The sequence below is a fragment of the Pelobates fuscus genome, chromosome 6 (genome assembly GCF_036172605.1).
Source record: "Pelobates fuscus isolate aPelFus1 chromosome 6, aPelFus1.pri, whole genome shotgun sequence".
Lineage (NCBI taxonomy): Eukaryota > Metazoa > Chordata > Amphibia > Anura > Pelobatidae > Pelobates > Pelobates fuscus.
This window is the reverse complement of record NC_086322.1, coordinates 248797145-249059524: the sequence shown is the minus strand read 5'-3', so window position 1 is coordinate 249059524 and position 262380 is coordinate 248797145. Positions and strand designations below refer to the sequence as shown.

The 262380-nt window shown below is 46.1% G+C and overlaps 1 protein-coding gene across 1 annotated transcript; it reads right to left on the bottom strand.

Moving 5' to 3' along the window:
• Window positions 1-117790: 117790 nt before the first annotated feature.
• CNTD1 (cyclin N-terminal domain containing 1) lies at window positions 117791-261879 on the bottom strand. Its single transcript, XM_063425852.1, has 6 exons — window positions 261747-261879; window positions 256421-256612; window positions 256188-256263; window positions 214527-214701; window positions 151981-152143; window positions 117791-117939 (listed from the first exon to the last, which is right to left on the bottom strand). The coding sequence occupies exons 1-6, from the start codon at window positions 261877-261879 to the stop codon at window positions 117791-117793; spliced, it is 888 nt and encodes a 295-aa protein (XP_063281922.1).
• Between the last annotated feature and the right edge of the window lie 501 nt (window positions 261880-262380).

Here is a 262380-nt window from a genome sequence, read left to right as displayed (position 1 = left end):
CGGAAGAACAAAGCATTCCGATTATATCCGTATTCTAAAGAAGATTGCAAAACCTGGAATTCTGTCCCCAAGATTGATGCCGCAGTTATACATATGGCGAAAAAGACAGCCCTTCCTATTGACTCCATGGCTTATTTGAGAGAATTAATACATACAATAGGTGGAAAATCACACTTCTGGAGAATCTGTAAGATATATAGCACACACAATAGTGTAATACAGTTAATATCACTAAACAGTATAAGATATGCAGATGTGGTACTCACAAACGTGGAGCCAAGTATATGTGGCTCTCACTCGAAGCGCCTTGGGACTTTTTATGGAAGGATGTCCCTCTCCTAGCTGGATCACTGGTCCCACTTGATCTCCAGGATAGTTAGAAGCTGGATAGGTATGCCCGGTTGTATGGTAAAAACAAAAGGGTTCCACTCTCCAATACTTGGTGTAGAAAGATGGCATAAACAGCCAAAAATATTTATTCAAACAATATCGGTAAAATCACAATAAAAATAAAGAAAACGTTTCTATTAAAATCACAATAATACGAGATATATCCAGCTATTTGGTGCAGGATAGAATAATAGCCCAATGGCTAAGAGTCAAGTCCGAAACGCGTTTCGCCCCTTTCAGGGGCTTTTTCAATCGGTATAAAAGTTCAAACTTCTTTTCGGCGGCTTTTTCTCCAATGCCGGCTTTTCACTTCCGGGTTTCGACGTGTTCTGCCGTGGAACGCACCCTTGCGTTCCAATTCACTTCCTGGTTCGACGTTCCTCTTACTTGGAACGCATCGTTGCGTTCCACTCCGTCCCCTCTGGCATTTCCGGATTTCTAATATCGATCTTCTCTCACATATTAATACGGTTTTTCGGAAAACCAGTCTGTTTTTTTCGCGGCTTAAAGCCATATTATTTTCATGTGAAAAGTCAATAAATAAATATAATGGAAAAGTCCTGAAAGTGCTTAATGTGTGGAAAGAATATTATAAAATCACATACATATGCTGTATATATATACACCTAGATCAATAAATGGCTGACAACATCTCAACTTTTCAGAGACTTAATTCTAGATGGTAAATAGTACTTATACTGAAAATTAAAAAAGGCAGTGAGAATAATCAATAAAATCTGATGGTAAAAATAAAATCTGATGGTAAAAATAATGGTCAATGATTTCCTCTTGTTAAAACTACTATGTGTTCGCATGCAATATAAAACCTTATTTTCCCATGCATCTAAAAGAAGTGGCACACCTCAAAATCTGAATTTAACCCGTGTGGTGCAAGGGTGTTAAAATTGTATATAAATTGCATTTCTTCTTTTCCTATTTTTTGGTTAAAATCGCCCCCTCTCCAATCCCTTTTGACTATTTTTAACGGACAAAAGAACAAATTCTCGGGATTTTTCTGGTGGTATTTCTTGAAATGGTTAGACACACTATGTGTTTCTACTCCATTCTTTATATTTCGTATATGTTCTGAGATTCTTGTATTTACACACCTTATAGTTCTTCCAATGTATAACAGATTACAGGGGCATTTTAATGCATAGATCACTCCTTTTGAAAAGCAGGTTAATTGATCTCTAATGTTGAAATCTTTATTTATATACTCTTTCAGATTAATTAAGTGTCTTTTTTTACTTTTGGTGGTTCTGCATGCGAGACACGTTCCGCATCCATAAAAGCCTTTATTTAGATTTAAAAAATGTGTGCTCTTACTTGGGCCATTGCTGCTATGGACAAGGGTTCTTTTAAGGTTAGTCGCACCTCTATATATTATATTCGGGCGAATGGGTAAGATGTCTTTTAAAATGGGATCTTCTTGTAAAACATGCCAATATCTCTTTATGGCTCTATTTATACTTCTATGATTACCATTAAAATTACAGATAAAAGGGATTTCTTTGGAGTACGCTTGTTGATTCAACTTTGGTTTATAAGTTAGAAGTTCTTTCCTCACTATTCTTTTGACATCCTCTATGTCTTTCTCTAATGCTTCTTTCTCATAGCCTTTTTCTTCAAACTGCGTTTTTATTCTATCTGCCTGTATTAGAAAGTCATCCTCATTGGTACAATTTCGCCTAATTCTGAGGAATTGCCCTTTTGGTGCGTTGTTCAACCAAGGTCTATGATGACAACTCGATTTTTCTATGTACCCATTGGCATCTACTTCTTTAAAATAATTTTTGGTTTTAATCTGGGCGTCTTCAATAAAAATTTGTAAATCTAAAAATTGTATCTCTGTCTGGCTGTGCGTTGTAGTTAGTAGAATTCCCCATTCGTTATCATTGAGATATAAAAGAAATTGTTCTAAGAGCTCTGTGGGGCCATCCCAGATGAACAAAATATCGTCGATATATCGATGATGGGACACCAAATTCGACACCCAGGGGTGGCAGGAAAAGATGTAATGTTCCTCCCAATATGCCATAAAAAGATTCGCATAGCTGGGTGCGAATTTGGTGCCCATCGCTGTGCCCCGTACTTGAAGGTAAAAGGTGTCGTTGTGCCAAAAAAAATTATTAGTTAAAATAAGGTGGATTCCTTCAATAATAAAATCTATTTGTTCTCTTTTAAAATCCGCTTTTGTTAAAAAATATTCAACTGCTTCTATACCTTTCTCGTGTGGAATAACCGTATATAATGATGTCACGTCACTTGTGACAAGACAATACCTATCTTCCCATCGTGTTGATTCTAAAATCTGTAAAGTATGGATAGTATCCTTAAGATGGGCTTTTGTTCTAGTGACTATAGGTTGTAGTAATATGTCGATGTATTCAGAAATTCTCGAAGATATTGAATCGATCCCAGAAATTATTGGGCGGCCTGGGGGGTTCACCGGATTCTTGTGCACCTTCGGTAAATAATAAAAAACAGGAATTTTTGGATGAGCCATTGTTAGGTACTTGCCTTCTTTTTCTGTGAGGATGTCCATATCTATTCCTTTTTTGATATATTTATCAAATAGTTCTTTTACTTTTTCGGTAGGATTAGACTTGAGTTTTTTGTAAGTTGTAGCGTCTGATAGGATTCTCTCGGATTCCTTCATATATTCCGCTTTGGATAGTACCACTACCCCCCCCCCCTTTATCCGCCGGTTTTATCACCAGCTCTTTATTTTTTTGTAGGTTATCTAAAATTTTCTTTTCTTTTATTGACATATTGTGTTGGAATTTATTTAGTTTTTTAATTTTGTTGATTTCTCCCATCACCATGGTTTCAAAAGTTTTCATCTTATCCGAGGTCATATGTTTCGGATAGAAAGTAGATTTATCCTTCAATTGTGTTTGTGTATACCCAGTGCTCCTATCTATTCCTTCTAAGTTATTGGTGGTGTTTTCTTTTTCATTAAAAAACTTTTTTAGGCACAAACTTCTCATGAATTTATTCATGTCTATAAAGAAGTTGAATTTATTAATTTCCGCAGTTGGGGCAAACTTAAGTCCTTTTTTCAGGACTTGCATTTCCCCTTCTGACAATGGTCTACCAGTGAGGTTAAAAACACCACTGGGGTCTAAATTCGTCCTCTCTTTTCTTTGTTGCCCCCTGTTCCTTCCTCTAAGTCTTTCTCCCTTGATCTCTTTTGTTTGCCTGGAGATTCCCATAATATGGGATTCTCCTGCCATTTGAGATTTTCTATTGTCGGATCCTTCTGAAAAACCAGTGGGCATTCTTGTCGTCTCTTGTTCTGCCGTTGTTCCAGAGGGGGTTCTCTTGTATCTCTGCATCTTTCATAAGGAGCGTCCATTCTTCTTTCTTCCTCTTCTTGTCCTTGCTGTTGATACTTCCTACCTTTGTTGGCTTGTTGGGGACTATTGCTTCTACCCCTACTCCTCCTTTCTTTCCTTCTCCAATCGGTCGGTAATTGTCCCAAGGCGCTTCGAGTGAGAGCCACATATACTTGGCTCCACGTTTGTGAGTACCACATCTGCATATCTTATACTGTTTAGTGATATTAACTGTATTACACTATTGTGTGTGCTATATATCTTACAGATTCTCCAGAAGTGTGATTTTCCACCTATTGTATGTATTAATTATGTTATTTTGAGTGGTGTGAGGGGTTTTCCCACTCAGGTGGCTTGTAGCATTTTGGCTACCACACTTGTTCACATTGGTTTTATTGTATACACTCTCTGTTTTGTATTTTACTATTTCTAATTCCCCTCTGTATACAATTTTGGGACCAATAATGTCATTTTTAGAAGACAGAAACTATACAGTTAATAATATAGACCACATGTTTTCTGAAGGCGAAGGGGCTACCCCCAACACAGACTATATTGATTCTGACAGATGTAAAATCAATCTAGAAAAATCCCTTATAAGGGAGATGAAAATTAAATGGGAAGTAGCAACCCTAAAAAAATATGTGAAGGAGCAAATCACCCCGAGGGGGTTGAGGTTTGAGAAAGACCCTACGTTTGATAAGGAAAATGAAAGTTTTATGCTAGGATGGAATAAACTACTTGAGGGCTTCTCCTTCAGTGTAATCGGTTACATAGTTTCTAGAAGAGAGGAAACTTTGTTACAAATAGACGAGGAAATTAATATGTGGAAACAAAAATTGAGCGATACCTCTAGCCCAGAAATCTTCAATAAAACTGTAAAAGACATCAAAATAAAAGTAGAAAAAGTAGAGAAAGATACAGTTGCCATAAAAAGAAAAAAATATCTGAGAGATACTAATGATTATAGAACAGGCAATATCAGGTTTCCTAAGAGAAAAAAGAATGGAAGTAACTACAGTAGTAGGATGAATGAGAACTCCTACTCAAATCAGATTGCCCCCAGATATAATAGGGATCATAGAACCCAGCAGGGACCGAATAGGCAGAATAAACAATTCATAGATGAAAAATTTGTAAAGAAAGGGACTGAACAAGGAATAAATAGCCAATATAATAAAAAGAACAGTGAAGAACATCACCAGTCCCAAAAAGCATCAACCTCCACGTACTATCAATCCCAAAAAGCATCAACCTCCACGCACTACCACCCTAGCAGAAGCTATAGAGATGTCGTAAAAGAGGGACGGCAGAGAATACAGGAGGAATCCCCTCAGAAATCGCAGAATTGTCAGAAATATAGAAGAGAGAGACAATTACCGACCGATTGGAGAAGGAAAGAAAGGAGGAGTAGGGGTAGAAGCAATAGTCCCCAACAAGCCAACAAAGGTAGGAAGTATCAACAGCAAGGACAAGAAGAGGAAGAAAGAAGAATGGACGCTCCTTATGAAAGATGCAGAGATACAAGAGAACCCCCTCTGGAACAACGGCAGAACAAGAGACGACAAGAATGCCCACTGGTTTTTCAGAAGGATCCGACAATAGAAAATCTCAAATGGCAGGAGAATCCCATATTATGGGAATCTCCAGGCAAACAAAAGAGATCAAGGGAGAAAGACTTAGAGGAAGGAACAGGGGGCAACAAAGAAAAGAGAGGACGAATTTAGACCCCAGTGGTGTTTTTAACCTCACTGGTAGACCATTGTCAGAAGGGGAAATGCAAGTCCTGAAAAAAGGACTTAAGTTTGCCCCAACTGCGGAAATTAATAAATTCAACTTCTTTATAGACATGAATAAATTCATGAGAAGTTTGTGCCTAAAAAAGTTTTTTAATGAAAAAGAAAACACCACCAATAACTTAGAAGGAATAGATAGGAGCACTGGGTATACACAAACACAATTGAAGGATAAATCTACTTTCTATCCGAAACATATGACCTCGGATAAGATGAAAACTTTTGAAACCATGGTGATGGGAGAAATCAACAAAATTAAAAAACTAAATAAATTCCAACACAATATGTCAATAAAAGAAAAGAAAATTTTAGATAACCTACAAAAAAATAAAGAGCTGGTGATAAAACCGGCGGATAAAGGGGGGGGGGGTAGTGGTACTATCCAAAGCGGAATATATGAAGGAATCCGAGAGAATCCTATCAGACGCTACAACTTACAAAAAACTCAAGTCTAATCCTACCGAAAAAGTAAAAGAACTATTTGATAAATATATCAAAAAAGGAATAGATATGGACATCCTCACAGAAAAAGAAGGCAAGTACCTAACAATGGCTCATCCAAAAATTCCTGTTTTTTATTATTTACCGAAGGTGCACAAGAATCCGGTGAACCCCCCAGGCCGCCCAATAATTTCTGGGATCGATTCAATATCTTCGAGAATTTCTGAATACATCGACATATTACTACAACCTATAGTCACTAGAACAAAAGCCCATCTTAAGGATACTATCCATACTTTACAGATTTTAGAATCAACACGATGGGAAGATAGGTATTGTCTTGTCACAAGTGACGTGACATCATTATATACGGTTATTCCACACGAGAAAGGTATAGAAGCAGTTGAATATTTTTTAACAAAAGCGGATTTTAAAAGAGAACAAATAGATTTTATTATTGAAGGAATCCACCTTATTTTAACTAATAATTTTTTTTGGCACAACGACACCTTTTACCTTCAAGTACGGGGCACAGCGATGGGCACCAAATTCGCACCCAGCTATGCGAATCTTTTTATGGCATATTGGGAGGAACATTACATCTTTTCCTGCCACCCCTGGGTGTCGAATTTGGTGTCCCATCATCGATATATCGACGATATTTTGTTCATCTGGGATGGCCCCACAGAGCTCTTAGAACAATTTCTTTTATATCTCAATGATAACGAATGGGGAATTCTACTAACTACAACGCACAGCCAGACAGAGATACAATTTTTAGATTTACAAATTTTTATTGAAGACGCCCAGATTAAAACCAAAAATTATTTTAAAGAAGTAGATGCCAATGGGTACATAGAAAAATCGAGTTGTCATCATAGACCTTGGTTGAACAACGCACCAAAAGGGCAATTCCTCAGAATTAGGCGAAATTGTACCAATGAGGATGACTTTCTAATACAGGCAGATAGAATAAAAACGCAGTTTGAAGAAAAAGGCTATGAGAAAGAAGCATTAGAGAAAGACATAGAGGATGTCAAAAGAATAGTGAGGAAAGAACTTCTAACTTATAAACCAAAGTTGAATCAACAAGCGTACTCCAAAGAAATCCCTTTTATCTGTAATTTTAATGGTAATCATAGAAGTATAAATAGAGCCATAAAGAGATATTGGCATGTTTTACAAGAAGATCCCATTTTAAAAGACATCTTACCCATTCGCCCGAATATAATATATAGAGGTGCGACTAACCTTAAAAGAACCCTTGTCCATAGCAGCAATGGCCCAAGTAAGAGCACACATTTTTTAAATCTAAATAAAGGCTTTTATGGATGCGGAACGTGTCTCGCATGCAGAACCACCAAAAGTAAAAAAAGACACTTAATTAATCTGAAAGAGTATATAAATAAAGATTTCAACATTAGAGATCAATTAACCTGCTTTTCAAAAGGAGTGATCTATGCATTAAAATGCCCCTGTAATCTGTTATACATTGGAAGAACTATAAGGTGTGTAAATACAAGAATCTCAGAACATATACGAAATATAAAGAATGGAGTAGAAACACATAGTGTGTCTAACCATTTCAAGAAATACCACCAGAAAAATCCCGAGAATTTGTTCTTTTGTCCGTTAAAAATAGTCAAAAGGGATTGGAGAGGGGGCGATTTTAACCAAAAAATAGGAAAAGAAGAAATGCAATTTATATACAATTTTAACACCCTTGCACCACACGGGTTAAATTCAGATTTTGAGGTGTGCCACTTCTTTTAGATGCATGGGAAAATAAGGTTTTATATTGCATGCGAACACATAGTAGTTTTAACAAGAGGAAATCATTGACCATTATTTTTACCATCAGATTTTATTTTTACCATCAGATTTTATTGATTATTCTCACTGCCTTTTTTAATTTTCAGTATAAGTACTATTTACCATCTAGAATTAAGTCTCTGAAAAGTTGAGATGTTGTCAGCCATTTATTGATCTAGGTGTATATATATACAGCATATGTATGTGATTTTATAATATTCTTTCCACACATTAAGCACTTTCAGGACTTTTCCATTATATTTATTTATTGACTTTTCACATGAAAATAATATGGCTTTAAGCCGCGAAAAAAACAGACTGGTTTTCCGAAAAACCGTATTAATATGTGAGAGAAGATCGATATTAGAAATCCGGAAATGCCAGAGGGGACGGAGTGGAACGCAACGATGCGTTCCAAGTAAGAGGAACGTCGAACCAGGAAGTGAATTGGAACGCAAGGGTGCGTTCCACGGCAGAACACGTCGAAACCCGGAAGTGAAAAGCCGGCATTGGAGAAAAAGCCGCCGAAAAGAAGTTTGAACTTTTATACCGATTGAAAAAGCCCCTGAAAGGGGCGAAACGCGTTTCGGACTTGACTCTTAGCCATTGGGCTATTATTCTATCCTGCACCAAATAGCTGGATATATCTCGTATTATTGTGATTTTAATAGAAACGTTTTCTTTATTTTTATTGTGATTTTACCGATATTGTTTGAATAAATATTTTTGGCTGTTTATGCCATCTTTCTACACCAAGTATTGGAGAGTGGAACCCTTTTGTTTTTACCATACAACCGGGCATACCTATCCAGCTTCTAACTATCCTGGAGATCAAGTGGGACCAGTGATCCAGCTAGGAGAGGGACATCCTTCCATAAAAAGTCCCAAGGCGCTTCGAGTGAGAGCCACATATACTTGGCTCCACGTTTGTGAGTACCACATCTGCATATCTTATACTGTTTAGTGATATTAACTGTATTACACTATTGTGTGTGCTATATATCTTACAGATTCTCCAGAAGTGTGATTTTCCACCTATTGTATGTATTAATTATGTTATTTTGAGTGGTGTGAGGGGTTTTCCCACTCAGGTGGCTTGTAGCATTTTGGCTACCACACTTGTTCACATTGGTTTTATTGTATACACTCTCTGTTTTGTATTTTGCTTATTTGAGAGAGCCTATGGAGAAAAGACTAGATGCCAGCCTGATAAAATCATACCTGGCGTTAGGATCTGCGCTACATCCAGCAGTACCATTAACAACGCTGTCAAGAGCCTTCAAAGTATGGCTAGACAACTTAGAGGAAAATGTTACCAAATGAGTTCGGAGAGATCATCTTCTGGAAGGACTGAGAGATCTGAAGTTGGCGACAGAGTTTTGCTCTGAAGCATCTCTGGATGTTACCAGAATGGTGGCAAAAAGCATGGGCCTGTCTATAGCAGCAAGAAGAGCATTATGGCTGCACTCCTGGGGATCAGATTATGCTTCTAAAGCTCCCTGTGTGCTCTTCCGTTTCAAAGAGATCTCCTATTTGGAAAGGTCTTGGATGAAGCTATCCATAAGGCAGCAGATGGGAAAAAAGCCTTTCTTCCGCAAGTCAGAAAATATAGTTCTGCAGCATGGAAAGATAGGAGGTACAAAGACCGTGCCTTTCGTGAAAGCAGGGCATATAAACCTGGGAAAGAGTATTCCAGATCCAATTGGAAAAACACTCAGCCAAAATCTTCCAGAGGAAGAGGAGCAAGGCCAGGGAAAAACTTCTGAACGTGTGCCGGCCCAGCCAGGAATTACAGGAGGAAGACTGCACCTCTTTTATCCTGTCTGGGTCAGAAGTGTGACAGACTCATGGGTCCTATCAATCTTGGCCGAAGGATACAGGTTAGAATTCAAGGCCATTTCAACAAAAGATGTGTTTACCAGATCGCAGGTAGCAAAATGAGAAAAAGAGAGAGATATGAGGGACTGCATCTCAAAACTCCTAAGAGAACAGGTGATAGAATACGTTCCAATAAAAGAACAAAGAAAGGGTCACTATTATACATTTTTTCTAGCCCCAAAACCCCAAAAGAAGTGGAGACTTATCCTGGACTTGAAGAAGTTGAATTCAAAAATACAAAGAAAAACATTCAAGATGGAATCCATTTAGACTATTGTACCAAACATCAGTATGGGGGATTGGATGAAGTCAATCGATTTGAAAGATGCATATCACCAGATCCCAATCAACATATGGCACCGCAAGTTCCTCAGATTTTGTGTATTTGGACACTACCAGTTCAAGGGACTGCCATTTGGGCTCAGCCTGGCTCCGAGAACATTCTCAAAGGTACTCATCGCATTAGTGGCAGCGATCAGAAAGAAAGGGATAGAGATATACCATTACTTTTTCTGATTATAGGTCCATCCAGCCAGAAGGTAGCGCTCCACACTCAGTTGGCCATAGAAATCCTTGTGAACCATGGTTGGAAACTGAACTTGGAAAAGAGTATGATGATTCCCTCTCAGAATATCATATTCCTGGGGGCAGCCATAGATACGGTAATCGGTCGAGTGAATTTGTCTGCAGAAAGAATGGAGAGGATTCAGATGAAGATCTGGAATCTTCACTACAAGAGATGCATTACAGCAAGGGAATTCGTGAGCGTTATAGGATCTCTTACATCAACTATAGGATTGGTGAAATGGGCCCAGTGGAAGATGCGTCCCATCCAAATGAAGTTTCTAAACAAATTCAAGAAACAAGAGGGCGATTGGGATCAAAAAATTCCTATCTCTCAAAAGACAATAGACGACCTGAGTTGGTGGAAGAAAACCAAGAACTTATCATTGGGGTTTCCTCTGGAGGATCCACCATGGAAAACAGTTACTACAGACGCAAGGATGGGGTTCGCATTTAGAAAAGAAATGGATACAAGGTACATGGGTACAGAGAGAGAGCAAGTTGCACTCAAACTTAAGAGAACTAAGCGCAATATTCTATGCCTTGCAGGGATTTCGACAAGATGTAACAAATTCTTGGGTGAGAATCCAGACAGACAACAGAGCAGTGGCCTCATATGTAAACCGACAAGGTGGAACCAGGAGCAAGGCTCTATTACGAGAAATATTTTCATTGATGGAATTGGCTCAAAACAGTCTACAGGGCCTGAAAGCAGTGTATCTTCCGGGGAAAGAAAATGTTCTGGCAGACTATCTGAGCAGAACGAAGATTCAATCAGGAGAATGGCAATTAAACCCAGAGGTATTTCATCAGATATCGTTATGGTGGGGCACACCCCAGATCGATTTGATGGCTTCATATCGGAATGCTCAAGTCCCGAAGTTTTTTTTCCCTAATCAATCAGCAGGACAAGATGCCTTTTCCCTTCCTTGGCACTTCGATCTGGGGTATGCATTCCCTCCCCTGACGATGATTCACAGATTGTTGAGGAGAATTTGGAAGGAACGGAAGAAGGTGATTGCTATACTTCCAAGTTGGCCGAGAGGACTGTGGTTCCCACTCCTGAACAAAATGTGCTTAGGTCCACCATGGCCTCTTCCTCAGAGGGCAGATCTGTTAATACAAGGTCCAGCGATGCATCTCAAACCAAACCTATGGAAACTGGCGGCTTGGCTCTTGAAAAGCAGAGACTTTTAGAGCAAGGATTACCAGAGCCTGTGGTGAATACACTGTTAAAATCCAGGAAAAGTTCCATCTCTGCGTGTTACGACAGAATATGGGATTTCTTTCGATTAGGGACAGAAAAGAAATCCAAGAATTTCCTACAGCCTTCAAATAAGATATTCTGGAATTTCTACACGAAGGACTGGAGAAAGGCCTAAGCTTAAGCACTTTAAAAGTGCAGTCATCAGCCTTGTCTGCTCTGTGTAACACCTCCTGGGCATCAGACCCAATCATTGCGGGGTTCTTTAAGGCAGCTATACGCAAAGGCCTCCTTCTAGAAATTATGCTCCTCCTTGGGATCTTCCCTTGGTTCTGGATGTTTTGTCAGACTCCCCCTTTGCTCCGTTGGATGAGTTGGGTATTGTTAATCTGACGTACAAGACCTTGTTCTTGGTGGCAATCACTACGGCTAAAAGAATGTCTGAATTTCAAGCCTTCTCCAGTGATCCGAATCACGTTCAGGTTTTCCACGATAGAATTATCGTAAGACCTAGAATGGAATTCCTACCTAAGGTGGTTTCTCGTTTCCACTTGGCACAGGAAGTGATTCTACCTTCTTTTTACCAAAACCCTTCTTCTTCGGAAGAAGTTAAACTCCATCAGTTGGATGTGAGGGAATGTGTAAAGAAATATAGAGAGGTCACTAACCTATTTAGAAAATCGCAGCACTTATTTCTTATCCCTTCTGGATACAGAAAGGGAGAGGCTTTGGCTTTGAGAGGCTTTGGGTTTCGAACACCATAAAAATGGCATATAAACTCAAGAACCTATCTCCTCCGAAAGATAAAGACCCATTCTACTAGAGCATTGGCTACCTCCTGGGCTAACTGGGCAGAGGTTCCTCCTGACGACATATGCAGGGCAGCCACCTGGCCGTCTCCTATAACTTTCATCAAGCATTACAAGCTGGATGTGGCTTCTTCCTCCTCATCCTTCGGGAGAGGGGTTTTGTCTTCAGTGAACTCTCATGAATAAATCTCTTTTGCAGCAGAATTGATGGGGTCTTGTTTTATTCACCCTCCCTTTGTTGCGGAGCTTGGGTATTACCCATTAGTGATGCTGCCATGAATGGCCAGGAATACAGAAAATTTTCTCCATACTAACCGTAATTTTCTTTTCCTGGCAATAATTCATGGCAGCATCAGCAACTCTCCCATGTTTTTTATTTTATTTAGCTTTATATTAGACTTTGGGTTGGAGGGAGGAGGGACCTTTTATACCGACAGTCTGGTTATAATTGATTCATTGTTTCCTGTCCTGTTCCAGTTAGGGGCGGAGCAAAACCCATTAGTGATGCTGCCATGAATTATAGCCAGGAAAAGAAAATTACGGTAAGTATGGAGAAAATTATCTGTAATATGCATGTGTGTGTGTGTGTATGTGTATATATATATCACACCTGCATTTTGGCATTTTAGGCATATGGTCTGTTATTAAAAACACACTGTATATGTGTAGGTGTATATATAAATATATATATATATATAAATATAAATATATATATATATATATATATATATATATATATATATATATACACACACACTGCTCAAAAAAATAAAGGGAACACTAAAATAACACATCCTAGATCTGAATGAATTAAATATTCTTTTGAAATACTTTGTTCTCACACAAAAATAAAAAAATGGAAATCAAATTTTTCAACCCATAGAGGTCTGGATTTGGAGTCACACTCAAAATGAAAGTGGAAAAACACACTACAGGCTGTTCCAACTTTGATGTAATGTCCTTAAAACAAGTCAAAATGAGGCTCAGTAGTGTGTGTGGCCTCCACGTGCCTGTATGACCTCCCTACAACGCCTGTGCATGCTCTTGATAAGGTGGCAGATGGTCTCCTGAGGGATCTCCTCCCAGGCCTGGACTAAAGCATCTGCCAACTCCTGGACAGTCTGTGGTGCTAGAGAGTTGGTGGATGGAGCGAGACTTGACGTCCCAGATGTGCTCAATTGGATTCAGGTCTGGGGAATGGGCGGTCCAGTCCATAGCATCAATGCCTTCGTCTTGCAGGAACTGCTGACACACTCCAGCCACATGAGGTCTAGCATTGTCTTGCATTAGGAGGAACCCAAGGCTAACCGCACCAGCATATGGTCTCACAAGGGGTCTGAGGATCTCATCTCGGTACCTAATGGCAGTCAGGCTACCTCGCACATGGAGGGCTGTGCGGCCCCCCAAAGAAATGCTACCCCACACCATTACTGACCCACTGCCAAACCGGTCATGCTGGAGGATGTTGCAGGCAGCAGAACGTTCTCCACGGCGTCTCCAGACTCTGTCACGTCTGTCACATGTGCTCAGTGTGAACCTGCTTTCACCTGTGAAGAGCACAGGGTGCCAGTGGCGAATTTACCAATCTTGGTGTTCTCTGGCAAATGCCAAACGTCCTGCACGGTGTTGGGCTGTAAGCACAACCCCCACCTGTGCACGTCGGGCCCTCATACCACCCTCATGGAGTCTGTTTCTGACCGTTTGAGCAGACACATGCACATTTGTGGACTGCTGGAGGTCATTTTGCAGGGTTCTAGCAGTGCTCCTCCTGTTCCTCCTTGCACAAAGGCGGAGGTAGCAGTCCTGCTGCTGGGTTGTTGCCCTCCTACGGCCTCCTCCACGTCTGCTGATGTACTGGCCTGTCTCCTGGTAGCGCCTCCATGCTCTGGACACTACGCTGACAGACACAGCAAACCTTCTTGCTCGCATTGATGTGCCATCCTGGATGAGCTGCAGTACCTGAGCCACTTGTGTGGGTTGTAGACTCCATCTCTTGCTACCACTAGAGTGAAAGCACCGCCAGCATTCAAAACTGACCAAAACATCAGCCAGGAAGCATAGGAACTGAGAAGTGGTCTGTGGTCACCACTTGCAGGACCACTCCTTTATTGGGGGTGTCTTGCTAATTGCCTATAATTTCCACCTGTTGTCTATCCCATTTGTACAACTGCATGTGAAATTGATTGTCACTCAGTGTTGCTTCCTAAGTGGACAGTTTGATTTGACAGAAGTGTGATTGACTTGGAGTTACATTGTGTTGTTTAAGTGTTCCCTTTATTTTTTTTGTGCAGTGTATATATATACACGCGCACAGTACAAATAAATATTAATATAATATATAATACTCTCCCACAATTAAAGTACCACTAGAGTCACCCAGTCCACTTCATCTCAATGAAGTGTTCTCTGTGTAGTGGTCCTGTAGGTTGAAACGTACAAGGTTAAACATTGCCTTTTTTCAGAAATGGCAATGTTTACCTTAAAGGGTTAAATACACATCTAGGGGTTGTCAAACCTGATAGTCACTAGAGGCACCTTTGCTGCAGTGCCACCCCGTGAGAAGAGGCTTTTTTCCGCCGCAGAGATGTCCTTTTCCCCTAGTAAAAGTAATGCTGTAGTATTCCCAAGTAATCCAAGCGGTATTAAAGCAGGTATGGCTGTTCCCTCCAATCACGAGATGTGTTGAGGGAGAAGTTATATGGGTATATAGTTACATAGCTGAAAAGAGACTTGCGTCCATCAAGTTCAGCCTTCCTCACATATATTTTTTTGCTGCTGATCCAAAAGAAGGCAAAAAAAAAAAAAACAGTCTGAAGCTCTTCCAATTTTGCAACAAACTAGGAAAAAAATTCCTTCTTGACCCCAAAAGTTGAACTTGCTTTATTACTGCTTGGATTACTGCTTGGGCATACTACAGCATTACTTCTACTAGGGGAAAAGGACATCTCTGGCGGCAGAAACCCCTCTTCTCTCACGGTGGCTGCCACATTTGGTGGCAGTGGTGGGATGGTCCCTTTTCCCACGAGAGGAAATGCTAAGTGAATGGAGAATCAATATGAAAAGCTGAAAAGACTGACTTTGAAAGACTTATTAGAGAGCCATGGTCGCACAACCAGAAACCCACCTCGATGGGAATTAATTGCCAAACTTCTGGAATTAGACCCAACCACTGCAATGGCCGAACCAGTTGTCCCAAACGTGGGTAAAGACAAAACACTGCAGTCCGTTCGGTTGAGATTAGCATTAAATGGGCCAAATCCTCTCACAGACATTATCACACAAGTGTTTACTGCTGTTGAAACGGAAGCCAGGGAGAAATGGCAATACCAGCTACTTTTGGCATGAATGCAGCGAGCAGGAAGCCCAGCTGTGGAAAATATTATACCCACTGCAGAACGAAAAATGTGCCTTTCACAGCATTTAAAAGTTTTCAGAAGGCAGAGGGAGAAATAGATGGCTACCTTGCGGATTTTGAGATACAGTGTACGCTGCACAAAGTACCCACAGACAAATGGGTCACCATTCTATCTGGCAAGCTGTCAGGAAGAGCCGCTGAAGCCTTCCGGGCTACACCTGACGAGGAGATACAACACTACCACGCATACCGCTGACGATTCCGGGAATCTAAGAAGCAAGGTGGGGACTCTTACACTGAGTGGGCATGTCGCCTCCACCGTACAGCATCCCACTGGGTCGCCGGGTGCCAAGTAGTGTCGGGGGAGGATGTGCTACAGTTGTTCCTCCTAGCGCACTTTTTAAATTCGCTCCAACTAGAATTGTGTGACCCGCGTGACCCGCGACCGCTCACCTTGCCTTAAGATGCGCCCCTAGCCGACGAGTACACTGACGATAGTTGGATGGAACAGACCACAGTGAGACCCCCTCCTGGCCCAGAGTTCCAGGCTCCAGTGCCCCTGGGTCCCACTTATTACCAGGGACCACCTAGGTCTCAACCTGTCCAGCCCAGAATCCGGTGTCACCGTTGCCAAGAGTAGGGACATGTTCGCAGCAATTACCCTCTGAAACCCCCCCAGGCGCTTGTGCCTGCCCGACCCTGTACCCTGTCCTCTCACTGCTTGGATGCTGAGGCCAACCCTGAGGAATATTTGGGAGTACTATATGAGGCTGACCCTGTGCAACCGCCAACACCACCGACAAGTTGTGCTGGTAAACGGGCAGTCAGCTAATAGATTACGTGACACTGGAGCTACTCTGACCCTGGTACAGTGTCACTTGGTGCGAGATAAGGAGCACACTGGGGAAACCGTAGCTTTCCGGGTGGCTGGAGGAGCTGTTTTTTGCCTACCTACCACCCACGTTCACCTTGACTGGGGAGCTGGATCCGGCACTGTGAACGTGGAGGTTATGAACAACTTGACAGCCGAAGTTATATTGGTGAATGATTTGGGTCCCTTAACCTCCGCTTACGTACCCCAGTGAACCTGCCGAAGCACACCCGGTTACCACCCGTCTACAGGCAGAAGTCTGCCCACCTGCCAGGTAGACCCAGATGAGAAACCAAACCCTGACTATGACTGTACCAACCGTCTACAGGCCAAGACTGCAGAAGTCTGCCCACCTGCCAGGGAGACCCAGATGAGAAACCAAACCCTGACTATGACTGTACCAACCGTCTACAGGCCAAGACTGCAGAAGTCTGCCCGCCTGCCAGGGAGACCCAGATGAGAAACCAAACCCTGACTATGACTGTAGACCTTACCCCAGAGGAGTTTGGCAGGGAGACCAGGGAAGACCCGTCCCTCCAATAATATAGAGCCAAGGCAGAAACTGAGCAAGGGGGAATAGAGGGAGAGAGGTTTATCTGGGAACAGAATAGATTGTATAGATCAACCGAGATTCACAGGACAGGGGCAACCCCATCCCAGAAGCGCCAACTGGTGGTTCAAGGGGAGGGCTGGCAGCCTCAGGCCTGGGGGGCAAATCCAGTCTAGTGGCCCATTGCACCCCCGAATCAGCTCACCACCCATGCCCACCTTATCCTGGTTTTATAACGGATATTGATGTTATGGTAATCAGTAGCTCTTTGCCATACCCACTCCTTTGTGGCTCCGACTTTCAATGTTGTTAGAGCGCAGGCTGAGAATCTCTGAGCCTGTGCTGTGACTCACTAACTGAGCACCGGGACCACGAGGGAGAGGATATAATCTAAGGCACCTACTGCTGGTGTGCTCCAGTGGACCACTAGGGAATCATTTAAATTAAAGGGACACTCCAGTGCCAGCAAAACAAATCGTTTTCCTGGCACTGCAGGTCCCCTCTCACTCCCACCCCCCCATCCCATGTTGCTGAAGGGGTTATAACCAGCGCCGATGTCCCTCTGTGCTGGTTTAGGGCCCGCCCACGCTCCTCCCCCGGTGACGTCATCCGGCGGGGGAGACCGATTGCGCATGCGCGGCCGCAGGCGGTGAGACCTCTCCATAGGAAAGCATTGAAATGTTTTCAATGCTTTCCTATGAGGATTTTAGCGACGCTGGAGATCATATATACATAGCGTGAGGACGTCCAGCAACGCTATAGCACAGAAACCTGTGCTATAAACCAGTAAGTGCCCTTTAGTGGCTGTCTAGTAGACAGCCACTAGAGGAGGAGTTAACCCTGCAATGTAATTATTGCAGTTTATGAAAACTGCAATATTTACAGTTGCAGGGTTAAGGGTAGTGGGAGTTGGCACCCAGACCACTCCAATGGGCAGAAGTGGTCTGGGTGCCTGGAGTGTCCCTTTAATGTGCTGGTGTCCCAAACTTGTGAGCTGTGTCGGCCACCGGGCGCCTCTGTTGTCATGGCACCCTACGTGACCCCCCAGCTTGCACACCTCAAAGGCTGGCCCTGCTGACAGACACACTGGCACTCATCTCAATAACACACACACACACACACACACAAACACTGACAGACAGACACACACTCACCGACAGACACACACACACACACACACTGACAGACACACTTACTTTCAGACACACTCACTCACTCACTTCCAGACACACACACACACTTCCAGACACACACTCACACTTCCAGACACACATACACACACACACTCACTTCCAGACACACACACATACACTCACACTTCCAGACACACACACACACTCACACTTCCAGACACACACACACTCACATCCAGACAGACACACACACTCACTTCCAGAAACACACACTCACTTCCAGACACACACACTAAGTTCCAGATACACACTCACACTCAAAAACCTGTGCTATAAACCAGGAAGTGACCTTTAGTGGCTATCTAGTAGACATCCACTAGAGGAGGAGTTAATCCTGCAATGTAATTATTGCAGTTTATGAAAACTGCAATATTTACAGTTGCAGGGTTAAGGGTAGAGGGAGTTGGCACCCAGACCACTCCAATGGGCAGAAGTGGTCTGGGTGCCTGGAGTGTCCCTTTAATGTGCTGGTGTCCCAAACTTGTGAGCTGTGTCGGCCACCGGGCACCACTGTTGTCATGGCACCCTACGTGACCCCACAGCTTGCACACCTCAGAGGCTGGCCCTGCTGACAGACACACTGGCACTCATCTCAATAACACACACACACACACACAAACCCTGACAGACAAACACTCTGAAAGGCAGACACACACACACAAACACTGACAGACAGACACACACTCACCGACAGAGACACACACACACACACTTACTGACAGACACACTTACTTTCAGACACACTCACTCACTTCCAGACACACACACACACACACACTAACTTCCAGACACACATACACACACACTCACTTCCAGACACACACACACACACTCACTTCCAGACACACACATACACTCACACTTCCAGACACACACACACACACACACACTCACACTTCCAGACACACACACACACACACACACATCAAGACACACACACACACACTCACTTCCAGACACACACACTAACTTCCAGACACACACACACAAACACACTCACACTTACTTTCAGACACACTCACTCACTTCCAGACATACACACACACACTAACTTCCAGACACACACACACACACACTCACTTCCACACAAACACACACACTCACTTCCAGACACACACACACACACTCACTTTCAGACACACACTCACACTTCCAGACACACACACACACACACACACTCACTTCCACACAAACACACACACTCACTTCCAGACACACACATACACACACACTCACTTTCAGACACACACTCACACTTCCAGACACACACACACACCCTCACTTCGAGACACACACACGCACACACACACACTCACTTCCAGACACACACACACACTAACTTCCAGACACACATACACACACACACACACTCACACTTCCAGACACACACACACACTCACTTCCAGACACACACATACACTCACACTTCCAGACACTCACACTTCCAGACACACACACACACACACATCAAGACACACACACACACTCACTTCCAGACACACACACAAACACACTCACACTTACTTTCAGACACACTCACTCACTTCCAGACATACACACACACACTAACTTCCAGACACACACACACACTCACTTCCACACAAACACACACACACACACACACTCACTTCCAGACACACACTCACTTTCAGACACACACTCACACTTCCAGACACACACACACTCACACTTCCACACACACACACACACTCACTTCCAGACACACACACTCACACTTTCAGACACACACACACTCACACACTCACACACTCACTTCCAGACACACACACACACTCACATCCAGACACACACACACTCACTTCCAGACACACACACACACTCACTTCCAGACACACACACACACTCACTTCCAGACACACACACACTAACTTCCAGACACACACACACACACTCACACAAATTCCTTGTTTCTCCTACCTTCCTGCTCCTTTCTGCTTCCTCGCGGAATTACGTCATATTCGGGCTCCCGACATCACCAGAGAGGGCGCGCGAGGGAGCAGGAAGATCATCAGCAGAGGCAGTGCTCCCTCGCCGCCTGCCTCCTTCCACACACGGCTGGTATATTCCTGCAGAGTAGGCACCTGCTGTCTGGGACAAGCAGGTGCCTACTCTGCCTTGCTACAGAGGCGCCCTAGGTGGCCAGCTGTCCACCTGCTGGGCTCCCTGTAACAGGCCATTGGCCTGCTCCGCGCGGCACCCCCCCGGTGCCCAGGACGGCACTGCAGCGGAAATTTTGCAAACGATTTAGGGCGGCCTGAGGGGCAATTGCCTCCCTGCCCCCCGGCCCACCCTGCCCCTGGCTTCTTCGGATTGGGCACGATATACCTCTAGCAGGACAGTTACTTTATGGGAGAAGGGTACCAGGTCCCCTTGATCTCATTAGAGAACACTGTGAGGGAGAAACAGAACATGAGGGGACCCCCATCGTATCATATGTGTTGGAACTCCAAGACCCCATGGAGCAGTTGGCTAAGATGGTAAAAGAGAACCCCCAGGCGGCCCAGGGGCGACAGAATGTTTGGTATGATTGGGGGCCCACCAACGGATGTTCCAGGTGGGGCAAAAGGTCCTGGTGCTAAACCTACCAGGCAGCATGGCAGGGCCCTTACAGGGTGGTAGAACAACTATGTGACACCACCTATGTAATTGCCAGCTGTGCTGACGAGAAGATACAGAGATCCTTTCACATTAATATGTTAAAGGAATATCAGGAAAGGCAGGAAGACATAGCAGCCATATGTGCCCCAGCCACCGACGACCATGACAGTCTTTCCCTACCCGACTTAATGGAGAGGGATCATAAGATTGATCTCCTCAGCCAGGTCAAGCTAAGGGACCGATTAACGTCTGTAGAGAGGGATCAGGCCCGTTAGTTGATAGAAGGAGAATAACAGACCTTTTCCCAAGTGCCCGGGTTCACCACTCTACCCACCCATAGAGTGGAAAGCCCCACTCAGGCAACCCCCCTACTGTATTCCTGAAGCGGTCCGAGAAGCAATGCGGGGAGAAATACGGGAAATGTTAAAGCTAGGGGTTATTGAACCCTCAGATAATCCGTGGGCCTCACCGGTAGTCCTCATACCCAAGTAGGACGGAACCACCTGGTTCTGCGTGGACTACCGGAGACTGAACAACAGGACAGTGACAGATGCCTACCCGATGCCCCAGATAGATAAACTCTTAGATCGCATATCTGACCACCATAGACCTGTGCAAAGGCTATTGGCAGATTCCCCTGGCCAAGGAGGCTATGCCCAAGTCGGTTTTCGTCATCCCGTTTGGCTTGTACCAGTTTAAGGTCATGCCATTCGGGATGAAGAACGGCCCGGCCACCTTTCATCACTTGGTGGATAGGCTCCCCGATGGCTTCCAGGATTTCCCCATGTGCGTACCTGGATGACATTGCGATCTACAGTCAGTCCTGGGAGGAACACTTCATGTAGGGACAGTGCTGACCAGATTCAGGCCGCTGGCCTAACCCTGAATCCAGGCAAATGCCACCTTGGTATGGCAGAAGTCCAGTATTTGGGACACTGGGTGGGGTGTGGGGAACAGTGACCAGAACCTGCTAAGGTTGCAGTGGTCGCTAACTGGCCCACACCCCACACAAAAACACAAGTATTGGCTTTCCTAGGGACCGCCGGGTATTATAGACGGTTTGTGCACGACTACAGTACTATCGCCAGACCCCTGATGGACTTGACAAAGAAAAGTTTACCTAGGCAGGTCATGTGGTCTCCCACCTGTGAAGCTGTGTCCCTGTCCCTAAAGAAAGCATTAATTCATGTCCCTGTCTTGGCTGCCCAGTCCCATACAAATGTTTTATTGTCCACACAGACACTTCCTTGGGCTGGGGGCAGTTTTAAGCCAAGTCGGAGAAGATGGAGGAGAACACCCTGCCGCGTATCTCAGTAGGAAGTTATTACCCTGGGAGATGAGCTACGTGGCAGTAGAAAAGGAGTGTCTAGCCTTGGTGTGGGCCTTGAAGAAACTGACCCCTTACCTATACGGACGGGAGTTTACGCTGATTACTGACCATAACCCGTTGGTGTGGCTTAACCGGGTCGCAGGCAACAATGGACGATTGTTGCGGTGGAGCTTGGCACTTCAGCCCTACAATTTCATCATCCACTACCAGCCCGGTAAGCAGAATGGCAACACTGACAGGTTGTCTTGACAAACAGAGCTCAGCACTTAACAGAAGTCCGGACATCCCCAAGTTGACCCAAAAAAGGTCAAGCCAGGTCTACCGGAGTGTTCCACATGGGGGGAGCAGTGTGACAGATTTCCCTGTCCCTGAATTGTTGTGTTACATTGAGTGGTCCGGTAGAGAAACATCACCGAACAGATTGTCCCATTTGGTACGTATACCAAACAAAGTACTGAACGGACTGATCACCCAGCACAGTCATGTGCCACTCATTGACCTGCTTGACCTCCTTCGCACCTTCACAAACCGCAATTACCCTAACATTCTAAGCGGTTGGCGGGGCGGCCATCGTTCATATGGACGAACACGAGGTGGCGGCCATCTTGTTCTCGCAAATGCCTACAGCGGTGTTGGGTTGTCATGTGTATGGAACTATTATCGGGCACTCAACAGCAGTGGGAACAAACTCCCGAACGAGGGGAACACGACCTACTAACGTACGAACGGTTATCTCCCAAAAGAGACCACTCTGCCTGAATTCATGGAACTCTTTTGGGCAGGCGCTTCGTGTGTGGTCGGTCTAAACTATAGCCACGGTGGAGTTTCGGCTGCGTTCGTGAGATCTGAGCACTTTTCAAATATGTTGGGTGCTCAGATCCAGGCTATCTGGTGATAAAGGACTTGAGCGGGTACCGAATTGTTAAGTGTTTTTGTCATGTATGTCCTGGACCTGAGAGGTTTTTTTTGTTGTTGTTTTTTCACTATTAACTTTTTATTGAAGTTTTTCAAACCAAAAAAACAAACAAATAACAAAATAAACAGTAACAAACAATTGGGGATAGAGAAACAAGAAAAACAAAAGAGAGGGAATACAATAAGCTATCATGAAATAGCATAATTAATATAGCACAGTTTTGTGAGTTACACCCTTGTAATACTTAATATTCGACGCTCAAAATATGCTAAAAAAATTGCCTTTAAAATTGCTTTAAAGCCTTAATTATACTTTGTTTATCGAAACAAATCAATAATACTAATCAATGATACAATAGTACAACATAACTGACCTTGTAACCGCTACATCAAGTTCAGCCCGACCGTACCCCTCCTCACCATTATTAACTAAAGTACAATAGGTTACTCCTACGGCATCAATTAGCGTAACAATTTCCCTATAACTGACATTCTTATCTTCCTTTTTTTTTATTATCTATTAATATCCTGTTCCTATATACTAACCAATCTTGCCACATTTTCTTATGCCAAAGTTCTCTATCTTCTATTTTATTTGCTATTCTCTCCAACTGACCTCGGTCCCATCTCCACCTGCTAACTGGGGGTCTTCCCAGGACCAGTCGATAAAGTCTTCTATCTCTGGGGCTGGTTAGGAAGTAGGTGTACAGTGCCCAGGTCTCCTGATGACAAGCATAGTTGCTGGGGAGGAGGGACAAAACTCAACGCTCCCGGTGGTACACAGTCCATAAGCCCCATCATGTCAGAGACAGGCTGCGTTACCCGTTGGAATAGGCAAACATAATCCTGTTCTAGTTCCCACTCTCGGTTGGCAGGAAAAGATAGGTCTGGCTGAATGGCAGCGATCTCAGTAAGGTCCCAGTTGTCTGCCCGCTCAGCTCGGATGGACCAAAAGTGAGCAATGTCGGTGTCTCCAAACCAGAGACTAGTTTCAATAGTATCCCTCAACAAACCAGGGCCATCATAGTCTCCCCCCTCAATACACTTGTACTCGATCAGCCATGGGTAGAGGTGGTAAGCATGCCACCGCAGGGCCCGGTAGGAATCATCCAGCCACGCCTTAGTCTCAATTAGCATCTCCAGTTCGTTTACCCATTCCTCTCAGGGCAGTTTTCCCAGGAATGGCATCCGCAGCTCTAGCTGTTCCGCTTGGTGCTGAAGGGTCGAATTTAGTCGAGGTCCTCCTTCCAGAGATCTGTTCAAAGCGCCACCCTCCACTCTGTCTCTCTATACTCTGGGATAGGGTACTCCATACTGCGCAGCACATCCTGTAGTCGCTGCTGAAGCTGGATACTGCTCAGCAGTACTTGCCTTCCATACTGCAGTAGTGCTGGTTTTCCCAAGGCTAGGAAGCCATCCCACCGCTTGCCACCAAATGTAACAGACAGCCTGGCACCCCGACCGGGTACATCCGTCTATCGCTGCTTCCTAGTACCATAATCACTGCACTGGAACACCATAACCACCGCATACCCCACGAACCGCTGCAGCTTGGTTGGGGTCTCGCCGTCCTCCACCCACCCTGGACCCACAAACACACGCAGACTGACACACACACACACAGCTTCCAGTGGGTAGACCTCTCCTAGTCCAGAGAGCATAGCAGGAACAGGGGACAAACTGCAGCACTTCTGCCCACAGTCGTGGTGGCTTAACGGGGTCCCTGGAACCGCTTCTATCCTGGAACCAAATGGGGAATTAGCTCTAGTCCTTACAAGGACTTTCCCCGTTGAATCCCCTGCAAGCTGGAACAGCAGACACAGGAGTAAATCTTCTTTCCCTCCAATAACAGGACACACAGTTTTGGAGTGTAAGCTGGAATAGCATTTTAATGGAGGCACACTGGCCTTTTATGCAAGTTTCCCAACAAGGGTGACACCCAGGTGGACCTTGTTGGGCACAGGGACACAAACTTCCAAACCAATAACAACACATTTACAATGTAAGGCACTCCCACACAAGGCAAACAATCCCTCCCCTCTGCAATTATCTCCAGGCAGAAAAAACACACATTTCTAAAAAGTCCCAAAAGTACCCCAAAACACAACATACCCCTTGATAGCCCCGATCTGGGTGAACAACATATCCAAAAATCACCCAGATCAGAGCAGGGGTTCAGGAATTTCCTGGAAGTAATAGTTTTGACCAACCGTGCACATGGTCCTATGCCCAAAACAGTTCTAGGGAAATCAGTGCTAACAGTCGGTCAAGTTTGGTAGTCTTTTACAATCTGTGAGCAGGAGGCTGGCAAACAGTTTGTCACACTCACAATCAGTGACCTATGAACACACGAATGCACTGACTCATGCAGATGGACCCACACTAACCCAAGCAGACTTACTCACACACATTAACCCATGCAGAGGGACATACAAACACACTGACCCATGAAGGAAGACACATGCACTGACTCATGCAAACGGACGCACACTGACCCATGTGTTCTGACATCCACACTGATCCATGCAGACACACACACTGCTCCATGCAGACTGACACACACACACACACACAGACCCATGCAGACTGACACAAACACACGCAGACTGACACACACACAGACCCATGCAGACCGACACACACAGACTCATGCAGACAGACACACACATAGAGCCATGCAGACACACATACACAGAGACCCATGCAGACAGACACACAACAGACAGACACATTCTCTCGAACACACACTTGCCTTATCAGTTTGCTGTCTGTCTGCTTGGCATCCTGTTACTCCTTGTATCAGCCCCACCTCCTGCTGTTATCCGTCCACTTTTCCCCAAGTACAGGGCAAGGGGCGCGAGCGAGTGAAACCTGCACCCGGTAAAGCCTGGTAAGAAGGACACTCTCTGCTGCTGCACTGCCCCACTTCCTGCCTACCACATGTCTCCGTGCACATGGTAGGGGCAGTGGCGCATGGACGCTGCGCCCGCGTGCTACCTAATAAAATGGGATCAAGCGCAGCCAGGCGCCGGCCAGCACTGTGTGAGTAATGGCTGTGCTGCTGGCGCCTGGCTGCCATCCTGAATTTTATCGTTTGTTACTGGGTCTGTCTGGGTGGTCCACTCGCATGGACAGACCCAGACCAGGGCCGGACTGGCCCACCGGGATACCGGGAAATTTCCATGTGGGCCGCAGCAAGCTGGGGCCGGGCAGACTGCAGAGAGTCCTGTCAGTCTCCCTGCACAGGGAAAATCAATTTCGCAGACATGCCCCGCCCCCACAAGCCACGCCTCCTGCCCGGAAGCTCCGCCCCGCACGCAAGCCCCGCCCCCACCCCATTGTTGATGCTGGAAAGCTGCTCACCGGACCAGCAGCAAAGGTATTTATATTTACCTTTTAACAGCTTCCCCTAGCCACCTTACAGCCCCCTTACTGCCCACTTACCCACCTCACAGCCCCCCTACCCACCTCACAGCCCCCTTACCCACCTCACAGCCCCCCTACCCACCTCACAGCCCCCTTACCCACCTCACAGGCCCCTTTACTGCCCCCTTACCCACCTCACAGGCCCCTTTACTGCCCCCTTACCCACCTCACAGCCCCCCTACCCACCTCACAGCCCCCTTACCCACCTCACAGGCCCTCTACCCCCCTCAAAGCCCCCTTACCCACCTCACAGGCCCCTTACCCACCTCACAGGCCCCTACCCACCTCACAGCCCCCTTACCCACCTCACAGGCCCTCTACCCCCCTCAAAGCCCCCTTACCCACCTCACAGGCCCCCTTACAGCCCCCTTACCCACCTCACAGGCCCCTACCCACCTTACAGCCCTCTTACCCACCTCACAGGCCCCTACCCACCTTACAGCCCCCTTACCCACCTCACAGGCCCCCTTACAGCCCCCCTACCCACCTCACAGGCCCCCTTACCCACCTCACAGCCCCCTTACAGCCCCCATACCCACCTCACAGCCCCCTTACCCACCTCACAGGCCCCCTTACAGCCCCCCTACCCACCTCACAGGCCCCCTTACCCACCTCACAGGCCCCTATACCCACCTTACAGCCCCTCTACCCACCTCACAGGCCCACTACCCACCTCACAGGCCCCCTACCCACCTCACAGGCCCCCTTACCCACCTCACAGGCCCCCTTACCAACCTCACAGGCCCCCTACCCACCTCACAGGCCCCTTACCCACCTCACAGGCCCCCTTACCCACCCAACAGACCCCCTACCCACCCTTACAGGCCCCCTACCCACCTCACAGGCCTTCTACCCACCTTACAGCTCCTTACCCACCTTACAGCCCCCTACCCACCTCACAACCCCCTTTAAGCCCCCTTACCCACCTCACAGCCCCCCTTACCCACCCCACAAGCCACAGACCCACTACCCACCTTACAGGCCCCCTACCCACCTTACAGGCCCCCTTACCCACCTCCCAGACCCCTATCCACCTCACAGGCCACCTTACCCACCCAGAAGCCACAGGCCCCCTTACCCACCTTACAGCCCCCTTCCAACCTCACAACCCCCTTTAAGCCGCCCTACCTACCTCACAGCCCCCTTTAAGCCTCCTTACCCACCTCACAGGCCCCCTTTAAGCCCCCTTACCCACACCACAGGCCTCCTTCCCACCTCACAACCCCCTTTAAGCCTCCTTACCCACCTCACAGGCCCCCTTACCCACCCCACAAGCCACAGGCCCCCTAGCCACCTTACAGCCCCCTTACTCACCTCACAGGCTCCCTACCCACCTCACAGGCCACCTAACCAACCCCACAGGCCCCTTACCCACCTCACAGACCACCTTATCAACCCCACAGGCCTACCCATCTCACAGCCCCCTTTAAGCCCCCTTACCCACCTCACATGCCCCCTTACCCACCCCACAGGCCCCCTACCCACCTCACAGCCCCCTTTAAGCCCCCTTACCCACCCCACAGGCCCCCTACCCACCTCACAGCCCCCTTTAAGCCCCCTTACCCACCTCACAGGCCACCTTACCAACCCCACAGGCCCCCTACCCACCTCACAGGCCCCCTACCCACCTCACAGCCCCCTTTAAGCCCCCTTACCCACCCCACAGGCCCCCTTACCCACCTCACAGACTCCCCTACCCACCAAACAGGCCACCTACCCACCTCACAGCCCCCTTTAAGCCCCCTTACCCACCTCACAGGCCCCCTACCCACCTCACAGCCCCCTTTAAGCCCCCTTACCCACCCACAGGCCCCCTACCCACTCACATGCCCCCTACCCACCTCACAGCCCCCTTTAAGCCCCCTTACCCACCTCACAGGCCCCCTACCCACCTCACAACCCCCTTTAAGCCCCCTTAACCACCTCAAAGGCCACCTTACCCACCCCACAAGCCACAGGCCCCCTACCCACCATACAGAACCCCTACCCACTCACAGCCCCCCTACAGCTACCCTATCCACTATACAGAACTCCTAAACACCTCACAGTCCCCCTACCCACCATATTAGAAAAATAAATATATATCAATAATATGTAAGGCGTATATGTATGCATGTCTTGCCACCCCAGATGACTGAGTAATCTATAACACACACACACACACACATATATATATATATATATATATATATATATATAATGTGTTTATATATTACTCAATCATCTAGGGTGGCAACACATAGCCATACGTATTACATGTGACAATACATGGCGCAGTGACTTATGGGGCTGGCATAGATTTTTTCCAGGGCTGCTTTGTATCCCCAGTCCGGCCCTGACCCAGACTACCGCCTAGGTGGCCTAATGGAAGCGCCGGCCCCGCCTAGGTGGCCTAATGGAAGCGCCGGCCCTGCCCCCACACCGCAAGCATATAAAATTGGGTGACAAAATGCATGCAAAGGTTTTTAGCAACACAATATAGCTTGGTTGCTTCATCTAAGTGTTGCTTCTAAGTGTGTGTGGTTGGAGATATTCTGGAGAGTTTTACAGAAGCTTCAACTGTCTAAGATTTGTGCTAAGAGTTTTCTTTTTTACTGTTACAGGTAAGATTTATCTGTAGGAAAAGGTTACTGATTGCACAAGGTAAGATTCGTCTGTAGGAAAAGGTTACTGATTGCACAAGGTTTGATTTCCTGTTGGTAATTATAAGGCATTTGATTTGATTAGTTAGCTACTTGCTATTGATTGCTGTTAGCTATTGTTTGCAAATAAGCAGAGGCCTACCCAGGTGTTAAACATTCCTAATGGGAGGTGATTTTAGGAGTATATAAGGGTTGTATTCTGGAGAGTGTTGCTTCTAAGTGTGTGTGGTTGGAGATATTCTGGAGAGTGTTGCTTCTAAGTGTGTGTGGTTGGAGATATTCTGGAGAGTGTTGCTTCTAAGTGAGTGTGGTTGGAGATATTCTGGAGATAAACTAGAGGTAATCTGAGGTATTCAAGAGGAAAAATAAAAAGTTAAGATTTGTTTGATTTAAATTACTTACCTCATTGGAATGGCAGACTTAGTTCAGTGTAATAGTTGCTATGCATTTGTTTCGCGTTCCACTGTTTGGAGGTTTGGTTGTTGTCTGATCTGTAGACAGTTCTCTATCTTGCGGCAGGAGATTGTATTTTTGAAGTCTGAGATTTGTAAATTAGCTGGTAAACAAACTCAGGCTGGAACTGCTGCAAAGCCACTGCCGCGTGGTGTTGTGGAGAGAGGCACTGAGGCTAGTGGTGTTGTGCAGAGAGGCACTGAGGCTAGAGGTGTTGTGGAGAGAGGCACTGAGGCTAGTGGTGTTGTTGAGAGAGGCATTGAGGCTAGTGTTGTTGTGGAGAGAGGCATTAAGGCTAGTGGTGTTGTGGAGAGAGGCACTGAGGCTAGTGGTGTTGTTGAGAGAGGCATTGAGGCTAGTGGTGTTGTAGAGAGAGCATTGAGGCTAGTGGTGTTGTGGAGAGAGGCATTGAGGCTAGTGGTGTTGTGCAGAGAGGCACTGAGGCTAGTGGTGTTGTGGAGAGAGGCACTGAGGCTAGTGGTGTTGTGGAGAGAGGCACTGAGGCTAGTGGTGTTGTGGAGAGAGTGTCACGTCTAAACATTTGTTATGAAGGAACACAACTGCAGATTTCGTATAGTTTGAATATTTATTATAAAAAGTAAAAGGTATTGACTTTAATTCCAATTTACAGGTACTGTAGCTTTAAGTAGTAAACGATAACTGAAGTCCACAATTATAGGCACTGTAGCTTTAAGTAGTAAACGATAACTGAAGTCCACAATTATAGGCACTGTAGCTTTAAGTAGTAAACGATAACTGAAGTCCACAATTATAGGCACTGTAGCTTTAAGTAGTAAACGATAACTGAATCAGATAGAGTCCTTTAGAAGTAGTAATTAATTAGGTGATAAGAAGTTACATTAGCTGTTCCATAGACTTTAACTGAAGTAAGATAGATGCAGCTAACTGAGACAAAGTATGAGTTGAAGTTAGCTGTAACGGGTTTGTTTTAACGAAGGACTTTGGAGACAGGAAATAACAGCTTTGAGATGCAACGCTTATCACAGAGGTTTTACTTAGCTTCCGGCACATAGAACACTGGTTCCCGAGATCTCCTCAGAGGCGGTTTATCCTGAATGGTGAGAGTTCAGCTTTAGTCGTGGATGAGGAAAGGTGAAGGGAACTTGAAGTCTTCCAGTCCGGTCCGGTAACAGAGGGCTTTCACAACGATGTTGCAGCCGGTTCGTGAGTACGGAACGTAGTTCAATAATCCAGCGTCGATCAGCTGGTGCGGTCAGATTAAATAGGGAGACCGTGTCATAAAGAGGTGTGGCTAAGCTCCGTGGAACCAGGAAGTAAGAGGATATCATAATTAAGGCATGACAGAGAGGCACTGAGGCTAGTGGTGTTGTGCAGAGAGGCACTGAGGCTAGTGGTGTTGTGCAGAGAGGTACCAAGGCTAGTGGTGTTGTGCAGAGAGGCTTGAAGACTATGGTGAGGCCTAATAGAAAGCAGTTGTTTTGGGGGGAATTCCATCATAAGAGGTGTGGAGATGGACAATGGTGGTCTTGTAAGGTGTCTTCCCGGAGCTACTGCTCACAGAGACAGGAGACGTATCTGTAATATTGTTAAGCAAGCAAAGCAGGAAGGGGCATTTGATGTACTTGTCCATTTAGGGACAAATGATTTGGCTTGCAATGAGGTTTCAGAGGTTAAGGAAGTTTTTAGTGTTTTTGCCAATGATATACGGCAGGTTGCTTCCACACTGTCATTCTCTGAAGTTCTGCCTGTGCATAACACTCAGAATGACAGGCGGATGCGTACTAGGGACTTTAACTTGTGGCTTGGTGAATGGTGTCGGGAGCAAGGATTTGGCTTTATTTCTCATGGTAGCTCTGTTTGGAATGGAAATAAACTGTACAAAAAAGATGGTTTGCATCTTTCTCAAAAGGGAACAAATGTTCTCAGTAAGCAGTTCAGAGGTTTTGCTAGGATGTACCGTATATACTCGAGTATAAGCCGACCCGAATATAAGCCGAGGCCCCTAATTTTACCCCAAAAAACTGGGAAAACTTATTGACTCGAGTATAAGACTAGGGTGGGAAATGCAGCAGCTGCTGGTAAATTTCTAAATAAAATTAGATCCTTAAAAAATTATATTAATTGAATATTTATTTACAGTGTGTGTATATAATGAATGCAGTGTGTGTGTATGAGAATGCAGTGTGTGTGTATATGAATGCAGTGTGTGTGTATATGAATGCAGTGTGTGTATATGAATGCAGTGTGTGTGTATGAGTGCTGTGTGTGTATGAATGCTGTGTGTGTGTATGAATGCTGTGTGTGTGTGTATGAATGCAGTGTGTGTGTATGAATGCAGTGTGTGTGTATGAATGCAGTGTGTGTGTATGAATGCAGTGTGTGTGTATGAGTGCAGTGTGTGTGTATGAATGCAGTGTGTGTGTATGAATGCAGTGTGTGTATGAATGCAGTGTGTGTGTATGAATGCAGTGTGTGTGTATGAGTGCCGTGTGTGTGTGTATGAGTGCCGTGTGTGTGTGTATGAGTGCAGTGTGTGTGTATGAATGCAGTGTGTGTATGTGTGTGTGTAATGCAGAGTGTGATGCAGAGCCTTGGTGGGGGGGTGGGCATTTTTTATTTTTTAATTATTATTTTAATATTTTTTTTGTTTCATTACATTTTTTTATTTTATTATTTTTATTTTATTATTTTTTATTTTTATTTTTTTATTATTATTAATATATATATATTTTTTTGTCCCCCCTCCCTGCTTGCTAGCTGGCCAGGGAGGGGGGCTCTCCTTCCCTGGTGGTCCAGTGGATGGGCACTGTGTAGGAGGGGGCTGTGGGGGCTGCAGAGAGATGTTACTTACCTTTCCTGCAGCTCCTGTCAGCTCTCTCCTCCTCTGCCGGTCCGTTCAGCACCTCGGTCAGCTCCCAGTGTAAAATCTAGCCTCATAAAGGTTAGTGAGGCAAACATAGAGTCCGTTTGGGTTACGTTAGAATTTGGTAATCACACAGTAACTCGTGTAGGTGTGATTTATAGGCCCCCAGGACAAATTGAAGAGTTAGATAATCTACTAGTTGAAGAAATAGCTAAAATGACAATGAAGGGGGAAGTTATCATCATGGGTGACTTTAATCTTCCTGATGTAAATTGGAAAACAAAAATAGCTACTTGTGCCAGGAGCACACATATTCTAAACTCCCTACTGGGATTGTCTCTAAAACAAGTTGTTGAGGAGCCAACTCGTAAAGAGGCCATACTAGATTTAGTGTTAACAAAGGGAGATTTGGTATCAGATATTACTGTAGGTGAAAGTTTAGGATCCAGTGATCATCAGTCAGTGTGGTTTAATATAAGAACAGTGACTGAGTCACACCACACAAAAACAAAAGTTTTAGACTTTAGAAAAAGAGACTTTTCTAAAATTAGAATATGTGTAAAGGAGTCATTATCAGACTGGAGCAATTTAAATGGAGTCCAAGAGAAATTGCATTATTTAAAAGTTGCACTACGGAAGGCAACAGAAAATTGCATTAGGCTTGTCAGTAAAAGCAAAAAATTCAAGAAACCACTGTGGTACTCCGCAGATGTGGCCAAAATAGTAAAAAACAAAAAGTTAGCATTTAGTAATTATAAAAAAAAACAGAGTGAGGAAGACAGAATAACCTATAAGATTAGGCAGATAGAGGCTAAGCAAGTTATAAGAGCTTCCAAATGACACACAGAAGAGAAAATAGCACAGTCAGTAAAAAAGGGGGACAAAACTTTTTTTAGATACATAAATGAGAAAAGAAAAGTAAAACAAGGATTAGTTAGATTAAAAACAAAAGAAGGAAGGTATGTAGATGAGGATAAAGGTCTAGCTGATTGCCTCAATGAATATTTTTGTTCGGTATTTACAGATGAAAATGAAGGAAAGGGACCTCAGTTAAGAAAAAGGATAAATTAGTCATTTATTACACGTGAGTTTACAGAGGAATAGGTTCTATTTCAACTGTCAAAAGTAAAGACAAATAAGTCAATGGGACCTGATGGAATACACCCAAAGCTATTAAAAGAGCTTAGTGGTGTACTAGCAAAACCATTAACAGATTTATTTAACCAATCATTGTTAACAGGAGTAGTCCCAGAAGATTGGAAGTTAGCGAATGTTGTGCCCATTCACAAAAAAAGGTAATAGGGAGGAGTCGGGCAACTATAGGCCAGTAAGCCTTACTTCAGTAGTGGGGAAAGTGATGGAAACCATGTTAAAGGATAGGATTGTTGAACATCTAAAAACACATGGATTTCAAGATCAGAGACAACATGGGTTTACTTCAGGGAGATCATGCCAAACTAATCTTATTGATTTTTTTGATTGGGTAACTAAAATTATAGATCTCAGTAAGGCTTTTGACACTGTTGCACATAGAAGGCTTATCAATAAACTGCAATCTTTGAGTTTGGATTCCAATATTGTTGAATGGGTAAGGCAGTGGCTGAGTGACAGGCAACAGAGGGTTGTAGTCAATGGAGTATATTCAAAGCTTGGGCTTATCACCAGTGGGGTACCTCAGGGATCTGTACTTGGACCCATTCTCTTTAATATTTTTATTAGTGAAATTGCAGAAGGTCTTGATGGTAAGGTGTGTCTTTTTGTGGATGATACTAAGACAGAGTTGATATTCCAGGAGGGATAAGCCAAATGGGAAATGATTTAGGTAAACTAGAAAAATGGTCAGAGTTGTGGCAACTGACATTTAATGTGGATAAGTGCAAGATAATGCATCTTGGACGTAAAAACCCAAGGGCAGAGTACAGAATATTTGATAGAGTCCTAACCTCAACATCTGAGGAAAGGGATTTAGGGGTGATTATTTCTGATGACTTAAAGGTAGGCAGACAATGTAATAGAGCAGCAGGAAATGCTAGCAGAATGCTTGGTTGTATAGGGAGAGATATTAGCAGTAGAAAGAGGGAAGTGCTCATGCCATTGTACAGAACACTGGCGAGACCTTACTTGGAGTACTGTACACAGTACTCCTTCAGAAGGATATTGATACCTTAGAGAGAGTTCAAAGAAGGGCTACTAAACTGGTTCATGGATTGCAGGATAAAACTTACCAGGAAAGGTTAAAGGATCTTAACATGTATAGCTTGGAGGAAAGACTAGACAGGGGTGATATGATAGAAACATTTAAATACATAAAGGGAATCAACACAGTAAAGGAGGAGACTATATTTAAAAGAAGAAAAACTACCACAACAAGAGGACATAGTCTTAAATTAGAGGGACAAAGGTTTAAAAATAATATCAGGAAGTATTACTTTACTGAGAGGGTAGTGGATGCATGGAATAGCCTTCCAGCTGAAGTGGTAGAGGTTAACACAGTAAAGGAGTTTAAGCATGCGTGGGATAGGCATAAGGCTATCCTAACTATAAGATAAGGCCAGGGACTAATGAAAGTATTTAGAAAACTAGGCAGACTAGATAGGCCGAATGGTTCTTATCTGCCGTCACATTCTATGTTTCTATGTTACAATGATAGAATAAAAGGCTTCCTCGAATATAAAATACCCATTGACAGTTGTGAAAATGGTAAAGACAAAAAGGAATTGGAGGCAATGCATTTTGCAGGAATGGTGCTACCATAGTGACCAAAATTCATACATAATACAGATTAAATTGCAGCGCACACAAAAAAAATAAATCTTATTAGGCTACTTAAAATCGCCTATCTCAGCAAACAAATATCAGTTCCTTCATATGGCCATAATGTGTTAAGAGCACCACTACTTCACAGTACCCCAATATCGCTGGGTCCAACACTAATTCCAAATGTGGGAGACAAATTAAATAGTGCTAAACAAACTAAAGTGTATTTCATTAATTCATTGTAAGAGCATTGTGAGCATATATCATGCAAAATTAATGTGATGAAGCAATTTAAAGCAGTGTCAAAACTAAACAATTAAAGTAATAGTGCTTGGATGAATATACTTACAAGGCAAATTATATATTTTATCAATGAAAACTATCTTTAATTGGGCAAAATGTTCATTACATTTACTCACACTATGTGAAAACACATGCATATGTGATCCAGATTTTAACTATTGAAACAAATGCATGTATTAATTGCTTTGTACTATTAATGTCATTTTTTTTCTTCTAATAAAGCTGCCTTTTTTATTATTTTTTTGTCAATCTTAAACTCTATCTTTTTAAGTCTGTGTTTTTAATGCAAGGATGTATACAATTTTTTCTAGCCAGCAAGCACATCCATTTTAAGTGATCATCTTTTGGAATCATCCCCTATCCAATCTAACTCACATTTTTCTGGCTTCAGCACATTCACACAGAGCAGTCCATTTTCCTCAACTGCTCGGAGCCTTTGGTATTCCATAGCTTACAAGGATCACTTTCTGTTTGTGCATGAAAATGTGTATATAAAAATTACTCCAGTCCTCCCCTGCTTTTCCATTAATCATCTCTCTTTTTTTTTTGCGCCACAGATGAAACTTCAAATCATGAATCTAACAAACATTGTCACCCATTGCACAAGTCCTTTGTTTGGTTATACATCCACATGGAGCATTGAGATGTGGACAATCAGCCTAAATTCAGACAAACTGTAATTTGATAGAAAACAAATGCACGACACAGAATTCAACTTAAGCAGTGTGAAATTAATTTTAAAAGAATCTTCAGAACGGTTTGTTCCAACATCTCATAGACTGCATAACATGACGAGGTAGAGGAGGAGCAGGGAAGAGAGAGAACAAAACACGTCACCATTGTCTGTCTTTTGCAGTGAGTATTAGCCTTATTCCATCAGTGAGTCATTTTGTGCACAGTGGTGAAGTTAGGAGGCAAACAAAATATTTTTCATGTCTAAGTGGCATTACTCATCATTTATATACAGAAACTAGTACAAAACATGAGGTTCTTTTTTATCGAAATGTAATAAAGTATTAACACAAAAACAGTACATATTACATATCTTAACTTAAACATCAATGCAGTACATCCTTTTTTCCTTTGGTTATAATTGGTATGAATTCATTCCAGATGCCAGAAACGTAATGGCTGTGTTTACCTCTACAAGAAGCCATTCACAGGTAAATGGTTTCAACACAGTGCTTCTGTATTGATGATGAGATTTCAGACATACTGTTCACTGTAATGCCTGTGATATAATTTAAATTATCCATGACCTAAATTGCAAGACAAAATGTATTATAAATTCTGTGCTTATAAAACAATCTGTTCATATAAAACAATGATGTTTTAAGAACCATACAAAAATCAGACATACAAGCTTGCGGTGCCCCAATAGCAATCCTCAAGCATCTTTGTAAGCTTAACAATAGGAGCAGTAGGATAATTGGCACATTTTTAGTATATGAAAGAGTGGTATCATTCAAGATTTTACATGCACAGGTTATTTAGACCTGGTCCATTATAGCCTATACATGAAATGTGAAACTCGCTAGTGCTGAGATCCCTGTTGCTATATTAGTGTTGTATACATGGTTAACTGTTACTTCACGCCTGTGAACAAGGTTATATCTCAAAATAAAAGATTGTGTTAGCATAAGTATCTGAGACCAGGCATATCAGGTGTGGGATTCTTTAGAGTGGGCTGCTGCATGTTATGTGAAGCAGACATAATGCTCATTGGTAGAGCTTGCAAAACTACAGGTTAATATACAAAGCTAAACAGTTGCTAGGCTAGCATGAATAGTAAAAACAGTGTGCTTTTGTGCACGAATAAAAGATAATCATGGTGTGCCTGCATGAAAAGCTTTAAAGCTAGGTATCAAAATAAAGGGTAAAGATAACAAAGACAAAAACATTTGAGATTGAGACATGCTGATAATTGAGTAGTATCACCTATAGGAGCTCTACTAGCTACAGACTATGTGTGCTTAATAGTGTGCTTAGCATTATTTGAGTAGAGCAGGGAAACATAGCCCATTACTCTCCATGGTTTATGAGAGGTGCAAAATAAAATAAAAATAAAAACAATAGTAAGAACAGCAGCTCCCAAACATTCAGTGACACCATCACAATGAGGGATATCCGATCACCGTAATGCATAGAGGATAGTTAGCGTCTCTGAGTGTCTCAGAGACATACGACATACGTACATACGTCCTTGCGGCGGTAGCTGGGCATGGAGGAGTCCCAAATGGAGGACCGGTGTGCTGCCTCATCGCGGGCATGTTCCGTGCGGTTGGGTCTTAAGAGATGTACAGTCCTTTTCGTTCCGTTTGGTCGTTGTCGTCCAGTGCTTGGGGTATCGTTTTGAGGCATTGCTAGGTGGGTGGTGTTGCTTGATGTGTTGGAGGGGGGGGTTCAGCGGTAAGCAAATGGCTTGGTGCATGGTACCGGTTGCGGTGTTTGCTAAGCTGCTATTTGCTTAGCATCACCCCTCCTCGTCTCCCTTAGGCCTCTGACGGTAGTCATCCATTTGGGGATCCGCAAAGCTCGTTCGTTGCCGGTTACCTTGTGAGTCTGGCCAGCAGGGATAAGTAGTCAGTTTCAGGCTCTGTGAGTCAGCTCAGCTACACGTGGCTTCCGCCATCTTGAATGTAAGCTTCGGGCCTACGCAGCGGCCTGTTAAGATTTGGCCTTCCACTGCGGCCATGGGGTGAGGACCGGGATCACCCCCCCGGTCCAGAGGGGGGGGGGGGGACCGGGACCAGGTCCGTACAGATGCAGCGTGGCTGTTGGGCTCCATTCGCAAAGGATAGTGGAGCGGCGGCCGTCCACTCCACTCACCGCCAGGGCGGTCCCGCTTGAGGTAGCAGAGATCTCCCCCCGGGGGACTAGAACTTCGGGAGCAAGCCTCTCCCCGGTTCCGGTAGCCTTTTCCCATCGAGGGTCGCAGCTATGGGTGATGTGAGTCATCAATTTCTTGGTTTTTCAAGCTGAATGGGTTGTTAGTTGCCAGAGCTGATCTTCCCTGCGACCGCTCCGCTCGGCGGCCCGACCCCGCCCCCTACAAAAATCTTTTATGCAGGTTCTATTATCTAATATTTCTATTATTATACAATTATTGTTTGGTTAGTTATATTTTGCTAATTTAGATCACTCATGATAATGTAAACACTCCTAAAAAGCCTGCAGGTTTCCCATTAACCGTTCATCTTCCATCCAGCTCCATTACTGCTCCATCACACCAAAACCCGCTCGTCCAGCTCAGGACCGTCTTTAATATTGATTGGACCCTGGGCAAAGCATTTTCTTGGCCCCCTGGAACCTGTCCCCCCTCCGCAGGTGTGCAATCATGTCCTCCACCCCAACGCAGTGGCGGACCTAAATGAGAGAGGTGAAATAATTTTTTGGGGCCTCCCTATCGCATGGGTGATTAAAAGGTAGATCCCCATCTGTCGTGAAACTCCAGCAATGCATTAACAGCTGGGGCTCTACCATTTATCCATGTTTGAAGGTTTGTATTTAGCCCTAAGCTGTTTTTGTGTGTTTGAATGTTAACAGGTTTTTGTATGGAATATGTATGTCTGTGGTGTTGGCGTACTTGCAAGTATGTATTTATGTGTAGTGTTGGTTTTTGAATGCAGGGGAGTGTTAACATATCATTTTGGTGTGTAACACAGATGTATGTTTGTATGTAGTGTTGGAGTTTGAATGCAGGGGTGTATTTGTATGTAGTGTTAGTGTGTGAATGCTGAGATGTATGCACATATACACACACACATAGATATATATATATATATGTATATATACACTGAAACACATACAGACACACATATATACACACTGGCACACATGTAGATATACAGACACATATACACACACTGACCCACATACACACACACTGATACACCGAAACATACAAAGACACAATACAGATACACATTGAAACACATACAGACACACAGATACACACACAGACTTCCTACAGATACACAGGTTTACAGACACATATAGAGACAGACAAACTGACATACATACTTACACAGACACATAAACTGACAGGCATGCTGACACACACAAACACATACTGAGACATACTGACATGAATTCACAGACACACACACAGACCTACTGACAGACATACTGACACACACAGGCACACATACTGGCACACACAGACATACTGGCGCACACACACACACACACAGACCTACTGACAGACACAAACTGATATACACAGACAGACATAGTGGCACACAAACACACAGACATACTGACACACACAGACATACTCACACACAGTGAGACATACTGACATACTGACAGACATACTGGTACACGCAGACAGACATACTGACACACACACACACACACACACACACAGACCTACTGACATCGAGTGGTTAGACCACGCTCCGGTCATCCTCACGATAGCAGATAAATTTGCCTTCAAAAACAAACCCCATGGCGACTCAACGAATCGCTCCTCCAGACTCCCCACTTTGCAGAAAACATGCAGACAGAAATAGACCAATACTTTAATGTTAATGCAACACCCACGATGTCCACAGAAACACTGTGGCAAGCCCACAATGCAGTAGTACGAGGCCTCTTTATAAAACAGGCTGCCCACACAAAAAGAACCTCCCAAGCCAAACTCCTAGAATGGAGCAAACAACTCGAACAATTAAATAATCAAAATCAAACAAAACCCTCCAAACACCTTAAGAAACAGATACTGCAGTGCCAACCCGCACCAGCTTCATGCTGAAAAAACGGAAACTTTCCCACTACACTCAAGGCAATAGAGCCGGTAAACAACTAGCCTCCACACTAAAAGAACTACAAACTCGCTCCAGAATCCCATATATACTCTCAGACACAAATGAAAAGATGCTCTCCCCAGGAGACATTAGTAACGAATTTGCCTCCTTTTACACACAACTCTATAACATCAGGAATGATCAGGAACAACACCACGCCACTGTCGAGGAATCCACTAGCCTCCACACTAAAAGAACTACAAACTCGCTCCAGAATCCCATATATACTCTCAGACACAAATGAAAAGATGCTCTCCCCAGGAGACATTAGTAACGAATTTGCCTCCTTTTACACACAACTCTATAACATCAGGAATGATCAGGAACAACACCCCGCCACTATCGAGGAATCTACTACCTACCTAGACCACATTAACACTACCACGCTGTCAACAGACCAAAGGGAATCATTGGCCAAACCAATAACCACAGAAGATATTGAGCATGTTATACAGAATCTCCCAGCCAACAAAACACCGGGTCCCGATGGACTGTCTAACATTTACTATAAAAAATTCTGTAAAAGTCTGACCCCCCACTTACTTAAATTATTCAACAACGCAGTTCTCAGGTCCAAGCTACCTCAAGATATGCTAGCGGCGACGGTAATCACCCTGCCAAAACCAGGCAAACCCCCCACGCACTGCAAAAACTTCAGGCCCATATCCCTACTTAACTCAGATGCCAAAATATTCGCCAAAATAATAGCAAACAGGATGTCAGACGCTCTTATGACACTAATCCATTCAGACCAATCTGGCTTCGTGAAGGGGAGACAGGGCACAGATAACACTAGGAGAGTACTTGACATCATGTACTCCATGCAAAAACAACGAACAAAAGGGATACTAGTATCCCTTGACGCCGAAAAGGCATTTGACTGCCTTAGCTGGAATTTCCTCGAAGCAGTGCTGAAAAGATATGGCTTCCCGGACAAATTTCTGTCCGCGGTTAGGGCGCTGTACAATGTACCCACAGCTAAAGTACTATACGGATGCTTTCTCTCTGACCCCTTCACCTTTACCAATGGGACGCGGCAGGGATGCCCGCTGTCACCCCTGCTGTACGTCCTGGCCCTCGAGCCACTGGCGACCCAAATTAGGGCCCACCCTGACATACAGGGAGTTCACATAGGCCATACAGAACACAAACTCAGTTTATTCGCAGACGATGTCCTCCTCACCATCACACAACCCGACACCTCCATTAAGGCACTCGCAGAGGTTTTGAAAGAATATAGCTGGCTCTCATACTAAAAATTAAACAAGGCCAAAACACAAGCCATGCCAATCAACCTAGACCACAAGACGACACACAACCTCAAAACACACTACAACTTCGACTGGAGAAATTACCATATAGTATATCTGGGCATAAAGCTAACTAAAAACCCACTAGCCAACTATCTTAAAGTGGCATCCGACATCCGCACAAAAATGGACAAATGGACAGGTAAATTCCTGTCCTGGCTGCGCCGAATAGCGACCTTTAAAATTATGCTGCTCCCGAAGCTGCAGTTCCTGTTCCGCTCCATACCAGTGGAAGTCCCAAAGACATACTTTACCAAATTGCAAAGACACATAGACAGGTTTATTAATGACCAACGCAAATCCCACATCCCAAAGGCCACAGCCACTAGAAAATTAGGAGAGGGTGGAATAGGCAGACCAGATATCCTAGCTTACTACACAGCCACAATACTCAGCCACACCATCACAGCCCAAGACACAAAACACCAACCACCATGAGTGGAGATTGAGTCCTATTGGTCCCTAGCAGAAGGGATCTCTTGTTTATTCTGGATACCTAAGCCCCTAAGACCACAAATGCACAACATGCTACACACCACAGCCCTAATGCTATGGACATGGGATAATAAAAAAGATAGGTTCTCCTCCTGGAGTCCAATGTCGTTAGCTACTCCAATTAAATGCTTCAAATACTACATTCCCACCTTTGACAGCAGGGGATGGGAGAGCAGGGGAGCACACTCTCTACACCAAGCATGGAGCGGAGAGGGCTTGATCCCTTTCCCCCAACTCAACCTGCCGCATCAGGAATGATCAGGAACAACACCCCGCCACTATCGAGGCATCTACTACCTACCTAGACCACATTAACACTACCACGCTGTCAACAGACCAAAGGGAATCATTGGCCAAACCAATAACCACAGAAGATATTGAGCATGTTATACAGAATCTCCCAGCCAACAAAACACCGGGTCCCGATGGACTGTCTAACATTTACTATAAAAAATTCTGTAAAAGTCTGACCCCCCACTTACTTAAATTATTCAACAACGCAGTTCTCAGGTCCAAGCTACCTCAAGATATGCTAGCGGCGACGGTAATCACCCTGCCAAAACCAGGCAAACCCCCCACGCACTGCAAAAACTTTAGGCCCATATCCCTACTTAACTCAGATGCCAAAATATTCGCCAAAATAATAGCCAACAGGATGTCAGACGCTCTTATGACACTAATCCATTCAGACCAATCTGGCTTCGTGAAGGGGAGACAGGGCACAGATAACACTAGGAGAGTACTTGACATCATGTACTCCATGCAAAAACAACGAACAAAAGGGATACTAGTATCCCTTGACGCCGAAAAGGCATTTGACCGCCTTAGCTGGAATTTCCTCGAAGCAGTGCTGAAAAGATATGGCTTCCCGGACAAATTTCTGTCCGCGGTTAGGGCGCTGTACAATGTACCCACAGCTAAAGTACTATACGGAGGCTTTCTCTCTGACCCCTTCACCTTTACCAATGGGACGCGGCAGGGATGCCCGCTGTCACCCCTGCTGTACGTCCTGGCCTTCGAGCCACTGGCGACCCGAATTAGGGCCCACCCTGACATACAGGGAGTTCACATAGGTCATACGGAACACAAACTCAGCTTATTCGCAGACGATGTCCTCCTCACCATCACACAACCCGACACCTCCATTAAGGCACTCACAGAGGTTTTGAAAGAATATAGCTGGCTCTCATACTAAAAATTAAACGAGGCCAAAACACAAGCCATGCCAATCAACCTAGACCACAAGACGACACACAACCTCAAAACACACTACAACTTCGACTGGAGAAATTACCATATAGTATATCTGGGCATAAAGCTAACTAAAAACCCACTAGCCAACTATCTTAAAGTGGCATCCGACATCCGCACAAAAATGGACAAATGGACAGGTAAATTCCTGTCCTGGCTGCGCCGAATAGCGGCCTTTAAAATTATGCTGCTCCCGAAGCTGCAGTTCCTGTTCCGCTCCATACCAGTGGAAGTCCCAAAGACATACTTTACCAAATTGCAAAGACACATAGACAGGTTTATTAATGACCAACGCAAATCCCACATCCCAAAGGCCACAGCCACTAGAAAATTAGGAGAGGGGGGAATAGGCAGACCAGATATCCTAGCTTACTACACAGCCACAATACTCAGCCACACCATCACAGCCCAAGACACAAAACAGCGCAAGACAATGTGCTGCAGCAACTAAAGAAAGTTAATATAAACAAAGCTCCAGGGCCTGACGGTATCCATCCACGTGTACTTAAGGAACTAAGTGTAGAAATAAGTGAACCTCTGTTTTTAATCTTTCAAGATTCTTTTCTTTCAGGAAGTGTTCCGGAGGATTGGAGGAAGGCAGATGTGGTTCCTATATTCAAAAAGGGTTCAAAATCCTTGCCTGGAAATTATAGACCTGTGAGCTTAACTTCTGTGGCTGGTAAAATATTTGAAAGGTTATTAAGGGATAATATTCAAGAATTCCTTGAGAAGAATATGGTTATCAGCAAAAATCAGCACGGTTTTATGAAGCACAGGTCATGTCAAACTAACTTGATTGCGTTCTACGAAGAAGTAAGTAGAAGTATAGATCATGGTGTTGCAGTGGATGTGATCTATTTGGATTTTGCCAAGGCATTTGATACAGTTCCACACAAAAGATTAGTGTTCAAACTCAAGGAAATCGGTCTCGATGAAAATGCTTGTTCTTGGGTAGAGCATTGGCTTAAAAACAGAATACAAAGAGTTGTCGTTAATGGTAAATTTTCAAGCTGGACAGAGGTGGCAAGTGGTGTCCCTCAGGGGTCTGTTCTGGGACCCCTTCTATTTAACATTTTTATAAATGATCTTGAAGACAGCATTGAAAGTCATGTTTCAGTGTTTGCAGATGACACAAAACTTTGTAAAATAATACAATGTGAGCAAGATATTACTTTGCTGCAGAAGGATTTAGATAGACTGGAGGACTGGGCACTCAAATAGCAGATGAAATTTAATGTTGAAAAATGCAAAGTTATGCACTTCGGCGTAAAGAATACACAAGCAACGTATACCCTTAATGGAAGTGAATTAGGGATAACAACACACGAAAAGGACTTGGGAATTGTTATAGACAACAAACTATGCAACAATGTGCAATGTCAATCAGCAGTGGCCAAGGCCAGTAAGGTATTGTCATGCATGAAAAAGGGCATTCATTCTCGGGACGAGAATATCATTTTGCCTCTCTATAAATCACTGGTAAGACCACATATTGAATATGCTGTGCAATTTTGGGCACCTGTTCTAAAGAAGGATATCATGGCACTAGAAAAAGTGCAGAGGCGGGCTACAAAATTAATAAAAGGAATGGAACATATCAGCTATGAAGAAAGGTTAACAAATTTAAACCTATTTAGTTTAGAAAAACGTCGCCTGAGAGGGGATATGATAACATTATACAAATATATTCGGGGCCAATACAAACCATTGTGTGGAAATCTATTCACAAACCGGACTTTACATAGGACACGAGGCCATGCGTTTAGACTGGAAGAAAGAAGATTTCGTCTAAGGCAAAGGAAAGGTTTTTTTACTGTAAGAACAACCAGGATGTGGAATTCTCTGCCTGAAGAAGTGGTTTTATCAGAGTCCATACAGATGTTCAAACAGCTACTAGATGCATACTTGCAAAGACAGAATATTCAAGGATATAATCTTTCAATGTAGGGTAATAACTGCTTGATTCAAGGATAAATCTGACTGCCATTCTGGGGTCAAGAAGGAATTTTTTGTCCTAGCTTGTTGCAAAATTGTGCTTCAAACTGGGGTTTTTTTGTTGTTGTTTTTTTTTGCCTTTTGGATCAACAGCAAAAAACAGGTGTGAGGAAGGCTGAACTTGATGGACGCAAGTCTCTTTTCAGCTATCTAACTATGTAACTATGTAACAAAACACCAACCACCATGAGTGGAGATTGAGTCCTATTGGTCCCTAGCAGAAGGGATCTCTTGTTTATTCTGGATACCTAAGCCCCTAAGACCACAAATGCACAACATGCTACACACCACAGCCCTAATGCTAAGGACATGGGATAATAAAAAAGATAGGTTCTCCTCCTGGAGTCCAACAGCAGGGGATGGGAGAGCAGGGGAGCACACTCTCTACACCAAGCATGGAGCGGAGAGGGCTTGATCCCTTTCCCCCAACTCAACCTGCCGCTGAGCACACCCCAAATAAGTGGCCTGTCATACCTACAGCTACAATCCCTACTAAAAACCACTAACCAAACAAGATCCCTCCACCCACCCACAATACAAAACATGACCAATATAGAAAAAATGTGCGCAGGACTACTACCAAAGAAAAAGGTAATAACGACTTGCTACGAAGTAGTTTTGAGGGATGACAGACGCCCTATGCCTAAATACACCAAAGACTGGGAGGAAGACCTAGGACAAAGGATACCTGAAGCCGCCTGGTCTGGGGCCTTTAAGGTACACAAAAAATACACAAGATGCAACTCCCACGTAGAACTAATAAGGAAAATAGCCACCAGATGGTACCTAACACCAGCGAGGCTAGCGCACATGTTCCCAAACACCTCTGACAAATGTTGGAGATGCAACACTGACAAAGGAACAATGTTACATATCTGGTGGGACTGTCCGATAATCAAACCCTTCTGAGCGAAGATCGCTAGGCTAATTGGGGAAGTAATACACAAACCGATACAGGAATCAGCGGAATTCTTCCTACTGTTCATATTCCCCGACCTCCTCTCAAAACAACAAGGGACTCTGGCATTCCACAAATAGAAAGCAGCGAACTTGCTTATAGCTAGGAAGTGGAAATCCACCACTGCCCCTCCCATAGGCTAAGTGATACAACAAGTATCTCTCAATGGCCGGTACAAAAAGATGGCCCATGAGAGCTCTGATAGACATAATAAAAACCTAGATACATGGGAAAAATTGAATGAATGGTTGAAAGGGAAGACGAACCTAAGTGCTGCGGCTCAAGACGCAACGTCCAGGTGACAAAGGGATAAGTTATCCACACCAGGAACCTTTTCAATCACACCACTTGAGATAGCAGAACCCATAGAGACAACCACCACTGCCCGCTCTCCCTCAACCCCCCCCCCTTCCCGCCTAGCAGACCCAAGAAGATATCACACATGCCTTAAACTAACCCTCCTCTCGCTATTCTTTCTCTAGTTTCCTCTCTCTCTTTCTCTCCTCTCTATAGGAGTCCTCACAACCAGCCCTAAGCCGGAACTTCCCTAAAAACACCTGGGGTCCACACAGTCGGACACACCACAGAGGACCAAAGGCACACATATGTGACGCTACCGCAGTCTCTACAGACCTTACATGTATGGAGCGACGCACAGGCTAGGGGGCCACAACCAACAAACTAGAAGTCTAACAGTGTAGGGGCTAAACTGGCTGGCGGCCCACAGAAGGCAGCGAATATGTACACACAACTGCATAACCATATAATAATGTAACGTTACTGTAAAGAATGTATGCAATCACTGTAACAAACCATAGTGCCAATACACTGTTCGATTGTACTATCTATTGTGTCCTGTGCCTGTCTGGATTTCCGGAATAAAAAGAAATAAAATGTAAAAAAAAAAAACTCCAGCAGCACAGATCAATCATAGAATCAACCAATTAAAACAAAGTAACGGGGGGCGTGGCTTGGAGCTCGACGGGACCGGCCGCACTTATGTGAAGCTACCACAGCCCGGGTCTTAAGGGGCTAAAATAACCGGCATTACACGCCATCCAACGGCAGCAAACCGTGCACCAACCCCCACCATTGCACACAGAAGCAAGGGCAAGATTCCCAGAGCGGAAAAAAACGTCCTTTTTCCTTGCACGAGCTCCGGCAGGGAAAAGTAGAGAAAACAGAGAAGGCCAGGCCCAAGACGGAGGCGACCAACACTCAGGTGAGGTTTCACCCTCACCCTCAGAGGAAGGTCCCCTCACAGCCACAGGGATCAGAACCCTGATGGCAGAGCTGACTGACAAGCTGCAGGCAAGCAGACACATACTGACAGACACATACTGATAAACACAGACAGACATAGTGGCACACAAACACACAGACATACTGATACACACTGATACTGATACACACAGACATACTCACACAGTACATATACATGCACTTACCACAGATCTCCGAAAGGAGCTTCTAGAGATTGTGAGCAGGATATCCCCCGTGGAGAAATCATTGGACGACTTTGCAGTGGCCTAGCAGACAAACTACAAGAACTGCAGAAATCATTAGAGACCCAGAAACGCAAAGTCGCAGACCTGGAAGATAGGTCCAGAAGGGAACAACCTTCGCTTCAGGGGTATACCATAATCATTTAAAGCCGCAGAACTGAACAAGTACCTGACCGACCTGTTCCAGGAATTAACTCCAGCTACCCATCCAGACCTCCTGGTAATTGATAGAGCTCACCACTTGCGCAGACCCAATCACCTACCTGCCACTACTGTGAGGGATGTCATTGCACGTATCCATTTCTACCACGTGAAAGAGCGCATCACGAAGGCCTGTAGGAACACATCCCTTCCTGAGCCATACGCCAACATCAAAGTTTTCGCAGACCTGTCGGCTGCCACGCTGCAGTCTAGGAAATTGATGTCTATTGTCAGTACCACACTCCAATCCAACGACATCAGCTATCGGTGGGGATACCTGACGAAGCTGCTGATACAGAAGCAGGGGGTGATCCATGCCGTTGGGACGGAAACAGAAGGCCTACAAAAGCTACAGGACTGGGGTATACCACTACCAACGCCTCTGGCATCCTCGCCGGCTAAAGTCCCCAGACTGATGCCGGAATGGACTCAAGCCTAAGGGTAGAAGGCCCTCCCTTGTAGGGTATTGTATATAGCTGCATATCCTATTGATACCGGAGAAACTGACGGAAGCCAAGCACAGAGAGATGGACACAGGTTTCTTCAGGAAGGAAGAGATTCTTTATTCAATTCACCGACCGGGACTCAGAGGGACTAATGTCACCAAAATACAACAAGATCTGAGCCCCGAACAATAGTGTAGGTTCCTTATATAGGCATGTAACTCCACCCATAATCAGCTCCACCCACACATACTCTTACCCAATCAATCGAACAAGAACTAACTTCCTGTTTGACCACATGGCTTGCCCAGCACAATGGAGGAGGGGAATACTATATCCTGTATTCTTGCACATGCTCCGTACACTACTGATTGTATCGTTGCCACGTGCAACCAACCGACCGATACATCAATATATGCACGTACACATACCACGTGGCAATCTCGGCCTACTAAATTTATTTTTACCGAGATTCCACCACATTCCCCCCTTTGATGCTTCTGATATTTCACAATTCCAGATGCATCACTTAACCATAGTTTGCTTACACCTCAGGTTGCCAAGAACCAGACCAGACTTTGCGACTCCCTAAGGACATGAATCCCTCAACATTCCTCTTCCTGTACTAGTTCTCCCTGATTTAGAGCCTCATACCTATATATAGCCATTATCTGTGCAGCAGCCTTTCTCTCTGCTATATTTTCTATAATGCTCTGCACAGACCTAATTACCAAAGGAATAAGACATGGTAGGAGAAGACACAGCATCAAGATTAGCATGACTCCACCTACCAATGCCTTAAGTCCTCCAAACTGCTCATACCAGTTACCAAACCAACTACTTGGATTATACCCTTTCCATACCTGAGTAGGCACATGCGCTAGTTTAACCATATGGCTAGTAAGCTCAGCTATTGCTTGCCCTTCATCATCTATTTGAAGACAGCAATTGCTTAGGTTAAACTTCCCACATACACCTCCCTCTACTGCCAATAGGTAATCCAAAGCTAATCTATTTTGGTAAACGGCTGTCCATATCCTAGTATTATGTTTCGCTAGGAGATTGAGCGCTTGCGATGTCTCGTTGGCAATTATCTCAACCACTGCCTGTAACCTTATAATACGGTTGAGCATATTATTATTATTATTATTATTATTATTATTATTGCCATTTATATAGCGCCAACAGATTCCGTAGCGCTTTACAATATTTTGAGAGGGGGGATGTAACAATAAATAGGACAATTACAAGAAAACTTACAAGAACAATAGGCTGAAGAGGACCCTGCTCAAATGAGCTTACAGTCTATAGGAGGTGGGGTATTAGAAACATTAGAATAGGAAATATCAAGTAGGAGTGAAGCAGAGCTGGAGGAGAGAGCAAAGCACTGTCCCATAGGAGAGAGCAAGAGGCAGGTATGTAAGGGGGAGATTACTCTGGGAGGCTATATGCTTTCCTGAAGAGATGGGTTTTAAGGCCCTTCTTAAATGATTGAAGACTAGGGGAGAGTCTGATGGCAGTAGGCAAGTTATTCCATAGGAGAGGAGCCGCCCGTGAGAAGTCCTGCAAGCGCGAGTTGGCCGTACGGGTGCGAGCAGCGGTCAGGAGGTGGTCGCGGGCAGAGCGGAGGGTACGAGGAGGGGCATACTTCTGGATCAGTGAAGAGATATAAGAGGGGCTGGAATTGTTCCGTGCTTTGAATGTATGGGTTAGCACTTTGAATTGACTCCTATAGGATACAGGGAGCCAATGTAAGGACTGGCAGAGGGGTGAGGTGTGAGAGGACCGACTGGAGAGGAAAATCAGTCTAGCTGCAGCATTCATTACAGACTGTAGCGGGGCAATACGGCTTTTGGGGAGGCCAATCAGGAGAGGGTTACAATAATCCATGCGGGAAATTACTAGAGCATGGACAAGCTCCTTGGTAGCATCTTGCGTAAGAAAGGGGCGGATGCGGGCTATGTTTTTGAGTTGGAACCTACAGGACTTGGCAACAAACTGGATGTGAGACTCAAAGGTGAGACCAGAGTCAAGTATGACGCCAAGACAGCGCGCTTGTAGGGATGGACTTATGTGGATATCACTGACTTGAAGGGAGAGCGAGAGAGGAGGATCAGTATTAGGAGGAGGAAAGACAAGGAGTTCAGTTTTAGAGATGTTAAGTTTGAGAAAGCGTGATGACATCCAGTCAGAGATGGAAGAGAGGCAAGCAGTGACACGTTGCAGGACGGCAGGGGAGAGGTCCTGTGAGGAGAGGTATATCTGAGTGTCATCAGCGTACAGGTGGTAGTTGAATCCAAAAGAGGCAATAAGTTTTCCAAGAGAGGCAGTATAAAGAGAAAATAGAAGGGGACCAAGGACAGAGCCTTGGGGAACTCCAACTGAGACAGGGCGAAGGGAGGAGGTATCCTTGGAAAAGGAGACACTAAATGAGCGTTGGGAGAGATAGGAGGAAAACCAAGAGAGGACAGAGTCACAGAGGCCGAGTGATTGAAGAGTTTCAAGGAGGAGAGCATGATCAACAGTGTCAAAGGCAGCAGAGAGGTCAAGGAGAATTAATATGGAGTAGTGACCTTTGGATATATATTGGGGTTCTATATCCAAAAGTACCATCCTCTGCCCATGTAGCTGGCCCATAATAATCTATAATACGCTGGGGAGGCCATTCCTTATCTTCCCAGGCACCTATCTCTAGGGGTCCCCTTTTCTTCCTATGATTCACATCATATACCTTAACTCCCAAAGTCTCTCCTGTTTCAATAGGCAACAAGAAGAAGGATGGTTTGAGCATACCTAACACACATGCCCCTTCCCAGTCCTGTGGCAACTACGAATAGGCTTTCTTACCACAGATCCAGTACAAATTTGCTGGGGCTTTCCAACTAGATGTAGTAGATAGGTCAAACCACACGTCCTTTAAATTGGTATAACTTGCAAACGGGTTAGGTGGTTCTGAGACATTTGAAGCCGACCACCAAGTTGTATTCTTTATATTATCATCATAAGCTTTTTGCCCTAGACAAGTTAATTCTCCTACAGATGTATTAAACATTATTCCTTTCCTTGCTATGCAAACATAACCTATAATGGAGGTCTTTAATCGCCACTCAGATTTACCTCTAACACTCATTTCATAATCAGCTTGAGAAGATATTATCTGTTCAATTGTCTCAGAACCAGAATACATTACCTCCTTTTCTTCCCAGGGCCATTGGTCTCCCATATTAGTACCTCCACACACATAGCAGTTGGTCACATTAAGACTACCAGCAATACTCTCGGCTAGATCAATAAACAAGTTCTTAGCATTATGGGGGATCTTATTTTCTACACTCATCTCTTCGTAAAAAGAATGGAAAACCTGATGAGTTTGGGATGCTACGGTATCGGTCTCTATCCCTATATATAATATTGTCCCAGGATCCAAACCCGTCCCATATATCTGGAACCCAAATAAGTTTCCAAACCTATCTATAAACTGTTCAGGATTATTGATAAGTATATGGACTGGGTTACACTCCATAGACTTACAATATGGTTTGGTAGGCAACTTAGTAACAATCATATCCTTATCTACTGTCTGTCCCCAAGTTGCCCACCCTACACAAGACCAATATGGACAATAATTATAATCCTTATTTGGGCATTTTGGATCTATGTACTTGTTCTTACTACTGGGGCAAATATACTTATCATTAGACCCATACGTTCTTTCCCATTTAAGATCTCCGCATACATTTCACGGTTTTCTACCACTTGATATCGCCTTACATGCATCAAATAGCAGAACACCTGAAGAATGTACGGTTTCTAGTATTGTCTTATTTATTAGGGTCCCCTGTGAGTCTCCATTCCGAAGGGTCAACCAAATTGTACGGGGTTGATACTCTGGATTGAAGCACTTAGGTTCTCCTACTCCTAAATGGCATACACTACAATCTATACCTAAGTATCTACACCTAGATACATATCCTTTACACTCATATTGTGAATGACAAATAAGGGTCTGGGAAATATGATTACCTGTTTTAGTAGTCTTAATGCAAACCTCACAGCCAGGTGTGTCGGTACCTCTACCTTACTGAATAATTAAATACACAAATATATACATTATCAAATACATTTCTCCTGACATCTTTATCCTAATTCTTCGTCCGTGCGATGGCACCTCAGCTTCCAGGAGGTAAGGGCTGCAAGGAATGGAGTTCTTCAGGTCCTCTCTTCCCTTCACAGAGGTCCCTTCAAGACACTCTGGCTATGTCACGTGGGTAAGTGGTCAGGCTTTATTATGGCCGTCAAAACACCTACTTGCTGATCTCCTTAATTACGCTTGAAGTCCCAATATCTCCTCGTCACTCCGACTCAGTTGTGCGCTTTAACCGGATCTTGCAGGGATTCTCTGGGTCTGGTGTAGCTTGCCAAGAATCTACTGCTGCTGGTTTAACCCTGGAGTGATGAATCCACGGAGTCACTTCAGTCACCTTTATAGCTGTAGGGGTAGACAAAAGAACAACATAAGGACCCCTCCACTTAGGCCCCAACGGTACACTGTTCCACTCTTTTATCCATACTTGATCTCCTGGATGATAACTATGAACAGGTGGCTAAATATTCACAGGTACCCATTTCTGTACCTCCTCCATAGTTTTACCCAACTCTACAACCTGCTGCCGGGTAATTCCTTCTCCCAACTGACTCAAATCCCCCCTTAAGTTACCAAGTACGGGAGGTGGACGCCCATACATGATTTCAAAAGGTGAGAGACCCATCCTTCTGGTAGGTGTACTACGAATGCGCAACAGAGCTATGGGCAAAAGAACATTCCACTTAAGTTGAGTCTCTTGACACATCTTTGCCAATTGATTCTTAATAGTTCTATTCATCCTTTCCACGTTCCCAGAACTCTGAGGTCTATATGCCGTATGAAGCTTCCACTTAATACCAAGCATATGAGTCAGTTGTTGTAGGCACTGGTGAACAAAGGCTGGACCATTATCCGATCCTATAGAACATGGTAGTCCATATGGAGGTATTATTTCTCGCAACAGGAATCGCACAACTTCTCCTGCTTTCTCTGTACGAGTGGGACATGCTTCTACCCAACCTGAGTAGGTACACACAACTACTAGTAGGTAGCGATGTCCACCGGATGTAGGCATTACCGTATAGTCTATTTGAAGATCGGACATAGGGAGTCCCCCCATATACTGGACTCCCGGTGGTTTCACTGGTCCTTGCCTTGCGTTATTCTTGGCACATATCACACATCTTCGTACAATGGCTTGAGTCAAGTTGGACAATCTTGGTATATAGAAATGTTTCCTAAGAGATTCTTCCATACTATCTCTTCCAGAATGTGTCCCGTTATGATAATTCTGGACAATTTCTACAGCTAGTGATTCTGGAATGACTATTCTTCCATCTTCTAACTGATACCAATTGTTCTCCAGGTACTTCCCAGCTTCAGTCTTTAACCACTCTTCTTCTTGAGCTGTATAAACTGGAGTCCATTGAGACAGTGGGGTCGGTATAAGAGCAGCTATATGTTCCACATACTCCTGTTTTCCTGATTCAGCGGCACGCTTAGCTGCATTATCTGCCATCCGATTTCCTTTTGTTACATCACCATCACCTTTCAGATGCGCTCGACAATGTATGATACCAACTTCTTTCGGTTCCCACGCGGCTTCCAATAGTTGTAATATCTCAGCTGCGTACTCGATTTCTTTACCCTCTGAGTTCAATAGTCCTCTTTCTTTATACAAGGCTCCGTGGGCATGAGTGGTTAAAAACGCGTACTTGGAGTCCGTGTAGATGTTCACCCTTAAACCTTCAGCCAATTGTAACGCTCGTGTGAGTGCGATTAGTTCTGCCTTCTGTGCCGATGTTCCTTTTGACAATGGCCGAGCTTCTATCACCTTGTCTATAGTTGTCACTGCATATCCTGCATAGCGAATCCCTTCTTTCACATAACTACTGCCGTCCGTATAGTACTGGACATCAGGGTTCTGGATGGGAAAATCACGAAGGTCCGGTCTACTTGAGAACACTTCATCCATCACCTCCAGGCAATCATGTTGACTCTCAGTAGGTTGTGGCAAAAGGGTAGCTGGATTCAAGGTATTAACAGTCTCTAGATGCACTCTCGGGTTTTCACATAACATAGCTTGATACTTAGTCATGCGGCTATTACTAAACCAATGATTGATTTATAGTCTAGCAACATTTGTACTGCGTGCGGGACTCGCACGTAGAGTTCCTGATCCAGAGTGAGTTTATCAGCTTCAGCTACCAGCAGGGCGGCGGCAGCTACGGCTCTTAGACAAGGTGGAAGACCACTGGCCACTGCATCCAGTTGTTTGGACATATATGCAACAGGTCGTTGCCATGATCCCAAGTACTGTGTCAATACTCCCACAGCCATTCTTCTTTGCTCGTGTACATATAAGTAGAATAGACGTGTATGATCAGGTAGACCTAATGCTGGGGCGCTCATCAATGCCTTCTTCACATCTTCAAATGCCTTTTGCTGTTCATGGGTCCACAGGAAGGGATCGTGTTCTGTACCTTTTATAGCTGCATAAAGAGGTTTCGCCAATATTGCATAACTGGGAATCCATATCCTACAGAAGCCTGCTGCCCCCAAGAATTCCCGCACTTGTCTTCTATTCTTGGGTATTGGTATTTGGCATACAGCTTCTTTTCTCTCTGGCCCCATTATCCTTTGACCTTCAGAGATATGGAATCCCAGATACTTGACAGTAGGCTGACACAACTGGGCTTTCTTCCTGGATACCTTGTATCCTGCCTTCCAAAGAATGTGTAGTAAATCATGTGTTGCTTGCTGACATATTTCTCTTGTAACTGCCGCTATCAACAAATCATCTACGTATTGTAATAGTACACACTCTCCTGGGATGGACTTGAAATCCAGTAAGTCTTGACTTAAAGCTGATCCAAATAGGGTAGGTGAATTTTTAAACCCTTGGGGCAGTCTTGTCCAAGTCATCTGGCGTTTCGAGCCCGTTACAGCATTTTCCCATTGGAATGCAAAGATACACTGGCTTTCCGCAGCAATTCGAAGGCAAAAGAAGGCATCTTTGCAATCCAAAACAGTAAAATAGGTAGCCCCGCCCGGAATTAAAGCAAGCAGGTTATATGGATTGGGCACAACTGGGTGTATACTTACGAGCGCATCATTGACTGCTCTCAAGTCCTGCACAGGGCGATACTCATCTGTACCAGGCTTTTGAACAGGCAACAATGGGGTGTTCCAGGGGGAAGTACAGAATTTTAGGATACCATACCTTATGAACTTATCCAAATAAGATTGTATATTCTTCTTGGCCTTTTGTGGGATGTGATATTGTCTTAAGCTCACTGGATAAACCCCAAGTTTTAGTTTGATTCGAATTGGTGGGATATTGCGAGCAAGTCCTGGTGGGTTATTCTCTGCCCACACTCCTGGTATATTGAACAAGGATTCATCACTCTTAGGGTTTTGGCTGGTCAACACTGTATAAAGTCACCACTCTTCTTCCTTTGGTACAGCTATTGTCATTATACCTGAAGGTCCATTGAACTTCAAAGATGTTGTTCCGTTAGGTAGAAATGTTATCTGTGCTTGTAATTTCGCCAACAAATCACGTCCTAACAGTTGGACTGGACATTCAGGCATATAAAGGAACTGGTGTTTCACTACGTGGCCTCCCAATGTACAGAGTCGACTTTTAAGAACCGGTTTAGCAGCACTCCTTCCAGTTGCTCCTATTACGGTGATAGTTCTTCCTGAAAGAGGAGCGACTAGATCAGTCACCACCGAATGTTCAGCACCAGTGTCAATCATGAAAGCACTCCTTTTTCCCCCTATTGCTACATCGACCATAGGCTCCGCTCGACCAAGGGGGATGGAGCCCGGTCGGTATCAATAGTCCTCCATGACTGTGTCAGCCAAACCCACAAAGTCCCTATCCGCTCTCTCGCGGGGTCTCTGCGCTGCTGGGTAGTATCTATCTCCACTAACACTTCCTCTATTATTACCACTATTTCCTCCAGGACCTCCTCTACCTCTCGCTCTACCTCTATAATTACTGCTATTTCCTGCCCTAGGTCTGTCTCTCTCATAATGTTCCCTTTGTGGACACTCACTTCTCCAATGCCCTTCTTCCCTACAGTACGCGCATTGGTTCCTACTCAAAGGCTCCCTATTCCATTTACTCTCACCTTTATCCGTTCCCCTATACACTTCCTTTTCCCTTCTATCTACGCCTGCGATAGCTACCGCTAGCATATCTGGTTTCCTACACATCTTTCGCTCTTCCTCCTTCTTCGTCTCTGTCTCCCTATTCATATATACCTTATTTGCTATTTCCATTAGTTGGGTTATAGACATCCCTACAAACCCTTCTAACTTCTGTAGCTTGCGCTTTATATCTCCGTAGGCTTGGCTGACAAAGGCAGAGTTAACCATTCGGGAATTCTCAGGAGCCTCTGGATTAAAGGGGGTATACAAACGGTATGCCTCCAATAATCGGTCATAAAAGACACTGGGCGATTCATCACATTTCTGTAATACCTCAGCCTTGGTTTATCCCTGTCCTTTCCTCGTTATTAAACAATGTCATAAGCAGTTGCTGGCAATCAGCCCAAGTGGGATTATGTGTCTGGACTATGGAGGTAAACAAATCCGTCATGGCTTGAGGCTTTTCGGTGTATGAGGAGTTATAGGTCTTCCAATTAAATAGATCAGTAGTTGTGAAGGGAACATAAACGAATACTGGATCAGCATATTGTATCTGGCCGTCACCGTTAATGTGTGTCGGGCCTGGTGTCAATCGAAGAGGCATTTGATAATGTCGGGGTTGGAGGGTACCGGTCAGTTGTCGGGTTAGTATGGGGCTTCGTTTAGAAACGTCAGTTAGGGGTTCGGGTCGAGGGGTAGTAAGACAAGGGGATGGGGACGCTTTACTGAGGGGGAGGTCAGCAAGTAAAATATTCCGGGCCGGGCTAGGAGGAGCCTGACCAGGAACTAGAAATGGCGCCAAATCTGGGTAGGTGGAGTTAACAGAGGTAGGTACTGAAAGGGAAGGGTTTAAAACAAGAGGGCTGGGCTCTGAGCTAGAGGAGGGGGTAGGTGGGGACAACGGGGCAAGGGGAGTAGCATTACCAACAGCACCTTCTCTTCCTCTTCCGGTGGAGGAGGAGTAAGGGGGCGGCATGGGGATCTCGGACTCAGGAGGCGTGTCCAAAATGGGCGCAATTACGGCCTTAGTGGACAAGCGAGTTCTGGCCACCATGAGGCGACATTGTTCCTCGTGGCATACCCGGATCCATTTTGGCGAGTCATTTACGGCCTGCTTCCAACAGTCAATATACGGAAACTGGCCGTAAAGTTCAGGCCTACCTGATACAGCCATGTGTACACGCTGTACCAGATTAGGATCCAAACTGCCACGTGGTGGCCATGCAGCAACCAAAGTAGGCCATTCCCTACTACATAAAGTAGTCAGGCGTGTTGGAGACATCTTTACCCCAAAATCATACACAGTGTATCCCTTTTTAAAGTTTTTCAACATACATCCTAAGGGATCCATAACCGTTGAATCTGACGCACCCATACCAACAATGAAGCGTCGTCTCCAACAGAAACTAAACAAACACACTTCCAACAGTCACACCCGTTCCTTCGGCAACAGCACCACGTGGTACAGTTACTAAGCGAAACGCGCACAACAAAACACTCAGGGAATTCCCGTACACACACAGCTGTTACACCAGTCACTAAATAACTATCACTGTACCTTTTGGCGAAACTATACAGTCACCCACGCTATAATTCCCTATATCTGAATTACCCGTCTATAACATACCCCAGTAACATCGTCTTTACAAACAGTAGTTATAGTACGGTTAGCATTGGTTAGAGTACAATTTAAAGTCACAGTTCAGTTAGTAGTGGTTATGGTGTTAAACATACAACATAGACGACATTTATTAGTAGTTATTTACAGTATCAGTAATTATACATGATTATGGTACCGTGCGCTATAATACAGTTACACACTATTCACACTCTCGCTAGACGGCAGAGCTCACGCTATCTAGCAAGATATACACGCTACTACAACAATCTTTAACACATTTACAATTCCCAACTAATCTATTGGCCAGTACCTTGATGGACTACCTAAAAATATCTACATCTGTTTTGGTTAGCCACACTGCCCAAGCACCACATATAGCGAACTAGAGGGCGGAATTTACACAGAACTCTCTTAGTCTAAATACTCTATCAAAAATCTAGTGGGTTCCAAATTTACACGCCTTCCCACGTTATAGTGCAGTTTAACGGTTTTACTATCATATTGTCAGTAATCATCACAGTGATAAATCATCAGTGTTAGATAAAGCATCTCCAGACCCGTGGGATTTTTATTTTAGGTAGTACTATACTGGAACGAATCAATCCCCTTGCATATCTGCCTTATTTAGGAAATCATTCCAAGGTCCCCATATACGGTGGAATCTTTGGAGGTTTTTAGTTGTGGCGAAAGTAAGCTCCTCCATTTGTTTTATTCCTTCTACCTTATTAAACCATTCTCTAACAGAGGGGGTTTGCGCCTGTTTCCATTGTATTGGTATTAGCAGATTTGCTGCTGTGAGTAGGTGTGTAATGAGTGACAAAGTGTGTTTCTTTATACCCCTAGTGGGTCCACCGTCTAAAACAGTGGTCGTCTTACCTCCTCGTTCCTGAACCTGAGTTCACACTCATCGACGGGGACACCCCAGCACTTACTACGTAGAGGCCGATGATCTCCTGGACAACAGACCAGTGGCGCCGTAGAGAGCGTGGGCAAAGATAGACCGTCTCACGCCTCTGCTTCTCAGCTACCGTTGAACGATGAGCTTCCCGGCCAATGCACCAAATGATACCAGAGAAACTGACGGAAGCCAAGCACAGAGAGATGGACACAGGTTTCTTCAGGAAGGAAGAGATTCTTTGTTTGATTCACCGACCGGGACTCAGAGGGACTAATGTCACCAAAATACAACAAGATCTGAGCCCCGAACAATAGTGTAGGTTCCTTATATAGGCATGTAACTCCACCCATAATCAGCTCCACCCACACATACTCTTACCCAATCAATCGAACAAGAACTAACTTCCTGTTTGACCACATGGCTTGCCCAGCACAATGGAGGAGGGGAATACTATATCCTGTATTCTTGCACATGCTCCGTACACTACTGATTGTATCGTTGCCACGTGCAACCAACCGACCGATACATCAATATATGCACGTACACATACCACGTGGCAATCTCGGCCTACTAAATTTATTTTTACCGAGATTCCACCACACTATGTCCTTGCCAGGGCCGCCATCAGGGGGTGACAACCATGACAGTCCTGGGCCCCACTTTCTTTCTCTGCACACATAGATAGCGAATATCGCTATCTATGTGTGCAGCCGCGGGACCCCGGCTCCCAGTTACCGCAGAGGGGACCCAGCACACAGCTTCTCTCTTCTAATAACTCTGGCGAGACCCGGTTGCCATGGCAACGCTCCGCGGGTCTCGCGAGAGTTATTGGAAGAGACGAGCAGAGAAGAAGCAGTGTGCTACCTGGGCCCCCTCTGTGGTAACAGGGAGCCAGGCCCCCCCCCACCGGACCACCAGGGATGGAATCTCCCCCCCACCCTGGACACAGGTAAGCAGGGAGGGCGGGATAACATTTAATTTAAAAATAAATTTAAAATAACATTTAAAATAAATAAAAAATGTATGTGAAAATGCCCCTTACTCCCCCTCCCTTCCCCCCCAGTTTGCACATTTACACGCACACACACTACATACACACACTGCATACACTGACACAACACACACACTACATACACTGACACAACACACACACTGCATACACTGACACAACACACACACTGCATACACTGACACAACACACACACACACTGCATACACTGACACAACACACACACTGCATACACTGACACAACACACACACTGCATACACTGACACAACACACACACACACTGCATACACTGACACAACACACACACACTGCATACACTGACACAACACACACACAGCATACACTGACACAACACACACACACACTGCATACACTGACACAACACACACACTGCATACACTGACAACACACACACACTGCATACACTGACACAACACACACACACACTGCATACACTGACACAACACACACACTGCATACACTGACACAACACACACACTGCATACACTGAAACAACACACACACACACTGCATACACTGACACAACACACACACTGAATACACTGACACAACACACACACACACTGCATACACTGACACAATACACACACTGCATACACTAACACAACACACACACACACTACATACACTGACACAACACACACACTGCATACACTAACACAACACACATACACTACATACACTGACACAACACACACACACACACACACTGCATACACTGACACAAGACACACACTGCATACACTAACACAACACACACACACTACATACACTGACACAACACACACACACACTACATACACTGACACAACACACCCACACACTACATACACTGACACAACACACACACTGCATACACTGACACAAGACACACACACTACATACACTAACACAACACACACACACTGCATACACTAACACAACACACACTACATACACTGACACAACACACACTGCATACACTAACACAACACACACACTGCATACACTAACACAACACACACTGCATACACTAACACAACACACACTGCATACACTAATACAACACACGGCATACACTAATACAACACACACTCTGCATACACAAACAACACACACTGCATACACTAACACAACACACTACATACACTGACACAACACACACACTGCATACACTGACACAAGATACACACTACATACACTAACAACACACACACACTGCATACACTAACACAACACACACTACATACACTGACACAACAGACACACTGCACACACTAACACAACACACACTATTCATACACTAACACAACACACACTGCATACACTAACACAACACACACTGCATACACTAATACAACACACACTCTGCATACACAAAAACACACACTGCATACACTAACACAACACACACTGCATACACTAATACAACACACACTGCATACACTAACACAACACACACTGCATACACTAACACAACACACACTGCATACACTAATACAATACACACACTACATACACTAACACAACACACACACACTGCATACACTAACACAACACACACTACATACACTGACACAACACACACACTGCATACACTAACACAACACACACACTGCATACACTAACACAACACACACTGCATACACTAACACAACACACACTGCATACACTAATACAACACACACTGCATACACTAATACAACACACACTCTGCATACACAAACAACACACACTGCATACACTAACACAACACACTACATACACTGACACAACACACACACTGCATAAACTGACACAAGACACACACTACATACACTAACAACACACACACACACACACTGCATACACTAACACAACACACACTACATACACTGACACAACAGACACACTGCACACACTAACACAACACACACTATTCATACACTAACACAACACACACTGCATACACTAACACAACACACACTGCATACACTAATACAACACACATTCTGCATACACAAACAACACACACTGCATACACTAACACAACACACACTGCATACACTAATACAATACACACACTGCATACACTAATACAATACACACACTGCATTCACTAATATAACATGCACTCTGCATACACTACACACTAACACACTCACTGCATCCACTATACTGACACACACTCTGCATCGCTACACATAAACACACTCTGCATTCACTACACTAACACACACTCTGCATCCGCTACACACTAACACACTCTCTGCATTCACTACACATTAACACTCTGCATTCACTGCACTAACACACACTCGGCATCCGCTACACACTAACACACTATCTGCATTCACTACACATTAACACACTCTGCATTCACTACACTAACACACTCTCTGCATTCACTACACATTAACACACACTCTGCATTCACTACAAATTTACACACACACTACATTCATTGCACTGACACACTCTGCATTCACTACACCCTAACACACACTCTGCATTTATTACACACTAACACACACTCTGCAATCACTAAACTATGCACACACTCTGGATTCACTATACTGACACACACTCTGCATTCACTACACTAACATACACTCTGCATTAACTGTACACACAGCATCCACTACACAAACACATTTAATCTAGTACATACAAACACTACATCCACTACACAAACACACACTACATCACTGTAAACCCACTACATCCACTACTCAAACACTCTCTGCATTCACTACACATTAACACTCTGCATTCACTACACTAACACACACTCTGCATCCGCTACACACTAACACACCCTCTGCATTCACTACACATTAACACACTCTGCATTCACTACACTAACACACACACTCTGCATCTGCTACACACTAACACACTCTCTGCATTCACCACACATTAACACACACTCTGCATTCACTGCACTAACACACACACTACATTCATTACACTGACACACTCTGCATTCACTGCACACTAACACACACGCTGCATTCATTACACACTAACACACACTCTGCATTCACTAAACTATGCACACACTCTGGATTCACTATACCGACACACACTCTGCATTAACTGTACACACAGCATCCACTACACCAACATCCTGTATTCACAGTACACACACTACATCCACCACAAATTGAAACACTCTGCATTCACTATATACAGACACTGCGTCTAATACACACACTACATCCACTACAGACACTGCATCCACTAAACACATTTCATCTAGTACATACAAACACTACATCCACTACACAAACACACACTACATCAATGTACACACACTACATCCACTACTCAAACACACACTGCGTTCAGTATACACACTGCATCCGCTACACAAACACACACTCTGCATTCACTGCACAAACAGTATCTAATACAAACAAACACTACATCCATTACACACATTCTAATTCACTTCCACTATACACACCACATTCAATCCTGCATCATTGTCAGCAGACTAGGTATGTCGTGGGCGGGCCCGGGAAGGGGGCCCAGACCTTGTGCTTTGTCAGGGGCCCCAAAATTTATGATGGCAGCCCTGGTCCTTGCTAGTGAGATGTTCCATGGTTCACACTTATGTTTTTGTTTTTTTACGAGCCGTAAACTTAGATATAATGCGCTAGACTTTATGGTTAGAATCCGACACTGCCCATTAGCAAGACCGCTCACAAGAATATATATAGCAGTTGGGCATAGTTGCACTTCAAAGCAGAAGCCCCTCATTTGTAGGGCACCGTACACCTCTGCACAATCTATGCCTCAGCCTAGAGATATTTCAGGGTTTCTGTTTATACCCTTACAGGGTTTAGACTCAAGATTAGTGCATTCAGCCTATTATAGCCGACACCCGCTATCGACAGGCTAGTAAAGACCTTCAACAGGTCTCATAGTTGCAGAGCACAGGCATGCCCTAGGGCAGATGCCCTTCAAAAGTAGGGCACCATACGTAATTGCACTCTATATATCCTTGCTTATGAGATGTCCTAATGTTTATAAGTTTATATGCATGTTTTCTATGGTTAACAGTTATCTAATGTACAATTTTCCTATGTGATCTGGAGACAGCCCTAGCACACCTTAACTGGTCACGCACACCACCTCAAACATGGGCATAGGCTGCAGGCACAGTCAAGGCAAGAGAAGTGCTACCACGCTAACCTCATGGCATCCCAGTAGCCCCGACTGACCCTTAGACCAGAGTAACTCTATCGTATGGAGACACTCAAAGCCGCCCCCCACTCCGTATGGGTCTGGGAAAATCAGACCACACTGTTGCTCAGACTTGCTGAGCGCTTTTTCACCCACAGTTGCTGAACTTTTTCCCCTCCCCCTCCTATGATTACCTCCCACCCCCAGCTACCACCCTGCATCACCTATCTTACCAGATATGACTTGAAGTCCTACATTGAATTGCCAAGGCAAGAGCCGAATACCCCACATTGCTCCACCCAATAGGGCACTACAACCATGGGCCACCACCACAGCCACCATACACTTAGCTTTTTATGAAAATTACGACCCTTAACTCAACACCCCCGGTAAATTAAGTCTCATACTCAGAGACCTGCAGGAGACCCACTTTAAAAGAGACCATACACCAGCCATATATAACAAATACTACCCGACCCAGTTCCACGCCCTTTTTGAAACCAAAACTAAAGGAGTCTCAGTTTTCATCCATAAAAAAACGTCTCTTACACTCCATAGAAAAATCATAGATCCTAAGGGCAGGTTTATCATCCTCGTGGGCATAGTCAACAACGCAACGTATACCTTAGTTGCGGCGTACTTTCCTAATGTGGAGGCCAAACACTACCTTCAAACTCTCCTCCTCACCATCGATGAGGTTAAGACAGGGAGCCTGATCCTATGTTGGGATTTTAATTTCATCCAACTGCCAACCTTAGACACGACAGCCCGCCCCACGGGTCGGAGGAAATCACACATAGCCAACACATGTAAAGCTATAGCCAAATTACTGACACAACATGGCTTGTACGATGCCTGGTGAACACTACACCCCACACAGGCTGACTACACGTTCCACTCGAAATTCCATATAACACATATATTCAAATAGACACCTTTTTCTTAGACAATGCCACATTAGCGCAAATACAGGAATGCAGAATAGGGGACATCACCTGGTCAGACCATAGTCCGGTACACCTACACTTACATGATAATTTTCAATTCAGAGGGCGAGGGCAGTGGTGCCTTAACAAATCGCTCTTGGCAGATGCTGCCTTTTGAGATTCGATCCAGACCGCACTGATGGAATATTCCCACACGAACGGGACAGGACAGGTCACAGACAGCGTGGTCTGCAGCACCAATAAAGCAATAGTCAGAGGGCTTTTTATTAAACGGTCCTCCTATCTTAAGAGGCGAAACCGGCTCACGCTGCTGGATGCTTACAAAAACTTAGCCAAAATCAGTGCGAAAAATAAAACCCAGCCCACGCAAGCGTATCTAAATCAAATAAACGACCTACAGGTATAAAGAAACACACTTTGTCACTGATTACACACCTACTCACAGCAGCAAATCTGCTAATACCAATACAATGGAAACAGGCGCAACCCCCCTCTGTTAGAGAATGGTTTAATAAGGTAGAAGGAATAAAACAAATGGAGGAGCTTACTTTCGCCACAACTAAAAACCTCCAAAGATTCCACCGTATATGGGGACCTTGGAATGATTTCCTAAATAAGGCAGATATGCAAGGGGATTGATTCGTTCCAGTATAGTACTACCTAAAATAAAAATCACACGGGGGCGGGGCCTGACTGCCTAGCTGGATGGACGTGGGGCTCCTCGGCTCCTGAATTAAACCCCAACAAACAGCCTGAAATCCCCGTACAAACTGCCATTCAGCAGCCACAAGACGGCTAGAGGGACTCAGGCTACCACACCGTTACCCGGGTTGGCCCCTGTCCTACCGGCAGCGATGTATGCTGGGCAGCTGGGACTGCGGCCTGCCGCGAGGCTCTGGCGGGAGAGGCGGCCGATCTCCCGCGCTTAGTCCGGCGGGTCCTCTCCTGCGCCTACTGGGGCCCCGTTCTCCCCCCCTGTGGGCCGGGGGGGTTATCCCGGACCTCACCAGAAGGGCAGAGACCACCTCCTTTAACCAAGCGGTGAACAGCTCGAATGGAGACCGCACGGCGAAATCTAAGATGGCCGCCGGGCCCAGTACAAGCCGGAGTTCACGCTCCCACCTGAAGCGTTGGAGACAACACCCTTCACTGCTACCGGCGGACCTCAGGGCACCCTATTTGAGCTCCCACCTCACCCACACAAAAAGGAGTAACGGATACAGCATGCAGGCATCATATTGGACCCCAGACTGACGCCAGCTGCAATAAAAGAACGAGCACACTCCTGACCACCAAGCACCTCAGCCCTCAAGCAATCAGCGGGACACGCAGGGGACTTGATCAGGGCCAGGACGTCAGCCAACTCGGCACTGCTGCAAGACCAACTAAGCGGCTGCTAACAGTATCTGATCATAATACTAGCACTGCATATTATTTGTTTAGCATCTCCTTGTTTCTGATTTTACTAGTACTGATGCTATTACTACAGAACTGTATAGCAAAATGCCTAAGTACACATATGTGCTGTGTCCGACAAGCTCAGTAACTCTCTGCCCCCTGGTGGTTACTCTCCAGCATTGTGGAGAAATCTACACTTGAAACAATTTTGTAAAGCAAGTACCTTAACAATAGTTGTTTGAATCGTACACCCATACACACAGAATGTACATACAAATGTAATGTCTTAGTCATCTCAATAGTTATGTGTGAAGTGTCCTCTTTAACTAACCTGCTGAACGTAATGCATCTTCTCACAACTCAAATGTTTAATTACGCAAGTTATCTATATTTAAAAACAAAAAATGTGCAAATTTCTATGCCACTGTCTAATATCTGTAACCCTTGTAACACGCTGTTGTGGCGTCTGTTCATATATTGTGTTCACCTGCACAACCAAAATAAAGAATAAAAAAAATAAAAAAAATAAAATAAAAATCACACGGGTCTGGAGATGCTTTATCTAACACAATCACTGTGATGATTACTGACAATATGATAGTAAAACCGTTAAACTGCACTATTTAGTTTCCTATGTAAAAGACTATTCCGACAACAAATGTGACAATGGTTATGTAGCTCATTTTACTGTTAATCGTTGACTGTTCATCATAAATATGTACAACGCTTAAAAGCTTGTTATTGTATAACGTTGCTATTCCATTGTAATTTCTGCTGAAAAAACAAATAAAAATAATTTAAATAAACGACCTACAGACGACCATTGCCAAACTACAGGCGGACAAAATGAACAATCTTCTTTATAAGTTCAGGGCCACCACGTACCACACCTCTGGCAGAGCCACCAAACACCTAGCAGCATGGCTCAGAGCTAGGTTGAACCAATGTAAAATATCCCATATAGTAGACGACGAAGGCAATAAACACATAGACCCACAAGCAATTAGCAACACATTTGCAACCTTTTATTCTAGTTTATAGAACCTTTGTATGGATGATACTAGGCCCCACCCCCAACCTGCGGTAGCAGCCCAATACCTAGCAGACATCACACTGCCTAAACTGAAAGAGGGCCACTGCCAAGCCCTGCTGCAGCCTATTACCACACAAGAAATCATTAGAACCCTTAATCAGCTCCCCCCCGGGGAAGTCTCCAGGAGCGGATGGACTCCCCAATGCATACTATAAGGAGTTCGGAGCCACGTTGGCGCCACAGGTCCTGAAAATGTACCAGCAGACAGCCACTACTGGCAGCCTGCCTCCTGAAGTACTCCTAGCTACAATAGTGACAACCCTGAAGCCTGAAGAACTACAGACCCATCTCCTTACTTAACACAGACGCAAAAATCTACGTGAAAATCCTTGCAAATAGACTAAGCACAATCCTACCACACTTGATACATGTCAACCAGACAGGTTTCGTGAAGGGCAGACAAGGCTTAGACAACACACGGAAACTGGCCCTAGTGCAGCGGGAACTTGGGAGGCCTGGACTTGGCTGGGTCTTCCTGAAACAGGTTTTAGACAAATTTGGATTCCCTCCAACAAATTTTTGCACTCTACTCCTTGCCCTCACCACAGGTGAACCAAGCCAGTTTCCTGTCCCCCAGCTTTCCGATTACCAACGGGACGAGACAGGGGTCCCCGCTTTTATACGTCCTCGCACTAGAACCCCTTCTGCACCTAATACGCTCAAATGAGATGATACAGGGAATACACCTAGGGGACAAGCAGATAAAGATCAGCGCATTTGCGGATGACGAATTACTGTACATAGCAAACCCACAAAATTCCCTACCTACACTAATGCAGTTGATACACACATATGGACAGATCTCCTACTACTCAGTTAACGCTTCCAAGACACAGGCCCTGCCTATTAACATCCCTGCCCCGGTGCTACGTACCCTCACGCACACATATGACTTTGACTGCAGAACTGAATCCATACGCTACTTAGGACTGACAATCAGGGGCGGACTGACCACTCGGGCAGATCGGCCATGGACCGTGGGCTCGAGGCAGTCAGGGGCCCGGCTGGCTGCATAAACATGCTTTGGCTGGGGAGATCAGATCACAGATCTCCCCAGCCAGAAACAAACAAAATTGCACATATTCTATGGATAGGTTGCTCCTGCAACCTATCTCTTTCTGTTTCCCCCCTCCTTCTGAGACCTGGCAGTGATCCTGCTGCTCCTGCCAGGTCCCCTCAATGTCTGCGGAGCTCCGTGTGAGTGGAAGAGGCGGGGCCGAAAGAGGGGAAGATACATCACTTCCTGTCCTGCAGAATCTGCTGAACCCTGGCAGACAGCAGGTACGTAAATATTACTTTTTTAAGCTAATATCCCCCCTTACCCAGCCCAGCCCCTTCACCCACGCAAGCCCTGTTCCCCTCCTTCACCTATCTCAGGCCCTGTGCCCCCCTTCACCCATCCCAGCCCCAGTGCCCCCTTCACCCAGCCCCAGTGCCCCCCTTCACCTATCCCAGGCCCTGTGCCCCCCTTCACCCATCCCAGCCCCAGTGCCCCTCTTCACCAATCACAGCCCTGCTCCCCCCTTCACCCATCTCAGCCCCAGTGCCCCCTTCACCCATCTCAGCCCCAGTGACCCCTTTCACCTATCCCAGCCCTGTGCCCCCTTCACCCATCCCAGCACCTGTACCCCCTTAACCCACCCAAGTGCCACCTTTCACCCAACTCAGCCCCAGTGCCCCCCTTCACCCATCCCAGCCCTGTGCCCCCTTCACCCATCCCAGCCTTGTGCCCCCTTCACCCATCCCAGCCCCAGTGCCCCCCTTCACCCAGCCCCAGTGCCCCCCTTCACCTATCCAAGGCCCTGTTCCCTCCTTCACCCATCCCAGCCCCTGTGCCCCCCTTCACCCACCTCAGTGCCCCATTAACCCATCTCAGCCCCAGTGCCCCCTTCACCCATCCCAGCACCTGTACCCCCTTAACCTACCCTAGGTCCCCTTCACCCATCCCAGACCCTGTGCCCTCTTTCACCTACCCCAGTGCCCCCTTCACCCATCTCAGCGCCCCTTCACCCATCTCAGCCCCAGTGCCCCCTTTCACCCAGCCCCTGTGCCCCTTTCACCCAGCCCAGTACCTGTGCCCCTTCACCCAGCCCTGTGCCCCCTTCACCCATCCCAGCACCTGTACCCCCTTAACCCAGCGCCCCCTTTCACCCATCCCAGACCCTGTGCCCCCTTTCACCCATCCTGTGCCCCCTTTCACCCATCCCAGCCCCTGTGCCCCCTTTATCCTTCCCAGTCCATGTGCCCCTTTACCCATCCCAGCCCCAGTGCCCCCCCACCCAGCCCAGCACCTGTGCCCCCCTTCATCCATACCAGCCCTTGTGCTCCCTTTACCCATCCCAGTCCCTGTGCCCCTTTCACCCAGCCCCTGTGCCCCTTTCACCCATCCCAGCCCCAGTGCCCCTTCACCCATTTCAGTGCCCCCTTCACCCATCTCAGCTCCAGTGCCCCCCTTCATGCATCCCAGTACCTGTGCCGCTTCACCCATCCCATTACATGTGCCTCTTCACCCAGCCCAGTACCTGTGCCCCTTCACCCAGCCCAGTACCTGTGCCCCTTCACCTAGCCCAGTACCTGTGCTCCCTTTACCTATCCCAGCCCCAGTACCCCTTCACTGGGACCTGTGCCCCCCTTTTCCTATCCCAGCCCCTGTACCCCTTCACCCATCCCAGCCCCTGGGCCCCTTTACCCATCCCAGCCCCTGTGCCCCCTTCACCCATCCCAGCCCCTGTGCCCCCTTTATCCATGCCAGCCCCTGTACCCCTTTATCCATCCCAGCCCCTGTACCCACCTTTTCCTATCCCAGCCCCTGTGCCCCCCTTTTCCTATCCCAGCCCCTGTGCCCCCTTTACCCATCCCAGCCCCTGTGCCCCCTTTACCCATCCCAGGCCCTGTGCCCCCTTCACCCATAACACCACCTGTGCCCCCTTCACCCATCCCAGTCACTATGCCCCTTTATCCATCTGAGCCCCCTTTCACAGTCCCTCTGCCCTCTTTATCCCCTATGCCCCTTCACCCACCACAGCCCCAATGCCCCTTTACCATCCCAGATCCCACTCCCCCTTCACCCACTACAGCCCTATCACTCTCATCCCTATCCTTCCCTGTACCCACCACAGCCTCTGTGCCTTCTTGTACACTCCTCAGCCTCTCTCTCGCCCTGTACCCACCTCACCCCTATGCCTTCCTTCACCCATTACAGTCCTCATCACTCTCATCCCTATCCCTCCCTGCACTCACTACAGCCCCTATCCCTCACTGCTCCCACTGCAGCCGCTATCCCCCCACCGTCCGTATGCCCCCTACATGCACTGCAGTCACTATCCACACACATACTGCAGCCTCTGTATCTCCCCCACACAGTAGAGCCTCTAGTATCATACAAACATACACTACAGTCCCAGTATCCCCCAGCTGCCTACTATAGCCCCTATCCCACACACACACACACAACAGCCCTTATCCACACACTCTCTGCAACACAACCAGCCCTCTCCACTAACATACGACACTGTATGCACGTAAGGAACCTCACTGTATGCACGGAATCCCACAAACAGCATTCCCACACATTCAATACAACATGCAGCCTCCCTACACAAACATCACAAGAGGCATCCTCAGCATGGCAATACTGCATACAGCCTCCTTATACACACACACAGATCACAAGAGGCATCCCCAGCATGGCAATACTGCATACAGCCTCCTTATACATACAAACGCAATTATTACAATTACTTATATAGCACCAACATATTCTGCGCAGCGCAGTACAATAGGTAAAACAACATGTTGACATACAGGAACACAAGCAGCATCCCACACATGCAACCACACAAGTAGCCTCCAAACACATATGTTTGTTTTGAATATTTTTATTGTATTCGCAATATAGATACATGTATCGAACTGATTTGGAAAATAACAAAGCTAGAGATTGCCCATGCAGGGGCTTAGGTATCGGTTTAAAACAGTGTAAACATTCCGTTGCCTGCACAGAGGACCGTTTAACGTAACATTTTTGTATACATTTTGTTGAACATATTACATTGCAAACGTGGTGTGTGAAAGGCAGGTCAGTGCCCGCATAAAGGTCTAGTAAAATTTGCCTGAATGAATTTGCCGGTTGTGACCTGCGCAGAGGTCTTTCAAACCCATCTAATAGTGTGTTGCTTTTAACATAACGGTAAGGTCGGGTGTATACCTGCCAAGTGCTGGCGGGCCGTTAAGGAATATGCTGGTACCTTAGGGCAAATATATTATGTATCAGTACTTATAAGCAGAACTATGTATCGGTTTCAGCATCGACATTTGTTTTACGTCTTAAACGTCATGAGTGTAGTCTACGTCTCGTCTTTTTGTAACACAGTAAAGGAGTTTAAGCATGCGTGGGATAGGCATAAGGCTATCCTAACTATAAGATAACGCCAGGGACTAATGAAAGTATTTAGCACAATGGAGGAGGGGAATACTATATCCTGTATTCTTGCACATGCTCCGTACACTACTGATTGTATCGTTGCCACGTGCAACCAACCGACCGATACATCAATATATGCACGTACACATACCACGTGGCAATCTCGGCCTACTAAATTTATTTTTACCGAGATTCCACCACACTATGTCCTTGCCAGGGCCGCCATCAGGGGGTGACAACCATGACAGTCCTGGGCCCCACTTTCTTTCTCTGCACACATAGATAGCGAATATCGCTATCTATGTGTGCAGCCGCGGGACCCCGGCTCCCAGTTACCGCAGAGGGGACCCAGCACACAGCTTCTCTCTTCTAATAACTCTGGCGAGACCCGGTTGCCATGGCAACGCTCCGCGGGTCTCGCGAGAGTTATTGGAAGAGACGAGCAGAGAAGAAGCAGTGTGCTACCTGGGCCCCCTCTGTGGTAACAGGGAGCCAGGCCCCCCCCACCGGACCACCAGGGATGGAATCTCCCCCCCACCCTGGACACAGGTAAGCAGGGAGGGCGGGATAACATTTAATTTAAAAATAAATTTAAAATAACATTTAAAATAAATAAAAAATGTATGTGAAAATGCCCCTTACTCCCCCTCCCTTCCCCCCCAGTTTGCACATTTACACGCACACACACTACATACACACACTGCATACACTGACACAACACACACACTACATACACTGACACAACACACACACTGCATACACTGACACAACACACACACTGCATACACTGACACAACACACACACACACTGCATACACTGACACAACACACACACTGCATACACTGACACAACACACACACTGCATACACTGACACAACACACACACACTGCATACACTGACACAACACACACACACTGCATACACTGACACAACACACACACAGCATACACTGACACAACACACACACACACTGCATACACTGACACAACACACACACACACTGCATACACTGACACCACACACACACTGCATACACTGACAACACACACACACTGCATACACTGACACAACACACACACACACTGCATACACTGACACAACACACACACTGCATACACTGACACAACACACACACTGCATACACTGAAACAACACACACACACACTGCATACACTGACACAACACACACACACTGAATACACTGACACAACACACACACACACTGCATACACTGACACAATACACACACTGCATACACTAACACAACACACACACACTACATACACTGACACAACACACACACTGCATACACTAACACAACACACACACACTACATACACTGACACAACACACACACACACACACTGCATACACTGACACAAGACACACACTGCATACACTAACACAACACACACACACTACATACACTGACACAACACACACTACATACACTGACACAACACACCCACACACTACATACACTGACACAACACACACACTGCATACACTGACACAAGACACACACACTACATACACTAACACAACACACACACACTGCATACACTAACACAACACACACTACATACACTGACACAACACACACTGCATACACTAACACAACACACACACTGCATACACTAACACAACACACACTGCATACACTAACACAACACACACTGCATACACTAATACAACACACGGCATACACTAATACAACACACACTCTGCATACACAAACAACACACACTGCATACACTAACACAACACACTACATACACTGACACAACACACACACTGCATACACTGACACAAGATACACACTACATACACTAACAACACACACACACTGCATACACTAACACAACACACACTACATACACTGACACAACAGACACACTGCACACACTAACACAACACACACTATTCATACACTAACACAACACACACTGCATACACTAACACAACACACACTGCATACACTAATACAACACACACTCTGCATACACAAAAACACACACTGCATACACTAACACAACACACACTGCATACACTAATACAACACACACTGCATACACTAACACAACACACACTGCATACACTAACACAACACACACTGCATACACTAACACAACACACACTGCATACACTAATACAATACACACACTACATACACTAACACAACACACACACACTGCATACACTAACACAACACACACTACATACACTGACACAACACACACACTGCATACACTAACACAACACACACACTGCATACACTAACACAACACACACTGCATACACTAACACAACACACACTGCATACACTAATACAACACACACTGCATACACTAATACAACACACACTCTGCATACACAAACAACACACACTGCATACACTAACACAACACACTACATACACTGACACAACACACACACTGCATAAACTGACACAAGACACACACTACATACACTAACAACACACACACACACACACACACTGCATACACTAACACAACACACACTACATACACTGACACAACAGACACACTGCACACACTAACACAACACACACTATTCATACACTAACACAACACACACTGCATACACTAACACAACACACACTGCATACACTAATACAACACACATTCTGCATACACAAACAACACACACTGCATACACTAACACAACACACACTGCATACACTAATACAATACACACACTGCATACACTAATACAATACACACACTGCATTCACTAATATAACATGCACTCTGCATACACTACACACTAACACACTCACTGCATCCACTATACTGACACACACTCTGCATCGCTACACATAAACACACTCTGCATTCACTACACTAACACACACTCTGCATCCGCTACACACTAACACACTCTCTGCATTCACTACACATTAACACTCTGCATTCACTGCACTAACACACACTCGGCATCCGCTACACACTAACACACTATCTGCATTCACTACACATTAACACACTCTGCATTCACTACACTAACACACTCTCTGCATTCACTACACATTAACACACACTCTGCATTCACTACAAATTTACACACACACTACATTCATTGCACTGACACACTCTGCATTCACTACACCCTAACACACACTCTGCATTTATTACACACTAACACACACTCTGCAATCACTAAACTATGCACACACTCTGGATTCACTATACTGACACACACTCTGCATTCACTACACTAACATACACTCTGCATTAACTGTACACACAGCATCCACTACACAAACACATTTAATCTAGTACATACAAACACTACATCCACTACACAAACACACACTACATCACTGTAAACCCACTACATCCACTACTCAAACACTCTCTGCATTCACTACACATTAACACTCTGCATTCACTACACTAACACACACTCTGCATCCGCTACACACTAACACACCCTCTGCATTCACTACACATTAACACACTCTGCATTCACTACACTAACACACACACTCTGCATCTGCTACACACTAACACACTCTCTGCATTCACCACACATTAACACACACTCTGCATTCACTGCACTAACACACACACTACATTCATTACACTGACACACTCTGCATTCACTGCACACTAACACACACGCTGCATTCATTACACACTAACACACACTCTGCATTCACTAAACTATGCACACACTCTGGATTCACTATACCGACACACACTCTGCATTAACTGTACACACAGCATCCACTACACCAACATCCTGTATTCACAGTACACACACTACATCCACCACAAATTGAAACACTCTGCATTCACTATACACAGACACTGCGTCTAATACACACACTACATCCACTACAGACACTGCATCCACTAAACACATTTCATCTAGTACATACAAACACTACATCCACTACACAAACACACACTACATCAATGTACACACACTACATCCACTACTCAAACACACACTGCGTTCACTATACACACTGCATCCGCTACACAAACACACACTCTGCATTCACTGCACAAACAGTATCTAATACAAACAAACACTACATCCATTACACACATTCTAATTCACTTCCACTATACACACCACATTCAATCCTGCATCATTGTCAGCAGACTAGGTATGTCGTGGGCGGGCCCGGGAAGGGGGCCCAGACCTTGTGCTTTGTCAGGGGCCCCAAAATTTATGATGGCAGCCCTGGTCCTTGCTAGTGAGATGTTCCATGGTTCACACTTATGTTTTTGTTTTTTTACGAGCCGTAAACTTAGATATAATGCGCTAGACTTTATGGTTAGAATCCGACACTGCCCATTAGCAAGACCGCTCACAAGAATATATATAGCAGTTGGGCATAGTTGCACTTCAAAGCAGAAGCCCCTCATTTGTAGGGCACCGTACACCTCTGCACAATCTATGCCTCAGCCTAGAGATATTTCAGGGTTTCTGTTTATACCCTTACAGGGTTTAGACTCAAGATTAGTGCATTCAGCCTATTATAGCCAACACCCGCTATCGACAGGCTAGTAAAGACCTTCAACAGGTCTCATAGTTGCAGAGCACAGGCATGCCCTAGGGCAGATGCCCTTCAAAAGTAGGGCACCATACGTAATTGCACTCTATATATCCTTGCTTATGAGATGTCCTAATGTTTATAAGTTTATATGCATGTTTTCTATGGTTAACAGTTATCTAATGTACAATTTTCCTATGTGATCTGGAGACAGCCCTAGCACACCTTAACTGGTCACGCACACCACCTCAAACATGGGCATAGGCTGCAGGCACAGTCAAGGCAAGAGAAGTGCTACCACGCTAACCTCATGGCATCCCAGTAGCCCCGACTGACCCTTAGACCAGAGTAACTCTATCGTATGGAGACACTCAAAGCCGCCCCCCACTCCGTATGGGTCTGGGAAAATCAGACCACACTGTTGCTCAGACTTGCTGAGCGCTTTTTCACCCACAGTTGCTGAACTTTTTCCCCTCCCCCTCCTATGATTACCTCCCACCCCCAGCTACCACCCTGCATCACCTATCTTACCAGATATGACTTGAAGTCCTACATTGAATTGCCAAGGCAAGAGCCGAATACCCCACATTGCTCCACCCAATAGGGCACTACAACCATGGGCCACCACCACAGCCACCATACACTTAGCTTTTTATGAAAATTACGACCCTTAACTCAACACCCCCGGTAAATTAAGTCTCATACTCAGAGACCTGCAGGAGACCCACTTTAAAAGAGACCATACACCAGCCATATATAACAAATACTACCCGACCCAGTTCCACGCCCTTTTTGAAACCAAAACTAAAGGAGTCTCAGTTTTCATCCATAAAAAAACGTCTCTTACACTCCATAGAAAAATCATAGATCCTAAGGGCAGGTTTATCATCCTCGTGGGCATAGTCAACAACGCAACGTATACCTTAGTTGCGGCGTACTTTCCTAATGTGGAGGCCAAACACTACCTTCAAACTCTCCTCCTCACCATCGATGAGGTTAAGACAGGGAGCCTGATCCTATGTTGGGATTTTAATTTCATCCAACTGCCAACCTTAGACACGACAGCCCGCCCCACGGGTCGGAGGAAATCACACATAGCCAACACATGTAAAGCTATAGCCAAATTACTGACACAACATGGCTTGTACGATGCCTGGTGAACACTACACCCCACACAGGCTGACTACACGTTCCACTCGAAATTCCATATAACACATATATTCAAATAGACACCTTTTTCTTAGACAATGCCACATTAGCGCAAATACAGGAATGCAGAATAGGGGACATCACCTGGTCAGACCATAGTCCGGTACACCTACACTTACATGATAATTTTCAATTCAGAGGGCGAGGGCAGTGGTGCCTTAACAAATCGCTCTTGGCAGATGCTGCCTTTTGAGATTCGATCCAGACCGCACTGATGGAATATTCCCACACGAACGGGACAGGACAGGTCACAGACAGCGTGGTCTGCAGCACCAATAAAGCAATAGTCAGAGGGCTTTTTATTAAACGGTCCTCCTATCTTAAGAGGCGAAACCGGCTCACGCTGCTGGATGCTTACAAAAACTTAGCCAAAATCAGTGCGAAAAATAAAACCCAGCCCACGCAAGCGTATCTAAATCAAATAAACGACCTACAGGTATAAAGAAACACACTTTGTCACTGATTACACACCTACTCACAGCAGCAAATCTGCTAATACCAATACAATGGAAACAGGCGCATCCCCCCTCTGTTAGAGAATGGTTTAATAAGGTAGAAGGAATAAAACAAATGGAGGAGCTTACTTTCGCCACAACTAAAAACCTCCAAAGATTCCACCGTATATGGGGACCTTGGAATGATTTCCTAAATAAGGCAGATATGCAAGGGGATTGATTCGTTCCAGTATAGTACTACCTAAAATAAAAATCACACGGGGGCGGGGCCTGACTGCCTAGCTGGATGGACGTGGGGCTCCTCGGCTCCTGAATTAAACCCCAACAAACAGCCTGAAATCCCCGTACAAACTGCCATTCAGCAGCCACAAGACGGCTAGAGGGACTCAGGCTACCACACCGTTACCCGGGTTGGCCCCTGTCCTACCGGCAGCGATGTATGCTGGGCAGCTGGGACTGCGGCCTGCCGCGAGGCTCTGGCGGGAGAGGCGGCCGATCTCCCGCGCTTAGTCCGGCGGGTCCTCTCCTGCGCCTACTGGGGCCCCGTTCTCCCCCCCTGTGGGCCGGGGGGGTTATCCTGGACCTCACCAGAAGGGCAGAGACCACCTCCTTTAACCGAGCGGTGAACAGCTCGAATGGAGACCGCACGGCGAAATCTAAGATGGCCGCCGGGCCCAGTACAAGCCGGAGTTCACGCTCCCACCTGAAGCGTTGGAGACAACACCCTTCACTGCTACCGGCGGACCTCAGGGCACCCTATTTGAGCTCCCACCTCACCCACACAAAAAGGAGTAACGGATACAGCATGCAGGCATCATATTGGACCCCAGACTGACGCCAGCTGCAATAAAAGAACGAGCACACTCCTGACCACCAAGCACCTCAGCCCTCAAGCAATCAGCGGGACACGCAGGGGACTTGATCAGGGCCAGGACGTCAGCCAACTCGGCACTGCTGCAAGACCAACTAAGCGGCTGCTAACAGTATCTGATCATAATACTAGCACTGCATATTATTTGTTTAGCATCTCCTTGTTTCTGATTTTACTAGTACTGATGCTATTACTACAGAACTGTATAGCAAAATGCCTAAGTACACATATGTGCTGTGTCCGACAAGCTCAGTAACTCTCTGCCCCCTGGTGGTTACTCTCCAGCATTGTGGAGAAATCTACACTTGAAACAATTTTGTAAAGCAAGTACCTTAACAATAGTTGTTTGAATCGTACACCCATACACACAGAATGTACATACAAATGTAATGTCTTAGTCATCTCAATAGTTATGTGTGAAGTGTCCTCTTTAACTAACAAGCTGAACGTAATGCATCTTCTCACAACTCAAATGTTTAATTACGCAAGTTATCTATATTTAAAAACAAAAAATGTGCAAATTTCTATGCCACTGTCTAATATCTGTAACCCTTGTAACACGCTGTTGTGGCGTCTGTTCATATATTGTGTTCACCTGCACAACCAAAATAAAGAATTAAAAAAAAAAAAAAAAAAAAAAAAAAATCACACGGGTCTGGAGATGCTTTATCTAACACAATCACTGTGATGATTACTGACAATATGATAGTAAAACCGTTAAACTGCACTATTTAGTTTCCTATGTAAAAGACTATTCCGACAACAAATGTGACAATGGTTATGTAGCTCATTTTACTGTTAATCGTTGACTGTTCATCATAAATATGTACAACGCTTAAAAGCTTGTTATTGTATAACGTTGCTATTCCATTGTAATTTCTGCTGAAAAAACAAATAAAAATAATTTAAATAAACGACCTACAGACGACCATTGCCAAACTACAGGCGGACAAAATGAACAATCTTCTTTATAAGTTCAGGGCCACCACGTACCACACCTCTGGCAGAGCCACCAAACACCTAGCAGCATGGCTCAGAGCTAGGTTGAACCAATGTAAAATATCCCATATAGTAGACGACGAAGGCAATAAACACATAGACCCACAAGCAATTAGCAACACATTTGCAACCTTTTATTCTAGTTTATAGAACCTTTGTATGGATGATACTAGGCCCCACCCCCAACCTGCGGTAGCAGCCCAATACCTAGCAGACATCACACTGCCTAAACTGAAAGAGGGCCACTGCCAAGCCCTGCTGCAGCCTATTACCACACAAGAAATCATTAGAACCCTTAATCAGCTCCCCCCCGGGGAAGTCTCCAGGAGCGGATGGACTCCCCAATGCATACTATAAGGAGTTCGGAGCCACGTTGGCGCCACAGGTCCTGAAAATGTACCAGCAGACAGCCACTACTGGCAGCCTGCCTCCTGAAGTACTCCTAGCTACAATAGTGACAACCCTGAAGCCTGAAGAACTACAGACCCATCTCCTTACTTAACACAGACGCAAAAATCTACGTGAAAATCCTTGCAAATAGACTAAGCACAATCCTACCACACTTGATACATGTCAACCAGACAGGTTTCGTGAAGGGCAGACAAGCCTTAGACAACACACGGAAACTGGCCCTAGTGCAGCGGGAACTTGGGAGGCCTGGACTTGGCTGGGTCTTCCTGAAACAGGTTTTAGACAAATTTGGATTCCCTCCAACAAATTTTTGCACTCTACTCCTTGCCCTCACCACAGGTGAACCAAGCCAGTTTCCTGTCCCCCAGCTTTCCGATTACCAACGGGACGAGACAGGGGTCCCCGCTTTTATACGTCCTCGCACTAGAACCCCTTCTGCACCTAATACGCTCAAATGAGATGATACAGGGAATACACCTAGGGGACAAGCAGATAAAGATCAGCGCATTTGCGGATGACGAATTACTGTACATAGCAAACCCACAAAATTCCCTACCTACACTAATGCAGTTGATACACACATATGGACAGATCTCCTACTACTCAGTTAACGCTTCCAAGACACAGGCCCTGCCTATTAACATCCCTGCCCCGGTGCTACGTACCCTCACGCACACATATGACTTTGACTGCAGAACTGAATCCATACGCTACTTAGGACTGACAATCAGGGGCGGACTGACCACTCGGGCAGATCGGCCATGGACCGTGGGCCCGAGGCAGTCAGGGGCCCGGCTGGCTGCATAAACATGCTTTGGCTGGGGAGATCAGATCACAGATCTCCCCAGCCAGAAACAAACAAAATTGCACATATTCTATGGATAGGTTGCTCCTGCAACCTATCTCTTTCTGTTTCCCCCCTCCTTCTGAGACCTGGCAGTGATCCTGCTGCTCCTGCCAGGTCCCCTCAATGTCTGCGGAGCTCCGTGTGAGTGGAAGAGGCGGGGCCGAAAGAGGGGAAGATACATCACTTCCTGTCCTGCAGAATCTGCTGAACCCTGGCAGACAGCAGGTACGTAAATATTACTTTTTTAAGCTAATATCCCCCCTTACCCAGCCCAGCCCCTTCACCCACGCAAGCCCTGTTCCCCTCCTTCACCTATCTCAGGCCCTGTGCCCCCCTTCACCCATCCCAGCCCCAGTGCCCCCTTCACCCAGCCCCAGTGCCCCCCTTCACCTATCCCAGGCCCTGTGCCCCCCTTCACCCATCCCAGCCCCAGTGCCCCTCTTCACCAATCACAGCCCTGCTCCCCCCTTCACCCATCTCAGCCCCAGTGCCCCCTTCACCCATCTCAGCCCCAGTGACCCCTTTCACCTATCCCAGCCCTGTGCCCCCTTCACCCATCCCAGCACCTGTACCCCCTTAACCCACCCAAGTGCCACCTTTCACCCAACTCAGCCCCAGTGCCCCCCTTCACCCATCCCAGCCCTGTGCCCCCTTCACCCATCCCAGCCTTGTGCCCCCTTCACCCATCCCAGCCCCAGTGCCCCCTTCACCCATCCCAGCACCTGCACCCCCTTAACCTACCCTAGGTCCCCTTCACCCATCCCAGACCCTGTGCCCTCTTTCACCTACCCCAGTGCCCCCTTCACCCATCTCAGCGCCCCTTCACCCATCTCAGCCCCAGTGCCCCCTTTCACCCAGCCCCTGTGCCCCTTTCACCCAGCCCAGTACCTGTGCCCCTTCACCCAGCCCTGTGCCCCCTTCACCCATCCCAGCACCTGTACCCCCTTAACCCAGCGCCCCCTTTCACCCATCCCAGACCCTGTGCCCCCTTTCACCCATCCTGTGCCCCCTTTCACCCATCCCAGCCCATGTGCCCCCTTTCACCCATCCCAGCCCCTGTGCCCCCTTTACCCTTCCCAGTCCATGTGCCCCTTTACCCATCCCAGCCCCAGTGCCCCCCCACCCAGCCCAGCACCTGTGCCCCCCTTCATCCATACCAGCCCTTGTGCTCCCTTTACCCATCCCAGTCCCTGTGCCCCTTTCACCCAGCCCCTGTGCCCCTTTCACCCATCCCAGCCCCAGTGCCCCTTCACCCATTTCAGTGCCCCCTTCACCCATCTCAGCTCCAGTGCCCCCCTTCATGCATCCCAGTACCTGTGCCGCTTCACCCATCCCATTACATGTGCCTCTTCACCCAGCCCAGTACCTGTGCCCCTTCACCCAGCCCAGTACCTGTGCCCCTTCACCTAGCCCAGTACCTGTGCTCCCTTTACCTATCCCAGCCCCAGTACCCCTTCACTGGGACCTGTGCCCCCCTTTTCCTATCCCAGCCCCTGTACCCCTTCACCCATCCCAGCCCCTGGGCCCCTTTACCCATCCCAGCCCCTGTGCCCCCTTCACCCATCCCAGCCCCTGTGCCCCCTTTATCCATGCCAGACCCTGTACCCCTTTATCCATCCCAGCCCCTGTACCCACCTTTTCCTATCCCAGCCCCTGTGCCCCCCTTTTCCTATCCCAGCCCCTGTGCCCCCTTTACCCATCCCAGCCCCTGTGCCCCCTTTACCCATCCCAGGCCCTGTGCCCCCTTCACCCATAACACCACCTGTGCCCCCTTCACCCATCCCAGTCACTATGCCCCTTTATCCATCTGAGCCCCCTTTCACAGTCCCTCTGCCCTCTTTATCCCCTATGCCCCTTCACCCACCACAGCCCCAATGCCCCTTTACCATCCCAGATCCCACTCCCCCTTCACCCACTACAGCCCTATCACTCTCATCCCTATCCTTCCCTGTACCCACCACAGCCTCTGTGCCTTCTTGTACACTCCTCAGCCTCTCTCTCGCCCTGTACCCACCTCACCCCTATGCCTTCCTTCACCCATTACAGTCCTCATCACTCTCATCCCTATCCCTCCCTGCACTCACTACAGCCCCTATCCCTCACTGCTCCCACTGCAGCCGCTATCCCCCCACCGTCCGTATGCCCCCTACACCTACTATAGCCCATATCCCCCTTCATGCACTGCAGTCACTATCCACACACATACTGCAGCCTCTGTATCTCCCCCACACAGTAGAGCCTCTAGTATCATACAAACATACACTACAGTCCCAGTATCCCCCAGCTGCCTACTATAGCCCCTATCCCACACACACACACACACACAACAGCCCTTATCCACACACTCTCTGCAACACAACCAGCCCTCTCCACTAACATACGACACTGTATGCACGTAAGGAACCTCACTGTATGCACGGAATCCCACAAACAGCATTCCCACACATTCAATACAACATGCAGCCTCCCTACACAAACATCACAAGAGGCATCCTCAGCATGGCAATACTGCATACAGTCTCCTTATACACACACACAGATCACAAGAGGCATCCCCAGCATGGCAATACTGCATACAGCCTCCTTATACATACAAACGCAATTATTACAATTACTTATATAGCACCAACATATTCTGCGCAGCGCAGTACAATAGGTAAAACAACATGTTGACATACAGGAACACAAGCAGCATCCCACACATGCAACCACACAAGTAGCCTCCAAACACATATGTTTGTTTTGAATATTTTTATTGTATTCGCAATATAGATACATGTATCGAACTGATTTGGAAAATAACAAAGCTAGAGATTGCCCATGCAGGGGCTTAGGTATCGGTTTAAAACAGTGTAAACATTCCGTTGCCTGCACAGAGGACCGTTTAACGTAACATTTTTGTATACATTTTGTTGAACATATTACATTGCAAACGTGGTGTGTGAAAGGCAGGTCAGTGCCCGCATAAAGGTCTAGTAAAATTTGCCTGAATGAATTTGCCGGTTGTGACCTGCGCAGAGGTCTTTCAAACCCATCTAATAGTGTGTTGCTTTTAACATAACGGTAAGGTCGGGTGTATACCTGCCAAGTGCTGGCGGGCCGTTAAGGAATATGCTGGTACCTTAGGGCAAATATATTATGTATCAGTACTTATAAGCAGAACTATGTATCGGTTTCAGCATCGACATTTGTTTTACGTCTTAAACGTCATGAGTGTAGTCTACGTCTCGTCTTTTTGTAACACAGTAAAGGAGTTTAAGCATGCGTGGGATAGGCATAAGGCTATCCTAACTATAAGATAACGCCAGGGACTAATGAAAGTATTTAGAAAACTGGGAAGACTAGATGGGCCGAATGGTTCTTATCTGCCGTCACATTCTATGTTTCTATGTTTCTATGTCCCAGTCCGCGTCTGTCATAGTTTCCTCGAGGTCCTCCTCCCATTTTCTGATGCACGGTGGTGCGAGCAAGTATCTGCTCGTGGTTAAGATAGTGTAAATTTGTGAGATGGCTCGAGATGGTTCCTTGTCTTGCGTGCAGAGAAGTTCAAATTGTGTTAGGTCTCTCAAAAGGGAAGGTTTTTGCGGGATGGATCTGGCATATTAAGCAATTTGCATTTTCGCTAAGGCGTGGGCGAATGTGTGCGGTCCGTCCGGGTATAGTTCACTCAGTGGCCGGATGTCGAATGGTTGGTGAAGAACATCCTTCATGCGCGGTATCGCGTTGTGCCCTGCTGGGCCTGGTGTTGGGCCGTAGTCTCCGGACGGAAAATCCGGGTTACCTTTCAGGGGTAGGAGCGGGCCCGGGTCCGTAGTCAGGTATTCTTTCGTGCCCTGCCCGTGCCTGCATGGTTGCCGCCACGAATGGGTTGGTGATGTGTTTGCTCCTATATGCTGCTTTGGTGATCCATGGTAGGGTTCTGAGGTCGCATCTGGTTATATCTGCTTCTAGTTGTGTCCACTGTTTGGTGCCGCTGGCTACCGACCAGCTGATGACCCTGGTGATGTGTGCCGCATGATAGTACTTTTCGAAGTCTGGGAGAGCTAGGCCCCCTCTGAGCTTGGGTAAGATCAGTTGGGTGTGCGCTCTGCGTGGGGATTTGCCCTTCCAAATAAAGGAGCTGACCTCCGTCTTGAGCGCCGAGAAAAACGTTTGTGGAACTTTTATCGGCACCGTTTGAAATATGAAGAGTAGCTTCGGCAGTAGCGTCATTTTCACCGCGTTCACTCTGCCCAGCCAGGATATGTAGTAGGAACCCCATCTCTGCAGTTCCTCCGTTGCCTTTCTCAGTATCGGGAGATAGTTGTGGGCGTACAGATCTATCGGGTTGGGTGTAAGCCATATCCCCAGGTATTTCATGCGCTGGTCACACCAGCGATATGAGTGTTGTCCCTGGATCACGTGTTTAAGCGTTTGGCTGGCTGTCAGGTTTAATATCTCCGATTTCGTGTAATTGATTCGGAGGTTCGAGATGCTGCCATATAGGTCGAATTCCGTCTGAATCGCTCATAGGGATACTTCTGGGTCCGTGACCACGAACAGCATGTCGTCCGCGTACGCCAGAGTTTTGTGGTGTACGGTACCGACTGCCAGTCCCCGGATGTCTGCGTTATGTCTAATCCTGTTGAGGAAGGGCTCCAGTGTCAGTGCAAAGAGTATGGGTGAGAGTGGGCAACCCTGCCTGGTGCCGTTGTGGATCTGAAACGGGTCTGTCAGTGTGCCATTGATTCGAATTCGCGCCGTCGGGTTGGTGTAGAGTGTCTGCACCCAGGTCATATAATTTGGCACGATGCCGAGGGAGCAGAGTGTCTCGAACATCAGGTCCCAGTCCACCCTGTCGAACGCTTTTTTCAGCGTCAGTGGACAGGAGTAGGGTTGGGGTCTTCTGCATTTCCGCGTGTGCTATGAGGTTTAGGTCTCTGATGGTGTTGTCCCACACCTCCCTGCCTGGTATGAAGCCCGTTTGATCCGGGTGAATTACGACTGGTAGTAGCGGTACCAGGCGCGTCGCCAGTATACTTGCCAGAAGCTTGAGATCCGTATTCAGCACAGAGATCGAGCGGTAGCTCGGGCAAATTGTCCGGTCCTTATCCTCCTTCGGGAGAAGGGTGATGTTCGCCGAGGTGAATTGGGTCATTGGTGTGGCCCCGTCTTGGATCGAGTTTAGTGCTGTCAAGAGTTTCTGCATTAAATCCCCTGCAAAGGTTTTGTAATATTGGAGGGGTAGGCCATCTGGTCCCGGTGCTCTGCCCGTTTTTGCTTTTTTTATGGCGTGTGCTAATTCCTCCAGGGTTATGGGGGCCTCCAGTGCTTCCTGGTCCACTTCCCTTATACCCGGTATATCTGCCGTGTCCAGATATCTACGGATGTCCTCTAGTTTTTGGGGTCTCGGTATCTCCGGAGCGGTGTGGCGAAGACAGTATAAGTCTTGATAGTACGCGTGGAATGCAGCCGAAATCTGTTCCGGTAGGGACCACGGTCCCATCTGCACAGTTGTGGGGCTTACAGTCTCCCCCTGGTACACTAAGCTGTCGCTGGGGAGAGGGGGTAACAGGCTCCTCTCCCGATAGAGCACTCTGCCGCTGGGGAAAGGAGACTGAGCTCTCTATTCCCTGCACATTACGGATCCGCCGCTGGGGAGAGGTGGTAGCAAGCTCCTCTCCCATACATACTTCCATACTCTGTGGAGGGAGACCGACTGTCTCTACTCCCAATACAGTGTCCTGCTGCTGGGGAAAGGAGACTGGGCTCTCTCTTCCCTGCTGGACACTCTGCTGCTGGGGAATGGAGACTGGGCTCCCAATTCCCGGCACATCCCTCGGACGCTGGGGAATGGAGACTGGGCTCCCAAATCCCAAAAAATCATGCTGCTGCTGGGGGGAAAGGATGACTACCTTTCTCTGCTGGAGGGGAAAACCGACTGCCTCCCCTTCCAATACCTTGGCTTGCTGGTGGGAAACAGGACAGACGGTCCCTATCCCCGGTGGTGCAGATGCCGAGACTACGGTCCCATCTACATTGTTGTGGGGCTTAACATCTCCCCTTGGTGGGCTAGGCTGCCGCTGGGGAGAGGGGATAACAGGCTCCTCTCCCTGAACCGTAGACTGCCGCTGGGCCGCAGAGACCACAGTCCCATCTACGCTGGTGAGGGGCTTACTATCTCCCCTTGGTGAGCTGCGCTGCCGCTGGGGAGAGGGAATAACAGGCTCCTCTCCCTGAACCGTAGACTGCCGCTGGGAAGGAAGGACGGCACCTTCAGCTCCCTTTTTGTCCAAATCTGCTAGGCGCTGCAGGAACTCTGCCGTTGATTTCCTTATGAACTGCACAATTTTCTCAGAGGGGTTGTGTCCAAAGAAAGCCAGCCGCATGGCAACCTCTCTGTCCAACCGCTCCTGAGTGTAGCCAGGCGCCATGCTTGTTCTGCTGAAGTTGCTTCTTTTGTGGATAGGGGCGCTGTACGGGTACTAGCGTTGCCCTCACTTTGTAATCCAAACGAACTGTGTCTCCGAGCTGCTTTACCTCACACTAGGACGCCCTCCCACCGCTTGCCACCAATGTAACGGATCGCCTGGCACCCCGACTGGGTACCTCCGTTAATGGATGCTCCTAGCGTTTCCTGAGGACTCCAATCACTCTGGCAGAGACCACAATCACCGAATCTGAGAAGCATATAAATCCTCTCAAGCCTCTGAATGCTGTAGACAGTTGAATAGGAACCATACGAATAGGTTTACACTCCTAGCAGTCAAACTGGAACAGCATACAATAAATCCTCCCCCAATAATGAGACAACACTTTACTTTGAGGGTTAAACAGGAACTCAGGCTGGCATTCCCAGCCTGGTTTTTATTACCGTTGTTGAGAATACAGGACCGCCCACAGGGAGGGACAAAACAACCAATCAATCTGTACAATACACACAGACACGCCCACACAAAATCCTCCCCTCTGCCTGTAATAGGATTACTGAACACAATGGGTAATCTCATTTTCACAGGCAGAAGAATACAGTTTTATGAAACATATCACAGGGACCCCAACACATGCAATAACCCCATATAAAGTATATCCTCAGAACCAGGGGATCTGGGTGAACCACATATCCGAAATTCACCCAGATCCATTCAGTAGTTTGAAAGATACAGTTTAATGCAGATTCCGCAGAACATATACAGATTATATAAAAAATAATTACTGTATAATGTGTCCCCTGTTGTATAGCTTAAAACTACTGCACGATGTCGTTGTGTACCAAATACCGGCGAGATGGCACCGTGTAGAAAAGTCACAACACTGTCTGTGAGTTAAAATGGCCGCCATCCATTGTTCTTACCATGTGCTTCATCCATTGTTCTCACCATGTGCCTCTGATACATGAAATGGTGGCCACCCAGTAACTCCACAGTATGTCCCCAGATGGTTTTTAAAGGGCCAGCAGCAGCACCATACAAATCCAATATGCCCAAATATTGTACTTGAAGGGCCAAATAACCCAGGGGCCATAGTCAGCAGGTAGGAGGCGGGCAAACAGGCTTCTCCAATGCCCCCTGGCGAGGTCGATTTTGCCACATGCGGTGAGTTGGTTCCGTTTGGATAACAGTTCCTCGTAGATTGTCGCGTCTAGGGTGCATTTGTGTCTGGCCTCCAGTGTCTCAATTTCTGTGCTGAGTTCTTGTATCGCCTGTATCGTCCTCTTCTTGCGGGTCGCGCATATCGCGATGAGTCTGCCTCGAATGACTGTTTTGTGCGCTTCCCAGCATGTCAGTGGGGTAACGTCATCTGTTTCGTTGTCTTCGAAGTACTCCTGGATGTGTTGTTGGATCTGGTCCACGACCGTGTTGTCTGACAGTATTGAGTCATTCAATCGCCACGACATTTGTCTGGGTTTGTGAAGTGGTGAGTTTAGTCGTATGCGGATTGGGCTGTGGTCCGACCAAGTCATCGGTAAGATTTCCGCGATGTTGAGCAGGGCTAGGTTGCGATGGGGTACCAGGAAGTAATCCAGTCTTGTGTAGGTCAAGTGGGTCGTGGAATAAAACGTATAGTCCCGGGCGGATGGGTGTAATGCTCGCCAGCAATCCGCCAGCTGGTGGAGGTGTAAGAGGTGGAGTGTGTTGGCATGCCTATTGTGTGGTATGGTCCTCTGCGAGGATGTGGAGTCTTGGTCCGGATGTAACGCTAAGTTGAGATCCCCGCCTATGATCAAGGTGCCTTCCGCGAATTTCATCAACGTATTCAATGTGTTGCGGAGGAAGTGATATTGTTTCGTGTTCGGGGTGTATACATTAGCGAACGTATACGTTTGGTCTAAAATTGTGCCTTTCGTAAAGATGTATCTGCCTTGCTTGCATCTCATAGTGGTTTGTTCCATGTATGGGACTCGTCGTGAGAAGAGGATGCAGACTCCCTGTGAGCGTCTGTCTGGGTTGTGGCTGAAATAACCTGTTGGAAAGTTGCGGTCCTTCAAGGCTGGTGCCCTTCCTTCTTGGAAGTGTGTTTCCTGGAGGAACGTTATCGATGCTCTGTAGTGTTTCAGGTCCCGTAGTAGTCTTGAGCGTTTCTCTCTGACGTTCAGGCCGCGGACATTATAGGAGACTATGTATAAGTCCTCTCTGGCGAAGCCGGCGGATCTCGGTGTCGGCATCGTCCGGGCAGGATCCAGGGGGCAGGGTGGGTTGGTCATGCGTGTGCGTGTGTGTGTCACTCGGCGCCGTCGGTTGTGCGTCCAGGCTTGGAATGGGGCTGTATAGGTATTTGCTATTGTAACGGCTACCCAGATAGAGAGAGGGTTTCTGCCGTTGGAGACGTCCTTTTTCCCTGCAAGCTGCTGTGGAGAAGTAGGCTGATGTAATCCCATCCACGATATCCAGAGCGAGAATCAGGTTCAGCTGCAACAGGAACAGAATAACCTTCCCAAACAATCCCCTTTCAAGAACGAGACGAGGCTACGTTATGAAGGGTCAAGATGAACTGAGGACTGGGACACCCAGCCTGCTTTTTATTAGAAAAGGGTACACACAGGACACTCCCAGGGGGAGGATAAAAACAACCAATTATGCACAGGGTAACACCCCCACGTCTCCTCCCCTCAGATAACCACATAATACAATTAGAACATACAATATTTTACCCCAGTTCTGGATGTACCCCAAAAACAGGGGGTACATCCTTAAATCCGGCACCGCTTGAGAGATCTTCGTTAGGGGAACACTCTGTCCAAAAATCAGCCCGATTGGATGAACGGTTCGGGAGTTACAGAGTTTCAAAGTTTTGACCGACCGCACAGACCAACTAGCCGAAAATAGTTCCATGAGTTTTGGCCTTGCGGTCGGTCTCTGTTCGCACGGTAAAACGGTATGAAAATCTTGTCATCCATCCGAATCGCGGGGTTCGCTGAAATCCCCATAGATGACTGAGTGTAACTACCGAATGGTGGAGTGTTCGGTAGTTTCTGTGCGAACTTATGGAGGTCTGGAGGACTCAGCGGTGTTCGCCTGTTTGCGTATCCGTTTTTAGTTCCATGCGGTTACAGGCAAACACCGCTGTTCGTACACAAGATGGCCGCGAACACGTGTAAAGTCCCGAAATGGCGGCCACCTATATTTCACATACGGACTTCGCACGAAATCAGGCGAACAGAGGCATGAACCGAACAAAAGACTAAGTTGGAAGGATCTGTTACACTGCTCCCCTTTTGTGGAACACTCCGGCAGACCCGGATTGATCCTTTTCGGGTCAACTTGGGGCTGTCCGGTCCCTTGTTAGGGTAATAGTTCTGTTTGTCTGGACAGACCATCGGCATTCCCGTTAAACCTGCCCGGGCGGTATTGAATGGAAAAGTTGTAGGGTTGCAGTGCTAGGCTCCATCTCAACAAGCGTCCATTATCTCCAGCTACTCTGTTTAACCACACCAGGGGGTTATGGTCGGTGATTAGTGTAAATTCCTGTCCGTACAAATATGGGGTGAGTTTCTTTAATGCCCAGACCAGGGCTAAGCATTCCTTTTCCACTGCCGCGTAGCTCACTTCTCTAGGTAACAGTTTCCTACTGAGATACGCGACAGGGTGCTCGCCTCCATCTTCTCCGACCTGGCTTAGAACTGCCCCCAGTCCATACATGGATGCATCTGTATGAACGACAAATCTTTTGTTAGGGACGGGGGCAGACAGGACAGGTGCATGAATCAGAGCATTCTTTAGGGCCTGAAAGGCTGTTTCACAGGCGGGAGACCACAGGACTATCCTAGGCAAGTTCTTTTTGGTTAGGTCTGTTAATGGTTTTGCGATGGTACTATAGTCAGGGACAAACCTCCTATAATATCCTGCGGTCCCCAAAAATGCTAATACTTGAGTTTTGGTGTGGGGTGTGGGCCAGTTAGCTACAGCTTCAATTTTAGCGGGTTCTGGGCGCTGCTTCCCACATCCCACTCGATGTCCCAGGTACTGGACTTCTGCCATGCCGAAGTTACACTTTTCTGGTTTCAGAGTCAAGCCTGCGGCCCGAATCTGATCCAGTACGGCCTCTACATGCCTTAAGTGCTCTCCCCAGGTTTCGCTATAAATCGCAATGTCATCCAGGTACGCGCAGGCGAAATCCTGGAAGCCATCAAGGAGGCGGTCCACTAAGCGCTGAAATGTAGCCGGGGCGTTTTTCATCCCAAATGGCATGACCTTAAATTGGTACAAGCCAAATGGGGTGACAAAGGCCGACTTAGGGATAGCCTCCTTGGCCAGGGGAATCTGCCAATACCCTTTACACAAATCGATGGTGGTCAGATAACGTCCCCTGGCAATACGATCTAATAGCTCGTCTACTCGGGGCATGGGATATGCGTCTGTCAGGGTTTTGTCATTGAGACGTCGATAATCGACACAGAACCGGGTAGTCCCATCCTTTTTGGGGACTAGGACCACCGGTGAGGCCCACGGGCTGTCAGATGGCTCTATCACTCCTAGTCTTAGCATCTCCTGGATTTCCTTCCTCATCTCATCTTTTACTGCCTCAGGGATCCTATAGGGAGTTTGCCGGAGAGGAGTTTGACCTGGGGTCTCTACATAGTGAGTTGCTAAGGGGGTGTATCCGGGCTCTTGGGAAAACGTCAACCTCTTTTCAGTCAGCAGTTGTCGGATCTGTCCCTTTTCAGCGGGGGTTAACCGCTCCCCTAGCTGTATGGTATTGAGCAGGGTCTTAGGTTCCGAGTTAGCTAAAAGGTCGGGTATGGGTAAGCTGTCAGGGTCTTCAGTGGCTGGTATACATATGGCTGCTATATCCTCGGGCCTTTCTTGATATTCTTTTAATAAATTTACGTGAAAGGACTTCTGAATCCTTTCATCTTTGCTGCTGGCAATTACATAGGTGGTGTCACATACCTGTGCTACCACTTTGTAAGGGCCCTGCCAGGAGGTCTGGAGCTTATTCCCTTTGACAGGTCTAAGCACCAGCACCTTCTGGCCTACTTGGAACGTTCGCTGGCGGGCGCCCTGATCGTACCAACGTTTCTGCCGTCCCTGGGCCGCATGGAGATGGTCCCGTGCCATCCGGGCTAACTGTTCCATACGGTCCCGCATTTCTAGCACATATGGCACGATGGGGACACCCTCATGTTCTGTCTCTCCCTCCCAGTGCTCTCGGATGAGGTCGAGAGGGCCTCGTACTCTCCGGCCATAGAGCAGTTCAAAGGGAGAGAACCCTGTGGATTCCTGTGGCACCTCCCGATAAGCGAACAGGAGGTGCGGCAAGAATCGTTCCCAATCTTTGTATTCCGCTGTAAAGGTCCGTAGCAATTGCTTTAGGGTACCGTTAAAACGTTCACAGAGACCGTTAGTCTGAGGGTGGTACGGGGAACTAAGTAGGGGTTTAATACTACAAACCTTCCATAGCTGCTGGGTTAGGTCTGCGGTAAACTGGGTCCCTCTATCGGACAAGATTTCCTGAGGAAATCCCACTCGGGTGAATATCCCGACTAGAGCACTGGCGACAGTGTCAGCCTGGATATTCGTCAGAGCGACAGCTTCCGGGTAGCGAGTAGCATAGTCCACTACGGTAAGGATGTATTTCTTACCAGAGGGACTGGGGTTAGGTAGGGGTCCCACTAGGTCGACTGCCACCCTGCTAAATGGTTCCTCGATCACAGGCATAGGTAACAGTCGAGCTTTAGGGTGATCTCCTCTCTTCCCTACCCGTTGGCATACGTCACAAGTGCTGCAGTAACGTCGTACATCCTTTGAGATCCCCGGCCAAAAGAAGGTCTGGGTGATCCGGAAGGTGGTACGGTTACCCCCTAGATGCCCTGCCAACGGAATGTCGTGGCCGATTCGGAGAAGCTCCAACCGGTACTTTCTGGGTACCACTAGTTGGCGCTTCTGCGAAGGGGGACAGCCTCTCTTTTTCCCTTCCGTCAGTCTGTACAACCTGTCCCCATCCCATAGAAAACGTTCCTGTTTGCCCTCCCTACTGTCTGCTAATTCTCGATACTTTTGGAGGGTGGGGTCCTCTCTAGTTTCCCTCCCAAACTCCTCTGGGGTGTCCCAAGCTATGGGCCTGCTTGTTGTAGTAGGGTTACATGTGGGTGCTTGGCTTACCTGGGTCTCCCGGCCTGTATTAGGGTCATCTGTGACACGGGCCTGTGAGCGGGTGGTTACGGGACAAGCGGCAGCAGGTGTGGGCAAATATGCTGAGGTCAAGGGGCCAATGTCATTTCCCAAGACGACCTCGGCAGGCAAGTTGTCCATAATGCCAACTGTGGTTTTTCCCGATCCGACTCCCCAGTCTAAGTGTACTCGGGCAGTGGGCAAGCGAAAAACAGCGCCCCCTGCGACCCGAACAGCAACAGTGCGGGTAGACACATTCTCTGGCTTTACTAGGTGTTTTTGGATCAACGTGATGGTAGCCCCGGTGTCTCTTAGGCCTTGTGCTGTTTGTCCATTCACCCGAACTTCCTGCCGATGATGCTGTCGGTTATCTGGCGAAGCAGCTTGTATGGGATCTGCTTCATACAAAATCCCCAGGCATTCCTCAGGGCCCATTTCAGCTTCCACACAGTGAGCCGCAGAGGGTCGTGATGCAGGGGCCTCTGTGTTGGGAGTTGTGCGTCTCCAATTGTTGCTATTGGATCTTAGGGGACAATATCGAGCAATATGTCCGAGGTTGCCGCAGTGATGGCACGTCACTTTCGACAAATCTCGGGGGTAGTTGGTAGGTCCCTGAGGACGGGGTGGTCCTGGTGGGACTGGAGCTCGAAACTCTGGGCGTGAGACAGCGGCTGGGGTACGTGGCTCTACCTTATGAGCTGGTCGTGGAGTACCCTGGCTTACTCTCCTTGTCTCGGCGTATTCATCGGCCAGCCGAGCCGCCTCATTTAAATTAGCGGGGCGCCGGTCTCGTACCCAGTCTTGTAGGTCCGCAGCCAAATTTTGGAAGAAATGTTCCATTAAGAACAATTGCAATATCTCCTCTCCGGTGTTGGCCTTACACCCTTGGACCCAATGTGATGCCACTCTTTGTAGTCGGTTGGCCCATTCCATGTGGGAGTCCACAGCTTTCTTTTTGGACTCCCGGAAGCGGCGACGGTAGGCTTCTGGGGTTACCGCATACCTGGTGAGCAGTGCCTCTTTTACTGTTTGGTACTGCGTGATCTCCTCTGTAGTGAGCGCTCGAAAAGCCTCACTAGCTTTTCCTGATAGTTTTCCCGCCAGGATAGTGACCCATTGCCCTGGCGGTATTTGATGTAGCGAGCACTGTCTTTCAAAGTCCGCCAAATACCCATCAATTTCCTCTTCATTTTCCACAAAGGTTTTAAATGCATTGAAGGGAATTTTCTTTACTGTAGTAGTGGGTAGCGGGGTAGGAACTGTCTGTGTAGTGAGCTGTCTGGCTCTTACCAGTTCCATTTCTTGATCCCTCTTGGTTTGGATCTCTTCCCTTGTTTCCCGGAGCAGTTGGGTTATTAGCTCTGTAGACGTGACTGGATACAACGCTAATCTCCGCTGCACAATTGCCGTAATCACATCGTCCTCACTGATGGGTGCCATGGGTTCCGTTACCTCCATGGACCTATCCATCTCGTCCAGCTCCAGCAGGTCAGCTATCAGCTCCCTCCGTGGTCTGTTGCTGGCACTCCTACCACGATTCTCCAATAAATCCTTTAGTGTGGGTCTTTTCAGCTTGGCATACTGAGACTCCATTCAGCACTTGCTCCTTGGATAAAAGGACCATCCCACCGCTTGCCACCAATGTAACGGCTACCCAGATAGAGAGAGGGTTTCTGCCGTTGGAGACGTCCTTTTTCCCTGCAAGCTGCTGTGGAGAAGTAGGCTGATGTAATCCCATCCACGATATCCAGAGCGAGAATCAGGTTCAGCTGCAACAGGAACAGAATAACCTTCCCAAACAATCCCCTTTCAAGAACGAGACGAGGCTACGTTATGAAGGGTCAAGATGAACTGAGGACTGGGACACCCAGCCTGCTTTTTATTAGAAAAGGGTACACACAGGACACTCCCAGGGGGAGGATAAAAACAACCAATTATGCACAGGGTAACACCCCCACGTCTCCTCCCCTCAGATAACCACATAATACAATTAGAACATACAATATTTTACCCCAGTTCTGGATGTACCCCAAAAACAGGGGGTACACCCTTAAATCCGGCACCGCTTGAGAGATCTTCGTTAGGGGAACACTCTGTCCAAAAATCAGCCCGATTGGATGAACGGTTCGGGAGTTACAGAGTTTCAAAGTTTTGACCGACCGCACAGACCAACTAGCCGAAAATAGTTCCATGAGTTTTGGCCTTGCGGTCGGTCTCTGTTCGCACGGTAAAACGGTATGAAAATCTTGTCATCCATCCGAATCGCGGGGTTCGCTGAAATCCCCATAGATGACTGAGTGTAACTACCGAATGGTGGAGTGTTCGGTAGTTTCTGTGCGAACTTATGGAGGTCTGGAGGACTCAGCGGTGTTCGCCTGTTTGCGTATCCGTTTTTAGTTCCATGCGGTTACAGGCAAACACCGCTGTTCGTACACAAGATGGCCGCGAACACGTGTAAAGTCCCGAAATGGCGGCCACCTATATTTCACATACGGACTTCGCACGAAATCAGGCGAACAGAGGCATGAACCGAACAAAAGACTAAGTTGGAAGGATCTGTTACAGCTATCAAATGGGTCTTTGCGCGTGTAAAGGTTGTTGGACAAGCGTCCCGGCTGTTCGGCCCCTAGGTCACACCCAGTGGTGTGTCTGTGCCGGTGCCGGGAGTGTTTCGTCCCCTGCTAAGTGGGGACTTTTATGTCCTGTGCCTGTGGAGGAGTCTGGCTATATGCCCGAGTGGGTTCGGAACGCCAATCAGCGTCCGCTGGTTCCGTGTAGGCGTGGAATTTTGTAAAGTGTACGATACGTGGTACTCAGTCACCTGTCTCCTTAGTGGCTGTGTGGCTGAGGCAGCCGTTCCGTCCTATCTCTTTAGGGTGTGTGTGGGTCTGTGTATGTGGATCTTGCTGGTTGTAGTGTGTCTTGTCTCGTTGTTGGCCTATCGCCGTGCGCTGCGGTGGTGTCGCTTAACTCGTGTGTCTTGTCTCGGGAGAGGCCTCGGTACGTGAGTCCCTGGTATGGTACATGTGGGTTGTATCCGTGTGGCTAGTGGGGCGGGGTTTATTTCTATCGGCTTGATCTGCATGTAGCGTCATTCAGGCGGGGTTTCAGGACAGTTCGTCAGTAGTGTTGGGGCTGATGTTGGCGTCTGACCTCTCACCGGTCATGTGGGCTTGGGGGGAGCGTAGGTTGTGTGTGTCTGGGAGTAGGTCCCCGTGCGACCTACTCATCCGGTAGTGTATTGCTGGTGCCTTCTCTATGCTCAGTCGCGTCCCTGCCTCCATAGCGACGTTAGTGCTGTATGTCGCGTTAAAGGCCGTTCTGCGATTAAGCGAGTGTGTCGTGAGTCGCATTGTGCAGCCCAAGTAGTGGGTTGGGTCTCTCAGCCCCCCCGGGGTCATGTCGTGGTGATTGCTGGTATGTCAACGTGGGGGCTGTCACTTGGTCCCTCTCGAAGTAGTCGGCCGGGGTCCCTTCCTTTTCCTGGTGCCCGTGCTGTTGCCCCACGTTGTTTAGTGTAGGTTTTGTCGTGTCTCCACCTACCGTCTACTTCCACCCTCCCCCCTTCCGTCTTACGTCCTGCCACCCGTCTCTTGCCTTCCCCCCTCCTCTGTGTCTTTCCCACGCATCCATCTCTCCCCCCTCAGCCCACCCCCAGCCCCTCTGTGTCCTCACAGCTCCTCTAAGTGTCTCTCCAAAGCCCCGATCTGTCTCTTTTGCCCCTTCCACAGCCCGTCTATGTCCCCCAAGACTCTATGGGTGTCTTTCACCCACCAAATCCCTGGCTGTCTCTTTTACCCCTTCCCCAGCTCTCTGTGGCTCTTTTCCCCCACTCTCCCAGCTTTTCCCCCACTCGGTTAAATATTGTAACGGCTGTGTGTCTTTCTCTCCTATTTGTGAGTCTCTTCCCCCTAACACCTTGTATCTTTCTACCCCAGTCCCTCTAATACATTATGTGTCCCCCAGTCCCTTCATGCATCTCATATCCCCACGTGTCTCATTCCCACCAAGCCCTTCATGTGTCTCATTCTTCCAGCCCCAACCCAGGTGTCTCATTCTCCCAGCCCCCTTATGCGTTTCATGTGCCTCATTCTCCCAACCCCCTCATGTGTCCTAATCCCCCAGTCTCATGTGTGTCTCATTTCCTCTCCACCCTCCCCATGTGTCTTACATGCCAGTGTTTGGTTTGGTGGAACATTTCAATTTAGTTTTAGTCATAGTCTTTTGACTAAAAAGTCATTTTAGTGTGGTAGAACTTACAGAATGCTTTAGAAAAATCTCTGGTACTCACATGGTTAAAACTACTGTAAACATCTAGAACCAGGGCGCATGTGTGGAATGCCAGGAATGCCTACCAGTAGTTAATATATGTAGGAGATAAAGGTTAACCTAACAATTGGATAATAATCATTGTAATATTGGTGTGATTTTGTATTTTTTTTTATACGTCTGGAATATGTCATTTATGGTATATATTCTTTGTTCTCTTGTTGCTCGGGGCCCAGTGTAAATAAATAAACAGCTTTGATCTTCCAACAACTTGTGTTTGGAGTGTGTTACTGTATTATCTGAGACCTGAGAAAGTCAGCAACATTTTTTTTTTTTTTTTAATTCTCTGTTTTATTTGTGCATAGGTTAAACAAACAAGTTTGCTTCGCCACAACAGCTGGAACAAACATATGAATAGACATAGAGGTGCAAAAGGGGCTAAAACAAAGTATTGAGTCCATATGCATGCTTATACTTTTCAGAGGTCCGATATTGTTCTATGTACACTCCTTGTCTTATTGATTGCATGTAATATTCTAATTTACTGAGATTGTGCATTTGGGGTTTTCATGAGCTGTAAGCCATAATCATCGCACTTATGACAAATCACGGCTTGAACTATCTTGCTTTGCATGTAATGCGTCCAGGGCCGGATTAAGAGCACGGTGGGCCTGGTGCTGACAATTATGATGGGCCTAATTACGGAATCTTATCAACCAAAAACACTCAAAAAGTCATACCTCCCAAGCATCATGTATCTGATGGAGATGGTGCTGGAGGGAAACTCACAGGATGCAGCTATAAGAAAACACATACTCTAAGCTAATCTCTCTATAATTTATGCTTTCATCTTTCAAGTAAATCCATAACCCCTAACAGCAGTGTCCAGTGAAGCAGGAAATCAATGGGCCCGGTAAAAGGGTGTGCCACTGGCGCGAATCACGTGACCAGACCTGCCAAAAGGGGTGAACATGCCCAAAAAGGGGGCATGTTTGTCCAAAGAATTGGAAGGTCAGCCTGGCATACTATGCAGGCAGCACCCTGAGCTTGACATAAATGCGTCTAATGATGCGCTCACTCCATGCTTTCTAAGGACTGTCCCCTAGCACTTGCTGGTCCACTAGTCTCCTTACCTTCTAACTAGCAGGCAGAAGTTCCTGGTATATAGTCTGAGACAGAGAAAAGGTGTATGTAGTGAGCGTAAAATAAAGGGGACATGCCACAGTGTTAGAGAGACCAACGTCTGCATTACCTAAACTAATTTTATTGTCAGCCAGTCCACACAACTTTTGTTCCCATACATCCCTCTTAAGCTTCCAAACTTAAAGGGACACTATAGTCACCAGAACAACTACAGTTTATTGTATTTGTTCTGGTAAGTAGAATCATTCCATTCAGGCTTTTTGCAGTAAACACTGTCTTTTCAGAGAAAATAACTCCACTGGCCACTCCTTAGATGGCTGCTAGAGGTGCTTCCTGGGGCAGTACTGCCTAGTTTGCAGCACTGCAATTCAGTGTCTCCACCCTCTGCATGCAGACACTGAACTTTCCTCATAGAGATGCATTGATTCAATTTATCGTTATGAGGAGATGCTGATTGGCCAGGGCTATGTAGCCAATCCTATGGGGAAGTATAATTTGCTCAGACCACCACGTCTGATGATGTCAGCAGACAGTCAGTTCAGAGGCAGAGCCTGCAGCTGCAGACTTGAATACAAGTAATATTTTACTATATTTAGGGAGGCAAGAAGGGCCAAGGTGGTGGTTTTAAGCCACCTTTCTTGGAAAAAAATACCAGCCTTAATCATTTGTATAATAATTAGTTATGCGTGACATCACATGATGTAAATCACAAGGAGTGACATCAGAGAAAATTCAGTAAAATCACCAACAAACTACTCACAGTTTGATTCTGCTGAATAGATGGATTGCTCCCAGTGTCTCCCTGTCTCCCAGTGTCTCAGTCTCGCAAGTCACCCAGTGTCTCAGTGTCCCTATGTAACACAGTGCCAGTGTCCCCATGTCGCCCAGTCCACTAGTCTCCCAGTGTCTCAGCGCCCTCATTTCTCCCAGTGTCCCAATGTCTCAGTGTGTCCTCATGTCACTATAATACTGGGGACACTGAGTGACCTGGGGACACTGGGACACAGAGACAGGGGGACACGGAGACATTTAGGGAAACTGGGAGAAATGGGGACACTGAGACACTAGGGACACAGACACTGGGAGACATGGGGACACTGAAACATTTGGGGACACTAAGACACTAGGGACACAGAGACATGGTAACACAGACACTGGGAGACTAGGGGACACTGTGAGACTAGGGGACACTGGCTGGGAGACAGACACTTAGGGACACTGGGAGACATGGGGGCAGTTGTGGACATAGACATGGGGACACTGGGACATATAGGGACACTGGGAGACATGGGGACACTAGGCACACTAAGACACTAGGAACACAGACTCATGGGGACACTGAAACATTTGGGGATACTAAGACACTAGGGACACAGAGACATGGGAACACAGACACTGGGAGACTAGGGGACACTGGCTGGGAGACAGTCACTTGGGGACAGTTGTGGACATAGACATGAGGACACTGGGACATATAGGGACACATGGGGTCACTAGGCACACAGAGACATGGGACACAGACACTGGGAGACTTGGGGACACTGAGGCACTAGGGACACTGGGAGACTTGGGGACACTGAGGAACTAGGGACACTGGGAGACATGGGGACATAGTGTCTCCGTGTCCCAATGTCTCAGTGTCTCCCAATGTCTCCCAGCATCCCCATGTGTCTCAGCATCCCCATGTGTCCCAGTGTCCCCTAGTGTCTCAGTGTCCCCATGTTTTCCAGTTCCCCTAAGTGTCTGTGTTCCCAGGTCTCCCAGTGTCTGTGTCCTAGTGTCTCAGTGTCCCCTAGTGTCTGTGTCCCCATGTGTCTCAGTGTTCCCATATGTCCCCTAGTGTCTCAGTGTCCCCATGTTTTCCAGTGTCCCCAAGTATCTCAATGTTACCAGGTCTCCCAGTGTCTGTGTCCCCTAGTGTCTGTGTCCCCATGTGTCCCCTAGTGTCTCAGTGTCCCCATGTGTGCCTGCTGCCTTTCTCCCCATCCTTCACATACCTGAGCTGTAGAGCTGCTGTCTGGACTCTGTGCTGTGTTGCTGCTCCCCCACGGATCAGTGAGTAGTAGAGAGAGGCAGGGATATGCTGTAACTTCCTATCCCTGCCTCTCTCCACACACAGTGACCAATACTGGCCGGTGCTGGTATTGCAGAGTAATCTATTTATTTTCTCATTTATTCTGAGAAAAATACCTGCATTTGTATTGCCGGTATTACTGCAATACCGGCACGGCCAGGTAGCCTCAAATACCGGCTATGCCAGTAAAATACCAGTCAGGTGGCAAACCTAAGAGTAGTGTGTAAAAAAAAAAAATGGGCCTTGTGACGGAACCAATCTCGCCACATTGTTTTGGAGGAGCCTGGTTGCCCGCCTCCTGCCCTACGACTACGGCCCCTGGACATATTGCTCTATAAAAACTATATTTGGGCATGTAATAATGTATATGGCTGCTACTGGCCCTTTAAAATCATCTATGAACAGATTGGGACTTTTGGGACTACTGTCCCTTTAAGACTGTGAAGCATATTCTAGTGTACTGCCTGTAATATTGTATATGTATTCATGTGTTAAGTTTAACCTGGGTGATATGTATGCAGCATTCAACTGATTGTTCGGTAGAATCACTCCATTCATTATATTGAGTGAAACTACCGAACCAGACCACCCAGGAATAAGTGTGCCTCCAATTACCGTTTGCAACAATGTTGCAAACGGGTAATTGGCAATCCATGTAATGTATTCTTTGTCCTCTGGGTGGCCGCCATTCGGGAAACAAACACGTGGCGGCGGCCATCTTAAACTACCGAACAGCGGTGTTTTGCCGTCGAGTGTCTGGAACTAAAATCGGACACTTGACTAGGCAAACACCGCTGAGACTTCCATACTTCCAGAAATTCGTATGGAAACTACCGAATGACCCGCCGTTCGGTAGAAAGAACCCCACAAACAAGGGAATTCATTCAAACCCTCTCCAGGCTCTATAACACAGGCAATTCGTCTGTTTTCATTCCCTTGTTTGTGACCGACCGCAGGGCCAAAATGCATGGAACTGTTTTCGGATACTTTACCCATGCAGTCGGTCAAATCTTTGGAAACCCATATCTGCCGAACTGTTCATCCGAATGACTTGAATTTTGGATATGTTTCCCCCCTGAATAAGGGCTATCCAGCGATGCTGGATTTAAAGGTGTACCCCCTGTTTTTGGGGTACATCCAGAACTTGTCTGGAAAAGTGTACCGGATAATTGGGTTTAATGTTATCTGAGGGGAGGGGATGTGTGGGCTGAACCATGTATGTGATTGGTTATTTTATGCCTCCCCCTGGGTGGGGCCTGTATGTGTACTCATGTAATAAAAACCAGGCTGGGTGCCCCAGCACCTCAGACCACTGCTTGACCCTCAACACGGAGCCTTGTCTCGTTCTTGGGGGGATTCACTGTATGCTGTTGGAGATTGATTGCTAAGGAGTGTAAGCTGATGTCTGCTTTTCCTATTCATCTGCTAGCAGCTATTTGTGAGGTTCCAGCTGGAGTGCTACCTTATTCACCTATATCCAGTTCGTGAGTTTTGGTGCTTTTACAGTAGCTGTGCCTTTTTGGGAAAAGGGGATTATCGCCTAAACGGATTTTTCCCCTTTTATGCTGAAACGGTCCGTTACAGGCCTATTCCATGGGCCTGGAGCTGCAGCTCCATCAGCCCCTATGTTAATCCGGCCCTGAATGCGTCTATCTCATATATTAGTTTCCCCTTTTACGTTGCATTACTGAAATAAATGAACTTTTGCATGATATTCAAATTTTTTGAGTTTCACCTGTAATATAACTTATTTGTGGTATTGAGAACACTGCACATTTTATATAATTAATCAAGCTAAGCTTTAGGTATGCAAACAAGAAAAAAAGTCAAGCTAGGCACATGTCAAGGATATTGGATTACTACAGAATTTTCCAGCTATAAACATCGGTTAAATATTGTAACGGCACCCCCAGGCATAAAAGGGGTTAAAAGCCGTTTAGGAGATATTCCCTTCCAGATATACAGGCAGCTACTGTAGACACCAATCCACCGAACCAGAGAAGCATACCATTGCTCTCAAACATACAAATGCTGTAAGCAGCCGAATAGGAAAAAACATACGAAAGGTTTACACTCCTAGGAATCTAACTGGAACAGCATACAATAAATCCCCCCCAAGAAGGAGACAAAGCTCCGTGTTGAGGATCAAGCAGTGATCTGACAGAGCTGTGGGATTATTGTTCTTATATACACATTCTTACACATTAGTACCACCCACAGGGTTTTGTAAAACAACCAATAAACACGTACAATACACTCAGACACTCCCACACAAAATCCTCCCCTCTGCCTGTGATACAATTACCTTACACAATGGGTTAATGTAATTATCACAGGCAGAGAAATACAGTTTTTCAGAATCAGCATGCTCCAAATACAAACATATGTCAAAATCATCCAAATTCAGCCAGTGGTTCAAAAGATAGATCAAAGTGCCCAAAACTAGTTCCACAGAGAAGTAATCCAATTATCTCCAAGCACAGAGGTAAAACTTTATTGAACACATGGTAGCAAAAGACAATAAAATACATAAAAAATATATAACTGTGCAGCTATTGCATAAAACAGGTACATTCAACATATCCCCAGATAGCTTAGATCTGAGTGCACATTATTACTGAATGGTGCCCAGATCACATACATACAGTTCAATTGCCATGGAGCCAAAGTCTTTCACATAGTCTTTCGTTATACAAATGGGCTCCATGGCATAGCTATCTGGGGTATCACTGTTCAAATAGGGCAAGTACCGAATGACCCGGCTTTCGTGTCTTTGCAGGGGAAAATCATGCGTTTCAAAATGGGGCCATAGTCTAAAGGCAGCAGGCGGGCAACCAGGCTCCTCCAATGCACAGTGGCGTGATTGGTCTCGTCACAAACATGTAGAGAGTAAGCTGTAAACTAAACATTGTTACTTTACATTTAAATTACATGTGGGGTAAACCACTTGAACTGGCTGCATTATTAAGGTGCCCTTGGGGTCTGAACCCTGAGCCTTGATCTTGCTCTGAATGAGGTCGCTAACTAAGACCATGGTATAACAAGCTATGTCAGGCTGGGGGGAATCTTCTCAGTGACCTAGCTCCCTGTCAGTAAATTAGCTGAGGCTAGTACACAGGGAAGTGAGGCTGGGCTGCAAGTATTAAATAGAATAACAGAAAATGTAAAACAATAAGGATAGAGAAGGGTACAGCTTATATCCGGTAGTTGCTTAGAGGGCCCAAAATGGAACTGGATGGCATAAGGGCGTGTAATGGGGGCCATAGTGCCATCCCTGTAGATGAGTTCCCAGTCAGCTGGTGTCTAGCCTTGGGAAAATCGTTGTTGATGCAAGAGGGGTGTCAGCACGAAGGAAGTGAGGCTGAGGGCCCTTCCAGCCCCAGGCCTGTTTGTGGTCCGGCATCTTGTAGCCATGGACTTGGGGTCTCTGTGAGTCCTTTCCACAGAGTCCTTTCCCTCTGGGGGGTGACAGGAGACCTTGATGGTGGCTGTATGGTTTCTATGCCCGAAGGGGCTCTGCTCACCTCCCAGTTATTGCTCTTCTGAGTGTCGACTTGTGTAGTAGATAGCTCGGCACGCTTTTCCAGGGTGTCCCAGAATCAAGAGAATATTTCCTCTAACCTTGCTAAGGTCCCCCCAGCATGCTGGGACAGTCCTGCCCTGACTGCATAGGTGTGCGATATATGGGCGCATATGCCATCTTGTCTCGCTTTGCCAATCCCCAGTGGGGATCGGGGAAAACCCCTACCACTCCAAGGGGGAGGGCTGTTGGGGATCACCTCAGGGGCACAGCTTGTGCTGAATGGGAGATCGGCTGCCTCTCCCGCCCATTCACCTCACCGGGCCGCACTTTAGATCCTCAGAAACATGTGGAGGGAAGTCTGCAAAAAGCACCCTCAAGCTTTCCGGCGGTCTTCCTAAGCAGGTAGGTAGCCTGAATAGTCGGATAAGCGTTTTGGGAGACGGTGCAGTAGCAATTTTTAAGATTAAGCTGGGGGCTCACACAAAACAGGTCTTGCCGCCATGCAGGACAAGCCCAGCCCCCCCCCCCCCCCCCCCAACACAACATTAGTTTTAGTCGTATTTTAGTAGTCTGAATAAAATCTGACTAAAATTATTAGTCAACAAAATTAAAATTGATTCCAAGATAGGAAAAAAATACTTACAGGAGCTTCCTGTGTACCTTGGCATTTATTTCCATTCAAGTACTGTTTGTTTCATAATTGGGGACAGGTTGTTTTGCTTACCTGATTTGAGAAGTCCTGGCTCATTATGCAAGCACTTGCCAAAATTACCCCTGTAGCCAAAAGCATCTTATCTTCCTTTACAGTCACAAACTTTGCCCTGTAGACAAAACATATTAATATTCAAGTATTACCGGTATGTATAATCAGAAACATGGATGCCTGACAGACTGAGCTTGATAGACTTGAATGTTTTTTTCTCCTACAGAATTATGAGCATATTTATGTGTTTGCTATTTATTGACACAGGTTTAGGGCTGCTATCAGATTAATTACAAAAATAAATGCCCCCCCCCGCCCCCCCTAAGATGCACTCCGAGAACAGTATAACACAGATGCAAAAGCACATATACAAAAACACAAAGTTACATATTGCCATAGATGTTTTAAGCCCTCCTTCGGTGGGAAGGTAGTTTTAGCATAGGCGTGCGCAGCCTATTGCATTAGGGCGTGCACCCTAAAGCACAAATGATACCGGAGAAACTGACGGAAGCCAAGCACAGAGAGATGGACACAGGTTTCTTCAGGAAGGAAGAGATTCTTTATTCGGTTCACCGATCGGGACTCAGAGGGACTAGTGTCACCAAAATACAACAAGTTCTGAGCCCCGGACAATAGTGCAGGCTCCTTATATAGGCACATAACTCCTCCCATATTAAGCTTCACCCGCACATTCTCTTAACCAATTAAAACGAACAAGAACTAACTTCCTGCTTGACCGCATGGCTTGTCCAGCACAATGGAGGAGGGGAATACTATATCCGGTATTCTCGCACATGCTCCGTACACTACTGATCGTATCTTTGCCACGTGCAACCAACCGACCGATACACAAGTATATGCACGTACACATGCCACGTGGTAATCTCGGCCTACTAAATTTATTTTTACCGAGATTCCACCACATTCCCCCCTTTGATGCCTCTGATATTTCACAATTACGGAGGCATCACTTAACCTTGGTTTGCATATACCTCAGGTTACCATGAACCAGATCAGACTTTTCTATGATGTGAATCCCTCAACACTCCTCTTCCTGCATTGGTTCTCCCTGATCTAGAGCCTCATATTTATATATGGCCATTATCTGTGCAGCCGCCTTTCTCTCTGCTATATTTTCTATCAGACTCTGCACAGACCTAACTACTAAAGGAATAAGACATGGCAGGAGTAGACACAACATTAAAATCAGCATAACTCCGCCTACCAATGCCTTAAGCCCTCCAAACTGCTCATACCAGTTACCAAACCAACTACTTGGATTATACCCTTTCCATACCTGAGTAGGCACATGCGCTAGTTTAACCATATGGCTAGTAAGCTCAGCTATTGCTTGCCCTTCGTCATCTATTTGAAGACAGCAATTGCTCAGGTTAAACTTCCCACATACACCTCCCTCTACTGCCAATAGGTAATCCAAAGCTAATCTATTTTGGTAAACTGCTGTCCTCATCCTGGTGTTATGCTTCGCTAGAAGATTGAGGGCTTGTGAGGTCTCATTAGTAATTATCTCAACCACCGCCTGTAACCTTATAATGCGGTTGAGCATGTATATTGGGGTTCTATATCCGAAAGTACCATCCTCTGCCCAAGTGGCTGGCCCATAATAGTCTATAATACGCTGGGGAGGCCATTCATCATCTTCCCAGGCGCCTATCTCTATGGGTCCTCTTTTCTTCCTATGATTCACATCATACACTTTAACTCCCAAAGTCTCACCTGTTTCAATAGACAACAAGAAGAAGGATGGTTTGAGCATACCTAACACACATGCCCCTTCCCAGTCCTGTGGTAACTCCGAATAGGCCTTCTTACCACAGATCCAGTACAAATTTGCTGGGGCTTTCCAACTAGATGTGATGGATAAGTCAAACCATACGTCCTTTAACCCCTTAAGGACACATGACATGTCTGACACGTCATGATTCCCTTTTATTCCAGAAGCTTGGTCCTTAAGGGGTTAAATTGCCATATCTTGCAAACGGGTTGGGTGGTTCTGAGACATTTGAATCCGACCACCAAGTTGTATTCTTTGTATTATCATCATAAGCTTTTTGCCCTAGACAAGTTAATTCTCCTACAGAAGTATTAAACAGTATTCCTTTCCTTGCTATGCAAACATAACCTATGATGGAGGTTTTTAATCTCCACTCAGATTTACCTCTAACACTCATCTAATAATCGGCTTGTGTAGATATTAATTGTTCAACTGCCTCAGAACCGGACATTACCTCCTTTGCTTCCCAAGGCCATTGGTCTCCCATGTTAGTACCTCCACACACATAGCAGTTGGTTACATTAAGACTACCAGCAATACTCTCAGCTAAATCTATAAACAGGTTTTTAGCATTATGGGGAATCTTATTATCTACACTCATCTCTTCATAAAAAGAATGGAATACCTAATGAGTTTGGGATGTTACAGTATCGGTCTCTATCCCTATAAACAATATTGTCCCAGGGTCTAAACCCCTCCCATATATCTGGAACCCAAATAAGTTACCATATCTGTCTAAGAATTGGTCAGGATTATTTATAAGAATATGGACTGGGTTGCATTCCATAGACTTACAATATGGGTTGGTAGGCAACTTAGTAACAATCATATCCTTGTCTGCTGTCTTTCCCCAAGTTGCCCACCCCACACAAGACCAATATGGGCAAAAATTATATTCCCTATCTGGGTATCTCGGACTTACATACTTGTTTCTACTACTGGGACAAATATATTTATCGTTAGACCCATACGTTCTCTCCCACTTAAGATCCCCACATACATTCCACGGCTTTCTACCACTTGATATCGCTTTACATGCATCAAATAGCAGAACACCCGAAGAATGTACGGTTTCTAACACAGTTTTATTTATTAGGGTCCCATTCCTGAGGGTCAACCAAATTGTACGGGGTTGATACTCTGGATTGAAGCACTTAGATTCTCCTACTCCTAAATGGCATACACTATATTCTATACCTAGATATCTACACCTAGACATATCACCTTTACACTCATATTGTGAATGCCAAATTAGGGTCTGGGAAATATGATTACCTGTCATAGTAGTCTTAATGCAAACCTCACAGCTAGGAGTGTCGGTACCTCTACCTTCCTGAATATAAAAAGACATTTAAATAAACATTATCATTAACACTTCTTTCGTCGGCTGCATCCTCAGTCTTCGTCCGTGCGATGGCACCTCAGCATCCAGGATGTAAGGGCTGCAGGGAATGGAGTTCTGCTCGTCTTCACAGGGGTCCCTTCGAGACTTCCTGACTTTTAATACGTTGGTGAGTGGTCAGGCTTTATTATGGCCGTCCAAACACTCACTTACCAATCTCTGTAAAAACAATAATTGTAATCCACAATGTTTCCTCGTCACTCCGACTGAGTCGTGCGCTTTAACCGGATCTTGCAGGGATTCTCTGGATCTGGTGTAGCTTGCCAAGAATCTACTGCTACTGGTTTAACCCTGGAGTGATGAATCCACGGAGTCACTTCGGCCACTTTTATTGCTGTAGGGGTAGACAAAAGAACAACATAAGGACCCCTCCACTTAGGCCCTAACGGTATATTATTCCACTCTTTAATCCACACTTGATCTCCTGGATGGTAACTATGAACAGGGGGATAAATATTCACAGGTAATCTATCTTGTACCCATTTCTGTACCTCCTCCATAGTTTTACCCAACTCTACAACCTGCTGCTGGGTAATTCCTTCTCCCAACTGACTCAAATCCCCCCTTAAGTTACCAAGTACGGGAGGTGGACGCCCATACATGATTTCAAAAGGAGAGAGACCCATCCTTCTGGTAGGTGTACTGCGAATACGCAACAGAGCTATAGGCAAAAGAACATTCCACTTGAGTTGGGTTTCCTGACACATCTTTGCCAACTGATTCTTAATAGTTCTATTCATTCTTTCTACTTTACCAGAACTCTGAGGTCTATATGCCGTATGAAGTCTCCACTTAATACCAAGCATATGAGTCAGTTGTTGTAGGCACTGGTGAACAAAGGCTGGACCATTATCCGATCCTATAGAGCATGGTAGTCCATATCGGGGTATTATTTCTCGTAGCAGGAATCGCACAACTTCTCCTGCTTTCTCTGTACGTGTAGGACATGCTTCTACCCAGCCTGAATAGGTGCACACAACTACTAGTAGGTAGCGATGTCCACAGGATTTAGGCATAACTGTATAGTCAATTTGTAGATCGGACATAGGGAGTCCCCCCATATACTGAACTCCTGGTGGCTTTACTGGTCCTTGCCTTGCATTATTTTTAGCACATGTTACACATCTTCGTACAATGGCTTGAGTTAAGTTGGACAATCTTAGTATGTAGAAATGTGTTCTGAGAGATTCTTCTGTACTATCTCTTCCAGAATGTGTCCCGTTGTGATAATTTTGGACAATTTCTACCGCTAGTGATGCTGGAATAACTATTCTCCCATCTTCTAACTGATACCATTTGTTCTCCAGGTACTTTCCAGTTTCAGTCTTTAACCACTCTTCTTCTTGAGCTGTATAAACTGGAGTCCATTGAGACAGTGGAGTCGGTATAAGAGCAGCTATATGTTCCACATATTCCTGTCTTCCTGATTCAGTGGCACGCTTAGCTGCATTATCTGCCATCCGATTTCCTTTGGTTACATCACCGTCTCCTCTCAGATGCGCTCGACAATGTATAATCCCAACTTCTTTCGGCTCCCATACTGCTTCCAATAGTTGTGGTATTTCAGCTGCGTACTTGATTTCTTTACCCTCTGAATTCAATAGTCCTCTTTCTTTATACAAAGCTCCGTGGGCATGAGTGGTTAAAAACGCATACTTGGAGTCCGTGTAGATGTTCACTCTTAAACCTTCAGCCAATTGTAACGCTCGTGTTAGCGCTATCAATTCTGCATTCTGTGCTGATGTTCCTTTTGACAGTGGCCGAGCTTCTATCACCTTGTCTATCGTTGTTACTGCATATCCTGCATAGCGAATCCCTTCTTTCACATAACTACTGACGTCTGTTTAATATTGGACATCAGGGTTCTGGATGGGAAAATCACGAAGATCTGGTCTACTTGAAAATACTTCATCCATCACCTCCAAACAATCGTGTTGACTTTCAGTAGGTTGCGGCAAAAGGGTAGCTGGATTTAAGGTATTGACAGTCTCTAAATGCACTCTTGGGTTTTCACACAACATTGCTTGATACTTGGTCATGCGGCTGTTACTGAACCAATGATTGCCTTTGTAATCTAGCAACATTTGTACTGCGTGCGGGACTCGCACATAAAGTTCTTGACCCAGAGTGAGTTTATCGGCTTCAGCTACCAGCAGGGCGGCTGCAGCTACGGCTCTTAGACAAGGTGGAAGACCACTGGCCACTGCATCCAATTGTTTAGACATATAGGCAACAGGTCTTTGCCATGATCCCAAGTACTGTGTCAATACTCCCACAGCCATTCTTCTTTGCTCGTGTACATATAGGTAGAATGGCCGTGTGTGACCAGGTAGACCTAATGCTGGGGCACTCATCAAAGCCTTCTTCACATCTTCAAATGCCTTTTGCTGTTCTGGGGTCCATAGGAAGGGGTCGTGTTCTGTAACCTTGATAGCTGCATACAGAGGTTTCGCCAATATCGCATAACTGGGAATCCATATCCTACAGAAGCCTGCTGCCCCCAAGAACTCTCGCACTTGTCTTCTATTCTTGGGTATTGGTATTTGGCACACAGCTTCTTTTCTCTCTGGCCCCATTATTCTTTGACCTTCAGAGATATGGAATCCCAGATTTGACAGTTGGCAGACACAACTGAGCCTTCTTCCTAGACACCTTGTATCCTCCCTTCCAGAGAATGTGCAGTAGATCATGTGTTGCTTGCTGACATATTTCTCTTGTAACTGCGGCTATCAACAAATCATCTACATATTGTAATAGTACACACTCTCCTGGGATGGACTTGAAATCCAGTAAGTCTTGACTTAAAGCTGAACCAAATAGGGTAGGTGAATTTTTAAACCCTTGGGGCAGTCTCGTCCAAGTCATCTGGCGTTTCGAGCCGTTACAGCATTTTCCCATTGGAATGCAAAGATACATTGGCTTTCTGCAGCAGTTCGGAGGCAAAAGAAGGCGTCTTTAAGATCTAAGACTGTAAAATAGGTAGCCCCGCCTGGAATTAAAGCAAGCAGGTTATACGGATTGGGCACAACTGGGTGTATACTTACAACCGCATCATTGACTGCTCTCAAGTCCTGCACAGGGCGATACTCATCTGTACCGGGCTTTTGAACAGGCAGCAATGGGGTGTTCCAGGGGGAAGTACAGAATTTTAGGATACCATACCGTATGAACTTATCCAGATACGATTGAATATTCTTCTTAGCCTTCTGCGGGATATGATATTGCCGTAGGCTCACTGGATAAACCCCAAGTTTTAGTTCAATTCGAATGGGTGGAATATTGCGGGCCAGTCCTGGTGGGTTGTTCTCTGCCCAAACTCCTGGTATATTGAATAAGGATTCATCACTCTTAGGGTTTTGGCTAGTCAACGCTGTATAAAGTCGCCACTCTTCTACCTTTGGTACTGATAATGTCATAATACCTGAAGGTCCATTAAACTTTAAAGATGTTGTTCCATTTGGTAGGAACGTTATCTGTGCTTGTAGTTTTGATAGCAAATCACGTCCCAGCAATTGGACTGGACATTCAGGCATATAAAGGAATTGATGTTTCACTATGTGGCCTCCCAATGTACAGAGTCGACTTTTAAGAACCGGTTTTGCAGCACTCCTTCCAGTTGCTCCTATTACGGTGATAGTTCTTCCAGATGGAGGAGCAACTAGGTCAGTCACCACCGAATGTTCAGCACCAGTATCAATCACTCCTTTTTCCCCCTATTGATACTTCGACCATAGGCTCCGCTCGGCCAAGGGGGATGGAGCCCGGTCGGTATCAATAGTCTTCCATGACCGTGTCAGCCAATCCTACAAAGTCCCTGTCTTCTCTATCGCGGGACCTCTGCGCTGCGGGATAATATCTATCTTCTCTTACACTTCCTCTATTACTATTACTCCCTCCGGGACCTCCTCTACCTCTCGCTCTACCTCTATAGTTTCCATATCCTGCCCTGGGTTGGTCTCTCTCATACTGCTCCCTTTTTGGACACTCGCTTCTCCAATGCCCTTCTTCCCTACAGTATGCGCACTGATTCCTACTCAGGGGTTCCCTATTCCACTTACTGTCGCCTCTATCTGATCCCCGTCTGTCTACGCCTGCGATCGCTACCGCTAGCATATCCGCCTTTTTACGCATCTTGCGCTCTTCCTCTTTCTTATTCTCTGATTCCCTGTTTATGTAAACTTTATTAGCTACCTCCATTAGTTGGGTGATGGACATTCCTACAAACCCTTCTAACTTTTGTAGCTTGCGCTTAATATCTCCGTAGGCTTGGCTGACAAAGGCAGAGTTTACCATTCGGGAATTCTCAGGGGCTTCCGGATTAAAGGGGGTATACAAGCGGTATGCCTCCAATAATCGGTCATAAAAGACACTGGGCGATTCATCACTTGTCTGTAACACCTCAGCCGTCTTAGACATATTTATAGCTTTCTTCCCTCCGGCTTTCATGCCAGCAATTATAGCGCCTCTGTAGGCTTTTAAATGAATCATATCTGCGCCATTAACATTCCACTCAGGATCAGTGTTCGGATAATGGGCCGTGGCCCATGCTGCTGGATTAGCTTCATTTAATGTACGGGCTTCTTCTTCCAGCGCTTTAATGGCCGCTTGGTTTATCCTAGTCCTCTCCTCGTTATTAAATAATGTCATTAGTAATTGCTGCCAATCAGCCCAAGTAGGATTGTGCGTCTGGACTATTGAGGTGAACAGGTCGGTCATGGCTTGAGGTTTGTCAGTGTACGAGGAATTATGGGTTTTCCAATTCAAGAGATCGGTAGTTGTAAACGGGACATATACGAAAACTGGGTCGGCATATATTAATTGGCCTTCATCATTAAGGTGTGCTGTGCCGGGAGCCAAACGAAGTGGCATTTGTCAGTTGTCGGGTTAGTATAGGGCTTCGTTGAGGTGCATCAGTTAGGGGTTCCAGTCGAGGGGTAGTAAGGCATGGAGATGGGGAAGCTTTATTGTGGGGAAGGTCGGTGAATAAAATATTCCGGGCCGGGCTAGAGGAAGCCTGACCGGAAGCTTGATATTGCGCCAAATCAGGATATGTGGGTTTAACGGGGGTTGGTACCGGAAGGGGAGGTTTAGTAATAAGGGGGATGGACTCTGAACTAGAGGAGGAAGTAGATGGGGACAACAGGGAAAGGGGTGTAGTGCTTCCTGTATCACTTCCCTTTCCTCTTCCTGTGGAGGAGGAGTAAGGGGGCGGCATAGGGATTTCGGACTCAGGGGGCGTGTCCAAAATGGGCATAATCATGGCCCTAGTGGACAAACGAGTCCTGGCCACCATGAGGCGACATTGCTCCTCGTGGCATACTCGGATCCATCTTGGCGAGTCGTTTACGGCCTGCCTCCAACAATCAATGTATGGAAACTGTCCGTAAAGTTCAGGCCTACCTGATACAGCCACGTGTACACACTGTACCAGATTAGGATCTAAACTACCACGTGGCGGCCATTCCCTAGTACACAAAGTAATCAGGTGTGCAGAAGACATTTTAACCCCAAAATCACATTTTGTAAATCCCTTTTTAAAATTCATTAGCATACATCCTAAGGGATCCAAAATCGTCGAGTCCGACGCGCCCATACTTAGCAATGGAGCGTCGTTTCCAACGAATACTATACACACACTCTATCAACGGTCACACCCGTTCCCTCGGCAACAGCACCACGTGGTACAGTTACTAAGTGAAACGCACACAATAAAAACACTCAAGGAATTCCCGTACACACACAGCTGTTACACCAGTCACTAAATAATAGATCCTATGCCCTTTGGCGAAACTATACAGTCACCCACGCTATAATTCCCTATATATGAATAACCCGTCTATAACATACCCCAGTAACATCATCTTTACAAACAGTAGTTACAGTACGGTTAGCATAGGTCAAAGTACAATTTAAGGTCACAGCACAATTAGTAAGTGATTATGGTGTTAGACATGCAATAGAAGACAATTATTAGTATTTATATACAGTGTCAGTAAATATACAGGGTTATGGTACCGTGCACTATAATACAGCTACACACTATTAACACTCTCGCTGGACGGCAGAGCTCACGCTATCTAACAAGATATACACGCTACTAAACAATCTTTAACACATATACAATTCCCAACTAATCTATTGGCCAGTACCTTGATGGACTACCTAAAACTATCTACATCCGTTTTGGTTAGCCACACTGCCCAAGCACCACATATAGCGAACTAGAGGGCAGAATTTACAACAGAACCCTCTTAGTCTATCTACTCTATCAAAAGTCTAGTGGGTTCCAAATTTACACGCCTTCCCACTTAGCCAAGATAGGTTGAGAGCTAGCGGACCGAATTTACACAGACGCCGCTTAGTCTCCCGGTCCCTCCGACCTAGCGAACAAAATGTACACCCTAGAACGCTAGTCTAGACAAGACACCGGTGTCCGGCTAGGGCTATTTACACAGAACCCCACCTGACTCCAAACCAAATTAAACGGTCTTACTAAAGAGCGTTCAATTGAGCGGTGCGCCTTCACTCCTTCCCTCCACTGGAGGGGGCAGATTCCGTACACAATTCAAACCCCTTATGGGCCTACCGCACAATCGGTATACCCCTAGTGGGTCCGCCGTCTAAAACAGCGGTCGACTTACCTCCTCGTTCCTGAACCTGAGTTCACACTCATCGACGGGGACACCCCAGCACTTACTACGTAGAGGCCGATGATCTCCTGGACAACAGACCAGTGGCGCCGAGACGAAGGGAGGTCCACGCAGAAGTTCAGGGGTGCAGCCGTAGAGAACGTGGGCAAAGATAGACCGTCTCACGCCTCTGCTTCTCAGCTACCGTTGAACGATGAGCTTCCCGGCCAATGCACCAAATGATACCAGAGAAACTGATGGAAGCCAAGCACAGAGAGATGGACACAGGTTTCTTCAGGAAGGAAGAGATTCTTTATTCGATTCACCGAACGGGACTCAGAGGGATTAGTGTCACCAAAATACAACAAGATCTGAGCCCCGGACAATAGTGTAGGCTCCTTATATAGGCATGTAACTCCTCCCATAATAAGCTCCACCCACACATACTCTTACCCAATCAATCAAACAAGAACTAACTTCCTGTTTGACCACATGGCTTGCCCAGCACAATGGAGGAGGGGAATACTACATCCGGTATTCTCGCACATGCTCCGTACACTACTGATTGTATCCTTGCCACGTGCAACCAACCGACCGATACACCAGTATATGCACGTACACATGCACGTGGTAATCTCGGCCTACTAAATTTATTTTTACCGAGATTCCACCACAATAAGAGAAAATACATCCCTACAGCAAAAAAGTAGGGACAGAAAAATACAATCTAAATAAATAAATCATAACAGCAGTAGGAAGGTAAACACATTCTAAACAAATAAATCCCTGCAGCCATAAGAAGGTAGATGCAGAAAAACAGAGTAAATAAATCAATCAATCACTACAGCACTAAGCAGGTAGGTGAAGAAAATACAGATTAGCTAAATAAATAAATCAATCCCTACAGCACTAAGAAGGTAGATGCAGAAATACCCTCTAAACAAATAAATCAATACAGTAATAAACATATAAATACAGTAAAATATCCACAACCACCCATATAAAACAGGAGGCAGTGGTACTCTGACCTGTACTGTCTGCGGAGCAGCAAAGAAAGAGGAAATAGTTAGTTGGGAGAAGCCTTTTATAGATTCCTGATTTTTTTTGTCTCTGGTGTTTTTATCTCTATGTTAATGTGCTGCTGTGGAGTTCTAGAAAAGAGAGACTTAAGCAAATATGAAGCCTCCTGTCATGCTATAAAATCCTACCTAAGGCATCAGGAGTCATGTGTCAGGCATCATGTATCAAGAGGTAGGCAACAGGTATCATCCACAAAAATAACATATACAAATAAACACATCCACTTGTCCTGTATAAACTCCGAAACAGGAATAAATCATCACATATAGAAAATATAAATTGATGGCTTTTGATATTTGAATGGATTTTTTTTTGATTTTACATGGCTCCTAAAAGCTAATATTTGAGGTAGGATACAGCTTACAAGGAGGGACGGAGGAGTTTAGGAGGAGGTAGGAACGAGGATGGAGTTAAGGAGAAGAGAGGATGGAATTGAGAAGCATTGAGTTTAGGACGAGGTAGGAGTGAGTTTAAGAGAAGTGGGTTTAGGACGATGGGGTTTAGGGGGAGGGAGGAGTGATGAACAGAAAAAATGACAATGCAGTGAGTGAAAACACAACCCTTGATTCTGATGTGCACAGAAAGAGCAGAATAAAATGTCACCACATAGGAATTGAACTCACAGTCTCTGCAATAGAAGTTGGGTGGTCTACCTAGACTATCTTTTAAGCAGTTGTACACATACACAGCTTACACAGACAGCCATCATTTGTTATCAGTGAGTCAGTTTGTGCTGTAGTGGGAGAAGGGGAGGGAAAAGTATAGCACTGCAGTGATGTATGCTGTATGTTTACTATTTAGAATTAAAATTTGCAAGTTAATCCTTTTCCAAAGTTAAACTATGTCAGTAATTCACTATTTTGACACTGGCAATATATATATTTTTTAATAATATGACAACAATTATTTGGTGAAGCACTGCCCTAGAGGCCCTATTGACTAAACTCCACTGAAAATTCTAAAGCAGCCAAAAATTACACAGAACATAGTTAGGATCCTTACCTCTGTAAACTACTTGGAGTTGGATGATCTATGGACATTTTCAGCAAGATCTCATATATGGAGTTTCTTGTAAGATAAACAAAATCCATAACCTTTAAACACATCCCACGTAATTGCTCTAATGACAAAGGGCAGCCATTGTGTCCTACAAATTTGAAGAAATTATTGATTAACATTCAAAAAGCGTTGGCTTAAATAATAATTGTCCAGTTCTCCACTGTTTTGCAAGAAGTATAAAACTACAAATATAACAGCAAAGCTTGGAAGGCTAACATTTTAAGAAACTCTTAAACTTGTCACTACCAAGAGGTTTGCAAAAGCAGCACCACCAGAATAATATATATTCGGCATCGACGCACACGGAAGTGACTGGGAAACATCCACCGGCGAGAGGCACCTCGAAACAGAAGTATACAGGAATAAAGACTTACGTTCTATCATCTATCCCTGTTACAGATCGATTTGGTGTGGTGAGCTTGCGGTTGGACTGACCCATTTTTATGTTTTACTGCTTGGAATTCGTTTTAAACCAATACATTTTTGCGTCTAATACAGTGGTTACTAAGAGCTGTTCTGTGGATCCCACGTACCCAAGGGGCTGATCCTCCCTGGGCATGATAGCCGTGAGTGGGGCTTATACCACTCCACAATTGTGAGTTTTTTACCTATAGGGATTTTTATATATATGTGTTTTATGTGTATATTTTTAACTTTATTGCACTAGGAGTATCTCCTACTGTCCCCCCTCCCTGTTTTTGTCTCCCTGATTACAGCACCCAGCTACCAACATTGACAGGCTATAAGGCTATAAGTATATTTGTGTCAGTGTGTTGGGTGCACATACTTGTCTTTGGGTCTCTGTTAAAACCACTATTTTACAATTGGAGAGTCACTGGAATATTTTAGAGGTGTCTCTATACATATTTTTCAGCGCACTAGCACTTTTCTCTTTTATATATATATATATATATATGCTGGTTTAGGTCCTGGTCTCGTGTTGGAGGATATCCTAGGGGCCGTCAGTGGTGAGCAGCGGTCAACAGTAGCTCATATATATATGTATATATATATATATATATATGTGTGTATATATATATATATGGGAAGGCGGAGCCTGGAGTTGTGGGAGGGGATTGACCGGCATATATAAACTCAAACCTACCTCCATACTGGGCTTACGTCCACTGGTCTCACCAGTTTTCTCCTTGTGCAGAATTCCAGATGCAGCTACAATCAGGACGCTATCAAGTAACCCAGCAGGCCCTTGCACTGCAGACCGACAACTGTAACGGCACTCCGACAAAAACGGGCACCTCCAGTGCCTCTCAGCTCTCGCAGCATCGTACCCAGCTTTGCGACAGTACTTCCGGGGCACCTGCCCAGGCTTCCGGGTCGGCCAACAGGCACTCGGCAAACGTGAGTTAAAACATACAAACGCACTAAAAATTACAGAACTGGGAACCCACGTGCCCATACGAACTCATTCACAGAAAACTAGCTTTCACACGGACGGGAAACTGTACTCACTAACTAACACACGAACCTTCCTCTCCCAACACATGCACCTTTCACTCAAATGAATGTATCCACTTACTCTCACCAAAACGAAACGAACAGATCCAGGTTGGCTAAATTCAAATAAACGATCATTTAAACCCACACAACACTGCCATCTACTGGGCAAATGGTCAAATTACACTTATACATTTTTTTTTCTCTCCCTTCTTTTACATGGGCAGCACAAATCCACAGGTTTAAATTTACTGTACACAGGGTATTAAATAATGGTTTTCCCCAATTGTGTCCCTATGTATTAAATAGTCGCTGGTGATATGTGTTTACAACTAATACTTATAAAACTGCTAATACTTATAAAACTGCTAACAAGTTGGTAATAAACAGGACGTGTATAGGCTGTCAGTTATACTCCCTACACACAATAACAGAGTAATAGATTAAACCAAGTTGTTCTGTTACTGCGAGGAACGACGGGGAACAAGCAGGGATACTACGCATTATCTAAACTATGCTCACATGGTCATTATGTATTCCAGAATTCAGAACAATACTCCCCTGAATTACATCTCCCCTGAATTACATCTTGTCTTTACGAACTTCAGTTACATACAGCACGTCAAATAACTAATACGGTTCTAAACAGTGGGTAGGGGGGTGATTGGAAGACACAAAATAACCTGGTTAGGCACGTTAAACAATAAAGTTAGGATCGCTAACAAGTACACATAGACTTAACTACATAGTAACGCATTAATCATGATCATTAAAATCTATTCCAGTCAGAACCCCATCAGCAAATATTCATAGTAACTGTTACTATCACTTAATTGAATATGTCTTCAGCTCACAAGTACAAATCAGTAAGTTATAAAACTCACCAGACCATATCTCTTGTCAACTCTTAACATACTACACCATTACAGTAACCGGCAGAAGCCGTAGACAGTTATATACGCTAAAATACGCACGGTAATCACATAGCTAATTGTAAAAAAAAAAACGTCATAGACATACAACATAAAAACACTAGTGTTAAGGTGATGCTAACAACCATACAAGTATGCGAAAGGACTATCACTGGACAACGTCACCTCAGCACAAAGGTCTTAATACTCTACAATACGAACAATCATCTACCTTAAATAATAACATTTACTTTAATAAGTTACGCTTAACACGTGACATTAAAATAGAGTCACTTCATTCCCTTAATCCATTAGATCCAGCAGTAATTGCCCATACCCTTAGAGGACCAACAGTGGATTCAGGTACATATCTTAAATCAATCAAAAAAGCACACACAATCATACAGAAGTTAACAATAATCTCGGTCCACAGGTGGTACACATCTTTAAAACTCAGGAATCTCGTGACTGATCAGATCCCCTTTCTAAAACGATCAGGTATGTTGTATCCAACATACCACTAACCCCAGCAGCGTAGTACTGGCAGATAGGGTGATTGAACAGGCCATACACAGGCAATACACCGGAATCCACGAGACCAACACCCATCCTCTCATAGAGATTAGCCAGCCCAAACGGTCCAAATAATAGCTATTGTCTCGAACCTCTCTACTCAAGAGCACCAGTTAGGATGTCACTTCTCTATGTTACTATTTACAAATTACATCCCCAGAGGCCAACACCCCGCCTTCCGTCAAAGGCACAGCACAGGGCCAAATCATAGATAGCACCTCTATTCAGCCACTTGTCATCAGCAGGGCCTCACCATTCCAATAATAGTTAAATTCTGGTTAAATTCCCAGTCTTAGGAGTCTCATAATTACCAGGGATGCTGACCGGCCTTTACTGACAATATGGCATGTAGCCATATTATCCCAGTAGCACCTAACCGTGTGACCGGACCAATGTGGTCCCCAGGCAATGGCCGCTGCCACAATTGGGTACAGCTCAAATTAAGCTGAGGTCTCTTTGAATTTGGGCAGTGATTTGACTTCGGTCAGCCATGGTCCCCAAAGCCATTGATCTCCCCAGATGGCAGCAAAACCTGTGTTTGCTGCGGCATCTGTCCACAGTGTAGGTGAAGTGTCAGAGTGGGGTGGTATAAACATGGCTCGCCCGTTCCAAGAGGTGAGTAAAAACCCCCACATCCGTAAATCAGAGGTTGCGTGGTCGTCTAACGTGATACGTGAAGTGTCTGAGGTGAATTGTGGAAATAGGGATAGTAGATGTGAAATGAAAGATCTACCTTGTGGAATGATCATCATTGCAAAGTTGAGCGATCCCAGCAGTGATTGCAGTTCTTCCCGGGTGCAACAACCTTGCAGTAGGTAGTGTTTGATGCTTGCCAGGGTATGCTCAATTTTGTACTGAGGGAGGCTAGCCTGCATGTGTACAGTGTCTAGTTGTATCCCCAAAAATTACATGTTGGTGTCGGGACCCAACATCTTGTGCAGGGAGACTGGGATAGTAAGGGATTCAAACAAAGCCAACATGTGTTTCAAACTACTTGGGGGGAGTGTGTTCTCAATCGTGAGGAAATCATCCAGATAGTGAATAACCGAAGGACATTTACACACATTAAGTAATAACCAACACAAAGCCTCTGCAAATGTGTCAAAAATACGTGGGCTACTTTTGGAGCCAAAAGTGAGACGGGTGAAGAAATAATATAACCCTTGCCATTTAATGCCGTGAAGGTGCCAAGGGGAAGGGTGCATGGGAAGTAACTTGAAGGCATTCACTACATCCATTTTACTTAACCATGCCCCTGTGTCTGCTTTAATGATGGTACCTATGGCATGGTCGATAGTGGCGTAATGTAGTGAAAACCCTTCGGAAGGTATGAATGAGTTTAGGCTGGGGACCGTGGAGGAATGTGGTGCTGATAAATCAATGATCAGTCTATGTTTGAGTGAGTTTTTTCCCGTGACAACCCAAATGGGGTTGGTTCTCCAAGATGTGAAGGGTGGTGAAAAGAATGGGCCCAACAAAAACCCTTGGTTTACCTCGGTCATGATAAGTTTGTGTACCAACTGTGGGTCATCTAATGTGGATAGTAGGTTGTCACATTCCAGCGTGCCTGTAGGTAAATGTATCAACCCGGTGTGAAATCCCTCAGTCAGTCCCGTTATAAGGTAGTTACTGAAATGGCGTGATGGGTGTAGTTGTAACAAAGTGGTGAATAATCTGAGGTTCACACACGTGAGATATGGTTTAGGAAATGCTTTATTTGAGCAAATTGTCTTGGAATGGGCCCTGAAACAGTGTGAACATACATGCATTAACCTGCAAGAGCTGAAACCACAATTGCCCGCGTTAAAATTATTGCAAACTTGGGATTTGCCTAAAAATACAATATCCCTGCCCAGTTTGTCTTTTAATCCTCTAGAAGGTCTTTGGAAGTTAGAAGCCGGTTGGTTTTGTTCAATTTCAGCCGAATTCGGGCAGAAATTGGTTCTATGCGTTGCCGATGCACACACTCCACAAGCTGAGGGTCTGAGGCCTGCAAAGTGCCTGCAGAATAGCTCCGTGTCCAATTTGTTCCAATTTATGCTTAGATTGAACTGAGCCAAAGCCACAGCCACCTTTGCAGAGAAGGAACGGTGGTAATCGTAAAAAGCGGGACCACCGTATTTGTGCCCCAGATCCACCATCTTGCGATGTATGCATCCAACTCTGCTCTTTTCTCAGGGTAAACTGAGCAGTAGACATCTCTATAAATCCCAAACCCCAGCACTAATTCAGGGATGGTCAATTTCTTATTCAGCCGGGGGTCTCTAGCCCTTAGTACTACTGAAATATCCCCTTATGTAAAGGTCCTGTTCTCTAGGACATCCTGGGAGGCAATGAGCAATGAGACCAGGTTAACGTCCTTGCCTTCCAGAATGTCCTTTTTAAGGTGAGATGGGACCATATGCGAGGGATTAATTGATTCTTTAACCGCCATAGATTCAAAGAAATTACCGGGCATAGTATTAGTGAGAGGATGACTGGTGATCGTAGTATTGGTAGTGGACTGATTAGCACCACCAGCCTCCAATTTATCCAGCCTGTCACTTATTGTGCCAAGGGATGCCATTAGAGAAGTCATCATGGCATGAAAAGCTGGTAATTGAGTCCCACTAGGGCCTTCCCCTGCCTCAGAGTTGTCGGTGGTAGTGTTCAGTAATCTAAACAACTCTGCCTTCCTAGCAGTAGCTGGGAAAGGGATGCAGCGTCTTCTGAGTTCTGCTGTGAGACGTGGGATGGTCCATGATTTAAGGGATGAAGGGCTATTCACATCTGTACCAGGAACAGGCCTAGCGGGTGTGCTGGGTAGTGAAAGTTCCTCATAGATATCAGGAGTTTGTGACATAACTGAAAAATATAAAAGTTGCTTAATCAGTCATATGTAATGAATTTCAGTGGGTACTGGTGGGGCTAGCTAAATACCAAGCGGTGAAACAATTATGCTTTGTGAGCGTGACAGATGAGTCCCTGCTAGTTGCCAAGCGGCCTGAGGCACTATCTATGCATGGGCCTGAGGGGAAATTGAGGCCACTGAACGTTGTGGCGGGGTGTTGGCCTCTCGGTGTCAATTAAAGCATAAGAAAGAATGGGAGTGACAGGTGAGGCCCTTTCTTTGCAACAGTGCGAGGCGGCTAGCTATGATTTGGCCCGAGGGGCGTAGTACCTCCGAGTATGAGGATGGGGTTGTTGGCCTCGCGGGACCACTAGCCTATGGATTAAGACCAGAAAAATGTTATACCTAATTGGGTCACGTAACCTAGGACCAGTAGCACTCAGAACATAGAAAGTAATAGGTTCTGGCGTAGTACCTGATATGTGAGTCCGGCCGAGCTGTCAATGTAGAGGTAAACAGCGACTGTAGGCCATTGCTGGGAGCTCCGCCACAGACACACCAAATCTGCTGAAATCCGAGAGCATCCTCCACAAACACGGGCTAGAAACGTTGGGAACTGCTGCAGCATCCACTGCCGATACCGCAGATGCCCTTCTTTGCCACACTGGGCGCGAAAACTCGAACCCGCGGCGCTAAGGCCTACCGCGTGGGCGGCCTGCCGGGAGACCCTACCAGACAATCCAGAGGCTGGGACATACAGGAATACCTGGGCCTCCGAGAGGAAGGTGAGATGGGGCGCAAGACACAGAAACTGCTAACACAAACCCCCAAACAGCACCGGCACATTAGCCACATGCTGACAACTCCCCCCTCGCAACAGGCCCTACCACCACGGCCGATCTCCCCTGAGTCCTCAGCCGATGAGACTCACTTAGACAGCCCCCCCTTAAGCCCACACCCTGCACCAACAGACACGGCAGGGGACCACGGCCCGGCCTCTAAAAGAGACATACAAAACATGCTAGCAGGCCTGCAAAGTAACCTGAAACAGATGTGGAAGGCAGATCTAGCAGCTTTGACCACCACAGTACAAGCAGTGGAAGCACGCTCCCAAGCTAATGAGACAGGCCTCGCAGGCCTAACACAGGACTACCGTACCTTGAGTGCCCAAGTCCAACAAATCCACACCACACAGGCCACAATGGCCAGACAGCTCAATATAATAGACGACAGGGGCAGGAGGAAAAACATAAAAATAAGGGGGATCCCTGAGACGCTTCCCTTAGAAGAATTGCCCCACTACATCAGGCGCCTGGTGGGCTCCGTGCTGTCGTCGAAACAGGCCAAACAATTCCAATTCGACGGGGTATACAGGATTGCAAAGTCGCCACAGGCACCTACCCTGGCACCTCGCGACCTCATCCTCCGATGCTGCTCGATGACAGACAAGCTGGGACTCATGGCCGCTTTTTGGGGAAAAACCCCATATGACTTTGAAACAAGCCAAATATCCCTTTTTCAGGATCTAAGCAGGGACACACTCTTATGGCGCAAAACAATGCAGCCACTCATCAAACAGCTGCGGAACGCAGGAATCACCTATAGATGGGCAACACCAAAAATCCTCTGGGTCTCTAAGGAAGGACAAAACTATTAGGCCTCAGACCCCAAAGAGGGCCCGGCCCTGTTGGCTGCATTGGGCCTAGCTGACCAACCTGAAGCTGCCGCCATCCGCCCTCGAACTACGCGCATGGAGGACACAGACGTCCCCACACCCAGAGGGAAACGAGGCAACGCGACCTGACCACAAGACTACTGCCACAAAGTTCTGTTTTAACTCCGGGACACTCTATGTTCGGTTATGTTATGTTACTGTTTTTCCCCTTTTTGCTTAGCCTTCATATACTGATAGCAAAGCATATCTCACACAAGTTAATTGCCCTACCTTACCCACCAAGCTGGTAGGAAACAACTGCCATACCCAGAGACTGGGTCTTTGTGCTCTGGTGCACGATATTGCACCCCCCCCCCCCTTAGGCCCCAAGGTACAGGGGCACTTCACTCCATGGAGCCTCCTTATGTGAGTCCATTACTGGTCTGCCCTCACACGTCCTTGCAACCTGCACATCACATAGTTGGACCACAACCGCTCACACAGGCCCCACTTCACACAGACTATAGAGACTAGCTTTACCTCACATACAACAAATGTCACAGACGATAGCATATCACCCAGCCCACGCACACCTCACACATACCTACGAGACATAAGGCAGCGCAAACTTCAGCGACTTACTCCTAGACGCAGAGGGACGATTGCTCTCAGAATCTTGGGGGCACACCCTTAACAGGCTATGACGGGGACGCCAGGTATAACCACCGAGGAAATCCCAGAACTCAACCCTGTCCACTTAGCTTAGACAAAGCTGGCCCCAACAGCACTGCAGACGACCTTAGAGGGTTATAAACCCTTAATGCCAACCTACTACAACCCGTTAAGACCTATCTGACCTTTACCCATATGTAAAAAAGGTGCAACGTATATGGACATTTACCATATTGGAATGTTGAAAGTTGTATATTTGGATACGGCTGTTGTGGCCATACCAATCACATGTACTCTTTATTGCACTGAAAAATAAAGATTTAAAAAAAACAACAACAAAAAAAAACAGCGACTGTAATAGTATCGAGATGTTGACCTGTGGACATGAGATTTGATATATAAATGTCTGAATGTAAGGTAATAGTTTGGCCAGATCGTGGGCCCTAAAAACCAGAACCTACCCGACACTGAGCAGAGGGTGGATTTAAACGAAAAGAAGATGACGGCTTCCATGCTTGTAAAAGCTACCGTCCAACGTATAATAACCTAAAAGAGTAAATTACACACTTAACTAATTTAATATGTATCATTGGCCTTCAAAATTGAATCATAATGAAATTCCAACCAACCTAGAAAGTAAATACAATTGACACAGGTGTCAGAAATCACAATTCCTAGTACGAACCCCTGGTATGAACCTGTGGGAAAAGGTCAGGAAAATCAGGACACATCATCCAGGTTTAAACATTTATATTTACTTTAGTAGAATTTTATAAGTGACGGTAATAACGTTTGTAACCAGTAGGGGCAAAATCCCCTGGAGTACCGTTTGAATTCGTGCCTATTTCGTGAGTTGTTGTAATCACCAAAAGAACTAGGTAGAGTGTTGAAACATAGGAATGGATACATCCTAGGTAAGTGTAATTCGAAAACCGAACGGAAAATTTATATGTATATAACCGAATGATAGCGTTCGTTAGATTAAGTAATGTGAAACATGCGAGTAGATAAGGGAATTTAGCCGAACGGCCTACTGTACAAAAAGGAAAAGAACCAAAAGCTGGTTCAAACGAACGGGGCTCCGCCGTGTAAAGCTAGGAAGTTTGCGGCGGTTGCTTTAGGGCGGGCCTGACTTACGTTTATTTCAGGGTGGCAAAGTAACAAACGGGCTGTGCGGACGCCGGCGACAGGAAGGAGAGCCAGGGAAGCACCGGACCAGTAGACCACGAGGAAAACAGGTAAGAAAATCCAAGATGTTGGTCTGAACCGGAAGTAAAACGTTTCAGACTCGCCAGACCAGCAACAGTAGGGTGGGAGTGGATTGGCAGCCCTTTTAAAGGGAACTCCCACAACTACAGGCCAAGCCTTTAAATATATATAAAAATACCTTGATAGAGAGCACTCGTAGGACTTGTAGTGGTAAAAAAATGCTTTTATTCAGCAATCAAAATCACAGTATGTCAGTGTCGACGTTTCAGTCCAACTTTTATCAAGACAACAAATAAGTGATACCATAATAGTTTATATACAAACAAAGATGGTGCTCATTAGAGGGTGAGTGAAGACGAGAACGAGGTTTAGTGAGGACATGAGTGACCTGTATCAGAACACAATACGTCATTAGATTGATTAACCCTGTGAGCTGTGGTTTCCAGAAAAAAGATGAGTAGGGAAATAAATATTTACATCATATACATATATAAAAAGTACAGAGGAGGTCTAAAAGATGATCTGTTGGTGGAACCCAAATAGAGCTAGTAAGGTCTAGATAAGAAAAATGGCAATTTATATGTATTAAGTTATAGGGTTAGAGAACCACCAAAGATAATCAGTAGACCTAGGAGGAGAGATCATTACAAAAGATACAACTGTGAAAGTTGTAATAGCCACGAGGTATAGTAATAGAGAATCATGAATGGTATAGTGGACATAGAAAAAAAAAAGCGATACGGGAGATAGTGCATATATATATTGTATGTATATATATTTGTAGTCGGGGCAATCTGATTTGGAGAAGGTAACATAACATATTATAACCAATAACATATACAAATTGACATCAGTCGGTTGTGGTGTGCCAGAACCGACAAAGCAGTAGGCCTGTAATAAAAGTGGGCCCACCTTAGAGGGTGATATGAATAGAGGGAGTGGTGGGAGGGGTGACTCGCCAGACAATCCACGATAAGGTGGGAGTGGATTGGCAGCCCTTCAAGCCCCTCCCACAACTACAGGCCAAGGCCTTAACATTTGTAGTCGGGGCAATCTGGCCGTGATGGAGAAGGTAACATAACATATTATAGCCAATAACATATACAAATTGACACCAGTCGGTTGTGGTGTGCTGGAACCGAGAAAGCAGTAGGCCTGTAACAAAAGTGGGCAAAATGTATTCATATAAAAAAACATTGTTTAGTCTCGAAAAGCTTGTCTTAACTCTTTAACTGGGTTTGGAATGTATAGAGTATAGGCGGAGGATTCCAGCGTCCCATAGCTTTGATGGTATGAGCTGTAATGTGGTTGGAGGAAGCTGCCCTATACGTAAAGAGTGTGCTGAAAAAAGGTTTATATTTAGGCCGAGCCTAGTTAACAGTAAGCGAACTTAAAGTATGAATATAGATGTTGTAAGGATGGAGCCGTGAAGTTCTAATAATGGTTGGTGTGGTTGTTATGGGAAAGTGATGATATATAATCCAGGATACCATTTGTTTTGAGTAGGGAACAGAGTAATTTTTAGGTTAAGGTGGCAAAAAGAAGTGTACCCCAAAATAGATTCCTCAGTAAACATTACTATTCTGAGTCAAAGTGGCCAGGTACTGGTAGGCTAGCAAGATGCCAAGCGGCGAAGAATTATGCTATTGAGAACGTGACACTTTATTTGGGCACATGGATTTTTGCATGAGCACAAACATGTAACAACCTTCCTGAACTAAAACCACAATTGCCTCAGGAACATGATACATAACAGAAAATATATATATGAAACTTATTAAATTATTATAAGTGAGATAAAGAGACCGGGTACTGGCAGGCATGCTAGAAGCCAAATGACAAAGAATTACCGTATATACTCGAGTATAAGCCGAGTTTTTCAGCCCATTTTTTGGGCTGAAAAACCCCAACTCGGCTTATACTCGAGTCAAGGTCTGTATTATGGCAATTTGCATTGCCATAATACAGACTGGGGGGAGAGGGGGGCTGGCAGAGCTGTACTTACCTGTTCTGCAGCTCCTGTCAGCTCTCTCCTCCTCTGCGCCGTCCGGTCAGCACCTCGGTCAGCTCCCAGTGTAAATCTCGCGAGAGCCGCGGCTCTCGCGAGACTTACAGTGTAAGCTGACAGAAGAGCAGAACGGACGGCGCAGAGGAGGAAAGAGCTGACAGGAGCTGCAGAACAGGTAAGTTACAGCTCTGCCAGCCCCCCTCTCCCCCCACTGAACTGCCACTGGACCACCAGGGAAGGAGAGCCCCCCTCCCTGCCATATATCAAGCAGGGAGGGGGAACGAAAAAAAAATATATAAATAAAATAAGAAATAATAATAAAAAAAATTAATAACAAAAAAAAGGGGTATAAGGACCACTATGGGAGGGGGGGGGGGGTATAAGGACCACTATGGGAGGGAGGGGGTGGGTTAAGGACCACTATGGGAGGGAGGGGGGTATAAGGACCGCTATGGGAGGGAGGGGGGGTATAAGGACCACTATGGGAGGGAGGGGGGGATAAGGACCACTATGTGAGGGAGGGGGGGGTAAGGACCACTATGGGAGGGAGGGGGGTATAAGGACCACTATGGGAGGGAGGGGGGGGAAAAAGGACCACTATGGGAGGGAGGGGGGGGATAAGGACCACTATGGGAGGGAGGGGGGGGGGATAAGGACCACTATGGGAGGGAGGGGGGTATAAGGACCACTATGCGAGGGAGGGGGGGGATAAGGACCACTATGGGATGGAGGGGGGGATAAGGACCACTATTGGAGGGAAGGGGGTATAAGGACCACTATGGGAGGGAGGGGGGGTATAAGGACCACTATGGGAGGGGGTGGGATAAGGACCACTATGGGAGGGAGGGGGGGTATAAGGACCACTATGGGAGGGAGGGGGGGGGGGTATATGGACCACTAGGGGAGGGATGGGGGGGGATAAGGAACACTATGGGAGGGAGAAGGGGGATAAGGACCACTATGAGAGGGAGGGGGTGGGATAAGGACCACTAGGGGAGGGGAGGGTAAGGACCACTAGGGGAGGGGTGAGTCAGGACCACTGGGGGGGGTGAAGGAACACGGGGGTGGGGAGGTAAGGACCACTGAGGGAGGAGGAGGGGAAGTCAGGACATATGGGGGGGGGAGGGGGCGGCAAAAAATGTTTTGCCTACGGCGGCAAATATCCTTGCACCGGCCCTGCACACACTGCATTCACACACTGCATTCATACACACACACACTGCATTCATGCACACACACACTGCACTCATACACACACGCTGCACTCATACACACACACATACGCACACACTGCATTCATTATACACACACTGTAAATAAATATTCAATTAATATATTTTTTTTAGGATCTAATTTTATTTAGAAATGTACCAGTAGCTGCTGCATTTCCCACCCTAGTCTTATACTCGAGTCAATAAGTTTTCCCAGTTTTTTGGGATAAAATTAGGGGCCTCGGCTTATATTCGGGTCGGCTTATACTCGAGTATATACGGTATGCTACCTTAGCGTGACAGATGAGTCCCTACTAATTGCCAAGCGGCATGAGAGGCGCTAACTATGCGTTGGCTCGAGGTGAGTTTGAGGCCACTGAAACGTTGTGGAGGGGTGTGGCCTCTCGGTGGTAACTAAAGCATAAGATAGAATGGGAGTGACATGGGAGGCCCTCTCTATGCCACAATGCGAGGCGGCTACCTATGATTTGGGCCGAGGGACGTATACCTCCGAGTAGTTGGCCTCGCGGGACCACTAGTTCATGGATTAAGACCGGAAAACAGAAACCTTGTTGGATAACCTAAAATCTCATAAGGTTTTAGTCAGGACGAGATTCTATGCCGAAATATAGTAACGAGAGGGTGGTAGTAGATATGTGCTGCCACCCATAGATAAGATGTGATGAGTATGTGTGCGTATAGAGTTATGTGAGTGGGCCAGATCGTCGGCCCGAACAATAATAGGAAACCTACCAGAACCTATAGATGAGCAATGAAAATATGACAGAGGCAGATGGCAGAATTGTAGTGCTAGTAAAGCCACCGTCCTGAATGATCAAGGCACCTAAAGAAATGCGAGATGTTAATGCCCATTAACATAAAACTTTCAATGAGTACAACCCAAAACCACATTATCAACCTAATAAGGCCAAGCATATGAGCAAAGTTGTCACAAAATCTTAAGCTTAATTTCCTGCAATGAAAACTTGTGGGAACATCATGACAAATGGCAGCTAAAAGATAATTTAAATAAACAGACAAATACAGTATATTTAAAATAGCCACAAATAAATCCATTTGAATGTAAGCTGTAAGAACCATTCTAACCAATAGGGGCATATGACTTAAAACCAGGCCAATCAACTGTATTCGTGAACGAACATAAAATCCAGCAAATAACTGCCAAAAGGGGGGGAATCTCATAACCAGCAATATATTGCCCAAGGGGGAGGAACCCCTGTATGGAATAACTTTCACCTAATCATTCGTATGTTTAGCCAACTTGAAACAATTCGGATGCAGATCGGCTTAAAGAACCCAAATTAACGTACTGTGTGGTGAACCGACAATGGCTGCGTTCGTGTGGTTATATTGTGAGCGTGCTAACCAGTTCAGGAAAATGATGAACATAGTCAGAAGCGGGGGGCGTGGCCTGGACTCGGAACGAGATGGCAGCATAGTGAGTGAGCTCCGACCCGCCGGCGTAAAACACAGCCTTTAATCCGATCCCATCAGCATACATGGGACGCCACCGACGAACCGACACCCCCCAGACCCCGAGGGGCTCCCAATCCGGGCACACTCACGGCCCGATGGATGGATTTCTCCAAAGCTCGACCGACATGTGCGAGGAGGCGAGCGGATCCAAGATGGCGCCGACGGAGCCGTCCTCCAGGGAACCTCGTGGCACTACACTGGAGCAGATCGGAGAGGAAATCAGATCTATGGCTGCTGCTATGGTCACGAAAGCTGACCTCCTAGTGCACACCACGTCCATCCAAGATGCACTACGGGCAGAAATAGCAGGTGTCCGGGCAGAGGTAAATGCACACACAGGCCAACTACAAAACCTAGAGCACTCCCAAGACACACAAGCCACGAGGCTGCAGGCGACTGATATGGCCCTAGCACGCCAAGGGGAGCTACTATTACACATGAGGAGGACAATGGAAGACCTAGACAATAGAGGGAGGAGGTGTAACATCAGGGTCCGCGGGGTCCCTGAACCTGAAGGTGAGGAAAATCCTGAAACTACCCTAAATGACCTCTTCCATATGATTCTGGGAGAGGGCGCTCCGCTCACATTCAGATACGAACGAGTACACAGAGCACTACGCCCCAAGTTAGCGGACGGCACCCCAAGGGACATTATATGCTGCCTCAGCTCCTTCCGGGACAAAGATGCCATCATGCAGGCGGCCAGATCCCGCCGTACCTGGGACTATAGGGGCGCACAAGTTTCCCTCTTTAATGACCTCTCGCCCATCACTCTAGAGGCCAGGCGAGCACTGAAGCCTATAACAGCAGCCCTGCAGGAACGCAACATCCAATATAAGTGGGGCTACCCCTTTGCCTTACTGGCCCGTCACCGGAATGGCTGGGCCTCAGTCCGTTGGCCCGAGGAGATCCCGAGATTCCTGGAAGAAATGAACTTGCCGCATATCCCGACTCCTGACTGGGTCCTGGGCCCGCTAGGAGGGAGACCTCAACAGCACAGGGCACATAGGAGGCGAGACAGAGAACCACCGCAAGGCCCAGCACAACGCAGGCGCAACAACCCGGAGGCGCCGGAGTAAGGGGTATACCCACTACCCCCTGGATGTGTCCCCCTGACTCTCACTCCTGCCTGGGGACCCTCCGCGCTCCCTATCCTTCACGACACCTACTTAGACCACTTGCACCTTCCTATTGCTGAACCTGGGGACTTATCCGGCCTGGCAACGAGGAGGTACCAATTGGGTTATTTCTTCTACTGTGATCCGGGACCTGAACATCCGTTTACCAAACGTTAAGTATTTATAAAGAATTTGGGAGGGGGGATAACGGGGGGCACATACTCTACGACACGGACAACATCCTGCGGGTTAATTTGTTCACAGCGATACAGCGAGATACCTGAATAGGTTTATTTGGGAACATACTTACCCTGGGGCATGTAACTACCCGCACGCTGCAACCCCTTTTTGTTTGGGATACATACGCTCTCACTGATTGCAGCCCTGGACTCCCCACTCCACACCATCACCTATTCAGATGCTCAACGTGGACATACGGTACGGGGCAATGCCCCTCCATACAGGACACTGGATATACTCGGTCCCGTTTGCATACTTATTTGATACTCCACCTATATGGCCACAGGGCCCGCATGACATTCAGGGACCAGATTACACCCGTAGCCCTACACATTGCCCCTCCATATGTTCCAACAGGCACTCACCGGATAGGTCGCACTGCCCCACCACACGTTACTCTCGCTCTACCACATGGGGACGGGGGGGGGATGGTACACATCATACCTCACGCTGGCTAGTGGACAACCAACCTACCACACACAGGGATGGGAGGGTCACGCTCTACCACTTCCACTGACATAGGTATGAGTGCGTGTCCTGGATAACCATGCAGGTGAATGAGGCCGAGACGTAGAAAAGACACACTCAAGCCATGTTTCGGGGACACATGCTACCTCCCAGTAGCCTAGAGAGGGTTAGTTGGGAAACATATTGATGTTGTTATATGTGTTATCGCTACATCTATGTGTACACCATTGCAATAATCACATTACCCCCTGCATATATGTATACTACGTGTGTTGCAAATGCTTAACCATTGTTTTCTTTTGCTTAGCTGCCGTGGGGGCTATCCCCGGGTTGGGGGGGGCGGGGGACTGGGCCCCATCTGGGGCAAGTAGGATGGGCTCTGACCACAGTTCCTTGGGTTATCTTGTTACCCTATTTATACGCAGTTATATTTTCATGTTTGGCATTTCATGTATAGTTTACGGATCACGCTCTACCACTTCCACTGACGTGGACAGGAATGCATGACCTGGATATTTGTGTAGGTTAATAGGGCCGAGACGTAGAGGAGACACGCCCTAGCCATGCTTTAGAGACTCATGTCACCCCCCAGTAACCTAGAGAGGGTTAGCTAGGAATTATGTTGATGTCGATCTATGTGTTATCGCTACAACTATGTGTATTCCATTGTACCAATCACATTATCCCCTGCATATATGTATGATATGTGTGCTGCAAATGCCTAACCTTTGTTTCCTTTTGCTTAGCTGCCGTGAGGGCTCTTCCCGGGTTGGGGGAGGCGGGGGGACGGGACTCCTTCTGGAGAAGGTCGGATGGGCTCTGACTACTGTTTCTTGGGTTATTCTGTTACCCTATTTATATGTATTTATGTTTCCATGTTTGGCATTCCATGTATAGATTAAGGCACCAGGCTGTGGAGCCGGCGGAGAGGAGTTATCTGACCTTACACAGACACCACACTATTGCTTCTGGTCCACTACGGGCCGAGGTAGGACCACTGACCCCCATTACGGGCCGCGCATCGGTCTGGACGAGGGAGCTCCCCGTTGGCTCACCCCCTGGTCTGGTTACCTGGGTGATCCCGGGCATCTCTTCTCGTCGCACGGCTACTCCCTCCTCTTCTCGGAGGAGGACTGAGGTGAACACCTCTCTTACCCCACCTCTCGGGGTCACCTCTACTTGGGGACTCATTTAACCCCCCACTTTTTTAATCTATTCACTCTCTGCTCTCTATACTCTGTACCTTTACTTCGGCGTCCCTGTGTCACCCTCTCCTTGGCTCTAGGGGCGCACCCCTCGCGCTGGGAAGCTCGCCATACTCGCTATCTTACCCACCCTGACCTCGCTAGACACCGACGACGTACATTGCCCCACGTCCCTACACGCCTACCGACTCAACGCAACATTCCCCACGGAACGAGTCCCCTGCATAACCGGGACTTACACACCGTTTAGCCTACTGCCCCCTTAATTACACAATAGCCTGACCACCAGGGACCAGCTAGATAGTGTACGGAGACCTCTGGATAACTGGTATGGGAGCTAGGGCAGAAACCTCCGCGTGCCCTGGCCCAAAAAACGACAGGACACGGGCATACCTCAGTGCTCCGCTTCGTGTAGTGACCCTCAACTGTCGAGGCCTTAACGTACCTGAACGCCGCACTCACCTGCTTCGGGAATTGAGGAAACAACGGATCTTCATAGCAATGCTCCAGGAAACCCACTTCCTCGAAGGATCTGCACCTAAACTCCGAAACCGGCAATACCCCGACAACTTCTTCAACAACCACCCCACGGCCCGTAGAGCAGGAGTTGCCATTATCCTTGCAGCCGACCTGGACTTCCAAGAACTGGACAAAGTAACCGACAAACTGGGGAGGTTTCTCTTCCTAAAAGGCACGATAGCAGACAGAATTTACACCCTGGCTTCTATATATGTGCCCAACAAGAATCAGGCGCGTTTTATGCGCAGAACAATGAGCAAACTGAGCGAATTCTCGGAAGGCACGCTGGTTGTGGGGGTGATCTTAACACTCCACTGGACCCTCAGATGGACACGTCGACGGGACATAGTTCCTTACCAATATCTAGCATTCGTGCGATACGTAAGTCGATGAGTGATTTGGGACTGGTGGACTGTTGGAGAGCACTCAACCCAGATGTCAAGGACTACACCCACTACTCTGCGCTCCACAGTCGCTATGCGCGGATCGATTACATCCTGCTTCAACAGGAAGGCTTGCCACGACTGAGGACGGCCGAGATCGGCCCCGCCACATGGTCAGACCACGGCCCGGTTACGGTGGAGCTGGACTCCCCGCTGTTCAAACCGGCACAGTGGACCTGGCGTCTGAATGAAACCTTACTCCAGGACCCTGCGGTGGAAACTGAGATCAAACAGGCCCTTGACCTTTACTTCCAGGAAAATGACGTGTCGGATACCTCTCCAATCACACTTTGGGAGGCACACAAGAGTACCATACGTGGCATCCTTATAAAAATAGCCTCCCGCCGACGCAAGGCAACCATGCAGGAAATGACGGATGTATATAAAACCATCTCGAGGCTAGAACTTCAACATAAACAAACTCCACTAGCCTCGATTCGACAGGACCTGACGGAAGCCCGACACCGCCTGAAGGAACTCCTTACGAAACGATACCACCGCTCGCTACAACATTCCAAGAATTTCTTCTATATCCACGCCAACAAAGGCGGCAAATATCTCGCCCGCATCCTGAAAGGAGACACCCCTCGCACACGGATACATAAAATCCGTTTACAGTCCGGAAAAATGTCCCAATTCCCCGAGGACATAGCCAACGAATTCCGACGTTACTATGGCGCCCTCTACAACATCCCGGGCCCTGACAACACAACATCGGGACGCCAACCCACCACGCTCATTCAAGACTACTTACACGACAACGTAGACAGACGAGTGTCTCCAGAAGCGGCGAATATGCTGGACGAACCAATTAGCACCGAAGAAATGGCCGCAGCCCTGAAGACCACCAAAACAGGCAAAGCACCGGGCCCCGACGGATTTTCTGTAGGGTATTACAAGCTCTTCTCCTCAATCCTCCTGCCTCGGCTGACTACTGCTGTTAACACCGTCACGGATGGGAGACGCTTTGGAGCGGAATCTCTGGCTGCTACTATCACGGTCCTCCTCAAACCGGGAAAAGACCCAGAGCAATGTGGCAGCTATCGACCCATATCCCTGCTGAATGTGGATACAAAACTGCTTACAAAGATCCTGGCCACTAGATTGCAACGGGTACTGCCGAGCCTGATCCACGCAGACCAGACAGGGTTTATCCCGGGGAGGGAGGCACGAGATAGTACGCTGCGCCTATTCTCCGTCCAGCACAGGGCACGGGAGACACGGGATAAAATCCTACTTCTTTCCACGGACGCCGAAAAGGCTTTCGACCGTGTCAACTGGTCGTACATGATGGAAACCCTACGGGTCATGGGATTGGGACACAATATGATGGCGTGGATCACAGCCATATACGATAAACCGCATGCTGCCGTCCGAGTGAACGGGGCTCTAACTTCCAGCTTCGAAATTCGGAACGGGACTAGACAGGGATGCCCCCTTTCGCCGCTTCTATTTGCAATGACCCTGGAACCACTGCTGCACGCGATCCGCCACCACCCGGACATCTCGGGATATACCTGGATGGGGACAGAACATAAGGTGGCCGCATATGCGGATGACCTTCTTTTTTTTGTCTCTCGTCCACGAGTCACGTTGCCCTGCTTACTCCTAGAATTCGAAAAATTCGGGAAGATCTCGGGTTTCAAACTTAACCTTTCCAAATGTGAAGTGCTTAATCTGACTTTTCGACCGGAAGAATACGAGGAACTGGGAACTATCTTCCCATTTCGTTGGTGCACGGAGAGGATGAAATATCTTGGCATATGGATCACCACGAACCCCCAGGAGCTTTATCGCCACAATTTTGCCACTATCCTGCAAAGGGTTATCTCAGATTTGGATAAATGGGCGTACCCACACGTCACCTGGCACGGAAGAGTCGCAGTGCTAAAGATGAATGTGCTCCCGAGACTTCTCTACCTGTTCCAAACAATACCCCTGACGCCACCGAATAATTTATTTTCCACCTTAAAATCCACAGTTATCCGTTATGTCTGGAGAGGGGAGAGATCTAGAATACGCTACGACACTCTCTGCCTACCCAGACTTAGAGGTGGCCTGGCACTCCCGGACTTCAAACGCTATCATCATGCCGCCACTCTGCAACGAATTCTAGAGTGGCATGTAGCTGACTCTCCGAAGCAATGGGTTACTCTGAACAATGGGGAATCACCTGCCACACTTAAAGCGGCAGTATGGCAAGGAGGAACAGGTAGTCGCACTGGAGAAGGAATAGAGACTCCGACGACACAGACTTTGAAGGCATGGGACTCGCTGCGCAAAACTACGCACGTGTCCCCGATCCCTAGTCCTCTTCTCCCAATAGTTCCCAACTCAAACCTAGCTGGTGGCATCCCAGCCAAGGCCTGGATATTCCTGGAAGAACAAGACTACGTTCCGATTAGAACGGTCCTCCATGGGGGCACTGTTCGGCCCCTCCGCGCATTACTGGCCGATAGACCTAATTCGCCTATGGCATCTCTTCGCTATTTACAACTGACACACTATTATGGGTCTCTCCCGCATAAGGAACGCCTTCACAGAGATCTTACGTGGTTTGAAGACCTATGTCACCGGGGAGACACGCTTGGCAAGGCAGTATCACTACTCTATCAACACCTGCTGGTAGGAAGCACCACGTCAAATAACACATTCAGGAGACTATGGGAACAACAACTGGAGAGCCCGATCTCGCAACCACAGTGGGACACAGCACTCCTCTGGCAATACAAGAGCTCCTCCAGCTCCCATTATCAGGAAGTCAACTATAAGTTAATATCCATGTGGTATAGAACACCAGTCGCATTACACAGGATATTCCCGACGACACCCCCCACATGCTGGAGATGTCAAGAGGAGAGGGGTACGATCGTGCACATCTGGTGGGACTGTCGACTCATCACCCCATATTGGAACAGTATCAAGTCTGAAATCAAAACAATGCTGGGAGACGACACGGAATGGTCCAGGGAACTGGCCCTCCTACATATCACCACTCGGCCTATCTCTGGCTATAAGAAGTCCATCCTACGTCACCTACTGAACGCAGCTAAAGCCCTCATACCTGCGTACTGGAAGCGGACTGAGGTTCCCACGGTTGAAGAATGGCTACACAGGATCGGAGACATACAACTGGCGGAAGCACTACAGGCGTCCCTAGCGGGTAGGGGAACCAGGCACGCGGAAAGGTGGCAGCCGTGGTTCGCATACCAAGTTACTGGGCGATAGACCTCCTGTAAGAGGGGGAAGACTGTGACCCAAACGACAATTAACACTACACACCACTGACTATATGGGTGACAGGACATCCACAGCAATAGGGGCACCGCCCAGGACTGGCAGAATCAACATTGTCCCGACGACCTGATCCACACGCACATACCCCATGAGGCTTAGAACACAATACCCATTCAAAGGTCCCTCACTTTTACCGAGTCCATGGCGCCGACATGGGCGCGGGGTGCGCTCCGGGGAGCTGGGGGGAGGACTCACTACGATGGCCACCCTAACTCACCCTATCTCTACCTTTCTACTTTCCTATCTCACAATATATAATCGTACTGAAATAACCGACAACAAAGTACTGTAATGGGAACACAGGATAGCAACATCACTTCAGACACCTTGAGCCGAGAGACATGGGTACTCGCTCAAGGGATAACCTGCTGTATTGTCCCGACCGAGAACGTAGGCATACACACTCACCTACCCACTTAATACTCCCTCTGGCATATATGCAACGCCTCATCATTATATCCAAACTGCCGCCCAGCCTGGTACTGGCACAATGTACAGTGTTGTTTTGTAATCACCAAGGAATATGTAGGTCCAGGTGCTTGACACCCCTCGATCAACATATTAAGAAACCTATTTAAAACTTACTATGCTTCTGCCTAAAGTTAAACGTAAACATGAAAAGTTGTATTGTAATTCAACTCTAATAGATGCAATGTTATTCTTGATACAACCAATCTTGAACCACACCTCCTCGGCACCATCGTGGTGTAATTGTATTCTTCAATGGCCTGCGAGCCGATCCTTTCTGTACTCTCTCTCTCTCCCTATCTTAAATAAACAGATTTTCAAAAAAACCATAGTCAGAAGCAACAGAAAAGTGAAAAATACATGACCCCTTTGATAATTTGTTGATAAGGATGTAGGAGCTATTACAGACCCCTTGGGTTATATATACCTGATTGAAGAACCTTACTACAGACAGCAATACTAATTTAAACATAATCACAGTTTTCACATGATATTACATAATCAGGCCACCAGGTGGCGACATGACTTTAAACAACCTTAAACCTTTTAAACGAATGGCTGGAATTTAGCCGAACTAAGGGGAATGAAGGTGAAGCTATTAATAATGCTCTAGTAGAGCCGAACAGAATTGTCGAATGTGGCCTGAATAGTTTGATTTATGCAAACTGCATTGTAAGTGACTAGGCTTGCCGAACGCACCCACAAGGTAAACAGACTTACACGTGGTGAGTCTGGCATGTATGGGGGGCTTAAGTGCGAGGGGACTGTGCTTGCTGATGCGCGGTGCCGGGAGAACCTTGTGAGAAGGAGGGGACCGAGCTACTGACCCGACGGCGTGCTAAGAGGCACCCATCGGGGAAACATACTGTGACAGATCAGCCTCATGTACCCCACCAGCTCCTGGCAGCAGGACCTCTGTAATTGCGACAAGGACCTTTCACAGGATCAACACGGAAGTGAAGACCCAGGACCACGAGGGAAGACAGATAAGAAAACAAAAATGGCGGAATTCAAGCCCCTCCCACAACTACAGGTCAAGGCCTTAACATGCCTTGATTTGTCATAAGTGCGATGATTATGGCTTACAGCTCATGAAAAACCCAAATCCACAATCTCAGTAAATTAGAATATTACATGCAATCAATAAAACAAGGAGTGTACATAGAACAATATCGGACCTCTGAAAAGTATAAGCATGCATATGGACTCAGTACTTTGTTTGGGCCCCTTTTGCAGCAATTACTGCCTCAATGCGGCGTGGCATGGAAGCTATCAGCCTGTGGTACTGCTGAGGTGTTATCATAGAGTTGAGCGAATCCGAACTGTAAAGTTCAGGTTCATACCGAACATTACGGTTTTTGGACCCCGGACCCGAACACGGACATTTCACTGTATGTTCGGGTTGGAGTTCGGTGTTCGGCGATTTAATGGCACGTTTTGAAAGGCTGCAGAGCAGCCAATCAACAAGCGTTTGACTTGTGTGCCCTTAGAAGCCATCACAGCCATGCCTACTAATGGCATGGCTGTGATTGGCCAGTGCAGCATGTGAGCTATCTACCAAAAGGCTGAAAGACCTAAATTGGTCTTTCAGCCACATTTACTAATACTAAGTAAAGATTGGGGCCAGGTGGGGGCCCTAAATAAGATTGGGGGGACCTACTGTCCTACCCCTGGCCCCCAGCCCTGCGCAGTGGGTGAGGGACCTAAATAAGATTGAGGGGGGACCTACTGTCCTCCCCCCCGGCCCCCACCCCTGCGCGGCGGGTGGGGGCCCTAAATAACAATGAGGGGGGACCTACTGTCCTACCCCTGGCCCCCAGCCCTGCGCAGTGGGTGAGGGACCTAAATAAGATTGAGGGGGGACCTACTGTCCTCCCCCCCGGCCCCCACCCCTGCGCGGCAGGTGGGGGCCCTAAATTAAGAATTAGAGGGGGGACCTATTGTCCTACCCCCCGGCCCCCACCGCTGAGTGGTGGATGGGGGCCCTAAATTTAGAATAAATAAAAATGTATTTTTTTTACAGGTATCTAGCTTATGGTCCCCCCTCATGTGTAATGTTTTTACACAATTAAGTGATTTTATTCATTACAATTTGAGGGACCTGCCTGACAACCCAGGCAGAAAGTCTAGAGATTTTAATTTGCAAGTCCTACATTTAACCATGTAACTTTCCAAAAATCCATAACACTTGTACCTGGAGGGTACTGTTTTACTCGGAAGGCTTTGTTGAACACAAATATTAGTGTTTCAAAACTGTAAAATGTTGATGATATAAACAATGATATAATCAGCAAAAGGGAAGTTTTTGTGTGAGAAATGCAAAAAAAAAAAATATGAACGCTAACTTGGCTAGTATTGGTGACTAAGTGGCTACTATAAAAGACTGAACATACACAATTTTTAATAACCTGGGTTGCCTACTCTTTCAAATGGTATGCCATGATGGGAGTAAACTTTGTTCCTCGGCTGCCATACGGTCTCAAAGGCAACATAGGTATAGCAAATGAATTTGGCAAATTTTAGTGTGTAAAAACTGTAATAGGGAAAGCCCTGTATTTAATCCTGTAACTTTCTAAAATCCCTTAAAACCTGTACATGGGGGGTACTGTTGTAATTATGAGGCATTGCCTCCGTCCTTAATGGTTTGTTTGTTTGGAAGGGTTACCACAAGAAAGCCTCTTCTCTCTAGAAAGAATATGGCAGCAGGGCCTACATTTAAAAAGTTGCTGGGCTGGGTGGCCGCCGTTCGTATGGATGAACACGAGGTGGCGGCCATATTGTTCCCGTGAACGAATATAGTGGTGTTTGGTTATCGAGTGTATGGAACCCAAATCGGACACTCACCGGCGCAAACGCCGCTGGGACTTCCATCTCCAAGTATGTTGGTGGTGTTCATATGAGAAGAGCGGCGTTCGGTGGGAGCAAACTCCCGAACGAGGGACACAAGGCAAGCACACGTATGAACAGTTCTGTTCGGTATATTGTTGTATTTCGTACTCCCGAAAGAGACCAACTCCACAGCCTGATTTCTTGGAACTTTTTTTGGACAAATTATTACTTTCATAGAAATCCCGAACCCCTGAAACGATCTTGGTGATTTTTGGATATGTTGGTCCCCCAGATCGGGGGTATCTGTCAGGATCGGGACAGGGATCCAACACGCAGAGTACAAACAGGTGGTAGGTACGTATACCGGACCTTAGAATGGCCGGACTTAACGTAAGGAGTAAGTAGAGAATGGTCTAGGAACAAGCCGAGGTCGAGGGAACGAGAGGACAGGTAAGCCAGAGACAAGCCGAGTCAAAGGGTAACAGAGATAAACAGGGTAGTACAAACAAGCCGGGTCAGAACCAAAGAGACAACTAGAATACAAGAGCACTGAGTGACTAGACAGGCTAGAACCACGACAGGGCAATGAGCAGATGCCGAAAGCCTTACTTTATACCTTGATTCTAGAGAGTAATCACGCCCCCGACGAGTCCTGATTAGTGCTCGGGACTTGACTGACAGGTCGACCCGGGTTGACTGAGCGTCGCGTCATATAAGGAAGTGGATCCCTCGCGGTCGGCATGTAAATGGCCGAGAGGACCGCGAGGAACGGAAGAAACAACCCCTCCGGGAGGATAAACGTCTAAGTCTCTCACCTCCTCTGAGGTAGAGACTACAGGTACCCTGACAGTACCCCCCCTCTCAGAAACGCCCACCGGGCGGAAGGAACCGGGACGAGATGGAAAACGGGAGTGAAAAGCCCTGCGGAGGCGAGGAGCATGTACATCCTCCTGAGGTACCCAAGTCCTCTCCTCAGGACCATATCCCTTCCAGTCAATAAGATATTGTAACTTCCCCCGGGAGATTCGAGAATCGATGATGGAGTTGATTTCATACTCCTCCTGACCCTCAACCTGAACAGAGCGAGGAGAGGATATAGTGGAGGAAAATCTGTTACAGACTAACGGTTTCAGTAAGGAAACATGAAAGGAGTTAGGAATGCGTAAGGCAGCTGGAAGAGCTAGGCGATACGCAACTGGGTTAATTCGAGTCAGAACCCTGTAAGGGCCAATGTAACGAGGGGCGAATTTCATAGAAGGAACCTTTAAACGAATGTTTCTTGTACTCAACCATACCCTATCACCTGGAACAAAAACCGGAGCCGCCCTTCTGTGCTTATCAGCGTGTTTCTTGAACAACATGGAATTATGTAGGAGAATTTGTCGAGTCTGATCCCACAACTTCCTCAAATTGGCAACATGAACATCAACCGACGGTACCCCTTGGGAAGGAGAAACCGAGGGAAGAATGGAAGGATGAAAGCCATAATTCATGAAGAAGGGGCTGGAACGAGTAGAATCACAAACGAGATTATTGTGTGCAAACTCCGCTCAAGGAATCAAACCGACCCAATCGTCCTGGTGTTCAGAAACAAAACAACGCAAATATTGTTCAATCTTTTGATTGGTACGTTCAGCAGCTCCGTTAGACTGAGGGTGATAGGCAGAAGAAAAATTCAATTTGATGCCTAGTTGAGAACAGAAGGATCTCCAAAAACGTGAAACAAATTGGGAACCTCTATCGGAAACAATTTCGGAAGGTATCCCATGTAAGCGAAAAATCTCTCTCGCGAATATCTCCGCCAATTCAGGAGAAGTCGGGAGTTTAGTTAAGGGCACGAAATGAGCCATCTTAGTAAACCTATCAACCACCGTGAGGATCACAGTCTGTTTTTTAGAAACAGGCAAATCTACAATGAAGTCCATAGCCAAACAGGACCATGGTCTCTCTGGAATATTCAAGGGATGTAACAAACCACATGAGGTTGCTTAGTCTTAGTACAGACCTCACATGCTCCGATGAAATCCCTAATATCCTTCCGTAAAGAAGGCCACCAGAAATCTTTAGAGATCAAGGAACATGTCTTGCGAATACCCGGATGCCCAGCCGCCTTACTGTTGTGAAAACACTGTAAGAGTTCCAGTTGGAGTTCAGGGGGAACGAAATGCCTTGCCCCAGGAGTCTGTCTAGGCGCCAGATGCTGCAACTTCATGATCTGACCAAGCAACGGAGAGTGAATCTTAAGACTCGTGTTGGCGATAATATTGCACCTGGGTACTATAGAAGACAAAACCGGCTCAGATATCGCAGAAGGTTCATATTGTCGAGACAAAGCATCGGCTTTAGAATTCTTAGAACCAGGTCTATAAGTGAGCACGTAATTGAAATGCGTGAGGAATAAAGACCAACGAGCTTGCCTGGAGGACAAGCGCTTGGCCTCCCCAATATAGGACAGGTTCTTGTGGTCTGTCAAAATAGTAACAGGATGTAAGGTGCCCTCCAATAAATGTCTCCACTCCTTTAAAGCCATGATAACTGCTAGTAGTTCCCTGTCACCAATGTCATATCTGCTCTCAGGACCTGATAGTTTCTTGGGAAAAAAAACACATGGATGTAAGGGCTTATCCACACCTAACCTTTGGGACAGGATAGCACCTATACCTGTCTCTGAGGCGTCTACCTCGAGTAGGAAAGGCAGAGTCGTATCAGGGTGAACTAAAATTGGTGCAGAAGCAAACAGTTCCTTGAGTGTTTTGAAGGCAAGAAGGGCTTCAGTAGACCAGTTCTTAGTGTCAGCACCCTGTCTGGTCATATTGGTAATAGGAGCTATAATTGAAGAGTAACCCTTAATGAAGCGCCTATGATAGTTGGAGAATCCAATAAACCTCTGAATGGCCTTGAGGCCCCTGGGTAAAGGCCAATCCAAAATGGACTGGAGCTTATCCGGGTCCATCTTAAACCCTTCCCCAGAAATCACATAACCAAGAAACTTTATCTGGGATTGGTCAAAGCTGCATTTCTCCAATTTGCAGTACAGGCCATGTTGAAGAAGCTTGCGCAATACCCTTCTGACTTGTCTGTGGTGAGTCTCAATCTCTCTAGAGTGTATAAGTATATCATCCAGATATACAATAACGCAGTCATGTTGAAATTCCCTAAGAACTTCATTGATCAGGTCCTGAAATACTGCCGGTGCATTACAGAGACCAAAAGGCATTACTGTGTATTCATAGTGCCCATAACGGGTATTGAACGCCGTCATCCACTCGTGTCCCTGCTGAATTCTCACCAAGTTATACGCCCCTCTGAGATCTAACTTGGTGAAAATCTTGGAGCCTTTTAGATGATCAAAGAGCTCGGAAATCAAAGGAATTGGGTAGGCATTTCTAATGGTTATTTTGTTCAAACCTCGATAATCAATGCAAGGTCTTAGTGTACCATCCTTCTTTTTAACAAAAAAAAACCCAGCCCCGGCAGGAGAGGAGGATCTCCTAATGAATCCTTTTTCAAGGTTCTCACGAATATACTCCTCTAAGACTAAGTTCTCTTTAGTGGACAAATGATATACATTACCCCTGGGGGGCATAGTACCAGGTAGTAGATTAATCTTACAATCAAAAGACCTGTGTGGAGGTAAAGTATCAGCATTCTTTTTGTCAAATACTGCCTTTAAATCCAGGTACAAGGGCGGTATTTGTACCTCTGTAGAGTAGGTAGAATTAATCGGTGTGTTAATTGCGCAAAGCGGTGACACTGTCCGTAAGCACCTGTCCTGACAACCCTGACCCCATGAGATTATCTCCCCTAATTCCCAATCAATAATAGGGTTATGTTTTTTTAACCAAGGATACCCCAGGACTATGGGAACAGAAGGAGAAGAAATAAGCAATAAAGATATGTCTTCCTCGTGTAAGATACCAACAGTTAATTTAACGGGTATGGTTTCACGAAAAATAACAGGCTCAACTAAAGGTCTACCATCTATGGCCTCAACGGCCAAGGGTGTCTCCCTTAACTGGGATGGGATAGCGTGTTTGGTAACAAAAACTTGGTCGATAAAGCTCTCAGCAGCTCCGGAATCTATCAATGCCATAGTTTCTAGTACTCCCTTCTCCCAAGTTAAAGAAACGGGTAGCAGAAGCCTGTGATCTTTATAATTAAGATTAGAGGACAAAATAGAAACACCCAAGGCCTGTCCTCTAGAGAAACTTAGGTGCGAGCGTTTCCCGAGCGATTAGGACAATTTAGGCGTAAATGACCTCTGACTCCACAGTACATACACAACCCCTCCCTTCTCCTGTACTGTCTCTCCTCTTCTGAGAGGCGAGTATTGCCTATCAGCATAGGTTCTGGAAAAGGTGAGGTTGTGGATTCAGAACTTTGAAATGAAGGAGCTAGTTTAAAGGAAGGTCTACGGTTTCTCTCTCGAGTGTTCTGCCTCTCTCTTAAACGTTCGTCAATGCGAGAAATAAAAGAAATTAAATCCTCCAAATTTTCAGGAAGCTCTCTAGTAGCAACCTCGTCAAGGATTATGTCTGATAACCCGTTTAAAAATACATCTATATAAGCCTGTTCATTCCACTTAACCTCTGCCGCCAAGGACCTGAACTCTAGTGCATAATCCACAAGTGTTCGGTTTTCTTGTCTAAGGCGTAACAGTAATCTAGCTGCATTGACCTTTCTACCTGGAGGGTCAAAAGTTCTTCTGAAAGCAGCTACAAAGGCATTATAATTATATACTAACGGATTATCATTCTCCCACAATGGATTGGCCCATCTCAAAGCTTTCTCAACAAGTAATGTGATAATAAATCCAACCTTCGCCCTATCTGTAGGATAGGAGCGGGGTTGTAATTCGAAATGGATACCTATTTGGTTTAAGAAGCCACGACACTTCTCTGGAGAACCACCATAACGTACAGGTGGAGTGATACGGGAAGAAGCACCTACAGTGGCTACCTCTAGACCTGAACTCACAGGAGAGATAGAAGTATTACGCATCTCCTCTGGTTGATTACTAGAACGAGATAGTAACACCTGTAGTGCTAGAGCCATCTGGTCCATTCTGTGATCCATGGCGTCGAACCTAGAGTCAGAAGGACCAACCTGAGTGTTTGTACCTGCAGGATCCATTGGCCCTGTCGTAATGTCAGGATCGGGACAGGGATCCAACACGCAGAGTACAAACAGGTGGTAGGTACGTATACCGGACCTTAGAATGGCCGGACTTAATGTAAGGAGTAAGTAGAGAATGGTCTAGGAACAAGCCGAGGTCGAGGGAACGAGAGGACAGGTAAGCGAGAGACAAGCCGAGTCAAAGGGTAACAGAGATAAACAGGGTAGTACAAACAAGCCGGGTCAGAACCAAAGAGACAACTAGAATACAAGAGCACTGAGTGACTAGACAGGCTAGAACCACGACAGGGCAATGAGCAGATGCCGAAAGCCTTACTTTATACCTTGATTCTAGAGAGTAATCACGCCCCCGACGAGTCCTGATTAGTGCTCGGGACTTGACTGACAGGTCGACCCGGGTTGGCGTCATGACGTCGACTACTGAGCGTCGCGTCATATAAGGAAGTGGATCCCTCGCGGTCGGCTTGTAAATGGCCGAGAGGACCGCGAGGAACGGAAGAAACAACCCCTCCGGGAGGATAAACGTCTAAGTCTCTCACCTCCTCTGAGGTAGAGACTACAGGTACCCTGACAGTATCAGGGGATGTGACTGTTGTGCGTTTTCCATGTGTTTTGGGGGTACTGATGGGAGGTTATTAAAAATGTATGTGTTCTGTGCCTGGACATATTTGAGTTTAGTATAGTTCCTGACTCAATTATCTCCCAGGCACAGGGGAGGGGTTATCGTGATTTGTGTGGGAGTGTCCTGGACCTGAGAGACAATGTTTTTGCTGTAGTCTACTCTCAGGTCTAGTTCCCCTGGAATATGTAATCGGAAACCCCTTGCATGGTGAACTGCATACAGGCCAGTTGTGGCTTCAATTAAAGCAGTTCCTCTTCACCCTCAACATAGAGCCTCATCTCATGTGTGGAGGGGACAGCCATATTCACTCTGGGGATTGCTATAATCACTATACTCCCTTGGATTACAACACTTGCTTTTGTAAGAGCAGCCTGATTTACTCTCTGGACTAGGAGAGGTCTACCCACTGGAAGCTGGATCCTGGTCTTGGGTCCAGGTGGGTGGAGGAAAGTGAGACCCCAACCAAGCTGTAACGCTGGCTGTGGGGTTTACGGTGGCTACGGTGTCCGGTGTGGTGTTTATGGTACTCAAGGATTACTAGGAAGCAGCAATTGGCGGAGGCACCCAGTCGTGGTGCCAGGTGGTCCGTCACATAGCCCCCCCTATATCTCTTCACTGATCCGCAGATATGCCCCTTCTCGGTCTCTCCACTTTGCCCATGACCTTCTCACGCTTGCAAGACTTGTTGCAGGTCGCTCCTTTCCTTTGGAATAGCCTGCCTATGACCAACAAGCTCTCCCCAGGTCTTCAATCATTTAAAAGTGCCTCAAAACCCATCTCTTTGGGAAAGCTTATGGCTTCCCAGAGTTACCTCTATCTCACGTACCTGTCCCTTGCTCTCCTCCAGCTCTGCTTCACTCCATCTTGTTTCGTTGCTACCTCCTGTCCTGTTGTGTTTTACGCTCCACCTCCTATAGACTGTAATCTCGTTTGAGCAGAGCCCTCTTCAACCTATTGTTCCTGTAAGTTTTTGTAATTGTCTCATTTATTGTTAAATCTCCCCCTTTGAAAATATTGTAAAGCACTACAGAATATGCTGGCACTATATAAATACCAGTAATGATAATAATTGTTTAGAGATATTATAGCAGATGTGTCAATTGGGGGCTCTTAACCATAATGGGGTAGACCTATTTCCCCCCCCATGCCCAACCATTGGTGGTGGATGGGGGCTAATTGTAAAAATAATTCCCTCCTCCCCAGTAACTAAGGGTGCCCCAGTCACACCCTCAACCTAATAAAATGAGGAGGGGGGAATAAATTAAATACCTGAAAAATAAAAAAAATAATACTTACCATTAGATGTCTTCTCTTTTTTTCCATCTTCTTTTACCAGCCCCAAAAAAGGTCAAATAAAACTCAGCTCCACCCTGAGTCTAAAAAAGCCAAGTGTAGGAAAAATACATAACACAAAGACAGACTACCCAACTCTTCCGGACGTTCTGTGAGTCTCCCACATTTAATTGCAGCTCCCACATGCTAACAAATTCTATATAATATCCCTGTAATCAATATTTTTGAGAGCGAGAGAGAGTTTTCAAAGCATTAGAAATGACCATTGAATTCTCTCTCGCTCGATCCTGATTAATTTTCAGGATATTTTGCTGCGGCTCCATAAGAGAACCACACACACATATCAGCAGGGAGTACATTCACGGTTTGTGTAGGAGCCCTGGGTGTCATTTCACTAGCCAGCGCTCAGTCTGACACAGAGCACCGCTGGACATTGAGAGGCCCCCTTCCAAGCCATGACAGGTAAAACAGCAGGGAGGGAGCCACCAATTTGTAGGAGTGCAGAGCCGGCAATACCTTCGTATAGGTCGGCTCTGTGAGTAAGGCAGATGACTGCTGCTTATGAAGGAGTAAGGGGAGGGGGCAATATGAATGGAAGGAGGGGAGGGAGACATGGGGGTTGAGACATGGAAGAAGGGGGGGAGGGAGACATGAGGAAGACATACATGAATGGGAGGGGGGAGGAAGACATGGATGAAAGGGGGGAGGGAGACATGGGGAAGACACATGCATGGAAAGGGGGAAGGAGAGACATGAATGGAAGAGGAAAGAGACATGTGGGGAGAGACATGGATACAAAGGAGGAAAAAGACATAGGGGTAGACATTTATGGGGGGGGGGGGAGGTTGATGCCCACACAACTTACCCTGCCTGACTGAGACTGCAGTTTGCAGAAGGAGCTAGTGGAGCGAACAGTCCACACAGCGGCATTACTACTTAGACAGTAAGTAACCCCCCCATTTGCAGCCCCTATGTCCCACTACAGTCCCATCCTCCCAGTTAAAGCCCCTATACCAAACTACAGTACCTTACCCCCACTTCCAGCCCCTTACTTCATTACAACAGCATTGAACATCCCTACTACAGTTCCCATCACTCCCACTACAGCCTCTAGAACAGGAACTCTGGAACAAGGCGCTGAAATGTGAATAGCTCTATTTTCCCCAGTAACTGGACAACACACAGTTCTGGGAGTGCAACCGATTTATTTCGCTCAAACACAGCCTTTTTATGCACAGACTCGCAGCATGGGGTCTCCATACAAAACATACACAAGCCCCTCCCAGGTGACCTATTGTCTGAGAAATAATTGAGTCATAACTGAGTAACTCCATTATCTCTCAGGTACAGGTAAATAAACAGCATATATACAAAATACCCCCAAAACATAGTTATAATTCACAGGAACCCCACAATTTGTATATTCCCAAAAAGCTCTGGTCTGAAAGCCCAACATATGCAAATAGCGCTCAGATTGGTAAATCGCCATTCGGGTAAGGTTCTGACCGACAAGCCACAAGGCGATAGCCCATGGTCATAAGAATGAGGGTGACAGCTGTTCGGCTTTCAGGGGTTCCTGTGCAAACACCGACGCTCCCCTGGCTTTTAGGAAGCGAATGCTCCCCCCAGTCGGTAGTTCATATTTTCCAAACGTTCCACGCTGCCTGTGTTCGGGAGACAAAATGGCCTGGACCATGTGCGTTCGGTTATACAAATGGCGGCCACTCAGGGAAAGCACTCGGGTTAATGTGTTAGGGTGTTAATTTGGGGTTAAAAGCCAGGGGAGTTTAGTATTTGGGGAGGTATAAAAAAGGGGGACCACACACCATCCACTCGGGAGATGAACAAGACAACCGAATACAAGGGAATGAAGTCTGCCACACCCCCCTTTCACACTCCATGACTACACCCCACACTCCCATTACAGTCCATATTCCATGACTACCTCCCCACTACAGTTCCACATCCTCCCCACTAAAGCCCCTCTCCCCCTGTTGCAGCCCATATCCCTCACACTACAGCCCCTCTCCCCAATTGCAGGCAGCCACATACTATAGCCACTAACTGCTCAATTACAGCCCCTATCACCCCACTACCAGTATCTCCCGAGATTAGGTTCTGGATCCATCTCTGCCATGTCTCTTACTCCATATAGATGCCAGGCTCTGGATAAACCGAGAATGACAAACGTGGTGAGAGATACTTTTCAAAGGGAGGGAGGTCGCGCTGTACCTGGTGAAGCCACGTCCCTGAAATAAGGAAGCCACATACCCTGAAATGTGTTTTTGCATGTTGGGATTTCTGCAAAGTAGTCCCTACTTTGTCTTATGTTTTTAGTTGGAAAAACATGAAAACAAAAAAAAGAGTAGGAAAGAGGAAGTGATTGGGACAAAGTAAGTACAGTTTTGCTTTAACAATCTAGCTTTTCATGATCTAATATAATACAAGTCAAAGTATTTGGTTTCTCTTACCTAAAACCTCCAGCAATATATCCACATAGTTAAAAGGTGAAAGGAGGTTTACATTGAAATGCAAAGTCCTTAGTACAGTGAGTTCTGATTTTAGAAGATCAGACTTTCTGTATTTGTAGCCTGCTGATTGCAGAAACTGCAGTACCATATTGTTGTTGATTATCTGCAATACAAAATATTTTCACACAACAAGCATTTAGAGGTAAATTACAGACACCAACATAATCTAATAGCGTTCCATCTAAATTTACCAGTATTTTTTGCATATTCAATTTTGCATAAAATCAGATTTTGTATAAAATAAAAAATGCTTTGTTACTTTTTGGCCTTGATTAAATTAGAGCTGATCATGTTTACTGGCAGTTCATTGACTCCCGATAAGCTATTTAATGCAGGGCTGTATTTACCACGAGGCTAACAAGGCATTCCTTGGACAGCACTTTCCAAGGTGCTGCAAAAAACGCCGCCCCCAAATGCCCAGGCTAATGCCTTGTTAGCCTCTTTTTATGAGCTGACCTGAATACTGGCAAAAATGCAATTTAGCTAATATGCCATGAGGTATATCGCTTCCTAAAATAAAAAGACAAGATGTTTTTCTTAAAATTTGGCCCTGTCAGCTAAAGAACCAGACAGTGAGTAAATACATCTGTGTCAATAAAGATAAGAACACAGATAAGACAAGTTTGTGTTAATTAAAAAGTATTTGTTCAGCAAACACACATATATATTGCTATAAGTTTAGTTATATACAAAATTAGTAATATAGTGTGATTGTCAGGTTTCAAAACTGACATGTAAGACTTTTCGTTTATTACTGGCCCTTTAAGTGAACTTCATTGATTTTCTCCTCTAGTGGCCTCCCTAACCACTAATCTATTCGCTCACCTTAATAACCTCCCCTGGATTAACTAATGAGGAGGCTTGATAAGTCTACTCCCAGCACACAACAGTGTCTTGAATGCTCCCCCCAGTCGGTAGTCTATGCTCTGTTAAAGATGAAGTCTATGTTCTGATAAATAATCTCTGTTCCTGGTAATATCCTGTATTTTATCTACATGATTCCATTCTGTAGAGAACTTACCTGCAGTGCCTCATCCTGTACTCATCTGCATTTCCTCATACTGAAAGGCACTAACCTGCATTACTTCATCCTGAACTTGCCTGAAAGACTTTCCTTATCAGCTTACAAGAATCCTGATTTGTGACGTATTGCCTTCATTGAAGAATCTGAACTGCTTCAATTGCTGCATCACTGCATGATCTCGTAAGCAACCTGCATTACATTATTTTAGAATATACCTACCTGTTTCAACCTCTGCAACTCTGCATGATCCTGTATTGCCTTATCCTAAAAGGTATTTACCTATAACTAGCTGCATTGCAAAGTATCCTGGAAATCCTTAACTACTTGGTATAACTTCAAGCCTGCTTGTATACAAAATACTTTATTCATTTACTTTCTAAAGATCTTGTTTGTGGCATAGCGCCTAAACCCTGTTTTTTCTCACAAAGTATCCTGTTTGTGGCAGACTGCCCTTTATTCTTTATTTTCAGTAAATTTGTTATGTCTAATACGATAAAGTTTTAACCAATAACCCTTGCAATCGTCTCCTCTCTGACCTGCTCAGGAGCATGACCGTGATATATTCTTAGTTAGAATATATATATATATATATTGTGACCGAAAGCAAGGAATTGTGCTGGAGGGAATCTATATACCTCCCCAGATTTTGCAAGGATCCTACTTTGTGTAATTAGCCCCAGGGAAATGTGTTATGTTATAATGAATGTTACACTTTAAATATGTGTATATTTGGGCCCTGGGGTGGAGTACTTGGAGAGTAGGGTGGGCCAGTGCTCCACTCCACATTTTGGAAGTTGCTTGTAACCTACAGGTGAGAAGTCCAGTTCCAGAGTTTGAATCCTAATTTAACTCACCTGAAAAGGATTGTCAATTACCAGTGCTATTAAGTACTCCCCTGCCAAGGAAGGAGGGAGATTGTGTTTGGTTTCTGTGAGTGGAAACAGAGAGCTGAAAACCTGAAACAGTAAGGTTGTTTATGTTGGGAAATGGACAAGCCATCCAACCCAGTTAGCTGATTATTTTGTTTAGTTAGTGCTCAGAAGAGCAAGGCTTTTGTTTTGTATATTTTTGTTACCTTTATACCTTACTGTTCATTTATTTTGGAGCCACAATAAAAGAGCAAGTCCTTTTACCTCATCCAGCATGTGAAGTGTCTCTAAAGCCTGAAAAGACTGTGTGTAACACCCCAATCCCAGGACAAGGTACCAAGGGAAAGGAGTACTTTTGTCACATATGGTGGAGGATGCGGGCAGCACACGGCAAAGTCTGTAAGTAGGGAGAAAGAGACTGCTGAGAAAATGGAGGATGTCATGAAAGCTTTGCTCCAGTCCACTGCTATACAGCAAGAGATAAACAGGAGGACTGCAGAGACTAATGCAATACAGCAAGAGAGCATTTCAATACTGCAGCAGCTTGTACTGGCTCAAAAGGAAAATACAGATGCTTTATTCAAGCAAGTTGAAGCAACACAGGCAGCAGCTCATCAATTGCTCATAGAGGAGCAGCAGCATGCCACATGTGTCATACAGCAGGAGATCCAGAGTCTAACACAAAGGCTGGCCAGGGATGCCACAGAATCACCACAATGTCCAAAGGTGATCAGAGTGAGTCACTACTTGCAAAAGATGGTATCCACAGATGATGTAGAGGCCTACCTGATGGCATTTGAGCGAACCGCTGAGCGAGAAGGTTGGCCTGAAGTGGAATGGGCAAGTCTGCTAGCACCATTTCTTACGGGTGAATCCCAGAAGGCATACTATGATCTGGAACCAGCGGAAGCCAGTGACTACAAGAAGCTGAAAGCAGAAATACTGGCACGCCTGGGGGTGACAACAGCCGTCCGCGCCCAGAGATTTCATTCATGGACTTACAGCCTGGATAAAGCGATTTGTTCACAGATGTTTGACTTGATACACCTTGCCAGAAAATGGTTGCAGCCAGAGATCAACTCACCCAGCCGCATTGTGGAGCAACTGGTGATGGAAAGATTCCTAAGAGGCTTACCTATTGGACTTCGTCGGTGGGTCAGCCAGAGCAATCCCCAAACAGCAGACCAATTGGTTGAATTGGTTGAACGGTATATAGCAGCGGGAGAACTGCTTCAACCTTCTGGCCAAGAGAGACCCAAGAATCCGAAAACCTACAACCCCAGCAAATCTGGTAAGACTGTTCCAGGGAAAAGGGGGTCTTTTGATGAGAGAACAGGGTCTTATTACCCAAGAGACATTGTTAAAAGAGAAAAAGACTTTGGGAGGTGGGAAGAGCCTACAAATGAATCAAAAAGTACTAATTATGGTATAAAATGCTTTAAATGCAGAAACTTTGGACATATTGTCCTGAAAATGTTGAACCAATGGAGTGTAATTTTGGTAATAATTGGGAAGGAATTGCACTTTATTCACAGGTTGTATGTTCTGTGGAAAAAAATGGTTATTTGAATAGTCACCCTGGGTGTACCGTGAATGTGGAGGGGAAAATATACAGGCATTGCTAGATTCAGGGAGTATGTTGCCCTTCTAGACCAATCCTTATTACAGGATACTCATATTGTTAACTCTGGAAAAGTTGATATTGCTTGTGTACACGGGGATATACATAACTACCCTACTGCAGATATACTTGTTAAAACCCAGTGTGGTACTGTAAACTGCAGAGTGGGGCTGGTACCAAAACTGGCACATGAGATGATTATTGGAAGGGATTTTCCCCATTTTCTAGACCTATGGGCCTGTTTTGAAAACCCATCAGGTGAACAGAATGATGAATTTCCTTTTGCAGATACTCTGGCAGATGAGAGAGATCATGATGATGAGCCTAACAGTATGCAGCACTCCCCTATAAAAACATTAGTTGGTGAAAACCCAGAACAAACTAATGCAGGGCCTTCTAGAAGCTCTGAACCAGATATAGAGTTAGTTGATTTAGAGGTTAGGCCTGGTAACTTCAGAAGTGCACAGTGGTCTGACCCAACATTATTGGTAGCCAGGAATAATATTTCTATAAGGAATGGATCCCCTGTCAATGCAGGGAATTCTCTTATTTACCCTTATTTTGAAGTGGATAATGATCTGTTGTACAGAGTTGAGAAAAAAAGAGTCCGTTATTACAAAGCAGCTGTTAGTACCACAAGCCTATTGGCGCACTGTGTTAAACCTTGCACATAGCCATGTTTTGGGGGGTCACCTAGGGGTTGACAAAACAAGAGAGCGTGTTTTGAGGAGATTTTATTGGCCTGGAGTAATCGCAGCTATCAAAAACTACTGTTCGTCATGCCCTGAATGTCAGGTCACTGCGCCCTTTACGGCTTACCGTAGCCCTTTAGTACCCTTGCCTGTTATTGAAGTGCCTTTTGAACGTATTGCTATGGATTTTGTAGGTCCTCTGGTAAAATCCAGTAGGGGGCATCAGTATATATTAGTAGTACTAGACTATGCTACCCGTTACCCTGAGGCAATACCTATGCGCACAACCTCAGCAAAGTCCATTGCTAAAGAGTTAATGATGATGTTTAGCCGGGTTGGGATTCCCAAGGAGATCCTACCAGATTAGGGTACTCCATTCATGTCCAAGGTTACTAAGGAACTCTGCAAGCTCCTTCACATTAGACACCTCAAAACCTCTGTTTATCACCCACAAACCGATGGTTTGGTTGAGCGATTTAATAAAACGTTAAAGGCTATGCTGCGCAAAGTAACTGATAAAGATGGGAAAAACTGGGACTTTCTATTGCCCTATTTAATGTTTGCCATTAGAGAAGTACCCCAAGCTTCCACGGGTTTCTCACCTTTTGAATTATTGTATGGCAGACACCCCAGGGGATTACTTGACATAGCAAAGGAAACTTGGGAACAAGAAGCAAACCCACATCGCAGTGTAATAGAACACATAACTCAGATGCAGGAACGTATTGAAGCCATTATGCCAATAGTCAAAGAACACATGCAAAAGGCTCAACAAAATCAGCAGAATAGAGAATAAGAATGCTAGAATTCGAGTATTTCAACCAGGAGACAGAGTATTAGTCCTGGTTCCCACAGTAGAGAACAAATTCCTGGCAACTTGGCATGGGCCATATGAGATTATTGAAAGAGTAGGAGAGGTAAATTATAAAGTAAGGCAACCAGGTAGAAGAAAGGAAGTGCAAATATACCATGTCAATTTGCTAAAACCATGGAAAGAAAGGGAAGTTCTGGTTACTACAGAGGCTTCAACCTTCCCTGATAAGTGTAATATTGACCCCGAAGTAAATATCTCAGAGACCCTGTCAATACACCAGACAAGGGAAGTTAAGGAGTTTATTAGATTAAATAAAGAGGTATTCTCCCCAGTCCCAGGAAGGACTAGTGTGATTAAACATGACATTTTGACAGAACCGGGAAAAAGGGTCAATCTCAAACCATACAGAATACCCGAGGCTCGCAGAGAAGCTATCAGAGCAGAGGTTAAGAAAATGTTAGATATTGGAGTCATTGAGGAGTCACAAAGTGACTGGAGCAGTCCAATTGTGCTGGTACCAAAGCCTGATAATACAGTACGGTTTTGTAATGATTATCGCAAACTGAATGCTATTTCTAAGTTTGATGCATACCCCATGCCTAGAGTTGATGAGCTAGTAGAACGACTTGGGAGAGCTCGGTACCTCACTACACTAGATTTAACCAAAGGTTATTGGCAAGTACCACTCACAGAGCGAGCAAAAGAAAAGACCGCATTTTCTACTCCTGATGGCCTATTTCAGTACAGAGTTTTGCCTTTCGGCTTGCATGGTGCCCCTGCCACATTCCAAAGAATGATGGACAGAATACTAAAGCCGCATGTGCGCTATGCAGCTGCATACTTGGATGATGTTGTAGTACACAGTGAGGATTGGGAATCTCACCTTCCAAAAGTACAGGCTGTCCTTAACTCAATACAGAATGCTGGCTTAACTGCTAACCCCAATAAGTGTACAATTGGCTTAGAGGAAGCAAAATATTTGGGCTACTCTATTGGTAGGGGACTAGTGAAACCCCAAGTTGCTAAAATTGAAGCCATACGAAATTGGCCGAGACCACTGACTAAGAAACAGGTGAGAACATTTCTTGGCCTCATTGGCTATTACAGGAGATTTATATCCAATTTTGCTACAATTGGAAGCCCATTAACTGACCTTACTAAAGCTAATGCTCCAGTAGTGGTAAATGGTCCCCAGAGACTGAACAAGCATTCAGAAAGCTTAAAGAAGCCATTTGTGCCCAACCAGTGTTGGTAACACCTGATTTTTCTAAAGAATTTATTTTACAGACAGATGCCTCTGATGTAGGACTAGGTGCTGTTCTCTCTCAGGAAATTCAGGGTGAGGAGCACCCCATATTATATTTAAGCAGGAAGCTTAATCCCCAAGAAAGAAACTATTCCATTGTTGAGAAGGAGTGTCTGGCTATAAAGTGGGCAGTAGACACACTTAAATACTATCTCTTGGGACGAAAATTCAGACTAGTGACAGACCATGCACCCCTTACTTGGATGAGCCAAAACAGGGAGAAAAGTAGTAGAGTAACCCGCTGGTTCCTTAGCTTGCAACCCTATAATTTCTCCATAGAGCATAGGGCTGGGAGTAAACAGGGAAATGCAGATGGTCTTTCGTGGATGCACTCGCTAATGTCCATGGTCGCTCGACCCAATAGGTCTGAGCTGGGGGGGAGGATGTGTGACCGAAAGCAAGGAATTGTGCTGGAGGGAATCTATATACCACCCCAGATTTTGCAAGGATCCTACTTTGTGTAATTAGCCCCAGGGAAATGTGTTATGTTATAATGAATGTTACACTTTAAATATGTGTATATTTGGGCCCTGGGGTGGAGTACTTGGAGAGTAGGGTGGGCCAGTGCTCCACTCCACATTTTGGAAGTTGCTTGTAACCTACAGGTGAGAAGTCCAGTTCCAGAGTTTGAATCCTAATTTAACTCACCTGAAAAGGATTGTCAATTACCAGTGCTATTAAGTACTCCCCTGCCAAGGAAGGAGGGAGATTGTGTTTGGTTTCTGTGAGTGGAAACAGAGAGCTGAAAACCTGAAACAGTAAGGTTGTTTATGTTGGGAAATGGACAAGCCATCCAACCCAGTTAGCTGATTATTTTGTTTAGTTAGTGCTCAGAAGAGCAAGGCTTTTGTTTTGTATATTTTTGTTACCTTTATACCTTACTGTGCATTTATTTTGGAGCCACAATAAAAGAGCAAGTCCTTTTACCTCATCCAGCGTGTGAAGTGTCTCTAAAGCCTGAAAAGACTGTGTGTAACACCCCAATCCCAGGACAAGGTACCAAGGGAAAGGAGTACTTTTGTCACTATATATATATATATATATATATATATATATATATATATATATATATATATATATATATATATATATATATATATAAACAAAGAAGACAACAGGAGCACTCACTTGGATTTCCAAAAATATATTTCAATAAATCACCTTCACATCAACCTATAGGTTTCGACCTATAAATAAATTTATGTTGGACAACTTAAAAAATCTTGACATAGAATAATGATTAGGTAAGCAAGGTTTGAACGACCAAAGTCCAAATTGAGAAAGGAGAAACACTGACTAAAGCATCTTAAAATGAAAACATTCCTAAATTGTCCTTAACAAGAAGTTAACCCTATATGATAATAGCTGGTAATACTCCTGACGTAAGCCAACAACTCCACCGGCTGTTTGAAACATATAGAAATATATGTCAAAATGACGTCAACAGCCATTAACATAAAGACTTGCCGCAAAAACTCCATTGGACCAGGTCAGAAGGTTAACAGTAAAGGAATGACATATAACCCCATGACAGGGATAGAAGGAATCCCCTTCTTCTCACATCATGATCACATCATCGATTCATCATACTCCTCGGACGATCTATTAAAATCCCATTGACAGCAGACATCTTGAAACTATCTTACTCTTTACTTATCTGTAACTTAATCTATCTCTACCAGGGAAAAAGTTCTTAAAAGTTCTGATAGAGATAGGTAGAATTTCTAACTATAATTCACTGACAGTGAAATAATCTGCTCCAGAGCAGTGGCGGCTCTAGACTTTGTGAGGCCTAGGCGAAACTCAAACATGAGGCCCCCACTAACATCTAAAGTTAAAAATAGGGGTTGCATTGTGTGTATAAGGTGCTGTTGTTTTATTTAAGGATACGCTGGATACAGAGAGCTAGTCTCTGTATTCATCGTTCAGAGACTTGCAGTGTAGCGTCTCCCTGTGCCGCCGCATTATGATCTCTCTGACTGTAGTTATGGCATAATATGCAAACTAACTTAATTTGCAATAAACAAATGTAATAAGCAATTATGCCAATCGTTTATACATGACTGAGGGGGTATGGTTACATAGCCTTGCAGTCGTGTATACATAAGTGCCGGTGTATGTATATATGACTGTACCTGACATTGTCTACCTATGTGTGACAGGGTGTGGGGTGAGTGTTGCACAGTTGGAGTACAAGATTGTAAGGGTTTCTGTAATAGGGTGAGTGTGGCAGGGTGAAGGGGGTGAGTGGGACAGACTGATAGAGGATGAGTGACAGGGTCGTGGGGTGAGTGTGACAGTGCAAGAGAAGGTGAGTCTGACAGGGTTGATGGAGGGGGGTAATGCAATAGGGTAGGTGTGGCAAAGCAAGGAGTATTGTATGGTTGCAGTGGGTGAGAGTGACATGATTAGGAGGGGTTATGTAAGTTTGGATGGGTGTAGGGGGCGACAGTGTGTGGGGTCTGAAAGTGTTTGGGAATGGTGATCGTGTATGTGAAGCACGGGGTGGTAGGACAGCAGTGACAGGGTACGGGGTGGTAGGGAGCAGAAGGTGGTAGGGTGGCTGTGACAGGGCAGGATATGGTAGGGGGCATAGGATGGTAGGAGGGCAGAGGGTGGCTGGGGCAGAGGGTGGTAGGAGTACAGTGACAGGGTAGTGGGGTGGTAGGAGGGCAGAGGGTGGCTGGGGCAGAAGGTGGTAGGAGGACTGTGACAGGGTAGTGGGGTGGTAGGAGGGCAGAGAGTGGCTTGGGCAGGGGGTGGTAGGAGGGCGGTGACAGAGTATGGGGTAGTAGGGATCAGAGGGTGGTAGGGTGGCTGTGACAGGGCAGGGGTTGGTAGGGGGCATAGGATGGTAGGAGGGCAGAGGGTGGCTGGGGCAGAGGGTGGTAGGGTGGCTGGGCCAGGGGATGGTAGGAGGGCAGAGGGTGGCTGGGGCGGTAGGGGGGGCTATGACAGGGCAGGGGGTGGTAGGAGAACAGTGACAGGGTAGTAGGAGGGCAGAGGGTGGCTGGGGCAGGGGGTGGCTGGGGCAGAGGCTGGCTGGGGCAGAGGGTGGCTGGGGCAGTGGTGGTGGAGTGGCTGGAGCAGAGGGTGGTGGGGTGGCTGGAGCAGAGGGTGGTGGGGTGGCTGGGGCAAAGGGTGGTGGGGGTGGCTGGGGCAGAGGGTGGTGGGGTGGCTGGGGCAAAGGGTGGTGGGGGTGGCTGGGGCAAAGGGTGGTGGGGGTGGCTGGGGCAGAGGGTGGTAGGGGTGGCTGGGGCAGAGGGTGGTGGGGGTGGCTAGGGCAGGGGGTGACTGGAGCAGAGGGTGGCAGGGTGGCTGGAGCAGAGGGTGGCAGGGTGGCTGGAGCAGAGGGTGGTAGGAGGGCAGGGTGGGGAGCAGAGGCATAAGTACCTTATAATTAACTTTTTCCCAGGTGGTCCAGTGGGCAGGCCAGGCAGTATCCCTGGTGGTCCGGTGGGCTCCCTTTACGGTCTGCAGCTCCGCCGGGTGCAGAGCTGCAGACCACGTGGTAAGTTTAGTCTCGTGATCTCAGCCAGTCAGAGCGTTGCAGTGGTAACCCGCGGCACGCTCTGATTGGGTGAGATCAAGAGACCCCCTCAGTCTGCAGCTCTGCGCTCGGCGAAGCTGCAGACAGGCTGGCTCTCCCGGGCATGCATAGGAGGGGCCTTGCACCCGGCGGCATTAAGGGCAAGCCGCCGGGCCCCCTCCTGTGTTGGGTCCTCGGTCTCTCTTACTAGAACTCCACAGCAGCACATTAACATAGAGAGAAAAACACCAAAGACAAAAACATAAGGCATCTATAAAAGGCTCCTCCTAACCAACCATTTCCTCTTTCACGCTGCGACAAGACATAAGGTACATAAAATGCAATAAACTAATAAAAGGAAGAAACATAACACAACAATGAATGCCATCTGTAAAAGGACTTCAAATAACAGATGTAATCTTGCGCTTCATCCAGTGAAACCGTCGATTCTATGAAATGTAGTCGAACCATTACACTGAAACGAGATAAACAGAGTCGAAAACACTGATTAGTGAATGAAATGTACTGAGAAAACATAAATCCCACGGTACAGTACTGATAGTACAAAAACATAAAACCCCAGTATATAATTACTGACCATACCAATATAACAGATACCTCCCCTAACTTCCCCAGGCAGCACCCTAGACTACCATATCTAGCCCAGGCGACTCAACAACCCGTAGAAATCAACCAACAATCAATCCAAACAAAGGGAGGGAAAGAGAAACCGGGTGGGAAATATTCGCCTCCTGTCATTAATAAAATTAGGATTATAGTTACACTAAAGCTAGTATAATCTACAATTTTATATCATGACAGGAGGCTTCATATTTGCTGTTTTAATGCTCCGACAGCAAAACCAGAGAAACATTGTCCGACGGTCTAAAGTAAAACTGGCGCAAAATCTCCTCACGGGACCAGACCGCCACATACAAAAGGTCCCGAAGAGAAACGCCCACCAAGGAAACTCGGAAGCAGCAGCGCCGCTAACCGAATGCACTCCAAAGGTCGCATTCACCCCCGCCAGTGTCAATAACCATCTCATCCATCGAGTCCGAACAGGGGCGAAGGGCCGGACATCAGAAACACGTCTGAATGAAACCAGACACAACAAGAGGGCAAACACAGCAGAAAGCTGGCGAAGGGAAAAGCCAAGGAACCCCGGCCAAATCCCGAAGAAAACGCTAAAACCATACTTACCTCCCAGAGGGAATAGTATTTAGGTGCCGGAGGACGTGCCAGCCTCATCCCATAAATCTGCAGACCAGCGGGTCCTGACCGATGGGGAAAAAACCTCCAAACGGAACACACGCCGCCTAAATAATTGACTAGTCACATTAACCGGACGGCACAACCATCCCAAATCACCGAGGAGGGACAAGACACTCAGCATGTTGGTCACGGGCTGGTAAAGGGCCCGGTATCCTGTCCCAAGCACCAACGACACCTTGAAATCCATGCTGAGAGATAACATCTCCTCGTCCCGGGAGCCCAGGAATCCCAGAGAAGGTCCCTGGCCGATAGCGATGACGCCTCGACATACCAGGCACTCCCGAAAGAGTCCAAGAGGACGGTAAGAGAAGAGGATCCCGACAGGAAAGATCCAGAAGCTCCGTGAACCAGACTGATCCCGCCATAGCCGAGTCAACAACACTAAGGACACACGTCGACCTCGAACTTGAAGTAATACCCGGGGGATCGAGGCGAACGGAGGAAACACCTATGCTTCCAGAGAAAAAACAGACCTGTCGAAACGCGACCACCGCCACGCCTTCTGGGTCCGGGAGCCAACTAAAGTATGTCCGAATCTGATGGTCGTCCCGGAGGCGAATAGACCCACGTGAACGAACCCTTGCGACGCTCGAGTACGAGAAAGATGGGTCGAAAGAGTTCCCAGTCGCTGGCATCCTTCCAATGTCTCGAGAACCAATCCGCCGTCAAGTTCGACTCCCACGGCAGATATTCTGTCTGTAAGGCGATGTTGCGCTGGACGCAGAAGCTGGAAATCCCCTTCGTCACCTCCAGTGTGCGAGACCGAGCGCCCCCCAAGCGGTCGGCATATTGCACCGCTGAGACCTTGTCCTTCCGAAGGAGGACGCAGCAGTCCGACAGGTGACTTGCCAAGCTCCGAACTGCCAACGAACCCGCAATCAATCCAGGCAATTGATGTGGAACTCTGATTCCTTGTCCGACCACGGGCCACCTGTGGAGCCGGTCGTGCACGTGGCACCCCAACCCCAAAGGCTTGCAGTAGATTCCATCACGAAATCCGGGGTTGGCCGAATATTGCCTTGCCGTGCCATGCGCAGAAGTCACCAGCGCAGTCCGGCCTTCACGTCCGGGAACAGAGAAAACATCTGGTCTGAAGAAGGTCACTTGCGTAGAACAGGGGCCTTCAGCCGTTGCATGGTCCTGTAGTGTAGAGGGCTCGGGTATATTGCCTGTATCGAGGCTGAGAGGAGGCCCACCACGCGAGCAATATCCGTCTCATCACCTCCTGGGCGGTTGCCATCTGTGCCAAAGGCAGACGGAGAACGCATTCCGTCGCATCGACCACGAAACCCAAGAACTCCACCGTCTGGGAAGGTTCCAAAGCCGATTTCTTCAGATTAACTACGAATCCCAGGAGCTCCAATAAGATCGCCGAACGCGTTTGATATCTGAGCCTGGATGGATCTTCGCAGAGGACCAGCAAATCATCCAGAAATAACAGTAAACGGACGCCCTCTGACCAGAATCGGGCGACCACAGGCGTCAGCAGCTAGGTCAAGCACCAAGGGGCCGAGCTGAGGCCGAACGGGAGGCATGTGAATTGGCGAGGGATGCCATTCCAGGTGAAGCGAAGCAACCCACGAAGCTTCCTTCAGGTCCAGTCACATGAACAAGTCTCCCGGCCGGGGAAGGTCCCGAAGGAGATGAATGCCCTCTGTTACGGTTGCCTCCAGGCTGGCTGGAAGTTGGACCGTAGAAAAGGATGCTCCTAGCGCTCACCAAAGGACCATCAGCACTGTAGCCACCATAAGCACTGCAGACTCCACGAACCACCGCTGCTGGGCTGGTATCTCGCCGTCTGCTCTGCGCCCTGGACCTACGACCAGGCTCCAGGTTCCAATAGGCGAACCTCTTCCTTCTGTCGAGCGAAGCAGGATCAGGAACAAGAGCTCTTACAAGAGCTCAGTAGCTAAGGGAGTATGAAGAGCATAGCAATCCCTGTAGTGATTATAGCTGTCCCCTACAAACATGAGTCAAGGCTGCAAGTTAGAGGGTCAGAATAGGTCTGAGGTGCTGGAACACCCAGCCAGGCTTTTATTGAGGTTACATGCAAACAGGACACTCCCAGGGGGAGGCATAAATTCACCAATCACACATCTGGTGCAACCCACACATCCCCTCCCCTCAGATAAACAGTTAAACCAATTATTACATACAATAAAAATACAGTTTTCACACACACACTGTAACTTTAAAACCATACATTCAATTTCCATAAAAGTTACATATTCAGACTCAGCATACATCAAACATAAACACTCCCAAAAATCAGCCAAATCCCTCCAGTGGATCAAAAGTTAGCTGGAGGTCCCTTTATGACCGACCGCAAGCACAATTTCCTGCCCAAAACAGTTCCATAGATTTGGGCTGTGCGGTCGGTCAATTTCTAGCATAAAAACGGCTAAGTCCCATTCGAAGTGTGGCTGGTATTCGAAGTGTCGAAGTGGAGTTGATGTTAAGGGTTGGCGGTGTTCGAAGTTAAAATGGCCGCCGCCACGTGGTCCTTTGTCCGATGCCGGCCACTTCGACGACTTCGACAACTTCGGTAACTTCGGTAACTTCGGCACTTCGACAGCTTCGACAGCTTCGACAACTTTGACAGCTTCGACAGCTTCGACAACTTCGACTGTGTCCGAAGTGTCATATACAAAAGTACCAATCCTTCCCCAAAGTATTTAAAGAGCTAGGGACAGTATAATACAATCCACCTGCCCAAAAGTAGTTCTTAAAGGGTCAGTACATTATGGTAGAAGTCCATAAGCCCCAATTCAGTCCCTTAAAGGGCAATATCTCCCAGGGGCCATAGTCATAAGGAAGGAGGCTGGCAAATAGGCTTCTCCACAATCCAGGGAAGCAGGGCAATTTTCCATTTAAAGGGCCAGTTACAAATAGCAGTTTGTAACACCCTCCAACTTGAAGTGGTTGCAGACAACGAAGGTGTTCAATTTCCGAAAATTGACCACCGGGCGGAACTCCCCCGACTTCATCTTCACTAGAAAATCGAGCTGAGGAAGCCCCCCAAATCCAGGGCTCGCTGGATAGCGCCAATGGCGAGCAGAGTCCGAACCTCCGAATCTATCAAGGAAAGTTGAACTCACGCGATGGAGACACTTGGAGGTCCAACCTGCGTCGGTGGGGAGTGGAAGTCCATGACATAATCCTGTACCGTCTGATGGACCCATGCATTTGAAGACACTTCCTGCCACCCGTCTCTGCAGTGAAACAATCTGTCTGTATGCAATAGAGGGGAATTGTAAGTGGCGGGAGCGAAATCTCGCTCGTCCTCTAGCACGGTCTCCACGACCTCTACCCGCCCTTCGAGTGTAGGGAGGTCTGGGCTGGTATGGTGGGAAAAAAAGAATGGGCCACGGGATCTGTGGGGGTCCGAAGACCAGCAAGGATAACAGTGAACAAAACACCTTCTTTATAGAGGACTGTGCTTGTGACGAAACCAATCTCGCCACATTGTATTGGAGGAGCCTGGTTGCCCGCCTGCTACCTTTGGACTATGGCCCTGGGAGATTGGGCCCTTTACAAACAGTGTTCGGCCCTTTTATTACTATGGGAGAAGAATTGACACTTTTTATAGGGCACTTCGGATGCAGCCGAAGTGCCGAAGTTACCGAAGTGCCGGAGTTTCCGAAGTTGTCGAAGTCGTCGAAGTGACCGGCATCGGACAAAGGACCACGTGGCGGCGGCCATTTTAACTCGAACACCGCCGACCCGTACCATCGACTTCACTTCGACACTTTGACTAAAGTCGAAGTACCGGCCATACTTCGAACGGGACTTAGCCGTTTTTATGCTAGAAAGTGACCGACCGCACAGCCCAAATCCATGGAACTGTTTTGGGCAAGAAAAGGTGCTTGCGGTCGGTCATAAAAGGACTTCCGTGTAACTCTTTATTTACTGGAGGGATTTGTATGATTTTTGAGAGTGGTTATGTTTAAAGTATGCTGAGTCTGAATATGTGATTGTTATGTGGATACGATGTATGGTTGTAAAGTTATGAAAGTTATGTAAAAGTATATTTTGAACTGTACACATAATGGGATTAAGGGTCACACTAAGGGGAGGGGATGTGTGGGAGGTAACATCTATGTTATTGGTTATTTTATGCCTCCCCCTGGGTGTGGCCTGTATGTGTACTCATGTAATAAAAACCAGGCTGGGTGCCCAGCACCTCAGACCACTGCTTGACCTTCAACACGGAGCCTTGTCTCGTTCTTGGGGGGATTCACTGTATGCTGCTGGAGATTGACTGCTAGGAGTGTAAGCTGATGTCTGCTTTTCCTGTTCGTCTGCTAGCAGCTATTCGTGAGGTTCCAGCTGGAGTGCTACCTTATTCCCTTGTATGCAGTTCGGGAGTTTGGTGCATTCATTTATATCCGAATTCGTGAGTTTTGGTGCTTTTACAGTAGCTGTGCCTTTTGTGAAAAGAGGATTATCGCCTAAACTGATTTTTCCCCTTTTATGCTGAAACGGTCCGTAACAGTGCTTTATCCAGGGAAGCAAATGAATTGATGCGTTTCTGTAGCTCCTTAATGAAAGGTTCCCTGAACAGTAGGTCTTATTGCCAGGGGGCCCAATTCTTTGGACCCTAGCTCCGATAGCTTGTTGTCCATATGGAACGGAGCCGTTTACCTGCGTTCGGTGCAGAACCACATTAGCATTGCCTAGAAGGCAAATGGGGCGTAGCGCCCAATCCCGCATGACGGCCGGGCCCAGGCTCGTACCACCCGTGTAGGTCACGTCCGGCAGGGCCAACATCCTGCACAAAGAGGCAACGCTCGACCCCTTTCGTGGGGTCCCGACCTGTACGAGGCCACCAGGGGGTCAAAATCCGGGTCCTCCGCCACCTTGTCCGGCAGGACGGCCAGGGGCATTCCGCCCGTAGTTTCTTGCGGGCCTCCCTTTCCAGGGGTCTACAGACCCAGTAGCGCACTGTCAGGGTACCTGAAGTCTCTACCTCCGAGAGAGGTAGAGACTTAGACGTCTATCCGTCCGGACGGGCTGTTTCCTCTGTTCCTCGCGGTCCACCCGGTCACGTAAACGCCGGCCGCGAGGGAGTCACTTCCTTTTGTAGCAGGACGTCCGGTAACCGATGTCATGACGCCAGCCCGGAACGACCTGTCACTCAATCCTGTAGAGACTAATCAGATCTCGTCGGAGGCGTGTCTCTCCCTCCGAGCCAGGGTATTTAAACTTGCTTCTCCCATTTGCTCATTGCCCTGTCGTGGTTCTAGCCTGTCTAGTCACACAGTGCTCTGGTATTTTCTGTTATCCCTTTGGTTCCGACCCGGCTTGTTTGACTTACTCTGTTTCCCTCTGTTATCCTTGACCCGGCTTTTTCCTCGCTTACCTGTCCTCTCGTTCCCTCGACCTCGGCTTGTCTCTGACCATTCTCTATACTCTCCGTACGTTAGTCCGGCCATTCTAAGGTCCGGTATACGTACCCTGTACCTGTTTGTACTCTGCGTGTTGGATCCCTGTCCCGATCCTGACATTATGACAGGGCCAATGGATCCTGCAAGTACAAACAGTCAGCTTGCTCCTTCTGATCCTAGGTTTGAAGCCATGGATTACAGAATGGATCAGATGGCGCTAGCACTACAGGCGTTATTGTCTCGTGCTAATAACCCGCTAGAGGAGACGCGTACTACTTCTATTTCTCCTGTGAGCTCAGGCCTAGAGGTAGCCACTGTAGGTGCCTCTTCCCGTATTACTCCACCAGAACGTTATGGTGGCTCATCTGAGAAGTGTCGTGGTTTCCTTAACCAGATCAGTATCCACTTTGAACTACAACCTCGCTCCTATCCTACAGATAGGGCAAAGGTTGGATTTATTATCACCTTACTCATTGAGAAAGCTCTGAGATGGGCCAACCCACTATGGGAGAACGATAACCCGTTGGTATATAACTATAATGCCTTTGTAGCTGCCTTTAGAAGAACTTTTGACCCTCCTGGTAGAAAGGTCAATGCAGCCAGATTACTGTTGCGCCTGAGACAGGAGAACCGAACTCTCGTGGATTATGCACTAGAGTTCAGGTCTCTGGCGTCAGAAGTTAAGTGGAATGAGCAGGCTTATATAGATGTATTTTTGAACGGGTTATCAGAAGTAATCCTTGATGAGGTTGCTACTAGAGAACCTGAAAATTTGGAGGATTTAATTTCGTTCATTTCTCGTATTGATGAGCGTTTAAGAGAGAGACAAAACACTCGAGAGAGGAACCTTAGACCTTCCTTTAAATTAGCTCCCGCATTTCAAAGTCCTGATTCCACTACCTCACTGTTTCCTGAACCTATGCAGATAGGCAATACTCGCCTCTCAGAAGAGGAGAGACAGTACAGGAGAAGAGAGGGATTATGCATGTATTGTGGAGTCAGAGGTCACTTACGCCTGAATTGTCCTAATCGTTCGGGAAACGCTCGCACCTAAGTTTCTCTAGAGGACAGGCCTTGGGTGTTTCTATTTTGTCCTCTACTCATAATTATAAAGATCACAGGCTTCTGCTACCAGTTTCTTTAACTTGGGAGAAGGGAGTACTAAAGACTATGGCTTTGATAGATTCCGGAGCTGCTGAGAATTTTATCGACCAAGCCTTTGCTACCAAACACACTGTCCCATCCCAGTTAAGGGATACACCCTTGGCCGTTGAGGCCATAGATGGTAGACCTTTACTTGAGCCTGTTATCTCCCGTGAGACTATACCCGTTAACTTAACTGTTGGTATCTTGCACGAGGAGAACTTATCACTTATGCTCATTTCGTCCCCTTCGGTCCCCATAGTCCTGGGGTACCCATGGTTAAAAAGACATAACCCTATTATCGATTGGGAGTTAGGGGAGATACTCTCATGGGGTCAGGGCTGCCAGGAGAAGTGTTTAAGCAGGGTTTCCCCATTGGCTGTAATAAACACACCGGGTAGTACCACTCAGTCTACAGAGGGACAGATACCGTTTATCTACCAGGACCTAAAAGCAGTATTCGACAAGAAGAATGCCGATACCTTACCTCCACACAGGTCATTTGATTGTAAAATTAAGCTTTTACCTGGTACTATGCCTCCGAGGGGCAATGTATATCCTCTATCCACTCAAGAGAACTCAGTTCTAGAGGAATATATTCGTGAGAATCTAGAAAAAGGATTCATTAGGAGATCCTCTTCCCCCGCCGGGGCTGGTTTTTTTTTGGTTAAAAAGAAGGATGGTACTTTGAGACCTTGTATTGATTACCGGGGTTTGAATAAGATAACCATCAGAAATGCCTATCCCATTCCTTTGATTACCGAGCTGTTTGATCGTTTAAAGGGCTCTAAAATTTTCACCAAGTTGGATCTCAGAGGGGCGTATAACTTGGTGAGAATCCAGGATGGACACGAGTGGATGACAGCGTTCAATACCCGTTATGGTCACTATGAATACACGGTTATGCCATTTGGTCTTTGTAATGCTCCGGCAGTCTTTCAGGATTTGATTAATGAAGTTCTTAGGGAGTTTCAACATGATTGTGTCATTGTATACCTGGATGACATACTTATACACTCTAGGGAGATTGAGACCCACCACAGACAAGTCAGAAAGGTATTGCTCAAACTTCTGCAACATGGCCTATACTGTAAATTGGAGAAATGCAGTTTTGACCAGTCTCAGATAGACTTTCTTGGGTACGTGATTTCTGGGGAAGGCTTTAAGATGGATCCTGACAAACTCCAATCTATTTTGGATTGGCCATTGCCTATGGGACTCAAAGCTATCCAGAGGTTTATTGGTTTCTCTAATTATTATAGGCGCTTTATTAAGGGATACTCTTCTATTATTGCGCCTATTACCAATATGACCAAACAAGGGGCTAATACTAAGACCTGGTCTACTGAGGCTCTTGTTGCTTTCAAGACGCTCAAGGAACTTTTTGCTTCTGCCCCAATTTTGGTTCATCCTGATACGACTCTGCCGTTCCTACTCGAGGTCGATGCCTCTGAGACAGGAGTAGGGGCGGTTCTGTCACAAAGGTTAGGGGTGGACAAACCGTTACACCCTTGTGGGTTTTTCTCTAAGAAACTATCTGGTCCTGAAAGCAGATATGACATCGGTGACAGGGAACTGTTAGCGGTCATTATGGCTCTTAAGGAGTGGAGGCATTTATTGGAGGGGACCTTACATCCTGTTACTATTTTAACGGACCACAAGAACTTGTCCTATATTGGGGAGGCTAAACGTCTATCCTCCAGGCAAGCTCGTTGGTCCCTATTCCTGACTCACTTCAACTATGTGCTTACTTATAGACCTGGGTCTAAGAACTCCAAAGCCGATGCTTTATCTCGCCAATATGAACCGTCCACTATAGTTGAGCCAGTTCTTTCCTCGATAGTTCCTAAATGTAATATCATCGCTAACACGAATCTCAGGATTCATTCTCCGTTGCTTACCGAGATCATGAAGTTACAACATCTAGCTCCTAAACAGACTCCTGGGGATAGACACTTCGTTCCTCCTGCTCTCCAACTGGAGGTGTTACGGTGTTTCCACGACAGCAAGGTAGCTGGGCATCCTGGCATTCGCAAGACGTATGCTTTAATCTCCAAAGATTTCTGGTGGCCTGCTTTGCGTAAGGATATTAAAGATTTCATCGATACTTGTGAGGTCTGTACTAAGACTAAGCAACCTCATACGCTTCCATGTGGATTTCTGCATCCCTTAGAGGTTCCTGAGAAACCATGGTCCTGTTTAGCTATGGACTTCATTGTCGATTTGCCTATCTCTAAAAAACAGACTGTCATCCTCACCGTGGTTGACAGATTCACCAAGATGGCTCACTTCGTTCCTCTGCCTAAACTCCCGTCTTCACCCGAATTGGCAGAGATATTCGCAAGGGAGATTTTTCGTTTACATGGGATACCCTCCCAAATTGTATCTGACAGAGGTTCCCAATTTGTTTCCCGTTTTTGGAGGTCCTTCTGCTCTCAACTGGGTATCAAATTGAATTTCTCTTCTGCCTATCATCCTCAGTCTAACGGAGCTGTTGAACGCACCAACCAAAAAATTGAACAATATTTACGTTGTTTTGTTTCTGAACACCAGGACGATTGGGTTGGTTTGATTCCTTGGGCGGATTTTGCACAGAACAATCTCGTTTGTGATTCTACTCATTCAAGCCCCTTCTTCATGAATTATGCATCTATTCTTCCCTCGGCCTCCCCTTCCCAAGGGATACCGTCGGTTGATGTTCATGTTGCCAATTTGAGGAAGTTGTGGGATCAGACTCGACAAATTCTTCTGCACAATTCTATGCTGGTTAAGAAACACGCCGATAAACGTAGAAGGGCGGCTCCGGTGTTTGTTCCAGGTGATAGAGTTTGGTTGAGTACAAGAAACATCCGTTTAAAAGTACCTTCCATGAAGTTCGCTCCTCGTTATATTGGACCTTACAGGGTGCTGACTCGGATTAACCCAGTCGCGTATCGTCTAGCTCTTCCCGCTGCCTTACGCATCCCTAACTCATTTCATGTTTCATTGCTGAAACCACTAGTCTGCAACAGATTTTCCTCCACAACGTCCTCTCCTCGCTCTGTTCAGGTGGAGGGTCAGGAGGAGTATGAGGTTAACTCTATTATCGATTCTCGAATCTCCCGGGGGAGAGTACAATATCTGGTCGATTGGAAGGGATATGGTCCTGAGGAGAGGAGTTGGGTACCTCAAGAGGATGTTCATGCTCCTCGCCTCCGCAGGGCGTTTCACTCCCGCTTCCCATCTCGTCCCGGTTCCTTCCGCCCGGTGGGCGTATCTGAGAGGGGGGGTACTGTCAGGGTACCTGAAGTCTCTACCTCCGAGAGAGGTAGAGACTTAGACGTCTATCCGTCCGGACGGGCTGTTTCCTCTGTTCCTCGCGGTCCACCCGGTCACGTAAACGCCGGCCGCGAGGGAGTCACTTCCTTTTGTAGCAGGACGTCCGGTAACCGACGTCATGACGCCAGCCCGGAACGACCTGTCACTCAATCCTGTAGAGACTAATCAGATCTCGTCGGAGGCGTGTCTCTCCCTCCGAGCCAGGGTATTTAAACGTGCTTCTCCCATTTGCTCATTGCCCTGTCGTGGTTCTAGCCTGTCTAGTCACACAGTGCTCTGGTATTTTCTGTTATCCCTTTGGTTCCGACCCGGCTTGTTTGACTTACTCTGTTTCCCTCTGTTATCCTTGACCCGGCTTGTTCCTCGCTTACCTGTCCTCTCGTTCCCTCGACCTCGGCTTGTCTCTGACCATTCTCTATACTCTCCGTACGTTAGTCCGGCCATTCTAAGGTCCGGTATACGTACCCTGTACCTGTTTGTACTCTGCGTGTTGGATCCCTGTCCCGATCCTGACACGCACAAACTGTGCTAAGTGGTCAGGCCGCGACCATTTTGAGGACCTGGCGTGCCAGAGCGAGAGTCAGACAGAGGTTCACCTGTAGTATCTAGAAAGGTGTCGTCTCCCGGCACCACCGTGGGGGGCCTCTGTTCCCGGCGCGTCTTCATCCTCCTAGCGCCAACCCGGGCCAACACTACAGTCCTCGTCCCAATCATCTTCTGACACTGAAAGGGATTGGTCTGCCCGCCACTCATCCAGTACGGCCATGGTAGAGGGGGGCAAGGAGGCCTCCTCCCCTGCGCCCGATAGACGGCAGTGCAAGGCCAGCGAGGTTGATAACCTCGAACCATGTCGCTTCACCGGAGCCTTGCCCTACCGGGAGCGTGGTTCAGGGTCTTCGCCCTTCCAATAGCGCATTTGCGCACTTGCCTGCTCTCTCCCATGAGAGTCTGACTCAGCCGAGTCGTCTGCCAAGCGGGGGATTCCACTCGCACCTCTGTCCGGTTGTGATTGAGGGAGGGCCCTAGCCAGGGCTGTCTCCACAGAGGCGGACCCCGCCGCATTAATCAATGCCTGCAAATTCTGCTCCTGTGCAGAGGCCTCCATAATATCCGAGATGATGGTACGTGATATCTAAGGAGATAGAGAACAGGTATCACTAGCAGGCAGTAGGGGCCGCACCCCTATAGTTGGCAGAGGCAAGTATTATATGCATGCAGGCTCAACAATCAGGGGTCCAGGAGTGGAGCCGCCAGGCCAGTAGCATGCGTAAAATGGCACAGACAACGCAGGCCAAATCAAGGGGCACAGACAAAGCTGGCCAATCAAGGGGCACAGACAAAGATGGCCAATCAAGGGGCACAGACAAAGCAGCCCAATCATAAGGGCACAGACACAGCTGTCCAGCATCTGGGCGCGGGTAGCACCGGCCCAGCGGTATATGGAGGCAAAACGTAAATCCTTAGAGGTGACAGGCAGGCATATCTTGACACAGAGGCGTGCAGATTAAAGATGTACCAGGGTCCCCAGGACAGGCCCAGAACAGCGAGGGATAGTGTCACCAAGCAGTGTCCCATGCAGGAATGTAATGTAATGCATTACCCAATCCTAAATAAGCCCAGGCAGCATGCATAGTGTAAGCCGCAAGGGCACAGAATCCATGCACCGAGAGTACTGCAGTCGGCAGTGTTATAGGCCAATATGCATTGCACCGCTACATGTAGCGAGACAGGGGACCTGCACCTGGGGAAAAAACCCTCAAATCACACCTGTTGAGCAGTGAAACATGGCACACAAAAAAACAAAAGTGAAAATCTCAAATCATACAAGGTGGCAGTAATGTGTCACAGAAATGTATCCAGAAACATATAGGCACATACAAAAACAAAAGAGTCCTGCGCCCTTAAATGAAGGGCGCACATGCGGCAGGCACATCAGCAAGCCGCGCACCCCTGGCCACGCGGTCATGCGCACGAAAGCTGCATCCTGCGGCAACAGTGAGGCTCCCTGTACCCTCCCCACGCAGCCAGAGTATGATAGAATGCGTGGGAGGGACAGGGAAGCAGGTAGAGGATTCCTGCCCGGCGGACGAAGCCGGCGGGCAGGAATCAGTACACGGCGCATGAGGGACCGCTGGAGTCATACCCCGCAGTCCCGACGGTCGGCGGTCAGAAGACTGCTTCTCGGCGACCGTAAAGCAAACAGGCACACGAAAAAAAAAAAAAGAGAAGCATAGAGCATAAAAACGAAAGAAAAAATAGGCAAAGTAAGAACTAAGAAAAAAGGAAAGTAATAAATCAATCACAAATCAGGAGAATGAGGGAATAAAATATGCCTGTAAACAGTTTGTATAGTCAAAAGGGTATATATATATAATAAACCCACAGCCACCCAGGAAAAACCAGGAGGCAGTGGTACTCTGACCTGTACTGTCTGCGGAGCAGCCAAGAAAGAGGAAATGGTTGGTTAGGAGGAGCCTTTTATAGATGCCTTATGTTTTGGTCTTTGGTGTTTTTCTCTCTATGTTAATGTGCTGCTGTGGAGTCCTAGTAAAGAGAGACTTAAGCAAATATGAAGCCTCCTGTCATGATATAAAATTGTCAGCACCAGGCCCACTGGGCTCTTTATCTTGCCCTGGGCTGGGGGGGACAAAGAAACACATGGAAGGCCTGGGGAAAGGGGACCGTGACAGACACTGAGGGACAAAGCGACTCATAGAGGGGCTGGGGGGTGCAAAGAGACACCCAGAGGTGCTGGGGGGACAAAGAGGCACACATAAGGGCTGAAGAGACAAACGGCGGGGCTGGGGAAGGGAGACTGTGACAGACACAGAGGGGCTTGGTGTAGCCCTAGTCCTGACCAGGACTTTCCTCTGCTGGATTACCACTAGTAGAGCTCAGGAACAAGATATTGCCCACCTCCCCCCAGTAACTGGACAACATACAGTTCTGGAAGTACAACTGAAGTTTATTCTGCCACACACGGCTTTTATGCACTGGTTGGGCAGTTAAACGGGCAGCGGTACGAACTCCGCCCGGGTTCGGGGTCTCGCGTTGCCAAAAATAGTTCCAGGCATTCAACGACCATGTACCGCTACCTGTGCCGGGAGACAAAATGCCCGCCATGCACTGGACTACATGCGTTCGGTTATACGAATGGCGGCTACCCAGGGAAAGCACTCAAGTGAAGGTGTCACGTTGTTACAAGTTTGTAGTTAACAGCCAGAGGAGGACGGTGTTCGCTGGGGCATAACAAGGAGACCACACACCAGTCATTTGGGAGACAAACAAGGGGGTACGGACAACCGAACACAAGGGAATAGAGTTTGCTACACTTTGGAAGGGGATACAGAGACAAACAGAGGGGTTAGGAAAGTGGACAGTTATACACACAGAAGGTCTGAGGTAAGGGAAAAGAGAAATGCAAAGTCACTGGGGGAGAGACACGCAAAGGGCCTGTGGGGAGAGACACACAAAGGGGCTGGGGGAGGAGACACACAGAGGGGCTTTGAATGGGAAAAACACAAACAAAAGGGCAATTTTGGTTTTGGGAGGAAAGCAAGTAGTTGGTCTTGCCTAGGGTGCAAAATAGTCAAGCACCGGCCCTGTATACAGGGTTGCCCCATGTTTCTTTCTGTCACGGTTCTTACCGCGACATCCAGACGAGGTCGCCCCAGAAGTGACCGATGAGGGACTTGAACCGGGGTACTCTGCAATCCTGGACCTGCTCTCTTGCCTCTGAGCCACTATACAGCTCTAGAAATTGCGTATAATCTTATACAAAGTATAATCTTCCCTTGTATCCAGCACTGGGGGCTGGACGTTATTCTGTGGCTGCTCCAACATTCTCAGCACACCTGTGGCTGATCACCAATTAGCCAGGTATAAGACACTGCCTCTCCCTGAGGGCAGTGTCAGTTCATTGACTCTGGTTCGAGTATTGCTGTTTCGTGTTCCAGTGTTCTCCTGACCTTGGATTGTTATTTCGTTGTACCCTGACTTCTGGCATCCTCTGACCTCGGCTCTCTACTCGCTTATCCTGATTTCTGGCACCCACGACCTCTGGCTCCGACCTCACGACTATTCTCCTGGTTTATCCGTTTCTGTACTGCGACTTGGAGTGTTAACCTGCACGGCCCCCGTGCACAGACTCACAGGCCAGGTGAGTTCTTACCTGACCACCTTGGCCTGTGTTTAATTGCAAGGGTGAGCATATATCTGCGCTACAGACTCCCAACCAAGGTAAGCCGTTACACTTTCTCAGAGCTATTTGTGACTGCCATTTTGTCTTTCTGTACTGCTCAGTGCTCTTTCTACCTTAATAAAGAAAATATGCTTTGATCCTTGTATAACTATGGGGAATTCACAATCATACACTGGTGATCTTCAGTCCCTGAGTAATGCCACTGTTACGGCTTCTGTAGCAAAAGCCATAGACAGGAATTTTCCCTATCAACCCTCTGAATGGTTGGCTTCAGGAAAACTTTGCTAAATTAATTCAGTTTTGACATAGGAAGAATTCTGACGGGGAGGTTAAGAACAAGCTAAGAGCACAATGCGTATGTTGCCTTCTCACAGACAAATTGTTCCAGACCTCAGAGCCATCTATCAATCCATGGTGATTTTCATGGGTTGAGATGCTTGAAAGGGACTGATGAAGGGGCTCCCAAGACAAGATGCTGGACAGCTTTATTTGCCTGATGTCACACTGACTTCAGGCACTATTCTGGATCCCCACTAGATTTGGGAATGGGTAGTACTATTGTGGCTTTGTAATCAGAAAGGCATAAGGTAGTGCTGCTTAGAATTTATCCAAACCTAGTGGAACTGTTGAGATTTAGGCCCCCAGGTACAGGGGTGAACCATTCCTTAAGGAGCTACACAAAAATGTAAATATTTTATACACTAGTAAAGGATACACATAGCTCACCAGAAGTTTTCAATCCTTTGGTTCTGAGGAGTATTTTTACAACAGCTGAACAACAGTGCCGATGTCTCCAGCTGATTTTCACCCTCCGGCCCCAAGGCAATACAGGATTGCATTTTTCACCACCTTTAATATCCCTTTAACAAAACTTCAAAGACAGCTGAAGCACACCCATTGGCAGCGGTGTATCTTGGTTTTGTGCTGCCCTAGGCAGGACAAAACTCAGACCCCCCCCCGCGCGCGCCACCCCCACCTAACCCTTCCCCCCTGCCCCGCCTTATAAATACACACACATTCACTGACAGATACGCATACACTAGCTAACAGACAAACACAGTCAGACACACACAGTCGGACACACACACAATAACAAACACACACAGTCGGACACACACACTAACAAATACACACACACACTAACAGACACACACAGTGAGACACACACACTAACAAACACACACAGTCGGACACACACACACTAACAAACACACACAGTCGGACACACACACTAACAAACACACACAGTCGGACACACACACACTAACAAACACACACAGTCGGACACATACACTAACAAACACACACAGTCGGACACACACACTAACAAACACACACAGTCGGACACACACACACTAACAAACACACACAGTCGGACACACACACTAACAAACACACACAGTCAGACACACACACTAACAAACACACACAGTCGGACACACACACACTAACATACACACACAGTGAGACACACACACTAACAAACACACACAGTCGGACACACACTAACAAACACACACAGTCGGACACACACACACTAACAAACACACACAGTCGGACACACACACACTAACAGACACACACAGTGAGACACACACACTAACAAACACACACAGTCGGACACACACACACACAGTGAGACACACACACTAACAAACACACACAGTCGGACACATACACTAACAAACACACACAGTCGGACACACACACACTAACAAACACACACAGTCGGACACACACTAACAAACACACACAGTCGGACACACACACACTAACAAACACACACAGTCGGACACACACACACAGTGAGACACACACACTAACAAACACACACAGTCGGACACATACACTAACAAACACACACAGTCGGACACACACACACTAACAAACACACACAGTCGGACACACACACACTAACAAACACACACAGTCGGACACACACACACTAACAAACACACACAGTCGGACACACACACACTAACAAACACACACAGCCGGACACACACACTAACAAACACACACAGTCGGACACACACACACTAACAGACACACACAGTGAGACACACACACTAACAAACACACACAGTCCGACACACACACACTAACAGACACACACAGTCGGGGACACACACTAACAAACACACACAGTCGGACACACACACACTAACAAACACACACAGTCGGACACACACACTAACAAACACACACAGTCGGACACACACTAACAAACACACACAGTCGGACACACACACTAACAAACACACACAGTCGGACACACACACACTAACAGACACACACAGTGAGACACACACACTAACAAACACACACAGTCGGACACACACACAGTGAGACACACACACTAACAAACACACACAGTCGGACACATACACTAACAAACACACACAGTCGGACACACACACACTAACAAACACACACAGTCGGACACACACACACTAACAAACACACACAGTCGGACACACACACACTAACAAACACACACAGTCGGACACACACACACTAACAAACACACACAGCCGGACACACACACTAACAAACACACACAGTCGGACACACACACACTAACAGACACACACAGTGAGACACACACACACTAACAAACACACACAGTCGGACACACACACACTAACAGACACACACAGTGAGACACACACACTAACAAACACACACAGTCGGACACACACACACTAACAAACACACACAGTCGGGGACACACACTAACAAACACACACAGTCGGACACACACACACTAACAAACACACACAGTCGGACACATACACTAACAAACACACACAGTCGGACACACACACACTAACAAACACACACAGTCGGACACACACACTAACAAACACACACAGTCGGACACACACACACTAACAAACACACACAGTCAGACACACACACTAACAAACACACACAGTCGGACACACACACACTAACATACACACAGTGAGACACACACACTAACAAACACACACAGTCGGACACACACTAACAAACACACACAGTCGGACACACACTAACAAACACACACAGTCGGAAACACACACACAGTGAGACACACACACTAACAAACACACACAGTCGGACACACACACACTAACAAACACACACAGTCGGACACACACACTAACAAACACACACAGTCGGACACACACACACAGTGAGACACACACACTAACAAACACACACAGTCGGACACACACACTTACAAACACACACAGTCGGACACACACACACTAACAAACACACACAGTCGGACACACACACACACTAACAAACACACACAGTCGGACACACACACACTAACAAACACACACAGTCGGACACACACACTAACAAACACACACAGTCGGACACACACACACTAACAAACACACACAGTCGGACACACACACACTAACAGACACACACAGTGAGACACACACACTAACAAACACACACAGTCGGACACACACACACTAACAAACACACACAGTCGGACACACACACACTAACAAACACACACAGTCGGACACACACACACTAACAAACACACACAGTCGGACACACACACACTAACAAACACACACAGTCGGACACACACACACTAACAAACACACACAGTCGGACACACACACACTAACAAACACACACAGTCGGACACACACACACTAACAAACACACACAGTCGGACACACACACACTAACAGACACACACAGTGAGACACACACACTAACAAACACACACAGTCGGACACACACACACTAACAGACACACACAGTGAGACACACACACTAACAAACACACACAGTCGGACACACACACACTAACAAACACACACAGTCGGACACACACACACTAACAAACACACACAGTCGGACACACACACTAACAAACACACACAGTCGGACACACACACACTAACAAACACACACAGTCGGACACATACACTAACAAACACACACAGTCGGACACACACACACTAACAAACACACACAGTCGGACACACACACACTAACAAACACACACAGTCAGACACACACACTAACAAACACACACAGTCGGACACACACACACTAACATACACACACAGTCGGACACACACACACTAACATACACACACAGTGAGACACACACACTAACAAACACACACAGTCGGACACACACTAACAAACACACACAGTCGGACACACACACACTAACAAACACACACAGTCGGACACACACACACTAACAGACACACACAGTGAGACACACACACTAACAAACACACACAGTCGGACACACACACACAGTGAGACACACACACTAACAAACACACACAGTCGGACACATACACTAACAAACACACACAGTCGGACACACACACACTAACAAACACACACAGTCGGACACACACACACTAACAAACACACACAGTCGGACACACACACTAACAAACACACACAGTCGGACACACACACACTAACATACACACACAGTGAGACACACACACTAACAAACACACACAGTCGGACACATACACTAACAAACACACACAGTCGGACACATACACTAACAAACACACACAGTCGGACACACACACACTAACAAACACACACAGTCGGACACACACACACTAACAAACACACACAGTCGGACACACACACACTAACAAACACACACAGTCGGACACACACACACTAACAAACACACACAGTCGGACACACACACACTAACAAACACACACAGCCGGACACACACACTAACAAACACACACAGTCGGACACACACACACTAACATACACACACAGTGAGACACACACACTAACAAACACACACAGTCGGACACACACTAACAAACACACACAGTCGGACACACACACACTAACAAACACACACAGTCGGGGACACACACACTAACAGACACACACAGTGAGACACACACACTAACAAACACACACAGTCGGACACACATACACTAACAGACACACACAGTGAGACACACACACTAACAGACACACACTGTCGGACACACAGTCAGACACACACAGTCAGACACACACACACACACACACACTAACACACACACTAACAGACACACACACACTAACAGACACACACACACTATCAGACACACACACACACTAACAGACACACACACTAACAGACACACACACTATCAGACACACACACACTATCAGACACACACACACACTAACAGACACACACACACACTAACAGACACACACACACACACTAACAGACACACACACACTATCAGACACACACAGTCAGAGACACACACACTCACATTAACACTTTTTTTTTTTTAATTTACTCCCCCCCCCCCAGCCTCCTTACCTTTGGGAATGCTGGGGGTGGGGGGGTTCTCCCATTCCCTGGTGGTCCAGTGGCTGTAGGGCGGCACTGGCGGGCAGGCTGGGCGGCCGGCGAGGGAGCTCTTCCCCTGAGCTCTCTGCTCAGCTCCCTCGCGCGCCGCCCGCAGAGTGAGACTGGGAGCCGGAATATGATGTCATATTCCGGCTCCGCCTCCCAGCCTCACTCTGCGGGCGGTGCGCGAGGGAGCTGAGCAGAGAGCTCAGGGGAAGAGCTCCCTCGCCGGCCGCCCAGCAACCAGCCCAGCATGTCTGTTAGCCGCAAGGCTAACAAGACATTTGCCTTGGGCATTTGGGGGCGGCGTTTTTTGCCGCCCCCTGGAAAATGCCGCCCAAGGCAAATGCCTTGTTTGCCTCGCGGCTAATACGCCCCTGCCCCTTGGTAGTTTACATGTCTGCTGTTTGGTCTCAGTTCTGCACCTTGGTGCTTCACAAAACTCATGATGGCTTTCCTTTGCTCTCTGGGCATACCCTGCATCTCGATGATATCCTAATTTTCAGTACTAAGTCAGATGTACTTGGGATCACACTTGTTACACCATCTATACCCTTGAGTCAATGAGGTTTGTGATCAACTGTCTCCCTCTCATTTAGTTAATTTCTGGTTCCGAGAGAGACTCAATTTCCTGTGTTATAAAGTTACCACAGCAAAAGATTGTCAACATCAGGGAAGAGATCTGCAGAGTATTGGCCAGGAACATGGCAAGGCATATCACAGACACTAGAAACCTTCCATTGGGGGGCGGGTACTAGCCGTAGCCACCTTTCAGCATGATATTGCTGGAGTGGCTGGTGTTTGGAGAAACGCATCCTTTTACAGAATCTTCCCATGCCGTATTTAATTTCTTATTGCATATTTTTCAGACCGCAAATCTTACTGAACGATTAATGTTTTTTCCTCTGCAATTGCTCGGTAGTGGAGTTTAACTTAATTTAAAGTTCTATGTGCAGCACTCATTTTTAACACTACACACAGCTCTGTCAGGCTGACAGAGAGGACCCTCAGTTATCAAACGATATCTGGGGCTCCTTGCAACCAGCAGGGGTTTAACCCCTACAGATACTTTTATAGCATGACGGTCATGCCATCAACAGGACCTACGTTGTATGATGGCATAGACCAAGATGGGGTCCATAAGTGGTTAATTTTAATAATGAATGGAGGTTTATATGTTCCAACCCTTTTATTCACTCCTTCATGTTCCTTTCTGTTTTAGATACCTCTATTTATGCTTATTCAGGCTTTTTTTTTTTTTTTTTTAATTTCGTTTTTATTAATATTTTGTCTTTTGTTTCATAACAGCAATTATGCAGGTTTAATTTGCAACAATGCACTAGGAGGAGAGAAACAATAAAATAGAGAGAACAAATAAAAACAAGTGTAGAGGTGATCACATTCAGTTAACCTATAGTGGACTCACAGGTCCATGGTTGGTTGCATAGCTTTTTGGCTTGCAGGCCTCAAATAGAAGACATAGTATGTTCACCTGTGGGGTGTAGCTTATCTCCCCCCCCCCCCCCACCCACCCACCCACCCGCATTCGGACTCATAGGTCCTTTTGTGTTATATGCGCTGGTTTATTACCTGAGTTGTATTATTTGTCTGTATTGCAGGTATTATTGTTTTTTGTTTTGTCGTTTCAAGGTATGTTCGTGGCGGATGTATGGGGAGGGCAGCCCAAGTGTTCCTTTGTGTTAGGGATCGAGCTGGTCCTTCCGTCTATTTAGGTGAGGTAGTGCGTATGTCGCCCTTCATTTGGCCGTGCTACAACCCTAATTGTGCTTCACTGGGGGTTCGACTATGATTTCCGTGTTCCCTGTTTATCCCTTTCGCCTCTCTGTTTCTACGGAATGGCTGGGGGGGGGTGGGGTGGGAGGGGGGTCCCCTCCCAGTATGGTTTGTGTTTTGTGGTGCCTAGTTCCTTGTCACACCTCCAGCATAGCTCGGGGTGGACCGGATCTATTTTGTGGAGGAGATGCGGTGTCCTATACCAGTGAGTTAGTACCTTATAGGCCGTTTCCTGTGTTTTACTGTGTACTGAGCAGTGATGTGTGAAATAACACATGGTTTCCCACTCTGTGTCCGAGAATGTGTTTTCTAGTGCCGTCTCCCATTTTCCCATGAACTGGGGTTTCTCTTGTGGGGTCTCGGTTTGGAGCAGGGAGTAGAGTAGGGACACTCCGTGTGGGGCTGGGGCTGGTTGCAGGCATGTCTTTTCAAATGTGGTTTGGTCCCTTGTGAGTGCTGGTCCCTGAGGTAGGGTGAGGACAAAATTGGCCAGTTGAGTATGTTTAAAGAGTTGCATGAAGGCGGGGGTGGTGTCTCCCAGCATGTCTGTTAGCGGTTTACATTTCCCGCCCCGTATTATGTGGTGTAGACGTGGTGTAGGAGTTGGGAGGATAGTTTTGAATGCTTGTGGGTCTAGTTCCGGTGGGAAGGAGTCATTGTGGGTCAGTGGTACTAGCGGGGATGGATACGGTGCCAGGTTTTATTGTTTCGAGACCCTACGCCATGCGCCTAGGGTGTGTTTAGTATATATAGACATTTCCTGGCTATCTGCGGTCTCTCGCACCCAGGACATCCCAGATATCGGTCTGCCTGCTTCTGCCTCCTCCACCATCTTCCATAGTTTGTGTACTCCGTCCTTTGACCATTCCATCACTCTCTGTAAGTGTGTGGCGACATAGTAGAGATGGAATTCTGGCAGGGCCAGTCCCCCTTTGTCTTTGGGTTGCATTAGGGTGGTGAGTCTAATCCTAGGCCTCCTGCCGTTCCATATGTACCTGGTCATTGCAGTACTAAGAGTGGCAAAAAACGTTTTAGGGATCGCGTTAGGGATGGCCTGGAGGAGGTATAGGAGGCATGGGAGAAAGTTAATTTTAATGACCTGGACTCGCCCTAGCCATGATATGTGCGGGTACGACCAGTCTCTCATGTCTTTTTGGAATGTTTTAAGCATGTCTGCGAAGTTCTCTCGAAACAAGTCCCCGCTCTTCCTTGTCAGCCATATGCCTAAGTACCTGATCCTGTGGTCAGCCCATTGAAATGGGAAGCTGCTGCGTAGCGGTTCGGCTTGATTGGTCGGTACACTAATATTAAGTATGTATGACTGGGAATGGTTAATTTCCAGGTTGTAGATATCTCCGAATGTCTGAAGGGCTTTCATGATGTTCGGTAGGGAGACCTTTGGGTTGGAAACTATAAAGAGGAGGTCGTCCGCGAACGCGGCTTCTTTGTGGTGTGTTTTGTCCGTTTCCAGTTCATTGACGTCTCTGTTATGTCGGATGTGTGTCAGGAATGGTTCCAGGGCGAGTACAAATAGCAGCGGGGATAGGGGACAGCCCTGTCTGGTGCCGTTGTGAATGGTAAACACTTTTGTAAGCGCTCCGTTGACCAATACTTGGGCAGTCGGCTCTAGGTATAGTGCCTCTACCCATCTCCGTATGTATGGTCCCGGACCCTGTCGAACGCCTTCTCCGCGTCTGTTGACAGCAGGAGAGGGCCCCCAGTTTGTCCCCTCTTTCCGTGCATAAGGGCCAGCGTCCGAATTGTATTGTCTCTCGCCTCCCGCCCCTCCACGAAACCCACCTGGTCTGGGTGGACCAGCGAGGGGATGTGCGTTGTGAGCCACGTTGCCAGGATTTTGGCCAATAATTTAATGTCGCAGTTGATGAGCGAGATTGGCCTATACTTCCCGCAGTGTTCCCCGCCCTTACCCTCTTTAGGGATAATGGTTATATGGGCCGTCAGAGCTTGTTTGGGTATGTGTTGTCCGTCCCTAACTGCGTTAAACGCTTGCACCATCGGCGGGTATAGGTGTTCGGCGAAGGTCTTGTAATATTTCGTCGGGAGTCCATCCGGTCCCGGGCTTTTGCCCTGTATTGTGCGTCTGACTGCGAGCGCTAGTTCTTCTACAGTGATTGGTTCATCTATTAGTGTGGAGGTCTCTCTGTCTAGAGTCGGCATCGGGAATTTTGTGAGATATGTCTGGATAGTTTCCCGCAGTCGCGTTTTTGCCGCTTCAGTTTGCGGTTGCGGCAGTGTGTATAAGTCCGAGTAATAAGCGTGGATCGTCGTCGGTAGTCGGTGTAGTGTTCCATGTTTATCCCTGATTTTTTTCAATGTACATCTGTTGTCTTCGTTTGTTCAGCATCTTGGCTAGGAGTTTGGCGATCCTATTCCCATGTAGGGCAAAAAAGGCCTTATGTGTGGTTGCGTCCCTGTGGTGTTTGGAGTGTAGTAGAGTGGTCAGGTCCCGTCTCAGTTGCAGTAGTTGAGTTTGTTGGGAATGGGTCTGTGTGTGTTTGTTTAGTTCCTCCAATTTGTGTATGTCAGACAGGAGCTCGGTCATTCGGGCCTCTGTCTCTTTAGCATTACCCCTTGTTGAATGAAGTGGCCCCTTATCACACTTTTATGTGCCTCCCACCTAATTGTTGGCGATGTCTGTTCTGAGGTGTTAAGGTTGAAGTATTCTTTGATCGTCTTACCTATGGAGACTGTGGTGTCTGGTCTGGAGAGCAGATATTCGTTTAGTCGCCATTTTGTGATTGTGGGGCGGAAGAGCAGGGATTTACGTTTCAGCGTTACTGGGGCATGGTCCGACCATGTCGCCACTCCTATGTTTACATCTGGTACCAGGGGCAGGTCGTGATGTGGAATGTAGATGTGGTCTATTCGGGAGTAAGAACTATGTGGGTATGAATAGAAGGTGTAGTCCCTGTCATCTGGGTGATGGGCTCTCCAGCTATCTATGAGTCGGTGGTTGCGGAGTAGGGATTTTATGTTTTGGAGTTGGTAGGTTGGGATATGTGAGGTGCCCGTGGAGCAGTCCCAAGTGGGGTCAAGTGCGATGTTGAAGTCCCCACCTAGTATGAGTACCCCTTCTGCGAAGGCCTGAAGTCTGCGAAGTGTTTGTCTAATGAAGTGGTAGTGTTGTTTGTTCGGGGCCTATATATTTGCAAACGTGTATGATTGACTCGCAATTTTCCCCTTGAGGAATAAAAATCTGCCCTCTTTGTCCGCCATGCAACCCCCCTCCTGGAACGGCACCTTCCTGTTTATAAGTATTGCAGTCCCCCTGGATTTACCACCTTGGTAGTCGTTGTAGTACCCGCGTGGATAGTGACGGTTAGTCAGTTTGGGCCTGGCTCCCTCTCGGAAATGTGTTTCTTGAATCATAACTATGGAGGCTCTGTGTCGGTGGAAGTCTCTCAATGCCCCCGATCGTTTCTCCGGTCTATTCAGTCCTTTGGCGTTAACCGTGAGGATAGTGAGGTGGTCCGGTGTTAGTGCCATGTCGTTTGGGTATTGTAGTGGGGAAGGGGGGTGGGGGGCCTCCTTGGTCGCCTCTGTCCAGTACCGTCCCCGTCCGGGGGAAGGTGGGGGGGGTGCATCAGAACATTATACAAGCATAAACATTCGGTTGCACATCTTAAACATGTTAATACATAACTGGTTTAAAACTATTACGGTAAGAATTACCCAGCAGTTGTTTCTTAGCGCCTTTTGTTGTCCCTCCCTCTCGTTCGCTGTGGCGGTGGCCCCCTCCCGGGTGAGCCCCGCCGGCGGCGCCCCCGCCTGCTCCCCTAGGTTCGTCACAGGTCGGGCGGCTCCGGCGGCTGGGCCCAGCCAGGACGTCAGGCCCCCAACCCCCTCCTCCCCCCCAAGTAGTTATCTTAAGTAGTTACTGTGTGGTAAGGCCAGTGTGTGCTTAAACCCTATGTGTGTCTAAGTCCCCTCCTTGTACCCTCGCGCCCTCTCGTTGCTCGTTCGTTTAAGGAAGCAAGGGGGGGTATGGATGTTGAGGTCTGTCCCGGTTGTCTCTGGCCCGTCAATCGGGTCCCGTGTTCCTGTCCTCCCCCCTGCCTCTGTGAGCTTGGTGTCCAAGTGAGTGTCTGTTTAGGCCGCCTAAATGGCGGTATACTTGCGGTTTGGTGTGAGCAGAATGTTTCTCTAGATAGTCCGTAGGATCTTTCTTCCGTTGACTCTCAGAGGGGTTCGTTAGGGGGGTAGTCTTGTCATTAGTTGAGAGCTCTTAGGTCACCGGGAGGGCATACTGTATGCGGGTTCTCACATGTAGGCTCCTGATGGGCGGGTAGCTTGTTGTCTGGTTCTTCTGGGTCGGGCTGTTAGCAAGGCCTGTTGCTGCGGCTCTGCGAGGTAGGCATAGAAGGCCATCGGGTCCGGCCATGACATTTGCAGTGGTGGTAGTTGTTGCTCTCTTTGTAGGTTGTTTAGATCTTCTCAGTTTTTCACATTGAATGGTCCATTAGCTGTGGTGACCTGTATTCTGGTTGGGAAGTTCCAGCGGTATCTGGTCTTGTTAGCTTGCAGTGTTCTTGTTAGCGGGTGTAGTGCCCTGCGATAGGCCAGCGTTGCCGGTGACAGGTCCGGGTATAGTTGGATTTCCACTCCATTGAGGAGGACCCGTTTTTTATATCTCTCGCCTTACGTAGGATGTCCTCTTTTGTTTGGAAGTGTGTGAGACAGCATATTATGTCTCTCGGCGGGGAGTCAGACGGGCCTCGCGGTCTGAGGGCTCTGTGTGCCCTAACAAATTCAATGTGCATCATCTTTGGCCTATTTAGGAGGGTGTTGAACAATTCTGTGAGGGGTGGCTTGATCTATTTCCTCCGGTAGGCCCCTTATCCGTATATTTTGTCGTCGACCTCTATTGTCTAAATCTTTTAAATGCATTGGCATTTGGCGGAGTTGTGTCTCCTGTCGCCGTATCACGCCCGTGTTTGCGGCCTGCGCCGTGCCATGTGGTCGCAGTCCGCTTCCAGTTGGGCCAGCTTATTTTGCATACCTTGCATGTCCTCTCTGAGAGCGTGTAGCGTTCGCCTCCTTCAGATCTGCTTTAGTAGGCAGATTGCGGATTAGGGCCACCCAGTCCGGCTGCGGTGGGTAGCTTGGGTCTACCGCTTGGGTTTTACCGCGTTCGGCATCTCGCTCGCGGCCGCGAGCGGGAACTTTCTCCTCACGCGGCCGGCGGCCATCTTGGATCTCGCGGCTATCGCGAGATCCGCGGCGGCCGTCTCTCTCCTAAACGGCGGTCCGGTACTCACCCGACCGCTGCCAATATCGGGGTTTTGCCCTCAAGGGTGCTTCCCCGCCTTCTCCCCTAGCCTCCTTCGTTCAGGCAGGGGAGGATCACATTCTACTACCCCCAGAGGGTAGAAGTTTCTACAGTGTCATTTTTTCCTGTGTATCTGCCTCCATAGGCAAGAATAAATGCATGCAATGGTACATATATGTATTTGAAGGCTCATTGTATACAGCTCACATAGTCCTTGCACTGACAGGACAAAGCAATTTAAAGTGACATATGCCTATATTTACATCCCTCAAGGGATTTTGCTGGAATTTCCTTACCCGTTCAGGGTAATTTTCATATGCTTACCCTGCATAGGGTCATATTCATTACTGCACCTAAGGGTGAAATTTATGTGGGTGTCCTCTGGGTATTTTTGCATGGCACACCACCTGGGGTGACCCCCCAGATACGCATGCAGGGCGCTACAGTCCACTTTGTTTTGGTTGATGTGGGTGTCCTCTGGTTTCCACGGCACACCACCCGGGGTGAACCCCGAGCGTATGCACGAGGGCTTCATTACTATATACAGCCCTACCTGATTATATTACGTGCATCGAGCCTTCTATACATATACCCCTACACCGGGTTACTCCGGTTGTGGCGGGAACCGATATATAAATTTTCGCCAATACGTTAAACCTCCACGATTTTCCATTGAAACTCGCTCTCGCCTCACAGGTCACAGATACCTCGGATCATGGAGGATACCCAAAATAATCCAGACTTTCAGGCCATGATCAATGCCGCCGTGGCGGCTTCTGTGGAAAAGGCCCTCTTGCGAGCCCTCCCCCACAATCAAGGCGACACTAGCCCGCCGGAACGCACGGATGCCTCGGGCTCCGAAGTGCCCAAGGCCAAAAGGCACAGAAAGGCCTCAAGCCCCCCCTCCGCCAAAGCGAGGGGCAAGATGCCCGTCAAGCGGGTGAAGAGCGCGGACCGACAACCCGCACCCTTCGCACCCCTGTCCTCGGACGAGGACGAGACCTATGGCCCACACCCCCTGAATGTGGTGGACGAGTGGCAAAGGGACGGCTCACCCTCAGACGACGAGGAGTGGCAAGACCTACCACCCACTTCTTCCACTTACGTCAAGGAGACCTTCCTAGCCAAGGATGCTGACGACGACCGCCCCACCGGGCCGCCCGGAGATGGGGTCTTTATGGATGACCAGGGGATACTGTTATTTGACCCGCGTACCATCCGACACCCTCGGTCCTCGGAATGGACACTGCCGGAACATCTGGCAAAATTCATTCATTACTGGCTGCGCAAGCCATTGGAAAAGGAGGTACGGACGCGCCTCCGGGCCGAATGCCCTAGGCCGCTGATCCCCGACAAAGTGGCACTGACGCCAGAATTCGATGACACTATGGTAGTGTTTATGTCGCGCTCGGGCAGAGACCCGCGCAAAGGGGTGGAAAAGGGCATGAAGGCGGCACAAGACAAGGTGCTAGATCTGCTAGGCCCCATAGCCAAGATGCTGTATCTCGCTGACCTGGCCCTCAACCAGGACTCGCAGCTGGACCCTCATGCCATACGCGAGTGGGCCCAACGCGCAATTTGTCTACTGGGCAACGCTAATGCTGCACTTTGCGTTGAGAGACGCCGATCGGCGCTGATCAAGATCGACAGCAAGCTCCTGGAACTGGGAGCCAAGGAATTCGGACCGAAGGCCCAGGGCCTACTATTTGGTGATGCCTTCATCTCAGAGCTGAAGCGACATGTGAACTTGTTCACAACCTTAAATAAGGCCCAGACCTCCCTCAGGCAGGTGTTCCACACTCCCCCCACAAGAGGTGTTTTTGGAAGGGCTGGCCGACAGCGGAACCGTGCCGCCAGCCGATTTTGGTCCTCAGGTTCCAGGTCGCTTCCACAGACGTCGACCTTCTTCCCGTCCTCCTCACAAAGGCCCTCTACGTTCCGAGGTGCAGGGAGGACCAGAGGCTTCAGGGGCCGCGGCCGCGGCCGCTTCAATAATGGTGAGTCCAACTGTACAAACCAGTGTCCCAAAGTTTATTGCAGGCAACCTGTCTTCTTTTTTCCAGAACTGGGAACAGATTACCAGAGACACCTGGGTTCTCCAAACGGTGCGCGGCTTCGTAATAGACTTTGCCGCGCAACCCGTTCAAACCACTCCCCCCCCCCCCGATCCACATGTCATTAGAGCAAAGCAGACTGGTGGACGAAGAGATTCACACGCTCTTCGAGAAGGGCGCAATTCAATACGCGCCAGACGGGGGAGGCTTTATAAGCAATATTTTCCTGGTCAAGAAAAAGACAGGCGAGTATCGACCGGTTATCAACCTCCGACAACTAAACGCCTTTGTGGTCTACAGACACTTCAAGATGGAGGGTATCCATCTTCTACAAGACCTTCTCGTCAAGAACGACTGGTTTACACGCCTGGACCTCAAAGACGCGTATCTCACGGTTCCCGTGGACAGAGATTACCGTCAATTTCTCCGCTTCAGATGGAGAGGACGGGTATGCCAGTTCACTTGTCTGCCGTTCGGCCTCAGCTCGGCTCCGTGGTGCTTCACGAAGCTGTTGAGACCGGTGATGGCTCGCATCCGTACGAAGGGCATACGCTGTCTCGTATACTTGGACGATTTGCTGATCTTCTGCGAATCCGCGTCCAGGCTACGATCGCAGACGAGATTTGTAGTTCACTTACTGGAGTCCCTGGGATTCGTGGTGAACAGACAAAAGTCGTCTCTCTCTCCATCCCAGTCGGTACAATTCCTGGGTTTCGACATCGATTCGAGGGAATGCGTACTACGCCTTCCCTCGAAAAAGATTACCTCTATAAGAAAAGAAATCAGGCGAGTCTTGAGGATGGACTCAATACCGCTCAGGATGCTCGCTCGGATTGTAGGACTCCTGTCCTCATCCATTCAGGCGATATTCCCGGGCCCTCTACACTACAGGGCCATGCAACGGCTGAAAGCGGGATACCTGCGCACCGGACATTCCTCGACCATTGGATCCCACTCACTCGGGAGGTGAGATCAGAGCTGCGATGGTGGTTACTACACATACAAGCCTGGAACGGCAAGGCGATCTTCGGCCCCTCCCCGGACTTCGTCGTGGAATCGGACGCCAGTTTGTGGGGATGGGGCGCCCACTGCTCAGAGGCCTCCACGGGGGGCCCATGGCAGGAAGAGGAGGCCGATCTCCACATCAATTGCCTGGAGTTGATTGCGGGTTCCTTCGCATTACGCAGCCTGGCCAAGGACAAGTCGAACTGCTGCATCCTACTCCGCATGGACAACATCTCAGCGGTGCAATACATCAACCGCCTGGGCGGAGCGAGGTCCAAAGACCTGACCGAAGCCACGAAGGACATCTACAGCTTCTGCATACGGAAGAACATCACGTTACAGGCGGAATATCTCCCAGGCGTCTCCAACCTGACGGCGGATTGGTTCTCCCGACACTGGAGAGACACCAGCGATTGGACACTCAACAGGGAGGTATTTCAGGCAATACGACACCGGATGGGTCCGCTATCAATAGACTTGTTCACCTCAAGGACCAACCACCAGCTACGGAGATACTACAGCTGGCTTCCGGACCCGATGGGCGAAGCTGCGGATGCATTCCTTCAAGACTGGCCCCCTCACGGGGCCTACGCCTTCCCTCCATTTTCAATGATTCCCCGGGTTCTACGGTACTTACGCACCCACAGGATATCGCTCCTCCTCATAGCGCCTCTCTGGCAGAGTCAGCCGTGGTTTCCGGATCTCCTGGAGATGTCCCACGACAATCCTGTCCTACTTCCTACCTTTCCACTCCTCCTGTCGGGACCGCGAGGGGAACCTCACCCCCTCGTCCTGGAAGGACGTCTGGAACTGGTGGCCTGGACGATTTCAGGGGCTCCTGGTCGGTCCACGGCCTATCGCAATTTACTAAAGATCTCCTATGGGACTCATGGGCCCCGGGCACCAGGAGATGTTACATCTCCGCCTGGTCAGCCTGGAGTGATTGGTGCATGGAAAGGGATTCCGATCCCTTTACTGCCCCTGTCCCATTAATACTCAATTACCTTGCTCATCTTTTCTCGACGGGTCGATCATATAGATCCCTTAACGTGATCAGATCGGCCATTTCAGCGGCGCACGTCCCAGTACAAGGCAGACCGGTGGGTCAGGACCCGCTGGTATGTCGTCTACTGCGGGGCGCCAGACTGACGAGACCACCAGCACCCAAATATTCCAACCTCTGGCAAGTGAATGGAGTGCTGGATTTCCTTCGGGGTTGGCCAGACAACCCAGCGCTATCGCTGAAACAACTCTCAGCCAAATTGGCCTTGCTGTTATGCCTCGTCTCTTTCCGACGGGTGTCTGACATTAGGGCTTTTGACGTGGACGGTTTCTCTCTCACTCCAGAGGGAGTCACTTTTTCCATCGCAAGACGGACTAAATCAGATCCGTCCTCTGTGTCTTACCCTTACTTCGAATCTGACTCCAAGCTGTGCGTTGTCAAGGCACTTAGGAGATACGTAGAAATCACAGCCGCCCTCCGACGCTCCTTGTCGGGCCAGCTGCTGATTTCCTACGTGAAGCCTCACGGCCCAGTGTCTGCGACAACCCTGGCCAGATGGGTTCGATGGTTACTTCAGTTGGCAGGAATCGAATCTAGCTTTGGAGCACACTCGGTCAGAGGGGCGGCAGCGTCCCAAGCGTTCTTGGCAGGCGCCTCCCTAGCCGACATTATGCGGTGTGCGGACTGGTCTAGGGAAAGTACGTTTCGTACTTTCTATTTCCGCCAAATTTCACATGCTTCCTTCACACTAGTTCGGCCTAAGCTTTAAAAATGCAAATATGAAGCCTCCTGTCATGTGGTAAAATTGAAGATTATATTAGCTTTAGTGTACTAATAATCTTAATTTTAGTAATGACAGGAGGCGAATATTTCCCGCCCTAGGGTTTGTTTTCCCCCCCTCAGATTATTTAGTTTCTCAGGATTGAGTTCTAGTGCTCAGGTAAGCATGCAGGTTCTTGCTGTATATGTTAGCATATGACTTACATTGTTGGTGTTATGCATGGAGTATAGGTAAATTATCAGTTTTTCCTTTGATTTGATTGTATTGCTTTTCACGTTCTGATTTTGATGTTCTATGTTTAGTATAAGGCTACGCATCTTACTATAGGTTACCGTTCAGTTATCAATGGTTATGATATGCGGACACGTTGCCACGCCAGAAACCTTTCACCTTTTTCTTTTTCTTTCAGCGTGAATATCCACTTTATGGGACGAAGTATCATCTTCCACTCCGTCACATCTTGGACCTACCAAAGTTCACCTTCGCTATATGTTGTTGAATTATTAATCTTGTTTTGATGTTTTTATGTATTGACTGTTACTTTTTCGCCTCAAAGAAAGAGGAAATGATGTCATAGACAGGCCCTTTTATGGGCAGCATATCTTTTTTCTCATTGGTTGTTACTGTTTCTATGCTGCTGGAGTTTTCAGTAAAGAAAGATATGCAAATATTCGCCTCCTGTCATTACTAAAATTAAGATTATTAGTACACTAAAGCTAATATAATCTTCAATTATTGTTCACCTCCTTTTGTTAGTAAGTTGTTACCTATAAATTCTGTATATATCCAGTATCTCTTTTTAAATAATAGTATATCCAAACATGTGTATATAATTCCATTTATGGTTGTAACAATATATATTGGGACATTTATATACTTTGAATATTCTTAAAATTATTAGTGTATCCATGTTTGCCTTATTTCCCACCTTGTTTTGGAAAATATATGGGACTTTACTATTCAGACATTTAGTAGACTCACCCTGTTTGTCTATTACCATTGGGCTATCAGTTATTGACTCCACGCCCACTATATGGGCTTTATAAGCCAGGACCAGCTATACTAGGACGTGATCTGAGGAAGCCGATTGGGCGAAACGCGTCATCACGTTCCCGACGTCATCACGCTATCACGTGACTGTACGGAGCTCCGAACCCGGAAGTGCCTTGCAAAGTGCCGAAAACGTTTTGGAGTGTTCATCTCTGCACAGTATTTTATTGGACACTGGCCTTCTATGTGGGAGAGGGAGCCTTTTTAAATTGGAAGAAATAAAGTTCGTCTTATCTAGCTGGCGTCCTGCTGTTTTACTACCACCAAGTCCCATGATGTGGATGATATGCTGAAGAAGTTGGAGCAGACTTTTACTGCTCCTCCCTTGTGAGTTTTATTCCTCCTTTTTTTGTTGTTTGTTTTCAGTCTTATACAATATTATGCTATGTGATTTTATATATTTCCTTCTATGTACCAATCTCCTAATTTGAAAACTGAATATTATTGAAGTTATTATTTTTTCAATTTTGTGCTCACTTTTCACTTGCAATTTTGCACATTTGTCATATAGAGTGTAACTACATTGGATAGACACTCCTTATTTGCACAATTTTGATGCACTTATTAGCACTTAAAAAAATTTTTTAAAGGTACAGCGCACCTTTCTATTTTTACTATTTATACTCTTTGTACGGTGTCTTTTGAGCTTGCACACTTTTAGGTGCTGCTCTACCTTTATTTTTAATATTTTGCACTAATATTTTACACTTTAGCGCCTATATTGCTTGTTCGCTCTTGTATTCTAATGTACCCCCCATGCCCAATGTCACGCCCTGGACATCCCCCCCCCCTAGAATTCGGTTCTGAAGTGGCCCTAGATCCCTCCCTGCAGATCTACAAAGATCGTATTAATAAAGACCAGGCAGGATTAGAAGGGGAAAGGTGCACCTGGGACAAGGGGCTGCTGTAGAAAAAATAGTGTCCGGATCCATTCCCTTACCCATAAAGCAATTGATAGGGCCGAGAAAATATAGACTGGAGTTATTACGCATCACCCACGATATTCCCCTGTCTGGGCACTTAAGGATCAGCCGTACTAAGCACAGGCTGACCCAGAACTTCTTCTGGCTAGGTATCTCACAGGACGTCAGGCGATACTGCCAGACCTGTGATACCTGCCAGAGGGTAGGGAAGAGGGGAGACTGATACAAAGCCCGGCTCCGTTCTCTTCCCATAATTGAGGAACCGTTCAGTAGGGTAGCGGTAGATATTATAGGACCCCTATCCAAGCCCAGCCCCTCCGGCAAGAAGGGGAGGGAGGGGGGGGATAAGGACCACTAGGGTAGGGAGGGAGGGGGGTTAAGGACCACTAGGGGAGGGAGAGGGGGGATAAGGACCACTAGGGGAGGGAGGGAGGGGGGGGGGGGGATAAGGACCACTAGGGGAGGGAGAGGGGGGATAAGGACCACTAGGGGAGCGAGGGAGAGGTGGGATAAGGACCACTAGGGGAGGGAGAGAGGGGGATAAGGACCACTAGGGGAGGGAGGGAGAGGGGGGATAAGGACCACTAGGGGAGGGAGGGAGGGAGAGGGGGGATAAGGACCACTAGGGGAGGGAGGGAGGGAGAGGGGGGATAAGGACCACTAGGGGAGGGAGGGAGGAAGGGAGGGAGAGGGGGGATAAGGACCACTAGGGGAGGGAGGGAGGGAGGGAGGGAGAGGGGGGATAAGGACCACTAGGGGAGGGAGGGAGGGAGGGAGAGGGGGGATAAGGACCACTAGGGGAGGGAGGGAGAGGGGGGATAAGGACCACTAGGGGAGGGAGGGAGAGGGGGGATAAGGACAACTAGGGGAGGGAGGGAGAGGGGGGATAAGGACAACTAGGGGAGGGAGGGAGGGAGGGAGGGAGAGGGGGGGATAAGGACCACTAGGGAGGGGGGGTAAGGACCACTAGGGGAGGGAGGGAGTGGGGGGATAAGGACCACTAGGGGAGGGAGGGAGAGGGGGGATAAGGACCACTAGGGGAGGGAGGGAGGGAGGGAGGGAGAGGGGGGATAAGGACCACTAGGGAGGGAGGGAGAGGGGGGGTAAGGACCACTAGGGGAGGGAGAGAGTGGGGGGATAAGGACCACTAGGGGAGGGAGGGAGTGGGGGGATAAGGACCACTAGGGGAGGGAGGGAGAGGGGGGATAAGGACCACTAGGGGAGGGAGGGAGGGAGAGGGGGGATAAGGACCACTAGAGGAGGGAGAGGGGGGGATAAGGACCACTAGGGGAGGGGAGGGGGGATAAGGACCACTAGGAGAGAAAGGGGGGGATAAGGACCACTAGGGGGGATAAGGACCACAGGGGGTGGGTAAGGACCTGGGGGGTAAGGACCACGAGGGGGGTAATGACCACTAGGGGAGGGGAGGGTAATGACCACTAGGGGAGGGGAGGGTAAGGACCACTAGGGGAAGGGGGAGGGTAAGGACCACTAGGGGAGGGGGGAGGGTAAGGACCACTAGGGGAGGGGGGAGGGTAAAGACCACTAGGGGAGGGGGAAGGAAGGACCACTAGGGGAGGGGGGAGGAAGGACCACTAGGAGGGGAGGGTAAGGACCACTAGGGGAGGGGGGAGGAAGGACCACTAGGAGGGGAGGGTAAGGACCACTAGGGGAGGGTAGGGGGGAGTAAGGATCACTAGGGGAAGGTAAGGACCAGTAGGGGAGGGGAGGGGGGAGCAAGGACCACTAAGGGAGGGTAAGGACCACTGGGGGAGGGGTGAGTCAGGACCACTGGGGGAGGGGGGTGAAGGAACACAGGGGGAACGGGGGTGGGGGAGGTAAGGACCACTGAGGGAGGAGGAGGGGAGGTCCACTAGGGGTTTGGGAGAGGGAGGACCACTAAAGGGGGGAAGGACCATCAAAGGGGGGTAAGGAGGGAGGACTACTAAGGAGAGGGGAGGAGGGTAAGGACCACTAAGGGGGGGATTACCACTAAGGGGGTGGGGGGAGTAGGGGAAGGTCTACTAAGGGGTTTGGGAGATGGAGGACCACTAAGGGGTTTGGGAGAGGGAGGACCACTAAGGGGTTTGGGAGAGGGTGGACCACTAAGGGGGGACTGCAGAGGGACAGGGGGCCAAGGGAGAGCACTAAGTGACAGAAGGGGAGAACACGGAGGGACAGAAGGGAGGGGGAAATCAATAATTGACCGGAGGGGAGAGCACTATGAATTTTAAAAAATAAACATAAAGAGCTGTTCCCCTCTCAGTCCCTATCCTACCCCACAAACCCTCTCTTTTACACTACACACATACACAATGCATCTCCCCCCCACACACACACACACACACAGAAACATACAATGCATTCCTACTCACACACAGACACACCCGAAACACACAATGCATCCCTTACGTTCTCTTACATAATTAATGCCCCCCTTACAGACACACACACACACACAGAAACATACAATGCATTCCTTACACGCAAACACACACTACATCCCTTACACAAATTGCACACATAAAACATCCCCAACTCATGGATGGGCCATGTAGGTGGATTTATGGGTGGGCATTGTAGGTGTATGCCCCTTGGAGGCCCAGACCTTGAGCTGTGTAAGGGTCCCTAAAAAATGGAGCTGCTTCCTGTTCGTTAATTGTTGTGAGCACTGTTAAAAACAGTCTCCAGAGAGCCTCTTCTACACCAGACCTGTGGAGCCAGACTGAGCCCATCATCAGCCTCTTGTCCTCATCTGGTGGTAAGTAGGCAATCCAATATATTAGTAGTGGCACTAATCTCTAATTTACCTCACATTAAATGGATACTATAGTCACCAGAAGCACTACAGCATAATGTAGTGGTTCTGGTGTCTACACCCTGTGCCTGTAGGCTTTTTAATGTAAACACACTGTCTTTTCAGATAAAAGACCCTTTGTGAAGACTGGCGTTGGCCCATATGGCAGAGCATAGGGGCGGGGCATTGTGATGTCACATGGTGGGCAGGACATATGGGGGGGGCGGCAATTTTTTTTTTGCCTAGGGCGGCAAAAATCCCCGCACCGGCCCTGTCTGTAAGCCTGGGTAATTATGCACAAAGCGTTGTACGATCAGATTACACACATGTGCCATGCACGGCCCAAATTCAATGCCACCAACAAATTTATTCAGTTGTCACAAACCACTTTGCCGATTTCCAGTTGGTGTGGAGTCAGCCACTTTTTCACCTGTGCATTCAGGGCGGACAGGTGTGCTGGTCCGGTGTGACTCTCTGCTTTCAGGCAAGTCAACTCCAAGACGGCGTGACACTGCCGTATCTGGGATGTGGAATAGTACCTGGGGAGCTGGGGGGTGCCGTTGATGTGGAGCAAGACGCAGCAGCAGAAGAGGACTCCGCCGAGGAGGTTCTGGAAGAGGATGGAGTAGGAGTTGTAGAGGAGGTGGCAGCAGGCCTGCCTGCAAGTCGTGGCGGTGTCACCAACTCCTCTGCAGAGCCACGCATTCCATGCTTGGCAGCCGTCAGCAGGTTTACCCAATGAGCAGTGTAGGTGATATACCTGCCCTGACCATGCTTTGCAGACCAGGTATCAGTGGTCAGATGGACCCTTGCCCCAACACTGTGTGCCAGACATGCCATTACTTCCTTTTGCACAGTCGAGTACAGGTTGGGGATTGCCTTTTGTGCAAAGAAATTTTGGCCGGGTACCTTTCACTGCGGTGTCCCAATAGCTAAAAAAATTTTGAACGCCTCAGACTCCACCAGCTTGTATGGTAAAAGCTGACGGGCTAATAGTTCAGACAAGCCACCAGCTTGTATGGTAAAAGCTGGCAAGGGGGTGACTTTCTGACGCTTGCAGACAACTAACTGCTATTCAATGTCTAACAGTGAAAAAAGATTTGGGTTTTTAAATGCAATCTATTGTGACACCAGATAAGCGTGGCACTGTGCAGTGGCAGAGGTTGGCAGAGTACACACTGGAGGCCTGACACCCGCTTGAAGACAACTAACTGCTATTCAATCTATAACAGTGAAAAAAAAATTATTTTTAAAGGTACGCTATAGTGACACCAGATATGAGGGGCAAAGTGGACTGGCAGAGGTTGGCACAGTACACGCCGAAGGCCTGACACACCAGCTTGAAGGACACTGACTGCTATTAGCTTACAGTGAAAAACGTTTTTTCTTTTTAAAGGCACGCTATTGTCACACCAGATATGAGTGGCAAAGTGGACTGGCAGAGGTTGGCACAGTACACGCTGAAGGCCTGACACACCAGCTTGAAGGACACTGACTGCTATTAGCTTACAGTGAAAAACTTTTTTTCTTTATAAAGGCACGCTATAGAGACACCAGATATGAGTGGCAAAGTGCACTTGCAGAGGTTGGCAGAGCACACGCTGAAGGCCTGACACCCAGACGCTTGCAGACAACTAACTGCTATTCAATCTATTACAGTGAAAGAATTTTTTTTGTTTTTAAATGTCAAGCTTAAGCTATTGTGACACCAGATATGAGTGGTGGCACTGGGCAAGTGGGCACAGTATCCACTGTGAGCCTGACACAGAAGCTGGCAGGCAGGCAACTGCAATTAGATTACACAGAAAAAAAAAGCAGACTGATGTTCTAGCCCTAAAAAGGGCTTTTTGGGGTGCTGTCCTTACAGCAGAGATCAGATGAGTCCTTCAGGACTGTAGTGGACACTGAATACCCTAGCCTAGCTATCAATTTCCCTATGAAATGAGCAGCAGCTAAACTTTCCCTCCTCTATCTAAGAATGCAGCTTCAGAATGAATCTAAAATGGATGCTGTACAAGAGGTGGGAGGGTCTGGAAGGGAGGGTCTGCTGCTAATTTGCTGGAATGTGTCTGCTGACCGTGAGGCACAGGGTCAAAGTTTCCTCAATGATGACGAATAGGGGGCGGATCGAACCGCGCTATGTTCGCCGGGAACTATTCGCCAGCGAACAGTTCGTTACATCACTACACATATTACACAACACAACAGAAACCAACCTAATATTATGATTCACTTATCTTTAGAAAGAGAATTTGTGGAACACAACTGCAGAGTTAATTGTTAGTACTATACCTTTAATAAAAACAAGGAGAATTTCCAATATAGTTTCTAAAGAAGTTTTATTATCTCTTATTGTATCTGTTGAAAACAAATTGTCTCTTTCTTCCAGATTGGTATTAAGGAAGAAAGAAAGTTTAATGTAATTAACTTTGCATGAAAAGGAAATAATTACATTTGTTTAGTAAAACATCCTTATTTGCAGGTTGTAGAAATAATTATACTTGTTTAGTAAAACATCCTTATTTGCAGGTTGTAGTAATAGTTAAAGTTAATATAACTGATACTTAAAGGGACACTATAGTCACCCAGACCACTTCGGCTTAATGAAGTGGTCTGGGTGCCAGGTCCCTCTAGGGTTAACCCTGCCTGCTGTAATCATAGTAGTTTCAGAGAAACTGCTATGTTTACATTTAGGGTTAAGCCAGCCTCTAGTGGCTGTCTTCCGGACAGCCACTAGAGGCGCATTTGCAATGCTGGAGGCATTGAATGCCCCCATCATGCAGAGCGTCTATAGGAAAGCATTGAGAAATGCTTTCCTACGGACACTTTAAATGCGCGCGCGGCACTGCCGCGCATGCGCATTCCGCTACGCAGACGTCAGACGGAGGAGCTGACGTCGGCTGGGGAGGAGAGGTAAGGGAGCCCGGCGGTGGAATAAGGTGAGTAACTGAAGGGGATTTTAACCGATTTGTTTTCCTAGCACTATAGTGATCCTTTAAGGTTTCTCCAGAGTGTCCTGTGCTTGTAGCAGAGATGGTAAAATCCGCAAGTAGTTGACTAGTTTATCAGAAGATACAGGAATCTTTGTAGATTACAGCTACTGTAGTGAAGAGATGAAAGTGGTTTTCAGCAGCAATACAAGAAGGCTCAGGAGGTCAGTTCAAAATAACTCAGCAATGTGAGTTTGGCCCGGCTTCCTTATAAAGCAGGTGAGTGAAGTGTCATCAGAACGTGGAAGTAACTTCAGGGGAGCAGAGTCACGGTAATTATATGACACCTATGTACACAATCAGCTCAATCTACACACAATCCCACAAGCATCCGTCAAACATATGCACAATTTACTTTCCTGGCCCTTTTGTCTTTTGTATCCCTCTTATGGAGAAGACAGAGGCAAGTCACAAGCAAATTCCTTGGGCTGTGCAAAACAAATACAGGGCCATTTTCTCATGTAAGAGCTCTTCGGCAGGGCTCTGCGCATGGGTTGCCCTGGAAGAGCATTGAACCAACATGCTCAGAGTGAGGGAGCGGCGTGCTTGTCATTGGTGATGACAAAGCACCCCCCTCTCTCAGTGGCGTACTAAGGGGGGGGGCGGCCCGCCCCGGGTGCCACTGACTAGGGGGGTGCCATGACTTCCAGTGTCATGTGTCACCCCCCATCATTACGCTGCGCACAGCCGCAGCACCTTTGCGGCCAAACACCGGCGGGACTTCCTTCTTTATGAGGAGGAGGGGGAGGAGCGTTGCGGGCCCCGGCGTCGCGCAACGTGATGACGACGTGCGCAGCGCCGTCAGTCTGCCTTCACGGATCTTCAGCGGAAGGATCCATTTCCGGGCGGTGAGGCACCCAGTGGTCGGACTTGGCGGGCAAGCAAGGCATCATCAAAATGTAAGTATAAAGTAGTTATTTTATGTCTGGGGCTGAATTAATTAAAGGGGGGGTGGATTAATTAGAGGGGGGTGGATTAATTAGAGGGGGTGGATTAATTAGGGGGGGTGGATTAATTAGAGGGGGTGGATTAATTAGAGGGGGTGGATTAATTAGAGGGGGGTGTATTAATTAGAGGGGGGTGTATTAATTAGAGGGGGGTGTATTAATTAGAGGGGGGTGGATTAATTAGAGGGGGGTGTATTAATTAGAGGGGGTGGATTAATTAGAGGGGGTGGATTAATTAGAGGGGGTGGATTAATTAGAGGGGGGTGTATTAATTAGAGGGGGCTGTATTAATTAGAGGGGGGTGTATTAATTAGAGGGGGTGGATTAATTAGAGGGGGTGGATTAATTAGAGGGGGTGTATTAATTAGAGGGGGGTGTATTAATTAGAGAGGGTGTATTAATTAGAGGGGGGTGTATTAATTAGAGGGGGTGTATTAATTAGAGGGGGGTGGATTAATTAGAGGGGGGTGGATTAATTAGAGGGGGGTGGATTAATTAAAGGGGGGTGGATTAATTAGAGGGGGTGTATTAATTAGAGGGAGTGTATTAATTAGAGGGAGTGTATTAATTAGAGGGAGTGTATTAATTAGATGGGGGTGTATTAATTAGAGGGGGGTGTATTAATTAAAGGGGGTGTATTAATTAAAGGGGGTGTATTAATTAGAGGGGGTGTATTAATTAGAGGGGGTGTAATAATTAGAGGTGGGTGTATTAATTAGAGGTGGGTGTATTAATTAGAGGGGGTGTATTAATTAGAGGGGGGTGTATTAATTAGAGGGGGTGGATTAATTAGAGGGGGGTGTATTAATTAAAGGGGGGGTGTTAATTAGAGGGGGGGTGTTAATTAGAGGGTGTGTGTTAATTAGAGGGGGGGTGTTAATTAGAGGGGGGTGGATTAATTAGAGGGGGTGTATTAATTAGAGGGGGGTGTATTAATTAGAGGGGGGTGTATTAATTAGAGGGGGTGGATTAATTAGAGGGGCTGAAATAATTAAAGGGGGGGTGTATTAATTAGAGGGGGTGTATTAATTAAGGGGGGTGTATTAATTGAGGGGGTGGATTAATTAGAGGGGGTGGATTAATTAGAGGGGGTGGATTAATTAGAGGGGGTGTATTAGAGGGGGTGTATTAATTAGAGGGGGTGTATTAATTAGAGGGGGTGTATTAATTAGAGGGGGGTGTATTAATTAGGGGGGTGTGTTAATTAGAGGGGGGTGTATTAATTAGAGGGGGTGGATTAATTAGAGGGGGTGGATTAATTAGAGGGGGTGGATTAATTAGAGGGGTGGATTAATTAGAGGGGCTGAAATAATTAAAGGGGGGTGTATTAATTAGAGGGGGTGTATTAATTAGAGGGGGGTGTATTAATTAGAGGGGGGTGTATTAATTAGAGGGGGTGGATTAATTAGAGGGGGTGGATTAATTAGAGGGGGGTGTATTAATTAGAGGGGGGTGTATTAATTAGAGGGGGTGTATTAATTAGAGGGGGTGTATTAATTAGAGGGGGGTGTATTAGAGGGGGGTGTATTAGAGGGGGGTGTATTAATTAGAGGGGGGTGTATTAATTAGAGGGGCTGAAATAATTAAAGGGGGTGTATTAATTAGAGGGGCTGAAATAATTAAAGGGGGGTGTATTAATTAGAGGGGGTGTATTAATTAGAGGGGGTGTATTAATTAGAGGGGGGGTGTATTAATTAGAGGGGGGGTGTATTAATTAGAGGGGGGGTGTATTAATTAGAGGGGGTGTATTAATTAGAGGGGGGTGTATTAATTAGAGGGGATGAAATAATTAAAGGGGGTGTATTGATTAGAGGGGCTGAAATAATTAAAGGGGGGTGGATTAATTAGAGGGGCTGAAATAATTAAAGGGGGTGTATTAATTAGAGGGGGTGTATTAATTAGAGGGGGGTGTATTAATTAGAGGGGGGTGTATTAATTAGAGGGGGGTGTATTAATTAGAGGGGTGGATTAATTAGAGGGGGGTGTATTAATTAGAGGGGGTGTATTAATTAGAGGGGGGTGGATTAATTAGAGGGGGGTGGATTAATTAGAGGGGGGTGGATTAATTAGAGGGGGGTGTATTAATTAGAGGGGGTGTATTAATTAGAGGGGGTGTATTAATTAGAGGGGGGTGTATTAATTAGAGGGGCTGAAATAATTAAAGGGGGGTGTATTAATTAGAGGGGCTGAAATAATTAAAGGGGGGTGTATTAATTAGAGGGCGTGTATTCAGGGCTCGAGTCCTGCAGGAACGCGTGGGAACGGCGTTCCTGCACTTTTTTCACAGCAGGAACGCCGTTCCCCCTGCAAATGCCCTCTGTTCCCCCTGTCATGGGGGGGGGGGGGGGGGCACCTGATTGCCTGCCTGCCCCCCCCGGCGGACTGCTCTCTCCCTGTCACACGCGGCGAGGGAGCTGTGTCCTCTCTGCTCCCTCTCGCCGCGCGCCGTTTTCTGATGCAGGAAGCCGGAATATGACGTCATATTCCGGCTCCCTGCATCAGCAGACAACCCACGCGGCGAGAGGGAGCAGAGAGGACACAGCTCCCTCGCCGGGTGTGACAGGGAGAGAGCAGTCCGCCGGGGGGGCAGGCAGGCAATCAGGTGCCCCCCCCCCATGACAGGGAGAGAGCAACTGCAGCCCCACTGGACCCCAGGGACCCATCCATGCCAGCTTTCCTAAAAGGTAGGGAGGCTGGGTGGGTGGGCAATGTTAATTTGTATATATGTATGTCTGTTAGTGTATGTGTATGTGTGTGTATGTCTGTTAGTGTATGTCTGTTAGTGTATGTGTATGTGTGTGTATGTCTGTTAGTGTATGTCTGTTAGTGTATGTGTATGTATGTGTGTGTGTGTGTATGTCTGCTAGTGTATGTGTGTGTATGTCTGTTAGTGTATGTCTGTTAGTCTATGTATGTGTGTGTATGTCTGTTAGTCTATGTATGTGTGTATGTCTTAGTGTGTGTGTATGTCTGTTAGTCTATGTATGTGTGTGTATGTTAGTTCATGTCTGTTGGTGTATGTGTGTGTATGAGTGTTTTTACGTCTGTTATCGTATGTACGTGTATGTGCTTCTGTTAGTGTATGCATGTTTGCGTGTATGTGCTTAAGTTAGTGTATGCACGTGTGTGTGCGTATAAGTGTATGTGCTTCTGTTAGTGTATGCACATGTTTGCGTGTATGTGCTTCTGTTAGTGTATGTTTGTAAGTGTCTGTCAAATCAGTGAGTCTGTTTGTCATTTAGTGTGTGTGTGACTATTAGTGTGTGTCTGTCAGTGTGTTTGTGTCTCTGTCAATGAATGAGTGTGTGTCAGTGAATGTGTGTGTGTGTCAAATCAGTGACGTCTGTGTGTTTGTCACTGAGTGTGTGTGTTACTGTCAGTGTGTATCTGTCAGAGAGTGTGCTTAGAGGGACACTATAGGCACCCAGACAACTTCAGCTCATTGAAGTGGTCTGGGTGCAGTGTCCCAGTCCCCTTAAACCTGCAAGTGTAATTATTGGGGTTTCACAGAAACTGCAATAATTACCTTGAGGGGTAACTCCACCTCTAGTGGCTGTCTATCAGACAGCCACTAGAGGGAATTTCGGGTGGTTAGGTGACCAAAAGTCGCCTAACTGATGCTGGACGTCCTCACCCTGTGCATAAGGACATCCAGCATCTGCTAAATACCCATAGGATTTTAACCCCATCAGTTTCGAGTGGGGGAGGGGGGGCACTACAGGGAATTATAGTGCCAGGAAAACAGCTTTGTTTTCCTGGCACTATAGTATTTCTTTAAAAGGAGCAGGAAAAGGTGGAGTCTAAAGAGGAAGGGGTGGGTTCTTAATCAGGAAGCGGTGCGCCCTTGACAGGAAGGGGTGGTAAATTTAGATTAGGGGGTTCTCAGGTATAGTCATGCCTAGGGCAGCACAAAATTAAAATACACCACTGTGTGAGTGTCTGAGTATGTGTGTGCGTCTGTGAGTGTATGTGTGTGCACACGTTTATATATGCATACAAGTGGTTTTTGTTTTGGTGGGGGGAGTTCCCACACTTTTTCCCCCAGGACTTGACCCCTGGGTGTATTAATTAGAGGGGGGTGTATTAATTAGAGGGGTGGATTAATTAGAGGGGGATGTATTAATTAGAGGGGGTGGATTAATTAGAGGGGGGTGGATTAATTAGAGGGGGTGGATTAATTAGAGGGGGGTGGATTAATTAGAGGGGTGGATTAATTAGAGGGGGTGGATTAATTAGAGGGGCTGAAATAATTAAAGGGGGGGTGTATTAATTAGAGGGGGTGTATTAATTAGAGGGTGGTGTATTAATTAGAGGGGGGTGGATTAATTAGAGGGGGTGGATTAATTAGAGGGGGTGTATTAATTAGAGGGGTGGATTAATTAGAGGGGGGTGGATTAATTAGAGGGGATGTGGATTAATTAGAGGGGTTGTGGATTAATTAGAGGGTTTGTGGATTAATTAGAGGGGTTGTGGATTAATTAGAGGGGATGTGGATTAATTAGAGGGGATGTGGATTAATTAAAGGGGATGTGGATTAATTAAAGGGGGTGCAGCACGGGGGAAGTTTATTTAGAGTGGTATGTTTAATTAAAGGGGGGGTGCAGGTTGTTTTTTTATTAAGGGGGTTGCAGTATTTTATTTATTAAGGGAGGATGTGCACTGCAGATTTTTGTTTTTTATTAAGGGGGTGTGCAGGGTTTTTATTAAGGGGGTGTGCATGTTTTTTGTTAGGGGGGTTGTGAAAGTTTTTGTTTTTTATTAAGGGGGTGTGCAGGGTTTTTATTAAGGGTTTGCATGATTTTTTTTTAATTAAGTGGGGTTGTGCAGGTTTTTGTTTTTTTTAAGGGGGTGTGCAGCTTTTTTTTTTTTAATTAAGGGGGATGTGCAGGGTTTTTTATGTGTAGGGAGTGTATGAAATTTATGTGATCGGGGTGCAGGGTTTTTATGTGTAGGGAGTGTATGAAATTTATGTGATCAGTGTGCAGGGTTTTTATATGAAGGGCGAAGGGCAGGGGTTTTCTAGAAGGGGCGAGACCAGGGGCTTTGTAAAAATGGGCAGGGGAGGAGTTTTCTAGAAGTTTCTCACCAGCCCCTTTCTACAAAAGCACTGGTCTTCCCCCTTCTACAAAAATGTCGCATTTATACAAAACCCCTGCCCTGGCCCCCTTCTACAAAACCTCTGCCCTAGCCGCTACATCTTTTGAACTCAAATCCCTTTCCTATGCTATTTCTAAGGATCCGCTCAATATAGTGGTATGGGTGCCAGGTCCCTCTAGTTTTAACCCTGCAGCTGAAAACATATGTTTCACTGAGGGTTAATCCAGCCTCTAGTGGCTGTCTCACTGACAGCCGCTAGAGGCGCTTCCGCAATTCTCACTGTAAAACTCACCGTGAGAAGACGCTGGACGTCCATAGGAAAGCATTGAGTAATGCTTTCCTATGGGCAGTTTGAATGCACATGCGGCTCTTGCCGCGCATGCGCATTCGGATCTAACGTCGGCAGGGGGAGGAGAGGTCACCAGCGCCGAGGGAGCCCGACGTTGGAGAAAGGTAAGTGGCTGAATGGGTTTTAAGGGGTGACCTCTTCTCCCCCGCCGACGTCAGCTCCCGAGTGGAGCCGAATGCACATGCGCGGCAAGAGCTGCGCGCACATTCAAACAGTCCATAGGAAAGCAAAAAATTATGGGTGTTTTCTTAAATTTTTATTATGGGGGGGGGTACCACACTCAGGGTCCGCCCCGGGTGCCAAATGCTCTAGGTACACCCCTGCCCTCTCTGGCCCTGCCACTTTCTCAGTGTATGATTGAGAAAATTCCCAGTCCGGCCCTGTCACGAAAACTAGAATAATCTATAAAAAGATTTTATACAGGTTGCAATAGACCAACTGGACATGTGGACAAGGGTGTAATACTGTGGCCAGGTTGTGTTTAAAAAAAATATCTGTGTTTTAGATTGTGGAGTTGTTTTGTTTGTAAGTTAAATTTAAAGGTCCACTATAGTGCCAGGAAAAACAAACCGCCGGGCTGAAGGGGGAGGAAGGGGGTTAATCTCCTACCTTTCTCCAGCGCCGGGCTCCCTTGGCGCTGGGGACTATCCTCCCTCTTCTGATGTCATCGGCTGAATGCGCATGCACGGCAAGAGCCGTGTGTATTCAGCCAGTCCATAGGAAAGCATTCTCAATGCTTTCCTATAGACGCTGGCTTCTTCTCACTGTGAAAATCACAGTGAGAAGCGTGGAAGCGCCTCTAGCGGCTGTCAATGAGACAGCCACTAGAGGCTGGATTAACCCTAAAGTAAACATAGCAGTTTCTCTGAAACTGCTATGTTTACAGCAGGCAGGGTTAATCCTAGATGGACCTGGCACCCAGACCACTTCACCAGCTGTGGATGTAATTTAACCCCTTAAAACCGGAGGGCGTACTATTACGCCCTATTCTAAGCGGCTCTAAACGCCGCAGGGCGTAATAGTACACCCTCCGTTTTTGCTTTTTAATTACCCGGTCGCCGGCGATCCCTTGCGAGGACCTCACAATCACATGGCCGGGTTAGCTGCCTGGTGCATTGCCATATTTATGATCTGATCTAAGTGTGTATGTATATGTATATATGTATGTATGTGTGTGTGTGTGTGTATATATATATATATATATATATATATATACATACACACACACATCACTATATATTAGTGATGTCGCGAACAAAACATTTTCGGTTCTCGAACGGCGAACGCGAACTTCCACAAACGTTCGCGAACCGGGCGTACCGCTATAGACTTCAATGGGCAGGCGAATTTTAAAACCCACAGGGACTCTTTCTGGCCACAATAGTGATGGAAAAGTTGTTTCAAGGGGACTAACACCTGGACTGTGGCATGCCGGAGGGGGATCCATGGCAAAACTCCCATGGAAAATTACACAGTTGATGCAGAGTCTGGTTTTAATCCATAAAGGGCAGATATCACCTAACCTTCCTAACCTGACGTGACATATTAACACCTTGACATATGGATTGACACCTTGACATATGGATTGACACCTGTCCTCAGAGACCCTGATACACACTGACACAGAGCAGAATAGGGACTGATCCCCCTACATAGGGTCACTTGGCAGGTATGGATTGACACCTGTCCTCAGGGACCCTGATACACACTGACACAGAGCAGAATAGGGACTGATCCCCCTACATAGGGTCACTTGGCAGATATGGATTGACACCTGTCCTCAGGGACGCTGATACACACTGACACAGAGCAGAATAGGGACTGTTCCTCCTACATAGGGTCACTTGGCAGATATGGATTGATACCTGTCCTCAGGGACCCTGATACACACTGACACAGAGCAGAATAGGGACTGTTCCTCCTACATAGGGTCACTTGGCAGATATGGATTGACACCTGTCCTCAGGGACCCTGATACACACTGACACAGAGCAGAATAGGGACTGTTCCTCCTACATAGGGTCACTTGGCAGATATGGATTGACACTTGTCCTCAGAGACCCTGATACACACTGACACAGAGCAGAATAGGGACTGTTCCTCCTACATTGGGTCACCAATTTTAGCCCAAGGCAGCTCATCTCATCAGGCCTTTTTTAGTCGAATGTATCGCCCACTGTCAGCCCCTTCGGGATCCATCCCTCATTCATCTTAATAAAGGTGAGGTAATCTAGACTTTTTTGACCTAGGCGACATCTCTTCTCAGTGACAATACCTCCTGCTGCACTGAAGGTCCTTTCTGATAGGACACTTGAAGAGGGGCAGGCCAGAAGTTCTATCGCAAATTGGGATAGCTCAGGCCACAGGTCAAGCCTGCACACCCAGTAGTCAAGGGGTTCATCGCTCCTCAGAGTGTCGATATCTGCAGTTAAGGCGAGGTAGTCTGCTACCTGTCGGTCGAGTCGTTCTCTGAGGGTGGATCCCGAAGGGCTGTGGCGATGCGTAGGACTTAAAAAGCTCCGCATGTCCTCCATCAACAACACGTCTATAAAGCGTCCTGTCCTTGCCGGCGTGGTCGTGGGAGGAGGAGGACTTTTACCTCTTCTCCTGTTAGATTCCCGTTGTGCTGTGACATCACCCTTATACGCTGTGTAAAGCATACTTTTTAACTTATTTTGCAAATGCTGCATCCTTTCCGACTTGTTGTAATTTGGTAACATTTCAGCCACTTTCTGCTTATACCGGGGGTCTAGTAGTGTGGACACCCAGTACAGGTCGTTCTCCTTCAGCCCTTTTATACGAGGGTCCCTCAACAGGTACGACAGCATGAAAGAACCCATTTGCACAAGGTTGGATGCCGAGCTACTCATTTCCCGTTCCTCCTCCTCCGTGATCTCAATGAAGGTATGTTCTTCCCCCCAGCCACGTACAACACCACGGGTACCAGATAGGTGACAACGAGCACCCTGGGATGCCTGTTGTGGTTGGTTTTCCGCCTCCTCCTCAAAGCCACATTCCTCCTCTGACTCCTCTTCCTCACAATCCTCTTCCAGCGTTGCCGCAGGTCCAGCAAGCGATGCTGATAAGGCTGTTTCTGGTGGTGATGGTGACCACAACTCTTCCTCTTCAAGCTCATCTACGGCCTGATCCAGCACTCTTCGCAGGGCACGCTCCGGGAAGAAAACAAATGATCTGATGTCGCTGATGGTGCCTTCGGTGCAACTGACTAGGTTTGTCACCTCCTCAAAAGGACGCATGAGCCTACAGGCATTGCGCATGAGCGTCCAGTAACGTGGCAAAAAAATTCCCAGTTCCCCAGAGGCTGTCCTAGCACCCCGGTCATACAAATATTCATTAACGGCTTTTTCTTGTTGGAGCAGGCGGTCGAACATTAGGAGTGTTGAATTCCAACGTGTCGGGCTGTCGCAAATCAAGCGCCTCACTGGCATGTTGTTTCGCCGCAGGAAATCTGCAAAGTGCGCCGTGGCCGTGTAGGAACGCCTGAAATGGCCACACACCTTCCTGGCCTGCTTCAGGACGTCCTGTAAGCCTGTGTACTTATGCACAAAGCGTTGTACGATCAGATTACACACATGTGCCATGCACGGCACATGTGTCAACTTGCCCAACTTCAATGCCGCCAAAAAATTTGTTCCGTTGTCACAAATCACTTTGCCGATATCCAGTTGCTGTGGAGTCAGCCACTTTTCCATCTATGCGTTCAGGGCAGCCGTCAGCAGGTTTACCCAATGCGCAGTGTAGGTGATATACGTGCCCTGACCATGCTTTGCAGACCAGGTATCAGTGGTCAGATGGACCCTGGCCCCAACACTGTGTGCCAGACATGCCATTACTTCCTTTTGCTCAATCAAGTACAGGTTGGGGATTGCCTTTTGTGAAAAGAAATTTCGTCCGGGTACCTTCCACTGCGGTGTCCCAATAGCCACAATTTTTTTTGAACGCCTCAGACTCCACCAGCTTGTATGGTAAAAGCTGTCAGGCTAATAGTTCAGACAAGCCAGCTGTCAGACGCTGGGCAAGGGGGTGACTTTCTGACATTGGCTTTTTACGCTCAAACATGTCCTTGACAGACACCTAACTGTGGGCAGATGAGCGGGAACTGCTCAAGGCGAGAGACGGAGTGGCGGATGGTTGAGAGGGGGCATGGAGGACAGCAGTGGTTGACGTAGCTGAAGATGCTAGACCAGGAGGAGGATGGCGGCTTTGAGTTTGTGTGCTGTTTGTACTCCTGTGTTGATCCCATAGGCGTTTGTGATGTGCGATCATGTGCCTACGCAAAGCAGTTGTACCTAGGTGGGTGTTGGACTTCCCACAACTCCGTTTCTTTTGGCACAGGTTGCAAATGGCATCACTGTTGTCAGAGGCAGACACACAAAAAAAATGCCACACTGCTGAGCTGCCTGACTGTGCCACTAGCTCCTTGCAACAACTTCCCCCTGCTTCCAACTCGTCTCCTCCTCCTCTTTGTCTCCCCATCTGAACTTTCGCCCTGTTCTTCTTCTTGCTGAGCGGGCACCCACGTGACATCCATGGACGCATCGTCATCATCAACTGCTTCACTTGTATCTGACAACTCAGCAAAGGAAGCAGCAGCGGGTACAACATCATCATCATCACACCGTCCATGTGTGTAATGCTGCCTGACTGAGACATATCCCTGTTATCTACATCCTCTGGCAATAATGGTTGCGCATCACTCATTTCTTCAAAAGGATGTGTAAATAACTCCTCTGATAAAGTGAAGCGGCTGTGGTGCTAGTGTTGGTGGTGGCGGCAGGCAGGTGAGTGGTATCTTGAGAGGTGCCCGAAGCTAAGCTGGAGGAGGAAGGTGCGTCAAGGTTCCGAGCGGAAGCTGTAGAAGATTGGGTGTCCTGTGTTAGCCAGTCAACTATGTCTTCAGAACTTTTCAAGTTCAGGGTACGTGGCCTCTGAAAATTGGGCATTATTCTAGGGCAAAAGGGAATCACAGCACCACGACCACGACGGCCCCTGTGGGGTGGCCTGCCTCTGCCTGTCATTTTTTGGGGGATTAGTGGTACTATGCGTGCAAGCTACTGTGACACCAGATATGAGTGGCAATGTGCACTTGCAGAGGTTGGCAGAGTACACGCTGTAGGCCTGACACCCGCTTGAAGACAACTAACTGCTATTCAATCTATAACAGTGGAAAAAGTTTTTGGTTTTAAATGCACGCTATTGTGACACCAGATATGAGTGGCAATGTGCACTTGCAGAGGTTGGCAGAAGTCTGGAAGGGAGGGTCTGCTGCTGATTGGCTGGGATGTGTCTGCTGACTGTGAGTCACAGGGTCAAAGTTTAGTTAATGATGACGAATAGGGGGCGGATCGAACCGCGCATGTGTTCGCCCGCTGTGGCGAACGCGAACACGCTATGTTCGCCAGGAACTATTCGCCTTTCTTAAGGATACTGGAGATGCAAAGTTTTCAAATGAATGCTAAATAATTGGGGCAATACCTTAATCTCAGGCTACCATCGCAATCAAAGCAGGACACTATTTTCAGATTTTGTCAAAATAGGTTGATTCCAAATACTATCCACACAAATAATTGGATCAATGAGTGAATTGCTGTCCCGACAGGGTTCCCAAAATTGTAACTGACTATAAGGGCTAGCATAGGAATAAACACACTTTATCCAGCTGTAAAACAATTGAATAGACTTGGCATCGACATAAATATACTACTTGTACACTTTTACATGACATAGAATACTGTCAAGTATATCTCCAAAAACTATCTCTTACTCCCTCAACCAAAAAAGAAAACAGTAAATGTAATTTAATACACAACCTAATTAAAATATAAGCCTTACATGACAGTGGAAGTGTAGTTTGCTAGCAATCTGAATGCAGGAAACTAGATGAAGGAGGAACGTGTCACATAGATCGTCTTTGATTGAGCTCCACTTCTTTGTTTGCGATGCTCTTTGAATTTTCATGGATTTTACATTTGATTCATAAAGTACTTTTATGTGTAAAATCATAAACCTGAAAAAGAGCATAACTGGGGTTAAAGTAGAACAAAATACAAACCTCTGTTTGTATTTTGCAATTTACTTGAAAATTGCAATATATTGAGATTGTGTACAATATAACAAATCTGTGTACAGAAGAGTGTGAAAGGATTTTGAGAGTTCAAAAACAAGAGAAGGCAGGGCAATCCAGTCACCTACCTTTACGTGGTCCAGTAACCTGAACCAATGTCTTTGGATCAGAATATAAATTAATTATCAATGGCAACATGATGTAGAGTGGAAATGAAATATGTCTAATCTATATTACACATAATACATTTTTTTCTACAATTTTGTCAAATCGATTACAAAGGGAGAAGAGCAGTGACAATCGTCTTTAACCATAATGATTAAAATAAATAATTTAAATAAATAAATTAAAATAAAGTGCTACTTTAGTTGTGAATATTGCGGGAAACCATGGAATCACTGTGAGAATAGAGATTCTGATTATGCATTGCAGCTATGCATTTGGAATCATGCATTTCTTTTTTTTCTCCTTAAACTTTTAAGAGTTCTAACTATTTTGCATATGTCTAATGTATTTTTTATAATATATTTGTGTAACAAAACAGCATGAATTTTTAGGAACACTGACATATTTTATTTCCAAATATTTTAGCTTAACTTTATTGAGAATCTTTTATAACCCCTTAAGGACAAAAGCTTCAGAAGGTTGTCTTACCCTTAAGGACACAAGCCATTTTTGCATTTTTTGCTGTTTGTGTTCAGATGCAATTTGCATCTCTGTCATTTATTGCACTAACACATACTATATACAGTTTTTAGAGGGCAAACCGGGCTTTAATTTGATGTCACATATACATAGATGTGTGTATACATTCTCATTAATTATTTTAAAAAATGCCCAAAAATTAAAAACATTTTTTTTTCTCACAATTTTGGCAATAATAGTGTGTGCATAATATGTCCAGCTTAGAAAAAGTAATTCAAAATAAATTCATTTATGTGTCTTGCTTTATAGAGTACATTGTATGCATAGGATTTCAGCTTATTTTGAAAGTTACAGGTCACAAAATACAAGGACTAAAATAAAATTTCAATTTGCAAAAATTGTAGAAGTTGGTATGTTTGTCTTGTAGATTTAGTAGCCATAACAAAAAAAAATTGCCACACAAAAGTATATATTTATATAAAGTAGAACAAAAGAAAAGGCATAGGAGGTGGAGAAAATCCACCACCAATAACTAAGGGGGGTTACAGGAGGTATTAAAGGGGCCTAACCCCAGATACAATAATCGAAAGAAAAGAAAGTGGAAAAAAGAAGATCCCCTAGCATATAGCAGATGGGAACTCAATTTCCACTGGGCAAATACCTCCTAGGTAAAATGTCACATAAGTTTGGGTAGATAAACCTTTATTCAGAAAAAAATAATAAAAATAGAAATGAAAAATAACACCAGAATATTGTGTAGGATAGGTGAAAACTAGCACCTAATAAAACGCTTGGGCAAAGCCTATAGGTCACCATAGATATACTATATATAGTGGGAGCAACTGAAATAGTGGAGTATTGAATACAATTAAAGGTAAACACTAGATGGCATCCCTGAAGGATATAGTATAAATAAATAAATAGGTGACCAAAAAATAAGGTCTCAAAAATAATAAAGGGAAGGAAAAAATATATATATAAAAATGGCAATGAATGAGGCAGTGAATCACAGGGCTAGGTCCTGGTGAGCCTAAAAGGACAACATATAGGTTAACCTATAATATACCACTCACCCCCATATGGCATCTGTAAATAATAAGGGAACTAGTCCTCTTGCAATTAATGAAATAGAGCCAATTGGGGAGTGAGAAGAGGTAGCAGTACGTAAGAAAAAAGGCAGGACCTAAATCACCCTAAACTGACTGTCTAAAAAAAGACCATTGCTAACTGCTGCTTCGAGGCAGCCTGTCCAAATCCCTCCATATAAAAGAGAAAGGACGCACAAATCGCGTCCAGACGGCCCAAGTGAATAAGTAACAAAATAATAAACGGAGTAAAGTTTAGTGAAAAATCATAGCGTCGGCTATAGGCAGCTCGACGCGCGTTTCGGCGTATTAAGAACGCCTTTGTCAAGAGCAATCTGCTAATTCAAACCAGCCCGCTTAAAACGGAACATGAGCCCGCCCCTCTGCTGAGACCCGCCAATGAGAATGCGGGGAGTCCGAAGATTGACACATCATGCCTCCGGTAGTTGGACCAATCGTGGGCGGTGGGCGGGGTAGTGTCACATCCGTTCTGACGTGAAGCGAGTACGGAGGGAGAGGAGGGACAATCTAAATGACTGCGAGGTTCCAGTTGCAAAAACTTGAAAAACCATGTATAACCCCCGCAGTATCCTTAAGAAAGGCGTGGATTTTTTAGAAGTGCGCCAACAGGAGGCCTTTCCAAACTATCAGACACGGTTCCAATCCAGAAACAGGGGACGAGAAAGGAGGAGGGGGAGACGTTACTAACACTTAACTCTGACACAGTGGCCAGGCACATCCCTAAATCACAAGTTGTAAATCTTTCATCCTGCCAATTAGACAAATCACACCTTAACATCTTGGGCAAAGGACTTTCTTTTGTACCTACTCCATCTTTTGATAGATTCACTTGGATTAAAGATTTACACCTTTTTGTACGTAAATTGGCACTACATAAGTTTCACAAGCTAAATAAGGAAAAGAGGGCACGGTCTTTAGGACTTTCTAATATGGATATTGAGTGTTTGAACACCCTGATTTCCCTTCTGGATGAGAGCGAAACTCAATCATTATCAGTTCAAACTAATCTTAAACCTAAGAGCCGCTTTACTCCTAATTTTGCAGCATTCAGAAATATCGATCTTTTCCTTGAAGCTGTTAAAAGTGAGATAGACGGCATTGACTGTAAACTGTTTCGCTCTTTTCCTAGTGACAATTTGTCCAGAAGAGAACAAACTGCCTTAAAAACACTAAGGGATAATGATGAAATCATTATCAAACAGGCTGACAAGGGAGGGAATGTTGTGGTCATGGATACGGTCAATTATGAACGTATGGTTCTAAATATACTTAAAGACACAAATACTTACACAATCCTACCCTCTGATCCAACTGACACTTTCTTTTCTAGCTACAAGGCTATTTTGGATGATGGCCGCAGTGGAGGGTTGCTATCGGACGAAGAATATTACTTTATTCTGAACCGTCACCCGAGGATAGCAACCTTCTACTGCTTGCCCAAGATTCATAAATGCCCTGAAGACCCTCCCGGTCGTCCGATAGTGTCAGGAGTTGACAATTTAACCCAAAATGGCAGTCTGTATATCGATAAAATCCTCAGACCGTTTGTTGAACTCCTACCCTCTTACATTAGAGACACCAAACAGGCCCTCTCCCTCCTGTCAAACCTGAAATTTAACCCTACAGCTAGTATGTGCAGCCTTGACGTTGAGGCATTATATTCCTCTATTCCACATCAGAGAGGCATTGAACATGTGAAATACTATTTGGATCAAAGAGGTCCTGATTTACAGGAACATACTACCTTCACTCTGAAACTGTTAAATTTCATCCTTTCCCATAATTACTTTTTATTCCACAATAAATACTACCACCAGATACAAGGCACAGCAATGGGCACAGCTTGTGCACCCTCTTACGCTAATCTCCATCTAGGGTGGTGGGAAGAGAATATTAAGTTATCCACCCAATTGTCACCTTTTCTGTCTAACATTCTTTTTTGGTACAGATATATAGATGACGTTATACTAGTGTGGCAGGGTAATAAGGAGGACTTTGACAACTTTGTGACACTCCTTAATTTCAATGACGACAACCTCAGATTCACTGCTGAATTCGGGGGGTCCTCTCTAAATTTTTTGGACCTTACAATTTCAGTCTCCCAAGATGCCTGTCTTAGAACCACTCTATTTAGGAAACCCTCTGCAACAAATTCCCTTCTCAAATGGGACAGTTTTCACCCTAGACCTCTTAAACAGGGGATTCCTACTGGCCAATATCTTAGACTACGACGAAATTGTACTGACATTAAAGATTTTCAAATCATAGCTAAGGTCCTGAGACAACAGTTCAGAGAGAAAGGTTACCCAAATAAATGCCTCAAGAGAGCTTATTCTAGAGCGCTGACATCAGATAGATCTGACCTCTTGGCAGACTCCCCAGCTTCACATCAAAGTGACAATAAATCCATTAGGATGATTGGCACATTCGATACTGGCTGGGATGAAGTGAAACATTCTATCCAAAAATTCTGGCCGATACTTTTGAAAGATACTCACCTTAACAAAGTCCTAGGTCCACATGTCACTATCACGGCTTGGCGTGGTAAGAATCTCCGCGACATTCTGGTACCCAGTCACTTTTCTATTAAACATCCTCGCCCCACCCCTGGCTTGGACGTAGTATCCCTACAGGCTCTTTTACCTGTGGCAGATGTGTTGCCTGCAAGTATATTCTCAGAGACTCTAAAACAGTAAGCGACAGTGAAGGTAAACAATCCTTCAAAATTACCCATTTTTTTAACTGCAACTCTACAGGGGTGGTATACCTACTTACCTGTAGCTGCAAGTTAATGTATGTTGGTAAAACATTCCGGCCCTTTAAAGAACGTATTAAAGAACACGTTAGATCCCCCAAAAACCGTCTTGATACTCCCATCTCAAGACATCTTAAGGAACAACATGGGGGGTCTTCTAAAGATATCCGTTTCTGCGGCCTGGAACTTGTCAGACGTGAACAAAGACGTGGTGACTTTGACAAAACTTTACGTCAAAGAGAATGTAGGTGGATGAGACAGAGAGAAGGATATTGGATCCATACCCTAAGAACAATGCAACCTGATGGTATGAACGTAGATTTCGATATGGCATGTTTTTTGTGACTGTTTATTTAAATTTTAGCATGAGGGCTTAAAGGTGTCCGATTGAAGAATTTTAGATATATTATTGAGATGTGTTTTTATTTTGATATTACTTTTTTTTTTTTTTTTTTTTATTTATTTATTTATTTTTTTTTTATATTTTTTTTTTTTTTTTTACATACATTGTCATTTTTAATGTTATTTATTTAGTATATATTTTTGTTTTGATCTATACTTATTTAATTCATGTTTATAATTGATGTGTCTATATAAGTTTCCTATTAACTAACTCAATACATGTTTGGTTTGTCCTGATGGGAGTGCCTGTGCATCCCAGTTTAGGAGTCCTATTGATCTCTTCCTTTTGAAATGGAACGCATGTGCGTTCCAAGGAGAGTAGCTGCCCCTTCCGGATCAAGTGGAACGCATATGCGTTCCACATATAGACTTACGATAACTTCCGGTGTCGCCCGGAAGTGACGAGACGCAAGTGTCCGGAATGAGAACCGGCGACTGTTTCCGGAATTATGGAGAGTGAGGCTTGGGACGCAAGCGCTTTCAAGAAGCGCGAAAAACGAAGAAAGAGGAAGAAACCCGGATGGATGAAATTACTTTCAGGTGGACTTACTTGGAAGCTTTGTTTTTTGATTGGTTTAAAATTTGTTTGGCAGGGTATTTATATGTATGTGTTTGTATACTGTGTATTGTTGCCACAAGCCCCTGACGAAGTCTTCCAGACGAAACGCGTAGGGTGGCAAGCTTTATTTCACTTTTAAATTTTTTTTTATTGTGGACCCTTTCTCATCCAATTTTTGTCTCTTAATCCTGGCTGTTTCATCTGTACCTGGTAGCTGACAGTGGATGTATATATTGATGGGCCTTTTTAACTTCTTGATTTTGTAAGTGTACACAATAAAGCATTTCTTGGAATATTATACAGTTACACACTATGTCCTTTTTCTGTGCTTTGTTTCAAGTACCTATCTTCACATACAAGAAGAAAAGAAGCACTTGAAGAAGACTGAGTATACCCTGCCTTTTTAACATCTATGTTTGTGAGTGTTTTATAGTTCCCCCTTTTTACGTTTTTAGCGCTTTTTTGTCTGCACTATTGGTCTCCCTTTGTATTTTTAGGTCGTGCTATTTATGGTTTTAGGTGGATCTACAAACTGAACACACTTAACCCAAAAGGTTTAAATGCAGGCTTCTCCTTCTCCCCCTACATCTGACCTCTTGACGCTTTACACCACTGTCCTATTGTACTTTATAGCATTTTTTTTTCAAAAAAATTTAAAATTAAAATTTAATTTTTTTTTTACAAAATTAATAAATACCTGTCTCTTCTATCGGCCTAATTTTCATTTATTTATTTGTGTGATCACTCTTAGTACACATTATATGGTAAGATTCTCTTTTTTATTCATTTTGGCTAGTTCAAATCAGATTCTCATTTTCGAATGGGTTTATTGACTGCTTGGTATTCCATTTTAAGACCCATTATTATCCACTCTTTAGGTCTCTTTAATCTACACCTGCATTTATTGTGGATGTTCTTGTATCATTTTCACTGTATAACCTTACTCTAATTGTGAACAGACCACTACTTAATGCAAATGTTTCATATTGATCGTTACAGCCAGTATCCTGTTCTGACTTATTACATTGTTATACATGGTTTTTCAAGTTTTTGCAACTGGAACCTCGCAGTCATTTAGATTGTCCCTCCTCTCCCTCCGTACTCGCTTCACGTCAGTACGGATGTGACACTACCCCGCCCACCGCCCACGATTGGTCCAACTACCGGAGGCATGATGTGTCAATCTTCGGACTCCCCGCATTCTCATTGGCGGGTCTCAGCAGAGGGGCGGGCTCATGTTCCGTTTTAAGCGGGCTGGTTTGAATTAGCAGATTGCTCTTGACAAAGGCGTTCTTAATACGCCGAAACGCGCGTCGAGCTGCCTATAGCCGACGCTATGATTTTTCACTAAACTTTACTCCGTTTATTATTTTATTACTTATTCACTTGGGCTGTCTGGACGCGATTTGTGCGTCCTTTCTCTTTTATATGGAGGGATTTGGACAGGCTGCCTCGAAGCAGCAGTTAGCAATGGTCTTTTTTTAGACAGTCAGTTTAGGGTGATTTAGGTCCTGCCTTTTTTCTTACGTACTGCTACCTCTTCTCACTCCCCAATTGGCTCTATTTCATTAATTGCAAGAGGACTAGTTCCCTTATTATTTACAGATGCCATATGGGGGTGAGTGGTATATTATAGGTTAACCTATATGTTGTCCTTTTAGGCTCACCAGGACCTAGCCCTGTGATTCACTGCCTCATTCATTGCCATTTTTATATATATATTTTTTCCTTCCCTTTATTATTTTTGAGACCTTATTTTTTGGTCACCTATTTATTTATTTATACTATATCCTTCATGGATGCCATCTAGTGTTTACCTTTAATTGTATTTAATACTCCACTATTTCAGTTGCTCCCACTATATATAGTATATCTATGGTGACCTATAGGCTTTGCCCAAGCGTTTTATTAGGTGCTAGTTTTCACCTATCCTACACAATATTCTGGTGTTATTTTTCATTTCTATTTTTATTATTTTTTTCTGAATAAAGGTTTATCTACCCAAACTTATGTGACATTTTACCTAGGAGGTATTTGCCCAGTGGAAATTGAGTTCCCATCTGCTATATGCTAGGGGATCTTCCTTTTTCCACTTTCTTTTCTTTCATTTATATAAAGTAGACATCACTGGCTATTTACCTAAAGTGAGTTTGACATTTTTTACGTAGCCATTTCATTGCCAATCTCTGCTAAATATTGGAGTAAAATTTAGTTTTTTCTTTATTTTGGAATATACACATATAACTAGGTTTTTGTAATGTGTATTTCGTAAAGCTGGTGTGTGCTATTTCTGCACAGAACCCCATATTGTGTTCAGGTTTTTAAGTGTGAATTTTCATGGAGGGTTCCACTTTGGACCACTTGAGCAGGCTACATATTCCAGCTACACCATAAAGGCATACCATTTCTTTTTATAATTCTTTATTTTTTGTTGTGCAAGTTTTAACAATAAGCTTACTCAGCCACGACAGCAGTCGTAAGCAATAACAGGCATGACAGTCAAAACATGGCATAGGAATAGGCAGCACAATTTTTGGTTATGTTGAAAGAAGGTATAGACAGTGGATAGACGTGACATATAAAAGAAAATTTTAGCTTTCTTGTCCGTGGTGAACATGTTAGGTATTGGTCTTTATCTCTCGCTTTAGTGTGTGTGTGACAGGTTATCTCTCGCTTTAGTGTGTGTGTGACAGGTTATCTCTCGCTTTAGTGTGTGTGTGACAGGTTATCTCTCGCTTTAGTGTGTGTGTGACAGGTTATCTCTCGCTTTAGTGTGTGTGTGACAGGTTATCTCTCGCTTTAGTGTGTGTGTGACAGGTTATCTCTCGCTTTAGTGTGTGTGTGACAGGTTGTCTCTCGCTTTAGTGTGTGTGTGACAGGTTGTCTCTCGCTTTAGTGTGTGTGTGTGACAGGTTGTCTCTCGCTTTAGAGTGTGTGTGACACATATTTTAGTTTTAAATCAAGCTTAAACATTTGGCTTTAAACACAGATTGGAATTATAAGTACGTTAGAACGGTGCTATAATCACGCTATAAACAATTCAAGTAACGTAAATGCATATCATTTTAGCTATATCTGCATAGGTGCAGAGTGGTAATGCGTGGAGTCGTTTAGCTAGTAATAATTTTTCTACCAGCTATCCTAGCTGTCCTTATCATGAGTGACTAAGCATAAAACATAATGCATGACATGATGGTATATAGTTATGTATTTTAAGATTAAGGACATGCAAGCTAAGCCCTAGAATAAACAAAAACAACAATTAAATGGGTGGAAATCAAAATAAGAAAATCACATAAGCTGCTAAGAGTAAGCAAGTGATATCCATGAGATGGCTACCGCCTTTGTGTCTAGCATATTGGGCAAGAGAGTTAAGTAGTAGTAGGCTGGCTAGAGGAAAAATGTAAAGGACCAAATTAAACAGTCAAACAGGAGCAGTACCGAGATACGGCTTAGTAAGTTCGGCAGTGGCATGTCGGTGACCTCTAGCGTTAGGGGACTTGCAGCGTGGATAGCAGAGCTGCAGTGAGGCATTCAGACGCCATCAGCCGATGCCCTCGCAGTGGTCTGGCTCTGATCTCAGAAGCGAGGTGAGGCTTGGGAGCTGTTGGTAATCTGTTAGGCAGTCCCTCAGGGTCTTGAACACATGTGGGGGCCAGTGGGACCGAGTGGTCACAGGTGGTCTAACGGGCCTGGTCGGTACCTTCCTCTGTTTCGGCCTGCGTTTTGCTGTGTCCCGTAGTCTGCTTGAGCGCCACTGTGTAGGCCTCCCCGCCTTCAACGCTGGCCTCCCAAGGTGGCGGCTGGTAAGTGTGGGTGGTTTGTTCTGCGCGCCTGGTCGCTTTTGGCGAGCCATTCTCTTTGTAGGTCTCGGCCCATGGGGGTGATTGCCACTCATGGCTGGTGCTGGGCCCCGTGGGATGCCGCTGTGTGATCCGCGGCCATTTTGGGCTGCCCTCCACTGGGCTGTTGCTGGGGGGTCTCGTTGGGGACCTTTCGCTTTTGCCGCCAATTTCGCCCAGAAGGCTTCCAGGATGGCATCAAGCTTAGCCTCTAGGCTCCCTTGGGGCACCTGCTTACTGTGAGCTGTTGGTCTCTGTGTTTGGCTGCGACAGGCGCGTGAATCCGCCACCTCGTGTGTCTGGGAATATTTCGCGGCTCCGCTGGGTCGTCCGCTGGGGGCCATCTGCACTGTGAGCGGTGGGGTACGGACCGGGATATCCCCCCCGGTCCAGAGGGGGGGAAGCTGAGCTCTGTGGAGTCCCGCTGGGAGAGAAGATCCGGGACGGGTGGTCGGCCGCCTCACCCGCCCGTAATCCCCACTAGGCCGCAACCGCTCTGCAAGGACCCTGGCAGCCGGCATCCCGGTTTTTCGGACCGGAACACTCGGGCCGTTGTCTGTGTTGGGTGAGTCGCTTTTGGGGTCCATTAGTGAGCGGCAGGAGGTTCGGTTTGTCGCTTGGGCAGGTAGTTTACTGAGGAGCTCCTGCAAGTTGCGACCGTCCGCCATGCTGGTCCGGCCCCGCCCCCCAGGCATACCATTTCTTAAAGAAGACAATTCATTAATGAAATAAATTAAACCCCTGAGGGTTAAAAATAAAAAAATTAAAAAAAAGTTAACCCTAAGGGGTAAAAAAGAAATCGGTAGTGTAGGTAGTGATCAACTGGCAGGGAAGGGGTTAATGTTTTATTAGGACTGGGATTTTTGAAACTTTTTATTCAAACTTTTTTTAACTTTTTAAAACCCCTAGCTAGCCTAACACCAAATTTTCCAATTCCCCACTAACTTCCACCACCCCAGCTAGCTAAATATATAATTTTAATATATTAAATTAATTAATAAAATAAATTTAACCCCTGAGGGTTACAAGAAATAAAAGTTGACCCTCAGGGGTTAAATAAAAAAATCAGATCACAGTAAAATGTAGTCCCTGCCCATTGATCACTGTAGTCAGTGATCAATTGGCAGGGAAGGGGTTAATTTTTATTTAAAATGAGTAAAGAGGGTGGGATTTTAAACTAACCTTTTTTTTTTCTTTTTTTTTTACACAGGAAAAAGAACACTGCTGATCCGTCTCCCTGCACTTTACACAGAACGCGGAAGAGCAGGGAGGCGGATCGTGAGTCTGTGCAGCACAGCCTGTCAGAGCGATCACTGCCGCAGGGACAGTGCAATTGTGTGCTCCCAGTCTGCCTTGAATACCGAGGCAAACCAGAGGAGCGTTAACCCCGCGATCGTTGCGATCTGGGGTTAACTTTAGCGCATGACGGACAGGATCCGTCATCCAGCGTTAACTGGTTAATGTTACAACTACTTAGAGATTTTTAGTTGTATAATGTTTAAGGTATTTATTTTTTGCACTTTCTTATGGGGAAATTTGAACTGTCAAACTGCTACAATGCCACAAAATGCAGAGCAGGTCTATCAAGTTATCTATGATTCTAACTGTAGTAGTCAGGTCGCTCAAAAGGCAATGTAGTTTCACAGTATAGTGCCAAAAGCATACATTATGGGTATTGTTTTATTCAGAAGGGTTTGCAGAGCATCATTTTAGAGGTTTGATCACAGTTGCACATATCAGATTTACACAACACCAAGCAAAAAAAAAAAAACTGGTGAAAAAAAATGGCAGCACGTTAAGGTACAAGATCCCCTGGAATGTCTACTTTCCCAAATAATAGGTCTTTGTGAGTTTATTTGAATAGTCATTGTACTCAGAAGATGTAGCTGAACACAATTCAGAGTTTTGTACACACAAGGTTTACAAAATATACATTAAAGCGGATCTGTAATTTTTCAGCATGTCATAGATATTTCTTTGCGTTGGAATTTCCATGAAACAGTAGGGACTACTTTGTCTTATGGTAGAGCCTGAGGCAGAGAGGCTCCACTATCAACCTTTTTAGGGTTCCCAAGGGAGTTCTGCGCCGATCATTAAACAGGGGTCTGGTCAGGCGCCGCAACTATCTAAGACCGATACCAAACACTGTTGGCATAGGACCATGTGTGCGGTCGGTCAAATATTTGACTTCCACGAAAAACTCGAACCAGAGCACTGATCTGGGTGATTTTTGAATTTGTTGGTTACCCAGATCGGGTCTATCAGGGGATGTGACTTTTGTGTGGGTTTTATGTGTTTTGGGGGTGTTTATAAATTGTATATTTTTTTGTACCTGAGAGATAATTTAACTATATGTTTGCTTCTCAGATAATTATCTCTCAGGCACAAAGGATCCTGGGAGGGATTTCCCTGTAGTCTTGTATTAGAAACCCCTTGCATGGACTTGTGCATAAAAGGCTGTGTGTGTCCTCTAATAAACAGATGACTCCCAGCATTAAGGCTTGGCTCAGGTGTGGGGGGAACAGCTATACTGCTATATCACTTGCTCTTTTACTGGCTATACAGCGATACTCTCTTGGAGAAGAGGTCTTACCACTGGGAGCTGTATCCAGGTGTTTGGTCCAGGGTGGGATGGGAAGGCGAGACCCCAGCTAAGCTGCGGCAGCTAAGGGGGCTACAGTGGTTAGGGTGTCTAGTGCGCTGCTTATGGTACTCGGTAAACACTAGGAAGCATGATTGGCAGAGGTGCACAGTCGGGGTGCCAGGCAGTCCGCCACAACACCTCTGCACGCAAATGCTAACATTCCATACAAATACATCCTCGTATTAAAACGATAAAATTACATACAAACAAGAACTCTACACACAAAAACACACCTGCTCCTAAGTACTGCAATCTGCTTACTACCTGTAGAAATTAGTGTGTGTGTATATGTGTGTGTGTGTGTATATATATATATATATATATATATATATATAAAGCTAGATAGCCCCTGCACTCCAACCAAAACTATGAAAAAAATACCTGGTGCTCTGGTGCCTCAACAATACAGGATACAACAAATACCGGCACTCAAGGGTTGTCAAAAAATCAAATCTTCATTTATTTCGAAGTTAGAGATCGACGTTTCAGCTCCTCACAGGAGCTTTCATCAGGACACAAGTTATCACAACACTGAATACACTCATATATAGGACATCCAATTACTGTTAATGGGTACTTACCCCCAGGTGCTCTGCATTTGCGCTTGCCGCCGGAATCGCTGAGACCGCCTTCACAGACAACAATACTTCCGGTTTTGCGGTCATGTGACCCCCTAGGACGTGTTCATTGGCTCGGACTCCGCCCGTTGCTGGGGCAACCCTAATACACAATATCAGTAGGTTGCTCCCAACAGTACCAGAGCCGGCGAGGAACACATTTCCTCATAGCACTAAGCGTTGTCATGGCGATCAAGACGCATTTCCGGCAGACATGCCGAAATGCTCGTATCTAGATGGAGCCTCACCGGAACATAATCTTGCATACAATGCTATGTAAAATAATATAAATGGTTGTAGCTGTGAACTGTTAGAAGTGGTAGTGAAATAAAGAGTACAAGTGGTCGATAGTATAAAAATACAAATACATATCAGTTCTGAGAAGCAGCAAACATTAAAACGTGTATGGAAAATCAAATAAATGTGTAAAATATTGTAAGTGATTAGTGGAAGAAGGCCCAAAGGCTGCTAAAAGGTGAACAATGTGTATAAAGAATTGGTCTTACTCCTTAGTGTTTATATAAAACCTTGAATGTGTAAATAAGATGCATATATAATGCTAGGTGATTCTGCACCTGGGATAAGTCCCTTAACAGTATGTTTATTACATGTAACATAACAAAAAGGTTAATATGGATTTAAAAGAATAGTCAGCAGTACTGAAATATAAACAAAAAATGAAAAATAAAAAACATAGAAGTAAAGATCAAATAGAAGATGAGATCAACTTAAGTATGAAAAATGAAAATAAAAATAAAAATAAAAATGAACATAAAAAAATAAATAAATAAATAAATAAATAAAATAAAAAATAAAAATAAAGATAAATATAAAAAAATAAATATAAAAAAATAAAAATTAAATTGTAATAAAAATAAAAATAAAAATAAAATAAAAAATTAAAGAATAAGAAAATGGAAAATATAGATAATCACAAAATAATAATGAGAAAATAAAAAATCCGTAATAAAAAATATATATAGAATAAAGAATAAAAAAGGAAGAAGAAGAAAAAAAAAGAAATAAGTTATACAATAATAAAAATGAACAACAACAAAAAAATTAATAATAAGCAGATATTAATGAAAAAGATAAACATATAAATAACCGATCAATGGATGTGGAGGATACTAATCCTATGACATATAGACATATGTTTTTATATGGACATTAACCCATGGAAAAGAAGGTCAGGGCTCAAATCCTTATAGGAAAGGAACAAAAGAGCATTTTTGTAATAAGAGCTTAGCTCTATCTCCCCCTCTGGCTGACACTGGAACATGCTCAATAGCAACACATCTGAGTGAGGCTAGTTGGCGCTTTAATTCTAGAAAATGTCTGGCCACTGGTTTGTCCGATTTGCCATCACGATAGGCAAGCCGGATACTAGACCTGTGGCCTCTTATTCTCTCACAAAGTGTGGTTTCTGTTTTACCTATATAGTTGAGCCCACAAGGGCAAGTCAATTTATAGATAAACTCAGTTCTACAATGTATCCGTTGTCTGATCTTGTAAGATGGGTGTGTAAAGGTTTAGGAGGGGATGTTCCAGTGTCAGCCAGAGGGGGAGATAGAGCTAAGCTCTTATTACAAAGAGAGACCTACTGGATTTGCCAGTTGGGAACCTTAGCACCCCGAGGCCTTAATGAGAAATGCTCTTTTGTTCCTTTCCTATAAGGATTTGAGCCCTGACCTTCTTTTCCATGGGTTAATGTCCATATGAAAACATATGTCTATATGTCATAGGATTAGTATCCTCCACATCCATTGTTCGGTTATTTATATGTTTATCTTTTTCATTAATATCTGCTTATTATTATTTTTTTGTTGTTGTTCATTTTTATTATTGTATAACTTATTTATTTTTTTTCTTCTTCCCTTTTTATTCTTTATTCTATATATATTTTTTATTACGGATTTTTTATTTTCTCACTATTATTTTGTGATTATCTATATTTTCCATTTTCTTATTTTTTTATTTTTATTACAATTTTATTTTTATTTTTTTATATTTATCTTTATTTTTATTTTATTTATTTTTTTATTTTATTATTTTATTTTATTTGTATTTATATTTTATTTTTATGTTCATATTTATTTTGATTTTGATTTTGATTTTTTATCCTTAAGTTGATCTCATCTTCTATTTGATCTTTACTTCTATGTTTTTTATTTTTCATTTTTTGTTTATATTTCAGTACTGCTGACTATTCTTTTATACTATCGACCACTTGTACTCTTTATTTCACTACCACTTCTAACAGTTCACAGCTACAACCATTTATATTTTTTTTACATAGCATTGTATGCAAGATTATGTTCTGGTGAGGTTCCATCTAGATACGAGCATTTCGGCATGTCTGCCGGAAATGCGTCTTGATCGCCATGACAACGCTTAGTGCTATGAGGAAATTTGTTCCTCGCCGGCTCTGGTACTGTTGGGAGCAACCTACTGATATTGTGTATTAGGGTTGCCCCAGCAACGGGCGGAGTCCGAGCCAATGAACACGTCCTAGGGGGTCACATGACCGCAAAACCGGAAGTATTGTTGTCTGTGAAGGCGGTCTCGGCGATTCCGGCGGCAAGCGCAAATGCAGAGCACCTGGGGGTAAGTACCCATTAACAGTAATTGGATGTCCTATATATGAGTGTATTCAGTGTTGTGATAACTTGTGTCCTGATGAAAGCTCCTGTGAGGAGCTGAAACGTCGATCTCTAACTTCGAAATAAATGAAGATTTGATTTTTTGACAACCCTTGAGTGCCGGTATTTGTTGTATCATATATATATATATATATATATATATATATATATATATATATATATATATATATATATATATATATATATATATATATATTTTTTTTTTTTTTTTTTTTTTTTTTTTTTTTTTATTAAAACAAAGCAAAATTTGCTAATTGAAAGGTTTACACAACGGCACAAAATTGTTTGGGTTTGTTTTGGGGGGAAGGGGAGGGGTTCCATGATGTTGATACACTATGTCAAAGGTTTCCAAAGGACAAATTAATTGGGAAGCACTGCTATAGAGGATACTGCAGGACAAAGTGCCAAAATGTCCTTAGGGAAATAGACTATGAAGTCTACTTCATATAAATATATATTTTTGTGTGGCAATTTTGTTTACGGTGATGGCTATTAAGCTTACATGTTACACACACCAAACTCTTAAATTATTTAAAATTATTTAAATTATTTAATTGGAATTTTATTTTACTATTTTTTTTTTACCTGTAACTACCAAAAACAAAAATCTCTGACGTGTACTCTATAAATAAGGGCAAATAATTGTATTTAATTTATTTTAAATTCCTTTCTTAACCCCTTCACTACCAAGCAGTTTGTAGAAGCTCCCCGAGACAGAAAGCTTTAAAAAAAAAATTATTTAAAAATTAATAAGGTTACAGATAGTAAAACAAAGTTGTAAATAAATAAAATTTCTCAATATGTAACATATTGTGATTTTTTTCCTCACATTGTCTAAAATCTTCCCTAAAAACTATACATTGTGCAATATGCACTCAGTTTATATGTGTATGTGTGTATACATGGCCAGTCCAAGATGTCTGGGTCCAAGGATGAAATGTTGTTCCTCTCAACAAAACCACGTGAAAATTTATTATCTTATGCATCTTGTGTGACTTAATTGTATGTGTATACAGTGGGTGCAGAGCATGTGTTTGCTTAGTGAATGCAGTGTCTGTGTGTAGTGAATGAAGAGGGTTTGTGTATAGTGGATGCAGTGTCTGAATTTGTGTACTGAATGCAATGTCTGTACTTGTGTAGTGGATACATTGTGTGTGAATAGTGTATCAAGAGAGTGCATTTGTATAGTGAATGCAGTGTGTGTTGTGGTTGTTTGGCCGGTGCAAGCATTTTTATTTACTCACACAATGATGCATTTTGCCAACCCCCCACCACACACAAAAAATGCCTCTTCATCTGTGTGTCTCAACATCTTTTAAATGTCTTACCCCTTTTAGTGTATCTTAACTCCCCCCCCCCCCCCCCCCGTGTGTCTTACATCCCATTTGGTGTATCTCCCATTTTTTCCCTTTGTGTCTTACTTTTTCCCTGACCCATTTGTGAGTGTCTGTCTTTCCTCCAGCCCCTTTGTGTGTTTTTTGCCCACACCCCCTTTGTGTGTCATTGTCCCTGCCCCCCAGCTCCTCTGTGTGCCATTGTCTATTTTCCCCAGCCCCTTAGTGTGTGTCATTGTCAGGGCTGCCATCAGAAAATGTGGGGCCCCTGACACAGCTCAAGTTCTTGGCCCCTTGGGCCCGCCTCTGAGTCTACCCAAGGATGAAGTGTGTGTGTGTGTATAGTGGATGTAGAATGTGTGAGTGTCATGGATGCAGTGTGTACAGTAGATGCAGATTGTACGTTTGTGTAGTGGATGTAATGTGTGTACAGTGAATGCAGAGTGTGTGTTTGTGTAGTGGACACAGATTGTGTGTTTTTGTAAGGATGTAGAGTGTGTTTGCAATCACTATGCACAAACTACATCCTTACACCGTGTGTGTTTGTATAGTAAATGTAGTGTGTGTAGTGAATGCAGAGTGTGTTTGTGTAGTTGATGTAGCGTGTGTGTGTGTGTATAGTGACTGCAGAGTGTGTGTTTGTGTAAAGATGTAGTATGTGTTAAGTGACTGCATAGTGGGTGTTTGTGTAGTGGATGTAGTGTGTATAGTGACTGCAGATTATGCAGTGTGTATAGTGACTGCAGAATGTGTATTTGTATAGTGGGACATAGTGTGTATAGTGACTGCCGAGTGAGGGTTTGTGTAAGGATGTAGTATGTGTATAGTGAATGCAGATTGTGTGTTTGTGTAATGGATGTAGTGTGTATAGTAAATGCAGAGTGTAGCGGAGCTGCAATATTAAATTCCACAATCTCCGCTGGTACAGAAGGTAATCCAAAAGTTCCAAAAAGGTAAATCCAAAAGTTATCAAAAGGGTGATAAAACATCAATCCAATTGTCCCCCAAAACAAGAACAGAAGGTGCCTGTAGCAAGTGTGTTAAAAAAATGATACGCTTAGAGTCATGTCTACAAATGCTCGCAGTTTAGGGAATAAGATCCATGAACTTGTGGCAATAATGGCAACTGATAATGTAGATTTAGTCGCTGTTACTGAGACATGGTATAATGAGAAAAATTACTGGGACATAGCAATACCAGGGTACTCTTTATATAGAAAAGACAGGGAAGGCAGGAAAGGGGGAGGGGTGGCCCTGTATGTAGCATAAAATCTAGCCTAATAAAAGTTAGTGAGGTGAACATAGAGTCAGTTTGGGTTACGTTAGAATTTGGTAATCACACAGTAATTCGTGTAGGTGTGATTTATATGCCCCCAGGACAAATTGAAGAGTTAGATAATCTACTAATTGAGGAAATAGCTAAAATGACAATGAAGGGGGAAGTTATCATCATGGGTGACTTTAATCTTCCTGATTTGAATTGGAAAACAAAAATAGCTACCTGTGCCAGGAGCACACATATTCTAAACTCCCTACTGGGATTGTCTCTAAAACAAGTCGTTGAGAAGCCAACGCGTAAACAGCCCATACTAGATTTACTGTTAACAAATGGAGATTTGTTATCAGATATTACTGTAAGTAAAAGTTTAGGATCCAGTGATCACCAGTCAGTGTGGTTTAATATAAGAACAGTGACTGAGTCACACCACACAAAAACAAAAATTTTAGACTTTAAAAAAAAAAAGACTTTTCTAAAATTAGAATATGTGTAAAGGAGTCATTATCAGACTGGAGCAATTTAAATGGAGTCCAAGAGAAATAGAGAGAGTCCAAGAGAAATAGAGAGAGTCCAAGAGAAATAGGAAAATTTAAAAATTGCACTGCTGAAGGCAACAGAAAATTGCATTAGGCTTGTCAGTAAAAGCAAAGAAGTCACTGTGGTACTCCGCAGATGTGGCCAAGATAGTAAAAAACAAAAAGTTAGCTTTTAGTAATTGTAAAAAAAAAACCGTGAGGAAGACAAAATTATCTATAAGATTAGGCAGAAAGAGGCTAAGCAAGTTATAAGAGCTTCCAAATCACACACAGAAGAGAGAATAGCACAGTCAGTAAAAAAAGGGGACAAAACATTTTTTAGATACATAAATGAGAAAAAGAAAGTAAAACAAGCACTAGTTAGATAAAAAACAAAAAAGGAAGGTATGTAGAAGAGGATTAAGGTCTAGCTGACTGCCTCAATGAATATTTTTGTTCAGTATTTACAGATAAAAAGTTAGGGGAAAAGGACAAATGAGTCATTTATTACATGTGAGTTTACAGAGGAAGAGGTTCTATTTCAACTGTCAAAAGTAAAGACAAATAAGTAAATGGGACCTGATGGAATACACTCAAAGTTATTAAAAGAGCTTAGTGGTCTACTAGCAAAACCATTAACAGATTTATAATAATAGAAATATAGATCAGGGTATTGCAGTGGATGTGATCTACTTGGATTTTGCCAAGGCATTTGATACAGTTCCTCACAATAGGTTAGTCTTCAAACTAAAATAAATTGGTCTAGATGAATATTCTTGTTCTTGGGTAGAACATTGGCTTAAGGATAGAGTACAACGAGTTGTCATAAATGGTAAATTTTCAAGCTGGACAAAAGTGGTAAGTGGTGTCCCTCAGGGTTCTGTTTTGGGACCGCTTCTATTTAACATATTTATAAATGATCTTGAAATGGGCATTGAAAGCCATGTATCAGTGTTTGCAGATGACACAAAACTTTGTAAAGTAATAAAATGTGAGCAGGATATTGCCTTGCTGCAGAGGGATTTGGATAGATTGGGGTACTGGGCACTAAAATGGCAGATGAAATTTAACGTAGAAAAATGCAAAGTTATGCACTTCGGGGTTAAGAATGCACAATTTACACCCTAAATGGTAGTGAACTAGGGATAACCACACACGAGTGTAATGCTTACATATATTTAAATGGAGCACAACTGCAGATCTCTTAGGACTCAGATTGATGACTAGGATACTAGAAGACAGTATAGGAACTGTGTATTCAATTATGGATAATACAGGTACTGTATCTTTAATTACTTCGCTGTTTGTTTAAACGGAGTGAGCAGCTTCTGGCATACATACAGTATAGCACATTGGAGTTTGCAAGTTTTATGGAAACGGAGAAAAATAGAAATGAAGTTGTAGCAGGAGTGATTCGTTTTGGAGTTAGAGATAAGCAGGCTTCAGAGGAGGCTGTAGCAGGAATGCTTAGCAGACTTGAGAGCAGGCTGTAGCAGGAAGGATTAGCGGGCTTGAGAGCAGGTAATCTCCTATTACGGATATAGCAATTGACTTAGCTTTCAATGGTGAAAGATCAGGTTCCCGGAGTTCTCCTCCGGGGAGGGAAGTTTGTCAAGCAGGATGAGGAAGGTCCAGATACTAGCCGTGGTCGAGGAGAAGGAGGGTCTGTAGATTTCCAGTCCGGTTCGGTTCACAAGTAAAGGTTGGAGAAAATCTTTAGCCGGTTTGATATCGCGGTAACGCTGTTCAATAATCCAGCGTCTTGTATCTGGCGCGGTCACATTATGTAGCGTGGGGAGACCACGTCAGAGAAGAGGGTGTGGCTAATCTCCGTCAACCCGGAAGAGACAAAGAAATACCGGTAGTTAAGGCATGACAACGAGAAGGATTTGGGAATTGTTATAGACAATAAATTAGGTAGCAATATGCAATGTCAATCTGCCGTTGCTAAGGCCAGTAAGGTTTTGTCATGTATAAATAGGGGCATAAATTCTCGAGATGAATATATAATTTTGCCTCTTTATAAATCGCTGGTAAGACCACACCTTGAATATGCTGTGCAATTTTGGGCACCTGTTCTAAAGAAAGATATCATGGCACTAGAAAAAGTGCAGAGACGAGCTACAAAATTGATAAAAGGAATGGAGCATTTTAGTTATGAAGAAAGGTTAAAAAATTTAAATCTCTTTAGTTTGGAAAAACGGCGCCTGAGAGGAGATATGATAACATTATACAAATATATTCGGGGCCAGTACAAACCATTATCTGGAAATCTATTCATAAACAGGGCTATACATAGGACACGAGGTCACACATTTAGGCTTAAAGAAAGGAGATTTCATCTAAGGCAAAGAAAAGGTTTTTTACAGTAAGAGCAATAAGGATATGGAATTCTTTGCCTGAAGAGGTGGTTTTGTCAGAGTCTATACAGATGTTTAAACTGCAATTTGATAAATATTTGCAAAAACATAACATACAGGGATATAACTTCTAATTAGTGGGGTAATAGCTGCTTGATCCAAGGAGACATCTGACTGCTATTTTGGGGTCAAGAAGGAATTTTTTCCTAGTTTGTTGCAAAATTGGAAGCGCTTCAGACTGGGTTTTTTGCCTTCTTTTGGATAAACAGCAAAAGCATATGTGAGGAAGGCTGAACTTGATGGACGCAAGTCTCTTTTCAGCTATGTAACTATGTAACTATGTAATTTATTTAACCAATCACTGTTAAAAGGAGTAGTCCCAGAAGATTGTAAGTTAGCGAATGTTGTGCCCATTCACAAGAAAGGTAGTAGGGAGGAGTCGGGCAACTGTAGGCCAGTAAGCCTTGCTTCAGTAGTGGGAAAGTAATAGAAACCATGTTAAAGGATAGGATTGTTGAAAATCTAAAAACAAATGGATATCAAGATCAGAGACGTGGGTTTACTTCAGGGAGATCATGCCAAACTAATCTTATTGATTTTTTGATTGGGTAACTAAAATAATAGACCAGGGTGGTGCAGTAGACATTGCTTACCTAGATTTCAGAAGGCTTTTGACACTGTTGCACATAGAAGGCTTATCAATAAATTGCAATCTTTGAGTTTGCATACCAATGTTGTTGAATGGCTAAGGCAGTGGCTGCGTGACAGGCAACAGAGGGTTGTAGTCAATGGAGTATATTCAAAGCTTGGGCTTGTCACCAGTGGGGTACCTCAGGGATCTGCACTTGAACCCATTCTCTTTAATATTTTTATTAGTGATATTGCAGAAGGTCTTTTTGCTAAAGATACTAAGATATGTAACAGGGTTGATGTTCCGGGAGGGATAAGCCAAATGGCAAATGATTTAGGTAAACTAGAAAAATGGTCAGAGTTGTGGCAACTGACATTTAATGTGGATAGATATAGATAATGTGCAAGATAATGCATCTTGGACGTAAAAACCCAAGGGCAGAGTACAGAATATTTGATAGAGTCCTAACCTCAACAACTGAGGAATGGGATTTAGGGGTTGAAGCGGAGTGGTAGTATAATCCACAATATCTCCGCTGGTAGACAGGAACAGCATATAATAATCCAGGTAAAACAAGTACAGCATACAATAATCCCAGTAGAGTTATATAAATCCTTCCTTCCCAAGAACTAGACGACACATAGGCTGAGAGTCAACTGAGGTTTTAATCACAGGTCACAGTATTTATGTGGTTCCCATGCAAGGGGTTTCCCTACTGACTTTACAGGGGTTGTACAGTAGGGGACTACATGTGGAACTTAACCACCAGAACATTTCTCCCACCATGCACTGCTTTACAAGAGAAATACTCCCACTAGAATATCCAGTTAAGTGGATTATCCCTCCGTGCAGCAGAACTGGCTTTTTTACATAAAAATCTATAACTTTAACATTATTCGTGCTATTATACCGTATGACTGTTCGGCAGATAGCTGGGGTCTGAGCGCATACTTCGTGAAAGTACCACTCAGATCCCAGCACAATAAGCCGAACGCCGCAATAAATACAATTGAACACACATTCTTCACAAAGTCACGAATACACATGCAGAGATAAAATACAGAAATACCGGGGCTCCCGAACGGCCTGGAAGTCCAGCGGTATTTGTGCCGTCGAGTAGCCGATTTTCGTTCCAGGCACTCGACGACCAAATACCGCGGGGTAACAAAGGATCCAAGATGGCCACCTCCGCGTGGTCGGTATCCGAACCACCTATAAACTTCTGAAAGATACATTGTTGTGATCCTTGATGGGAGCCACACGACCTCCTGTGTGTGGTCTCCCATTCGGTAGTTTGTTCGTTTCACAAACTACCGAATGGGAGACCACAGCATGAATGCTGATGGCTTTCGTGCCGCCAGCATACGAATGCTCTTGTTCACATAAAATATATAATAGGGAACATGGACAGTTCAGGTGGTCTTAAAGCCACAGTATCACACAAACTTAAATACAGTATTAAGTGGGAAATATAGTCTGAAGTGGCTAGGTTTGCCACAATGCTCCCCCAGAACCAAGCCAGCATACACAGTCTGATCCCAACGGATCGGCTTGGGGATGTCCGGAGGAGTACTCACAGATCACTTTTCAAGGTCTGCTTGTCTGGATAACCTGTCGGCGTTGCCATTTTGCTTCCAAGGGCGGTAGTGGATGGTGAAGTCAAAAGGCTGCAGCGCCAAACTCCAGCGCAGCAGCCTGGCATTGTCTCCTGTTCAGCCACACCAACGGGTTGTTATCTGTGAGTAATGTAAAGGGTTGTCCATAAAAATATGGTTACAGCTTTTTGAGGGCCCACACCACAGCCAGGCATTCCTTTTCAATGGCGGCGTAGCTTACTTCTCTGGGTAAAAGTTTTCTGCTGAGGTAAGCCACCGAGTGCTCGCCGCCATCTGCTCCGACTTGACTCAGTACTGCTCCCAATCCAAACATAGAAGCGTCTGTATGGACGAGAAAGCGTTTAGTTGGATCAGGAGCAGAAATTACAGGTGATTTAATAAGCGCCGTCTTGAGCTGTTGGAATGCCTGTTCACACTCTGGGGCCCATACCACTATCTTAGGGAGATTCTTACGGGTTAAGTCGGTTAGGATTTTTGCTAGGGTGCTGTAGTTGGACACGAATTTGCGATAGTACCCTGCGGTACCTAGTAATGTGAGGACTTGCGTCTTGGTGCGGGGGGTTGGCCACTTGGCGACTGCCTCTATTTTAGCGGGCTCTGGCTTCTGTTGGCCGCTTCCTACCCTGTGTCCTAGGTACTGAACCTCTGCCATCCCTATGTGGCACTTTCTGAGTTTAAGGGTTAGTCCTGCCTCCCTAATCCGATCTAGTACGGCTCCTATGTGGGTCAGGTGTTCAGTCCAGGAGTGGCTGGAAATGGCTATATCGTCTAGATAGGCGCAAGCATACTCCTGGAACTCATCCAGTAGCCGATCCACCATCCTCTGAACGGTAGCCGGGGCGTTTTTCATCCCGAATGGCATGACCTTGAACTGGTACAGGTCAAACGGGGTGACAAACGCCGACTTGGGGATGGCGTCCTCAGCTAGCGGGATTTGCCAGTACCCTTTACACAAATCTATTGTGGTGAGGTACTGACCCCTGGCCATTTTGTCTAGGAGCTAGTCTATCCGGGGCATAGGGTAAGCGTCAGATATAGTTTTGTCGTTGAGCCTCCGGTAGTCTACACAGAAACGGGTCGTCCCGTCCCGTTTCGGCACTAGCACTACCAGGGAGGCCCAGGGGCTGTCAGAATGTTCTATCACCCCTAACTGTAACATTTCTTCAATCTCCTTACGCATGTTCTCCTTTACGGATTCTGGTATGCGGTAAGGAGGTTGGCGAAGCGGGGTCTGTCCTAGGGTTTCTACCATGTGAGTGGCCAATGGGGTGTACCCAGGAAGATTCCCTGATTAAGCTTTGGACTTGGGTTCGCTCCTGGGGACTTAAACGCTCCCCTAACTGTACTAACCCCAGGTCTCCGTCCTGGCCCTCTTGGTCTAGGAGATCTGGGAGAGGGAAATTATCGAAGTCCTCGGTGGCTGGCGCGCAGATCGCGGTTACCTCTTCGGTACGCTCATGGTAGGGCTTGAGCATATTCACATGGAGCATGCGTTTGCCCCCCGCGCCTGTGGCTGGACCGATCACATAGGTGGTATCACATATCTGTTCTACCACCTTGTATGGGCCCTGCCAGGAAGCCTGCAGCTTGTCCTTGTGGACGGGCCGTAAAATTAGTACTTTTTGCCCAACCTGAAAGCTGCGGTCCCTGGCTCCCTTATCGTACCATCTGCGCCGTCGTTGTTGGGCTGCCTGGAGGTTGTCGCGTACGGTCTGGGTCAGAGCCTCCAAGCGTTCCCAAAACTCCAGTACATAGGGTACGATAGGTGTTCCATTAATGGTCCCTTCTCCCTCCCAGTGTTCTCTGATTAAATCAAGGGGGCCCCTCATTCTCCTCCCGAATAGTAGTTCAAAATGAGAGAGAACCCGGTGGACTCTTGGGGTACTTCCCTATAGGTGAAAGGTAAGTGGGGTAGAAACCTTTCCCAGTCTTTCTGAGTGTCTATGAACGTACGGATCATCTGTTTGAATGTTCCGTTAAATCGTTCACAGAGACCGTTGGACTGGGGGTGATAGGCGGAGTTCAAGATCTGTTGTACCCCACATATCTTCCAGAGCTGGTGTGTGACTTCTGCGGTGAATTGAGTGCCCCTATCCGAAATAATCTCCCAGGGAAATCCCATGCGGGAGAATATTCGCATAAGGACATCTGCCACCGTTTACGCGTGCACATTCATCAAGGCCACCGCCTCTGGATATCTGGTGACATAATCCACCACGGTCAAGACTTAATTCTTGCCGGAGGGACTGGGTTTCGCTAGGGGTCCTATTATATCCACTGCCACCCTACTGAAGGGTTCCTTAATTATGGGTGTGAAGAAAATTGACTTTTATTTGACATTTTCTTCTTTATTCGTTTGTTTCCTCCATTCACTGCAGGGATATTGGATATTAGTTCGGTAGTTTGAAACTACCGAACACCTTCCTGGCTCATTAAGTTCAAAAGAACCGTTGATTAAGTGCTCCCTGGGCGCCCGCTGTTCGTAAAGCCGAACGCCACGTGGAAAAGAAAACAGCAGCCATCTTGTTCGCACGAGGGGAGTCAGCGGGACTTGGTCATAGAGTGTCTGGAACTAAAATCGGACACTCGACCTCACGAACCACCACTGAAACTAACCGAACGCCGGCTAGTAGTAGTTTTGTTCGTACAGACAAGGGGAACAATCGCTCCTCAGCTGTTGGGAAAGGAATAGAAGACCGCATTACCATAACCACTGCAGGTCTTAACAATGGGTAGGGAACGGAGCCGGGCTTTGTATCGGTCTCCCCTCTTCCCTACCCTCTGGCAGGTATTACAAGTCTGACAATATCTTCTTACATCCTGTGAGATACCTGGCCAGAAGTTCTGGGTCAGCCTGTGCTTAGTGCGGCTGATTCCTAAGTGCCCAGACAGGGGAATATCATGGGCGATGCGTAACAATTCTAGTCTATATTTCCAAGGCACAATTAGCTGTTTAATGGGTAGAGGTATAGATCCGGCTACTACTTTCTCTGCGTGGCGGTACAGTAGCCCCTTGTCCCAAGTGTACCTTTTCCCTTCTAGCCCTGCCTGGTCCTTGTCTATACGGTCTTTATATATCTGCAGTGAGGGATCTAGGGCCACTTTGGAACCAAATTCTAGGGGGGTCGCCCCTGGGTATGACAGAGGGTATGGGATTTTCATTGCTCAGAGTGGTTAGATGGAGCTGTGGTGCGGGCCTGCTGCTGGGTCACAACCGGGTACGCTTCCTGAATGGTGGGTTGGGGAACAAAAGCTGAAGTCAGCTCCCCCAGGTCATTGCCCAAGATGACGTCAGCGGGTAAATCCTGCAACATCCCCACCTCCACATTCCCGTGCTCCACTCCCCAATTCAAATGCACCTTGGCAGTGGGAACTTTGTAAATCGCTCCCCCTGCCACCCGAACAGCGACACAGTCCCCAGTTAGATTATTCTTTGGCACCAGATGATTTCAGACTAGCGTTAAGGTGGCCCCAGAGTCTCGTAGACCTTGTACCTTTTTCCCTTCCATGTGTACTTCCTGTCGGTGCCCCTGCCGGTTATCCGAGGCGGCCTGAATGGGGTTTACCTCATGTAGAGCCCCCAAAGGTTCTTCCCTTGGGGTGGCTGCCTCTGGTGCGCCGTACTGTTCTGCTTGTACACAGTGCACGGCTGCTCAGTTGTTGGATATTGCATTATTCCAGCTTGGCCTGGGTCGGTTGCGGGGCAGTCTCGCTGTATATGCCCCTGCAGGTTGCAGGTGTGGCAACAGATCGGAGGACGGGTAGGGTACCTGGGGATGTAGGTATTTTGGCTTACCCCTGGTCGTGGCTGGATGTTTAAGGTCATGGCTGGTGCATAGACTGGTCATGTAGGTGCATAGACTGGTCGGTGTTGGGTGCGCTGGTCCCTTCTGGTATCTTGGAACTCATCTGCCAGTTTGGCTGCCTCTTGTAGCGTGCGTGGTTTTCGGTCCCTTACCCAATTTTGTAGATGGGGGGTATCCCGTCGAAGAACTGCTCCATGACCATTAGCTGGAACAGGTCCTCCAGAGTGTTAACTTGGGTGGCTTCCAAGCACCCTTTTGCGGCTCGCTGCAGGCTGTGTGCCCACTCTGTGTGTGTCTTTGTTTGGTTTCTTAATGTCCCGAAACTTTAGCCGGTATGCCTCTGAGGTAATCGCATAGCTGGCTAAAATAGCTTGTTTCACTTTAACATAGTCTCTACTGTCCTCATCTGGCACAGAACGGTACACCTCCGCTGCGCTTCCGGATAGTCTCCCCGCTAGTAGAGGTACCCGATCCGCCGCGCTGATGTCGTGTAGTTGGCACAACCTCTCAAAATCTTGCATCTACATCACCGTCAGCCTCTGTATAGCTCTTAAAAGCTTGGTAGGGAATCTTGGCTTTCCCCGGGGTAATGCTGACAGGCTCGCTGATTTGCTTGGAGTCTGACCACCAGGTACTCCTGTACGTCCGCCATCAGTCGGGACATGGGGGGGGGGGGTCTCTGGATAAAAGGCTAGCCTGCTCTTCAGCTCCTTGTCAAATTCGCTGGGTTCTGTTTCCCGTGTAGCTGCTGCAGTGGTTTCTCTGTCTCCCTTCATGAGTTCTGCCACAAGGGTCGCTTTGGTTTCATTGCTGGCGCTTTTTCCCCTTGCTTGCAATAATTCTTTCAGTGTAGCCCGTTTTAATGTTGCATAGTTCGACTCCATTTACCAGTTGTTCGTATATTTTGACATATTTACCGAACACTGGTATTATCTGAATGGTTTGTTCCGTTGAACTGCTGCTTCTTTATTCGTGTGATTACTGCCGAACGCTGGTTTGCTGTGTGTTTGAAAACCCACCGGTGCCACCAATTGTAGTGGAGAGGTAGTATAATCCACAATATCTCAGATGGTAGACAGGAACAGCATATAATAATCCAGGTAAAATAAGTACAGCATACAATAATCCCGGCCGTGTTATATAAATCCTTCCTTCCCAAGAACTAGACGAAACATAGGCTGGGAGTCAACTGAGGTTTTAATCACAGGTCACAGTATTTATGTGGTCCCCATGCAAGGTGTTTCCCTACTGACTTTACAGGGGTTGTACAGTAGGGGACTACATGTGGAACTTAACCACCAGAACATTTCTCCAACCATGCACTGCTGTACAAGAGGGATACTCCCACTAGAATATCCAGTTAAGTGGATTATCCCTCCGTGCAACAGAACTGGCTTTTTACATAAAAATCTATAACTTTAACATTATTTGTGCTATTATACCATATGACTGTTCGGCAGATAGCTGGGGTCTGAGCGCATACTTCGTGAAAGTACCGCTCAGATCCCAGCACAATAAGCCGAACGCCGCAATAAATACACTTGAACACACATTCTTCACAAAGTCACGAATACACCTGCAGAGATAAAATACAGAAAGACCAGGGCTCCCGAACTGCCTGGAAGTCCAGCGGTATTCGTGCCGTCGAGTAGCCGATTTTCGTTCCAGGCACTCACCGACCAAATACCGCTGGGTAACAAAGGATCCAAGATGGCCGCCGCCGTGTGGTTTGTATTCGAACGGCGGCCACCCTGAACACCTATTAACTTCTGAAAGATACATTGTTGCAATCCTTGATGGGAGCCACACGACCTCCTGTGTGCGGTCTCCCATTCGATAGTTTGTTCGTTACACGAACAGTGTTGAAATTCACTGTTCGTGAAACTACTGCATGAATGCTGGTGGCTTTCGTGCCGCCAGCATACGAATGCTCTCGTTCACATACAATATATAATAGGGAACATGGACAGTTCAGGTGGTCTTAAAGCCACAGTATCACACAAACTTAAATACAGTATAAAGTGGGAAATATAGTCTGAAGTGGTTAGGTTTGCCACAGGGGTGATTATTTCTGATGACTTAAAAGGTAGGCAGACAATGTAATAGAGCAGCAGGAAATGCTAGCAGAATGCTTGGTTGTATAGGGAGAGGCATTAGCAGTAGAAAGAGGGAAGTGCTCATGCCATTGTACAGAACTCTGGTGAGACCACACTTGGAGTATTGTACGCAGTACTGGACACCAAATCTTCAGAAGGATATTGATACGTTAGAGAGAGTTCAGAGAAGGGCTACTAAACTGGTTCATGGATTGCAGGATACAACTTACCAGGAAAGGTTAAAGGATCTTAACATGTATAGCTTGGAGGAAAGACGAGACAGGGGGGATATGATAGAAACATTTAAATACATAAAGGGAATCAACACAGTAAAGGAGGAGACCATATTTAAAAGAAGAAAAACTACCACAACAAGAGGACATAGTCTTAAATTAGAGGGGCAAAGGTTTAAAAATAATATCAGGAAGAATTACTTTACTGAGAGGGTAGTGGATGCATGGAATAGCCTTCCAGCTATTTGGGCAGACTAGTTGGGCCGAATGGTTCTTATTTGACGTCACATTCTATGGTTTCTTGTTATTAGTGCTGGAAGCGGCAGAGGCTGCTCGTATTCAAAATTAATGCCCTGAGAATGATGCAGGGTCAAAACCTAATCTACGTAATAGTGTTCTGATGTAAAATATGAATTTAGAAGTTGTAAGCAGGAATCCTTCAAGTGAAAGTAGTGGTGAGTCGTGGGTGGTCTGAATGAGTGTGAATAGATATGAATTTAGAATTTGAACAGGGCACTGTTTATTATCGTTGGGATACAGTGGGATGATGGATGGTTGACTTGTTTGATTAGTTTTGGACGTTCTTAGTGACAGTGTATAGTGATCGTGGAGCTTTGTAATATCTGATATCTTAAAGCTTAACTCGCGGTCAGTTTGTTTGATGACTGTAAATTTGTGGGGTCCCAAAGAGACATAGAATGCTATATAAATATCAGTTTTTAATCACACAATTTATCAAATGGTTGATTATCCAATAAATCAGAGAGAGCCCTGACAATTGGGCCATCAATTGGTAATCTGGATGATGTGGGGGTTTGATCTGTTCTGTTAATGCCTTTGAGTATACTCTTAATAGGATAGGATGTAAGTGTAATGACATGAAGGGGTGCTGCCCTGGAACAGTACTGTCACTTTAAATGTGGGAACCAATACAGCAGAGAAATAAATGCCAAGACATAAATGAATAGGATAAATCAAGATATATATATATATATATATTTTTTTTTTTTTACAGTGAACCAAAGGAGAATGCAAAACAATATATATATATATATATACACACACACACACACACACACACACACACACAGACAAGGCCACAAAATATATACAGTAAATCAAAATAAGCACTAATTGTGCAGGCAACAAATACTGTAACAGTCCTTTGGTATAAGGGTAGGATTGTGCAGCTACCACGAGTATCAGGTAGGGCACAGATCCAGAGTCACAAGACTAATATAGTGACATCAAGATCAAAAGGAGAATAAATGAACAAGTCTGCAGGGACAGGATCACTGGTAGTAAAGACGGGACCACGGAACCAGAACACAGGATTGGAGGACACAGCAATGAAGGACCAGGAGGACACAATAACGCAGGATCAGGAGGATGAAGACCAGGAGACACAGGACCAAGTCACTGTATGCACGAACACAGGAAGCCAGGGAAACAGGAAACAAAAGGCAATGATCTGGCAAGGAGTGAGGGGAGAACCCAAACTAAATAGGTGCTAAACAAGGACCAGGTGAAGTGCTTAAATGAAAAGAAATCAGGAACAGTGCCAAACAAACAGTGGTGAGTATGAGTACTGCACGAGGGCAAATCAACTAAGGAGTGTTGTGACAGTAAGGAAAGGTGCGTGATTAGGAAAAGTGGTTAGTACGTGGTGTTGGATTCCGGTGAGATAAAGTTTGATTGTGTTGTGAGCTAATTTAAGCTGAAGATGGCAAAAAGAAGCTAAAGTCACCATATATTCGATGGTGAACTTCGGTTGCATGTAAAATTCCAACTATTCCAAGAATCTATTATAAATTGTAAGGGCCCTATCATATGCTATCTTTGTGTTATTGGAAAGTGCTGCACGTGCTAGGGATCGTGCATGATACAGAAGGTTGTCTAAGAAGGTTGTCTATGTAGCATGTTAAGAAATTAATTGACGTTTTAAGTATGTCTCTTTAAGAGTAAGAAGGGACTTGATTAACAGACTGAGTAATCAGCTGTATGGACATATCGGACTTTTTCAAAAACGGAAGCACGCCCACTTTTGGAGGCTGTTCTAATGGGATGGTCGGCACAGGAACACGTGATCTGAGGAAGCCTGTACAGCGAAACGCGTCATCACGCTAGCACGCAGCACGTAAGGAGGATTGGACGCTTGAGTGACTGTGGGCCATTTTTCACGATATCCAGAATACCGGTATCCGGATGTCAGTTTATTTGTTCAGAATGAAGTCTAAGTGATCGTAATCCAGCCTGCACAAGTCTGCTGAGTATTTTATACAAATAAAATTTATTTTATACTAAGACGGCCGCCCCATCGTTTTTACCCTATTGGATTCTACCAGAGGTCTACTCCCTGGAGTACAAGCGATTATAGCCTGAGCAGTCTCTTTACCTGCTCTGTATTTGTGAGTGTTATACCACATTTATTAATTATCTAAAAGTGTTTTACAGTATTATACTATTATATGTTTTGTCTCCTTTTTACATATAGAGAATCATTTACCCTTACCAATTTGGGTTTGTAAGTTGAATAATTTATATTATTTCACAAAATTAGCACTTTATACCACAATTTTTTTGTGTAAATAATAATATATATTTTATATATGTCACAACATTGGTTGTTTTGCACATTTTACACTTAAGCACTTTTGTGAGAGAGTTGCATTTTGCACAATTTTGTGAAGGCACAGCTATTTAAAGACACAGCGCACTATGTTTTAACAGTTTGTTATCTATACCTGGAATAAGTTCACAGCAGAGGTAAAATTGAATTGAGGCAGCCAGCCAAGTCAATCTTCGGATAAATCTCATGATGGTCAAGGACGAACGCCCCTTATTGATGATTTTGCATGCTACCACATTGTCACAGAGACATCGAATAGCCTTCCCTGTCCAAACAAGCTCCCAAGTGTGTGCTGCTGCCACTATGGGGTAAATCTCGAACAGGACGGAGGTCTCCTTGAAAGCTGTTAAGGAGAGGGTCTCAACCGGCCATGAGTCTCTGGACCACATATTACCAAAAACAGTGGTGAACCCTGTGTATGCCGCAGCGTCAATCATGATAACTGGTGAGAAGTGAGAAAGAGGAGGAATGAACATAGAGATACCATTCAAATCTGAAAGAAACCGGGGCCACATGTGTAAGTCGGCTCTTGCCGAGGGATCGAGGTATACAATGGTATTATCTGACAGACCCGGAAGCAGACAAAGAAGCCTAGAAATGAACGCTCTTCCCTGCAGGATGATTCGCATGGCGAAGTTAAGTGAGCCGACTGTAAATCCCTGCATTTACACAAACCAACCCGCAGGAATCGGTTTATCTCAGCCCTGATGCGTTGTAATTTGTTGTCAGGGTGGCTCGCCTGTAATGCCACTGTGTCCAAGATAATACCTAAAAACAACAATCGGGTAGTGGGGCCTAGAGTTTTATAGTGTGAAATTGGGATGCCTGATGTGGAGAAAAAACCTGTGGTGCTAAAAATGCTTTGGGGTGTCTGTGTACCTGATTCCACCAGAAAGAAATCGTCGAGATAGTGAATCACCATGGGAAAACGAAGTACATTCAGGAGCAGCCAGCAGAGGGTTTCTGCGAAAATGTTTAACAATTTTGGGCTCCTGGAATCAAAAGTGAGCCTAGTATAAAAGGAATACTTAGAAAAATCATTATGCACTGGCACACTTCTACCCCTAATGGTGCTAGGTATCAAAGTAGCCCACAATGAATACCCTCAATAATTACAATAAATACATATGATACCGCACTCAAATATAGATATAAAGTAAAATTAATCTTTATTATTGTCTATTAAAAATTAAGTATCTCTTAAATGCAGTGGAAATGTAACACAAAACAAATTAATTAAACTTAATGTGATAATTTGTTTTGTGTTGCATTTCCACTGCTTTTAAGAGATACTTAATTTTTAATAGACAGAATAATAAAGATAAATTTTACTTTATATCTATATTTGAGTGCGGTATCATATGTATTTATTAAAAGTAATTGGCAGCAGCTTGAATGCATTGGAGATGTCCGTTTTGCTTAACAAAGCATACTTACCATGTAGAATGGCCTGAATGGCATTGTCCACTATGGCGTAATTGAGGGAGAATTCTTCAGCGAGGATAAGTGAATTAATGCTGGGCGTGAAGGAAGAATGAGGAGCCAAGAGATTAATGATTAGCTGTTTTTTTTATTTGATGAAGCATTGGTAACAATACCGATGGGATTGGTTCGCCATGACTGGCGAAACAATCCCACTTAGTGTGTGTCATTGTCCCCCTGCCACAGAAGTTCTGTGTCATTGTTGCCTTCTCCTGCCCCTCTGTGCGTGTCATTGTCTCCTTTCCCCAGCCCCCTCTGTGTGTCTTACTTTGTCCCCAGCCCATTTGTGTGTCTTACTTTGTCCCAGCCCCTTTAGGTATCTCTTACTTCCCTCCAGCCCCTTATTTAATTTAACCTATAAGTTACTTCCCCCTAGCCCCTTTGTAAGTCCTCTTTCTACCCCACGCCCATTGTGTCTTATTTTCTCCTTCCCCAATCCCTCTCTGTGTGTTATTGTCCCTTTCCCCAGTCCTTCTGTGTGTGTCATTGTACACTTCCCCAGTCCCTCTGTGTGTGTTACTGTCCCCCTTCCAAGCCCATGTCTGTGTCATTGTCCCCACTCTTGGGCCCATTTGTCTGCTCTTCTCTTCCCCCTCCTTGCACCACTACCTCTGTTTATGTAGCGTGGCTGAACGGACCGCGGTAGAGAAACTTTATTTTTCCTCTATTTGGACTGACAGGAAGCTGTACAGTTCTCTCACCAAGCACTTCCTGTCAGACTGGGTAAAGGATAAAAATCCTCTACTGCAGCCACGCTACATGAAGTGACCGACAGGAGGGAAAGCACTATGTGCGCTCCTCCTGACAGTCACCCTGAGCCCGGATATTGCGCCCCCCAGGCTGGTGTGCCCCAAGGCAGCCGCCCGTGCTGCACTAGCTCTGACTCCCCGCTGCTACCTGAAACTTGAGCTGCTCTGGGACCGACACGGCAGATACAAGCTGCTGTCAGGCCTGGCTGGGGCTGTGAGAGTGGCTTTGTGGCAACACCTGTGTGACCGTGATATCAGGCTTGCTGTCTGAACATAATAATATATACACACAGATTAACATAAAGTGCCTATTACATACATCCATACATGCACACTGCCTATTACCTACAACACACACTGTCTAATACATACCTACACCATGCTTAAAGGGACACTATAGTCACCTGAACAACTTCAGCTTAATGAGGTTGTTCAGGTGAGTGCTACAGCTACCCGGAGCCTTTTTCTTGTAAGCACTGTATTTTCTGAGAAAATGCAGTGTTTACATTGGAAGCTTGGAACACCTCTTGTTGCAGTCAATCAGACGGCCACCAGAGGGACTTCGGAGTTCAGAGGCCCTAAAAAGGCCTCTCGTCCGATGCATTCTGGGTGAACGCGCTTTGTGTGCTGATAGCCTGTCAGCACTGCTGTGGGCGTGGCTTCAGCTGACAGCTTCAGCTTCAGCTGACAGCTGAAGCCCGAACCCACAGGGACGCTTACTGTCCACAATAGTGGTTGAAGGGGGGGGGGGGGAGACCTACTCTCCTTCCCCCCCCGGCCCCCACCGCTGTGCGGCGGGTGGGGGCCCTAAAATTATCAATAAGGGGGGGGACCTACTGTCCCCCCCCCCGGCCCCCACCCCTGTGCGGCGGGTGGGGGCCCTAAAATTATCAATAAAGGGGGGACCTATTGTCCCCCCCCGGCCCCCACCCCTGTGCGGCGGGTGGGGGCCCTAAAATTATCAATAAGGGGGGGGACCTACTGTCCCCCCCCCCCGGCCCCCACCCCTGTGCGGCGGGTGGGGGCCCTAAAATTATCAATAAGGGGGGGACCTATTGTCCCCCCCCGGCCCCCACCCCTGAGCGGTGGGTGGGGGCCCTAAAATTATCGATAAGGGGGGGACCTACTGTCCCCCCCGGCCCCCACCCCTGTGCGGCGGGTGGGGGCCCTAAAATTATCAATAAGGGGGGGACCTACTGTCCCCCCCCGGCCCCCACCTCTGTGCGGCGGGTGGGGGCCCTAAAATTATCAATAAGGGGGGGACCTATTGTCCCCCCCCGGCCCCCACCCCTGAGCGGTGGGTGGGGGCCCTAAAATGATCAATAAGGGGGGGACCTATTGTCCCCCCCGGCCCCCACCCCTGAGCGGTGGGTGGGGGCCCTAAAATGATCAATAAGGGGGGGGGACCTACTGTCCCCCCCGGCCCCCACCCCTGTGCGGCGGGTGGGGGCCCTAAAATTATCAATAAGGGGGACCTACTGTCCCCCCCGGCCCCCACCCCTGAGCGGTGGGTGGGGGCCCTAAATACAAGGGGGGGGGGGGACCCTAGTTAACCCTCCCCCCCCCCAAAAAAAAATATTATCTCCCTACCTACCCCCCTCACCCTAAAAATAATGAGGGGGGAACATTAACTAAAAACCTGTAAAAAAACTTACCATTCGATGTTTTCTTTCTTCTAAAATCTTCTTTCTTCAGCCCAAAAAAGGCCAAATAAAAATCCATAATAACCGACGCAATTAAAAAAAAAAAATAAAAAAAAAAAAATAATCCATCTTCACCCATGGAGGGCTCCGCGCAGACTGAGCTCCGCAGGGTGGGGAAGGCTTATAAAGCCTTGCCCCGCCCTGCAATTAGGCTAAGAACACTCTGATTGGTGGGTTTAAACCAATCAGAGTGCTCTTTGTCATTTTACAAGCGTGGGAAAGTTCTTTGGAATTTTCCCACGCTTGTAAAATGACACAGAGCACTGTGATTGGATGGATTTCAAGCCATCCAATCACAGTGCTCTGTGTCATTTTACAAGCGTGGGAAAGTTCTTTGGAATTTTCCCACGCTTGTAAAATGACACAGAGCACTGTGATTGGATGGCTTGAAACCCATCCAATCACAGTGCTCTGTGTCATTTTACAAGCGTGGGAAAATTCCAAAGAACTTTCCCACGCTTGTAAAATGACAAAGAGCACTGTGATTGGATGGCTTGAAATCCATCCAATCACAGTGCTCTGTGTCATTTTACAAGCGTGGGAAAATTCCAAAGAACTTTCCCACGCTTGTAAAATGACACAGAGCACTGTGATTGGATGGCTTGAAATCCATCCAATCACAGTGCTCTGTGTCATTTTACAAGCGTGGGAAAATTCCAAAGAACTTTCCCACGCTTGTAAAATGACAAAGAGCACTGTGATTGGATGGCTTGAAATCCATCCAATCACAGTGCTCTGTGTCATTTTACAAGCGTGGGAAAATTCCAAAGAACTTTCCCACGCTTGTAAAATGACAAAGAGCACTCTGATTGGCTCAAACCCACCAATCAGAGTGTTCTTAGCCTAATTGCAGGGCGGGGCAAGGCTTTATAAGCCTTCCCCCGCCCTGCGGAGCTCAGTCTGCGCGGAGCCCTCCATGGGTGAAGATGGATTATCGTTTTTTTGCGCTCGGTTTTTTTTTTTTTTTTTTATTGCGTCGGTTATTATGGATTTTTATTTGGCCTTTTTTGGGGCTGAAGAAAGAAGATTTTAGAAGAAAGAAAACATCGAATGGTAAGTTGATTTAATCTCATTTTTTCTTTTTTACAGGTTTTTAGTTAATGGTCCCCCCTCATTATTTTTAGGGGGGTAGGTAGGGAGATATTTTTTTTTGGGGGGGGGGAGGGTTAACTAGGGACCCCCCCCCTTTGTATTTAGGGCCCCCACCCACCGCTCAGGGGTGGGAGCCGGGGGGGACAATAGCCCCCCCCCTTATTGATAATTTTAGGGCCCCCACCCGCCGCACAGGGGTGGGGGCCGGGGGGGGACAGTAGGTCCCCCCCCTCATTGATAATTTTAGGGCCCCCACCCGCCGCACAGGGGTGGGGGCCGGGGGGCAGTAGGTCCCCCCCCATTGATAATTTTAGGGCCCCCACCCGCCGCACAGGGGTGGGGGCCGGGGGGGGACAGTAGGTCCCCCCCCTTATCAATAATTTTAGGGCCCCCACCCACCGCTCAGGGGTGGGGGCCGGGGGGGGACAATAGGTCCCCCCCCTTATTGATAATTTTAGAAAGCGAGCTGAGCTGTCAGTCAGACAGCTCAGCTCGCGATCGCGCATTCCGCGCACATGCGCGGTAAAGCGCTCAGGTTCTTCATAGGGCGGCATTCAATGCCGCTCTATGAAGAACGCGATTGGTGCAGCGCGAAGCCGTCCCATTGGGCCCCGCGATTTCGTCATTTTGACGAAAAAGGGGGCGCGGCCTAGCGGGGAGCTCGGCGCTGGAACGGAGGTAAGTTTTTAATATAAAAACACCGAATTTTTTTTTTTAATTAATGAAAGTTCATATAAAAGCAAGAAGAAAGGCTGGGGGACCTGTCTTTCTTGCTTTTATATGGTGACTATAGAGTCCCTTTAATACATAGACAAACAATAACAAGGTAAAACTAACATTGCACTTGCAACATTTTTGGATACATTCTATCAGATCTTCGATAGCAATCCTATTCTACAACATGCAGCAATGTTAGTTTTACCGTGTTATTTTTAAATCATGACTATTAGAAGTGTTCACACTTAATTTCTTAGTATCAATGTGAAGTACAGTTTGTCTTATTATCGAGGGTATTACGGTTACCTCTAAGCTAGCTGAAGGCTGGATCGCTTGGATGTCCTGGTTCCCGAGTGTGGAGAGAGGGAAGCGCCGTTCCGTTCAGCATAACATAAGAATCAGCGAATATAAAGCAATCGCACTAGCTTTGGTACATAGTTCCCACAAAACGAGTCGAGGCTGCGATTTGAGGGTCAAAAACGAACTGGCTTTAATGGCACACAGACATCGCTATTTATGCAAAACCCCAGGTCCAGGGACAGCCCCCTCTGGACCTGATGGGATACAGGGGAAATACAAACAGTTGACCAATGGCATAGTGTATCGTTCGAAATGGCCACCGCCCAGCTTGGAGATAATGACTCTAACGGTTATGGCAATTTAATTATCTCCAAGCGCCCAAAATCCCACATGTTATTGTAACAGGTAAAACAGTTTAAAGATACATAATTGTAACATTTTAATAGACGCATTCTATATTCTACCATTCGTTGGATAGCCCAGATCTGAGCGCAGCAGATAGGCGAATAGCGCTCCGATCTCATGAACGGTATAGCCAGTCTTTTCCATACAAAGTCCTTTCGTGCCTTTTTGTCCCGAACACGAGATGGCGGGCATGTTTTCTGGCGGGTGAATAGAGAGCGGGACCTGGCCCTAAAACCCCTGGAGCGAGTAACGGATAAACAGTTGCGCGAATACCGCTCCGGGAATGGTTGTCCCAGCCCTTCATGAGCCGAACAGGGACCGCCATGAAGGGAGCTTGCTGTTAACCGCAGACCCAACGTTCTAATTGGGGCCACACGCCTGAGTGTAGGTGGTCCTCGTTCGGGAGTTTCAATTCGGTGAATTATTATCCAAACGAGGCCACCCTGAGGCAGTCAATTAGGCTTGTGGTTAACCGCAGACCGCAGCTTTCCATTGGTCAACCTTTCGGTTGTTTCAGAGGTGAAAGAGGTTAAGTGGCGGCACACGCCAAGGGCCGGGTGGTCTTTGTTCGTATGCAAGAATACATAGTCCTGACTGTTCGTGTAATGTGTTTATACAGCAATACTACCGAAACAGAGTATACGGTACAATAAAACAGGGTCATCCAGTAACTATCTGTAGAGCGCCCGTAACAGAGGGGGATTAGAGATAGGTATCCTCGAAGGCACTAGGGTTTTTTAGTAGAGAAGTACTAGGAGATTTAGATGTAAACATTATCATATAGGGATACTTTGCATTGCATATAACTCTGCATAGCCTGAGATTGAAGGACTATGTTACAATCTAGCTGCCACAATCTTTAATTGTTTTTTCCCCCCTTACGATATTAATTTTCTTAAGGGTGTTTAGAAACTTGGGAGCTGTTTATCTGCTAGACCTTTACTATTGTATGTGTATTTAATAGACCACCTACTTTAGTGATTGCGCTTGGCGCAGCAGGGTTACCACTCATATTGTCACTACCACTAATTAGTTAGTTGGTGGTCTTCTGTATACACTCTCATTAATACTCAGTGCAGACTAAGAGAGTCATTATTCTTGGTTTATTAGAGTAGCTTTTCAGCTACTGATGGTTATATTCCTTGACTTTATTGAGATTATTTTATATCTGCATTTAGCAATCTAGTGGCAAGGCACATTATAGTATCTTAAGTCTGCATCGATACACTTCAGCACTTTATCTTTAGCACATTAATTTGTTTGATCACATTTTTCTATTGTTTATTATTCTTAAAGGACACAGCTATTTCTATATCAATAAAGTTTTTTGTTTTGTTCTTTAGATTTCCCATATTGCTGGCACTATGTCAATCTGCTAGCTTTTTTTGTTTTTGAGTCTCCGATCAATTAGTGACAATCACTGACTCTAAGGTTCCCATAATAATCTAGGGGGCACTTGCTAACTGTGGGACAAGTGTGACATATATACATGTGGACATGCTAGGGTGGCCCTGCAAAGTGGCACCTGGAGCCATGGCCCCATTGGGACCTATTGACTGGCCGGCCCTGTGTGTAAACACTTATCAGTCAGAAGATTAAAACCATTGATAGATGATGTCAATAACATTGATTATATTGTTACAGTGGTGAGATATGTTAGGCAGCACGTGAACAATCAGTTCTTGAATTTCATGTGTTGGTAGCAGAAAAAATGGGCAAACTGTGTCAGAACATCTAAAAAATTGCAAGTCTTGTGGGCTGTTCCCAGTATGCAGTGGTTAGTACCTACCAAAAGTGGTGCAAGGAAGGACACACGGTTAACCAGCTTTAAGGTCATGAGCGCCCAAGTCTCACTGATGCATGTGGGAAGTAAAGGCTAGCTCAACTGTTCCAATAACACAGAAGAGCTATTGTAGCTCAAATTGGTGAAAAATTTAATGCTGGCCATGAGAGAAAGGTGATGCACACAATGCATCTGTTTGCTGCTTATGGGGTTGCATAGCTGCAGATTGGTCACAACGCCCATGATGATGGCCACTGCCAAAAGCACATTAAATGGGGATGTGAGCATCCAAACTGGTCCAAGGAGCAATGAAAGAAGGATGTCTGGTCTGATGAATCATGTTTTCTTTTAGATCAGGTGCGTGTGCATCATTTACCTGGGAAAGAGATGGGAGCAGGATTCACTATGAAAATAAGTCAGGCCAGCGTAGGCAGTGTTATGCTCTGGACAATGTTCTGCTGAGAAATTTGGGGTCCTGATATTCATTTGGATGTTACTTTGACAAGTACCATAGAGATTGTTGCAGACCCAGTACACCCTTCCATGACAATGGTGTTTCCTGATGACAGTGGCCTCTTTCAACAGGTTAATACACCCTCCACACTGCAAAAAATGTTCAGATCTCATTCTGATTGAACTTCTGTGGGATGTGCTGGAACAAAAAATCCAATCCATGGAGGTCCCGCCTTGCATCTTCCATGACTTAAATGTCTGGTTAGTGCCAGATACACAAAATACATTGATAGGTCTTGTGGAGTCCATTTCACGATGCATAAAAGCTGTTTGGCAGCACGAGTGGGACCTACATTATAGTGTCTATACGTTACTATGCTACTACACTCTGCGTGTTGGATCCCCATATATTCCTGACAATTAGACAGGTCGCTTTAATACTAAGGCTTAATACTATGGTTTAATACTATGGCTGGTCAGTGTACGTATGTATATTTTTATATCTATCCAGATATAGTATGAGTTATGTAGCAACATATATCATATACATCACCCTCACATTGCAGCAATGTTGCAAATTTGGAGACACACAAATATGCATGCACACACACTATAGATGCAAGTTGAAACATTGTCTAATAGTTCTGTAGCTACACTGAACCTGGGCTCTAATTTGGATATTGTGAATATTAGGAGAATGCTGCTCCCTCTCCTTGGAGCACCGAGCGTAATCTTATTTGGAGTGCTGTTGCCTTTGGTTTGTTTTATTAAAAAAATGTATGTCAGATAAAATACGAGTTGCCAAAAAGGCAAACGGGGTAATTAGATTTCCGAAAGTAGAAGATGAAAAACTGATAACAAAAGAGGGCAAGACTAACCGAAAGAAAAGATTATGCAGTCAGAGCTTGGATTGAATGGTACAGGATAAAATGCTAAAGGAACCATATTAGGACAAATTTACATATGTTTACATGATGTTATCTGCATAACACTCATAAGATAAGTGAATATACCTGTTTAATATTTCCACTGCTTGATATTTTGTAGCACTGTCTTGGCACCAGAACTCAGATAACAGGAAAACTATTTCTGAAATATACCAAATACACATATGTTTTGTGTAATTACTCCATTTAATCATAGATCACCTGTATGCTAAACATTCACACATTAGCTCATTGATTAACTCATTAATCCAGTGCACACAAACAATACATAGGACTTAAAGATGATAAAATGAGCTCACCTATGACTTTTGGATTCTTGAAGCACCCACTGTATTCTGACAAATTGTCCAGACTCTCATTATTCTCTTTGGCCATGCCAATAAGAATGTCTTCCAAGATATCTGATGGAATAATCCCAAATGAAGTACTGGGAATCGAAACTCTTAATTTGATGTTAAATTGAGCGTTGTTCATTTTATGATGGTACATAACTATAGTAACAGAAAATAAAGGTAAAGAAAACTTAAACCCATTTTCACATATAATAGGAATGTTAAATATGTATTCTTATATTTTATTATATATTTTGAAATAGTATAACACATAAAAGTAATATTCTCTCAACTAAGAAAGGAAAATGCTAGAGGGATTTCACAAAAGTTATGGTTCTCCAAAATATACAAATTCACCAGCTCATTGAGCTAGATTAGCTCTGAATCAGAGACCACCAGAATGAAACTACACAGCCTTGACATAGCCCAGTATACCTTGTGAACAGGATCAGGAATGCATTTCAGAACAATCCCTACTCTATACAGAGAAACAATGAATAGGTGAACAAGATAAAATAAGTAAGAATCCACCAGAACCATGACTAAATAGGATGGACCCAAAATTCACCCTCTTATTCCCTCATATCACGGTTGACAGAATACTTCTCAAAAGTCTTTGACTTGACAGTCTGAATTTGGTGGTCCTTTCCTGCTGTATACCTCTAACATTGGGAAGTATGTTATGGTATGTATTAAAGATTAGAGGTGGGTGTGTTTATGGGGAATGCCAGTGATGCTACTTGTGTCACTGGCTACACCAAAAACCGGCGGTCCAGCCTGTGGGCAGGGTTACCCAAAGAAAGGTACATGGCCCCTTGGCTAGCCCCACTTAGGGCAGACCATACACAAGCTTAAGATGGCAGGACAGAAGTCCAAAATCGGGACGGTCCTGCCAGCACAATATCTTGCTTCTGGAGAAGAGAGTTTATGAGATCACTGAGAAAGGACAACAATGTAAATAGGTTGTCCTTCAGTGAGTCCCTTTCAAGGTTTTAGCTCAGTTATGCAATTACAGAAAGAACATTGACTAGTTGCATATATCAGACTAATCCAGTACACAAGGGTAGTCTGTGTGCACAACAGATACAGCAATCCCAGATGATCATTTTGTTCTTCATTGTGCCTCGTCAGTGAGGTGTAGTTAATATCTTCAGGCACAGTAAGCAAAGTGTCCACGTCTTAATTGTCCTTTTGATTTAGGAAGACCCTAGTCATATCCACATTAGCCAAAAAGAAGAGTTTAATGAGAACATGAACATGGTTATTTAATAAAGTAAGAATTGTCAGGAATTCAATGTGAATTCAAACTAAAAATGACATTTATAGCAAAAACAGCCACATTACAGGGAGTGCAGAATTATTAGGCAAATGAGTATTTTGACCACATCATCCTCTTGATGCATGTTGTCTTACTCCAAGCTGTATAGGCTCGAAAGCCTACTACCAATTAAGCATATTAGGTGATGTGCATCTCTGTAATGAGAAGGGGTGTGGTCTAATGACATCAACACCCTATATCAGGTGTGCATAATTATTAGGCAACTTCCTTTCCTTTGGCAAAATGGGTCAAAAGAAGGACTTGACAGGCTCAGAAAAGTCAAAAATAGTGAGATATCTTTCAGAGGGATGCAGCACTCTTAAAATTGCAAAGCTTCTGAAGCGTGATCATCGAACAATCAAGCGTTTCATTCAAAATAGTCAACAGGGTCACAAGAAGCGTGTGGAAAAAACCAAGGCGCAAAATAACTGCCCATGAACTGAGAAAAGTCAAGCGTGCAGCTGCCAAGATGCCACTTGCCACCAGTTTGGCCATATTTCAGAGCTGCAACATCACTGGAGTGCCCAAAAGCCCAAGGTGTGCAATACTCAGAGACATGGCCAAGGTAAGAAAGGCTGAAAGACGACCACCACTGGACAAGACACACAAGCTGAAACGTCAAGACTGGGCCAAGAACTATCTCAAGACTGATTTTTCTAAGGTTTTATGGACTGATGAAATGAGAGTGAGTCTTGATGGGCCAGATGGATGGGCCCGTGGCTGGATTGGTAAAGGGCAGAGAGCTCCAGTCCGACTCAGACGCCAGCAGGGTGGAGGTGGAGTACTGGTTTGGGCTGGTATCATCAAAGATGAGCTTGTGGGGCCTTTTCGGGTTGAGGATGGAGTCAAGCTCAACTCCCAGTCCTACTGCCAGTTTCTGGAAGACACCTTCTTCAAGCAGTGGTACAGGAAGAAGTCTGAATCTTTCAAGAAAAACATGATTTTCATGCAGGACAATGCTCCATCACACACGTCCAAGTACTCCACAGCGTGGCTGGCAAGAAAGGGTATAAAAGAAGAAAATCTAATGACATGGCCTCCTTGTTCACCTGATCTGAACCCCATTGAGAACCTGTGGTCCATCATCAAATGTGAGATTTACAAGGAGGGAAAACAGTGCACCTCTGTGAACAGTGTCTAGGAGGCTGTGGTTGCTTCTGCACGCAATGTTGATGGTGAACAGATCAAAACACTGACAGAATCCATGGATGGCAGGCTTTTGAGTGTCCTTGCAAAGAAAGGTGGCTATATTGGTCACTGATTTGTTTTTGTTTTGTTTTTGAATGTCAGAAATGTATATTTGTGAATGTTGAGATGTTATATTGGTTTCACTGGTAAAAATAAATAATTGAAATGGGTATATATTTGTTTTTTGTTAAGTTGCCTAATAATTATGCACAGTAATAGTCACCTGCACACACAGATATCCCCCTAAAATAGCTAAAACTAAAAACAAACTAAAAACTACTTCCAAAAACATTCAGCTTTGATATAGTTTTTTGGGTTCATTGAGAACATGGTTGTTGTTCAATAATAAAATTAATCCTCAAAAATACAACTTGCCTAATAATTCTGCACTCCCTGTAGAAGAATTGTGTAAGTCAGATATGCTTCCAGTTTGTCTACTTTGGCCTTAAAGGGACACTCCAGATCCCCATGCTAATTCCCATGTGTGTCTGTTAATGGGACATTCCAGATGCATAAAGCACTTATTTACAAAAAGTCCAGATTTCAATAGAAATTGGCACAATTATAGATTAACCTTGTTACACCCCTTGGCTTTCAAGCAAACATGTCCTGCTACTTTGTATTTTGTTTAGCTCAGTGGGTCTAAACTCAAGAGGCCCACAGCACCTATCTTCTCATTGAGCTGCATTGGGAAGTCTGGGATTGGACAACCACAAAAAGTCTAGGCTGGCAAAGAAGGGGAAGGCAGCAAACAAGAGAACTACAACTTTTGTAAGTTGTTTTTATATAACCCCATTGTAGCGGTATACCCGCTAGAGCTAGGTTACTACCGTCTAGGTCACCCTTTCCCTTGTGCTTATAGCTCCAGAGTGATTAAGCTCTATTCTGCAGTCTGTATAGCTGGTTGAATAAGAACTAGTTTTATTCAGAAAGCATGTTAACATTTATACCTGGGGACTCAACATGAGGTCCCCAGAGAGAACAATGGTATTGCGACATCCCCGGCACCTTGGTGCCTGCACCGAGCTGGTAATTTAATTAGCAGCCAGACACCTTGGCAAAAAAATACAATGTAACTTTCGTTCACATGCCCACATCCTCAGGAAGTTTGTGCTCAGAGTGCTCACTTAGTCCAAAAATCACCCGTATCAGATGTTGCTAGCTCGAGTTAGGTGTAAGTCCAAGTTTCAGTGGGTCGTGGCTAGCCTCCGATCCAACACAGACATAAGTGACGCTGGGTAGGGTTTCCCGGTCACCTTAAAGTACATGGAGTACACTTTCCTTAAGTACATGGAGCTCCCCCAAGTCCTTGGTGTAATTTTTTTTTTTTTTTTAATTCTTTATTTTCTTTGTGCAATGAATAACAAAGCATTTATCAATGCCACAACAGCATATTTAAAGGCATAAACACAGTAGTTTTACATTTATGGCATGAGAGTGTCCGCACATTTTTTAGTTATGTTGTGAACAAGCTATTCTGTTAGTAATGCCTTTCTAGGTAGACTATTGTACGAGAGGCAAACATAACATAGAGTGATAATAACAAAATCAAGCTGGGTGCATGCTGGTCAGCAATAATGAGTACTTCAGTTGTTTGGTAACCGTAGCGTAGGGTTAGTGAGTGTGTTGGATGTTGCATAGGCATTTAACATCCGCTTGTGAGGTACCCTAAAGGCAATCCTCTAGCGTTTCACATGTAGGTTCTACATTGGGTTACATGAGAGACATGCACGTTTTTGTCATTATTAAGTCATATGATGTGTTACAACAGCGTAATCATATATACAAACAAGTTTAACAATGGCACGAGTGTTTGCACAATTTTACATTTTTACAGGTTAGTAGTAACAGGCTGAACAAATCAGGTAGGTGCTGCCAAATGATTAAGTATGTATGCAGGTAAGATTGTGTTGTCTCAAGCTAGTACCGGCTAAAACATTTATATTCACATGGGGGACATAGCAGGGGATTTAAATGCAATAAGCATCAGGCATCATACCCCTCATATTATGGAAGCGGACGGCACATAGACAAGCTAAGAGTCATATTAGACATCCCTCGCATTTCAGCATGATGTTATTGTTTGTTTTTTGGGTGGGTTAGATAATGTCGGGTAGGTTAGCGGTTGTTAACATATCGAGTGTAACTACTAAGGGTTAGGGTTAAAGATTGTGGAGCCAACGTAGCATGTCTAAGCACTAGCATGTGTGTATGTTAACAGTAGGGAACAAACGTTATGCATGTGTAAGCTCGGGTACATTATTCCCAAGTTTTCATGGTGTGGTACCGTGTTAGTTAGGCATGTGTCCCAGGCTAGCAGTTATAGGGTTTCAATAGCGTCAGTCCGAAACTGCGAGCCCTTCTGGTGCTGAAGTTGAAGCATCAGCCTACCCCCACTATCGGCAGACGTGATATGGGATACAGCAGGGCAGTCCAGATCATGCCACTCCAATGGCCCAAGGCCTCCGCGAGAGCACCTTTGCATTTCCCAGCACTTCGGTCTCGCTTGATTCCGCGAGTGATATCCCAGCTGGCAGTATGCTTGGTTTGAGAGCGAGGTTTTTCCCGCCAGTGGTGTGTAGCTTGTTTCCAGGGTGCCTTCCGATTAGCCTTCCGTTTAGACGTACAGAACTGGGTACTGTGTTTCCCAGGACGTGGACGGGCCGTGGTTTGGTGGGCTTTCTTCCCTGGATGCGCTGAGCAGGCTGTGGAGAGCTGAGCTTTGCAGGGCTGGGGGGGAGGGAGGGAGGAAGGCGAGTGCATTGAAGGTCGTGTGTGCGGTGTTACCATCCAGAAGAGCGTCCATCTCTCCCTGGCTCGGCCGCATGTAGGTCCTGTGTGCTTTGCGTGGGATCTCGGGCATTGAGAGTCTCGCTTGTGGGTTCCTTTGATGCCCCCGGGTTTCCCCAGCTCGTCCCATGCTCTGACTGGTGGGTGAGTTGGTGTTCGGGGTATTTATCCCCAATATCGCCTTTTCTTGCAGGAGCTGATGTACAGCACGTCTACCCTGCTCGGCAGTCAGGATCCGCCCCGTCCTTGGTGTAATTTGATGCCTTGCCACTCCATCTATCTTCCCTCCAAAAAAGCACCCTGACTACTGGTCCTCGAACCAAGAGTGCCCTTGTTGAAGTTTTAGCAGCTCTTGGCGACTACGCGATCCGCTCCAGTGTTCTATAGAGTTTCGGGGTATCACCCGGTTAGGCATACCGTGCCTCAGTAGACCCGTGGCCAGTGTAGGGAGGCTCTTGAGACACCATGAAGGGTCACTGGGCTAGAGGGACAATAAGTAGTGAATATAGCCTGTTAGGAGCAGAGTGGCAATTGAGGAGACCTGTACCTGTCCTAGGTGACCATGTGATCTGTCATACCCATGTTTTTATTTCAGGTATTAGGCTGTTTAAGAAGACAGGACATTAACGGG

Coding starts and splice junctions, on each gene's coding strand:
- CNTD1 (XM_063425852.1), bottom strand. CDS start 261,879: ATGGGACGAGCTGGGGAAACCCGGGGGCATCAAAGGAACCCACAAGCG. Junction 256,264..256,420: donor CAAGAATCCAAAAGTCATAG/GTGAGCTCATTT, acceptor GGTATATTTCAG/AAATAGTTTTCCTGTTATCT. Junction 152,144..214,526: donor AACTACACTTCCACTGTCAT/GTAAGGCTTATA, acceptor TTTGTATTGCAG/ATAATCAACAACAATATGGT.